This window comes from Muntiacus reevesi, chromosome 1 (assembly GCF_963930625.1).
Source record: "Muntiacus reevesi chromosome 1, mMunRee1.1, whole genome shotgun sequence".
In the NCBI taxonomy this organism is placed as follows: Eukaryota; Metazoa; Chordata; class Mammalia; order Artiodactyla; family Cervidae; genus Muntiacus; species Muntiacus reevesi.
This window is the reverse complement of record NC_089249.1, coordinates 72,316,287-72,581,381: the sequence shown is the minus strand read 5'-3', so window position 1 is coordinate 72,581,381 and position 265,095 is coordinate 72,316,287. Positions and strand designations below refer to the sequence as shown.

Below are 265,095 nucleotides of genomic sequence, written 5' to 3'. Positions count from 1 at the left end.
CTCCACTTCGCCCCACTTCACTCTAAATCTCCAGCCACATGCACTGCGGCAAACATGTGCCCCCTCACCTCTGAATTTTCTAGGGCCTCATCTCCCTTCAATTTATAGAAATTGTTATAATCTATCTGATTGGCCTCCTTGCTCCATTAAGCTCATATCCTCAACCATCTCCTGTATTCTCCATCTTGCTTCTTCTCCCACTTCCAGCCTTTTACCCAAGAAGTTTCATGATATTGCTCAAGGAAACCTTCCCAGATCGGTTGATCCCAAGGCTGCCACATACAGTTGCACAGTTTGTGGACTGCACAAAGGCACCTGCTGAGGGGGCAAACTGAGGACCAGCATTCAGTTTGCCTTTTGTTGCATCATAGCTCAGAGCAGTGTTTCCTGGAGGGACTCCCGTTTTTATTCTTTTAACCCCAAAGTACCCTTGCTACATGCCATAAGGAGTACATCTGCCCAGAGAGGGTTCCTTTTTGCGATTTTGTACTAAGGTTCTTTATAGACCAGCAATGTGGCCCCAGCTGTGACCCTCCTGCCCTCAATATTTTCCAGTTCCAAACCCAATCTCCCATCATCACACTATACTGACATATTTAATTGGTTCCTTGTAAAGTTGTTTTCTTCATCCCATAATACTGAGAGCTGGGATCTTGCCTATGTTTCTGCCTCCTGGTACCTAAGAAAATGTTTTTTTCCCTCGCTCTGTTCAAGTTCAATGATAAACAAAGAGTTGAGGTTAGATACCAGGTAAAATCCAGGACCAGAAGGACCTGCAAAGCAGGGCTGGGGGTTGTGGGCTTCTCCTTTGTCAGCAAGGCTATGCTCAGGCAACCCAGGCTGAGGCAGGGGGCTGGCTGGTACAGCTTCTGGGGGCCCTGTCAGCCCCGCCGTCTCCCCCTCCAGGAAACGGGGCCCGTCCTGTGCAAACGCGTTCTTGCCCAGGAGTCTGGTTTCTTTTCCCTGAGCTCCTGGCACAGTGGAACCAACGTGAGAGGCTGCTTGGCAGGACAGAGAAGGGCAGGCTAGCAGGCCCAAGGCTCAGGTGACAGGGCTAGGCCCAAGAGACAGGGATGCTGACGGGGGCTTTAGCTGCCCTCCTGATGCCAATCTCAGGCTGAAAACTCGATATTTCCTCTTAGAACAAGAAACACAGGCGAGAGGGCTAGGAGAGGAGGGCAGTGTACCAGGAGTGCCCCCTGCAGGTCTCACTAGGTGGCACTAGAACCGGAGAAGGTGGCACTGGGCGGGCAGGGATTTCAGGAGATGCCTGGGCGGAGGGTAATGAGGAGCAGAAGGAAGACCATAGCTAACATCTTCCAGGTGGCGCGAGTGGTAAAGACTTCCCTCGTGGCTCAGCCGGTAAGGAGTCTGCCTGCAGTGCAGGAGACCCGGGTTTGATCCCTGGGTCAGGAAGATCCCATGGAGGAGGACATGGCAACCCACTCCAATATTCTTGCCTGGAGAATCCCATGGACAGAGGAGCCTGGCAGGTTGCAGTTCATGGGGTCACAAAGAATCAGACACGACTGAGCAATTCAGTGGTAAAGAACCCGCCTGCCAATGCAGGAGACATAAAAGGGGCAGGTTTTTCCCTGGGCCAGGAAGATCCCCTGGAGGAGGGCATGGCAACCAACTCCATGGAGCATCCCATGCACAGAGGAGCTGACAGAGTCAGACATGACTGAGGCATCCTAGCACACACACGCGCATTGAGTACTTACCACATGCCAGTCACTGCCTCATGTAATCCTCACGACAACCTCCCCAGAGATGAGTAACACAGCTGTTCTCAGTTCTTAGATGAAGAAACTGTTCAGAGAGGTTAAGAAACTTGCTCAAAGTGACCCAGCTCCTAAGGGACAGAGTGGGGACCTGAATCCAGTACTCTGCCTCCTGAGACTGCATTATTTAGCACTCCCTTTTCCACCTTGCCAAGCCACTTCAGGAACGTCTAACTGGCCAGTATCCATTTCTACATCTTCCTACTCCTTTAGCTGGGAGTTGCTGGCCAAAAAAAAGAGAATAATTTAACTCACTGTTGCAACTTTAAGGTAGCTAGAGAATTGACCAACACCTAGGCTATAATAATACTGATAACAGCAACATTTGGCATTTGCTCACCGCTCTGTGCTTTTAATTATTTCCCTGGGGAAAATGAACATTAAAGTATTTCCATTCCTCCAATTTTTTTTTATCAGTGCTCCTAAAGCTATGTCTTTACAGTTATGATCAATGAATAAGAATACTTTTGGGATTCCCTTTTGGTCCAGTAGTTAGGACTCCACACTTCCATTGCTCAGGGCACAGATTTGATCCCTAGTGGGGCTTCCCTGGTGGTTCAAACGGTAAACAATCTGCCTGCAATGTAGGAAACCTGGGTTCAATCCCTGGGTTGGGAAGATCTGGAGGAGGGCATGGCAACCCACTCCAGTATTCTTGCCTGGAGAATCCCCATGAACAGAGAAGCCTGGAGGGCTACAGTCCACGGGGTCGCAAAGAGTTGGACACGACTGAGCGACTCAGCCCAGCACAGGGAACTAGGATGCCATAAGCTGAATTGGTGGCCAAAAAAAAGAGAATACTTTCATGTTCTGGCTTTATGTCACAGGGTGCCTACATGCATGTTTACATATATGAACACAGTAACTGCTTATATTGCTTTGCCATAGATGTTGCATTACCAAGGGAGTGGAGCGTTGGGATATGACACAGATGTGTGAGTGTGACCCCGTCTCTGCAAATATCTAACTCTGTGACATTCAGTAAACCATTTAATCCTTCTCAGTTTTAGTTTTCTCATCCATAAATAGAGAAAATAGTACTTATCTCATAGGGTATCACCCAGGGGTTTTAAATGAGGTGTAACTCACTCAGTGCTGAGACTCAAAGAATCCTTGATAGTAGCATCAGTATTCTGTGCTTACGTGTCTTTCTCCCAAGCAACCGTGTGCTCCTGGTGGGCAGGGACTTATTTCTGTAACTGCTCCCACCCAGCCCATTACCTGGCACTTGGGCTCCATAAAAGTTTGTTGAATGAAGAGTTACTAAGCCCTAACCTAGCCTTTTCTGTTGGACATCTGGGCTGTTTCTAGAGCTTTCACTGTTAACAAACTATACTTCAAAGCCCTTCTATTTACATTGCTTCATTCAATCTGCACACCCTGTGAAGTAGGTGGAAAGAGGCTATTTGTACATATTCATATCCCGTGAAAGATGGAACAACGGTGGCTGACTGAAATGATTCCTGTGGGTCACATCGCAAATCAGTGACAAAGGTTAGAACCCCTGACCCTACCTCCCTTCCTTGGGTGGATCTCTTTTCTTTCTGACTACCTACTTCTGGATCAGAGTGGCCTCTCCAAAAATGAAGACTGTGATGGGGGGCCTGACCAAGAGTCTGACTTGAACCCAAGAAACTGCCTCATGAAATCATATCACTCAGCACTGCCTTTTCCATCTTGCCAGGCCATTCCAGGAACTTCAAACCTTCCAGCACCCAGAAGCCCGACTGGAGGTAAATCCCCAGGAAACCAAATGCCTAATTCCCAAACACATCAGGGCTTGTATTTTCTCAGAGCAAGGAGCTTCTTAGGAAAGAGCCAGCATGCCAGCTTTTCTTCTTTTTTTTTTTTTTTTTTTGAGGGGGGTGAGGAGGCGAGCATTGAGTTGTCCAGGAGGAGGGACGTTGGCTAAAAATAGCTATGGCGTGTGGATCAGCCTCTAGTGGTACCCAGGACTGGGGAGGGGAGGGGGATGCTCTAGAGCTGTCGCCAGACTGGTTGCTGTGGAAACAGGAGAGGAGCAGGGGAGCCTGGGAAGTGGGGATGACACAGATAGCAAGTCCTAGTCAGAGCTGCCGCTACATTTAGGAGAAACAGCAGTGCTTGCGGCTCCCACCCTCCAAGGGTGCTTGGGGTGAGGGGGAGGCGGTGTCAGGGGCATGGACGCTACCCCCCAGGGGTCTCTGCTGCCGGCTACTCTCCTCTCCACACGCTGTGAGTTGAGTTGCGGGGGACTTGGGTTTGGGCCCCTATTTCCAAGGCAAGTGGGGATTTGGGAAAAGCTGGTTTCTGAGGGAGTTTTCATCAGATCCCCTTCCAAAAAATAAGCCCCCTTGCAGGCCAGCACTCTCAAGTGGGAGAAAGGGAAATTCAACAGAATGCAGCACTGGGGTCTTCTGAAAAGGGGACACAGCATGCACATTAAATAAGGAGGAACAGGCTGGAGGAACAGGACTCTTCGGAGGGAAGCTGCAGAAATTGAGTCTTTGCTCCTGGGATGGAGGCAACCATTTCACACCTTTCCTGCCCCATTGAGAAAAATGCAGCCCCTACTTAAGGAAGATAGGAGACAGAACACAATCAAAGTGAGGCTCATCTAGATCCCCAGGGCAATCAATGGAAGGTGAGAGAGTTCTGGGGACTATCAGACTCTGGGGTTTCTTTCTCACACATGGGCAAAGAAATCTGCCTAAGCAGGCAGATTGGGGGTCAGATGACCTAAGACCTTGAGAGAACATCTGAAAGCCCACCTGGACGGAAGCTGGAATAAGTGGGCTCAGGTACTTTTCTGCAGGACCCGTGATCTCTAAGCCAATCAATGCTTGGAGATCACTTCTCAAGGATATCCTGGGCTGCAGGGAGAGAAAGGGACACTCACCACTGGGGGAGGGGAAGACCCTAACCTGCCATTGCACTGGGACTCCTGGACGTGTCCCCGATTCCTCCTGAAAAATAAATATAGGGGATGCCCCCAAGCTCCAAGCCATCTTGTTTTGGTTTTCCCTCCTGCCCTCTACCCCAGCAGCACACACAAACCACATATAAACCCACACACACCCACAACCTCCAAAGATCTACAGAACACCTCACTTCAGAACTTAAATTCAAGAGTGCTGGCTTTGGAGTTTACATATCCAGGCAGTTTCTCCCCAGGACCTGGTCAAATGTCCAGACCATCTGTGGTCCTTATGTCACACTCTTCCCATCCACCACTCTACTACAACCAGTCCAGGATTCCTTGGAGTGGGAGAAGAGGATGATTCCCAGGAAGAAGGGAAGGTTGAAAAGTCTTTAATCTTTATTCTTAACCTTTCCTCATATGGGTCATACCTCCTAGAGGTCCCTAGATGGCTATGGAAGGGCTCTGGGTCTCTCTCTCTCAGGGCAGATTGCAGTCCAGAGAGCTGCTCACAAGGAAGAATTTAAAGCAAAATCAGGTAGGCTTCTCTTGGAATGTGAGATCTGGGACATATGGAGGGGGGCTGTTGTGAGGATAGTAGAGGGAGGTGGGAGGCTGGGGTGGGGAGAGAATGGAAGGGAGGAGAGAGGTAAATGTGGGTGCTTCGATCATTTATCTGAGTTAATGGCTCATCAAGAGCAGGTTGCTAGAGGCTTACAAGCCTAACCTTGATGAACTTTGTGCTTCTTTTACCTCGGCTGTCCGTGTTGATCTCACAGCCTCTGACCCTCCTGCCCATTTGCAGGCTATCTCCACTGTGGAAATAACCCAGGGGAAATGGGGCTAACACTACAGCTGCAATGACCAGCGTCAGTCCTCAGGGAGAATTCTCAGTGGGAATTTCCTAAGGTGGGAATGTTCAACCTTTGCCCACTGGAGATCTTTCACTTGCTTTCCACCACTTTCATTTCTCCTTTGTAAGCTTCTTGAGAGGAAGAGGATGTGCGGGGAGGGGGGGTGGGTAGAGTAAGCAAGGTCCAAGGAGGGAGGAATGGGCAAGACTTTGTGGGTCTGTCTCCTGGTGAATGGTAAAAGAACCTGGTTAGCTGCCAGGCTGAAGGCGGAGATCAGGGATAAGGGGACTGCCTGACTTTAGCCTGGGTGGGGTGGAAGTGGGAGGCCTTTGGGCAGGGAGGGCTCTGCACTAGAGAGGAAGATGAACCACCTGCTTTCAAGAAGCTCACAGTGTACTGATCTCTGGAAACTCCCTCCTTGCCCAGGGCCTTTTGCCTGGGGGTGGCCGTGAGGTGCTATGCAGCCCAGTTATAGGCGGTGGGACCAAGATCTCTGTTACCACGCCTCACCCTTTCCCTCTAAACTAATCAGTCATGCAGAGTGAGATCCAGTTCATACACCCTATCCCACCAGATCCTCACGAGTTTGTAGCTGCGGGTGGGGCCAGCGAGGGCTGTGTGTATCGATCGTTCCCATTCTACCGATGCGGCTAGACGAGGCTAAGAGGCAGCAAGGGGCTCGCACAGGGCCCCCCGGCCCCTGCGCGCAGGCCCGGACGTCTCGGTCTCTCCGGCAGGGTCCGCTAACACGGCCCACCTCTCAGCCCCTCCAGGCCCCGCGCCGCCGCCCGGGCCGTGACCTCGCCGCCCGCGGCCGCGGCCATGGCGCAGGAGAACGCCGCCTTCTCGCCGGGCCCGGAGGAGCCGCCGCGGCGCCGCGGCCGCCAGCGCTACGTGGAAAAGGACGGGCGCTGCAACGTGCAGCACGGCAACGTGCGCGAGACGTACCGCTACCTGACCGACCTGTTCACCACGCTCGTGGACCTGCAGTGGCGCCTGAGCCTGCTCTTCTTCGTGCTGGCCTACGCGCTCACCTGGCTCTTCTTCGGCGCCATCTGGTGGCTGATCGCCTACGGCCGCGGCGACCTGGAGCACCTGGAGGACACGGCGTGGACCCCGTGCGTCAACAACCTCAACGGCTTCGTGGCCGCCTTCCTCTTCTCCATCGAGACGGAGACCACCATCGGCTACGGGCACCGCGTCATCACCGACCAGTGCCCCGAGGGCATCGTGCTGCTGCTGCTGCAGGCCATCCTGGGCTCCATGGTGAACGCCTTCATGGTGGGCTGCATGTTCGTCAAGATCTCGCAGCCCAACAAGCGCGCCGCCACGCTCGTCTTCTCCTCGCACGCCGTGGTGTCGCTGCGCGACGGGCGCCTCTGCCTCATGTTCCGGGTGGGCGACCTGCGGTCATCGCACATCGTCGAGGCCTCCATCCGCGCCAAGCTCATCCGCTCGCGCCAGACGCTGGAGGGCGAGTTCATCCCGCTGCACCAGACCGACCTCAGCGTGGGCTTCGACACGGGCGACGACCGCCTCTTCCTCGTCTCGCCTCTCGTCATCAGCCACGAGATCGACGCCGCCAGTCCCTTCTGGGAGGCGTCGCGCCGCGCCCTCGAGAGGGACGACTTCGAGATCGTGGTCATCCTCGAGGGCATGGTGGAAGCCACGGGTGCGCGCGGGCCCGAGGAGGAGGAGCAGGGGAGGGGAGCGGGTGGGCGGGGAACTGGACCGAGAGGAGCCGGGGCGGCGAAGCAGGGGGCGAGGAGGCATGGAGGGACTGGTAGAGAATGGATGGAGAGGCTGGTAGAGGACGAGAGAGGCTGAGGAGAGATTCGGGACCTGGGTTGGGAGAGGTGTGTGAACAGAGTGATCCCCGGGAGCCGAGAAAAAGCAGAAATTCTCCGAAGTAGCCCTGTCAGGGGCCCTGGCTGAGAGGTGCAAATAGGGAGATGGGGAAAGTAACGACTAGCCAAGCCAGTGCTTACTCCGCGCCCTGCACGGTTCCAAAGCACTTTACCCCTCTGAGCTCATTTAATCCAAGCCCCATGAAGGAGCCCGCTGAGGTTCTCATTTTTGTGCTCATTTTTCAGGGAGCAGGATGCCCCAGGGAGAAGTTAAGTTGTCCACAGTCCCAGGCTAAGTAAGCAGTGGACTTGGGCAGTCTGGCTTCAGTGTTTAGGGTGCAGAGTAGGAAGGGAGATTTAGGTTCGCAATCTTTCTCTATACTGAGAGGTCCATGCTTCTGGAATTTGATGGTGAAGGTTTTCCATGACCTGAGTTATTCCTACTCTGGACCTTAAGGAGAGGTTGATAGCTGCTCGCAGCTCTACCTGGGTTTCCCAATCCATCAAAAGACTCAGTCTCCACTGACAAAGGAAACAAACAACCTGAACATTTCGAGCCCCTTTCCAGAAGGAATTGGCAATGTACCTGTAATGTCAGAACTTTCAACTCAGGCCTACACAGTGAAACGTTTGGGAGCAGGTAGGACAAGAGCAATGTAGCAGGACCAGCAAATGAGTCCTTTGATACTTGAGATCTAGAAGAGGGAAAGGGTACTTCCCTGGCAGTTCGGCGGTTAAGACTCTGAGCTGCCAATGGAGGAGGTGGGGGCTTGATCCCTGGTCTGGGAACTAAGATCCTGTATGCTTTGATAGGGCCCAAAACATTTTTTTTTTTTTTAATGGGGATAGAAATGGGAGGAGAAGATTGCAAGTGGATAACCAAAGGCCCAGCAGGTGGCCCTGTGGCTCCTGCCTGTGTTGTCCCCTGCTGGCTTATCCTAGGTTGGTGCCAGCAAACACGCTTCACTCTGAGCCTGTACCACTGTCTGCCTCAGTCTTCCTCACGCCTTCCCCCACACCATACCCCCACCCCCGTTCCTTTCCCTCCCCCCACTCACCCTGCTTCCTTTCCTCTCATCTCACCAGCTGGCCCTCTTGCTGGTACCTGGGAAATCCCTGCCCAACCCTCTTCTCATGTACGGCCAGCCCCTCACCCTCTTCCTCGAACCCCCTCTCTCCAGGGTCACTTTTGCTTCCCCTTCCCCTCCTCTCCTGGACATTTCCTATGCCAGCCAAAGCAACAGAGAATGCCAATGTCCCCAGACCGGCTCAAGGCAGGGCTTTCAGTGTTAAGAGCCAGTCTCTGGTCAGCTAATGTTCACTCTTCTGTTCCCCTTTGTTCGAAGGTAGATATGAACTGAGGGGGGTGTGAGAGACCCCGAGTAGAAGGAGAAGCTTTTGCCGCAGTGGCTGTGCCCACCCCACAGGGAAAACAGGCCACACAGCCATGGCAAGGAGTACAGGAGAGCGGGGGGGAGGAGAGAGGGAGGGGGGCTTGTCGGAATTTTCTAGGGAGACAAGGTTGGAAAGGATGGTAATATTTTGGGTGAGACAGTCAGCATCCAAAATGCTTCTGAAAAGCAAGTATAATGAGCCAAAAACCCAACAAGATGACATTTAAAAGGAATAAATATAAAGTTCTAGATTTAGGCTTTAAAAAAATCACTTATGTAAGCACAGCATGGAAGAGCTCTGGTGAAAAAAGAACTGGGGGTTTTAGTTGGCCACAGGCAATGTGACACAGCTTCCCAAAATGTTTATATAATGTAATCTTGGGCCCTATTAGCTATAGAATCATGGGCAGAAGGAGAGGCAGTGAGCCCTCTCTTATGCATGCAGCAGGCCACAGTTGGAGTATTTATCACACTCAAAGTGCTTAAAGCATCCTTCTTGGCCATTCTGGTTTTCAGTCAAGAAAGTAAAATTTTTGGAAGCCAGGTCACAGGAATGGTGAAGGGAGACAGATATTCAGTCTGAAAGAGAGAAGACATGAAACCTGAGACTCCTGCTTCCAGTTACTTGAAGGGGTGTCATAAAGCAGAGGAATGAAACTAAGGGAAGCTGATTTGGGCTCTATATAAAGAACAACTCAAAAATTAGAGCTATTACACAAAAGAGGGGATTCCTTGTGAGGTGGTGAGGTCTTAATCCTAGGAGACAATCAAGTGCAAGCTAAATGCACATTATTGGGGATGCTCCAGTGGGGTACCCTGTATGGAGAGGCAAGTTGGACTAGATGATCCCCAAGGTCAGTCTCAAGGCTAAGCTTCTCTGATTGGCATCTCCGATGGAGGGGAAGGGAGAATGCGGGCCAGAGATGAAGCGGGGAGGAGGGAAGTACAGGAATTGGGAAGAAAGAGAAAGTAGACTGGACTAAAGGGGGTTGCAGGCCCTTGAGGAGGGCTACAGGGAAGAGTTTTAGGAATAGGGTTGTGGAATGATACAGGAGAGGTAGGCTGGAGCTGGATCTCCTTGACCTATGCCCCTCCCCCCAGGAATGACATGCCAAGCTCGGAGCTCTTACCTGGTGGATGAGGTGCTCTGGGGCCACCGCTTCACCTCAGTGCTGACCCTGGAGGACGGCTTCTACGAAGTAGACTATGCCAGCTTCCACGAGACCTTTGAGGTGCCCACACCTTCCTGCAGCGCCCGGGAGCTGGCCGAGGCCGCGGCCCGACTGGACGCCCATCTCTACTGGTCCATCCCCAGCCGGCTAGACGAGAAGGTGGAGGAGGAGGGGGCTGGAGAAGGGGCAGGAGAGGGGGCTGGAGAGGAGGCGGGAGAGGGGGCGGGTGAAGGGGCTGGGGTTGACAAAGAGCAGAATGGCTGCCTGCCACCCCCAGAGAGTGAGTCCAAGGTATGACCAGATTCCTCCAGACCCCTGTGGCAGGGCCAGACACAGGTACCTGGGGAGCAGGTGGAGAAGGAGTCCGGCAAGGTCCCTATGAATGCACCAAAGCTGGAGAGCCGCCTCAGAATCTCAGGTCTGGGATCCAACTGGGAGGGCAGAGATCCTGACTTCAGGAGAATGGAGGGTGGGGATGGGTGAACTTACCCAGCCTGTCTGTGTTTGACCTTCCTGTCTGTTCATGGGTGGATGGGTGGACAGAAGGATGGGCCTGTGTGAGCTGGATGAGAAGGTGCTAGCAGAGAGATACAGCCGGTGGATAGATAAACGGGCCGACAGGCTGGTGGTGCGCTCAGGGCTGCTGCTAACTCACAGAGCGTCTTTGTGCAAATTCTAAAAAGGCACCCTTTTCCTTTAGACTGACACCACCCTAAACCAGGGTGCATGGTTTGGGGAGCAGATGTGGGCTGGATTTTAGTCCCCACTCGTCTCCTCAGCCAGCCTCTCCGAGTCTGGCGCGTCTGTCTCATTGGACACAACAGCCCAAGCTGACCCAGGGAAGAGAAGGCTGGAAGGAGGAAGGCAGAGAGGAAGAGGCTGTCCTCCCACCTCCACCCGCACCACCATGACAGGCTGGGAGGGAGGCTGAAAGGCTGTGGGGGCAGCTCAGTAGGGTGAGAATGAGCTCGTCCACAATGCAGGGAAACCAACTGTAGGTAAGATGCCAGAGCTGGGGCCCTGGGGCCCTGGGGCTGGGCCTGGGGAAGGCAAAGCGGGGCCGACCACCTTCTAACAGCGGAGTGAGCTCTCACAAGTGCCCCTGCAAAGGCGGGAGGGGAGAGCAGGGCTGTGAAGGCAGGAACCAGGGGAGGCATGGAGCTCGTGAGTTCACTAGAGCTGGGACCCGGGGCCCGCAGGAAACCAGAGTCAGTCTTGGGGTACAGTGAGAGGGAGTCATTCATGTGGCTACTGGGTGCCAGCTGGGTCCGGAGCACTGACCTGGGCATGTGTGGGGAGGATGGTCAGAGATCTGATTCCTATTCCGGGAATACAGCGCAGGCACGTGGGAAAGAGACATATGCCTTTGGCATCTGTTTCAAACCAAGAACCTGGGCGATCTCTCTGAGTAAGGGTGGGCGGGCTCGGTGATCAGAAAGCTGAGGACTGAGTCAGACCTGGAGGGTGACTTGAGCCAGCAGCTGTGAACTTGGGTGGGCATCGGGGCCAACCTGGAGGGCTCGGGGACACAGATGGTTGAACCCCACTCCTGGAGTTTCAGACACAGTAGGTCTGGGGTAGAGACTAAAACTCTGCATTTCTAACATGTTCCGGGTCCTGATGCCAGAACAGGGACCATGCTTTGAGAAGCCCTTCCCCAAGCAGATTGGGGGGTTCTGTCAGGAAGTGGGCATCAAGCTGAGGAGTAGTTGAGGATCCTTGGGAAGGAGACTGAAATATAACGGGTGGAGAATTGTGATGGGGGGAAAGGGGACCCTGAAACCCAGGCTGAAAAGTTTAACTCTGGACCCAGGGACTCACCCGTCAGTGAAAATGGGGCGGCGACAAGCTAGAGATGGGGTTTGGTGAAGATGAGTAGGCATAATAGATAGAGCAAAGCAGCTGGGAGGGCTTCAGGGGGGGTCCTGGGGAGGCAATGGGAACTGGAGGAGGAAGGGCGTCAGTGACAGAGGATGGAATCCCACGTGGGACTTGAAGTAGGCTTAAACATGGGAGAAGGTGTGAGAGAGCCGCGAGAGTCCAAATATCTGGATGTGGCCTGCCGTTTGCCCAGCTGGGACTGGAGCCCCTGCAGACATGTTCCCATGCCGCTGCACCCCCTTCCCGGCCTCATCCCAGTCACCAGGGAGGCCCTCCATCCCAGGGTGATGAAGGGAGAGGAGCAGCGAGTCAAGAAGGGGCAGAGGTGGGGGACCTATGGGTGGGAGAGGCGTGTACGCACACGCAAGCACACCATCCCCAGCATTGAACCCCAGCCCTTGGCCCTGGCTGCATCCCACTCCTGAACTTTATTTAATAAAGGTCTGAACTCCTTGGGGGGGAGCACCCCAGTGCGCTGCATTCCAGGTTGCGAAGCTGGGGTCCTGTGAGCCGCTGTGCCTCCTGGAAGCAGGACAGAGCCATACCAGCTCAGAGAGGACGTCTTTGCCTCAGATCAGGGTCACCTGGGTCACCATCAGTCAAAGATGAGGTCCCTGCGCCCTGGCATCAGTCGTTCGCAAAAAGACAAATGCTGGGGGATGGAATGGGGTGCGCTTTTGGTTCAGTTTGCTGAAACAGCTGGAGCCTGGATGGAAGGGAGGGGACTGTTGGTGTCCACACTTGCTCACACGGTAGTTCACCCACTAAAAGTGAAGCCACTGCAGAGAACTGAGGCTGGATGGAAGGCGCCGAGACCCCGCCACCCCTCTCCTCACACCGAGCCACCACTCAGGGCCCCGCCGCGTGCAGTGCGGGGAGTCTGGAGACCTGGGCTCCAGTGCTGACACTGTCACTACTTCGTTCTATGACTCCGGGCCAGTCACGTCACTTTTCTGGGCCTCAGTTTCCCCATCTGTAAAAACAACACTTGGCAAACTGGTAATGCTCAATAAACGTTTAAATCACTGAGTTGAAAGAGATCAGAGAATCCTTAGGCACAGACAAATTCAGAGAGCCCCAAGGGCGCGGGAGGGGGTGGGGGGCGGCAGCCAGGAGCAGGGGATTTTGGGGGCTCCTCTGAGTGCTGTCCTGCCGCCACCAGGCGGCTGTGTTCCGGGGCTTCCATTCTGCTGCTGTCAAACCGAATAATGAAGATCAGGAGGGAAAGGCTGAGGCCCCAGGGCCTGGGGGGAGGAGGCAGGTCCAAGATGAGCCTGACCAAGAGACTGAGATTGTGGAGTAGCCCAGGAACTCAGCAAAGGGGGCGCTGGGCCCTGGAAGCCCCTGTCCCGCAGCCTGGGAGAAGCCTGGGGCAGAGGCCGTGCTCAGCTGGAACTCACCCCCCTTCCTCCCTTTCTGCCCCCAGCAAGAATCCCAACAGGAATCGGCTCTGCGCTGACAGCTCGGACAGCAGATGGGACCCAGGTGTCCCCTCCTGGGGTGGGTGGCATGGCCCACGGAGGCCAGATGGTGTTTGTAGGGGAAGAGCGGCCCGGGTTGTCCAGAAGAGGCTGTCAGCCCCCAGCAGGCTCCCTGCCACCCATCCCAGCCCCCACGGCAGGGAAGACACAGCCAGCCCGGATTTTATAAAACAAGTTTATTCACATTTTAGAAAAACTAATTCTAGGACAGGGGACTGCCTCCCTTTGGGCTGGGTATGAGATCATGAACACAAGGCCAGAGGGAGGAGCTTGGGAAGGAAGGAGTTGGGGGTGGGGGGCCACGTCCCCTACTCTGGGTGGGAGTCAGTCAAATAAATTAAAGGGAGAGCAGGCAGAGGGAGAGGGTATTCAGACACCAGAGGCAGGCTTGCAGCTGGGCTGGAAGACAGTCACACCTGCAAGAACAGGAGGGCGTGGAGAGGGGGCTAGGGAGAGCGTGACTCCCTCCTGGCCCTTGCCAGGGTCCCGCAGAGCTGAGAGGGGCTGGGTAGGGCCAGGGAGGGAGCCATTCATCTCAGGACTGGGGAAGACAGGGCTGGGGGTTCTCACCCCTCACCTGGGGTGCGAGGAATCACCGTTTCCGCAGCCTCTTCATGAAACAGCAGGTGATGGAGCCGAGGATGGTGGCTCCGATGACTAGGGCAACCCCTGCGCCCACCAGCAGGGGCACAAACAGAGTGTCCAGGGCTGGGTGAGAGAGGACGGCGCTGCTCAGCCTGGGGTGTCACTGCTCTCCACCCACAGCCCCACCCGTTTGCCAGCACCTTCTGTCAAGCTGTCCACACCAGCTCCTCCCCCACACAGTCTTCTGCCGGCTCCCTGCCCTCTGCACTGAAGCCAGCACCCACCACCAGGACACCGCAGCAGCTGGAGGCCGAAAGCTGGACTTTTGGAGCAGAAAGAGGGACCAGAGGGACAGCTAGTGGGAGGATCAGATGCGAAGGAGAGGACAAGAGCGGGGGGTGGGGGGAGGCCTGAGCGAGGAGGAGGGCGGCCGTCACTCACCATGTGTGTATGGGTAGACGGTGACAGGCCCCGAGCGGGCGCTGCCCGCCTGGTACCAGCTGTAGTCAGCATGCTGCACCCAGGCGCTGGGGGCGCAGTGGTACACGCCCTCGTCCTCAGGCCCCAAACCGTGCAGCCTCAGCCGATGGCTTCGGGGCCCCACCAGCTCCACGCTGACAGGGCCTCCGCCAGGCCGGACCCCCAGCTCCGCCACGCCGTCCTGGCCCACCCCGCCCACCAGCTGGGCAGGGGCAGAGCTCAGCTCGCCCTCCTCCGGCCGCTCCACCCACCAGCTGGCAGCAAGCCGCAGCCCAGGGGGGCCGCCCCGCACGGAGATGTTGCAGAGCAGGGAGGCCGTCTCCCCACGGTACACGGCGCCTCCCGCCAGCCAGGCCACGGCCTCCAGCACCACACCTGCACAACAGAGGTCAGAAGGTGAAAGGTCAGGGCACATGGGGTTAGGACCCCTGTCCAAGCGACCCCCCAGAAACTCATTGTTCCCAAAATCCCAGAAGAGGAGTGTGAGACAGACGTGGAGGCAGCTGATGGAGAGGGAGAGCACAGAAACACACGGAAGGTTCTACAGACCCCGAGTCCTGCCCAGGGCCCAGCCTGCCCCTCTCACCTTCTTCCCGGACGTGCACGGGGAGGGGCCGGGAGCGGGCACTGGCGGCTTCGCGAAGCCGGGCCCCAGACCCTCGGACGTAGGCCTTGGCTAGGCAGCGGTAGGTGCCCGCGTCCCCAGGCCGGGCAGCCTCCAGCCGTAGCCGGTAGGTTCGGGAAGCCACCTTCTCCATGGCAATGTGCCGGCCCTCGTAGCCGGGGCCCAGGCTGCCCACTCCCTCCGTGTCCAACTGGGCCACCAGGCGGCCGGGCCCAGGTGCCCCTGCGGGTGCCATCTCCCAGCCCACGGAGTACGCGGCGTGGCGGCCTGGAGGGGGCAGGGCCCCCGACACATTGCACAGCAGCTCCAAGGGCTCCCCGGGGCCGATCCGACGCTCACCAGGCCCTACCGTCACCGCCAGCTGGCTGGCTGAAACACAGGCGGGGAAGGGGTGTCAGGGAGCCAGCAGAGGGTCCTCCCTGACAGCAGGAAACTTCCACCCATCTCCCCAACCCAGGGGCCCTCAGCCGTGGCCCTCCCATCTCCACACCTGTTTCTGAGCAGAGAAAACCCATCACGGGTACAGATGCTAAGGGGAAGCAATGCTAACGAGACTGCTCACTGGAGGGAAGGGGGGCTCCCAGGTCTCGGACCATGGCCCTCTAGTGTCCCTGAGATACTCTGGCTCCCAGCCGGCACTGGGGGACCCCGGGCACTCACCCAGCGTCTGAACGTCCACGTGCGCCAGCACAGCCCTCTTCTCTGCGATCTGGGCCCAGCTGCCATCCGGATCCTGAATCCACTCGGCGGCAGTGCAGTGGTAGGTACCTGCATCGTCCGCCTGGGCGCCGCCCAGCACCAGGCGGTACCGCTCGGACCCCTCCTTGTCCAGCCGCAGCTCCCCGGCCGCCAGCCGCGCGGCGTAGGGCGCCCCGGCGTCCACTGCCAGGTCGGGCCGCAGCCCCACCACTTCCTGCAGAGTCGCTCGCCCCACAGGCGCCTCGGGCACGGCGCGCCCAAAGGACACGGCCAGGTGCGTGTGCTTCTGCGTGCTGGTCCTCGCCAGGCAGCCCAGTGCCAGCTCCTGCCCCTCGTGCACTGTGAGGCGAGGGGGTGACGTCGGGGCCTGGCGGCCTCGGGGCCCCGGGGGGCTCGCAGACACCTGCAGCATATCTGGAAGAACTGGAAAGGGCAGGTGGAGTGAGGGGGGGCTATGGACCTGTGTGAGCTGTTTTCTACCTACAACTTATTTCCCTAAATAGACTGTGAGATCCTAGAAGGCAGAGACTTCGTGTTGTATCATTCCTTCTGTAACCCAGCAGTGCCAAGCGCAGTGCTGGGCACACAACAGGCACACAATATATACTTGCTGAGTTTCATAGAACCAGCCCATCGCCTACTCACCCTTATGTTTGAGGCTGACCCCTGTTTGAAATACTCAGCAGAGTGGCTCTGTCTTCCTTTTCAGAAGACAAAGAAACTTAAGAGAGCAAGAAAGTCACATGGTCTCCCCTGTTCTACCCTGCCCCTACATTCCCTACTCCTCCCCGAGATCTGGATCCTGAAAGCTCCAGGAATGGAGTCTGTTCACGCTATGGGGCTCCCCTACCCTACCAGGGAGTGGAAAGCTTCAGGACACTTCCCCTCTCCCAGGAGCTGTGCTTATTCACTCAGTCGTGTCTGACCCTGTGTGACCCCGTGGACTGTAGCCCGCCAGGCTCCTCTGTCCATGAGGACTCTCCAGGCAAGAAGACTGGAGTGGGTTGCCTTGCTCTCCTCAATAAGAGCAGTGGACTGGAATGAAGAGTTCTGGGTTAGAGTCCCAGGCCAGTTACTAATGTGCACAAAGTCAAATGAGGGGAACTTCTTGGACCTCAAGTTCCTCTTAAGTTCCTGCCAGCCCTGACTTTCTGCCTTTTGGGAGACTGTGGCCCCACCCCCTCTCAGGGCCCAGTACCTCTCAGTTCCACTTTGCCGCTGTAGCTGCCCAGGTAGCGGGCATCAGTGGAGGGTGTGTAGCATTCGTAAATGCCAGCATCCTGGGCCTGCAGGCGGGAGATCTTGAGCACCACGGCATCGCCCTGCAGACGCTGCACCTGAACGTCACCAGCTGCCACTCGGGGCCCAAAGACGGCATAGGAGAACCGGGTGTCCCTGGTGCTGATGATGCCCAGGGCGGCCTCTGGGGCCTCAGGCCTGTACAGGAACCACTCGAAGTCCTGCTGGGCAGAACCCTCATAGCCACTGACATTGCAGGAGATGGAGACGGCGGTGCCAGCCACGCGGTACAGAGGCCCCTGAGGGACCAGCACTTCCCGGGCACAGCACCCGATTCCTATGGGGAAGGACAAAGTCAGGGATGCCTGGGTCCTCACTGCATCCCCCCGGCACCCACATCATCCTTGCTGCCTGCTTGTGAAAGGAAAGGAAACCTGAGGAAACTCGGTGTACAGCTTGGGCCCCATTCTGAGAATCAGGATAGGATGCTGGGAGGTAAGACACCTGAGTCTCAAGGAGGTGGTGGGAGACAGCCAGGTTAGCCTCAGAACCCAGAAACATCCCTGTTCCTGGCAGGCCCGAGCAGAGCACCTAAGTGCAGGAAGGAGTGTGTCTGCTTTCTGATTTAACCATTCCTCGATTCCAGCTGTACCCTCCCCTTGTTACCCCACTCTCCTGTCTGCGGACCATTTGAGCCTTCTAGCTAAGGGATCCTGAGACCCCTCCTTTGTTTAAAAGGAGCTGGAAAACCTTTGATCAGAAGGGCTGGTTGGCCCAGCTGTGTCACCTGGGCCAGGGGACTCTAGACAATGGAGCCACTGGCCCGGGCAGGAGAGGGTACAGGCCCAGTCAGTTCTCACCACACCATCCCTCCCCCGTCTCCAGCTGTGTCATGAGCTCACAGCTCCTCCACCCCCTGGGGCTGCCGAGGCAGCTGAGGCTCACGGGGCAAGAACCAGCCTCTGCCCTGGGCTCTGGGGGCAGAGGCTCCCCTCCCCCACCCGTGCCTGCCAACCTTCCCGAAGGCCCAGCTGACACACAGTCCCCCCCCACCCGACCCCACCACTCCCTAAACAAAAGCCTTAATTTGCATATAGCATGCTTCATTTACATACTGCTCCCTTTCCACCCGCCCCGGGGTTGTCCCTTCCCATCTTTCTCTCTTCAGAGAGGCCAAAACTCTTTTCACCCCATCCTCACCCCTAGCCTGCCCTCAAAGAGTAGCCCTGTGGCCGTGGAGGGCTCAGCCTCTTCTCTCCTGTCTTCCCACAGCCCCAAACCACAGAATCTCAGGACTCAAGGAGGACTGGGTCAACACCCTACCTCCCTCTTACAGAGGAGAAAGGGGAGGTATGAGAAGTAGAATGTCCTATCCCTGGCTGGCCCCCACGTGCCCCTGCAGAGGGACAAAGCCAGGGAGGCAATGGGGACAGACAAGGAGCGGCCTGAGGGCAATGGCCTCACCCAGCAGAGCATCACTCCAGGGACAAACCCCAACCTTTCTGCAGGGGCGGGAGGAAAACACCTAGTCAGTAGTCAGACAGTCCTCCAGAAGCCCTCCCGGTAACTGTCTTCTCCCTGCGGCTGAGTCATGAGGAGAACTCGTGGTCGCTCGGTTACAGCACAGGCTGGGAGGTGGAAGTCGAGTTCCAGCCCCATGCCCATCCCCGGCTGTACTGTGTGGACTAGCTCCTTCCACGCTACACTGGAGGAGAGCTAGAAGCTTCCACTCTGACAGGGAGAGAGCCTGTGACTCAGAAGGGCCCTGCCCCAGGGCGTTTCATAATCAGCGTGATGGAGCTGACACCTTCCCTGGCCTCAGGGCAGACTCTGCTCAGGAGGGCCCCCTCCCATCTTCCTGGCTCCACAACTGCTGATGCTTGGAGATCCCCATGGGAAAGTCACCCTCACTGCCTTGGGAAACCAGCTGCCAGGCAGCTCTCTCCCCAGCCAGGCCCCCTCCTCTGTGTTAGCAGAGAAGGAAAGGAGAGCAAAGAGACCTGCTTCGGGTCTCTCTGATGTGGGTTCAAATCCAAGCCCCAACACTCACTCGATGTGTTCTCTGGGGCAAGTTATTTCATTTTCCTCACTTTCAAAATGAGAGTAAGTGTCCACATCCAGGGCACTCAGATCCCACAGACTCTCTTATCTCTCTGCACCACACTTACCCTGGGCTCTTCTCTGCGCCACGCTGCCCACTGGGGAAAAGAGCCCCAGTGCTAGGTAACCGGGGCCCAGAGCTCCCTCCTCTGTATGTCCTCCTGCCTCCCAGCTGGGGCCCCAAGGAGAGGACTCATTCTAGTCCCACGGGGCCCGGGGACCTATGCAGCACAGGGAGGCCACTTGGCTCTGAGATGGAGAGCTGGTCTGGAAACAGGCGGCCGGGGCTACGTCAGCCTCTGCCTTAATGATGGCAGCTCCAAATCCGGGCACCAAAGTCACCCCCTCGCCACCCTGTGGTCCGATTCCAAGGGTTGCAGTCTCCTGAGTCTGTGTAGGCAGTCACTGTCCCATCCTCCTCCCCACGCCAGCCCTGCAGGGAGCCCTCCAGTTCACACCCCAAACATTGCCGCTGTCACTGCCCTCATGCATCCACGCAGCAGTGGTCCAGACAGCCCACTGCGAACACCCACCACAACAGACACGGGATGCTTGGGGACCTCAGCATCAGTCTCCAGGGAGCCTGGTTTCTCCTGAGGCAGGGAGGCTGGGACTAAGGGGGTGTGACAGCTGGTGGGAGGCTACAGAGACAAGTGCTATCTGAGAGACCCGGTCCAGGGTGAGACTGAGACGTCAGATAATGAAGTTGGAGAGGGGGGTGCAATTAGGGGAGACTTACTTCAAAAGATCGTGGGCAGAACGGGGCCCTGGGCCTTCAGCCAAGTCGGGCGATTATGAAGATGGCCAGGCACTGCCCACGCAGGGCGGGTACCTAAGGCCGGGCCTGAAGCTGAGCGTGAGGCAGACAGGAGTTGCAGCGCCCCCAGGACCTGAGTGTGCCAGTAGCGAAGAGGGACCCGGCCCCCGGAGGCCTGGCGGTCCCTGGGGGCCGCACTCTGGTGGGTCCGCACTGTGTCCCAGCCTAGGGCCTAGAACCGGGGAGCCTCACCCCACCCCCAAGACTGGCTAGGCCGGCGGCCACAGAGGGCAGCTGGGCGCCAGGCCCGGGAAGGCTGGAGGAGCCGCTGAGAGAGCAGGGGCTACCAGGGGCTCCGAAATGCTGGGGAGACGGCAGGGCTGAACAACACACAGCAGGCACCTGCCGGGCGGGGCTGGGAGCCGGGGCGAGGGGCCGGGCTTACCCAGCATTAACAGCAGCGGCAGCGGCGGCGGCAACTTGGGACCGAGGGCGCCCATCCTGCACAGCCGGCTCTGGGAAGGCTCTGGGGGGCGGCGTGGGCTCTGGGTGACCAAGGGTTCGGGGGGCGCATGCCCGGGTGGGGGTCACGAAGCGGAGCTGCGAGGCGTGGGTGCGCGGAGCTGAGCTGAGCTAAGCGGGAGCAGCCAAGTCCCCGCCCTCTTCCCTCCTCCCTCTTCCCTCCTCCTCGCCACCTCCTACTGCTTTCCCTCCCGCCTAGGCTACTAGGAAGGCCGTTCCCGCCCCGCCTTGCCCCGACCCCGCCCAGCCTTGCCCAGGCCCCGCCCCGGCCCTAGGCTGCTGGCCCCAGTCTGGCCCCGCCCCGTCCCCAACTCCGCCCCAACCCCTCCCGACCCTGGCCCCGCTCGGGTCCCCGGGTTTGTCCCGACGGGGTCCTGGACCTCGGCCCCGGCTCCGCCTGCCCCAGTCTGCACCCCGACCTCAGCCTAGGCCCAGCCCGGGTGCGGCGCGGGTACTCGGCTCTGCCCAGGCCGGCCCAGACCGGCCCAGGCCCGCCCCCCTGAGCCCTAGCTCCGCCCCGACCCCGGTCCGCGGGCGGGAGGCACCAGAGCGTGGCCAAGTCCCCACAAGCTCCGCAGAGTGCACAGGTGCCCTGCTCCTTCCTGCTTTTCTCTGAGCGTTAGATGCTAGGGCCCCGGAATGAGCGAGGTGGCTGTGCCTTCGCTCTTAGAACCTGGCTGTTTGCTCTGGACCTCTAAGCCTCGCCGCAAATCCTGCTGAAACGGGAAAGGGCGGGATCTAGGCCTTGCGGAACTAGGAGGATCTGAGCTGAAGAGCGCTACCGGGCTCCACTGGGTCACTGAGGACCTGTTTGCCACCCCCTCGGGGCAGAACAAGAGGAAAAGAGTTAGGAGGCTGGGCCGTCTGGGTGCCGTCACTTCCTGGCGGGCAATCCTGGTCAAGTTGCTTAACATCCTTCCACTTTTCTTGTTGGCAAATTGAAATGGATGACATCCACCCCAAAGGATTTTTGTGACAATTGAGATAATGTACAGAAAGTGTTTGGCACAGAATACACTAAATAGGAGATGCTGCTGCTGCTGCTAACTCGCTTCAGTCGTGTCCTACTTTGTGCGACCCCACAGACGGCAGCCCACCAGGCTCCCCCATCCCTGTGATTCTCAAGGCAAGAACACTGGAGTGGGTTGCCATTTCCTTCTCCAAAGCATGAAAGTGAAAAGTGAAAGTGAAGTCGCTCAGTCGTGTCCGACTCTTAGCGACCCCATGGACTGCAACCTACCAGGCTCCTCTGTACATGGGATTTTCCAGGCAAGAGTACTGGAGTGGGGTGCCATTGCCTTCTCCGAAATAGGAGATGGGGGAGGAGTAAATTATTTAAACCTTTTGCTAAGAGATTTAGTTCAGACCTAAAGAGGGGGTGATCCTGAGGTTTAGGTGAAGGAGTCTCTAATTCCAGTGAGGAGAAATGGGTGCTGGATAAGATGCTTGAGAGTCCCTTGGACAGCAAAGAGATCAAACCCAGTCAATCCTAGAGGGAATCAACCCTGAATATTCATTGGAAGGACTGATGCTGAAGCTGACACTCCAATACTTTGGCCACCTGATGCGAAGAGCCGACTCATTGGAAAAGACCCTGATGCTGGGAAAGATGGAGAGCAGGAGGAGAAGGGGACAACAGAGGACGAAATGGTTGGATGGCATCATCAACTCAATGGAAATAAGTTTGAGCAAACTCTGGAAGATAATGAAGGACAGGGAAGCCTAGCACACTGCAGGTCCGTGGAGTTGCAAAGAGTCGGACTCGACCAAGCGACTGAACAGCAGCAATAACTGCAGTGGGAGGGGTGGAGCCTGCCCAGAGGTGGGAGAGTGAAAAAGTCATCTTTCCCAGGTACTCTGTCTCTTTCTGTACAGTGGAGAATGTGGGAAGTGGGGAGGAACAGGAAGGGTGGGCCAGACCAGGAAAAGGGACAACCAGGTCTGCTAAGCTAAGGCTGTCAGAGTAGCCTCCCCCCAACCCTTCCTTTCACTCCTTACTCCCTTTTACAGAGGAGGAGATGGAGGCCCAGAGAGGGGAAGTGGCACAGGCCAGACGACCTTCTTTGGCTTTGTCTTCTCGGAGTCTGGCATAGAGTCTGGATCAGAGGAGGTGCTCAGTTGAAGCCACATCAGGAACCCTAGAGAGAGTGGAGAAATTCTGAGGCAGAATCCTGGGGACCACTGAATCAGAGGTCCAGCCCTCCCCTCTCAATACTTCCAGTTCTGCCCCAAGAATAGGGCAGCAGGGTGCCTTTCCCCTCACACTTTATCATATCTACAGCCTGATATCTCCAGACTCAGTTTGTCTAAATGCATCCACAGGCCAGATTGAGTTATGTGAAAAGTGAAATGTGTCGGGAAACTCTTGGAGAAAAGCCACATTCCCTTTATTTGGGCGTAGAGTGGACATGATGCCTTTCTGATGCTTGAGAGATGAGAGATATTGCCAAACATCATTATCATCATAGACGCAATTTATGGGACATGTTGATCTTAAAGATAACAAGGTCTTAAGCTACAAAAATGAGTTTATCCAGGAATAGCAGAGGAATTACAATTCAAGAGACACAAACTATGCTGAACCATAGGCATGTTGGAGAAGACAAAGAGAACCTCAGCTTTCATAAGGAGGAGCTTTCATTTTAAGGAGGAAGTGAGGGGGCAGATCTCTTTTTCATTTTCTGCAAGTGGTGAACAGCTTGTCATTGCTGAGTCAGAAGGAAACCGATTTTTCTGTTTGGGATCTGTAAGCTATAGTGAGAGTTATGTCTATAAGAGCCCTCTCTTCATGGCTTCCTGACTCTATTTGGACTTAAGGTTTCTTTTGTTCATTTTCATCTTTTCCCCTTTTGATCAAAATATTTCCTTGAAAGTGTCCTGTTGAGTCAACATTCTACTTGGTGCTTTGTCTCTGCAGAGGTTGGACAGGCAACAGTTGCAAAATTTTTAAATTATACAAAGCAAAATTAAAAGTGGCTCTGTTTGTATGATGCGTTTAAATCATGACCCTAAAGTAGTCAACTGACAAATAGCAAGTATACTTCTTCCCGATCTTGTATAGATGACTTTCTCCTTCTCCAGAGGCATTTATCCATGGGCAACAGGTGGTATCTGCGAATGCCACCTTGTTTGGAGTCAAGGCTATTGATTATCCACAACTACTTTAGCCAGGAATTCAAGTGATCATTGTTAGGCTGCAGAATCAGCTAGCTCTCCTAACTACGGAGAGATTTATATTCGTATGCTCATTGGCATTTTGACCCACAAGGGATAGGCTCTTGCTAAGGGGGTGGGCCCAGAGTCATATATGGCCCATGTAGCTTCCACCTGAGATGCTTGTGAAGGTTTAATGGGGAAAATCAGTAGGAAGAATCAGATTTAGTATAGATATTAAGAAGGATGATGAAATATCCCAATAAACTCTGGCCTCCCATTTACCAGCTGTCCAAATATTCACAGACTCATTGAGAGTTTCATTTACCACAGACAAAGCTTAAGGCAGGTGGTGCACATAAACTTATTAATAGTGCCACTAGCTGGGATTTGTCAGTTGGTCCTTTAGAGCCAAGAGTCGGTGTGTTTGGGGGATATTTAGGAAGAAACCATTCTGTTCTGTAGATTTCATCACTAAAGGCTGCAAAAAAAGGGGGGGGGGTTATTTTGTTACAGCAATGAGACTTAAGATAATACTAGAGGGTCACCACTGTCAAGGACATACTGAGGTTTCTGGTACAAATCTGACAATTGGAAAGTTTTTCCTCTTTGGCAATGGATTGGGAAGTATGGGTAAGAGCATTGTCTTCCCAAGAAAGAGAGGGAGAAGATAAGGCAAGAAGTAACAGTAGGGAAAAGATGTACAGGCTAGTCATATTGGGAAAGCTGTTTCCTTCATCTGTTGTACGCTTCAGTTCTTGAAAATTTTTACTTTTAGGTCACCGGCTGGGGTGTAGGTCCAGTCAGGGCTTGGTGCTTTCTTTAGATGTGACGCATGGGTCCAAGAGCCTATTCCTTGGGAGTTTCATGGCACAAGGGTTGGTTAACAGTACTTGATAGTGGCCTTTCCAGTGGGGTTGAAGAGAGGCTTTCTGGAGATGTCTTTTCTGGTAGACAAATTCTCTAGGTTGTAAAGTGTGGTGCTTAAGGTCTTCATGCCCCAGGAGCATGCCATTATTGTTTTAATATATGGTTAAATATAGCTTGTGGGTTCCAAAAGGAGTGTCCCTAAGGTTCAGAAGAACCAATGGCAATGCTTTTGGCCAGGGGTCTCTACAAATTTTTCCTTTTTTCTTTTTAAATTTATTTATTTATTATTGGCTGTGCTGAGACTTCATTGCTGCATGGGCTTTTTCTACTTGTGGCAAACAGGGGCTACTCTCTAGTTGCAGTGCACAGGCTTCCCATTGCAGTGGCTTCTTGTTGCAGATCAAGGGCTCTAGGGTGTTCAGGCTCAGTAGTTGTGGCTCCCAGGCTCTAAGCACAGGCTCAATCATTGTGGTGCACAGGCTTGGCTGCTTTGCAGAATGTGGGATCCTCCCAGACCAGGGACCACACCCATGTCTCCTGCATTGGCAGGAGGGGAGCCACCGGGGAAGCCCTCCTATTGGTTTTTTTTTTTAATTTTTTAAAATTTATTTATTTTTGGCTGTGCTAGGTCTTCATTGCTGCGTGGGCTTTTCTCTAGTTCGGGGGGCTACTCTAGTTATGGTGTGTGGGTTTTTCATTGCGATGGTTTCTCTAGTTGCAGAGCATGAGCTCTGGGGCAAGAGGGCTTCAATAGTTGTGGTGCATGGGCTTAGCTGCTCCTCGGTATGTGGGATCTTCCCAGACCAGGGATCAAACCTGTGTCTCCTATATTGGCAGGCAGTTTCTTTACCACTGAGCCACCAGGGAAGCCCCTCCTATTGGGTTTTGATGATGCCGTTGGTGCATTTGACTAGTTCTGAAGACTGGGGAAAAGTGCAGTGAAAATGTAGAACTGGTCAAACAGCACAGACTTCTTGTTGCACTTGACCAGTAAAGTGAGTTCCCCAGTACTAGGAAGTTTGGGGGTGGTTCCCTCAGGTAGGAATGATCTTTTCCAATAGGATCTTAGCCACTGAGGAGTCAGAAGTTTATCTACATGGAAAAGCTTCAGTCCAATAAGAAAACATGCAAACCATTGCCAAGATGTATTTATACCTGTGAGATTAGGGTAACTGTATGAAATCCATTTGCCAAATCTCAAATGGTCCATCAGGCAATTTAAAGTGCCTGGAAGCAGTGAGGACATATTTTCCTGGATTGTATTTTAGGAATAAACATCAGCCCTGAATCCAACATCTTCCTATGCAATGCTGCATAATATTGCTCTGATATCATCTGCTTAGAATTCATTACTTGGAAAAGCAACATTAAAGCCTGAATACTGGTATTAAAATTCACAATATATAACACTTTAAACAGCATGTCAACCTGCTCCTTCACTTTGTCATCAGTAGACTGTTTTTTGTTTGTTTGTTTAAGCATTTTTGATTCAATTTTTTTCTTGACTTGTTAAAGTTTATTAGAGTACCCCACTACTTGAAACAGTTTCTCATTCTGAAGCAGGGGCTGTTTAATAGTAGCTCCAGTAGAAATTCATTTCCAGTCTGGAGAAGGGTTGGGGAAAGCCCCTGTGATTTCTTAAGTCCCATCATTGGGATGTAGGAATACTCTGGAAAGGTTGGTTGGGTGACTGAAGACTCCTGAAGTGTTTAGTTTATAGCAGTCTTTTTTTCAATGTCCTGGCTTCTTACAACAATGACAGGCCAGGAGGATTTTTACTTAAAGGCCTCCATCTGTTGAAGCTGGAGATTAGGGATTTTAATGGTCTTTTTCTTACTATAATCATCTAGGGTGCAGGCTAATCGGTTTGCCAATTTACGTCTGGAATAGACATGGTTTCCTGTTCTGTTCTGGTTCACTTCACCAAGAGAGAAAGATCCTGGTTTAGCCTATTGATGAACACAGAGTTGAAGGCTACCCAAATGGATTCAACATCCAGAGGTAGACCAAAAATCTCAAAAACATTTGGTGTTAACTCTAAAGAGGGGCTTCCCTGGTAGCTCGGCTGATAAAGAATCCTCTTGCAATGCAGGAGACCTGACTTCCATCTCTGGGTAGGGAAGATCCCCTGGAGAAGGAAATGGCAATCCACTCTAGTATTCTTGTCTAGGAAATCCCATGGACAGACGAGCTTGGCGGGCTACAGTCCATGGGATCGCCAAGAGTCAGACACCACTTAGCGACGAATACTCACAAAGATGTGCATAGATTGATTGGTTTCTGAGTGTGAGCCTGAATCTTATTCCAGTTCACAAGTTTGGGAGGTTGCCAGGTGAAGCCATCTAGCAACTGATGAGTGTGATTCTATGAGGCAGGGGGTAGGTCTCTCATTTGCAGTTCTAGAGATTTTGGGGGGTTACTCCAATTAGCTGTGTTCACTTAGTGTTGGGCTTGGCCTTTGCCAACAAGCATGTGAACTGGCTGGCATAAATCTGAGCCACCTGATTGGTAAGTCCAGATAACTATATTAAATACCTCTGCGAAATCTATAAGGATCTTCAGTAGCTCTAAGAAAATCCTTGACTATGGCTGTAGCTGGGCCTTAGTCTAGAAGACCTGGGAAATTAGGGGCTTAGCATTGGGACCCTCAGAGGGACTGATTTTAAAGGAGCAGGTTCTAAGAGGTTCCGATGAGGAGAAAGTAAGAAAGAGTGAGGCTTGGAGTAACTGGGAAATCCAGTGAGAGGGTTGGAATGAGGATGTGGTGGGTACAAAGGACGTGGGGTACATGCGGTAGAGGAAGAGGGCGGGGTCTTCCAGTGCCTTTTCATCTTCCTGTAATGGTTTGTTCACCTCAGTCAGTTTAGAAAGGTTATTTTGTAAAGCCTTAAGATGTCAATTGAGGGCTTTCCTGGTGGTCCAGTGGTTAAGAACCCACCTGTCAATGCTGGGGACACAAATGTGATCCCTGGTCGGGGAAGAGCCCACATACTTTGGGGCAACTAACCCCGTGCACCACAACCGCTAAGCCTGTGCGCCCTAGAGCCTGAGCCCTGCAATAAGGCACGCCGCTGCAATGAGAGGCCTCTGCTCTGCAATAAGGCACGCCGCCAGAATGAGAGGCCTCTGCTCTGCAATAAGGCAAGACACCGCAATGAGAGGCCTGTGCCCCTGAGCTAGAAAGGAGACCTGCTCGCCACAACTAGCCTCCATGAGCTGCCACGAAGACCCAGTGCAGCCTAAATAAATAAGATGTCAACTGAGATAAGCATGCCATTCAGTTTGTTTGCATTTTGGAGCCACAATCCTCAAGTTTCGTTCTAAGAGAAACAAACTGGGGAGATTGAAGCTTCGCCATCATGGCCATTGAAGTTCTAAATTATCTTTGGTTAGGTCAGTCCGTTAGATTAAAAATGCATACGCGGAGGGACCATAGTTTTTAAACACAGAAGGGGCCAGGGTCCCAAAGGAAGGGCCATCCTCAGAGTGTTTAGAGGACTGGGATCCCATAATCTTAATTTAAAAGTTCAGAAAAAAAGAAAAAGTACTCACGAAAAGGACAAAAAAAAAAAAAAAAAACAGATCCTGAATGAAGTCAGAGAATTCAACCAAAAAGAGGGAGCTCATATATGAGAAGAAACTTGTGAACCACAAGGAAGAAGACAGCTCACCGGAGCAGAGAGCACGCTGTTCCAGAGGGCTCATCTCCTTTGGGTCCCTTAATGGTCACTGTGAAATGTTGACCTTAAAAATGAATGAAAAGTGTGTTAGTTGCTCAGTCGTATCAGACTCTGCAACCCTGTGGACTGTAGCCCGTCAGGCTCCTCCGTCCATGGAATTCTCCAGGCAAGAATACTGGAGTGGGTTTGCCATTTCCTTCCCCATGAAACAACAAGGTCTTAAGCTAATCAAATTAACTTTATCCGTGAATAGCACAGGAATTGCAGTTCAGGTCATATAAACTATGATGAACCACAGGCAAATCCAAAGAGACAAAGGAAAACTTAAGTTTTGCCAGGTTTTAGGAAGAAATGGAGGGCTTCCCAGGTGGCTCAGTGAGTGAAGAATCCAGCCACAATGCAGGAGATGCAGGGGACTCAAGTTCGATCCCTGGATCTGGGTTGGGAAGATCCCCTGGAGGAGGATGTGGCAACCCACTCCAGTATTCTTGCCTGGAGAATCCCATGGACAGAGGAGCCTGGCAGGCTATGGTCCATAGGCTTGCAAAGAGTCAGACACGACCGAGCATGCACACACACAGGAGGAAATCACAGGGGAGGAAGAGGCTGTGGGCAGGGAATTTTTATTGGCTCCTAGCAGTGGACAGCTTGTTGCTGAGTCAAAAGGAAGACTTCCTTCTTGGTGCTGGGATCTGTAAGCTGAGGTGAGCAATGAAGGCATGAGAGCTCTCCCTCCATGGCATCCTGGTTCCATTTTGACTTAGGTCTCCTTTGTTCATTTTCACGGATGCCTGCATCCTAAGGCCCTTTTGGATGTTACTTACAGTCTTTACAGTATATTGTGGCAGATGGTGTCCTTTAACAGAAGAGAAACCTGAGGTTCAGAGGGGTTAGGCATTTTGCCCTAGGCCATACAGCTTTTAAGGAGCTAAGGTGTAACAAGTTCAGGCCTATCTGTCCAAAAGCCCCCAGGCAGTGACTGTGATTGTTACTGCTGCTGTTTTTCCCGCTGCTCTCGGAGTGGTCATTTTTTAATGAAGTCTACCGAAAGTCACAGGAATTTACTACACCCTAAGTGGAAGAATCACGGAGGTATAGAATTGAACAGGTTAAAATTTAGGCTTAAGCAACAGAGATATCAACAGCACCAAACTTTCATCTTATCTGAAACCTGTACATCCTTAGGACTTTGGACCTTTTTAAAGTCTCCCAAGTATTTTAAAAGGAATAAACATTGACTTTTTAAAAGCTTAAAAAAAAAAATCTTCCCATACCCCCACTGTCTTCCCAAGCCTCTCCACCCTATAAACTTTTCACTGAACAAATACCGATTGGAAGTAGATAATGTTAAGGCCCTACTGTATAGCACAGGGAACTGTACTTAATACTCTGTAATGACCTATATGGGGGAAAGAGTCTAAAATAGAGTGGATATATGTATACTTATTCACTTGGATTGATTCACTTTGCTGTATAGCAGAAACTAACACAACATTGTAAATCAACTCTACTCTAATTGAATTTTTTTAATGGGCGTGCTGTGGAAGCACCCCAGGGCTTGGGGCTGAGAAGCTAAGGGCAGACAGTCAATGCGGACTGGGCCGGCCTCCCCAGGCTGTGAGTTCCAGAGGCCACCAGTAGGGGGAGCCCACTGCCCAGGCCTGAGTAGCCCCTCACTTGCTTATGTAACCTGGAAACCTGGGGGAGGACAGCAAACCGCAGGCAGAGGCGCATCATACATACAGACGCACACATACAGACGCGTGTACCCACAGAAACACAGAGAGGCTTCTTACAGAATGACGTCACGTCGCCAACGGAGCGATGCACAGACACGCAGCGCGCGCACGTGCGGCAGAGGAGGGGTATATCTCGGGGAGTGGAGAGCTTCCCGTCTGGTCCGTAAAAGATCCACCCAGGCTGACCCAGCACTGAGGCCGATGTCTGCGGTAGGGTGCAGAGAAGGGGGAATGCGGCCTCTCTAGGAGTCTCAGGCCAGCCTGAGCCTTTAAGGGAGGGAGCCAGGGGCTTCCCTGGTGGCTCAGACAATAAAGACTCCGCCTGCAACGCGGGCGACCTGGGTTCAATCCCTGGGTTGGGAAGATCCCCTGGAGAAGGGAATGGCACCCGGCTCCAGTATTCTGGCCTGGAGAATTCCATGGACAAAGGAGCCTAGCAGACTACAGTCCATGGGGTCGCAAAGAGTCAGACACAACTGAGGGACTTTCACTTTACTGAGGTTGCAGAGATGTGAGTGAGCCGGGACATAGTGATCAGTGGTCATGGGGGGCTGTCCTCAGTATGCCATCACCAGCCCCCTAGCCCTCCTTGTAGCACCAGGGGTGGGCATACTTCAGATACCAGGCCCATGTTTCCCAGGCTTATTTTATTCATTTCCCCCAAGATGAAATATGTACAGGGCATTGAGGCGGCACTGAGGTGTCCTGAGTCCTTGAAACAATTAAGACGCATGCTGTGTCCTGAAAGAGCGTATGCATGATCTTGCTCAGATGTCACACTTCACAGTCACAACTGTGGAGACAGGGTTCTCGGAGAGGCACATTCACAGACGGGGCTGCTGATGGACTGTGACCTCCATCGGGTGTGTAACGTGATCTCATCTAATGGTCCCAGCACCCTGTGAGCTCAGTGCTGTTATTATCCCCACGAGGGGACCGAGCCCTACAGGAGTTTAGGAACGTGTCCCAGGTGAATGCATTACTTACTGTCCAAACTCAGGTTTGAACCCTGGATGGTCTGGTGTGAGGAGTCAGTAACTCTTGTTACACGACTTCTTTTATTTATTCATTTGGCCATATCATGTGGCAAGTGAAATCTTAGTTCTCCAACCGGGGATTGAGCCTGAGCCCCCTGCAGTGGGAACACAAAGTCCCAGCAATCGGACTGCCAGGGAAGTCCTTGTGACATGGCTTCTTAAAGGCAGACGTGAGGGAGGCAGGTTCAGGAGGGAGGGGACGTATGTCTCTTAGTGTGTATAAATCCCAGTTTGGTGGGGGCTGAGACTCACACACAGGAGTGTCCTGTGATTTGTGTGTTTATGAAAGCCCTGACCCATGTCCAGGGCGGCTTCATGCTGATGTATGGAAGAAACCAACACCGCGCTGTAAAGCAATTATCGTTCAATTTAAAATAGATAAATTATAAAACAGGCAAACATGGAGCAGCATGTATGTGAAACATGTACTCCACTCTGGGCCCAGACAGCAGCTTGGGGACAGGGTGACAACCACACCCAAGAAAACAGCACACATCCCCACCAGACACTGACGTGGAGAAGTCCACCAGCACGCTTAGCCCTCAGCTTCATTTCTCCTGAGTGTGTATAAATCCCAGTTTGGTAGGCGCTAAGAATCACACACAAGAATGTCCTGTGATTTGTGTGTGTTTATGAAAGCCTTGACCCATACTGCCCCGATGAGCCATGTTTTCCCACTCTCCCAAAAGGGAACATTCTCTCTGCTGACTTGCTGAGAGGCTCAACTCAAAGAGACAAGACAGAGATGCTGCCTAAAACCTAACTTTACCCAAACACCCACCTCATGCAGAGATGAACCAAGACAGATATGCCGATCCAGGGACCTGAGTGCCCCAAAAGAAAAACACGCAGACATCATGCACACCCAAACCCACTCACTCAACCACAAAGCTGTCTCCCACAACCACGCACACTCACACCAGACCCGCCTTCCTCCCTAGCCAGGCATCTGCATCCTCATGGGGAGCTGTGTGTGTGTGTGTGTGTCTACGCCCTGCACCCTCCTCTAGCCCTGGCTGGGCCCACACTCCTTCTCCAGTTCTTAAACCCTATGCCAGTGGGTGGCACATCTGTTCAAGAGCAGAGAAGCCCCCGCACCACTGCCAGCCTGGCCCTGACTCCTGAGGCGACCCTGCCATCCCACCCGGATTAGGGCCAGCTGCCACCCACTCTGGAATGCCGTGGATGGATCCCTCTCGGCTGAAATCCCCTTATCCTCCCCCTGACAGCCCCTTGTTCCCCAGTCCCATAGGGCTGGGTGCCCGGGCTCCACCCCAAAGGCTTCCCCCATCCCTCTTCTCCATCCCCAGAGAGCTAAGAGGGAACTGGTGCTGCAGACATATGTCTGGATGGTGGCACGGGGCTGAGGCCACCCCTGCTGTGTGATATCACTTGTTCTCCACCGGAACAGCTGGCCTGGGGGAGTGGGCCCTGAGTAAGGGCAGAAGATGGCAGCGGTCTGGCTAGACAGATTTGTGGGCTGCATGTTGTTGCTCAGCCTCCGGGGGAGGCGGCAGGAGGTGGTTAACTCCAGGTGGCTGCCTTTGAGTCAGTGAGTGGGGGTCAGATTTGGAGAACAGGTTGTTCCCAAGTCTGTCCACACCCAGCTCTGAGCAAGGTGAGGAGGAGGCACCAGCAATTGCTGATAATGAACACCTGCTGTGTGCCCAGCACTGCTCTGCAGACCCTGCACACACGCTCACTCCCTTGGCCTTCCTCACAACTCAGGAGGGCTGAGTCCTATTATTACCTATTTACAGATGGGAGCAGGAGGCCTGGAGAGGGTACATCACTTCCCCAAGGTCACCGGGCTAGCAAATTGTAGCACCTGGATGCCAAAGCCAGCTGTTTAACTCCCGAGCTTAAGCTCTTAACATTCCTCTTGCTCCTGCTCCCCTAACGCTTCCTCCTCACACACTCATTGATATACGCACATGTGCGTGTGCACACTCAACCACACACTCTCTCCTGGAGTCTATGCAACCTTTTGAAATAATAGTCTTTTCCCACCAGTGTGTTTCCAGCTCCTGACACACAGTGGGTGTTCAATAAATATCTATTGGATGAATGGATGCAATGCTGAGAGTCGGGAAAAGAGGAATCAATAAGAGGCAGATGTGTATGTGTGTGGGGGTGGGGTGGGGAGAGAAGAAAGGGTTGAGAAGAATTTCATGAGTGCACATACACAGCCGTCTAGAACTGCTCATAGTATGGAAGGCTCACTTCTACCTCTGGGGTCCAGCATTTCTAAGTGCCCTGGATGGGGAAAGGGGATTGAAAGCGGGGTTCACAGGGCTCCCTGAGTGAATGGGGCCTTAACTCTTCCCCTCCAATCAGGACAGAGTTTGGGGGGGCGAGGTAAGGTCTGGGAGGAGGGTAGGGAGCACACAGCCACTTGGGCCATTGCATCCCCTGCTTGTCACTATTCCCTGCCCCTGTGCTTCGAGCTCTCCCCAGCTCCCCCCGTAAAGCTCTGGCTTCCCACCATCCACACCTGGACTCTCCAGGAACCTGGCACCCCTTCACTCTCCTGGCCGAAGAGTGGACAAGTCCCCTTTTCCCTAGTCCAACTGAAACAAGGGTGGAATTTTTCCAAAGGCTCTCTGTTGGGAAAGGAAAGGGAAAACAAAGCCAGAAATAAAGATTACAAAAACAAAGAAGCAGATGGGTGCCGGAGCTCACCACGGGAGGGAGTGGGCCTGGGGTCCTGACGCCGTGCACCCTCCCCCGCTCTCCCAGTGCCTGTTCTCAGCCCTTGGACTGTGCTTTCCACTCTGCACTGTCATCCCAGCCTTGGTTTATATCTGCCTCTGCACCCTGGCTGTGAGCTGCTCAAGGCCACTGTTGGCTCTTCTTGGCTCTGCCCCCCAGGCCTAGTACAGTGCCTGGCAAGGAGTAGAAGCGCTACAGACATGTGCCAAGCAACTGAGCAAACGAGGGAGCAGGGGGTGAGTGAGAGAGAAGGAAGCTGGGTTCTTTCTCTCTGGTGACCAGATCGCCTCCACGGTGGGCACCATTGACCCCATCTGGGGCTTGTCTCACACCGGACACTTTCATCCACAGCTGACAGAAAGCTCTCCTCGTATTTCAGAGCCCAAACCTGCCATTCCTCAGCAACAACCCAGCCTGGCTTCCTGGGCAGTCTGGGAAGGGCCCAGCTCTGTCCGCTTGGGAGGGAAGGGTCCTGGAGATCACCTTCAGCTGAAACAAACTGCAGTCCTGAGACCAGCACATGGAAAAGCAAGGGCAGGATATCGTAGTGGATATGCATTGAGCATTTGAATTCTCCAGACAACCCTCTGGGTTAGAGCTGATGAGGAAATGAAAGCTCAGAGAAGTTAAACTTTTGGCCAGGGAGTGGTAGATCTAGGGTTTCTTTTCTTTTTTTAGTTATTTGGTTTTACTAAGTATGGATTTGGTGGGGCTTCCCTGGTAGCTCACCTGGTAAAGAATCGATTCCTGGGTTGAAAAGATCCCCTGGAGAAGGGATAGACTACCCACTCCAGTATTCTTGGGCTTCCCTGGTGGTTCAGACGGTAAAGAATCCACCTGCAATGCGGGAGACCTGGGTTCGACCCCTGGATTGGGAAGATCTCCTGGAGGAGGGCATGGTAACCCACTCTGGTATTCTTGCCTGGAGAATCCCCCTGGACAGAGGAGCCTGGGGGGCTACAGTTCACGGGGTGGGAGAGTTGAACACGACTGAAGTGACTAAGCGCAGCACAGCACTGTGGCCCGAGGCGTGTGTGATCTTATTTCCCGTGATCAGGCATTGAACCGGCACCCCCTGCAGTGCATGGGCGCTAAGTTGCTTCAGTCATGTCCAACTCTTTGCGACTTCATGGACTGTAGCCCACCAGGCTCCTTGGGATTCTCCAGGCAAGAATACTGAAGTGGGCTGCCATGCCCTTCTCCAGGAAATTTTCCCAACCCAGGAATCAAACCTGCATCTCGTACAACTCCTGCATTGCCAGGCAGGTTCCTTACCACTAGCGCCACCTTGGAAGCCTCTGCAGTGGGAGCATGAAGTCTTAACCACTGGGCCAGCAGGGAAATCCCAGATCTAGGATTTCTTATCCAGGCATTCTGACTCCACAGCAGTTACTGACCGTGTTGCCGTTCAGCCTCTGCATGAGACAAACCACCACACCGAGAAGAAGTTGACATCGAGGGTAAAGACAAGGGAGCAGGTCCAGCCGGCTGGCAGGACAGCGTGACGGGAATCCAGATGTGCAGGACTGCCTGCTCCAGGGGTAATAAGTCACCGAGCACTGGCACTTAGCGTGCCACCTCCTGAACTGGATGTCCCCGGGGGAAGGCAACTGGACGGAACACACCCCAAATTTGGGGGATCAGCCACTGACCTTCAGGAGTTCAGACGTATGAGGTAGAACTTCTGTGTTCCCTACATAGTCAAAAATGTTGGGGCTGAGATTCCAGAATCAGACAACATAGGCCTGGATGCGTCTGGATCTACCAGCTGTGAGGCCTCCATCCCATCCCTGAGTTCCTCTAGTCTTGGCTTCACTGTGTGGAATAGGAGATTTAGTATGGTCTTGACCTCTTGTTTTTGGAGATTGTTGTGAAAATAAATGAGAATGTAGGAACCACGGTGCCTGGCTATGATCAAAGCTAGGGCCCCTGCGGCAAATAGAGGCGGGAGATTCTTCTAAGTGAACTGTGTCCTTCCCTGGCTCCCACCTACTCTGTTCTCTTTCCTCCTGTCTTTCTCCTTCCACTTCCTGGACTCCTCTTGAAGAGGGTAACCACCCCTGCTTCAGTTTCCTCACTGTGCACTCCTTAACCCTTCACAATTGTATTTGCAAACTGTACCCTCCTGGCTCAGACGGTAGAGAATCTGCCTACAGTGTGGGGGTTTGATCCCTGGGTCAGAAAGATCCCCTGGAGAAGGAAATAGGAACCCACTCCAATATTCTTGCCTGGAAAATTCCATGGGCAGAGGAGCCTGGCAGGCAACGGTCCATGGAATTGCAAAGAGTCGGACACGACTGAGCGACTGACACCCACATACACCTTCTATGGAAGTGGTTTTCTAAAGGTTACACCAGTAACTTCCAAGTTTCCCCAGTGGGACAATCTTTCATTTCCACTTGGCCGTCTGTAGCATCTGAAGCTGCTAGTTTCTTGCCCTTGAAACTTTTTCCTCTGTCGGTTTCCATGCCTCCTCCTGGGTCTCGTTCCTCCTTCTCTGTGCAGGGTGTGACCCCCGCATCTGTCCACGACCACTCTCCTGGTTCAGCACTCGCCTCTGTGCAGAGGACTTCTGTGGCCTGTCCTCTCTCCCAGGCTCCAATCCCCATTTCACCACCCACTGAGCACCTTCACCTGGAAAGCCTGCCAGCAGCATCCCACACTGCACGCGCTCCAGGGCACACACGCACCTCCTCTCCCACACGGCCTCCCTCCAGCCACCCTCCGCCTCCTCTTCTGGCTGTGCCGGCTCTTTGTTGCAGCACGTGGGCCTCTCAAGTTGTGGCACCAGTTTCTTGAGTGTGGGCTCAGGAGCTGTGGTGCACGGGCTTAGCTGCCCCGGGGCACATGGGACCTTAGTTCCCTGAGCGGGAATGGAACCTGCGTCCCCTGCATTGAAAGGGTGGATTCTTTACCACTGGACCCCCAGGGAAGTCCCCATAACTACTTATGGTAGTTAATTCTGCACTAGCATCCACTTCCATCTCCAGCTCCTTCCTCCCTCATCCTCCAATACGATCAATTGCCAAATCCTGAAATTCTACCTCCCAAAGTCCTTTTCTCTTCATTGTCATTACCACTCTCTTGCTCCACAACTTCACAGCCCTTGGCTAAATTTTTGCCATAACCTCTCTGTCTCCCCCAGCCCAGCATCCCAGTCCACGTGCACACACACCCCCTGCAGTCAGTGAACCATCTGAGAACACCCCTCCTCCCTGCCCAAACCTTTGAAGTGGCTCCATGTCGCTTATAACAATATTTTTCAAACTTGCTTGGTGGTAAAAATACTGAATCCCACTCCCCACCCCTGCCCTTATGGATCAGGATTTCTAAGAGATGTGACTGCTTTCCTGTATTTGTAACAAGCACTCCAAGTGATTATTATCATCAGAGCCTTTTGGGAAAGGCTGGCATTTAGAATGGCACCTAGCTGGTGTTCAAGGCCCCACATGAAATGACCCCCACCTCCATTCCCAGTATCAGCTCCCGTGTTTCTTTTCTTTTTTAAAAAAATATTTGCATGCTAAGTCGCTTCAGTGATGTCTGACTCTTTGCGATCTTATGGACTGTAACCCACCAGGCCCTTTTGTCCATAGGATTCTTCAGGCAAAAATACTGGAGTGGATTGCCATGTTCTCCTCCAGGGGATCTTCCCGACCAGGGATCCAGCCTGGTCTTTTGTCTCCTGCATTGGCAAGCGGGTTTTTTTGGTTGTTGTTCTTACCACGAACGCCATCATTTATTCGGCTGCTCTGCTCTGGGTTTTAGTTGTGGCGTGCAAGATCTTTAGTTGCGGCCTATGAACTCTGAGTTGCGGCATGTGGAATCTAGTTTCCTGACCCTGAACCCAGGCCCTCTGCATTGGGATCATGGAGTCTTCGCCATTGGACCATCATGGAAATCCCTAGGCTCTCATGTTTCTGGGTGCACTGAGAGTTCCAGGCTTCTGTGCCTGTGACCGTACTATTTCCTCTACTTGGAGCATGCTCTCTCTGGGCTTCTAAGCTAGATCCTACCCATCTGTTGAAGCCCAAATAGAATGCCACCTCCTCCTTGCAAGCCTCCTAATTCCTCCAGCTGAGAACCATCTCTTCCTTCACCAAGCTTCCCTCACCCTCTAAACAGAAGAGTGTGCGGCCGGCTGTCCTGTTCCTCTCCGGTGTCTTCTGGGGGCACTTTTCACTCTCACCACTGCAAACTAGAGGTTTCTGCACAGGTGCTCCTGGGGATAAGAACCCAGAGCAGATCCTTCTCTGCATCCCTATACCGTGGAAATTACACATTCAGGTTCTAGAAACAAACTGCCTGGGTTTGAATCCCAGCTGCCCTGCTTGGGTTAGCATCTTGGGGTTTCAGTTTTCCCATCATTAAAAGATTTGTTATGAGGATTAAACTGAGGAACTCATGGAAAGTACACAAGTGCTTAGCATGGTACCTCATTAAACTGTTAACTCTGATGAGCTAGAGCCCTTAGACACGGTTGGTTCCAACTCTGCCTGCACATCGAATCATCTGGGAGCTTTTAAAAGACACTAATGGCTGGGCCCCATCTCAGACCAGCTAAAACATGATCCTTGGGGTAAAGCCCAGGCATGGAACCTTAGTATACAGCTAGGGGTGAGAACCTCTGTGCAGTCCACCCCCTCACTCTATTGGCGGGAGGTAAAGGACTTATTCAGGTCCATGTTGCTAGGTCATGGTGGAGTGAGTCCTATTCCGCAAGCCTCTGCCGTCCCTCTGGTCTAGCCCTCAGTGATGTCTAGTGCCCCATGGCCTAGCGTCTTTGGGACAGGGGGATTGCCCAGGAGGGAAGCAGAGCCTAGGTTCACCCAATCTCATTCAGCAGAAATGGAGGTGAAGAAGTATGGGGAGCTAGAGGAAATGAGGTGTCCTCAAGGGCTCAGAGCTGCCCTGGGAGCTCAAGCCAAGGGATGCAGTGGAGGGATCTGGAGTCTAAAAGGCCATGAGATTCTGACAAAAGGACCATGACGTGGGGACCTTGTTTGCCTTGATTGCAACAGTCTCTCTAGTACCTGTGTCAGGGAGCCTGGCACACAGTCAGTGTTCCAGAAACGCTGGGACAGTCTGAGGAGGCAGTGGCCTGGCTGGGAGCTCGCCCCACTGGCTGAGGCGTCTATGAGGGCGTTCATGTTCCCCAAGGGGGAGGGCTGAGAACATCAAGAGAGAGCGCAAGGGTGGATGGACCCAGGACTTGCCGAGAAACTGAGGCCCAGCAGAGGCCGAGCTCCCTGAGGACCCAAGGAGAGCTGCTTGCACGGAGCGAGGAGAGCAAGCTCGGAGCGAGGCTGCTGCCCTGTGTCTCGGGTGTTTTCAGGGCCTCCGGTCCCATCCTCCCATCCGGGGGTCCGGAATGCCTCAGGGGCGGGAAGACAAACAGAACTGTGTCCTGGGCCAAGTGGGGGGCCTGGTTAGGGAAGGAGGCTGGGGGGGAGCCAGGCTGCCTCTTGATAGGGGGAACGGAGAGGCGGGGAGCTCTGGGTCAGATCTCCAGCCAAACCAAACCTGCCCCAGGGGGGCTGGGGGCCGCTCCCGCCCTACCCAGATGGAATCAAAGGCAAACAGGAACCTTAGCGGGCCCAGCTGTGACCCCTGCCCCCCACACTCAGCAGGGCCCATTAACCACATCCTTCCGATTACCCCTCACAGACTTTGGCCAGCCCAAAGAATCTCTGGAAACAGATTCATCTGGTTTTTATGGGTCAAATGCCAGCCAAGAAATGTTGTTTCTCCAACCTCACCCTCAACCTGGCTCTTCTCCTCCAAAGGTAGCCAGACCCTTTCCCTTCTCACGCAGGTGCTCTGTAAGAAATCAGGGTAGTCTTTGCTTAGACCCTGAGTCCTTCCTTCCCTCTGTGCCGAGAGTTGAAGGGATAAGACTCATTTCCGAGAGTCACACTAGTGAACAAAATAGGAGTGCCTGCTCTTTGGATCTCCTTCTGAACCCTGGTCTCCAACTGATTGTTGGAGATACAAACACAAGTAATTTTTCCTGTTTACCTGGGCGGAGTGAAGTGCTAAGAAGGAAGTAGCCTGGAATTTGGGGATCATCAGAGCTGTAAAGGAACCTCAGAGATTTTCTAGCTCTGCTCATTATTCAGATGAAGGATGCCTCTTCCCCAAGGTCCCTTGAGTGGTTCCACTGGAACCAACAGCGCTGGCCTGACGTGCAGACATATGCCCTTTGCTTTGGACCGTGGTCGGGGCTGAAGGTAGGACTGTGGGAAGACAGGCCCAGAGCAGCTCTGGGCCATTATGCTTAGCAGGGAGGTTGACACGCAGCCCCCAGGCCACACTCTGATCCTTTCTTGCCCCTCCATCTGCCTTCCACTGCACTTCCAGGACACAAACATGGAGCCATCCCAACCCAGAGAGCAGCCAAGAGAGCCAAAAGAGGTGGGCAGGGAGCAGAGGCGGAGAGATTGAGGAAAATTCTTCCAGGCACTCTTTCTTCCCTGTCCATTTTCTGAATTCTGTATAATGTAGGGTAGTAAGAATAATCCAGAGGAAAAATTTTAAATGACAGAAGCAAGGAGAGACAGAGGAAGAGATTTCCAGGACGCATTCTGAGTAGTTTGAAAAGACAAGAAAGAGCACAGAGGCACAGATGTAAACAGAGAGAGAAATCCAACACAGCCCTTGTGGTCCAGTGGGGAAACTGAGGCAGCAGCAGGACCTGGACAGGCTCTTCGCAGCTCCACAACCTGCCCACCACAAGATCACTGCAACCTGTGGGACCTGCGAGGAGAGAGGGCTGGAGAGGAGCGGGGAAAAGGAGGCACCTTTCTGGGACACCCCAGGCCTGCCCAGGCTTCCGTTCATCCTGGCACCCAGAGACAGCCTCCCAGGGCAGCGGAGCTTTTTCGGTCACTCCCCCCAGAAGGCCCCGGAAGCCTGGCAGTGGTGGCAGACCCTGAAGAACAATGTGAGGAGCAGGAGGGGAAGGGGAGAGGATGACAGAGGGAGAGGAGAGGCTGCCTGGAGGGGCTGACAAAGGGGGAGGAGGAAGAGCAAGCGGACCGGGAGCTCGGCCCAGAGAAGTGGGGTGAGGGGCGGGCGCGGGGCCGGGGGCGGCGGCGAGAGCGCCTCCAGGCTTCCTACGCTCCCCCTCTGCCTCCCTCCCGCCCTCCCTCCCTCCCTCTCTCCCACCCTCGCGCTCTTCACGACCTTGAAACAACGTTCAAGTCTGGGCTGGAGGCCCCGGAGGCCGGTCACTGAGGAAACAACTGTGTCCTGGAGCCCTTGGAAGCCCATCTGCAGCTGCGCGGCGTCCCGCCCCGGCCCCTGCGCACACGCGTTCTCCCAGGGCCTCTCACGTACACCCGCCCGCCTGCTCCGCGCGGGGATACGCGGGAGCGCAGAGCACGGAGCCTCACCGCACCGACCACACCTTCTCCCCAGGAGTTTACTCACTCCCCTCCCACAGGCTCTTCCCAAGCACAGCAGCCCCATCCACCCCACCCCACCCCCCCCCCCCCGCCCCGCCGTCTCTGACTGCACACGTCTGCACACTCACGAGAAGACACCCTCCTCTGCCTGTCTTTCCCTCTCACGCACACACCTCCTTCCCAGATCCTCCCACACCGACGGCACACTTGATTCAGGACCACACAGCCTCTCCGTCGTGGGGCTGCCTCCCGATCTAAGACTTTCTCTCGGACCCAACCCCCAGCCCAGTCCCCCTGGACTTTCCACCTCCTGCTTTCAAGTCTGTCTCGCTCTCTGCTTCCCTCTTCTTACCCCAGGGGCGTGGTCCAAGCTGGCGCCACTGGCTGTGTTCAAAGGAAGCAGGAGCCCAAGCAGGCACCCCAGATCAAACGACCAGGTGCTGTCTCCTCTGGGCGGTGTCCTGGAGTCGGAGGTCCGCAGAGGAGGAGGAGGAAGGGGTGACCTCCCAGAGCCTCCACACTGTCCTGGGCAGGCAGGGAGGTCGGGACACGCGTCGCGGCTGAGGGACCGGCCCTGGGTCCTGTGGTCCTTGTCTCTGTCCGAGTCCCAGATATGCATGTAGCAGCGCCCTTAGGACTGCGCTGGTGTGTGTGTGCGCGCTAAGTCACTTCAGTGTGTCTGACTCTGTGCGACCCCATGGACTGTAGCCCGCAAGGCTCCTCTGTCCATGGATTCTCCAGGCAAGAACACTGGAGCAGGTGGCCATGCCCTCCTCCAGGGGATCTTCCCCACCCAGGGATCCAACCCACGTCTCTTAGGTCTCCTGCATTCTTTACCACCAGCGGCTACAGACTCACCCAACTGCAGGGCTAGGCAGGGACCCTCCCCCCTTCACCAGGTTTGTGTGGACAGAGGAAGGGCACAGCCCCTTCCGGTGTCAGGTCTGGCTACAGGGACCAGAGCCAGGACCTTGGAAGGACTGGGCAGCACTGGGAGGTGCCAGCGGGGATGAGGATGGGGTGTGAAAACCCTGAGAACCCAGTGCTGAAAGCCAACATACCCTCCGTTTCCTACCCTGTTGTTTTCTGTCTCACCTTGCGTCCTGCAGAGGGCAGGGCAGAAGATAACCCGGGCGCTCTGCCCCAGGAACCGATGAGTAGCTGCTTCCTAACTCCCAAGTTATCTCTGGTCCACCCCAGAGCAAGGCTGCGCCCCACCTGTGGGTCTGTCTGTCACCGATTTCTTTGGGCGGTCCCTCCTGTTGTCTAACCATGAACCTTCTTGCTGCATCCTCAATTACTTCTCTCACTCTCCTCTCTACACACCGAGGCTTGAACTGGGTTCTGTTTCCTCTTTGTTTCCTCCCACTACCTGATCTCCCCAGGTCCAAAGTCAAGGTCAGTGGAGGGGCCGGTGCAGAGAAGGGAGTTGCCCCCTTCCACTCGCCCTTCCTGCTGGAACCCGGGAAGAGAAGGAGGGCAAAGGCTGGGCATGACCTACCGGATCCCTGTAATGGAAAATCCCAACCGCTGGCCCGGAGGGGGCCAGTTATTTGGGGAATTCAAACATGAACCCTGTGCCCTGAGCGTGGACTTGCTGGAGGAGAGGTCGATAATCCCTCTGTGGGGGTTCCCTCTGGGGCCAGCAAGGACCAGTCCAGCCAGCAGACACCTCAGGTGTCCGGCTGGAGGGCCCCACTCCTGCTCCTCTAACTTCCTTTGAAGCTTACTTACCAGGGCTCAGACCTGACCCCAGCCCACTGGCTTCCCTCCACCAGAAGAACCCTGTCCTCTGACAGCCTCCACGAGAAGGCAGGACTTTTTTCCTCTCTCTGCCCCTTCCGGTTTCCCTTTCTTCCTTTGGACCCCAGTTCTTTGGCTCTTTTGACAGATGAGCAGCGACACCGCAGGGTTCTGTCTTGGTCATCTCCTCTAGCCCTGTTTCTGGCTGGTGTCCGCTGCCAGACCCCCCCCCTCCCCAGGCACTGCCTCAGTTTCCCCCAGGCTTCCCTGCAGCGAGGCCCCTGTGTGTCTACCCGCCATCCTGCCTTCCTGCCTGCTGCAGACTTGCCTTCCTTTCCCCTCCACCCCAGTAAGGAAGCAACTGCCCTCCTTTCTAGTTCACAAGTCTGGTACTTCTTAGCATGCTGACCTCCACATACCTCTTTGAATCTCCCCACTTGCCTCTCTATGGGCTTCTCCAACAACCCCAGGCCTAGCTTCAGCCCAGAGCTCTTGGTTAGCAATTAAGTGAGTAGCATGTCCCCCCTGTAACCAGGGTGAAGGAAACCCAGAGAGAGGTCTTATCTGGGAGGCCTACTGGTCTGTCCAGGAGGCCCAGCTGGCCCTTCCACCAGCCACCTCCCAGATCCTGCAAGTTTTGATTCTCAAACTTTGGAAAGGTACATCAAAGGTACATCTGGAGGGCGTGGGGAGACCCTCTGCCCTCTGTCTCCCTGCAGACTTCATGCTGCTCCTGGAACTGTCTTTGACCCTCGTATCCAAGGGCTGGCCTGGGGCTCCAACGCTACCTTTCCCTGGCTTCGGCCATCCCACCACCTACAGTTCAGGGAACAGTCTCGTTTCTTTTTCTGGGAGGTTAGATACAGACTCCGAAGACCTGGGTTCTGATTCTGTTTCATCAGCTCAAACTGTTCAGTCTCCCTGGGCCTCAGTTTCCCCATCAGGAAATCAAGATGAAGGTGTCACACCTCATGAGCTCCGGCGCCTACGAGGCTGAGAGGACTGGTGCCCCTGCGCCCGTCCCCGAGGGGCGCATTCCCCACAGGGCACAGCCTCCCCCGCTGCTCTCAGCAGAGGTGCCAGGCCTCCGAGGGTGAGGGGAGCCCAGGGGGAGCACCCAGCAGGACAAATGGACCTTCCACGGGCCAGTTGCTTAAGGGGCGGGAGGGGAGGAGTCCTCAGAGATCCTATTTCAACAAACGTTTCTTTCCCGAGAAGGGGAAGGCGGGGGAGAGGGGGAGAGGGACCTATTTAAAGCTACCCTGTTGCTCACTGACTCGGTCTGTCTGCCGGGGTCTCTGGCCACTGCCCCAGACTGGTGGTCTGGGCTTGGGTTCCTCCTGGCGACCTCTCCAGTCTAGGTCCCTCAGCCACTCTGCCCCAAGATGGGCCGTGGGGTGAGTATCTCCAAAGAGCAGGGGTCACTCTGGAGGGAGCAGTAGGGCTCTCTGGATGGTGAGGGAGGCTGGAGGGAAAGGATGAGGTCAGGATGGGATGTGGAGCGAGGAGCAGTGGGCCGGTTTGAACTTGAAACGCAGAGTCTTCCAGCTACGGCTGTGTGCACAGACCCGCAGCGTTCACCAAGCGCTGCTCTCTCCTCCACCTCCGCGGGAGCAGACCCCCAGTCCAGCATCTCCTCCAGCGCGCCCTCCTCCCCAGCCCTCATCTCTGTCCCTGCTCCTCCCCACCACACCCCCACCATCCCCTCTCTCGCCGCATCCCCTGGCCTCCCAGCTGCAGGGATTTGTGGAACTGTCAAATCCTCCCCACCTTCGCCCCCCGCTGAAAGTGTCTGTTCCTCCGGGAGTCTCAGCCTGATGGGATGGGGGCCCAATGTGAGGTGGGAGAGAGGGACAGGGTCCATCCACTCCTGAGTCACCAAGCAGTTGTGCAGAGTGGCTCCAGGGGCCCTGAGTTCCCAGGACAGCTGGCAGGGGTGTGTGGAGGGAGACAAATGTGCCCTGAGCCCCCCTGTCCAGCACCCCTGGGCATCCCAGGCAGCGTTGTCCTCCAGCTCCAAGCCGCCTACTTCGAGGACTTTCCCAGCGGCTGGTGAGAGCTGCCGGCACCCCCCTCAATCCACCCCGGCCTGTGGCATTCTGCAGCGCTGAGTGTGCCAAGGGGAAGATTAACAACCACCAGGGCAGAGGGGGGCAGGGCCAGGGCTTTGAATTCTTGGAAATAAAATTTCCATATGGAGCAAAGGGACCCAGTGCCTTTACATCCTGCGCCTGGCGGTGTGGAAAGCTGGCCGAGGAGGGCAGAGAGGGAGAGGGTCTGGGGGACGACAGGGATGGGAGGGTGCTGAGGAAAGAGGGTACCAGTGGGGAACTGTGGGGGCGTCTCTGGGGCTGGGAAGGTCAGGCAAGGACGTGGTATTGCACTAAGTTTAGCAGCTGGGAAAACTCTGAGCTTGGACACCAGGGTTCCTGAGCTGGGCTGGGAGCTATAAATAGAACTGGGGTGTGTGTGTGTGTGTGTGTGTGTGTGTGTGTGCTGGTGACTCATGCGTTCTCCATAGACTGCGGTTGATGCAGATATTCCTGGGTGAGCACCTGTGTTTGTGTCTCAGGAGACAATTTTGCAAACGCGCAGGCCTCCGCGCGCGAGTGGGCATAGACGCCACCATGTGGGGGCACGTGAGGGTCTCTAACGAGTGGGCTTCACAGAGGAAGAGCTCCCGGCCGTGGGAAGATACACTGTCCGGGGACTCTCAGCTGCACCTTGACGTCTTTTGTTCCCTGGGGAGCGGGAGTCTCCAGCTGAGACGCAGAGCCTCTGACCTCTCCCCTCCCTGCCTTCTCACAGGGAGGACCCAGCTCAAGCAATCCTGCTTGAGAAGTGATTTGACCTTGACTTCTCCAGGGGCCTTCTCCCCCAGCGCCCACAAATTCCCTCCCCTCCACCCCCAGTAGCAAGCCAGGGAGTAGGTCTGGTTCTGTTCAGACTGAGGCTGGGGCCCCTTAGGGCTTGGGGCTTGGAGCTCAACCAGCCTTGAGACCCCCGAAGAGGGGAGGCACCCCCATCCACATCCCCCTTCTCCCTGCAGAGCAAGGGCTCACTGTCACCGCCTCCCCCTGAGGCCCCAAGGGCAGCGTGGGAGCTGGGGGCAGGGACAGCCGCGTGGGGAGGGAGCCTGCTCCAGCTGCCACCGGAGGGCAGCCGTGGGGGGAGCGATGGCTGCTTTCCAGAGGCCCCCACTCTGTGCCGGCCCTGGGCTCTCTCAAAAAGAACTCTCTGTTCTCCTTCAGCATTCAAGGTCCAGAGAGGGGGACTTGTGGACTTGTGGATGGGGGAGGGAGAAGGAGGGGGTGGTCCTCGCTTCCTCTCTTTCTTTCTTGCCTGAGCAGCCTGCTGGCCCCAGATCTCTGCAGGCTCCTGGCTGCAGAGCCCGAGATCTCTGCCAGGATGGGAGAGGGAACGGGGCGGTGTGTCCCCAGCTCTGCGACTGCCTGCAAGAGAGCAGGGTGGGCGCTTAGGGGTTGCTGCTCAGCCACCGTCTGTACATGCCAGACATGCATACATGGGCTGACAAATTGTTAAAGCCATACCTTGGATTCCAGTTTTCATGAGCTTTATTTCATACCTAAGGACACAGAAATCCTCTGGGCTCGGCTCCTTGGCCCCCAGTCGGAGCCCACTCCTCTGTGCGTGCTCAGGCCTCATCCTACCCTGGGAGCCGTGGAGGGTCACAGAGAAGCTTGTTTAGCCTTGTCTCTTGCCTGTTTGCTCTTGAATGCTTTTCAACCATTCTCAGCCCTGTTCCACCAAGGACAGGATCCAAAGAATTAGATCGGTGAATCCAGGACTTTTTCAAAACATTCAATTACATGAGCCCCCCTAAGTCACTGGGGAAGGGAGAGGTACTACTCACAACCCTTCCCCGCTCCTTCTGTTGAGCTGCTTCAGTCTCCCCAGGAAGAGAGCCTTCAGGAAGCCAAAAATAGCCCTGATTCATAGATGCTTCACATGAAAACAAATGCAAGACTTACTGGTCATCTTTGCTGAAAAGAGCATTTCTGAACAACACAGCCTAGAAGAGCTCACATCCTTCTAAATAGATCATTAGGCGTTATCTAGGTGATAAACGTGTCCACCTCTCACTGCATTGCCCCCATCCCAGTTCCTGATTTCACTGGTCAGACTTCTATTTCTCCTAGTGCTAGAATCTAGGTGCTAGATGCATGATCTCTTGTGATCAGGGCAGCTGTCACATTCCTTGGATTGCTGCTCTTTGATGGGGAAAAAAATGCATTATCCTTGAGCACAGTGGATTTCTAGGGCAGTAAAACTTTCCTGTATACTATAATAGTGGATATGTGTCATTATAGTGAAAGTGTTAGTCGCTCAATTGTGTCCGACTCTTTGTGACCTTATGGACTGTAGCCCACCAGCCTCCTCCGACCATGGAATTCTCCAGGCAAAAATACTGGAGTGGGTAGCCTTTCCCTTCTCCAGGGGATCTTCCCAACATAAGGATCAAACCCAGGTTCAATGGGAAAGAATTGCAGGTGGATTCTTTACCTGCTGAGCCACCAGGGAAGCCCATTATGTCACTACACATTCATCCAGACCCACAGAATGAACCCTAATGTAAACTATGGACTTTGAGTGACAGTGATATGTACATGTAGGTTCATCCATTGTAGCAATGTACCACCGGGGCCAGATGTTGATGGTAGGGGAGGCCTTGCATGTGGGGGCAGGAGATAAATGGGAACCTGTAATTTCTGCTCAGTTTTGCTGTCAACCTAAAACTGCTCTGAAAGAAAAGGTCTTTTTTTTTTTTTAAAGCATTATCCTGGAAAAAAAAAAAAAGCGGGAGTTGGGGGGGTGGAAACAAAGCCCTTGATGTAAATCCCACCCAGGTATCCTCTCTTTATGGGAAAAAAGAAAAATGAATGACATTAGCATAGAAAAACTAATCCCTGCCAACTTGGCTGGGCACTTGGGGTCCAGGACAGGAAGTGAGCGGCGCCGCGGTGCAGGGACACGGCGGCCTGAAGGAGCTGGGAAAGGAGCCTGGGGAAGAAGAGGCAGTGAGGAGGCACGGGTCTCACGACCCCAGGCCTCCTCAGCCCCCTCCCACCCTATCACCCAAGACCCCTCGGAAGGAGAACTTCCTCACCCTCTCCCCACAAAGTCCCCTGTGAGACCCCGGCAGCCTGGGGGCGGTGAGGAGACCACAGACCCGTAAGAGGAGGGGAAATGGTGACCTCAGGAAACTCCAGTTAGAATGTCCACCTGACTTCACCTGAGGACCCAGGAATGCCTGGGCCTGGGAGTCCCATGTATCTTCAGTTTTAGATTTATCCTCAGAGACAATCTCTTATCTATTTAGGCAAATAGGGCCCAGTCCCCTCCTCACCCAGTTGAGCTTTGAGGCTTCATGTTCTGCGAATCGCCTTTCACCCCGTCACGGGCAGGCCTGCCTAACAGGGCACTCTGATGCCCACTTCCCGGAAGCACTGACCCTCCAGCTACTGATTTCTCAGTCCCTGAGCCCTGCCCATCATTTCCACACTCCACCACCACACCCTAGGGCGCCCCTCCTCCTCTGGACACTTCCTTGCCCTGATCCCTGACTCCCCAAAGTCTTACCCCCCAAATTCCTAACTCTCTCCTCTCCCCTCTGAGTCAAGCAGTCACATGTTGAGACAAAGACATTCCCACAGGGTGCTTCTACCCTGTCAATGAACCCCCGACCCTGGCCACTCCCGTCCAGAACTCCAAATAGTGTAGGATGGTGGTTTTTAAGCTTTTTGTTTATTTTACTTAAAGAGCAGGGTTCTTTCAACAAACAAAATCTTAGCAGAAGCCCAGCTACTCAACAGCTAAGAGTGGGCTCCTGAGTCCTGAGTCCCTCGGCTTTTCCTAAAGTTCAAACATAGAGCCCCAGGACTCTGCCAACAGTTTGCAAATGGAGGGCCTGGGATCCCTGCCACCCTGCACCCCCTCTCCTCCCCTGGGATGACCTCTGACTTTGAATCCACTGGCCTCCACTCCCAGTGCCTGGGGTCCCAGTCCTTCAGTGGGAATAGAGGCCGGAGCCTCCCTGACTCCCCAGGTCCTCCCTTCCTCCTGCAGGCCGGCCGCGAGTACTCGCCTGCAGCCACCACTGCGGAAAATGGGGGCGGCAAGAAGAAACAGAAAGAGAAGGAGCTGGATGAGCTGAAGAAGGAGGTGGCCATGGTGAGCCCCAGCCTACCCTGCCAGGCCCTGGGAAAGTCTCCCACGCTGGCAGAGCTGCCCCCACAGCCCATGCATTCCTGGATGCCTGCACCGGCCTCGCATGCTCCTTGCTTCCCTGCGGTGCTCCCACTACCCTCAGATGCATTTTAGACACTCGCTCAGCCTTCTTCCCCAAAGCAACTTGCCTTCCCTTCCCCAGGATGACCACAAGCTGTCCTTGGATGAGCTGGGCCGCAAGTACCAAGTGGATCTGTCCAAGGTCAGTGAAGGGGTGTCTAGGGAAGCACCAAAGAGGTAAGAGAACCTTTTCCTTGAGACAACCTCGGGGAAAAAGGAGATTTAAAATTCAAATCCTTAAGGCTAAGGAAACCGAAGCCCAGAGATGAGGGACTAGCTGGTGGCAGAGCCAAAACTAGGAAGCAGATCCCCTGCTTCTCATTCTATAGCTCCTTCCCTGGCTGCCTGGAAGCCAGGGCTCCTTACAGCCCAAGGCCGAGGAGGGCCTCTGGGCAGCAGCTCAGTGACACCTCCTCTCGTGGAATCGACATGCCCGTAGTAGTGGGGGAGCCCTGCCATCCCAGTGAAGTGCTGGGCGCCCACTTGCATGTAGCACTGGGATAAGATTACCTACTTTCCTGACTCTTACGACAAGCCAGGTGTGGAACCCTGTTCATGAAAGCAAGGACACCCAGAGGGGGAGAGTAACCTCCCATGATTACGTCAATAGTTGGTGGCACAGTCACATTACCAAGCTCTTCATTTTGAAAAGTAGTAAGTCATTCATCAAAAATGTAGGCCTTCCCTGACTGCCTTTTTGAAAATTCTATGCCCCCTTCTTTACCTTCCCTAGTTTTTTAGAATAGCATTTTTCACTATCTGGCAGTAATGACTATTTATTGTGTATCCCCTCATGAGATCATAAACTTCACAGGGCAGGGACCTGTGGGCCTTGTCCATCCCTGGAGGCCAGCTCTGACTCTATTGCCTGACACATAAGTGCTCAGTACACATTTATTGAATAAGCAAGAGGACAGATAGAAAAATAGTTAAGAAGTGGCTTCTGCCTTTAAGGAGCGCAGAGTCTAGCAGCTCAGTGCCTTGTGTTGAATGCAGCCCTAGAATCATGCCTGGGATGCAAGGGAACCAGAGAGGGGTGTCTGGGCCCTGGGCTCAGGGTACAGAGCCAGGTGAAGCTTTCTGGGGGAAGTGATGACTGGTGACCGAGGCTGTGTGACACTGATGGTCAGTAATGTAGGACCTTCTTGAGTCCTTGGTGAAGGGGGGAATCTGAAGGAAGAGAGAGATGAGGCAGGGTGGGGGGCAGGGGGGTCAGCTGAGATGTCTTTCCAGAGAGCCTGATCCAAGCTGCCTCCAGAGGAGATTACTGGGACCCTAACCAAAATGTGTCTCAACCCAAGGTTGCCCAGAGTTGGGGGAGCCACAGCCCATATCCTCAGCCTTCAAAACCTCCAACACCCATTGCAAATGCCACCTCCTCCATGTGGCCTCTCGGGATGATCCCCACCCCTTCCAACCGGGTGGGATTGTTCCCTCCACCTGGACATTAAGCCCCTGTGAGGTTCCTGGCGGGAAATGGTGAAGGGCCAGGTGGGTTCTGGATGTGGGCTCAGCTCCCTCACCTCTCCTCACCTCCCTCAGGGCCTCACCAACCAGCGGGCCCAGGACATTCTGGCTCGGGATGGACCCAATGCCCTCACCCCACCCCCGACCACTCCTGAGTGGGTGAAGTTCTGCCGTCAGCTCTTCGGGGGCTTCTCCATCCTGCTGTGGATCGGGGCCATCCTCTGCTTCCTGGCCTTCGGCATCCAGGCTGCCATGGAGGACGAACCGTCCAACGACAATGTGAGTGGGCATGCCTGACCCCCAGGCCAGCCTGTGACTCTGTCCTCTAGCCCTACCTCTTCAGTACCATGGGTCAGGGGGAGGCAGGGAGCAAGACCTCGTGTACAATCCCGCAGCCCTTCGGCTCTTTGGACTGAAAATGGGTGAGGCTTCTGAAAGTGAAAGTGTTAATTGCTCAGTCATGTCTAACTCTGCGACCCCATGAACTGTAGCCTGCCAGGCTCCTCTGTCCATGGGATTCTCCAGGAAAAAATACTGGAGTGGGTTGCTGTGACCTCCTCCAGGGGATCTTCCTGACCCAGAGATCAAACCCAGGTCTCCTGACGTCCAGGTGGATTCTTTACCATTTCAGCCACCAGGAAGCCTTCTATACACATCTGGAAACACCCCCTTCAACATACACACTCATGGTGGAGACAGTCCCTCCCTGTGCCTTCACACTTAAGTGCACTTGTCTGCACCCCCAGGTCTTTCCTCCCTTGAGAAGTCCTAGTCCTGGGAACTCCCTACAATTTCCCCATCCACTCTAGTCTTAGGTGGCTGGGGATTAGAAGATTGAGGGGGAGATTGGGAGAGAGGACTTTCTTCCACCACTCTCACTTCCAGACACCAACAAAGTCTGTGCTGAATTTTCATCCTGAGTGGGAGCTGGCCCTCTAGGGCCGGGAAAAGTCAGGTCCCTCAAAACCTTTCTCCTTACCAGCTATATCTGGGCGTGGTGCTGGCAGCTGTGGTCATCGTCACTGGCTGCTTCTCCTACTACCAGGAGGCCAAGAGCTCCAAGATCATGGACTCCTTCAAGAACATGGTGCCTCAGGTAGACGGGCTGGGGCGTAAGGTTTCTGGGAGAGTCTGGCTTAGCTCTTCTCAACTCCTTGTGCTCAGAGATGGAGGCTTGGGCGGAAAAGACCCTCCAGGTCTCCACACTGGGACCTATCTTGTTGCTAAGGGTGCCAGGTCTGTCCTTCTCCCTGTGGGGTTGGAGGTGAGGGGGGAGACTGGTGAAAGAGGAAGGTCGGGGTAGAGATGAGCTCAACCTGAGATGCCCGGGACTTCCCCACAGCAAGCCCTTGTGGTGCGAGAAGGAGAGAAGATGCAGATCAACGCAGAGGAGGTGGTGGTGGGAGACCTGGTGGAGGTGAAGGGTGGAGACCGCGTGCCCGCCGACCTCCGGATCATCTCTTCTCATGGCTGTAAGGTGAGGGCGCCGTGTCAGAGCACTGACTGAGTCTAAAAAGCAAGCTGTCTAAAGCTGAGAGGGGCCAGCGGGAGGTTTAACGTCTGGGAGCCTCAGCTTGGGGTGTCAACACCTGCCCCGCCCTGCCCAGCCCCACCTCGTCTTCTGCTAGTGCTCGCACGTTCTTTGCTCGTATCTGTGTGCCACGGATGCTCTGCACCCCGGGTTTTCCTTTGATACCCACTTCATAGCAACGATTTATCGAGTATTATTATGTGTCAGATGCTTTATAGCCTTTCACACAGGCTATCTAATTTAACTCTGCACGAATGGTGTGGTCACCCAGGGATGTTGCGCCTGGTCGCACAAGTCCTGCCACACACAACCCTAGACAGTGCCGTTTTCACAGACTACAGCGTTAGTGGCGCCCCCTGTGGCTGTGCGGTGCTGAAATTCTGCTTCCATGCCCGTTTAAAGATGAGTAAATCAGAAGCAGTGTTGGTTAAGTAACCAGCCCAAGGTCACAGAAGAAGTCAGTGAGCCCAGATTCCAAGCCAGAGCAGGGACAATAGCTGAGTAACACTATAAATATGTGGTGAGAGCAAGTGTAATTCTGTCTCCAGTGTCATGGTGATTGAGTGTGGCTGGAGTCAGGACACAGCTGTGTGTCCACAAGCGTGTCTGCCCGTCGGATGACCCCACACTGCCCTCCTCCTCAGGTGGACAACTCCTCCCTGACGGGCGAGTCAGAACCCCAGACCCGCTCCCCGGAGTTCACCCACGAGAATCCCCTGGAGACCCGCAATATCTGTTTCTTCTCTACCAACTGTGTGGAAGGTGAGAGAGCAGCCTGGTGGGGAGCTCGCTTCCAGCAGCAGCACTGGGAGGAGCCTGGATCCTGGGTCCCCAGGCAGGACTGGGGGCTGTGGCCATGCCTGCTTGTCAAGAGCCTGGCTGTGGAGAAGGGAATAGAAGGGTCTGGAGCCCTGAGTATTTCAGGAATAGTCTCTCCAGAGGGCAGCAAATCGGCTGGGGCGGTGTGACTCCTCCCCACAGTAAGGGCTCTGTTCCGCCCACCCCAGGACAGAGCGGGTTCCCAAGCCTTCGGATACAAGCCAAGACCTCTGCGCGCGTACACACACACACACACACACACACAGGCCCCAAACCAGCCCCAACTCCTAGAAGTCTTTGGTTTGACTGACGGCCCCCTTCGCTCCTGGTTCTAGGTCTAGCTGCTTCATCTCCTGACCCTTGCTTGGCCAGGACCCAGACTGGGGAAGGGGTAAGAAAGCATCCGGTCCAGGTGAACACTCAGGGCTTTCCTCAGGCCGCCTCCAGGCCTGGGCTTCACCAAAAGGAACTGTTGGTCACGCACAGGCTGCCCAGCGGGCCCTCAGCTCTGGCTTCTAGAGATGGCCAAAGGCCAGGAAGAGGTCCTGGAGCTGTCACCACCGATGACCCGAAACCCCACCCTCTGTGGTTGTGAGTGGTGTCGGGGCTGGCTTGGAGAGGAGGCAGGACCTGAGCTGGTGGGAGGAAGTGTCTGGCTAGACGATGAGCCTCAGAAAGTGGGTCAAAGAGGCCTCGTATCTCCCCCACCCCATCCCCCCACACACACCTTTCCTCCTTGTATCTCATTTCTCTTGTATGTCTGTTTCTCTGGGCTTTTCCCTTCCTTCAGCAAGTTGGATTCACAGCAAAAAAAATCACCACACATTGTTTCTTAAAGTTTTAATGTTCTGAGATTCTGAAAGTTGCTCTGCATTTCCCACAATTGATAAAAATGCCTCGTAAAACATGCCACTGATTACCCTGAACTGACTTTGGAGAGAGGAGAGGAAATGAATGGAACTAATGTTTTTGGCGTGCCTACTATGTGCCAGATGCTGCTTTAGGCATATCACAGCCCTGTCTCATTTCATTATTAAAGTGAGTAGGAAGGAACTCACACAAGGATGCAAAACCAGGTTTGGCTGGTTCCGATGCATGCTCTTTCCCCAACAGTGCACTTCCTCCCCTGAGTACCCCTGGAATGTCTACCTAAGAGCTAGTGGTTGCCTAGCTTCTTCTAGAGAGATTTGTACCTAGTGTCAAGAAAGAAAAACTTATGACTACAGGGAAAATCCATAAGTGCTTTACTTACGAATTTACTTATGAACACAATATATTGTTTTCAAAAATATTGTTATATTTTTAAATGAAAGCAAGTATGAGATTAGGGCTTCCCGGGTGGCGCAGTAGTAAAGAACCTACCTGCCAATGCAAGAGATACAAGAGATGTGGGTTTGATCCTTGGGTCAGGAAGATCCCCTACAGAAGGAAATGGCAACTCATTCCGGTGTTCTTTCCTGGGAGATCCCATGGACAGAGAAGCCTGGCAGGCAACAATCCATGGGGTCACAAAGCGTCAGACACGACTGAGCACACACAAGATCTAAGAGTTGAGATTGATTTTACTGAAATAACCACAGGCAATACTTTATTTCATTCACTGAATCTCCTCAATGTGAACTTTGAGTTTATTTGCAATGATTCGCTCCCCTGCCCCCACCCCAGGTCCAAGTATAGGAGAGAATACTGTGCAGTTGCACTGAGTTCTGGGATTGGCCCCCTGTCCTGGGAGAGGAAGCCAAGGGAGGTCGTCTCAGGAGGCACCCTCCAGGACGGGAGTCCTTGGCTCACGCATGCTGTGCTGGTTTTCCTCTCCCAGGAAGCAGGAAGGGACTTCGGCTCCTAGGATCCCCAGGGTACCGACCTGGTGTCCCTTCCTGTGTTGCAGGCACTGCCAGGGGCATCGTGATTGCCACCGGTGACCGGACAGTGATGGGCCGTATAGCCACTCTGGCCTCCGGCCTGGAGGTCGGGCGGACGCCCATCGCCATGGAGATTGAGCACTTCATCCAGCTGATCACAGGGGTGGCCGTGTTCCTGGGGGTCTCCTTCTTCGTGCTGTCCCTCATCCTGGGCTACAGCTGGCTGGAGGCGGTCATCTTCCTTATCGGCATCATTGTGGCCAATGTGCCCGAGGGCCTGCTAGCCACCGTCACCGTGAGTGGGTCGGGCCGAGGGGCTACCTGGGGAGGGCTCTGCTCCCCTGCTTCAAAAGCAAGAGAGGCGGATAGCTTTCCTGCAGTTTGTTCACTTCCAGCCCCTAAAATCACACATTCGATTTCTCATTACTCCATGGCTTAGAATGTGAGTCTGAAAAAGTCCACTTTGGTACCTGGCTCAGAGTTTGAGGAAGAGAAGTCTCAGGCTGGACTTCGTCTTAGCGCTCAGTTTCTCTCCCAGAGCTCTTGCGAGTCACCTTTCCTCACAATCCTCGTATTAGTCATCTCTCCACGGCCATCTGGAGCTCGTCCTGGCCAGCCCTCCTGTCAAGCCTCTCTCAAAGGTCACCAGTGACTGACTAGCAAATCTAATGACCTTTCCTCAGCTCCCATCCTTCACTCTGCTGCTGAAATGGATCCTGCTGCCCACCTTCCCAGCATCCTCTCCTTCGCGGACCGCTGCGGCAGGGTGCCAGCCTGGTTCTCCGCTCCCCTCTTCCCCCCAGTGTCTCCTCCTCCTCCCCACCCCCGCTGGTCATCAGGCCTCAGTGCTCTGTTCTCCTAACGCACTGAGTGAGTGCTTCTCCTCCCAGTTCCTGGTGCCTGTTCCATGTTGATGACATGCACCCACCTACACCCTGCTCTGGCCAAGTATCTGCAACTCCTTACTGGACATTTCACCTAAATATACACTCATGATCTCAGTTCAACACGTCTAAAGTGGAACATGTTCACAACTTACACCTAGGTCCCTCTCAATGTTCATGGAGTAGGATCAAGAGAGGCGGGACAGAGCCATGGTCTGGGGTAAGAACAAGGTCATCTCCAGCTCCAGGTGGAGCCCTTTTTACTGCCCACTCTCTCTGCCAGGTGTGTCTGACCCTGACAGCCAAGCGCATGGCTCGGAAGAACTGCCTGGTGAAGAACCTGGAGGCGGTGGAAACCCTGGGCTCCACCTCCACCATCTGCTCCGACAAGACGGGCACCCTCACCCAGAACCGCATGACCGTCGCCCACATGTGGTTCGACAATCAGATCCATGAGGCCGACACCACGGAAGATCAGTCAGGTGACTGGGCGCTCTACCTGGAGCGGGGGGAATGTTCAGAGCACTGGGGTTGGCTGGCAGGGTGGGTGGGATGAGATAAGGACTCTAAGGGGAGCCAACCTCCTTCTTCTCCCTCCTTTCCTCCCAGGGGCCACTTTTGACAAACGATCCCCGACGTGGACCGCCCTATCCCGGATTGCTGGTCTCTGCAACCGTGCTGTGTTCAAGGCAGGGCAGGAAAACATCTCTGTGTCTAAGGTAAGGTGGGGGGGTCCCCACAGTCTACCCCCTTTCCTGACACAAAGCTTCCCCTTTCACACCCTGTGGCTGCCCAGAGGATGGCGGGCTTGGTCCTCCACTGTGACACTGAATTCTCCTCATTGGCAGCGGGACACAGCAGGTGATGCCTCCGAGTCAGCTCTCCTCAAGTGCATTGAGCTGTCCTGTGGCTCCGTGAGGAAGATGAGGGATAGAAATCCTAAGGTGGCGGAGATCCCTTTCAACTCAACCAATAAGTACCAGGTGGGGTTTGGATGCCAGGTCAGGGGGAGAGGAAGGGATGGAAGTGAGGGGCAAACTCAAGGGGGAATCCATAGGCAGAGAGAGGCCATCTGAGCATCACCTCCTCTCACCCCTGCCTCATCCCCCTGGCAACATGGGTGACCAGACGTCTGGTTGCGACCACCTCCTGTCCCCAGCTCCCAAACCTTTGTTTCTTTACTATGAGCTGCCACCCTCTGAACTCTCCTCCACATCCTCTGGCTCCAGTCCCCCAACCCTTCCATTCCATTCAGTTGAATCATACTTTGGAAATATCCTTAGGGTGTCCCCCAGCCTGCCCCCTCTGTTAAATGCCAGGACAGCAGCCTCAACCTTAGAGGTGGGGCGTCCCTGGTGGTCTGGTGGTTAAAAATCTGCCTGCAAATTCAGGGGACACGGGTTCAATCCCTGGTCCGGGAAGATCCCACTTGCCTCAAGGCAACTAAGCCCGGGCACGACAACTACTGAGCCCGCCCTCTAAGGCCCAAGAGCTGCAAACCATTGAAGCCCGTGTGTGTTAGAGCCCATGCTCCACAAGAGAAGCCCCGGCAGTGAGAGCCCACACATCGCAACTAGAGAACAGACCCTGCTCACCGCAACTGGAGAAAGAGCTCATGCAGCAGCGAAGGCCCAGTGCAGCCAATAAATAAATAAAATTTAAAAAGCCATGTGGGTAAAGCCCCCTGAACCCAGAATGGTGATGGGGCATGCTGATGACAGAGCCACCTCGCCCCTAGCCCAGGGCCTATCCCAAGTGATCAGAGTAAATATCTGTTGAGTGAATAAATCTCCTATGGGAAAGTGACCCTCAGGTTACAAGGTTATGACTGTGAGGTCCAAACACCCATCCACACCCAGAGACTCTCCCCATGTTGAGTGGTCAATGGCTCAGGGGTTATTTTATTAAGGGGATTTTACCACCCTCTGCTCTCTCCCAGGCCCCATGCTGGGCACTGGAGCTTCTGAGACAAGTCTGGCCCCGTCTGTAACTGCCTGTCCTCTCTCCAGCTGTCCATCCACGAGCGAGAAGACAGCCCCCAGAGCCATGTGCTGGTGATGAAGGGGGCCCCTGAGCGCATCCTGGACCGCTGCTCCTCCATCTTGGTGCAGGGCAAGGAGATCCCTCTGGACAAAGAAATGCAAGATGCCTTCCAGAATGCCTACCTGGAGCTGGGGGGACTCGGGGAGCGCGTCCTGGGTGAGAGGACAGAAGCAGGAAGCAGGGCTCAGAAAGGCCTCCCTGGGATGACAGGCGCGGGGGGACACCCAGGCGACCACCAGCCTGCTCTCACTCCTCCCATCTGCCCTCTTCAGGCTTCTGTCAACTGAATCTGCCCTCTGGAAAGTTTCCTCGGGGCTTCAAATTTGACACGGACGAGCTGAACTTTCCCACGGAGAAGCTCTGCTTCGTGGGGCTCATGTCCATGATTGACCCTCCACGGGCTGCCGTGCCCGACGCTGTGGGCAAGTGCCGGAGTGCGGGCATCAAGGTACCGGCCTCGCTTCGTCCCTCCTCCCAAACACCAAAGGTCCAGGGGACATGGGGGCTGCTGCCCTGGGGAGACCCAGCCACTGGTGGCCTCCTTCCCACTGAGCAAGAGGAGAAGTTGTCCATCACAAGGGGAGTCTCAGCCCTGCCTCAGACTCCCACTTGGTCCTTCTGCTCAGAGTAAGCAGTCTCCCATGCCCATCCTCTCTCTCGCCGGGGCACAGCTCCTTCCACTCTGATTTTAAGCTGGTCAGGCACCCCTGCTGGAGATCTGGTTGTTTCCCCTTCCCAGTCACTGCCCGTTCCCTCTCTCTAGCTGCTTGGGATGAGATTAGGCCTCTCAACAACCACTCCCTCTTCTGTGCTACACGGGTGCTGCATTCAACAAATATTTATTGTTTGCCAAGTCTGTACCAGGCACCGTTCAAGGTGCTGGTGTTCAACAAACAAAAGTCCCTTCCATCGTGGTTACTTTCTTGTTTCCAAGATACAGCTCTTTACCACTCTTAGCCTGTCCAGGTGCCAGTTCTGAGGCCATCATTTGTTCCTCCTTTTTCAACATCTCACCTACTCCCAAATCAGTTCAACTCAGTCTGTCAATTGAGGACTGAATCAGGCACTGGGGATACAAAAACAAATAAAATACAGTGCTGGCCTCCAGAGCTCATGATCCCTCTGGGGGGAAGATGCCTTGAAATTAATCACAGAACTATTTCAACAGCTAGGGTCTTTGAGCACCTGCTAAGGGTCAGATACTCTAATAATAAAAAGAGCCCATTGTTTTGTGAGGCTTTATATTGGCGCCAGTGGTAAAGAATCTGCCTGCCAATGCAGGAGACTCAAGGGACGTGGGTTTGACCCTTGGGTCGGGAAGATCCCTGGAGTAGGAAGTGCAAGCCACTCCAGGATTCTTGCCTGGAGAAACCCATGGACAGAGGAGCCTGGCGGGCTACAGTCCATGGGGTCACAGTTGAACACAACTGAGCAACTAAAAACAGCAACCACCACCAGAATATGCACCAGGCAGTATTCTAAGCACCAAATCTGTATGATCTCATTTGATCTTCACTATAACCCTATAAGTAGGCACTACGATTTTCCCTTTTTTTACAGAAGGGAAACTGAGGCTTAAAGTACCATGCCCAAGGCCTCAGAGTTAGTAAGTGGTAGCGCTGGGATTTGAATCAAGGCATCTGCTATATTTTAACCAATGCACTCAAGCGCTTGTGTGTATGTATGTACTTGTATGTGATTTCTGAGCCCTGCCACCACTCTTTGTCTGTAAGGTAGGCATCACTGCTCCCATTTAAAAATAAAACAAGCTGAGATTCAGAGCGGTAAGTAGCTTTCCCAAAATAAAACTGCTGTTAAGAGGGAGACTGGCTAGAGGAAGCCCAGCCAGCTCATCCGGAAAGCCCATGCTCCCCTTGTCACCAGGCAGCCTGTTGCCATGATCAGAACTGTCGCCAGGCCTGGGGAAAGCATGTCCGGGAAACCCAGAGCAGCAGCGAGCAGTCAAGTCCACCTTGGAGCACTGGACAGTTTTACAGAGGGCATGATACTTGATCTGGTCTTCGAAGGGTGAAGAGCGTTTTGAAAGGAGGGGGGAAGCGGAAGGTAGGAGCAGGGAACAGCATGTACCCTGCCGTGGTTGGACTGTTCAGGGCACGTTGTGGGGGGGTGCTGGGAGATGGCCGAGGAGCGGCTGGGATGGAGACCGGAGCCAGGGCCAGGACCAGCTGGAAGGACTTTGCTTAAATGCCAGTCTTGGGCTTTACCCCGCGAGCCACTGCGAGTCACAGGTATCACAGGGCAGAGCTAGCTCTTGGGAGGCTAGACCTAGATGGAGCAGAGTTAACTGAGTCAGGGAGACAGTGTAAGAAGTTAACACAATAGCACAGGCAAGGAAATGACCCGAGAGATGCTTTGAGAACGTGGTGAGCAAACTCAAATCCAGAGGCAAGGGAGATCCAGAAGACAGGGGGACTGGGTGAACAGAGGAACAGAATCTCAGGTGGCGAGCAGAGAGGCAGGTTCAGTGAGGGTGGTGGCAATAGATAACGAGTTCTATTTGCCCTGACATGGGAAGGGTCTGTAAGATGCCCAGGGGAGATGTTTCTGGGAAAGCAGGAATATGCCTACCAAGGGAGGACAGGGCTTCCAGAAGAGGGTGGTGGACAGCGCCAAACCCCTCAGGGGGCGAAGAAGGATGAGGACTGCAAAGACACTTCTGTCTTTCAGTTGGGAGGCCCGTATGGCCTTTGGGGGTGGAAGAGAAGGCAGTGGGGCCTGAAGAGGCTTCCTTCTCAGATCTGTGGGTTTCACCCCAAAAGCCCCCACATGCAAATGCTGTCCTAAGCCAGCTCTGATCTCCTGACGCTTATAAAAGCCTCTTATCCAGCCTCTCAGATGCTAACCACCCACCTCACCCAGCTCCATCAATTCTGCAGCAGCAGCAGTGAACATCGTTGTGCTTGAGGCAGGGAACCCCATGGTGAAGGAAGGGATGGCAGAGGCAGAGGAGCATGAGATGGAAGGAAGACAGAGGGACAGAGGCGGTGTCCCCTCCCATCCCTGCCCAGTCCAGTCAGGATGCCAGCGGCCCTCACATTGAGCACTAAGAAAGCCATGTACATCCTGGCTCCTGGGACTTGCAGCAATGATGGGGCTGCAACCGAAGGGGCTAAAACAAACAGCCGAAGCCTTTATTTCCTCATCAGTGAAATGAAGGAGCTGTTAAGAGTCTTTCCAACTCTGAAAACCTCATATCCCATGAAATCCAAACTCCTAAACAATCCTAGAGGCTCCTCTTCCAGGGGACCCTCATTAACTCGTGACTCTATCAGAGAGGCTTTCCTCCATTTAGGCAAACTTTCTCTGTATCTCCTGAACACAACCTAACATCTCTCCCTCTCCTCTTCCCTCCCAAACACACACAACTCAGTCATTTTGGTCCCACTATCCAGTCCCACTATCCACTATCCACTGGTCCCACTTCCAGTCCCACTATCTAGTTGGAAGTCTTTGGGGAAGGAATAAAAGGAGGAAAAAAACCTTAATGCTGCTTTCCTTTTTTCTTTTCTTCTTCCTGCCAGGTGATCATGGTGACCGGTGACCACCCCATCACAGCCAAGGCCATTGCCAAAGGCGTGGGCATCATCTCAGAGGGCAACGAGACAGTGGAGGATATTGCTGCCCGGCTCAACATTCCTGTTAGCCAAGTCAACCCCAGGTGAGGCTCTGCAGGCCCCTCGCCATCAACTCAGCCTCTCCCACAGGGCGCTCGAGCATCTGGGCCATCTGGTCCTAACCTCCGGTTCCCCGGTCCTGAGTGGGTGGCCAGGCTGTGCTGTGTAACCTTGAAGACATCACTTTCCCTTCCTGAGCCTCTGTTGCCTCAACTACAAGATGAGGGTAGGCTCTATGCTGCCAGGATGCTCTATGAGTGAGATACGGGTAAAAGAACTAGCGCCTGGCCTCGCACGCTGTGCCGATGACCATGATGACGCCACACGGGGAGGACTGCGCGCCATCCCCTCTAAGAGAGAAGTGGGAAAGGCAGGGCATTGAGCTCTAGGAGGACAGGAGGACTGAAGCCGTGGGGGAGCCCCTGCAGCATGAGGAGGGGCAGGGGTGCCCGGCTCCAGGGCATCAGTTGGCTCTGCCCCTGCCTCCAGAGAAGCCAAGGCGTGTGTGGTGCACGGCTCTGACCTGAAGGACATGACGTCGGAGCAGCTGGACGAGATCCTCAAGAACCACACGGAGATCGTCTTTGCACGGACGTCTCCTCAGCAGAAGCTCATCATTGTGGAGGGCTGCCAGAGGCAGGTGAGCATGGGGAGAAGGGGTAGGGCCAGGGCCAGGTGTGTGGGGGCTGCACCCCCAGCTCTGGCTGTACCCTCTCCCCAGGGAGCCATTGTGGCGGTGACGGGCGATGGGGTGAACGACTCCCCGGCGCTGAAGAAGGCAGACATCGGCATCGCCATGGGCATCGCCGGCTCCGACGTGTCTAAGCAGGCCGCTGACATGATCCTGCTGGATGACAACTTTGCCTCCATCGTCACTGGCGTGGAGGAGGGTGAGGGACTGCACAGGCTGGGGTGGCACCCTGGATGTCCGAGCTAGCACAGCTGCTTCCCTGCCTTTTACCTCAATTACAGACTCAACTCAGGGTTTCGGGCATCCACCTTCTGATTTAGCTCCAATACAAAATCTCCCCCTACTGGGAAGACGGGCAGCCATGCTTTCAGGAGCCAGGGGTGGGGAGGGTCCCTCCGGTCTCCCTGATGCCCTCAGGACCTCCCCACAGGCCGCCTGATCTTTGACAACCTGAAGAAATCCATCGCCTACACCCTGACCAGCAACATCCCTGAGATCACCCCTTTCCTGCTGTTCATCATTGCCAACATCCCCCTGCCTCTGGGCACCGTGACCATCCTCTGCATTGATCTGGGCACTGACATGGTAAGGCCAGGGGTTGAAGGAGGTCGTGGGGGTGCAGTGGGTAAGGATAGGCAGCAGAGGGAGGAAGAGGTGCAGCAGAGGCACCTGAGCAGGCTGTGAGTGTTGCAGAGAAGACAGCACAGGCCTGCGGGAGGAGAGGGTTTGGGGAACTTATTAAGTGCTTGAATTGTGTCAAAGACTCTTCACTGATGGTCATCCTCTGCTCCCACCCTCTCCCTTCAAATGCCCCCTCTCCCCACGGCCCCCTCGCACAGGTCCCTGCCATCTCCTTGGCCTACGAGGCAGCTGAGAGTGACATCATGAAACGGCAGCCAAGAAACCCGCAGACGGACAAGCTGGTGAACGAGAGGCTCATCAGCATGGCCTATGGACAGATCGGTGCGGCCAGACCCCGGGTTCAGGAGGGAACCCCAAGAGGATGCCTTTCCTGACTTTTGAAGGGATGATCCCCCTGCAAAATTCCAGAACAGGGACCACCTCCCAAGGGTCAGGGATGTCCATTTCTGGCCCATAGGGGCTGGCTCCACGCTGCTACCTGCTCTGACCCAGGCCCTACCCTTTGTCCTTTGCCCACCCACAGGGATGATCCAGGCTCTGGGTGGCTTCTTCACCTACTTCGTGATCCTGGCAGAGAATGGTTTTCTGCCTTCACGGCTTCTGGGAATCCGCCTGGACTGGGATGACCGGTCCATGAATGACCTGGAGGACAGCTACGGACAGGAGTGGGTGAGTGGGCTGTGTAAGTGCAGATGCATGTGTATAAGGGTGAGGCTGAACGTCTGGCAGGAGTGGTCAGTCGCGGCCAGTGGGACTGGAGGTTAAGGGTGGTGTAGGTGCCCAGGGTTTAACATCTGCTCTGGAGCACAATGAACTCTGGCCGTCCCCTTTCCTCTCACTCTCTCATCTCTCTCTGTCTGCCGTCCCCCAGACCTATGAACAGCGGAAGGTGGTGGAGTTCACGTGCCACACGGCCTTCTTTGCCAGCATTGTGGTCGTGCAATGGGCTGACCTCATCATCTGCAAGACCCGTCGCAACTCAGTCTTCCAGCAGGGCATGAAGTGAGCGCCGCCCACCACCCACTGGCCCCGCCCACCGGGCAGAGCACACTCGGGGTGCACTCACCCACCCACACAGGCCCAGACCTGCTGGAGTCTCAGGCTGCAGTTGCCCAGCTGTATATCCATAGCATTGCTGGAAACAGATGAGAGAAGAGGAAGGAGGGCTATGACTATTTCTGATGAGTTTCAATTTGCTTCTAAAATCTCCTTCACTATGGTCTTCCATCTTCCTTTTCATCTTCTCCCCATACCTCTTCTCTCCATTCCTTCCATCTTACAGGCTAATCCTCACCCATCCTCACCCTTGGGCCAGCCCTAAATACAGGATCTCCTGTGCGCCTCTCCACTTGGCAGGTGGCTCCAGTTTATAGCACTTGCCTCGTGATGGTGGTGGTATCCTTGCAGGGCAGAGAGTTACTCAGAGTCAAGTTCAGGGCCTTCTACTAGTGTGAGTGACAGGTGCCAATCACTGTGCTAAGTGATTCACATCCATGCTCTGACATGCCTGAGGTCACCCAGCTGGGAATGGCTGAGCCCGCAGCTGTTACACTGGGTAGCTCATCCGTCACAGAGCCTGGAATCTGGGGGGCACTCAGGGATTTCCTCTGCAATTCCAGCCTGAATGGTGATCAGTGCTGAAGGTATCACTCCCATTTTCTTTCTTTTCTACTACTGCAAACAGTGGGCACAATTCCCGTGAGTTTTGTCACAATTTCTTACTTTAAGAAGAAAAAAAAAAAAAAGATGCCAAAACTCTGGTGAAGTTAATAGCATTAAGATCCTAGGGAGAAGAAGGGGAAATGTTTGTTAGATAAAGAAAGGTAGCACAAGAGAAAAAGATTCCACGGAGGTAAAATCACTAATGGGGACAAGGCAGGGAGAAGAGAGCAAGGAGCAGAGAGTCCTTACTGCCCAGGGCACCGCAAGCAGGGAACATAGCCATTCTTTATCGAGTTTCTACGGCCAGCAGCTACGGGGGGCTGCAAAAGACACTGAGAACCTTCTTAGACATCCATGGATCCTGAACTGAAGGAGTTTCCCAAGCATCTTGCTGGGGTGCCGATACTTTCAAAGGCCAGGTGCCTGGAGCACTAACAAGATGATAAGATGCCTGAGGGCAGGCCCCCATTCTCCAGAAGGAAGCTTCTCCAGCCCAGGGCTGTGTAGGCTGGGTATCACCCAACACATAGGAAACATTTCTTCAATGAATGGACGTATGTGTTATAGACAACAATCGGTGGTGAAACCAGTAAGAAGAAAAAGTACAATCTCTCTTTGGTTACATTTAGAATGAGAAGAGGGCGTTTGAAGCAGGCATGGGAAGACGTCGTTTGTAGCCTTTCCTTGGCATTTCTTCCCGCCTCTCTCCCTTCCACCACCAGGGGTCACCCTGGATCTCTGCTCCCCCCCACCTCCCCGCCCCTTCTCGCCCTCCCCTCAAAGCCTATTTACCATCATTTCTTTGCCTTTCCAGGAACAAGATTCTGATTTTTGGGCTCCTGGAGGAGACCGCACTGGCCGCCTTTCTGTCTTACTGCCCGGGCATGGGTGTGGCTCTCCGAATGTACCCGCTCAAGTGAGTGTCCCCTCGGAAGGGCCTCCTGCTAGGAGCCAAGTTCTGGACCTTTGGAAGCAACTTCTGATGCTCCTGACACTCCTGTTTCCTCCAGGGTCACTTGGTGGTTCTGCGCCTTCCCCTACAGTCTCCTTATCTTCATCTACGATGAGGTCCGGAAGCTGATCCTGCGGCGATATCCCGGTGGTAAGCACCCCCGTGCCTCACCCCGGCCCCCCAAAGTGCAGCCCCCCACTGCCGGCTACCTACCCCTCCAGGGCTCTGAACGCGGACTCCACCCCTATTACCGATCCTTGCGCCTTTCCCTCCGGGCCCTCCATCCTGGGCTCCCTGGGCCTTGGAGCCGTGGCTCCGCGGAACCTCTTCCCCTCAGATTCCGGTCCCACCTAACACACAGCTGGTCTCTGAGGCCCTCCACCTTCGGCCAGGAATCACAGAACATCGGAACTAGGAGGGCCCTCCGAGGTCATCTAGTCCCACCTCCACATTTTACAGACAAAGAAAAGGGCAGAGGTGAATTGATTCGCTCAGGGTCCAAAAGGGAGGAGCAGCAGAACTGGCACTGCAGAGCAGGCTTCCCAAGTCCCATCATCAACCAAGTGTTTTTTTTCCCCCAACAAACACTTTTGGTCACTTACTGGAGGTTGAAAACGGATGGCCTACAAGCCAAATATGGTCCGTGGATATTGTTTGGTTTGGCTGCCCTATATGGTGCGGGTGTTTTCTTGTTTGTTTATTTCTCAAGTGGCCTAATATCTAAAACGTAGGGGCTTTCACATAAAATCTGAATTTCTGACTTCTCCTGGAAAATCACACGTGCTGTTGACCCCAGGCCCCACTTCTGCACAGCAGCCATGGACGGCTGCCCTTAAGAAACTCTTTTATTACTTGAACAGTCCCTGTTGCCATTTCTGTTTTCACCCCCATCCCAGTCTGAGCCCACCGTCCCCAGTGCTAAGAGCCTGTTTTTAAGCTCATGCTGCAGCCCCCACCCTTCATCTCTCTAACAGGCTGGGTGGAGAAGGAGACCTACTACTGAGCCCGTTGGAAAGAAGGAGCAGGCACAGAGAAGATGGGGGGCCCTGGAGGTGTCACCAGGATGGCATTGGGTAGGGGTGGAAAACACTGGGGTGTATTGGGGGGAGGGCGAGAGAATGAGGCAACTCAGCAGGCTAAGTTGGGGGAGAGGGTAACTTAGCTTGGGGTGATGCCCCAGAGGCCTAACTAGGAGCAGTCAGCTTAGACACTCCATGTCAGGATCCCCTCCCCAGATCCTGCTCCATTCCACGCGCTGTCTGTCTTTTCCAGGGAACTGAGGGGTACCCCAGGCCTCCGCAGTCCCTGCCCCTTCACCCCCACCTCCCACTAGAACAGATCAACACCAAAAGGCAGGGGTCTGTCTAAACCAGGAGGAGGGGAGCTGTCTCCGATCACCAAGGTCCCTTTATCTCCCCAGCCTCACCCCACTTCTGACTTTTACCCCTCATTTGCTTCCCGCTCAACTCTGACCCCTGCTTCCCCTTCAGACCTGGAAACCACCTGGTGAGTGCTAGGACCTGAGGCCAGAAAGGGAACAGGTTGGAGACGCTGGCCTGTCTGCCAGTCAAGGCCGTTTAGGAAACGCTAGAGGAGAGCTGCTCGGACAGGTGGGAGGGTCAGGTGTGGTGGAGGAGGTGGGCAGGAAAGGAGAGAGGTCAGTGAGAGGACATCTGACACAGACGTCTGGGCCCCAGCTCTGAGTCCTGCCCTTTAGAGTACCCCGCCAGCAGACCAAATTCCAGGGTCCCAGAGGGGCGGCAGAGGCAGGGCCAGGAAGCGATCTGGGGAGCGTCACTGAGGCTGCACACTCACGGTGCCTGTGGCGGTCCCCACAGACACTTGCTCTGTGGTCTGTTGGTCCCCAAGGCCCGGGTGTCACGGCAACTCCAGCTCTCTCTGTCAGCATCCTTGGTCATACCCTGGCCTTTAGAATGCCAAGGCCTCAGAAGCTCCATGCGGGGCTGAGAGGGGGCCCTGCCAGCGCACTTCCTGCCCCTCCCCACCTCCCCGTCATGACACCTGGATGAACCTGCGCCACCCGCAGGCACTGCCAGGCCAGCCCTGGAAAAGAAGGTCCCAGGCCATGAGCTGGAATGGGGGTGCAGAAGTTTCCAGAAACATCCTGTCTTCCAGGGACACACAGGATGAGCTTAGGTCATGGACGTGGTCAGAACCTCTGGACAAGAGAGAGAAAGCATTAGGAGTCCTGCCTTGGTGTCTCAGACGGCAGGGCTGTTCCGCCCAGGCAAATGCCCTTCACGCTGTGATCACTGTGCCCACTCTCCCTTGAGACAGGGAGTTGGCTTCAGGTCCCTACAGGAAGATGCTTTTCCTCCTTAACTTCCTCCCACCTCCCCTCTGCGCTGTTGGCAGCGCTGCCCATTCGCTAAGCCTGGCTTAGATTAGAAGTCATTGGGAATATCCTGTAGAGAGACACCTAGGTGAACCAAGAGTGTGAGAGAGACGCCTAAGGAAAATGGAAGACCTAAGGCAGAAAGGAAGGAAGCACAGAAGATAAACACCAGGCCCATAACCAACCTCCCAAGGGCTATTACTTCATTACACTGGAATTTTAGTTTATCCAAAGTACCTTGAAATAACAAGTCATTGCCTGGGGCTTAGAAAATGAAACGGGAAACCATATTAATTTGGGCCTGATGGATTTGAGATTTATTGACCATGGACAAAGGTTTATCTTGCACAATCAATAAAATGGCATTTGTTTAGCAAATTAAGAGCATAAACAATATTGCTAGGGGTGGCACATGTAGTCTCCTAAAATAATACTTTTTGGACACTTTATGAATATCCATTTAGAAATAGTGAATGCATGGGCTAATTATCATCTGCTGTGTTTGTTAAAGAAACATCTGCAAGACCTTTACTTGGTGACCTTTTGTAAGACGTTAGTTGGAGGCACTATGTACTTGAAAACAATAAAGTTGCATTTCTTTATGAAAGAAGTCCCTTCCACAAGTCTGATTTTTATACTTACCGCTTGCCTCCCTCCCAAACTGTGGTGTTGAAGTATGTGCTGTTACAAGATTTGGCTTGTAGAGGAGGCAGTAGGGAGGTAAGGATCAGAGGGAAGCAACCTGGGAACAGATGATGTCAGTGGAGCAAGAGAGAAAGGAAGAAGTTAGGTTGCGAAATGATCCAGAAGAGAATATAGTGGGGCCGTCCTTCCTCACAGCTGAACCCACCCCAAGAACCGTCAAGGCTTTTCTAGGACAAGAAAGAGCCCATGAATCGATAGGCCCAAAACCTGAGGGCCACCTCTGCTTTTTCCATGCCAGACCACAAGCAAGCCACTCTTAATATGAGCAGTAGGGTCAGGATGTCGGGGGGGAGATAGTGGGCTGAAGAACCCTGACTGCCAACACCAATGAGCAGCCTATACTGTTCTAGATGCTGTCTTTGGAGGGGGAAAGAATGGAGGGAGTAGATGCAGTCCTTGAAATTCATCTAAGTAGCGGACATTGGAGGCTTCCCAGGTGGCCCAGTGGTAGAGAATCTGACGGTGCAGGAGACACAGAGTCAGGAAAATCCGCTGGAGGAGGAAATGGCAACCCACTCCAGTATTCTTGCCTGGAGAATCCCATGGACAGAGGAGTCTAGTGGGCTACAGTCCATGGGGTCACAAATAGTCGGACACAGCTGAGTGACTGAGCCGCAGCAGCAGACATCAGAATCTTCTCGGACAAGGTGTGAAGGGCAGGAAGGAGGGATGCTTCTGTGCTGGGGATGGAGGGGTGGACGGGCGGGTGTGCGTTTTCCCAGGAGTCCCTGACAACAGGAGAGAGGAAGACCGCAAACTTCCAGCCCTGTGCCAGGATCTTGGGATGCCGGTCAGGCGTCAGCGCTTGGCCCCCTTATTACAGCGTTAGCAGTGGTGGTGGTGGTGATTATTGTGACAGAACTTGTAGGAGAATTACCTGCAGCTTCTCTGTGCTATAAGTATGTCACACTTTTAGTTGTAGAGTCTCATTTAATCCCGCCTCAGGGCCTTTATTTTTGATGGTCCCTCTGCCAGGAATCGTTTTCTCTAGTTCTTCACATGACTGGCTGCCTCACTCTCTACAGATTGCCCCTTAAACAGTACCTCTTCACAGGGTCCTCACAGACCACAGCAAATAAATTAACATTTTTGGCACCTCTTTCCCCATTCTCTCTGTTTTCATTCACGAACACTATCTACCTCAAATTTACATAGGTAGGTGGATATAGGTAGTGTATAAAAATATATAATTCACACACACACATATATAGTTTTTTGCTTGTACAAAAGCAAAAATGTTTGCCTGACTCCTCCAGAATTATTTCCATGTACACAGAAGTACTTTTCTCTTCACCACCTTTATTTATCACCTAAAAAAATAATGCCTGACATGTATTGGGCAATTAATAAATATTGGTTGGATGATGAAAAAAATTCTCTTAATCCAGTGAGATGGAGACTATTGTTTTCTTTAATTTTCAGATGAGAAAATTAGGGCTTGGAAAGGCAAAATTATGTACTCAGTCTCAAAGATGGTAGGCATCTGAATCGGGATTCAAACCCGAGACCAGCTCCCTTAACCAGCATGCCACCCATGGTCACTGGCAGTGGTGTGAACAGAAAACCTGTGGGCGTGGAGGCAGCCTGATGAGCGCAGTGGTTTAATGAGCTGGGGAAGCTACGAAGGGAGCCAGCAATGTGTGGACAGTGAACATCCGACCAGTCGAGGCTGGGCAGATCCAAGTGATTAGAACCCGAGAAGGGGAGAGGGCGTGACCTTAATGATGGGGCAGGGGGTTAAGAGTGAACCATCTTAGAGGCCGTTACTGAGAAGATGAGAGACTCTAACTATGGGATGTAGCGTAAAATTAAGGCCAACCTCTGACCCAGGCAGAAAGCTTTTCCATGCCTTTTCCTTTTTCCCTGCAGAATAGTAAATATCAAGATTCATCAGAGACAGACAACAAGCTAAATACTCCTAATGCTAAGAATGCAACACGACATAGGGCAAATGGTTAGATAATTTGGTGCTGGTTCCATGGAGTATCCTTTCTAGATTTTGAGCGCAGCCCCTCCCCCACACCTCTGGGACACTTCATTAGGTGAAGCCATGGGTCAACTGTGTCTCTGATCCCTGATCCCACATTTATTTTAGGGATTAAAGAATGGGGAAGGTAGGAAATAAGAGATACTCAAAACATTTTCTCAGATATTTGGCCCTGGGTAGCATTAAAAACAACCGAATGCTGTACTGTCCATGGGCCCTATGTCTATAAGCTTTCAACCATCAGCCTGCTCAGAGCACTGAGGAGCAGATAAAACTGCCAACAATTAGAACTCAAAGAACACCCTTATATTATTTCAACTGTACTAGAAGATAGAAAAAACTTTTATATTGTTCTGCCTATTTTATGAAACAAATACAGTTTTGATAGAATTTAATAAAATAAACAAATATATATATTTGTTAATGTATCATCAAATAGTAGAAATCAAGGACAGTATATTATACAGAAACTAACCACTAACATTCACTAGAAAAATGATTAAATAATTATTTCAAAAGATGTTAGAAGATTATCAGTAAAATTTAACGTTTATTCCTGATTAAGATGTTCAAGGAAAAAAGCATTAAGGAAAACATAATTATGTTCAGAGAAGCGGGGAAGGATGTATGAGTCTAGAAAGCTATAATAATAACAACTATAACAAAAGCAATAGCAGCAACATTTGAAATCTTGGATAAGAAGTTTGTATTTCTATGGTCTAAATAAAGGGACAAGCTGGAAGAAATAAAAACATATTTTTTTGGTAACAAATATGGTTAAATACCTAAAAGTATCTAAGGAATTCAACCAAAAGAAAGCTACAGCAACAACAAAAAAGTCCTATAAGCAATGATTTCAAAATTATAGGTACAAGACATCGGTTTTTTAAAAATCAAATTTATCTCTAAGTATTAGAAAATACAGTAAAAGAGCTTCTATTTATAATAGAACCAAAACAAATTGCACTCAAGATTTAGCATTTGTGACATAAGGTGCTTATTAAAGAAAATTTAAAAACACAATGAGAATAATAAAAAAAAAAACATAAATGCATGGAAAGCTAAACTCGACTGCTGTTTGGAAAGACAGAATATAGTGAAGATAAAAATAAGCTGCTATAAAGAACCAATATAATACCAATTAAAAGCCTCATTGTATTTTTATAAAACATGACATGTTGGTTGTGACATTCAGCTGCAAGAGTGATCAGGTAAGAATATCAGAGTGTTTCTTTTATAAGTAATTATGAAGCAAATGAGTAGATAACTGTAATGCTAGCATATCAACCCTAACAGGTTTTAAAACATAACAGACCAAAATGATGGGTATTGAACCTTATAATATAGGGTAAAACCTGAAAATTCATTGTTCAACTTATTTTTAGGAACTGTCTGGGGATGAACCACTCTGTGCTATTCTAGGGGCTGAGTATAGAGCCCAAATAAGCCCAGAAAGGTCCCCACTGTCATGGAGAAACAGAAAACTTAACAAGTCAGTGGATAAGTGGCAGGATAATTTCAGAGTTTAAGAAGTGCAGTGAAGCCCACAAGTGATGGATTGAGGACTGCTTGTGAGAGCTGCTATTTTGGATTTGGCAATTAGAAAAGGCCTCTCAAAAGAGGTAGACTTTTGAGCTAAGATCTGTGGGGACAGAATGGGGTTTTCAAAAATAAACTCACTTGATTTTATTGTCAATAAAGTTGCCTTGAGGGATCTCCTATGTGCAAAGCTGGGCTAAGTGCTATTGTGACATGGATGATGCATAGATTAACTTCACAGTTTTAGCTTGAACCTGCTCTTTGGGATTTTATGATCTACTTTAAACACAGAGACTGGGAGAAAATATTTGTAATGTATATGATAAGAGGTTGGAACCCCTTGGAACACATTAATAAGGAAAAGAACAATGGAAAATTCGCAAATAATGACAATTCAGAAAAAGGAAAATAAAGTCCAGAAGGCCCATAAATATAAGAAAAAGCACTACTTAGAAAATAAAGAAATGGAAATTAAAACTGTAAGATATCAAATTTTGCCAGTTATAAGAGAAAAAAATGAAAATGGTCAGGGTCATCCAGTGTAATCAAAGGTGTGGGAAGCGGATGTTTCTGTATCTTGGTGGTGGAATATGGGTAAGATAAGCCCTTTTGCAGAGCAAGCTGGTAGAAATTTTTCAAGATTTTAAACAAGAGTATCTTATGAGTCAGAACAGGAATCAGTTCTATGTAAACTGAAGCTCAAAGGCCTAAAAGCACTATATATAAAGATGCTGCTGTAACAATGTCTTTAATAGTTTAAAAATTAAAAGGGAAATATCCTATAAATCCATCAGTAGTGGAAATGAGTGAATAGACCACCATCAATACAGAATATGGCATGCCTTGTGGCCATTAAATAAACTCTTCACATAAATGAAAGGGGAATTGAATGAGTCTGTAAAAAGTGAGAATCCACCTCCTTATAGATACTATTAGTACAAATGTAGAAAAAGACTGGAAGGACACACAGCACACTGCCAAAACCAGTAACATCAGCAGTGGGGAATCTAAGTTTAGGGAGAGGGAAAGAGGACTTTCAGGTTTTATTTTGCATGCTTTTAGAAGAGAAGGAAAATTTCAACCAATCTATTAAAGAAACAAACTATTATTTGTCCCAGCTGGGAAGGGAAATTTTCTATTTCTGAACATTAAAGGAATGTTACATCAGCCCCGAGGTGGATGTTTTCTGATCCAGTCATATTTTTGAAAAGCATGCCAAACCAGAATGCAATTAAATAAATATCCCACCTTAGGAAAAATGTATGTGACATGCATAACTGAAAAATGTATAAATAATATAAATATATAGCCACTTCAGATGGTTTTTTGGAAGGAGGCACAACATAATTTTCCATGTAAAGTATATATAAAGTTAATACAACCAAACAGCATACTGAGATGTCAGTGAAGGTGAATAAGAGATAAATATGTCATGAGGAAATATGGGGTATTCACATGGACAGCGTATTTTCGGTCTCATTGAGAAGAGCTGTATATTAAGCGACAGATAAGACTCATAACATTTAATTCAAGCTATATGGTGAGCACAGGGCTTCCCTGGCAGCTCAGCGGGTAAAGAATCTGCCTGCAGTGCAGAAGACCAGGGTTTGATCCCTGGGTTAGGAAGATCCCCTGGAGAAGGAAATAGCAACCCACTCCAGTGTTCTTGCCTGGAGAATCTCTTGGACAGAGGAGCCTGGCAGGCTACAGTCCATGGGGTTGCAAAGAGTCAGACACGAGTAGGTGACTTTCACTTCATTTCATATGTTGAGCACACACTATGTATTTCAGCTATGCTTTACATGAAGCACCCCACTTTAAGCCTTACTCTTGCCAGCTTACAATGTAGATGGTATCCCCCTCTAGCGATGAGGAAAGAGAGGCACAAAGAGGTTAGGTAATTTAAGCAAAGCCACACTTCTCTGGTAAGCAGAGGAGACAGGATTCAAAGCCAGGACTGTTTCAAAAGTCCAAAGTCTGACCTACCCTGCTATCTGATCTCCTGTAACCAAAAGCCCAAAGTCAATGTCAGTGGGAAGTTTGCGTCTGCAAAAGCACACTCATACTCACAGACTGCCTGCTTTATTTTTTGAGTCAGCTATCTGGGGTACCTCTGGGTCCCGGAAGCTGGCAGGACCAGGCTGGGACTTTGCTCTAGTCTTGCCTTCAGGCTACAATTGTCTCTGTGGCAGAACCTGCTCCAATTGTTGCCAAACCCAGAGACTAACCCTTGTGTATTCTGGGGTAGAACTTTGCAGAGGCCTTTGTGACCACAGGCCTGGTCGTTGCCTTGGCACCACGGCGGCTGGGGCTGGGGGCCTTCCAGCACACCCTGAAGCCCACTGCACTTCTACCTGCTCAGGGTCCTGTAGCATCTTCAGCACTTAGGCACATCATACCCTCCACGCTTCATTTCCTCGGCCCCCTTGCCTTATCCCTTCTCCTTCCTGTAACTTAGGCCACAGGCTCCTCCCATCCCTCCACGCCTCCTCCCCGCATCCAGGGCGTCCAGAGGCTGCCCTCCCCGTCTGCCTCCCGCAGTCCTCTCCATGAGCCCTTCTTCCTCCTTCCGCTGTCCCCTCACACTCCTCACTCTCGTTGCTTTCTTCCCACCAGGTGATCTGGGACAGCCATATCCAGGCAAAACCATGGGGCTTGGAGGGAAAAAAGGGACCATGACCCCTCGTGAGCGGAATCCAAACCCAAGACCTACGAACAGTCCTAAAATGAGTAAAAAAAAAATGAAGAGGAAAAAAAAGAAGAAAGATTTGGAGGAGCTGAAGCAGGAAGTAGTCATGGTGAGGACACCCGAAGAGGATGCTGACAAACTGCCCTCCAAAAACCTCCCTCAACCCTCAGCCTTCTAACCTCTAACATCTAACCCTCTAACCCTCACCCTGAGAGTTCATCACACAGGCCAGGGTCTCCCCTTTTCCCCATAAACGTCTCCCCTGGAAATGATGTATCACCACCTGTCCCTCAGTGGCTCTGCTGTCTCCTCAGGATGATCACAAATTAACCTTGGATGAGCTGAGCACCAAGTATTCTGTGGACCTGACCAGGGTAAGTGGAGGAGTTCCCTGAGGGGGGCAGAGGCTCTTCATCCCCAATCCTGAGGCTCCCAGGGCAAAGGCGGAGCTGGAACTCTAGCCCCTGACTTGAAGGTCAATGTTCTTATCCTTAACCTGCACCTGGCCAAGGGCACACATTCCAAAAAAGATGATAATGCTAGCTACTCCAAAGAGAGTTCAGGATTAGAGCAAAGAATGAGGACGGGCTAGGACAGCATGTCTCAAACCTTTGTCCTGGGGACCCATTCACACTCTTACAGATTATCAAGGATTCCAAGGAGCTTTGACTTATGTGGGTTACATCAATCAGGTTTCCCCGGTGGCTCAGCTGTAAAGGGTACATCTGCAATTCAGGTGTCGCAGGAGACGCGAGTTGGATCCCTAGGTCAAGAAGACCCCCTGAAGGAGGGCATAGCAACCCAGCATTCTTTCCAGGAGAATCCCACGGACAGAGGAGCCTGGTAGGCTGCAGTCCACGGGGTCGCAAAGAGCTGGACACGACTGAGCGACTAAGCCCAGCACACATCTGTCATCTATATTTATCATATTAGAAATCAAAATTAAGAAAATTAAAAAGCATTTTCTAATTCATTTGTAAACAAGAGTAAAGCCATTATCTATTAGTACAAATATCTTTATGTCAACTGCTTTTCAAAGCAAAAAAATTAGTGGTATTTTACATTTTTGCAAATCTAACATCTAGCTTTTTAGTAGAAGGCTGCTGGATTCTCATATAGTTTCAGCATTAACTCTATTGTGCTACCACGTACCATTGGGAAAATTCTACTCTATACTCAAGAGAATGTGAGTGAAAAGACAGACAACAGTTCAGTGTTATTGTGAAAATTGTTTGAGAATTCCTTCATGGTCCAGTGGTTAGGACTCTACTTGTGGCCAAAAGAAAAAAAAAATTGCCTGGCTTTGTGGATCCGCTCTGCCCAGAAAGCATCTCAGGACCCTGTCGGTCCCCAGGCCGCACTTTGAGAACTGCTGGTTTACCAGCAAAACCATGTGTTACCGCTGCCGTCACTTTACTGTCACTGCTGCTTCTACTAGAACCACTAACACAATGGTCACAAATAAACAAAAGCCCTGGAAATATAAGTTCCTCTGAGCGCTAGAATCTCTTCATTGGAGGGTCTTAGGGTGACCATCTGGTAACCAGAGATGAGCATAGGGGACGGGTCCTGTTTTTATTTGAATTGTATTTTTCCAGGGGAGGTTGGGGAGTGGCTGATGGGTATTTAAGAGAGCTACTTTCTTCTTCTTCTTCTTTTTTTTATTACAATCCTCTAGCAGGTTTTACTCTTATTGTCACTCAGGAAAAAGTACACAAGATTATGCACCAGGCTAGAGTGAGGATCTACAATCTCATGTATCTAGTTGCTTGTTTGTTTTTTTCTATTTCCAAGTTAAAGAATCAAAGTGTGGATGTCTGTATGTTATAAGCATATGCATTGTATCTCATCATTCCGTTAGCCTGGCACAGTGTATTATAAATCGTTTATATGCATCTCCTCACTGGAGATGGAGTTCCATTAGGTCCGGCATCAGTCTTACTCACTTTAGCACTCTACCGTTGTACCTGTCCCAAGACAGGTGTTCAAAAGATTTGTGAATCAACCCATAAACTAAAAAATCCTTCCTGAGTAAGGAGGCTAAATAAGATCCTTCTGTAATGCAAGTTTTAGAATCCCACTTATATAGGAAGAACTTCCAGGCTGACCCTTGGAGAACTTCACTGGTTTCTAGACTTATCCTGGGGCTATAAATGGCAAATCTGAGTTCTGAAGCCAGGTTCTCCTTTGTGACAGCTGCTTTCTTCTCATGGTTCTCCCTTCCTCCCTATTTCTTCTCCACACAGGGCCATAGCCCTGAAAAGGCACAGGAAATCCTGATTCGAGATGGACCCAATACACTTACCCCTCCGAAGACCACTCCAGAATGGGTCAAATTCTGCAAACAGCTGTTTGGTGGCTTCTCCCTCCTACTGTGGACTGGCGCTATTCTTTGCTTCGTGGCCTACAGCATCCAGATGTATTTCAAGGAGGACTCCACCGAAGACAACGTGAGTCTGTTCAACCACTGCTGCCTAGGCTTTGCTCAGACCCTGCCTCTCTTCTATTCAGCAGCCTAGCGCTCCTAAAGTCCTCAGGTCCAAATCAATACACTCCCAGGAGTTGCTAAGAGAACTTTGGTCCCTCCTGGTTTCCCTTTTATCTAGAAAGCCTCTTTTTTAAAAAAAATCTTGGAAATTCCCTGGCAGTCCAGTGGTTAGGACTCCACTGCATTGCAGTGCTTCCACTGCAGGGGGCACGGGTTTGATCCCTGCTCAAGAAACTAAGATCCTGCCAGCCATGTGGTGTGGCCAAAAAAAGAAACAGAAAGCTTCTGACTCAGCTCCCTGAGATAGAGTTCTCTCTAGAAACTTGCTCTCCTTTGATGATCTTCATGACTGATCATCAAAGCACTTTGCTGTCCACTCTCTTTCGCAGAATTTTAATCTCTCTCCTTCCTATCCATCTCCTCACTAGCCCCCTCCCCCTGTGAGTAGCCTTGCTGGAGAAGAAAAGACGGCGCTTCTTGGATCTGGAGTTTTGCTGGCTCCAAATTGTAGCTTGGGGTTCCTTCAGCAGGAAGCTGAAAGAGCCAGGCTGTCTCAGGCTCTGCTCAATCCCTGTGCTCTCCCGCCAAGTCCCATGGCTATTACCTTTGCAAACTGACTTTCTGAGGTTGAAGAGGAAGGAAAGAACCTACTGATGAGCCTTTGGTTTCCCTACCCGCAGCTGTACCTGGGCATCGTACTAACCGTCGTGGTTGTCATCACTGGCTGCTTCTCCTATTATCAGGAGGCCAAGAGCTCCAAGATCATGGAATCTTTTAAGAACATGGTACCTCAGGTAGGATTCATATGGAAGGATCTAGTGAGAGAATGTGTTAGAATGTAGCCAAATATATGACTTTTATGTACCTTGAAGAATTGTACCCTACCATGAGTGAATTGGGTGAGGCTGATAATGAGGGTGAATTCATTTAAGTGTCCTGGCTGGCCTTAAGAGTACCCTGAGAAAAACACATCACCTTTGAAGTTGTCTGGTCTGAAATGCATAATCTGAATCCAATGAGCATAATGAAAGTGAAAGTGTTAGTCGCCCAGTGGTTTCTGACTCTTTGCGAACCCATGGGCTGCAGCCTGCCAGCTCCTCTGTCCGTGGAATTCTCCAGGCCAGAATACTGGAGTGGGTTACCATTCCCTTCTCCAGGAAATCTTCCCCACCCCGGCATCTAACCCAGGTCTCCCGCATTGCAGGTGGATTCTTTACTGTCTGAGCCACCAGAGAAGTCCAATGAGCGTAATATGAAATCTCAAATCTATTGGGGATCTATCCCCCAAAAGTAAAGTGGAGGCACAGGGGGTTGGGGAAGGCAGATTCTTCAAACGTCGATGGTCTTAAAGACAAAGAACAGCTATGGAAGTGATGCAGATTAAAGTAGGCTAAATGGACATGACAGCTAAACGCAGTATCTGACCCTAGACCAAATCCTATGCTGGAGCATAAAAAAATGCTGTAAAGGATATGTTGGGTCAATTGATAAAACTAGAATGCAGACAGCAGATGAAAGTATTGTGTCTATGTGAACTTTCCTGAGTTTGATAACCATTTTATGGTTATTTAATACCCTAATTCTTATGCTTGCATGCTTAGTCACGAAGTCATGTCTGACTTTTTACAACCCCATGGACTACTGTAGCCCACCAGGCTCCTCTATCCATGGAATTTTCCAGGCAAGAATACTGGAGTGGGTTTCCAGTTCCTTCGCCTAATTCCCGGGAAATGCACATTGAAATATGTATGATAAAAGATCATGATTTATGTGGGGACTTCCCTGGCAGTCAGTGGGTAAGACTTCACCTTCCAATGTAGGGGGTGTGATTCAATCCCTGGTCAGCGATCCCACATGCCTCACAGTAAAAAAAAAACCAAAATGTAAAACAGAAGTAATATTGTAATAAATTAAATAAAGACTTTAAAAATGGTCCACATCAAAAAATATAATTTTTTTTTACAAAGATCATGATGTATGTAACTTGCCCTCAAATAGTTTGGTGGGAAAAAGAATTCACATACACACATGTAGAGACAGCAAACAGATGACAAAGCGAATAGGGTAAAATGTTAACAGATGAATCTGGGCAAAGGTTATATAGGTGTTCTTGGTACAATTTTTATTCTTGCAACTCTTCTGAAAGTTTAGATTATTTTCAAATAAAAACTTTCTAAAGAACCCGGAAAACATTGCAGCAGGAGGACGTTCCTAGGCAGAGGGCTGGAAACTTGAAGAGGGACAGGCTCCAGATTTTCCCAATGACATGGTCGTGTTCTAGCCTTTTAGCCCGGGATCTTCTCCCTTTGATGTCAACAGAACTTAATTCCTTCCTTGGGTAAAAGTTCAGGGGAAAATGTTTTGGTAGAATGAAGTAAGAGTTTGGAGACTATCAGTGTCTGCTGCCTAGCAAACCACCCTAAAAATAGCGGCTCAAAACAACAAACATAGTATTTCTCACTGTGGCTAGCCTGTTCTTCTGATCTGGGCTGAGCTTAGCTGGTGCTGGATAGTGTTAGATGACCTCATTGACATGTCTGGGGCTTCAGATGAGATGTCATAGATATCTGGGCCTTTCTCCTTATAATCTCTCTTCCTCCAGGAGGTTAGCTTGAGTCCATTCAATACGGTGATAGAGGGCAAGCCCCAGTGTGCAAGCATTTTTTAAGCATCTGCTTGCATTACATTTGCTAATGTCCTATGGGCCAAAGCAAGCCATTCGGTCGAACCTAAGTGCAGAAATGAAGAGGTAAAACTCCATTCCCAGAAAGGATATAAGTGAGAGGAGCATCAAAGGGCCCTACAGACAGTGATGGTAAGAATTTGCAATCTACCAAAGTGATCTGCGCAAATGATGTGGTGAGTAACAGTGGGAATCAGAGGACAGGAGACCAGGAACTGGATGGGAACGAGAAAAGAGCTCTGGAAATGACCCTCCCCTACCTTCCCACAGCGAGCGCTGGTCATTCGAGGTGGAGAGAAGCTTCAGATCCCTGTGCATGAAGTGGTGGTAGGAGACCTGGTGGAGGTAAAGGGTGGGGACCGAATCCCCGCTGACATCCGGCTCATCTCTTCAGAAGGATGTAAGGTGAGGGGGTGTGAAATGCTGCAGGAGGAGGCCAAGTGTGGTCTGAGAGCACTGAGACCTGGGCTCAGTTAATGAATTACCATCTTATTCGGAACCTTGAGAAGTCCCAAGAGCAGATCTGAGGTTACGGTGGTATGCAAGTTTCTGTTTCTGTCTGCAGGTGGATAACGATGATGCTGGTGGCAGAAAAAGATGTGTCATCTGTGTAAATCTTTTTTCCATTCTCGCTTTACGACCCTCCTCTCTCCCATCCCAGGTGGACAACTCATCCTTGACAGGAGAGTCAGAGCCCCAGTCCCGCTCCCCTGAGTTCACCAATGAAAACCCTCTGGAGACCCAAAATATCTGCTTCTTCTCTACCCACTGTGTGGAAGGTGAATGTCGAATCATAAGTAGCCTAGATTCAAAAGTAAAGATTGATGGTGGTCACCTAAGGTGGTCCAGTGGTTAGGACTCCGATAGTCCGCTGCAGGGGGCACAGGTTCGAGCTCTAGTTGGGGAGTTAAGATTTCACGTGCCAAAAAAAAAAAGAAGAAGCAAAGGTTGAAACAAAGATTTCTAGAATTCTCTATCATCTAAAGGTAGTAGAGAATGTAATAGCCAGTAAAGAGTCTACATTCTTTGTCACTCATGAGCTGTGCGATCTTAAATCAAAAGTCAAAGCCATCATTTCCACATTTGAACAATGATGATACTGAAATTCACTGCTCCATAAATTTTTATGTGGGTTAAAGGAGATAATACATATAAAATGCTTAGCACAAGGCCTAACACATTTTAAGTGCCCTGTAATTGTAGCTATTTTTATTCTATGTAGTGAATGGACTGTGGTCTATGAGCTGAAAATAGCCTAGAAGGGAAGAAAATTATTCAGCCCTGCTAAGTCATTCTTCTCCTGAAGTAAACCCTAACTTCTCTTCACTATCCCAAGAGAGGGTACTGACTTGAGAAATTTGAACTTGCCCCAGAGCAAACAGCTAGTACGTAGAAAGGTTGAACTTTCAGGCATGAGTCTTTCTGATTAAAAAATAAGAGCTATCTCTATAATGTGTTGCTCTTCTGGGTGATTCTGACTGTAACTTTAATGGTAGGAATTTCAGTCATTACGGGAAGGTGGGAAGAATTATTGTAAGCAAAGAACTTTGCGGGGCCCTTCATTTCCAGCCGCATAGCCGAGTGGTCTCCATCCTGTGTGTGGAGCTCGCCTCCCGACTTAGGGCCCAGAAGCCCCACTGTTGTGGCCTGTGCCAGCCAGCAGGGGTCAGACTGGCTCCAGCCAGCAAGCCGAGCCGTGCTGACCACGGGGCAGCGCTCCTGTCGGCAGGGGAAGCAGGGCTGTCCTCTGAGCTCCAGGATGCCTGGCACACCCCGCTCTCTCCCATGAGGTGCCAGTGGCAACCCCTCCCATCTCGGTCGAAACTCCAGATACTGCCAGATGAGTCCTGGGGGGCAAATTGAGAAGCCCTGGGTTAGAGGATGGGGGCTTTTGGAACATAGGATTCCAGCAGAAGGGTACCCACTATGCCTGGGGCTCAAGAAACTCTTCAGCTGCCGAGGACAAGATGAGAAACATGCAGGCAATAGGAGATACTTAGATTTAGTGCAACAAAGACAAAGACCTTGACGGTGAAGGCAGTTAGGCAATAAAATTGGCTATCTCTGGAGAACTGTGAAATCTGAGATTTTTCAGACTAGGAGACCCTCACTTGTGCATATGAAATGTAAAGAGAGCAGAACGTAATAACCTCTCAAAGACCCTTGAGCTTCCACCTTGTTTTTGACCATTGACAGTTTTCTCTATGTAGGAACCAAATCCAATAGCCTTCCCCATTCAGACTTCCCCCTTCATCCACAGGGATAGCCCAGGGGATTGTGATCGCCACCGGCGACTCCACCGTGATGGGCCGTATCGCCTCATTGACCTCCGGCCTGGCAGTGGGCAAGACCCCCATTGCTATTGAGCTGGAACACTTCATCCACATGATCACAGGAGTGGCCGTCTTCCTGGGTGTCACTTTCTTTGGGCTCTCGCTTATCTTGGGCTACACCTGGCTGGAGGCTGTCATCTTTCTTATCGGCATCATCGTGGCCAACGTGCCTGAGGGGCTGCTGGCCACCGTCACAGTGAGTAACCAGGGTGGAGGGTGGCTCCCCCAAGGAAATGAAATCACTCGTATTTTCTTTTGTGGCTTAACCTCTCAAGGGCAGAGTACTCCAATGCATATATGGATGTCAAATCATTTAGTTCCCAAATTACGCTGACTTCCTCCACCCGTATTTCTGGTGCCTTCTCTCTTTAGTGAGAAAAGAAGTGAGTTATGATGCAGAAAACATTAGATTATAAATCACCCAGAGTGAGGTCCAGTCCTGAGTGGTGAACCTGGCCAACTTGCTGCACTCCAAGGCCTCAGTGTATTAGGATTATAGAAGCTTACTGGTAAGGACTTCAGAGTTCATAGAAATTCAACCTTTCAACCAATGCCAAATATCCTGTATAAAATCTGTAGGAGATGATGATGATTTCTAGTAAAGGGAAGCCCACCCCCCTTTTATCTGACTTCATTTCATTGCTGGATTGCTCTAGTTAGATTTCATTATGTTGAATAGACAAATGATTCTCTGTTTGGTCCTAGATTTCTCATCTGAAGGAACACAAAATAAGTCGATTCTCTCTCTCCTACAAACCTATCCTTTACATTTTTTTTTGCAGTAGCCATTATGTCCCCTCAAACTCTCCAGGTTGGGAGGCCAAAGAATCCCTTTTACCTTAGTCCTTCTTTCTGGGACATGATCTTCAGACCCCTGTCTTGCTGATCACCTGTTTGGGGCATGTGCTCCTTTATCAATATCCTTCTTAAAATGGAAATGAGAGCAATATCCAGGGTGTGGCTGGACTAGCAGAAAAACATCAAGACTCATGATGTTATGTAAATAAAAATTCCACAGTTCAAATTCTGTACATAACCACAGCCTAACAATTTATTCACTTTTAAAATAACCTTGCCACATGCCTGGTTTTCACTTGAATTATGCTTAACAAAAATCTTCTGGTTTAAGTGATTTCTCAAGTCCTTTTAGTGCTACAACAGCCCTGCTCAGTTTCACCATTCTCTCCTCTTCATTCTTTCTTTAAACTATTGGTGCAACCCTCCTCCACCCACAGCGTCTTATACCACAGTCAAAGGTTAGCCCTCAACCTGGTCCTTGGAAAGACCGGACTTGAGAAACAGGTGTAACCTGAACTTGAATGGAGAAGAGGCTGTGGAAAGAAAAGATGAAAGGATCAAGGGGGAGAGGAATATTCCAGAAGGAATAGGAGATCATTGTCTACAATACCCTGGTAAAGGAATGCACTCTTTTTTTGAAACTCTGCCATACAGTACAAACCAAAATCACTTTCCTAATTTCCTTTACTGTGACCACAGATGGGAGTTCTAAAGACTAGGTGACGACAAAAGGGAAATAAGTACCAAAAATTATAAGAGCAACAAAAATGATCAGGTTTCCAAAACCACAGAGTGCTGTGAGGAGCAGAGCTCTCCTCTTCGTTTACACCCCTCTCCCCTCCTCCTGGCCTTAGGTGTGTCTGACCCTGACAGCCAAGCGCATGGCTCGGAAGAACTGCCTGGTGAAGAACTTGGAGGCGGTGGAGACGCTGGGCTCCACCTCCACCATCTGCTCCGACAAGACGGGCACCCTCACCCAGAACCGCATGACCGTCGCCCACCTGTGGTTCGACAGGGCCATCTACGAGGCCGACACCAGTGAACAGCAGACTGGTGACTGGCGGCATTGGCGGTCAGAGAGTGGAAGGATGTGGGAGACGTGATGGGCAGCTGAGAGGGCGCTAAGTCCAGACAGGGAGGAGAGAGCTGGAAAGGGAGAGGAGAGCCAGGAGGCCTGGCAAAAAGGAAATGTCTCTGAGGAGTGTTTGGATGCTGAACGGGGTGTGAATAACCCCCTGCTTTAAACTCTCCTGTTCCCCGCCCTGCTCACTGTTCTGTTCTCTCCTCAGGGAACCCATTTGCCAAGGGCTCTGATACCTGGTTTATCCTGGCCCAAATTGCTGGCCTCTGCAACCGGGCTGATTTTAAGGCGAATGAGGAGAACCTTCCCATAGCTAAGGTGTCAGGCCCAAGGGGGTAGAGGGGACTTCAGTGTCCAGCATGTAACCCTAAATCTCTCTTTCCTTGCCCTGGGTGATGCCCCCCAGCAGCCTCCCCATTCTGCCCCTCTATCTTATTACCATCGGCAAACCCAGGTGCCATGCCTCCCAGGCTTATTATACCAACCCCATCCTGGCAGCGGGCAACAACAGGAGATGCTTCTGAGTCAGCGCTCCTCAAGTTCATCGAGCAGTCCTACAGCTCTGTGAAGGAGATAAGAGAGAAAAATCCCAAGGTGGCAGAGATTCCTTTCAATTCTACCAACAAGTACCAGGTACAGAACCGACCAAGGTAGGAGATAGCAGCGGGGACAGGCTCGTCATCTGGAGAAGGGGGAGCTTTGCCTCTGCCTTTATGTCTGAGCTGTGGAACAAGATATCGTGTGCAACTGGCACCCCAGTTAGGGGGAATGTTCACCTCAAGGGAAAGCGCGTGTATGTGCATGTGCTAAATTGCTTCAGTCCCGTCCGACTCTTTGCTCCCCTGTGGACTGTAGCCCGCCAGGCTCCTCTGTGCATGGGATTCTCCAGGCAGGAATACTGGAGTGGGTTGCCACGCCCTCCTCCAAGAGATCTTCTCAACGCTGGGATTGAACCCGAGTCTCCTGTGGCTCCTGCATTGCTGGTAGATTCTTTACCACTGAGCCACCAGGGAAGCCCAAAGGGAAAGTGGTGAACAGAAAAAGGCAGACATAGATGATAAAGGAAGAGGCCTTCAGCCCTAAGCAGTCTTTTTTTTTTTTTTTTTAGCTCTAAGCAGTCTTGTGCAGCGAGCTAGTCACGAAGTAGTCTCTGAAATGTCCACAGGCAGCAAAGGCTGACTGGGTGTCTCTGTGGCAACTGTTGAGACTTGCTGCTGCAGAATATGTTAGGTTTGTCTGTCACTTCCTTGAGTACCGTATCTCACAAGTCATCAAATATTTCTTTTCATTCCATGCCCGCAGTTCTAGCAGCTGCCATCAGGCAGGCGGTCAGGGCTCTCCTGACTGTTTGTGAAGCTGCTTTTCCAGGGAGGTGTGACGAGAGAAGGAGAAATGCGGGGGGAGGAGCAGTGGTGGCCTCACCGGGAAATTCATGAGAGGGACAGGAAGCCCAGCACTTCCCTCCCATGTGGGAACACCGGCACACTTTGAGGGGTTCTGGTGGAAAGGCGGGAACAGTGGCATCACCGTCGGGGTGGGAGCTCAGCTAAGGTTTGATTTGCTTAGAATAGTGAGATTCTCTAAATTCATGCAATACTGTAAAGGTCATTCAGGTGTGGATAACAGAAAAGAAATGAGGCTCCCAAAAGTCAGTTTGGGTTTTGAGTCTTAAAAACACATAAAAGGGCTCAATTCACAACACATGTACTAAAACTAGAATCATACAGAGAAGATTAGTATGGCCCCCAGATGACAGGCAAATTCATGAAGTGGTCCATGCTTTTATATTTGAAAGTTGCTTAAAAGAATAGATCTTAAAAGTTTTTGTCACAAGAAAAACATTTTTGTAACTAAAAGTAACAACAAAATAAAAGCTATATAGATCTTTTAAAAACAAATTACCTATACTTTCACATTGAATGCTGAACAAGTAAAAGCTTAAGAAGAAACAGACCTGTAGGTTTTTTGTCTCAACTGGCTTTTCGTCAGTGAAATAAGATAGGTCCCCTAGGCCCAAACTGCAAACTTATTTCCATTTTTTCCTAATGTTTAGTGGCCTCACTAACCAGACAGGAATTTTGTGCTTGGCAAGGCCCAATTAAAGCCTTCAACTGGAAAGAATTAGGTACCTCTCCTTCCACAAAATTCAAAAGAAAAGCAAAACATAGTTATGACATTTGTTGGGATATCCAACAAAATAGCAATCCTTCCCCTAGATGACTATGTTAGACGCCTTTTCTGAGCTATTGAATATCAAGTTCGAACTGCAAAATCCTCCTCTACACCAAGTGTGCTCGGCCAGTCTGCAAGCCACCAGCTCTGGTGGGGCTTGCCTGGGGCCCCAGAAAACCCCTCTGACTCCTTTCTCTCCCTACCCATAAACAAGCTGCTTTATCGGCTTGCTCTCTGCTCTCGGGGCAGTCAGAGGACCTGATATGCAAAGGGGCATCTTAGCCTATTGGTCGTTTGCAAGGCCTGGTCTCTCTCCCTCTCTGAGACTGAAATGAAAGGAAGAAGCTTCTCAGTTCTGACATTTCCAGTTTCTCCCATCTTTTTCATCTGTAATTTTCTATCAAGGTGTGAGTTTTGTGTGTGTGACTAAATTACCAGCTTAAGCCGGTCTTGCTGTCATCTCCAATAATCTCCAATAGATAGTCAACAAAGGGGGTTTTTTAAGTGCTCAGAAAATTAAGTTTTTAAATTGTTTTTTACAGCTTTCTGCTTACGTGAGTTAAGGTTTTCCCTTTTAACTGCTTAAGCGTATTTTGAATAAAATAGCTTTTGGAAAGTTTCCTGAGGAGCCGTTGTAACCACACTTTACACCCAGGTTTCCCATCTGGCTTCTCCGGGGCCAGTGCGGCCTGGCTCCCTCAGCACCGCAGGCTCAGTTCCTCCCCGGGTGCTGAGTTTGTTACCCGACAGGTTACGTAGCAGGAATTTCCTGTCGATCATTAGAGGAACATCAGAAATAGTTCCTTGCTCAGATCAGATGACAGGAAAATGAAAACTGAAACTGATCTTCTCTGTCCTTCAGGCTCCCTTCATGGCTGTGCCCTCTGCCCCCCGACTGAGCCACAGGGACCCCCAACCCCCTATCAGGGGACTCGTCATGTTTGCAGGAGACAGTGGCCAGGGGGCTAGAATGGCTAACCATTGTACTTCACAGCTTTCAATATATTCTTTTTTTTTTTGGTTTGGAGATGTGTTCTGCTTACTGGTCAAAAAAAAAAATTCATAAACACAAAATAATAGCACATTCAACATATAAATAAAATTATCAAAGATGAGATTATACAAATTTTACTGGTAACATGTGGAAAATAGTTTATTTACCATTCCCCAAAATGAACATAAAAATATTCGAATCCACCACTATTTAGTGTAAAACTAAACAAATCAGAATGCTGGAAGAGTTTAGTAACTCAAAGTGAATAGATACCCTTATTCTTGTAGGGAAAAATTAAAGACAGTATTAATAAAAATGAAGCAACAATCATAAATATTAAATAGACAATCACCAAATACTCAATGACAGGGTTAAAGAATTTAGAACATAGACTGGTTAAGACAGCTTGGATTCTTCCCTGGATTGCTTCCACCTTCTAGCTATGTGACTCTGGACACAGATTAAACTTAGTTTTGTCATCTATAAAGAAATTTATAGTACCTACCCCACAGGGAAGTAGCTGGGAGGATTAAAATGACAATTCACGTAAAGCACTTGGAACAATGCCTGGCACATAGTAAGTGCTCAATAAATGTTACTATTATTATGGCACATAGTAAGTGCTCAATAAATGTTACTATTATTATTCATCCTAATCCCATCCTTCAGGCTCAACCCATCATGGTAAAGAACTGTCATTGTTTTTCAATATATTCTTCATTAATACTCTCTCTCTTTTATAAAAGCCAAATGAAGTGGGCATCGCAGATCTTTCACATTTTCTCAAAGGAGCTAAGGTTTGCAGAGGCTGAGTGGACAGACCCGAGGTCATAAAGCTAAGAAAGCATTCCTGCTGGTCTGAGAACACGGGTGTTCGGCTCTAAGCTTTCTTCCTGTTCACTGTGCTGTCTCCACTCTCTAGCCACTCAGGCAGAGAGGAAGCCAGAGGACAGAGTGCCTGGGCTGCCCTCAGCTCCAAGTATGCTTAAGACAATAACAGAGATTCGTGTGCAAACAATGCCAGGCTGTGGGGTCCTACAAAGGAGGGAGGAGTCCGACCAAAGAGCAGATGTAACTGCAGGGAGGAGGGCTGTGCTGGGTCAGGGGACAAGGGAAATGGAGGTATGACACAGCTTATCTTTGCTTCTCTGACCCAACGCTCGCTCTCGCCTCTTTCCATCGAAGCTTCCTCTCCTCTCCATAGGTGTCCATCCACCTTCAGGAAGACAACTCCCAGGCCCACGTCCTGATGATGAAGGGGGCACCCGAGAGGATCTTAGACTTGTGCTCTACTTACCTTCTGAAAGGGCAGGAGTACCCAATAGACGATGAAATGAAAGATGCCTTCCAAAACGCCTACTTGAATCTGGGAGGTCTGGGGGAACGTGTGCTAGGTGAGGCGGCTGTGGGAGAAGCCTTTGCAGAGTGACGTCAAAACTTTCATTATTTGTGGGGTGAAGAATCTAGGAGGTTGGGGCAAGCGGGTAGAGACATAGTGGAATGACTGCTGGTCCCATCTTCTGTCCCTCTCCAGGGTTCTGCTTCTTGAATCTGCCTAACACTTACCCCAAGGGATTCAAGTTTAACACCAGTGAAATCAACTTTCCCATGAATAACCTTTGTTTCGTGGGGCTCATCTCCATGATTGACCCTCCCCGAGCTGCGGTGCCTGATGCTGTGTGCAAGTGCCGAAGCGCTGGGATTAAGGTAAGTGCCAGAGCAATCCAGACACCCCTCACCTATCCTAACCTGGATCCACAGTAGGAAACTCTGGACAGGGTAGGTTCTTCATTTAATTTAGCTGACTTCTGCTTCCTTGAGCTTATAAGTTTCAGTCTTGAGAGAACTTTATAGTGTGTCCTCTGTAGTTAGAAGCCCGTCTTGAATTAGAATCACCAGGGGATGAACACAACATTGTAAATCAACTATACTTCAATAAAATTAAAAAATAAAATAAAACGAGATCACCAGGGGAGCTTTAAAACTCTGATGCCTTGGCCACTCTCCAGACCCCTTCAAGTTTCTAATTGGGAGCCAGGTATCTGTATTTTTCAAAACTCTCCTAGAGATTCCAGTGTGCAGACAGGTTTGAGAACCTAAGCCCTAGGAGAGTGCTTCTCAAACTGATGTGCATTGAATAGCCTGGGGCTTTTATTGGAATGCAAATCCTTTTTCAGTTAAGTCCAGAAGTCCCCAAGATTGCGTATTTCTGACAAGCTCCCAGGTGATGCCATTGCTGCTGGTCTGCAGGCCACACTGGAAGTAGCGAAGGGCTAGAAGATGTCATAAAAATGTACTGCTGAGTGGGTTGTCAAAAGGGTGAAGCCAAGTGGGCTGGGGTCCTGGGGCAGACATTTGAGAGATTGAGGGACTGAGAGCTGGGCCCCTTGGCGGATCTGACTCGGGGTGAGCAGCTGCCACAACAGGTGTATGTCCAGGAGCAAGAGCTAGAAGTTGAAACGAAGTGGTCCGAGAGCAAACCCAGAGACGGGAACTCCCCTTCAGTCAGAAGAGGACTTTGGACTTCATGGAGTAGCAGCAGTAAAATTCCTCTAATTCTGAGATGCTCTGTATTCCACTTTCCCAGGCCAAATTCTACCACTTGTTGTTGTTGCTTGTCTGTTTACTTTTGTATTTTGGCTGGCATGCGGGATGGTTCCCCGACCAGGGATCGAACCCAGGGCTCTGCAGTGAAAGTGCCAAGTCCTAACCACTAGGCGACCAGGGAACTCCCTCCAAGGTCAAATTCTAAGACTCCTGCACATCTTCACAGATTAGGTATTGTCAGCTCTCTGCTCACACTTGATATTCTGGAATATTTAGGAGAGCAGGTTGGAGTTGGGGTGGGGCTGGAAGTGTTTAAGGAGAACTGGCTGCTCTCTGTCAGAGTTGACTTCATCTTGACCTTTAACCATTGGCGGTTTGTCTATGAGCAGTCTGGGTCACGCTAAGTACAATGATTGGTCACTGTAGTGGGAACCGAGGAATGGATAGAGGAAACTATTCTGTGTGAATTCGCTGATTACTACAAGATGTTTTGGGGTGGAACAGTGGTTCATTATAACACATCTGCACAGGGTAACCGTACATCTTGATAGTCCTCCACAGATCGACAACATCATACTCTGGTAGCTAAATGGAGAAGGGGTTCATTTGCATTTTCTCAGCTTCCAGGTGGGCTGCCGGGATGAGAAGTATAGATATTATGGAGGTAGTCTAAAGTTTACTTCATCCGGGAGTTTATGGATCTCTTTAGCAAGAAGGAGAGTTATAATTATGTCCACAGGTGCGGAGGCCCACCCAGGAGACAAAGAATGGATCTGAGGCAGGGTGCCTGCCGGCGCAGGACACGCCCACGGCCGGAGAGGCACAGCGAGCTGTGATAGGTCACAGTCCAAAGGGGATCCGGGGGGGCCTGGAGTTGGCACCTGAAATGCAAAGGCTGCTGCTTCCTGGGCCCATTCTTGTTCTGGGCACAGGTTTACATTTTCATTTCTTACCTCTTCTGGACCTGAAGCTGACAGAAACTTGGCTGGCCTGGTGAGGAATTCTGCATCACTCCCTTTTCCCTATCGGGAGTGTAAGATGTACACAGGAGGCCGTCCTGCAAGGAGGATGAAGTATAGTGGCTCTACAGGGGGCCAAGTTTCCCAGGCGGCTCAGTGGTGAAGGACCTGCCCGCCAGTGCAGGAGACACAGGAGACTCAGGCTTGACCCCTGGGTCGAGAAGATCCTCCAGAGAAGGAAAGTGCAATCCACTCCAGTATTCTTGCCTGGAAAATCCCATGGACAGAAGAGCCTGACGGGCTACAGTCCCTGCGGTCACAGGGCGTGGGACAGGACTGAGCACACACACAGAGTGTTGTCCCAGTGGTGAGCGCCCTCCAACGCTAACTCCAAAGTGGTGTTGATGCAGAGCTGATGGATGTGATGAAGCTGTTGACACAGGCTGGATAACAGCTGCGGGGCAGCAAAATTTTTTTTTTACAATTGACGGTGGGACTGGTGTTTCTCAGATAGTCATGTGTTCAGGCCTTAGGAACGAATGATTTTAAAAAACTAAAATAAGGGACTTCCTTGATGGTCCAGTAGTTAAGACTCCACACTTCCAATGCAGGAGGTGTGGGTTTGATTCCTTGGGGAACTAAGATCCCACATGCTGTGTGTAGCATGGCCAAAAAAAAAGAAAACTGAAGTAAAATTATCCCATTATGGAAGGGGAGTTGGTGAGGAATGGATTCGTGTATATATATGGCTGAGTCTCTCTGCTGTCCACGTGAAACTGTCAGGTTTAATTTTAAGTCAATTATTAATTGGCTATGTTGTTATTTAGTCACTCAGTCCTGTCTGACTCTTTTGCAAGCCCATGGCCTGTGGCCTGCCCAGGCTCCTTTGTCCATGGGACTCTCCAGGCAAGAATACTGGAGTGGGTTACCACGCCCTTCTCCAGGAGATTTTCCTGACACAAGAATCAAACCCACATCTCTTATGTCTGCTGCATTGGCAGGCAGGTTCTTTACCACTGAGCTACCTAGGAAGCCAATTGACTCTACTCCAACATAAAATGAAAAGTTTTTATTTTTTAATAAAGAATACCAAATCATTAAAAATAAAATTATCCCATCGTATTTGCCACTACCTGAGGCCCTTGGCAGTATGAGGCTACTTGGCCCTGGCTATGAATTCAGCCTCTTCTAAGAACTGCAGCCGAGCAGCGAGCACCTGAAGTTAAGATCACCAGCGCTGGAAGCTCTCTCTCAGTGGGTCTGATCTGGGGGAAGAGGGCCCAAGGGAACAAGGAAGGCAGCTTGCAAGTGTACCTGGGAACACCAGAAGTACAGCAGCATCAAGAAGTGAGACATGAAATTCCTTTAGTACTTGACGAATTCCAGAAACTACTAGATGCCTTTTATTTTGAAGGGAGCCATTCTCTTCTATTATGTGAATGCATCTCAATGTTCTGTGAAATTGTGTCCTAGGAACTCACTCTTGGGGTGACTGACTTTGTTTTTATTTCTCCGGGCTAGCATAGAGGTGGTACTTCCAGAAACTGCCATAGAACAGTAGTTCTGGTCAGGCAGGGCTAGGTACAATTGTCCTACATGTCATTATTAATGAGCTACTGGGAAATGTCCAGGGCACTGTAAGCCTAAAAAGCCATCACTGAGGACTCAGTCTGAACCACACCTGGAATCTTTGGTGAGATTCCCTCCTAGATGCTCTGTGCGCCCCATAGGCCGAGCTTTGTGAGGTCCCAGTGCCCCACAGCCGAGCCAGGGCATTGGAAACCGATGAGGGGGGAACTGCTCATAGCGCACCTTGCCCGGTCCCTGGGAATCCCAGCTTAGCTAGCACTTCCCCCAGCAAGCCAGCAGTGCCAGTATGGAATGAGGAGGGCTCATGGGAAAACCCCTTCAAGGCTTATTTCCACGCTCTGGGAGTGAATAGACGGACCTTTCCGGGACCTCTGTCCTCAGTTCAGCCACAGGCAGGTAGTTCCCTTCTCCCTCCCACCAAAGCCTGAGAATTACGTGCTTAGAGGGCACTTGGCAACCATGGGCAGTGGTTCCCAGGAAGCAATCCTTCCTTCATGCTATAATTGCTTGTTGATGGATTACTCTGCGCTAGGAATTATGCTAAGCTGGAAACTTAACATGAATCCTAGGCATGGCCCCATGCTCTCAGAGTTCTCAGTCCAGCAGAGGAGAGAGACAGACGAGCCATCACCCACAGACAGTGTGCGGAGGGTTAGGAGAACAGAAGGCTAGAAGGCCACACGCATGGGCACCTGATCTTTGGGGAGGAAACGGATAGAACTAGGGCTGGGCCCCGGTACCCGGAAAAGGGCCAGAGCCCAGGGGCACAAGGAGGCCGTGGGAAGAAGAGGGGGAGAGTGAGGATCAGAACGCACTTGGGTCTGGATGAAAGTTTGCTAGGCAGATGGATTCTTCCAGATGTTCCTTTACTGCCATCGCTCTATGGGTAGGTGCTTCTGTCTTTGAGCTTAAAAAGGCAGTATAGCACTGTAGAGAATAGTATGGAGATTCCTTTAAAACCTAGGAATAAAACTACCATATGACCCAGCAATCCTACTACTGGGCATATACCCTGAGAAAACCGTAATGCAAAAAGACACAGGTACCTCAACGTTCATTGCAGCACCATTTACAACAGCCAGGACATAGGAGCAACCGAGATGTCCATCAACAAATGAATGGATAAAGAGGTTGTGGTCCATACACACAATGGAATATTACTCAGTCGTTAAAAGGAGCAAATTTAAGTCAGTTCTAGTGAGGTGGAGGAATCTAGAGCCTGTAATACCGAGTGAAGTAAGTCAGAAAGGGAAAAACAAATATTGCATATTAACACATATATTTGGAACCTAGAAAAATGATACTGATGAACCTGTTTGCAGGGCAAAAATAGAGATGCAGACAGAGAGAACAGACTTAGAGAACAACAGGGGAAGGAAAGGGTGGGACACATTGACAGAGCAGCGCTGAAACAGCTACATCTCCATATATACAACTAGTGGGAAGTTGCTGTGTAATACAGGAAGCTCAACCTGGTGCTCTCAACCTAGAGGAGTGGGAAGGGGTGGGAGGTGGGATGGAGATTCAGGAGGGAGGGAGTATATGTAAACTTATGGCTGATTTGAGCTACTGTATGGCAGAAACCAACACAACATTGTAAAGCAATTATCCTCCAATTAAAAAGATAAAATAATTTTTAAAAAAGAGGCAGAATAGCTTCTGAGGTGATACATGAAATTCTGAATATAGTGTGCTTGTGCGTGCTGAGTTATGTCAGACTCTTTGCAACCCCATGGACTGTAGCCTACCAGGCTCCTCTGTCCATTGACTTGTTCAGGTAGGAATACAAGAGTGGGTTGCCATTTCCTTCTCCATCTGAAGATAGTAAATACACTCAAATCCCTGATTTATTCATGGGAAACCAGAGTCCAGTTTGTCCTATGTTTTATGGTCTGATGACCTTGACCCCCCCCCCCCAAGGGTTGAAGCTAACATAGCAAGATTTTTGACTGACAGCCCAAGTTCTTGGGAATGAGCTACTTAAACCCCTGTGGAATGACAGCAGTGATCTCTTAGCTCTTGGAGAGAGAGGTGAAGGACTGGGGACCTCCCTGAAGATGACTCTGCTCTCTTTTCCTCCCCTCCCAACCCAGGTGATTATGGTAACAGGGGATCATCCCATCACAGCCAAGGCCATTGCCAAGGGCGTGGGCATCATCTCAGAGGGCGCTGAGACAGCAGAGGACGTTGCTGCCCGGCTCAAGATCCCTGTCAGCAAGGTCAATCCTAGGTGAGAGCCCCAAAGAACTCAGACATACCATTTCCCCCCTCCATCCTTAGCTTGCTCCACCAACTAAAGTTTTCAGAGGTTCTTTCTGTAGGTAGGACATGCATGGTTTACTTACTGAAAAGTAAAACATAACAGGAAAATGACCAAGCGACTATGTCAGTAGGTTTTCAGATGAAGGCAGGCCAAGAAAGAAGGTAGGGAAGAGGGAGGAAGAGGTGGGGGGTGGGGATACACTGTGTCGATCTGGGGAGAGTGCATGGCTGGGGACACGTTGAGGAGATGGGGTTGAAAGGAGAAACAAGCAGGTTATAGCAAAGATGAGTCTGAGGGTACCAGAATGCCTGGTGAATTCTCAATACCTGGAGCTAACCCTTAGAAATACCTCTTCCTCAGGGATGCCCAAGCCATTGTGGTGCATGGCTCAGAACTAAAGAATATGAACTCTGAGCAGCTTGATGAGATCCTCCAAAACCACCCTGAGATCGTGTTCGCTCGGACCTCGCCCCAGCAGAAGCTCATTATTGTAGAGGGATGTCAGAGGCTGGTAAGGGAGACCAAGGAGGTTTGGGAAGTCACCCAGGCCCAAACCAAGCAGAAGAACAGGTGGGCTGGGCTGGAGGAGGAGCCAGAGAGCATCCGATTGTGAACCCCTGAGACAGGCATCTATTTGGGGGCTCCCTGATAGTTTCGCCATCTCAGGAGGTGCAGGAGAAGGAAGGGCCAAGAAGCTATCTCAAGAAACAGAAGGTGACCTTTAGAACGGGTCCTGAACCTGACCCAGTAATTATTTCACTCCCCCTGTGCTTCCCCCAGGGAGCCATTGTGGCGGTGACAGGGGATGGGGTGAATGACTCCCCGGCGCTGAAGAAGGCGGACATCGGCATCGCCATGGGCATCGCCGGCTCCGACGTGTCTAAGCAGGCCGCCGACATGATCCTGCTGGATGACAACTTTGCCTCCATCGTCACGGGTGTGGAGGAGGGTGAGGAAGTAGGGTGCCCAGGGTAGGGACTTACTTGGCCCTCAGACTCAGGTGAGAGTTGATGCACATTATTCTCATTTCCTTTGCCCATCTTCCAACCTCCTGTACACACTGGGAAAAATCACTGTAAGTCACAATTTTGCAAATTGGATTTAGCTGGTCCTTAGACCATCGCTATGTGGAACCCTATGTGATTGGAGGAAAGTCCAGATTGTCTAGGTGGAGGGCAGCTCTAGTGCAGCATAGTTTGTTGCGTCTCTCGTGGAGATTCAAGTGGGTCTACTGTAAGTTTCAGGGTGTAGCCATACCCATGACTACTCTGTACTTCACAATCTCAGGAGGACTTTCAGGCAACCTGTTGTCTGAATGATGTTGACACATCAAGGTCATTTGGAGCCTGACTGCTTGAGCCAGATCAAGTCCCCTCTTTCACAGAGACAATTCCCATTGGTGAAGCCCAGATTTCTGCTTCCTGCGCTCCCTGATTCCTGCCTGGAGCTATGAATTAAAACCTATTACAATCCATGTAATAATAACGGTTAACATTATATTGAGACCGTGAATGATCCTCAGTATTGAGACCTTGTATAATCCTCAGTATTGTATGTCCACTCAATTCAATAAACTTTTGAGCATCAGCTATGTATCAGGCACTATTCTAGATGCTGGGGATTCAACAATGGGGAGTAAAATAAGACACCTCCTTGCTCTCAGGTAACTTAATTTCTAGTGAATTAAGATAGATAGAAAATAAACTGAACAGTATAATAAAAGAAGACAAGTGCAATGGGAAAAAATAAGTAAAGCAGGGAGTGGAAGGAGGGGTGACACTTTTTTAAAAGGTTGTCAGGGAAGGATTCAAGCCATCTTGCAATGCAGGAGGAATGAAGCTCAGAGAGGTGAGGGGTGCCCAAGATCACAAGTTAGTTATGGCAGAAAATGCAGCTGGAACCCACACCCAGGCTTTTTCCATTTCAGCCTTAATTTTTTTTTAATTGAAATATAATTGATTTACAGCATTGTGTTAGTTTCCGGGGTATAGTGAAGTGATTCAGTTTTATATATATATAATTTTCCCCTTTGATAATAATAAGCTTAGTTTTCCATGTCTGTGAGTCTGTGTCTGCTTTGTAAATAAGTTCATTTGTGTCATATTTTAGATTTTACATATGGGTGATGTCATGATATTTGTCTTTGTCTGACTTACTTCACTTAGTATGATAATCTCTAGTTCCATCCATGTTACTGCAAATCCACGCTTAATCTTCTTAGGGCTTTTAAACTGGCATTCTCAGACATCTCAAAGTATTAACCAGGCCCCAGCCTGCTTAATTTTCAGAGATCAGATGATAGTAGCCATGTTGAATCCAAGAACACAGAGTATACAAATTTGACAGGCTTAAGTCATGGCTTTAACTAACAGTGACACAATTTAGAAACAAAACTGGGGCTGCCAAGGCTGAGGATCCTTTCTCGGGCTGAGTGACACTGCTTTGTAGCGGTGTCTCTGCCCAGGAGCTGGTTTGGGGGAGGTGTGACGTCTCTGTGCCGCTCACAGAAGGTTGACCATCCTTACCAGGCCGCCTGATCTTCGACAACCTGAAGAAATCCATCGCCTACACCCTAACCAGCAACATCCCCGAGATCACCCCCTTCCTGATGTTCATCATCCTTGGCATCCCCCTGCCTCTGGGCACCATCACCATCCTCTGCATTGACCTGGGCACGGACATGGTGAGGGCCAAGCTGGGGCCCCGCTCGGGGAACTCCTGTGAAATGGACTGAGTTGGCACAGTCTATGTGAGGCGGAGGGGCAGAGCTTGAGTGACTTCTCTGAGTTTCCTTCTGAACTGTGTGTCCCCTGTTGCCTCCACCCTCCATCCTCCAGGTCCCTGCTATCTCCCTGGCTTATGAGTCAGCTGAAAGTGACATCATGAAGAGGGCTCCACGGAACGCAAAGACTGATAAGCTGGTGAATGACCGTCTCATTGGCATGGCCTACGGACAGATTGGTGAGGCTGCGGGAATGAGGGGTGGAAGGGGGTGAGGAGAGGCTGCCCCAGAAGGGTCATGAGGCCAGTCTTGGTTTGGAAGTTCAGGGAGCTATTTTCTTAATTATGAACTGTGCTAGGCCCTAGCACAAAAAACCACTGATCTCTGATCTGCTCTTGACTTAAGGATCCGGGTGGAAAGGCGCAGACATACACAAGAGAATGGCAGGTTGCTTTCCACGTGCCACATATTGAGTACAGATAGGAGACACTACAGGAGTACAAGGCAGCAGGACTCACCAACCTAGAGGACAGTCAGAGAGGCCGTGTGGACGAAGCATGACTTAAACCTGGTGCTGGAAGACAGGGCTTAGCTAATAAATGGACGGTCAGACGTGGGGGACCAGAGGACACCTGGTTGTTGGAGAGTGAATAAATCAAGTTGGTGGAGTGCTTATTCCTGATAAAGAAGTAGTTGGAAATGAGGCTCTGGACACAGGTAGTATTTATAGTGGGTCGAAGTCTTGAAAGACACTTCTTTGTTCTTCAGTAGCCGGGTACAATGGGGGTACAGGCAAGAGAGAGGGACAGAGGAGACAGTATCAGTATTTAGAGATGGAAACACATAGAAAAGGCACAGATTTAGGAGCCATATCTCTGTCTGAGCCTCGGGATCACAACTTACTACCTGTACAACTCTGGATAATGACTGAGCCTTTTTCATGCTTTGGTTTGCCCACGTATGAAACGTAAGTGATGACTCAGAACTGCTGGGAGAATCACTGTGCACAAGTACCTGCACAGTGACAGCTCTGCGGTCAGTAGGCAGACATTAGCAGCAGCCGTGGCTGTGGTTTCCAGGCATGCGGGATGGAGGTTTTCACCAAGGGAGAGGCATGGAACAGATGGGAGAAATGTGAGGGGAAGAGAGGACGTGATGAGTGTCCTGGTGCCAGAGGAAATGGAGAGGGAGGAGTCCAGCATCCACTCTGTGGACAGAGAGAGGATAAACCCCCTCAGGTCCTTTCCAGTTTTAAGGTTATATAACCCTGGGTTAGAGCTTAGAAACCAATGTCAGACTTGGGAGGCAAGTCCAACAGAGATGGCAGGATCAGATCATCGATGGCATGAATCTTCAACATTACAGCTCAGACACATATCAACCCTGCTAGAAGCAAGTCCCAGGCCCCGCCTCTTCCGTGGCCTGCCTTTTGAGATCCTCCTCTGAGCGAGGATCCCCTGACCTGTAACTATCACTGACAGGGATGATCCAGGCTCTGGCAGGATTCTTCACCTACTTTGTGATCTTGGCTGAGAATGGCTTTAAGCCTCCTGATCTGCTGGGCATCCGCGTCAGCTGGGAAAATCGATACATCAATGACCTGGAGGACAGCTATGGACAGCAGTGGGTGAGTGAGAGGCAAGATAGTAGATGGTGGCCAATAAGCGTGAAGAAGAAACCAGGAGGAAGGGGTTTAGCAAGTTTTTGAAGACACCAGGCAGACAGATGATCCTCATCTCCAGTCCTACAGGAGCTTTCTAACATTTGACCTCAACCTCCGATCACATCAGCAAACATTCTTCTCTTTGTTTACAATGACTTCATTTCTGTTAATTACTACTGTCTGTTGCCTATTCATATCTTCCTGGGTCTTTCTGGCTTCCTTGGACCTGGAAATCTTCTTTGTCAATCAACTTTTGGGAGGCTGATTTCCAGGTTCTAATAATCATTGCCCCAGAAATGAGTGCTGGATCCTTTCTCCTGTTATTCTCCTTTTCCATGGGAGATCAAAGAATAGGATTTTAAATCTGAAAATTTATTTTCTTTGTATATTCTCTTCCTTGTCATTCTAAACTGTTTAAACTTAGAGGATGCCTCTCTGTATTAGTCATTCCTAACACCCAAGATAAATGAGGTCCAAACTGAAGCCCTCTGTCCAAAAATATGCATTTAAGAATTTTAGTAAGTATGTATTTGTGAACACTTCCATCTCAATTTCTAGGACAGTGGGAGATGTGACACCAATTTTTGCTAGAATCATAGGACCAGAGGCTTCATATACAGTCCATGGAGGACAAGATGGCCTGTTCTTCATCCTACAAATGAGGAATCTGAACCTGGAGAGGTTTAGTGACTTGCTCAAAGCCCTACAGTGAATCCCTACAAGAGCTGGACAAGAATTCTAGATTGATTCCTGCCCAGCACTTTCCCATGTCACCATGATGCCTCCAAACCAAGCTAACTGCAGGGTTCTCAAAACTATGTTAAAACCAAGAACATTGTTGGAACGCTTGCCCGCACACACAGTTCAGCTCAGTCACTCGGTTGTGTCCGACTCTTTGCGACCCCATGGACTGCAGCACGCCAGGCCTCCCTGTCCATCACCAACTCCCGGAGTTGCTCAAACTCATGTTCATCGAGTCCGTGATGCCATCCAAACATCTCATCCTCTGTCGTCCCCTTCTCCTTCCGCCCTCAATCGTTCCCAGCACCAACGAGTCAGTTCTTTGCATCAGGTGGCTGAAGTATTGGAGCTTCAGCTTCAGCATCAGTCCTTCCAATGAATATTCAGGCCTGATTTCCTTTAGGATTGACTGGTTTGATCTCCTTGCAGTCCAAGGGACTCTCAAGAGTCTTTTCCAACAGATTTCCACTATCTGAGCCTCGAGGCCGACAGATGTCAATGTTCCCAGCTAGCAGGGTCCAAAGATGCCCAGAGTCCTCACTGCTGTGTACCTTGTCAACATCTCCTCAATCCTCAGATCAAGCCCCTTGTTAGTTTTATATCTTAAAACCATCTCCCTGCTACCAAGATGAAGCTTGTCATATGTTTATTTACAGTCAACTATTTCTCAATCCGTTTTGCAGTATCTTAAGACGTCGCTGATATAATTTGATGTTAATTGAAATTAATTTTAATTATATCAGTGATGTCTTAAGATATTGCAAAACGGATTGAGAACAACTGCCCTGCCAAACAAATGCCATAAAGGCAAGGTCTATGCCCCTTCCCCTGCTGTAACCTTCAGATTATCAAATATAGAGATTCCTCCCTAGGAAGTACCCTGCACACTGCTAGATGGCTCCTTACGTCTGGCAGTAATTCAATTGGTCACCAATCATTCATTCAGCGAATATTTGTTGAGCATCTTCTATGCATCGGGGACTGTTTTGTCCCTGGGACATGGTAGTGAACAAAAATAGCCAAGAGACTGCTCTTGTGGAGGTTATATTCTAGTTAGGGGCGCAGGGTGGGAAGGGAGAAAGATAATAGCCGAATAGATAATATACTGGGTCCATAGACTGTAAGCCCAAGAGGGGTCCAAAGAAGTGCTGGAATTGGGATACTAAAATAGGTGACACTGAAAGATAAAGATGGTGACCAGAGAGAAAAGAGGTGCTTGAAACTAAAATTACAGGAAAAAATGTGGCTATTGGAAAATACATCTGGACTTTAATCAAGGGAGCAAGCAATCAGGTGGGAAAGGGAGTGCACCATTGGAGGAGATGAAGATTCTGTGAGACCACGGTATGGGGAGGATCATCAACACGGGTATTTAAATCTCCAAAACTGAGGACAGGCGCAGTTAGAAGGACAGTGAGTCAGGAACTAAAATTTCCAAGTGATGATGGGAGTGGTTTGGATTCGGTAGCTGGCTGCAGAGGACGGGTGGTATGATCTGATGCACAGAAATGTGCTGACTGCTCTCACTCTAAGTTCAGCGCTTGGCTCATCAATTTCCAGCTTTTGTTTTCTATTGTTTTGGGCTCTATGGTGGTGGTGGTAGTTCAGTCTCTAAGTTGAGTCCAACATTTGCAACCCCACGCACTATAGCCCTCTAAGCTGCTCTGTCCATGGGATTTCCAGGCAAGAATATTGGAGCAGGGTGCCCTTTCCTTCTCCAGGGTATCTTCCCAACCCAGGGATCGAACCTGCATCTCTTGCGTTGTAGGCAGATTCTCTTATCACTGAATCACCAGGAAGCCCTTAGGGCTCTATATTTCCCTCCAAGTACAACCCTGACCACATCCCATGAGGTTCTATCTGTAGTATCTCATTACTGGTCAGTCCTACACATTTTCAAAATTTTTATTGGAGCTACAAGTTATTTATAAACATGCTATTTTTTGGAAAGATTTCGTTTGATGTTGACCACTTTTTAAAGTCTTTATTGAGTTTGTTACAATATTGCTTCTCTTGTTTTTTGTTTTGGTTTTTTGGCCCTGAGGCACATGGGATCTTAGCTCCCCAACCAGAGCTTGAACCCACAGCCCCATGCATTGGAAGGAGAAGTCTTAACCACTGGACAGTCAAGGAAGTCCCACAAACATGCTGTTGTTTTTTTAATGGGCTTTTTCTCCAATCTAATTTAAATGCACCTCTCCTGTGCTTGTATAGCCCTCTGTGATGTCCCTCTTATAACCGACCCACTGTGCTGACATCGCATATTTATCTTCCCCACTGGACTCTAACTTCCTTCTGTGCAAAATGTGAATGAATGAATGGATGAGTGAATGCCTCCCATCTGGGACCACTCTTCGGGTATCCCTTCCCCTCTGCATGCAGATTCCCTACAGTCCCATCTTCCTTACCTCTTTCCTCAGATTCTGCTTTCCTCTTGAGTTCCCCTTCTTTTACACCACTCTTCTTATTAACTTAGTAAATATTTATGAGCCATACTACCAGCCACTCACCGAACAAAGCTTGGGGAGGGAGGACACAGATAAACAAGGTGCTTGCCCTTGAGGGGTTCTCAATCAGATAAGGAAAACATAAACACACAACACAAAGTGAAAAGTGCTAGGACACAGATATGTGAGAAGGGCTGTGGGGAATCTAAAGAGGGGACCTAATTCAGCCTTGGGATCTGGGAAGGCAGGAGAAAGAAGCAGCCTTTGAGGCATAGCTGAATCCCTCCTGACACTGATGGCTCCCCTCTGCCCATCTTTCCCTAGACCTATGAGCAGCGGAAGGTGCTGGAGTTCACGTGCCAAACGGCCTTCTTTGTCAGCATCGTGATCGTGCAGTGGGCTGACCTCATCATCTGTAAGACCCGCCGCAACTCAATCTTCCAGCAGGGCATGAGGTGAGCGCCGCCCACCAGCCCCAGCCCTGCCTCAAACTGCACCCCCTACCTCTCCCTCTTCATCTCCCTCACCCCCATAAACATTTCCTCTCAGAAACAAGATCCTCATATTTGGGATCCTAGAGGAGACAATCCTGGCCGCTTTTCTGTCCTACACTCCAGGCATGGATGTGGCCCTGCGAATGTACCCACTCAAGTGAGTAAGGGGCGGGGGGCAGGGCGAGGCTGCTCTGGGCACAGGGCAAGCATGTGGGAGGAAGTGTGGGTGAGTGTGCACTCAGTGATGTAGAGAGGACCGCCTGTGCTCCCGTGAACACCTTATTTGAGGAGGGATTAGGAATGAGTGATTGCACTCACCAGACATGCAAATTCAGTGGACTCACCAGTGCTTAACAGAGTGGTTTCCCTTCTATAATAATGCATGGTATAGCTGTCCCAGGCTACATACTGCTCGGAACTGATGCAATCATTAAATAGCCTAATCTATGCAAGGCTGATTTTGTGGTACTTCTGCAAATATGTTTTCATACGTATGTGTGTATGTGAGTGGGCACACTGATATTCTCACTATCTGGTGCCTTGTTTGGTTCAAGTCCTATGTTTTCATTTTTTATATTAGCATATGCTTATGAAATTTTTTCATTTAACAGTTTTATAGAGAAAAAACCAAAACTCCTGTTTCACTCCCCCTTCCCCCAACTCCATATTGGTAGCCTCTATTAATGATTTAGTGTGTATTCTCCCAACTGATTTTCTACATGTTTATACATTTGGCTCACCTTTCTGTCCCTTGCAGTGTTTTACACAATGTTTTGCATTCTGTAGCTGCTAAATTAATGTTTACTAAGACATTGGCACTGCCCTTAGATGCTGACAACTCCAGGTTTGAATTTCAACTGTACTGTATATTATTCTATGATCTTGGACAAGTTGGTAACCTCTCTGAGCCTCAGGTTCACAGCAAAGTCTCAATAACACACATCTGGCAGACTGTTCTGAGAATTATATGTAGAGATGCATATAATACATGGAGCATGGCACTTGGGCCCTGGGGGGCACTTTGCTAATAGTAGCTCAGCTGATGTTGCTATTAATCTCAACATATAAATGCTAGTAAATGTGGTTGGGCATTAACCATACTCCCAAACACTGTGTATAAACCTTGACCATAAAACTCACCACCTAATACTGTGATTATTTATTTTGTGTTTATCTTTCATTTTGTGTGTTTATCTCTTTTCCCCAATCACTTGAGCTTCTTGAGATCAAAGACCGTCATGTCTTCAGTTTACTTCCCCAGGACCTAGCACACAGAGTAGACATATGACAATAGTTGCTGAATGGCTGCATGACTGTATATATGTAACTGTTTATATTGGCTGAAGGCTAAGTGTGCGCACACATAATGAACCATGGCCTAGCCAACATGAACCAACATGGAAGCCACATCCTTATGCAACTATTGAGCTCTGGAAAGATGGCTAGTGAGACTGAGAAACTGAATTTATAATTTTAGTTTACTGAAAGTTAAAAACTAAAGCACTGTCAAATATTTTTATATTAAATACAACTTTATTGTTTTGGTTGGACTACATTTTCCACCAAAAATGTGTCTTCCTTGAGACACCCTGTCAATGTAAAATACTCACTGGATCTCGAGGGCTGGGGATAAAAAAATGAGGTAAAATAACTAATTATTTATGTTTATATTGATTATGTGTTGAAACAATAATCTTTTGGATATTTGGGGCTAAAGTATATTATTAAAATAACCTCACTTGTTTCATTTTCACGTGGCTACTAGCAAATATAAACTTCACATGTGGCTTACAGTATATTTCTATCAGACAGTGCTGGTCTAGGCCATCTCTCTATCCTCCAAGGGACACATGTGGTCCTGACCCAACCCCTCTCTGGAGTCAGCTCCTTGGTCTATTGAAGAGGTTCAGGAAGAAAAAGATTTCCCTATCTGTGCACTATGGAGGAGTATATATATTCTCTGGCAAGATATCCCCCACATCTAGCCTAAGACGGACCATCCTGCTTATGGGTACAAGAGATAGAGAACCCGGAAAACAAAGGGGTGTCTCCCTCAGTGGCGCCACGAAAGTCAGTATATAATCTCTATGAACACTGCATATACTTCTTGTATGGCATTTACCCCACTCTGTCCTCATTGGCGTTTTACATTCCCGTCCTGGGCCCTCCACCCTCAGTCTCCAGGCTCTGACCTCCTCAATAGGTAGGAATCAACCTTCCAGGTTGATTACAGGGCTCAGAACAGCCTGGAGTTAAAACGCCCCTCCAGTCCTCCCCACCATTCTATGCAAAACAAAGAACTCTCTCTGACCTGAAGAAAAAAAGGGACTTTAAGGTTGATATGCCCAGCTCCCAGCCGGCCAGCCTCTGGCCAATCTCCAGAATTCCTTGCCCCAGCCATTTGAGAAATAACTACCCCGAACAACCTTGGAGAAGAACAGGCCCCCTTAAGACAGTAGATTTCCACATACAAGCCTATATACACTTACTTTTCTGGGGTTAGTGCGGCAGCTCACTGATCTGACTGCTGCCCCTTCTCGCCTTATCAAAGGTGATCTGTTCCTGTAAAGCGCTGGTCTCCTCCTTTTTCCGAACCTCAAACCGCACCTTCTCTAACTCCCTTACCCTACACACACAATAAACAAAACACTCGATTCCCAGCCACGCTCTCTACCCCTGCCTTTCTCAGGCCCCTCTATTCCCTCCTCTGTTGACCAGCTTTTCTCTCTGCAGGATAACCTGGTGGCTGTGTGCGACCCCCTACAGCCTCCTCATCTTTGTGTATGATGAAACGAGAAGATTCATCATTCGCCGTCATCCTGGCGGTGAGGCTCCCCTGCACCTTGGCCTGACTGTCCCATCGCAGACGGTTCCTGCGGCCCCATGGCCCCTCTCCCCAGCTCACTGCCTGGCTGATGCAGTGCCTGGGCTCTACCCTCTAGCCCTTGACTCCACCACGCTGCCCCTTCCAATCCGTGGGGCCCTGCCTTCCCCTCTCAGGCCTCCCACCCTCTCCTGGCTCACCTTCTGTCTTGCTCCCCTTGATGCCTCCCCCGTTAACTCTGGTCTCTTCTCTTCCACAGGCTGGGTGGAGAAGGAAACCTACTACTAACCTCCAGAAAGGAAGAGCTCACATGCCATCGGGGTGTTCTGAGGGCCAGGTGGGGGAGGTTTAGAGGTAACGAGTTTGGGAAAACATCTGAGAGAGCATATTAGTTGGGGCAGAAAGATGCCAAGAGGAAGAACGTTGGACAAGAGAGACAGGCAATCCTAGGGCTGGGTTGATGGCACCATGAGTAGGGGAAGGAGATGAGGTGGGGGTGAGGCGAAGCCGAGCCTGTGTCTTTCTGGAGCCCAGCGAGGGGCTCAGTAACCAGTCTAGAGAGTAAACATCTGCAACAGCGCTCAGCTCCTGGATGTGTCGCATTTGGTTTTTGGAGATGCTCTCTCCCTAGATCTTCATTCATGGTAGCCGGGCAGGGGGAGTCTTTTAGCGGCCAGGCTGGGAAGGGATCAGAATCAAGCATCCTTGCCCGCTGAGGGTATTCCCTCAAAGTTACTCTCCAACTCAACTGATAGCAAGGACAGGACAAGTCAAGCTGAGATCAGAGAAATGGAGGGGATGAGAGTGGAGCGGGAAGCCACATCTTATAGAGGGGCCACAGCGCCCACTCAGTTTCTCAGATAACTTACAGACTCGTAGAACCTTCATGCTAGAAGACACCTTACTGCATCACGAAGGACAGGAGGTCCGGAGAGGTTAAAAGATTTGGAAGGGGCCACGTGGTGCGAGGTGACTGTGGAGGCTGCCCCACCTCCGAGGATGATCTGGTGTCCCTGCCCTCGGCCCTAGTTATCAGGGCACCTCGACCCCATCCCATCCCTTGGCCAGTTTCCCTGGCGTAGCCTTGCGGCAGAGACTGAAACAATGCTGTCTAGATGCCTGTAGCCTTTGCTTCAGGCATGGCACCTGCCCGCTCATGCTCCAGCTCAACACAGGTGATGGCCGTTCCCCAAAGCCTGGCCTATGAGCCTGAGCCTGGCACTTGCTGCATCTCAGGTCACGGTGGAGTCCCCAGGAGCTTTCCCTTCTGCCCACCCTTGGCGGCAGCTCTTCCTTCCTCTTCACCCACTAGCTGGCTTTTGCTCTGTGAGCTGGTCTACTCGGCCCTGGGGATCGGTTCACTCTCAGGCTTTTTTTAGAGGAGAGAGTTGGCTATGCCAAAAGCAGAGAGACAGAGAGAGAAATGCTGAGAAAAGCTGGGGGAAATCGTAGACTGTCACCAAAAACAAAGCACATGTGTTAAGTGACTGCACATTATGTCTGGCAGTGGACAAAGGCCTTAGTCACATCATCCATTAATCCGTACAACAAACACATTCTTACCACCCGACCCGGTTTTTTAGATGATTCTGATTCCAGAACTTGTGCCCTTAACCACTTTTCAGGCTAGTCTTACAATGAAGGCTGGGCCAATAATCTACAAATGCATCATGAAAAAGAAAAAAAAAAAAAAAAGTAGGTTAGTGATGGAGGAAGGGCCATGGAATCTGGAGGATGAGAGGCTGTGGGCTAGCAAAGAGAAGGCCCGTCTGTAAGGGACACCAGCCACCTTCCCCCTACGCCAGGCACGCCTCCTCGGAGGTCTCTCTGCCACCTGCTCCCCTCTCCTCCAACACAAGGTCTCCTGGGGACAGGGCTGTATCAGTCTGGGGTCCCTCCCCGCTGCTGACAGGGCTGAACCAGACCCTGGGAGACAGAGGGGCCAGTGTGTGTGTGTGTGTGTGTGTGTGTGTGTGTGTGTGTGTGTGTGTGTGTGTGTGTGTGACAGAGGGGCCAGTGTGTGTGTGTGTGTGTGTGTGTGTGTGTGTGTGTGTGTGTGAGAGACAGAGGGGCCAGTGTGTGTGTGTGTGTGTGTGTGTGTGTGTGTGTGTGTGTGTGTGTGTGTGTGTGTGAGACAGAGGGGCCAGTGTGTGTGTGTGTGTGTGTGTGTGTGTGTGTGTGTGGCAGGGAGAGGGGAGTGTGAAACCAGCTCCTCAGGTTTCAGTAGCAGGAGCTTGGGTGTCTGGTGGGTTAAAAATACAGAGGCCCCAACTTAGGGTCATTTGATACCAGTGACTGAGCCTGAAGGCAGGGGCCTAGAGGGAAAGGGCTTGCGTAGAAAGCAGAGAGGAAAGCACCAGAAAGGAGAACAGGGTGGAGAGGAGCGGCGCAGCTGCTGGAAGGGCTCCGGGTGTCCCTGGAGAGCCAGGGGCAAGCAGGGGGAGCAGGCCAGGATGAAGCAGCCTGGCAACTGCAGGAGAGGAGGGGAGAACGGGGCAGGCCCGGGGCACCTTTTCATCCCAGCTCACACCCAGGGGTACGGAGGTCAGATTCAGGATGAACTGAGTCTAACGTCCCAGGGTCTCTGTCCCGATGTCCACCCCCCACCCCCAGAGTGCGCACAGCCGGAGGAGTCGGGGCTGGACATCATCTGGTCGTGGATATCTGGTTGGGTCTGCCCTTCTCTCCGTAGTCTTTGCTCCGACGGTAGGGCGTGTCGTTTGGCCTCCCCGACTCCAGGAGATGCGTTCTGGGGTCTCTCCAGCTCCAACAGGCCCTGCTTAGCTACATCTGGCCTCTCCTGCTCCAACGATAGCTGTCTCTCTTGGCTGCACTCCTGCCACGTTCCTGAGATATTTTCCTGGCCTTCCTTGCTTAGCTGTGTTAAGGTCTGCCCCACGGGAGAGTGGAAAAATTCCTCCTCTAACATAATTTCATGGTGCAAAACACACACGTGCCCCTCCAACGTCAGAGATACCTCAGGGCAGGGCTGGAGGCTTCTGACTTCAATCTAGCTAGCCTCTCTCTGGCCTCCCTTGTGCCTCAGCTTACCTGTGCGTGAGCCCTGGATGGTGGTGGGGCCATGAAAAGGGTCCCTCCTTCAAGGTACCCAGAGTTGGACTCACCCACTCTGCCCTCACCCCCAAGCTGGGATCTAGGAAGTGAGAGGCCCACCCTCCCAGCTCTGCTTTGACGCTTAGTGCACAGAATTAATCAACATCCTTGGTTCCGGGCCCCACCTCCTCATGTTTCCCCAGTGTTAATTTTTCCCGCTATTCTTTATACCTGGTCCTTTTTGTCTCGTCAAAGACGTAGGAATGAGTAGTCGCAACTTGCTTTCCTCGAAATCATTCATCCTGGGGAAGCCTCCTTTCCACCGTGCCCTAGAAAACCAGTCCCATAGGATCAAAGTAGAGAGCACCAGCGGGAGGCCACAGCCGAACGACTCTCCTTCTCATCTCAGGGCCGTGGGCAAAGAAGCCCCAGATCCGCATCTCCCAGGGCGGCTGTGGGCCAGCACTTCATGCCCCACGCCCCATCCTTCCCCTGCATTCTCCAGTTAGGAGTGTTGAGTGAAGCAAAGGAAACTGGCTGGAGCGGAGCCAGGGCGCCGGTCCTGGACGCCCTCCATCTTTTATTGGGGAATGATCTCACCCTTGGTCTTGGTTCTTTAAAGGGAAGTGCAGGGGGTCTCTTTCCTGCAGCCTGGATTGCATTTGTACTCCCCGCCTTCCTCCACAGGATCAAACAAACAGACCTGACCCCGAGGACAGCCCCAGGTTTTAGGACTCAGAGGCAATACCGCACTTGTCCCTCCTTTACGAATGTATCACCAGTCCAACCTCTGACCCGGAAGACCACCTCGTCTGCAGCCCAGCTTCCCTCTGAGTACCCTCGCCCTCCCTCAACTCTCGCTAATTACCCCAAGCCTTCCCTCCCCCAGCCCCAGCTTCATTTACCTCCGACTCATCTCATCTTATTTTTAGCTCCAGCTTTTTCCTTTCTTAATATGGTGATGAGCTCTTAGGCCTGTGTGGGGACAGGGGCTGAGGAGCCCTGGACACTGGGTGCGGGGGAGGGGAAGGAGGCTCCCGGGGCCTGGGGGAGAGGTGGTGGAGGTAGGAGGATCCCGGCCCTTGTGGAGCCGCCCTGGCCTCAGAAGGTTATCCGTCTCCCCTGCCAATCCTGGAGCCATATTTAGACGGGACCAGGTGGGGGCCGAGGGTGCCAACCCCAGGGGCAGCTCCGGTTCCCTCCCCGCCCCCTGCTCCTAGTCCTCCTCCGGACCCTTTTTCTCTTGGCTCTGTCGGCAGTTTCTCCAGGACCGGCAGTGTCCTCTGTCCACTGCTCTGGGCCATTCCCCGCCCCACCCCCACTGTGAGCCCCCAGCTCAGGATTTGGGACCCAGGGGCCCCTCCCTACCCCAGCTAACCTCTTCTAGACGAGACGCACCAACACAGATCCCACTACCTCCATGAGCGCTGCAGACAGGATGGGGGCCATAACTGTGCCCGGCCTGCGGCTGGCACTGCTGTTACTGCTGGTGCTAGGGTCACCCAAGTCAGGGGTGCAGGGGGAGGAAGGGCTCGACTTCCCTCAGTATGATGGTGTGGACCGTGTGGTCAATGTCAACGCAAAGAACTACAAGAATGTGTTCAAGAAGTACGAGGTGCTGGCGCTGCTCTACCATGAACCTCCCGAGGACGACAAGGCCTCACAAAGACAGTTTGAGATGGAGGAGCTGATCCTGGAGGTGAGTGGCGGGGTCTGCAGACTGGCAGAGCAGGCTCAGCCCCTCTCTGCACCCCTCTCTCCTACAACGCCACATGGATCTTTGAGGGTGGGATTGCGGGGAGAGGCAGTGCAGCAGGATCCTGCTTCCACTAACAGGACACAAGTGGCATATGACCTTGGCCAAAAGAGAGAGAGATTCAGGAACCCCAAAGTACCCCTGTAGTCAGGCAATGTTAGGAAAGAGGGGAGCTGCAGGGAGAATCTCTCCTCCATGCTAGAGGAGGCTGGTAGTACTAGGTTTGGCTAGGACTGGGGTGACCTTGGAAGGGGGGCAAAAAAGGAAAAGAGAGTTTCTTCATGGGAAGGAAACGAATTGCAGTGCACCCCCAAATCTACCATCCTAGTCAGAACGTGCCCGTTCTCTATACACTTTAGGGGCTGCACCCCAAAGAGTTCCAAACAGTATAAATACAAATGTCATTGACATTTTATTTGCATGTCATTGTTTAGTCGCTAAGTTGTGTCTGACTCTTTTGTGACCCCATGGACTGTAGCCCACCAGCCTCCTCTGTCCATGGGATTTCCCAGGCAAGATACTGGAGTAGGTTGTCATTTCCTTCTCCAGAGGACCTTCCGACCCAGGGATGAAACCCACATCTCCTGCTTGGCAGGCAGATTCTTTACCACTGAGCCATCTGGGCAGCCAGCATGTCACTGATTTCACAGCTAAAGGTGTAAAGGAGCCCACCATGCCTCCCACTGGCCTCTCAGGCCCCTCTCCCCTCCCCCATCCCATCTGCCCCTACTGAATCAAGCTGGGCAGGCCGACTGGAAAATTCTTGTGTTTGGAGGCGCTTCACCATGCCTTCCCCAAACTGTCTTTGTGGGAAGACTCTCCTCACCCACTAGCTGACCTCGGGCATAAAGGAGAGAGGGCCTATTGTTATGAGAAAAAAGCCCGTGTTTGTAAATGATTGGAGATTTGGTCACAGAGCCCTCCAGGAGCCGGGATGTGTTGGAGTCTCCTTGTCCAAGCTGCTGCAGCCCCTCCTCTAGCTTGGCAGCACATAGAGGCCCCAGCCTGCCCAGAGCTTGGAGTATTTCAGGGCAAGACACCAGGATTGCAGGCTCTCATTTCTGTGCGCCCCTGCCGTATGCTGGAACCTGCCATCTGATTAATGAGCTGAGTATTTTTATCCTGAGTGCTCAGCATCCCTGGCCATCCACCTGCCAACCGTCTCCCTGCCCTGTCCTCCTGAGAATCTGAGCACAGACTCGGGTACTCAGATGGGTAAAGGTGGTGTAAAGCTGCAGGCTGGGCCCAATGCAGAGTGCATCAGGGCTGAGAACCTGGCGGGAGGGGCGGGGTGGGCGGGGCCCAGGGACGGGGACCTAGGGTTGACACTCCATGGCCTAAGGACAGGCTGAAGTGGACAGGGAAAAGCAAAGTCCCATTGCATTGAGGAAAGCCAGGCCTATTTCACCTCTAGCCTCTTTGTCAGTCTCTTTGCCTCTGAGGGTAACCAGCATTTGCCCCAGTGACCTCTCTGCTCTTGGCTCTCCATCTCTCCCCGCTCCTTTGCAACATGAACAGACCCATCACCACCCTCTTTCTAAAATTCTCCCCATTGGGAGTCACTCAGAAGAATCCAAGGGACGCAGAACATCACCCCCACACTGAGTATGGCCTTAGTATGGAGGACAGGGCCCAGCTCTGAAGGAGGGAAGGCCAGGCATTCTGAAGTCAGATCCCTCAGCATCCCTAAGGAACCCACAAGTACGTGCACAGTGCCTTCAAGTTCACCATAATAAGCACACTGTAAATGAGCAACAGGCTTCCCAGGTAACTCAACGGTAAGGAATCCACCTGCCAAGCAGGAGACGCAGATTCGATCCCTGGGTGGGGAAGATCCTCTGGAGAAAGAAATGGCAACCCACTCCAGTATTCTTGCCTGGGAAATCCCATGGACAGAGGAGGCTGGTGGGCTACAAGTTCATGGGGTCGTAGAGTCAGACATGACTTAGCGCCTAAACAACAATAAGTGAGTAATAAGTGTTCAAGGATTAAATTTGAACCAAAGATAAAAAAAAAAAAAAAGGGGGGGGGGGGAGGGGGCGGGTGGGGTAGAAGGGAAAGTAGAGATATCCTGGGTCCTGGAACAGCATCGAGGCTTCATAGTCCCAGAATCCCAAATGACCCAACTCAAAAGAAAGAGATGGGAACTAGTGGTTATTAAGACTTTCAGGGGCTGATTTTAACCCTAACTCTCCCTTCAGTTAGCAGCCCAAGTCCTAGAAGACAAGGGTGTTGGCTTCGGGATGGTGGACTCTGAGAAGGACGCGGCTGTAGCCAAGAAACTAGGTGAGCGTAGGAGGAGCAGGAAGGGGAAGGTGGCATGGGAGAAAAGACTGACATTTGCAGGGGTGTGGCTGGGGATTCCAGGCTCTCCTTTATTCCTTACAGAGAACCATGCTCAAATCTCAGAGAGAGGTGGAGGTGGCCTTCTTTGTACGTACCTAAAAACAGGACTAGGTGCTGGAGGAAAGGGGGAATCAGGGAACACAAGTGCGGCTGGGGAGGCCTCCGCAAGCTCCTCGTCCCACCCCTCTCCACCCGCAGAGCTGCGGGCCGGATGTTACAGCACCAGCCGCCAGGGGGCAGCACAGGCCGGAGACCGGACTCCGGATGTGGATGGGGGAGGGGTGGTCAGTAATGAAGTCATCCGGTCAGTAATAGCAGAAGGTTAAAGGGCCCGGGCTGGGAATTAGCAACTAGAGTTCTCAGAGGCGGTAAAAGGAATATCTGTCCTTGGTTATGGCAAATAGAGAAAGGGAGACATCTTGCTAGAGTCTGTATCTCCCTTTGTCCTCCCTTTCCACCCGCCTCTGACCTCTTTCTCTCTGGAAAGCCGGTGGGGCCAGACTAGCCACCTAGGCTAAATCCAGGGGGCTGGACCTCAGGGATGTAGGGGCTAAAAGGCAGTGGAGGTGAGCAGGGCCGGGGGCAGGGGAGGTGAAGGATGGGAGAGAGGGTCCAGTGGGATCATGGAATGGGCTGTGACCCTGGAATCTGTGGCAAGGCTGGAATCATGGCCCACCTCTGGCTCCCTCCCTAGGACTGACCGAAGAGGACAGCGTCTATGTTTTCAAGGGAGATGAAGTCATTGAGTACGATGGCGAGTTTTCTGCTGACACCCTGGTGGAGTTTCTGCTTGATGTGAGGAACCCTTGGACCTAATGGCCTTGCTTAAAGACCTCATGCCCGTCCGACCAACTCCAGCCTCACACACAAACACACAAAGGCAACAGAGAGCCCTTCCTCCCCAACAGACAGCCCCTGTCTCCCTGATCCCTCTCCCTGTCTCTGCCAGAGTTCAAAGACTCTCCTTGCTCTTCCAGGTCCTAGAGGACCCTGTGGAATTGATTGAGGGTGAACGAGAGCTGCAGGCATTTGAGAATATTGAAGATGATAACAAACTCATTGGCTACTTCAAGAACAAAGACTCAGAGCGTGGGTAACCCTCAGACTCCACCGTCCCTTCCCAGCCCCCCATTTCATCTGTCCTCCTCCCTCTCCACTTCACCCACTGGCTCAGACCCCTGCCTCCTCACCCCTCTTGCCAGGGTGGGTCCCTCGGCTGCTCTGATGTCCCTGCACTCTGCCAGTTTCTCAGACAGGCACCAAGGCGTTTCCCTTCCCTGCCCCCTCACCACCATATCTCTTCTCAGAAAACTAGAGGGGGTGGGTCTCAGAGTGAACCCATTTGCCCAAGAACTGGGGAGACAGAGAGAGGCGGTTCCCTGGCAGACCCTGGTTCCCCCAGAGGCTGACTCTGCACTCCCTCCTCAGATTACAAAGCCTACGAGGACGCAGCGGAGGAGTTCCATCCCTACATCCCCTTCTTCGCCACCTTCGACAGCAAGGTTTGCGTTTGCGGCCCTGAGGCCCCCTCACTCCTCTCAGCTGCCCTCCAGACCCCTCCCAGAGTCGACGGGGGGCCTCCTCCCTCCCTACACACGCCACCCCACCCAGGCTTCCTCCACTCCACAGATTTCAGATGATCTAACCCACCCCTCTCAGGTTCAGCCGAAGCCCAGACAAGTTAGGACACGAGTCCAGTGTCACAATAGCAGTGATGAGGGCCCAGATTGTCTGACTCCCTGTTTGATACCGGCTCCCCCTGTAACACTCTCCCTTAATACTGCTTCCCCCGCTGACCGCATGTCCCCTGCTCCAATTCCCCCATCCCCTTCCCCAAAAGGTGGCAAAGAAGCTGACCCTAAAGCTGAATGAAATTGATTTCTACGAGGCCTTCATGGAAGAGCCTGTGACCATCCCAGACAAGCCCAACAGTGAAGAGGAGATCGTCAACTTCGTGGAGGCGCACAAAAGGTAGGGTGTGGGGGCAAGCCCCTCCTCAGGAACACGTCTGTGAGATGGGCCAGGGGAACGGCAGCTGCCCAGGAGCCTGGTCTCACCAGGAGATGAATACATCTCTGGGCACCAGTGCTCACTGATGCACTGATGGTCTTGCACACTGTTTTGCACCAGAGCCTGATGGGGCACAGAGGGTGCCCCATAAATCTGTACAGTTCACTGTGATGTGGACTGAGACCAGTGTTGAGTGCCTGTGGTCTGCTAGGAACTCTGAAGTGCTCTCTTTCTTATTCTGTTTAATCCTTTAACAACCTCAGCTGAGGACAGTCCACAAGGAGTGTCAGAACAGGGATCCTAAGCCACCTCTGACCCGTGGTGTTTGTCACACATTACCTGCAGCAGTGGTTCTCAGCAGGGCTGGAGGGAGTGGTGAGGTAGGGGATGACTGTCCTCCAGGGGATATTTGGCAATGTCTAGCGACACTTTAGGAGAAGGAAATGGCAATCCACTCCAGTGTTCTTGCTTGGAGAATCCCAGGGACGGCGGAGCCTGGTGGGCTGCTGTCTATGGGGTCGCACAAAGTCGGACACGACTGAAGCGACTTAGCAGCAGCAGCAGCAGAGACACTTTTGGTTGAAGATAGTGCTATTGTTATTTAATGGGTTAAATGCTGAGGCTGAGAAACCCTGACCTACACTCACACATAATTCTCTTCCTTCACAGTACTCCATAACTGGGAACACCCATTCATCACTGTAAACACTGCTTACTCTCACTCTCCCCCACTAGATTATGGTTCTCTTCCTCGGGGCCGGAATATGTTGGCCTCGTTCAATTCCGTCTACACAGCACCTAGCACAGCGTTTAGAACATCTCCAACACTCAATATGTGCATGAATGAGTGAACATCCAGATGTCCAGTTCTTTCTCCCAAAAGTCTCTTTTCCAGTCCCCTGGCCCACCCTCTGCTCTCCCACCTGCTTTAACCATGCAGTGATCTGGGCCTGGTGCCCGGAGCTTCATCTTTTCCAGATGGCTTTGTTCTGGGCTACTAGCTGTCTGTGCCCTAGGCGTGACCCCGTGGCAGCCTCTGCTTCCAGGGATCCGCTGGAGCCACGGGTGTCCTGACCTGCTGAGTACTGACTTTCTCTCTCTTCTAGATCAACCCTGAGGAAACTGAAGCCTGAGAGTATGTATGAGACTTGGGTGAGTGCCCCTGGACGGGGCCAGGCCCTGGGTGAGCATGGGAAAATTCAAGTCCTGGGAACATCTAGTCCTGCCGCTCCTCACATCTTGCTTGTAGGAAAGACAGTGCACCAGCCAGGGTTGAGGGTTTCTGTTCTGAAGAATGTGTCAGGAGTTGAGGGACACACAGAACGTGATGAAGATGACAAAAGAGGAGCCCTAAGCTCTGGGGCTGAAGGGCTGGCTAGAGGAGTGTGGGTGAGAAGAATACACCTGCTTCAGAAGCTAGATTGCCACAAGACTCAGGTCCAAGGAAGATCTAGGGTCTGTTCTGGGCTCTGTAACTTCAGGGAGCATAGCTAAGGTCTTCCTCCCCACACCCTTCAACAGGAGGACGATCTGGATGGAATCCATATTGTGGCCTTTGCAGAGGAAGCTGATCCTGGTGAGGAAGGAATACTGGATTGGATTTGGGAGGCAGGGGCACTGGTGAGAGGGGGAGATGGGGTATTAATTCGAGTGTAGGCTTTTAACACGCAAGATGTGTTTTTTCAGAGCGCAGTTTGCCAGCTAGACATGTGGCGCTGTGGGAGGCGGGCGCAGAGAGCTGGAGGCCAGTTTGCTCTGTGCCCGCCACACCCTTACCACCTGTGTTCCCTCCAAGATGGCTATGAGTTCTTAGAGACACTCAAGGCCGTGGCCCAGGATAACACGGACAATCCTGATCTGAGCATCGTCTGGATCGACCCTGATGACTTCCCCCTGGTAAGAAGCTGTCCTGGCGGGGCCTTCGCCTGTGGCATGTCCTGAGGGGTCTGTTTCAGAGTTCCTATTCCCCGCCTCCCAGTGGAGGACCCTACTGCATGCTCAGGGGGCCCAGGGCGTCCTCAGAGAGAGGAAACAGGTTGGGACGTGTGGGAACCGCAGGATTCCCAGAGCAGAGGCTGAGCAGGTAGCTCAGGTGTCCAGGGCTGGCTCTTTCTAGAGACATCCAGAGTTTGGGGGAGCAGGGGGCACATTAACCCCGCATGTGGGTGTACATAATCACAGAACCAAAGCACAGAGACTCCATGTCTTGGGGCATGGCTCTGTTGCCTAACATTCTTTGTTGAAAAGAGAACTAGATAAACAAACACAAGTGTGAGGACCAATGGCAGTTACTGGTTATAATTACCTTAGAGATGCAGAAACTGAGGGTCAGGGAGAAGTGACTTGCCCTGAGTCACAAAGTCAATCAGTAGCAGATCCAGGATCAGAGCAGATTTCCTATCTATCTGTGGTTTTCTTCAGAAGGAAGTGGTCAGTGTTCCCAGCTGACCCTCTTGATACTTTCCTTTTGGTATATCTACTTTCTTCAACTGCTTAGTTCTACCCGTTCCCCTCAGGGACTGTGGCTGGACCCAGCCCCCAGCCACCGCGAGCTCACAGGGTCCTCTGCCTCCCCCTTGCTGGCCCTCACATACACCCTCCTGGACTCAGGTATTCCTAGCCTCCATTAAGTTTTACCATATGTGATCTCTCCACAGCTGGTTCCATACTGGGAGAAGACATTTAACATCGACTTGTCAGCCCCACAAATAGGAGTCGTCAATGTTACTGACGTGAGTTTGCTTCCATCATCCCTGGCTGACCTCCACCTCTGCTTCCCAGCATAGCTAGTTCTCTGCTTTGCTAACTAGGAATTGAGGGCCCTTCCCAGAGGAATCAGACCTGCCCAGTCTAATGGCTGGAAAGAGGGAAAGATTCCTGCCCTGAACACACTCCTGCCTGCTTCTATCTGTTGGAATCTGGCTGCTTGTCCTTCAAAGCCCAGTTCAAATCCTCTCTTCTCCATGAAGTCTGTCCAGATCTCCCATTTGGAATCATTTTCTTCCTCACAGAGCCCATTTGGCATTGAGAACATGACTTTTATATGGCTATTATGTATCATGTGTGTCCCTTCCAGTAGTCTTTGAGTTTTTAGAAGGCAGAAATCTTCTCTGTCACATACATCAGTTGCTTTAAAAACATTTGTTGAGTTGAATAGGTCACAGTCTGCTTTCATATAATTCTCAGTCTAACTGGTGAAGTAGGTATTCCATTAACTACCAGGCCAAATCTGATAAACTCTATAATAGAGATACAAATAAAATGCCAGGAAGGTGCAGAAATCAGTGACCTCTACTTGTGAATCAGAGTGGGTTTATAAGGAGTAGAGTTTAAAGTGGAGATTGTTGTAAATCAACCATACCTCAATTTTTAAAAATAAAGAATAAATTAATTAAATCTAAAAAATTTGAATACACTGAAGTTCTATGAGTGAAAATTATGAGAAGTTATTTCCAAACTGATGGAAAAGTTACTGCAAAAGGTCAAAAAGAAGGAAAATGAGTATCAGGCCTAGGAAAAGGCAAGTCAGATTTTATGGCTTGAGAGTCCAGAGATCTCTGAGGATGATGCCAGAGAGGCAGGTTTTGGAAAATCTTGAATGCTAGAGACTTTCTGACTTTATTCTCCAGGCCATGAAGAGTCACCAGTGGTTTTGCATCAAGGGCATGATAGAGAGGTCTGTTTTGTGAAGCTCAGCACAGCAAGAGCTTGTAAGAAAGACCAAAGGGAGAAGGTCTAGTTGCTGATCCAGCTGTTCTTTCTATTCCTGCTGTCACTATTCCAACCTAGACCTTCATCAGAACAGTTTTCCTGCCCAGTGACAGATGCAGAGAAGGGGACAGAGGGTGTACAGAGGCCAGAGAGTGGGAGGACAGGTCAGGAAACCTGAATCAGGCTCAGCTTTGAGCCCAGTCTGTGCGTGTCCTAGGCGGACAGCGTGTGGATGGAGATGGATGACGAGGAGGACCTACCCTCCGCGGAGGAGCTGGAGGACTGGCTGGAGGATGTGCTGGAGGGCGAGATCAACACGGAGGACGACGATGAAGAGGACGATGATGATTAGTTGCCGCAGCAGCCGCCTCCCAGCCCCACCCATTCTCCTCCTGCTCCCCTCACCTCCCTCGAGCTCCTCCAGGGACACTAGGTTGTCCTCTGCCATGGGGCTTGTTGGGGTCTATACGCTAGGTGCTGAGATTTCCCGACACACTAGCTCAGCTATCTTCTCTGACTTCTGTTTCCTGTCCCACTACGTCTCTGTATCAATTCTTTGTTTCTTCCATCACTCCCTACATGCTTTCTTGTGATTCGCCTCTCACCATATCTACGGGTTCCCATCTCTTCTGTCCCCTCCACCTGAGCAACTCCTCCCTTCTCTCTCAAGTCCTCTGTCCTTCTGACTGTCCTATCCCTGGCCAGAGGGATGGGAGAGTACTGTGTTTGGGGCTGAACTTTAGCAATCTCTTGTTAATGTATTTGGGTCAAATGAGCGACCTCAATAAAGGATCTGGGGCAACATTAGCAAGTATCTGCTGATGAGGTCTCACCCCTATGGCAGAAGGAAGGCAGCTAGAGGATGGGGGATTTAGGTGTGGGTACCTTCTCAGGGGACTGTGATCACAAGGGGGTGGGGCTCTTCCCTCCAGACAGTTACCCCAGAGAAGCTTGGGTTATTTATCTGCTGCAAGTCAACAGCACTTTTCTGAACACATGGTGCTCCTCCAGAACCACTGTCAGGCTCTGGGAGAACAGAGAGTGCTGGGCCTGTCCCTGCTCTCGAGCTGATTAGTCTCACTGGGAAGTCAAGACAAGCGCACTAAACAATGAAGAAAAATACAAAGCAATATATAATTAAGTGATTATGTGCCACTTGATAGCATCCTCCCTTGCAGCTCTTATTTGAACGGCAAGATTGAGCCCAAATAACACTTCCTCGGTGAGGCCTTCCCGGAGGTGGCCCTTCCTGCAGCTCCCTCCTCTGGGTTCCCACCACACTCTCTCCATCCACCTCCTTCCACCTGTATCCTAGTGTCTGTCCATCCCACCAGACTGAAGGAAGGAAGGACCCCAGGCTTTTTCTCTGTGTGTACAGGGTTTGGTACGCAAAAAGTCCTTAGTAAATGTTTGCTGAAAGAAGGAACAAATGAATAGAGAAGACTCAAAAAAGAGAGATGAGAATGGGTTTTGATGGCTTCATAAAGGAAATGAGTATTTTCTAGGTCTTAAATGAAGAGTGGAATTTGACTGGGGCAAAGGAGTTGGGGAGGAGACATTTCAAGTGGTGAAAACATCAAAAGCACTGGCGGAATGTGTGTGCCATGCTAGGGGCACAGAGAGACCACACAGACAAGAAGAGCTCACGTGGTGGCCGTGAGGTGGGTGTGCACCCAGGGCTAGGTCGCAGAGGTGTCCTGTGAGCTAGGGAGGAAGAGCAACATGTAAGCTGGCAGTGATGAGCAGGATGGACAGAGGGAAGGAAGCTGATGGAGATACCAGAGGCAGGGAGTCCAACTCTTAGCAGACCATTACAGTAATCAAGTAGAGTTGGGAGAGCGTGGACTGGAGCGGTGGTCAAGGGAATGTAGAGACCTTGTATTTTGTACAACGGGGATTCCCCCAGACCTGGGGGCCTGCTGGCGATCCTGGCAGGAAGGACCCACATTCTCTCCAGCACAGGCCCAGGCTGGGGTAAGTGTAATGGAGTCTGGATTAGGCGTGAAGGACAAGCAATTGAACAAGCCCATAACTAACGGATGTTACAGTTTTCATAGTCTGAGTATAAAGGCACTGCTGGACAACTTAAGAGGATGTCTGGGCATGGAAGAATGAGACCTTAGGTGACAGAAGTTTTCACCCTCCACAGACAAATCCAGGAAGTCTTGCTGGAGATGGTGGCAGAAGTATAAAGTAGAAACCACCTATTCATCCAACTTCTACCCATCTAATAATTGTTTAATACATGGTATGGGCACTGGGCCAATACAAAAATATTGCAGAACTTACTCTCTAGCATAGGTCAGTGGAAAGCCCCAGACTAAATAATAGTTTCCATGTTTTAAGCATCCACCCGTCCGTGCCAGTCACCAGGGACCTAATTTCTAAACCTCACAAGAACCCTGTGAGACAGACATCAGTGTTCCCAGCTTTACCCACAAGGACACTGAGGCTCTGAGGCATAACCTGCCCAAGAGAGGAGCAGGGCCAGCATGAAGCCCGAATCCCCTTACCTGGCTGCCTCTGAAAGACCTGGACCTTTCACTGACTGTAGACAAGTCATTCAGTTTTTCTGAGTCTCAGAGGTGGGTCAACAAAACAGGTTTTGGCCCTATAACTCAGAACAAAGGAGACAGATGCAAAAGCAAATTAGAGTATGTTACTATCACAGGGGCAGTGACAGGGCACCCGGGGGAGAGGCTGGCATGACAGAGAGAAGGGCTGTGAGGCCCAAAGCAAGCACAGCCTGGCCTCTTCTGGGGGAGTGTAGTCCCAAGAAAGGAGGGGCTCACCTGAGGCTTCCTGAGGGTCCCCTGCTGGAACCAGGGTGAAGGAGCTCAGGCTGGTACTGAGGTGAAGCCGGGGCATCCCCGGAGCTGACACAGACACTGATGGGGCTCAGACCTCATCGGCAGGCTCTGCCAGGGTTGAGGAGAGACCCTTTAGGCTGGAGAGGAAAACAGAGGCTTTTCTACTTCTTCCTTCCCGTTAGCAGTCTGCCTGAGAATCTGAGGGAGGAAAGTCCCTAGGGTAGAGGGAAGTGAGAGCTGCCATGCTGGGCCTGGGCAGAGGGGTAAGGCAAAGAGAGTGAAGCACGGCTTTGCAAGTTGTCTATATTTGCATGCTGAGCTCATTGCTGCTCTTTTTCTCCCTAGAAAATAAAATTACATCATGTTGGGGGGGGGAGGGGGAAGGCTGGAGGGTGGTATATTTGGGAAAGGTGAGAGGAACACAAAGGGTGGCTGGCATCATCCTGGAGAGAGAAGATCTGTAACTCCAGGACAGGCGAAGAAAGCCCCCGCTTTGCTTCTGGACTCCACTCCTCCCCGCTCTCCCACCTTCAAGGTGGATAAATCTGAGTGGTCATTTACTACGGCTCTCCTGACCCATAAAGGGAAGAAAAAGGTTTTTTCAAACACGGAGTCAAGCAGCTAAAAGGATCCAAAGGCCAAAGGCCTTCCAAACTCTAACTTACTCTTGGCCATCTAGGGTCCCAGCCACTGTGGTCACCGAAAGGTCGTAAGGGGAGGTGTGTGTGCCTTTGGGAAGAATTAAATCTGAGAACGGGGGTTTGCTGTTAGGGGAAGAGGCAGCGTCACTAGTCCAGTCCTCCCTACTTCTGCCCCCATCCCGAGAGTCTTCCAGAACCCCAGCCCCCTCCCGCCTCCCCTCCCCCTCTCCCGCCCCTCCCCGGCTCTGACATCACGGGCCGGCCGGGTGGGGTGAGGCGGCGCCGGGCTCGGGCTCAGGCTCCGCGGGCGGAAGAGGCGGCGGCGGCGGCGGCAGGAGCGGCGGCGGCGGCGGCGGGAGCCGAGGCGGAGGCTCCGGACGCTGCTCAGGAACCGGGGACGCCGGAGTGCCCGCTCCCCGAGCGCTCAGCCCCGGAGGCGGTGAGAGGGCCGCGAGGGGACGTGTCGCGGGGAGGGGCAGATCTGGGGTCTGGGCTTGGAGGGGCGTCGATCCGGGACGCCTGGGGACAGATGCGGAGCGTGGGGGCCCCGGGCGGGTCCGCTCCGTGTCAGGCCCCACGGGCTCCGTCTCTGTTGGTGTGCTCGAGCGCGGAGTGCGTGCTGGAGGCGGCGTGGCTCCGGCCGCCCGTTCCACGGTGAGCGGCAGTTTGGGAGTCGGACCGGGGCCTGGGGATTGGGATGCAGCCTGCTTCCCGCCCAGCCGGCTCGGCTGGGCCGGCTCCCGCCCCTCCCTTCCCTTCTCTGGCTTCGGACTCGCCTCGGCTGGCGGTCTCCCTTCCCAGCCCTGCCCCAGCTCCGCCGGCAGCCGTCCCTACTCCGGCAGCTGGTACCACGTGCCTTCATCCAGTCTCTGCACCTGGGGAAGAGGTGGGATTGTCGGAGGCTAGTCCCGAGGGAAGGAATCGGGAGCTGGGGGGTGTAGAGGAGTGAAGTAGCTAACGTAAAACCTATTAATTTCATATAATCCGTGTCAAAACTGTCAGGGACACACACACACCTACAAGAGACACTCCAGCACACACGGTGACACATACCCATGTGACTCTTACACACATCAGCTGCACACAGCAGATCACAAACAGTCTTGCACTTGGGCATCCAAGCCCCCACCTCATCCCCATTGCCTCCCACGTGCAAGTCTCCTGGAAGAATGTCAGTCTAACAGGACAGCTGAGGGGGGGCCACCATCCCCAAGTCCACCCTGATTTCCTGGGCATTTTCTCCCAGCCCTAGGCTTCGGATTGCCCCTCTTTAAAACAGTGAGAAAAAAAAGGTAGAAAATCCTGGTCGCATTCCAGGACGGGGAGACAGGATCTTGAGGGTGAGTGAGGCTGGTACTTTGAAACTGGGTGAGTAGTGAGGGTAGGGGCTGCTGGTGGCCTCTCTTGCTGGGTCCAGTTGGAGCTTAGGGTGCTGGGAGTGGCTGGCTTCTGGGCTTCTGAGTGGCCAAGGGATGGAGGAGGGGGTGGAAGAAAGGAAGAGGGAGAAAAAGGAAAAATGAGTATGAGTCAGCCAAGGATGGAGCCCAAGTCAGAGAGAGAGAATGAGGGGAATGTGTGTGACAGGCAGACAACAAGAGAGGGACACAGGGACAGAGATACAGTCAGGGAACAGGGCGAGGAAGGAAGTGAGAGTCATAGGTGGTCAGAAGAGTGCGGAGAGTGCTGGGGAAGGAGGCTCAGAAATTAGGGAGGATGAAAGCAGGATGGAGGTGAGACCACTGGGAGTTAGGGGAAACATGCTGAATATGTATGTTTTGTTTCCCTATGTGTCTGGCCTCCAGGCTGTCAGAGCGATTAGCTTTAATTGCTCTTCCCTTTGTGGTTAAACACTCCATTGGGGAAATTGCCAGAGATGCCCTAGGCTGCTGGCTGCCCTGGTTGCCTACTTCCTCACTTCCCTGACACCTGTGCCCATCGTGTGTGCATGTATTGTCATGCACGTATAGGACCAGAGTTACACCCTGCCATGCCATCCCCTCACTCTCTTAACACAGCGTCACCCACTGTGCAGTGGTAGACATCACTAACCTGTGTGCGAACTTATTTTCTTTATAGCAGGGACACTCACTCCTTCCTAGTATAACTATAATAGTACAGTAGTTCTGTGTATTGAAATGAGGACACCAAGTCACAGAACCCAGGAATACTAAGGTATTCGTGGCTACCACCAGGTAGGATAGGATGAAAGCCCATTTGAAGACCAGGGACAGAGGTAATAGATGAGGAAGAGATAGAGGTGGGAGAGAAATACAAGTAGAAAGAGATAGAACCAGATGATCAGAGAATAGCACAGCCCTACTCCCTCTCTCCTGCCCTGCTCTACCCAATGCCTGGTGTCTCCTCTTGCTCTCATCTTGGGTCCAGTCTTTCTTCTCTTAGACTCAGGGCTAGAAGCTTAACATTGTCTCTGTACTCAGGGGTAACCCATTTTGCTTCTTGCCCTGAACATTTGGAGGTCCAGGTGTCCTACCCCAACCCCTCATTCCCAGGCTGGCTCTGGAATCTTAGAATCCTCTTCTTCCTACTTTATAGATATAAATGCATCCCCTGCCCCCCACAAAAAGTTGAATAGAAGCTAAGGGGAGAAGTCAGCTGTGTATGACTGTAAAGGGCCTGAATTTGGGGCCCAGATCAAACTTAACCTGGCACTTTCCGGCCCCATCCCTCTGCTTTGCTGTGATTACCACCCTCTCAAGCCCAGGCTGTAAGACAGACAGACCTGAGTGCCTACAAGCCCTGCAGCAGGGATCTCCAGGTCCTTGCAGTTCCCCTCAGCTTAGGCAGCTGCAGCAGATGTGAGGGAGGGAGGGATAGCAGCTCCTAATCCTGAGGCTTCTTAAATTGACGAGGATTTGGAACCAAATGCTAGGGAGTGGGGATAATCATGAATTAATGTCCAAATGCATAGAAGTTCTTTTGGTGCTGCCACCTCCCCCACAGAAGGTTACCCCAATTTGCCAGACCTCCAGGTGCCCCCAGGGCCTGCCTCTCCGTCCCCAGTGCCCACGGAGCACCCACCGGTCATGTTCCCAACCACTGCCATCCTAGAAGCTCAGAATATAATCCTTAGCTCTTGCCCCTCTTCCTCAGCATCCTCAGTTGGTTTGACTTTTGTCAGGGCCCCACCTGGAGCCAGCTCAGGAGGAGAGGGAGGCAGGAAGGAAGGTGTGAGGAAGCGGTGAGCAGAACACAGAATGATCTGGGAGGGAAGGGGACAGACTTCCTGGCAGCCTCAGCTCCGGTTCCCGGTTCCTGCCTGAGTATCCTGTCCCAAGAATGGCCTCCACCCAGGCCGCCTGGTGTTGCCTGGGCAGCCTCTGCCCTGTTGCAGAGATCAGGAGGACTTTCTGAGCTATGGGGACAGGAGAATTCTCTATAGGCCCTATGGAATTCTGAATCTTGGGTGAGAAAAGCAACATGGAGAGTGAAGGAGCCAAGCTTCTGCCAAGCCGCACCCATCATGGCCAGACTACAACTGAATAATGGTTGACCAGGGAGACTTGAGAACCAAGTAAGGAAACTCCCCCCAAACTTCCCTACCGTTGTACCTGCTGCCACACCCAGGCCTGGGCAGACTGTCTCCAGGGAGGCAGGCAAGCAGGCTGCCTTTCCCCTATCCTTTCTGTCTGTTCTCACTCACCATTCCCCACATCCCTCCCATCCAGTGGTGTCATTGTCCTGACAACTGGGGGGACCAGAACCGAGGTTGCCATGGTAACCAGAGCTCAGGCTGCAGCCTCATTGTGGACTGTGCGCGCCCTGTCCCCTTCCCGCCGCCGCAGGAGTCCTCGTTTGCAGCCTGTCTCTCCCTCTCCCAGCCCGTTTGCTGCCTCCAAACTGTAGGCCCCCTCTTGCCCTTCTTCTTTTCTCTGGATGTAAGCTTGTGATTATCTGCCTGCTTTCTTTCACACACTCTCAGCTGGCCAGTCACACACACACACACACTGGACCACATGCACTCAGCACCGCTCATCCAGTGCTGGCACATACACATCCGTTACCAGAACGTCCAGACACGCCCACAGAGCGCAGCGCTGCCCCCTCCCTGTGCCTGGGCCACGCTCGTGCACACACGTACCCACCCCGTTTCTCTCAGGGGCCTCCTTGTATCTGTTTCACTCTGCTAGAGAGGTCCTACCCACCGCCCCCAGGCTTGACGGGTGGGTGTCTTAATACACATGACCTTCCCACCTACCTCCCCTCTAAGTCTGTGTTTTTGATTCAGAGTCCTGAATCTTAACTTCTCCCAGGAGCTGCATGCACACACACACACACACACACACACACACACACACACACACACACACACACACACACACACACACACACACACACACACACACACACACACACACACACACCCCGCCCTCCCAGAGCTACACACACACACCTCCCCCCTCCCTCCCAGAGCTACACACACACACCCCTCCCCCTCCCTCCCAGAGCTACACACACACACACCCTCCCAGAGCTACACACACACACACACACACACCTCCCCCCTCCCTCAGAGCTACACACACACACCCCTCCCCCTCCCTCCCAGAGCTACACACACACACACATACACCTTCCCCTCCCTCCCAGAGCTACACACACACACACCCCTCCCCCTTCCTCCCAGAGCTACACACACACACACATTCTCTCTTTCTCTCTCCCTCCTCCCACAGTATCTCTCATTTACAAACTCTTCTTCTATGTGAAAGCAGGGCACCATGATCCTAAATTCTGTCCCATTTTCTAGCTGAGGGCTTGGTCCTAGTCTCCTCGATGGGGGCAGTCTTCTTGAGGGCCTCCTTTCCAAGCTGCCCTTTTCTTTTCTCTGTTCCTTCCATGCCCCCCTTCATTATTATCCCCATCATCCCCCTTGTCTCTACCCCCTATCCTGTCCTTGGATTATCAGTGGAGGGGGCGGGGGCTGAGCTCCAGAGCCTGCTGCTGTGACCTAGATTTCAAGGCGGAGACGGTCCTGGTGCTGACAGTCAGAGCGCATTGTTCCTGGCCCAGCCTGGCAGGGCCACTGCTGGGCCCTTCTGTTTGGTTGCACCTGGGTGTGCAAGTGAGCATGCATATAAGTGCCTGTTTCTTGTGGGGGTCATGCTGGCTCTGCCGCCTGGCTTATTGTGTGTGTGTGTCATGGTGCCTGCCACCAAGGGAGGCCTGTTTGTTCTGGTCCAAGTAGGGGGCTGGGAATGGGGCCTTCTGGGTCCACACCCCTTACTATATAGTGGCCATGCTTCCCTGCCCGTTTTCCTTCGTATAAACAGAAATAAGGACAATGGGGTGTGTCGACTAGCCCCTTTCTGCAGTTCCTAGCCCACTGTTGGAGAGATCTGTGGGCAGTTGCCTACAAGGTCTTCTCCTCCTTGCTCCACCCCTTGGCCTAGCTACAGTGTTTATGGCATAACTTGTTTTTGTAAATGCTTTACTTTTCTAATTATAAAAGAAATATAGTCCTGGGCGGGGGTGGGGGGGGAAGCCCCCTTTTAAAAACCTACCACTAGAGTTGTATATTTTATCAAATCCAGAAAGTTCATTCTAAGGTCTGACCTTTTTTCTTTCTGTCTTAGCCATAGTCCGTATCTTAGTGGAAGGAGGGTCTTTGATGTTCTCTCCCTTTTCACCCCAGAATCATGAAAGGGGCATGGGGTGAAGGCCTAAATGAGATCCAGCCTTCCCAGCTTTTCAGAGGTCATGTTGAAGGTAGTGCCAGCCGGATGTTGATGGAAGCAGAAGTGGCAGCCCCCTTCCTGCCAGACTTTCCCAAAGCAGCATCTAAACCCCTTCCCCCTGCCACCCAGCCAGCCTGAGAACTGGGCAGGGGGCCAGAGCCAGCAGCTTGGTATTCTTGGGCGCGGGGGCTGCAGGCATAGCACAAAGGCTAGGAGAGAGGGTTGTGTGGAGGCCTGGCAGCCATCAGGGGAGAAAATGGGCTCCACAAAGGTGGGGCTGTAGCCCCCTGCTTTACCCTCCCTACCCCCACCCCGAGACCTAATGACTGAATGCAGGGCTGAGCATGGAGGGGCCCGGGGACCATTAGACCAGGCAGCTAGGCATCTATCCAAAAATGAGTCACTAGTGGGGTAGTGGGGAGTTGAACTGAGGGACCCCATTTGCTTCTGGAAAAGAATGGGAGCTAGAATACGAGCCCCCGCCAGCCCCTTCTTTTTAGCTTCTTACTCCCACAGCAAGCCATTCCCTCTAGTTGTTTTGGAGTGTTTTGTTTTGTTTTTTGACAGGGGGAGGGGTTGCAGGTGGGTGGGGCGATCTGGGTGAGAAAGTCAGGAGCAGGTTGCTATGGTAACCGCCTCCTCAGTCAGGGAGCGGTTGCCAGGGTTACTGTTACAGGGAGGAAAAGGAAGAAAAAAGATGGTGGGAGAAGGAGGTGTGAGTTTTCACTCCAGACTCGAGCTTGGTCCCTAGCTTTCCAGTTACTTCCTGTCTGCTCCTATCTCCCTTGGGTCGTCCTTTTCTCCCTCCAGCCCTGGCCTCCCCAGCCTGGGTTCTGGGCACATTCCTGAGGAATGTGCAGGGCTGAGGAAGTGGGCAGTGCCAGTTAGTGAACCAGATCCTGAAGCTCAAGTTCAGCATCCTGTCTCCTTGTTCCCCCAACTCCAGTCATGGCCGAGTACGGGACCCTCCTCCAGGACCTGACCAACAACATTACCCTTGAAGATCTGGAGCAGCTCAAGTCAGCCTGCAAGGAGGACATCCCCAGTGAGAAGAGTGAGGAGATCACTACTGGCAGTGCCTGGTTTAGCTTCCTGGAGAGCCACAACAAGCTGGACAAAGGTGGGGGAGGGGGACACAGGCATCTTGCCGTCAGCCCCTCATGTGGCTCAGTTCATGCAGCAAGCAGAAATTAGACCTCCTGCACAAAGTGCACGCCTCTCTGACAAGGCAGGATACGAGGAATGCTCTAGGAGAGGAGGCTGGCTCTAGGGCAGTGGTCTTTACATTCTTCATGGTTCCTCTGTTAGTAAAAATATTAATTCAGTAGAAGAAGTTACTCAGATCCTACTGTGCTATGCTGTTATCACATATATGATAGAACATTAAAGTAGAAGTTAAAAGTGGTAAAAATTTAAAACCACAAGTTCTATCACGTTCTTGTCTACTTTTAGAGACCACTGCTCTGGAAAGGGCTTTGGGGAGGAACTGGTCTTTAAGATGGTCCTGAAGGGCAAGAGGGATTTCAAAGGTAGGATCCAAAGGAAGACATGCTAGGCAGAGGGACACAGTATGTTTAGAAGTGGCTGGAAAGGTAAGTTGAGACTGTGCTCTGGAGGGCCTTGAGTGATGCAGCATTTGATAGGTGAGGTGAATAACTTGAGGGCCCTTTCAGAGAGATTAACCTGTAGCGTGGAACATAGGCTGAAGGCGGACATGCTGCACCCAGGAGACTACTGCAGTAGAGGGGAGGACCCAGGCAAGAGGCATCGGCAGTCTCCTAGAACTGGCCAACTCATAGACATCCCTCTGGTCTGAACCTTCTTGTTCACAATTACCCTTCTCATGAGGCTCAGAATCTCTCCCAGGTTGTCTCAGATCCCACCCTTTCAGTCCCACATGTCCTGCGAGGAGATTCTGATGCATGTTGTGGTTTTGTCGCTAAGTCATGTCCTCTGTCCATGGGATTTCCCAGGCAAGAATACTGCAGGGGATTGCCATTTCCTTCTCCGGGGATCTTCCAAGTCCAGGGATCGAACCCGAGTCTCCTGCATTGGCAGGCAGATTCTTTACCACTGAGCCACCACGGAAGCCCCCATTCTGATGCTTGCTTGGAGGAAAAGTGGAAGAGGGACAGGGTGGATGATGGGTATTTGGAAGGCCAATTCATTTTCTCTGCTCCCCTCCCCTCCCATGTGGAACCTGGTATTTCACCTAAATCTCACATTCTAAATCTGCAATCTTGAAACTTAACTGATCTGCCCTTCCCGGGAATAGTCCTCTGTACTGTTTTTCCCCTGGCTCTTTCCCTGGCTTAGTCACCCCTCGTCTTCGAGGGGGAGGCCTCACTCCTCCGGTGGGAATGCTCAGTCTCTGTTCTTGAAGCCCAGTCCAGTAGTGTAGGGGAAGCTGACAGCTACAGTCTAGTTCTGACCCTCAGTCTTCTGCCTTCCTCTAGACAACCTCTCTTATATCGAGCACATCTTTGAGATCTCCCGCCGTCCTGACCTCCTCACTATGGTGGTTGACTATAGAACCCGTGTTCTGAAGATCTCTGAGGAAGATGAGCTGGACACCAAGCTAACCCGTATCCCCAGTGCCAAGAAGTACAAAGGTAAGAGGCCATGCCTTTAATGTGCACCTCTGCCCCTCCCACGGATTATCTGTGGAATACTTGAATTTTGGGAGAACAGAGGCTCTGTTAGCCTACCTGCTGTCTCCCATGACTTCTGTCCCTGGACATGTCCCTTTTTGCCCTCAGACATTATCCGGCAGCCCTCTGAGGAAGAGATCATCAAATTGGCTCCTCCACCGAAGAAAGCCTGAGCAAGGGGGAGGAAGAGGAAGGTTGGACCTTCATCAGACTACTCTTTCCCCATCCTCCAGGGGAGGGGCAAGGGCAGCCCTCCCCCATCTACCCACTTACTAACCTGGTCCTAACCCCCTTACTGTGCGCGTGTGTGTGCGTGTGCGCACGCTCTGGCTGTCTGTCTATATGTCTAGCTCATCTAGTTCCTCCTCCTCGTGAGGGGATGGGGGTCAGGGGCTGGGGGTGGGGCTCAGTTTCCCCACTCTAGGGGGAGTTGGGGGCTATTTCTATGCAAATAGAAATAGACACATTCTCTTACTTCCCTTTCCTCCACTCTTCCCCTACCTCCCAGAACTGTGGGAGCAGAAAGGACCTGTGTTTTCCGACGTTGAGGAGGCGAGGCGGGAGTGAGGCATGGAAGAGTGGGGTGAATCTAACGAAAAGCAGTGAGAGGGAAAATGAAGAGGCCACCCAACCCCCACCTGGAAGGGGCAAAGAGAAGCCAGAGTTTGTGTTTGTACCCCAATGCTGGACTGGCTGAGGAGTCCTGTTTCCAACTGTTCCTGAGGGTAGAGGCCCTGGGCACCAGCAGGTCCCCTTTTGCTCCCCCTTCATAGGCCTAGGGTGGGTATGAGCCAGAGATCACTGGATCCTTCCCTGGCCCCAAAGTTCAAACCCCATGGAGAACCCAGCACTGAATCCCACCCCCACCCCCCACCACTGGGCCTGAGGGGACGAAGGCAGAGGAGTCCCCTTTTCTACTCCTTTATTCCTACTCAGACTGTTGCACATGCTAACCTTGGGAGTTCCTAGAATAGAAATCCTTAGGTTTTAATTCCAGTCCTGTTTCCACCTACAGAGTCCCAATGTGGTTATTGCAGGCAACGTTCCCTCTCTCCGTGGTCTATAAGCCCCTACCCCAAGAGAGAAAGAAGGGAAGAAGCTAACTACAGTGTTTCTGTTGCACTGATCCCCAATTCAGTCCAGGAGGGGGCTTGGTAACCCCTCTCCCTCAATATCCTGGCACCTTGGGCTTGTGAACACCTCCTAGCCAAATCACTAGAGTACAGTGACCGCAGCCTCCTGCCTGTCCCAAGTCAGCCCTCCCCACCCTGACCGTGCTAACTGTGTGTACATATATATTCTACATATATGTATATTAAACCCGCACTGCCATGTGTACCCTTTTTTGTGGTGTCTAGCATTAACTTATTGTCAAGGCCCGGGCGGGGGGTGGAAGGAGAATGCCACAGTGAAGGGAGTGGCAGAGTCAAATTGCTATATAGTCGAAAAAGAACACTTTTTTAAACTTTAATTTCACATGCAATCTCAAGAGACTATTTGGAGAGTTTAAGTGAGGTGGGGAGCTTTTAGGATGTTGGGAGCAAAACTTCAGTGGGAGGGAAGGGCTGGCTGTTGGAAGAGGGAAGAAGCCAGACTGGCTGGAGAGCACCCTCTACTAGCCCAGCCCAGCCCAGCCCGTCCCCTCTGGCCACTGCTGCGGACACCTGCCTTAAAACACACACCTTGTGTACTCCACGGTTTTGCCTTAAAGGACCTTCCCAAGTTTCCCCAGCCCTGTCTGGCTTTCTCCCTCAAGGAGAGAGAGATGCTGGTAGAATTAGGAGGTGGAAAATGAGCATGAATTGTCCTTCCAAGCCAGGATATGTTATGTGAGATGGAGTCTGAGAAAGAGAGAGAGAGAGAGAGAAATAGGGAATAAAGAGGCTCTTCAAAGTGAGGCTTCCTTTGAAGAGAGGAGAGGGTGAGATGAGAGAAGGGAGACAGGGTTCATTTTCAGCAGAGTGTAGTAAATGTCTCTGTAAGGCAAAATAATCTAAAAAGACTAACCTGCCCTCCCATCCCAATACTGCTGTGAGATCGCCCCATTCTGTGCTCCTCTGTCTGCAGTGTGCACGGCCTTGTTCTAACCCTGGAATAAAGGTGACTGATTGTACTGTACCTAACTGATTTTAGAATTTCTGTGAATGACCAAGATTTTGGAGGCTTTGGATGACTGGGAAGGGAGGGAGAGCAAAATTTACCCCCAAATCCTTAACTGCAGCCTGGAATAGAGATCAGGAAAATACCCCTAAGTAGTATCTCTCCCTTCCCTCATCTTCCAAGTATCACTGAACTGTGAGGCCTATTCCACTTATACAGTCTCCAGCTGGAGCCCAACTGCTGGAAACACAGATACTACAGTTTTAGGAAGTCCAGCTTGGTGTAAGACTAAGGTCAGGCACCACACTGAAAGGAGCAAAAACAGCCCACAAGTAAACGGCTCACATATCACACACAGAGCAGCAGTCAGGAAAAACAAAAAAAAAAGCTTTACTGAGAGAAAATACACAACAAATTCCAGAGTGCATGGTTTCAGCCCACTCCATCACCCTACCAGCAGTAAGAACACAGACCGCTCACAGTCACCACACATTCCCTACCTCTGGAAGGAAGTGCAGCAGCTAACATCTGGTCTGAGAGCTGCTAGGAAAAGGGACAGGAGGAAGGAGTATCTGGGAATTCCATCCTTTCACTCTTCCCTTCCTTCCTGGCCTGTTCTAGTGGAATCTGACTGTCCCAGGATGCAGAACTCCTAGCTGGGGACAAAGAAATAGCAGCAAAAGCATTTAAGGGCAAGAATTCAACTGGGGCTTTCCTGTTTATTGACTACTGACACAATAGGTGTCTGAGCCCCAGCCACCTTAATCAATCCTTAGATTAATGACTTGTCCTTCAATCCCAAGATATGGAAAGGTGGACAATGTAGAAAGTCAAACCCAGGAGGTCTTTCCCTATATTCTTCCATTAGGAAGGGAGCTGGTGTGAAGCTGGATAGCTTAAAGAATCAAGCAGATAAAGGTTAGAGTGAGTGTGTCTTCTATCACACATGGTACTAGGAAAAATGGTCTGCAGTGGCAGGACCCTTACTGAAGTCATAGTTCAGTCAAGTTTTTAAGATAAGCCAGTCTCTGGCTAGAAGGGCCATCCTAGGAACCCTTACAAGACTTAAGGAGAGGTAGGATATCTGGGGCAAAAAGCTGAAAGGGGTTTCCTCAACCCTGAAACCATGGTGGGAAAGCACGGAAGGGCAGAATTCAGGGTCCTTCCATTCCTGAGCCTCCTAAAACCTAAAGAGTTAATCCCCAATCTCCAATGGCCATGCACAGAGGGTAGGCTGACCCCAGGTGACACCTCCACATCATTACCCTCACTCACTCTCTCCTGTAAGTCCCTTTATTGCAGTCATAGAGAATATATAGGTAATTAAACTCTGACAATAATTTTAACGTGATACACCCAATTTTTAGTTGCTTTTTAATATATTTATAGATATAAAATTAGGCCTCTAACAGTGATAGGGACAGGGAGATTGCTGCCACCACACAACTTTGTTTAAAGTCAGAGAAGAGGTAACATCCTTCCTATGCTTCCACTTCTGCCCTCCTCCCACCTCCCCCCAACCTCCCTCACCAGACCTACTGAGGGGATGATGAGATAAAGAAGAAAGTGAAGGATACATAATCAAGTGCAAAACACTGTGACAAGTTCAGAGAATGAATGGGGTGGAAAGGAAAGTGAAGAGTGTAGGATGGTTAGGGACTCTTATTAAAAAGACTTCCCAGAAAAACAGGATCTCGGGATGGGGTTGCTCGGGGGCGGGGGGTCAGGCGGGCAGAGAAAAAACAATGCAACTGTCATAGACTTTTAAAAAATAAAGAAAATAAAGTCAAAAACCTAAACCAAAGAGAGTGTGGCATTTCTACCACCCCCAGTCTGGCCCCTTGGTACTGAACAGCCAGTTATCCCCCCACCCGCCACCCAAGAAACAAGGGAGACCAAAGAAAAGGGAACCCCATTCCCTACCCCAAACCAGTTAATAAAATAGGCTCTTCCTTCCCCCCAAAAAGGGTTTGGGGAGAAGCCACTTCTGCTGAGTCTATGCGCCTCTCCGTGGAGCCCCATTCCAGGGCCCAACTCCCACTCCTAGATGCTCTTTGTAGGTTTGCTCCCCTCTGGCTTGTCCTCCTGGGATGTCTTTTTTTTTTTAAATCTAAAGCAAAAAAGTCCAAAGTGCGTTTCTGCTGAATGTTAGGGCCTGGCACAGGAAAGGGCTGCCCAGGCAGGATCGGGTTGGCAGCCCCAGCCCACCCCTCCTGGGTATGAGGCCTCAGGATGGCATGCACTGCACCCGGTCAGGACCCTCCTCCTCGTCCGATGTGTCTGAGGAGCTGGGAGACTCATCAGAGTCGGCGTCTGTGGCCCCAACCCCAGGTTCTCGCCAGCGCTGTAGGATGGGAAAGGCTTATTAGTAATTTCCTTGGAACAAGGTCAAGCGTGTTAGGTCTTAGTTACAATTTATATGCTCTAGGCCAAGGTCAGCAGAATTTAAAGGGCCAGATGGTAAATATTTTAGACTCATGGGCCTTATCTTTGTCACAACTTTTCAACTCTGCTTTCATGTTGCAGCATGAAAGCAGCCAGACAATGCATAAATGAATGGGTGTGGCTATATTCTAACCATACTTTATTTACAAAAAAGAGGCACTTGCCAAAAGTGCCAGTTTGCTAAACCCTACCCTAGGGTCTCTTCTGGCATGAGAGAAAAAAACAGAACACAGCCTGAGAATTATTATTTCTTCTCAACTCCTTCCCCACCCTCATCTGATTGCCTTTTTGAAGACAGCCTGGTGCATGCACGGTGATGGAGAACACAAAGCAGACGCCATCTGTCTCCACTAGTGGCTTGTCCAAGGCTACATAAAGGTTCTGATGGGGATGGGGAATAATGGATGGGAAACCCAACCAACTTCACCTGTTTCCTCCTAAAGCAATGAGAAGTATGCACTGGAATGTTTCACCCTCTTGAGAGGGTCACTGCCCTTGGGAGCTCACGTCCCACCCCCGCTTACCCGGTGATGGCGTCTCTGTCTCAGGTGGTGCATGAGGAACCAGAGCATGTGGCTATCAAACAGGTCAGTGTGGTGCAAGCTATCTTCATCCCGTTCCCGCTTGTTCTTCTTAATCACCTGGAACCAAGAGGGTGAGGGGATTGGGCGATGACTATAAACCCTAGACTTGATCAAAAAAGGCTGGTGTTCAAGCCCAGTAAAATCTTCCCTTAGAAACTATTACGCTGGAGTGAGCTAGATTAGATTCAGAAAGGATGCTCTAGGTTCATCCAATGAGAAGGTGGATGATTCTTCCAAAAGATGTCCCTTATCCCCACTCGACCATTAACTAGAGGTATTTCAAAGCTGTGCCTGGACTCCTGGACTGGGACTATTCCTAGAGAGGCAATGACAGGAATATGGGGGATGGTGTTGGAGCAACGCCTTTAAAAAATTATACAGCAAATTATTCCTTCCTGTAACAATAAAAACTCCTAACAGTATGTGGATAAGCAGAAAGAAGAAATCCTTAGTCAGTTACTTACATCCTTTAACCCTGTAAGTTCAGTGGAAGTTTCAGCTGTGGGCGCCCAGATTTTGACATCATGGTCTAGGCCACTGGTTGCCAGCACAGGCAGGTGAGGGTGGGGCTCAAGACAGTTTACCTAGTCAGGAGAAGAAGAAAACATAGGCTTAGGGGTACATGGGAATAGTCTAAAAATCACTACTCATTTTGCACCAATAACTGTCCTTGATAAAAAGGTAGCTGCTGGGAGGACATGCCCACCCATCATGAGACTAGGCTAAAGGGCCCTGGACACAGACTGGGTGTAAGATCAGGCCTATCTCTCATTTCCTATGTTTAGGTAGGGGTGGCCTCATCCCCAGACATAGCTCTAGGGGTGGGCGGGTGACTGGCCAAGCGTACACTGCCTTCACAAAAAAGCAATGAGGTCCAGATGACCTCATTCTCTCCAAATTCCAAAGCTCCAACTTGCCCAAGGCTGGAAAAAAACATCTCAATGGCTTTTACCAAGTGGCAAATAAATTTTTTAAAATGAAGAAAACAGCAGCAGCTGCTGAGCCCCTAGAGAAGGCTCAGAGAACAATTACATTCACTTGGCACTGTTCACTAGAACTGGAAGAAGGCATGGGCTGGGAAGAGGCTGAGCCTGATCACTGGTGGGGTAGTGGAGACCCATGTCTGCTTGAGACCCCTGCACACCCCAGGAGACGGCACCCTGCTGCTTGCCATGAAAGCATAACAGGCTCAGCTGTAGGACAGCAAAGTACAGCAAGGCAGTTTCCTGGGGCACCGACCGCCTCAAGCTCAACCACCCTCCGGATATTATTCACTGAGCAGGAGGAAGGAATTTCAGAAGCTGAGATGGCCTTCTAGCTTAGGCAGCCTCCTATCCAAAGGCACCCATGCCCTCTGCTGTCTGACTTGGAAACATCAGCCTTCCTCGGCAGAGTAGGGTAGTTACCATCCCCACCGGAAGAGCTGGTCCCAGTCTAGCTGCTAAAGGATTTTTGGGCTTTCAGTCAGATGAGGAAAAGACAGCAAAGTATCTAGAAGGAAGAAGGTGTGGTCCAGTCCACTCCTCACCTCTCCCCACCCCACCCTGTCTTGCAGCTGCCATATAGTCCAAGAAAACAACCCTTGGCAAACAGCCTCTTAGTTCTCCACGGACCAACCTCTGCCTCGCCTGCACATGCAGAGAGCGGCTGATGGGAAGCCAAGGTCAGCATGGAAAACTGACATACAGATTTCTAATATTTGTCTTCCATTTTATAAGTAAACAAATTCTCAGAATAGACTGACGCTAAGTCTGAGTGTAATAGTAAAGCAAAAACCACATTTCCTTTCTCCTTTTATTTCACATATCAGCTCATTGCAAAGTTTATATCTGAGCTCCTTATAGGAAGTATGGAAGAAGCTCCGCCACCTGGAGCAGAGACGGCACTAAACAGAAAAACTCCATTGCCAGAAATATTATCAAGATATGTTAACTTAACACACACAAACTTGAACGCATTCATCCATCTCCAGATAAGCCCTTGCTACTCTTCTAAAACTCTGACCTAGCTTTGCTTGACAAGGCAGTAAAATAAAAAAGCACAGGAGAGAAATTCCTTGAAACTTGAGACTTATGGACAAAGTCAGTGACAAGAGAACAAGACAGTAAGTTACATATAGTACCTGAGTTGGAGCTTGCAGAGGGAGCCGACAGAGAGCTTCTGGGCCAGAAGACCTGGTCGTTTCACCTGACCTATCTGAAGGTCAGGGCTTATCCTGTCAATAATGCCTGAGCAGAGAAAAGAGCTCTGGCCTTAGATGACTGAGTTAGGGGATGCAGAGGATGGGATAAAGGAGCAAAGTGTTTTTGGGAAACTAAAGATGGTCCTGTGCCAACCCTTGGCCCTGAATGAAAACAATAAAAGACCTAGATTTTGAGCCAAATACAAAATCAAGACACTTGGGCAAGGTGGATGAGAATTTCAAAGATCCCTATCTACCTTATGATATATTCTGCATTCAGGCTGGTGCTGTGACCTCACTGCTGTGAGGTTAGCACAAAAAGTCAGAAGGAGCCACGTGAGGACCACACGGATCATTCAGCTTACACAGAGGCAAGAAAAAGGCAGGAATCTCACTGCGAGGTGCAGTCTTTATACCTCCTGTTCTAGTGCTTCACTCTCATGACCACTAAAACTCAGGCCTGGGGCCCACCCATCCAAAGCAAACGCCCTCCCCATCTGAGCACCTGGATTAATCAGCAAACCCTGACGCTGGCTGAGCTGACAAGAGACTGGCCTGTGGAATGATCTGGGCAAAAGACAAGTACTGGCCTGTGGGCAGGGCATTTAGCCCTGTATTTCTCTAGAACAGAATGCAAGACAATAGTTTATGATCAAGAAAAGATTCACTGGCTTCTTCTGACTTCCTTATGGCTACATGCCTACTACAGAATTCTCATTAAGACTCCAGTGTTTTGAGTTTGTTCACTACACATGGTAGAAGAGGACCTACATAAGAGCAGGAAATGAAGCAGGCAAGAGTGATACATACCTTTAAGTTCTAGACTCTTCTCTATTTATATTCAAGCCATAAAAACCCTGGATCTATACTGGTTCCAGGTCCCCCACATTTAGCAGAAACCAGAAAAGTCTGAAATAGCCTCGCACCAGGATAAGACACACACAAGAAGAAATGGGAACCCAACTGCAACGAATCATTCTAAATTTTAATACCACTCTCAATAAACCTCATCAAGGGATGGCTGGGTTTTCATAGCTCCTCAGCTACTCCTGAGATGCTCTTAACCAGACTATCTTGAGTAGTCAGGACAATGCAGCTGCCCCCAACTGCCTCTTTCTTATTGTCTGTAAGACAATTGTCTTTATTGTCTGAAAACCTTATAATAGAAAGTTACTGAATCCTTCCTGACTCTAGGTCTCAAAGAAGGAAAAAAATTATGGTTAGCTAGATACATCTTAGGAGCTGACCACCTTTCACTCCCCAACTCAAGACCTGCAGGCTTCCTTTTCTGTCTTATCTCTATGGAGTCTGCTGTAGAACTCAAAGGACAGGCAGATATGATATGATAATGGGGTGTATAGCAGTCAAAAAAAAAAATGGTGGTTGGGCAGGGGGGCATATTTTCTCTCTCCCTATATATGATATATATCATGTATGTTTGTATCAGCGTACAGACTATATCCTGATTTTCTCAACTGTCAGAAAAAAAAATTCTCCTCCTAGCTTGTATCTGCTAATCCAGGATCTCATCAAGATTACTACTAAGCTACTTACTACACTGTGTAGGATGGTGTGCCCTTAACTCTAATGCTTTTGTTCTGGGAAAAATCTACACCTAAAGATACCTCAGTTGAGCCAGAGATTCTTCCCTAAAATCCCTCTCTCTTCTTAATAAACCATGCTATAGAGTTACAGAGGACAGGAAAAGGAAAATAATTTCATTAAAACCTCAGCATCCCCATCCCATAGTATAAAAAAAAAAAAAGTACTATCTTTTTATTTAGCTGGCTAGACCTCTAAGACATGGTATTATGTTGTCAAAGTAAGAATTCAGTGGCCCTGCTAAAACCTACCTTAATCACTGCAGAGAGTAGGGAGTCAGTCAACCCAGCAAACCATACTCACCACGCCTCCCTTGTCCCCCTCCATGAACTGAATGATCTGGCAGGATGATTTCTCCCAGAGGAAGATGTGCCCACAGTCACTACCGCTCACCACAAACTCACTCTTGGGGCCATAGAAATTGACGCCTTTTACTGTAATGATAAATGAGGGAATAAACCGCATGAGAGCTGGCATCAGGTCTAAATATTTACCTCGCAGGAAATTTATTCACAAATCTAAATCGGCTAAGAGCCAAAAATTTCTTTCACTTTCACAAAACAAATCAAGGGATTATGCATGTAAAATAGATAGACAGAATAAGAATCACACCAAGTCCCAGAGACTATTTATAGTCTCCCAAAGAGGTCCACGGAGCTGAGCAGTTTACAGTCCTCAGCAACAACCTCCAAGGAACAGCCACCAGCCTTACCAATGCCTCATCTGTCCCAACCTGAATGGCCCCAGCCTGCCCACTGTAAAGCAGCGCTGTCCTATGGCCTATGATTATCCTTGGTATCTGTGATTGACTGGTACCCAGTCCGTGCTTCCTGGGTCATTAGGTGACCTAAGACTGGTGGAAGTTTATGCTACAACTGCCTAAAGCACCTGAGGTGGGCTTGCTACCAAGACTGAACAACAGGACCCCACCCTCTGAAATTAGTAAGAGAATCCAGGAGTCCCAACTGCTATGTCTAGTTCCATATCAATCACAGAACTGGAACATTTCCTTCTGTATGCCCATGGACCAAGATTAAATATAGCATTCCCCCTCTCTTCTCACAGTTCAAGAGAAAAAGGAAAACTGCTCTCTCCCAGTCAACATTATAACAGACATCTGTTATGAGCACTAATAACAACCAAGAGCAGTGATTCCAACTTGTCTGTACAAGAATCAAACAGGTAGCTTTTGAAAACTCCTAATCAAGTGGTATCCTATACCAATTAAGTCTGAATGGATGGGTATGGGAGCCAGCTTCAGGTGACTTCATCTATAGCAAAGTTTAGGAACCACAGACAGAACAAAGAAGGCCAATCCTCACAGCAAACCTGGGTGAGGTGCTATCAGCATTCCTCCTCTTCTGAGCATGCAAAAGAACTATTTCTTCCTCTTCCTTGAAAGTACAAGCTCACCCCCCTATTTAGGCAATTAGTCTTAGTACAACCAACTAAGGAGGGCTCTCCCAAACTCCCTAATAAGTCTTTTAATCCTCAAGTTACCTGAAATCATAAGTTTTCTTTTATATATATATATATATATATATTTTTTTTTTTTTTAATATAGTCAGTCTAGTTTACTTACACCCAGACCAAGTAACATCACTATCGTGGTGAGAAACGCTCCTGAGCCCTCTTCTCCTCTAGCACAGGAGGGCCGATGAAAACTTCAGCCCACTTAGGCTTGTCCTGTGGTGATGGGTAGCCTAACTCCTTTAGGTAACTCTTATTTGCACAACCTAAATGAGATACTGTGGCTCTTCAAATCAACAGGCTTGGGGTATAGAAACCTAGAAAGACAGCCTCACCTGTGGCGTTATTTCTGTGGCCCTTATATCTCTTAATATACTGGGCCCCATCACTGTGAGAGGAGTTGAAGAGGTAAATGTCTTCATCATTGTAGCTGGCCAGGAGCTCTGCCAAGAACAAGCACACAGCAGTGAAGGCAAAGGCTGAAAAGAGCTAGGACTAGGAGCTGGGGCTGGGGTGGGGCTTCTTGCCAGCAGTGCCCCCTCCTGACACCCAGGTATAGCACCCATCTTACTCAGTTGGAACAGCAAGCAATTCAGGTGTCTAGGGTAGACTAGGAACACGCTGCCAACTCAGGGGTAGCAGAATGCTCAGGAAGATCATACCCATTAATTCAGGAATGAGTCAAAGGCGTAAGAACCTGCTCAAGCAAGTAGCCTGGACTTCAGGACAGGCCCTGCTAAATATCGCCTGTGGCATTCTGCGAGTGCCTGGCATCTCCAAGGGTCGTGTGCTGCATCCTCCCACTGTGTGCTCACCGTCAGCGACTACTCCCCACGGCTCCACCTGGAGCTCCAGCACAGTGGTGAGCACGGGAGGGCACATGCCTCGCTGGCCCAGCAGCTCCCTAGACAGAGGGGGCATGCCAGCCTAGGAGCTGGGCCCTGCTCACGTACCTGTGCCGTCGTGGCTGTACACAAGGCAGGTGATGTTTGCTTTGGACTCACTGTTCACCTGCAATAAGGAGCAGATACTGACTGACGCCCCACCCCCCCATTATTACACCACCTTCAGGAAACAGGCTTCCTTCACACTCCCCTGTGTCTTCTCCCAGGGACTGAGAGAGAGAGGCAGAGAGGGGCAGAGAGGCAGACAGACAGGAGTACCACTGATGAAACCTGACCAAGATGGGGGGAGAGGACTTTCTGCTGGTGTCTTCTGTGTGTTAGCCATTTCATACGCACATTATCTTGTTAGGCTTTACCATCATGGTACAAGGCAGTTATCTCTATCTCTGTTGGTAAGAAAACTGAGGCTAAAAGGAGGTAAGGTGACTGCCCAAGATCACAAAACTGCTAAACGGTAGAGCCAGGGATCAAGTCTAGGTGTCTTTTGACTCCAAAGTCCAAGCTCTTCCCACTATGTCAACAAGTCTAGTGGCAGGCTTGGGGTTGAGTCAGGGAAGTCTGGAGCCACTGGCCCTTCATGAATCTTACCAGGTGATGAGGGCAGAATTTCTTGAGTACGCCATTGTTTTCATTTTCGTCAATCTTCCTCTGGTCATAAATCCTACAGAAGAAGCAATGAAAATGTCAAAACTTACCAACAACCCTTGAAGAGCTGAAATTCAATGCAGTGACTAGAACGGCAGTCAGCCAGATGTCAGAACAGATAAAAGACATTCCCCAATGCAGCTTCTGGCTCAGGCTTTTCCTCAAACATCTTCTCCCACCCCTCTTCCAAACCAAAACTCTTTTATCCAGGTACTTCTCATTCAAGTAGTAATCCTAAGTTCCAGTATTTTGAAGTGGCTTATCTCTTCTCTCAGTTTTTATGTCGCTTACTATTTATCTGCACTGAAATAACATTACAGATCCTTTTCTATGTATGCTGTCTCCCCAATGCAGTTCATTACTCACGGGCAGAGACCATGCTTTTTCTAAGTCAGGGGGTCCTCAATCCCTTCCTGAAATTTTATTTGGCTAGTTCCCCCCACAACTATTACAAGCTACCATTTATATCCCAAGACTCCCTCTATTCTTTCACCTTTTCCATCAAGCACCAAACTACCCTCACCTTCCCTCATCTTTCCAGTGCAAACTTTAATCATTTGTGCAAACATTTATGACACACAGATTAGGTGCCAAGTAGTATACCAGGTGCTAGAAATACAGTGAGGAACAAGCCAGATCTAGTCACTGTCCTTGCATATCAGTGTCCTCCAATCTCAAGAGTCTCATCCCTCCAAGAACCTTGTTCACTTGATTAGCCCTCTTTCCTCACCACTGTCTGCCCATTTTCTACAAATTCTCCCACTGATCTTTCCCACTTTTGCTTTTTCTGTCCCCCCACCTTCCCACCACGCCTTCAGTTATAGATTATGGAGAAGAGCAATCTGCTTTTAACATTTTCACTCCCTCACCTCCTATTCATTTCTTGATCCATTCTAATCTAGCTTTGACTTTCAATTCACTACTGAAACTTCTCTGGCTAAAGTCATAAGTAGCCTAATCGCCAATGCCAACAAGATACTTTTTTATGTCTTTCTCTCCTCTTTTGACATTATTCATTACTCCTTCCCTGAAACACTTTCCTTCCTTGATATCCAACCACAAGCACATGGGCTTGTGCTTCTTCTTTGTTCATCCCTTCAATGCTAATGTTGCTCAAAGGTCTAGTCTTAAGTTCTCTGACTCTGTAAGGAAATTTTAAAACCTAGAGTTCAAGTATATGTGAATGCCCCAAAACTGTGCTTACATGTATTTTTCCAAGGAGATGGGATCATAGGTCTCATATTCTCAAAGAGGCCAGAGACTCAAAAGGGAGGAAGAATTCTGCACTATACTTTCTTCTGGTGATCAAATTCCATTACCAACATTTTAACTACCACCTATATGTAGATACATGTCTCTTAGATCTGTGTCTCCAGCCCACACTTGTTCTGAGTGAGCTCTACATTTATAGCCACATGCCAAATGAATGTTGTAATGGAATGCCCAAAAGTAAAATCATTCTCCTTAAATTAAGATTGTTCAAGATCTACCCTTTCCCCCAAATCTTTGTTAACGGCACCATCCTAAATTCAGGTGGCCAAACCAAAAATCAGGTCCTTTCTCTCCTATATTTCTTTCCTGTTAACAATTTGACTTCCTGGGTGTAGTTCTTCACTATATCTGCTTTTTCCACTCTTATTCATTTTTTGCCTACATTATCTGTAGTAACCTTCTAACTGATTTCCTTGCTCATACTGTCACCAGAATTACATCTAACATGAAAAATTTAATGTAAATTCCATAATTAAATCTCTTCAGTGATTTTGTACTTTCTAGTAAATAAGGTTCAAACTGCTCAATATGGCTGCCTACCACTTCCCAAAGATCCTACACACACACACACACACACACACACACACACACACACACAAAGCTATGCTTCCTTGTATACACCATGTCTCATCTCATTATCCTAAAACAACTGTGTTTCCTTTACCTGAAATATTTCCCATTTGTCTTTAATTTTCTTTTGTGAGAAAGAACAGCATAGTTAATGCTTTCCACCATACTGAAGGAGTCTGAACTGAGTTCAGATACTATGTTATTTACTAGATGAGTAATATTGGGTAAGTTACTTAATATTTTTAATCCTTATATATCTGTTTCTTCAGAATCCTCCCTGAAGGCTGAAACTGTGTCTAGTCAACTGTGTATCTAGCACAGAGCAAATGCTCAGTAAATGCTAGGTGAATAAACAAACAAATCAATGTATGTTTGTATTCTCCACAATTCATTAACAAATATCCTGCATAAACAGACTATCCAGGAAATGTTTTTTAAATGAACCAATAAAAAAAAGAAGACAAGTAGGAGACTGCTGTACTACCAATTACTACTCTTCAGCAAATATAGCTGCTAACAATCAGATTTGTTTCCCCTCTAAGTCTCAATCAACAGCTTTCAAATATCACTAGGTCATCATTATGTTCCCAAGTCATCAAATTAGTAAAAAAAATTTAAATTAAGTATTTAATATTTTGGTGTATGGAACAGTCTGTGTTCCTCAATATCTAAAGCTCTTTGCCCTTCTTTTATCTTCCTTTTTCTTCCACAAGTATTTATTAAGAACCTACTATATTCTAGATATGATGCTTGAGACTAGGGGTTGGCAAATTTTTTCTTAAACAGCAAGGCAGCAATTATTTTAAGCTGGCAGGGCCATCCAGTCTCTGTCACAGTAACAAATGGCTATGGCTATGTTCCAATAAAACTCAGTTTACAAAAACAGTGTAGACTGCTAACCCCTGTGCTAGAAAGTGGTGATACAAAAATTTTTAAAAATTCTCTTATTATTTGAGCACAGGACAGAAGCTTGTCATTCAAAAAAATTTTTGTTTTTGATTTATAATACTTTCTTTATTAAGCAGTTTTAGGTATACAACAAAACAGAGAGCCATACAGATGTTTTCCATACACTCCCTGCCCTCACACATGTACAGCCTCTCTGATTCTAAATCACTCGCCAAAATGGTAGTTTTTTAAAAAACATACACTGACATATCATAATCACTCAAAATCTACAGTTTACTCTACATTCTATAGGCTTGGATAAATGTATAATGACATATATCCACCATTAACATCACAAGAGTATTTCCACTGCCATAAAAATTCACTGCCAATTCCTCTCTCTTGCCCTGCCACACCCCTGGCTATCACTGATCCTATTTCCACAGTTTTGCCTTTTCCAGAATGTCATACTGTTAGAACATACAGTATGAAGTCCTTATATACTGGCTTTTTTTCCACTCAGTAATATGCATTTAAGATTCCTCCATGTCTTTTCATGACTTGATGGTGTATTTCTTTCTAGTGGTAAATTATCTTCCATTATCTAGATATACCACCATTTCACATACTGAAGAACATGTTGGTTGCTTCCAAAGTTTGGCAATTATGAATAAAGCTATAGTCATCCATGTATATAGGTTTCTGTATAGACATATGTTTTCAGTTTCATTAGGTAAATACCAAGGAGCTTAACTGCTGGATCACACGGCGCCAGTTTTGGAGACACTGTCAGACTATCTTCCAAAGCAGCTGTTATCAATTTGCACTGTATGCATCTTTCCTGATGGTCATCTTTCCATTCACTTATCTGAATATCTTCTTAACTGAGGTGTCTGTTAATGTCTTTAGCCCATTTTTTGACTGAGTTTTTTTTTTGCTGTTGAGATTTAAGAGTTATTTGTATATTTTGGATAACATTCTTCATCAGATGTTCCTTTTGCAAGTATTTTCTTTCAGTCTGTGGCTTATCTTCTAATTCTCTTGAAAGATACTGTCACAGAGCAGAAGTTTTTAATTTTAATGAGATCTAACCTATCAATTTTTTCTTTCATGGATATCTTTATAATGCTATATCTAAAAAGCCATCACCATACTGAAGGTCTTCTAGGTTTTCTCCTATGTTATCTTCTAGGAGTTTTATAGCTTTGGGTTTTACTTTCAGGTGTATTATCCATTTTGAGTTAACTTTTGTGAAGGGTGTAAGGTCTATATCTAGATTCAGTTTTTATACGTGGAGGTCCAGTTGTTTCAGCACCATATATTGCAGAGACTATCTTTTCTCCATTTTTTGCCTTTGCATCTTTGTCAAAGATAGCTCAACTATATTTATGGGGGTCTATTCTGGGCTCTCTATTCTGTCCCTTTGATTTATTTGTCTCTTTCACCAATACAATGCTGTCTGAATTACTGCAGCTTTATAGGAAGTCTTGAAGTTGGGTAGTATCAGGCCTCCAACTTTGTTCTTCTCCCTCGATATGGTGTTGGTTATTTTAGATCTTTATTTTCATCTCACAAACTTTAGAATCAGTTTGTTGATGTACATAAAATATCTTGCTGGAATTCTGATTGGAATTGCACTGAATCAACAACTCAAGTTGAGAAGAACTGACATCTCCACATTATTGAGTCTTCCTGTGCCCTTGACATTTTAAATCAAATAAAGAATAGCTTCAGCACTGTCTCAACATCCTTACTGCATTTCTCTCCACAGGCCTCCAGGTCCTCACTAACTTTAAGTCCTTCTCTTCCCTCCTCACCTCCTCTTCCTGCCATGTGCCTTTAACCTAGTGTTCTCTCAGTGTCACTGATAACAATAGGGAAACAAAGGGACTATTTAGTCACTCTGTTTTATAAATCTGGGCCTACACTAAATCCTTTAGCAATAAATTTACATGTCAACCAATCACACTGCCAAATCTATCACCACAAGATTCATTTATCTGATATAGTCTCCTTTCCTTCACTCCTGTAAATTCTTATACCAACCCAAGCAGGATTCAGTAGCAGAGACTCAAACTGATACCACCCCTCACTTGCCTACCTTTTTTCTCTCTCCCTACCCTCCCCGCTTTTTGATCATATTCCAAAAAGCATGACTCTCTAAGGTTTCCCTTAAATGCTCCTTCACAATCCTAAACTAAAATTCAATGTTTACGATGCAAAAGCCTTGATGATAAATAAGTGATTTCTCTGTACTCCCTTAGAGGTTTCCCCTCAGGCTAGTGAAAGCTAATAGTGCTATGATATAAAATATTCAGCAAAAATATTTTCAGATTCCTACTGTAAGGTGAACCTAAAGTTCTGTCAAAGAAAGAATCAGAAAGGAGGAATTCCAATATACTCAGTGAGCTGAAGCCGTGCCAGAGAAACTGAAGATGACGCGAGGAGAGCCAGGGTGCTGGAAGGGCCATCTGCTCATAGGCAGCCAGCTCAGCTCAGCCCCTCAGTCGTGTCTGACTCTGCGACCCCACGGACAGCAGCTCGCCAGGCTTCCCCGCCCATCACCAGCTGTGCCTCAAAATCTACATGTGCTTCTGTCAAGTAAACAGCCTACTACACGCTGAGAATTTGGCACATACAAAGGGATAAAGAACACTGAGGCTGATAAGAGTCAGAAGATCTGAGTATTTCTCCTTGTGTCAAAATACTGAAACTAATTTCCAGCCCCATTCTAACCCTCAGAAAGTATCAGTTTTGGATAAAGGCATTATCAATTGCAGTTATCAATATAGACGATGCCTCCATTTTCCTCCAAACATCAAGGTTCTTGTGGTTGAATTATCTGAATTCCCAGACTTTTCAATGAATCCAGAGCTCAAGCAGGAAATCCAAACTAGAAATTTCAGTAAATGCTTTTTTGGAGGAAGTAGCACTTGAAAGTTCCAACAACTAAGCCCCCTTTTTTGATCAACAGCTTCTTATCTTAAAAAAAAAAAAATCTACTGCTACACATTTGCTATTGGTCAATAAAGAAAAGGAATTTAGAAGGCAATGAAAACAGGGGAAGAAGAGAGTAACAAAGTTCCCCAATTCTCTTGCAGGGTTCTTCAATAAATTAAGATAGTTTCTCAGGAATTTCTAAACATTTAGTCTATCCCTGTGATTATTAATAAAATTAATTACAGAATACAATTATAAAAAATACCCTCTTATTTAAAAAAGAAGATCATGTATTTCACCACTATCAGAAAAGCATAAAGTCACTTATTTTTCTATAAACCTCTCCTTCCTCCCTTTCAAACTGATGACCCCTTGGCAACTAAAAAAATATACTTGAGACAGACCAACTGGGTAGGGATGGGATGTAACTGTGACAAAGGGCCAAGGAAACTAACTGCATTCACATGTAGTCATGGACTGAATCCATAAACTCTGTTTCCCTTAGGATATGCCTCAATACACAATGTTACAAGAAATGTTCAAAATAAAAATATCACTAAGGATAAAGAAAAGTGGTTCAGGATACTAGGAGCCAAAATCTCTCAGTTCACAATGAGAATTTCCAAGTCAAATAAATCATTTCTGAATCTGAAACCAGTATCCAAAATTTCTCGTGCATGTTAACTTACATATGAAAAATGGTGGAAAGTATGTACTAAATAGAGCACCTGCTAGTAAACCTGGGTTTACGCTAACTACTAGGTGTAGACCTTGGTCAATTCATCAAACTTCCTTAAACTTGATAATATATGCAACATGTCAAGCCATCCCTCAGGGAATGTTAATTAGGGAACAGAATATATCACAGAAGTTTAAACTCTTTGGAAGATGGCAAAAAATGAAAGATGGTGGTTAATGGATTTCTAGGCAATTCATACCTTTCCAAAAGGGACAGCTGGTAGTACACAAAGCATCACAATCTCAAACTCTCAAAGACACAAACAGCCACAGACTCACCTTACAAACTGGTCTCGTCCACCCACTGCAAATTGGTGGGTATTGGCAGGATTCACATAGATTGTATACAGCCCCACTTTCTTCTCCTTTTCTTTTGTCACCACCAGTTTCCTTCAAGAGCAGAAAAGTACAAACGTTATATTCTTCTAAAGATTCAGACAGTCATGGCAAGTGAGAACAGAGAGTAATGCAGACACAGCTAATAAGAAACCAAACAGATTTTCATTTGGAAAGAAAGAAAAAAGTGGTTTTGTTTGTACATTGGAACAAGAAAAGAAAAATATAACCCACTGTCATATATATTTACTAAGTGCTACTTTGGAAATGGAATAAAACATGTAGTAATTCTATGGTGTTCCTCAAGAAGTATAAAATTAAAGGTGTATGAAAGTATCACTCCCCAGAGTCTCAGTCTGAGTTCAATATGATGATAACCAATCACTAAAGAGACAATACCCACATTTTCCCACCTTTTACTTACAAATATATCTTTCCAATCATCTGGGAGCAGGGAGTGAGAGGAGGATGAATCATAGAACAGTGGACAGAAAAGACTTTAAGGTCAGAATCTATCTCCCAGACTTCAGAAAAGCATCACTTAAAACACAGTTTTAAAATGCACAAAGAAAAATGGTAAGCTACAGTTAATCCAAAGAGAAACAATATTAGTGTTCCCTTATTTAAAGAAAATTAGGAGAGGAGATTCTTATGAAGATAGCTATTTTTAAGGCTGAATTCTGGTTGCACTACAAAACCCGGTGATTCTGAAGAGGGCATGGGACCCCAAGGAAACCTTATAAAATTTCCCTAATTTGTCCCACCTTAAGGGTGGCACTATGACTACTCTTTCCAGACTGAAGTGTCCAACCTGTCAAATATGACATCATAAGGATTAGTAAATTTATAGAAAAAAGACAGGAAAGGTATTTTTTTTTTTAGTGCCAAATAATATTCTATTATCTGGGTGTATCATAGTTTATCCATTCACCTACTGAAGTACAGCTTGGTTGCTTCCAAGTTTTGGCAATTATGAATAAGAGTTTTCATTTTTAATTCTAAGCTTTTGTTCATTTCTGGTACTTAGAAAAAGAACTACAATTATGACAAGTTTCTTTGTAAATGATGTTAGCATCCTCTCTACATGGTCAAAGTCACTCCAACCTAAACTGTTCTAGGCAAAGAGGAGAAATTTTATTAGTATTTAATTTTAAAATCTCTGTAGTTTTCCATTAAAAGAACAGTGTATAGAGGGCATTAAAAATAAATGTCATTAGGGAAAAAATAAATATACACATACCCAACCCTCAAAAACACAAGGCAGAAAACAAATCAAAAAAGAGTTTCAAGAACAAAATTAGCAATGGAGAAGAGGCAGCTCTGAGTTTTAGACAAGCAAAGAGGAATAGGAGTAGATGCTGCTCTTTTTCAAAGAACTGTCTCATTTCCTAAGCAATCTGGGTTTTTTCAGGAGAGGGTCAGACCAACATAAAGTTTACCAGGCAGAAGCGCAATGAGGACACTGAGGTGAAAGATTATGAAGCACTGGCTGCACTGTCATCTAATCCTGATGAAGAGCTCAGTCTTCCCATGTCTCCATGTGTTCACCTAAAACAAACAATTCTCTCTCCCAGTATATAGATACACAGAGTACCTTGAGCTCTCCAGGGAAAATGCAGAGGTATAAATATAATTAATAATGGTAACAGGGGAAAAAAAAGTTTTGACACCAGAGCAAGGCAGCAGACAAAATCATATGAAACAAATTTACCAAATTTTGCCTTAAAACTTGCAGTTTTAATGAGCAGGTATGCTCTAAGAAAAAGGGAAATTATGGCTCAAACCAAAGGATTCTTTTGAAGAATATCTCAAACTAGCTTCCACTGGCTAAAGGAATATCCCCCCCACAGCTCTAAATCTAACTCTTTTCCTATGACATTAGACAATTCTACCAGCTTCCAGAGAGTCAGCTATTAATGGATACAAAAAGGAAATATCCCCCTATGTCAATCTCATACAAAAATGCCTTGCATAGCAGCAGATGTTAAGGCACCAGCTTAACATATTCTAGCTCCGACCTTGACATTCACTCCTCTGACCTCTGGTCTTTTACTAATTCAACCCCTAAAGCAAAAACTTTTTGAAGGCCCACTGTCTCTTATTTTCCCAGCTCAGAATCTGGACCTCCTCCTACTATAAGTTCGTCCTATGTTCCCCTGTTTAATTTCTATCCCATCTATTACGGCCTGCATCTAGATTTACTGGTCAACTCTCAGTTAGATTTTCTGCCTACAACATCTCATCACACATTCCATTATTTGCCAAAGTCATGTGCTTTGCCCATTACTTGAACTAGATTCCCAGTTTCTTGTGGGTTAATAGTAGTTTTCCTCTGAACCTGATTCAGAGGATCTTGTTCTGCTTCACAACTCTCTACCAGAGCAGACCAAACAAACTCCTATTATTTTTTTCCATCTTTGCCCTTCCCACCCCTCTCTGGAAAACTTGCTAATGTTCCATTATTATCATAGAACCACAGAACTTTAGAATTGAAAATAACAAACATCATTCAGTTTAGGAGGTTAAATGATTTCTCAAAGCTAGATAACTACACACTAGGACTGAAGGTAGCACCTTTATCACCCAGGTCTGTTCCCTTTCCAGTAGAAATCCATTCACTCTCTCTCAACCTTCATCCTCTTGAAGTTTTATATAAATAACCAACATATCCTTTCCACAAGCCAAAAACATTTCCATCCTTTAACCAGTTATTTTAAATTCTTCCACTCTGTAGACAACTTTTTCTATACTTATCTCTCTAAAAGTCTGATAATAATCAGCCTTAAGATTATATCACCTAATTAACATATATTTTACTTGTATGCTCTGTAAAATCAGTGATATCCCTTACTCAATATTGGTATTCACTTATAAGATTTAAGATAATTTTTAAGGGGGGAAAATATCTGTAAAGTTGAATACTCTGTGATCCCATAGTAAACTTCCAATATGGCATATTAAATATATATATACATATATATATATAATTTTTAAAACAAACAATTCAGTAAATAATCTAGATAATCTATCAACTAGGTCGTCATTAAACAAACTGTGGTACACCAATGCTATGATATACAATGTCATGGTTAAAAATGAGGCAGGCCTTGTTGATCTGACGTAGAAATATCTCCAAAATGCATTATAATGTGAAAAAGGCAAATTGCAAGAATATAACATACATGCAAGTTTATATATACATACAATTATCCCACATTGGAGGGAAAAGTGTATATGTATACAGTAAAGATACATAAATGTACAGAAAAAGGACTGAAAAGGCACTCAAAAAAATTTTTATTTTTTTTTCAAAATTTTTAGCAATAATTATCAACAGCTAGAAGTGGGAGGCAGGGGAGGTTAGCATTTACATTTTGTCCATGTCCTTCATTACTGAGTTTTTTAAAAAAGATGTGTCTTATTATAAGCGCAATAAAAATGAAAAAAGTAAACTAATTAGCTACAATTTAATCAGTTATAACCATGGTGCCAGGCTTCCCTGGTGGCTCAGTGGTAAAGAATTCGCCTGACAGCGCGGAGACACAGGTTTGATCCCTGATCCAGGAAGATCCCACATGCCATAGAGCAGCTAAGCCCGTCTGCCGCAACTACTGAGTCTGTGCTCTGGAGCCCAGGAACCAAACTACCAGGCCCTCGGACACAACCACTGAAGCCCACGTGCCATAGAGCCCGCGATCCACAACAAGAAAAACTACCACAAAGAGAAGCCTGCACACGCAACTAGAGATTAGCCCCACTCTCTGCAACTAGAGAAAAACCAGCATCGCAATAAAGACACAGTGCCATCAAAAAAAAAACCCATGCTGCCAGACACTATGCTGAGGTATCAAACACACTGATCAATCACCCTCACAGAAACCAGAGAAAGAGAGAGAGAATGGAACTGACTGACTATATTCACAGTGAGGCTGAAGACACTGAAGTTCAGAAAGGTTACATGGGTCACTCCTAGTAACGCGCAGGTTCATACCTGACCTAGGCCTGCCTGGATACAAACAAGATGCTATGCTCTTTCTATGGCACCACACAGCGAAAAGCAGACATAATTCACCCATTAGTCTCAGGTTCATGTAAAAATGAGCTATGATATGATGCGTTCTACTACAGCTATCAATATTGTTAAGGATCACCATTTACTTTTTATGTTTCTATACATAACTGAAGTGAAAACTACACATGAGCATATCTCTGCTGCTGCTGCTACTAAGTCGCTTCAGTCGTGTCCGACTCTGTGCGACTCCATAGACGGCAGAAACCAGGCTCTGTCGTCCCTGGGATTCTCCAGGCAAGAACACTGGAGTGGGTTGCCACTTCCTTCTCCGAGCATATCTCTAAGCTGCCAGTAATGTGCTTCTTGTGGGGAAGCTTGGCGGCACCCAAATGAACTAGAAGATCATCCAGTTATTACAGCCCACAATATAAAAAGATAACTGAACTCTGCTTTAGAAATGAAGCTAAGCTGAATAGTACTTTATTGCTGAGAAATAGATAAACAACAAAGAAGTAAGGAATTTCCCTAAACTAATCCATTTCTTATTATAAACACAAAGGAACTATTCTCTGGTTTAGTTGAGAATTATCTAGGACATGTGCAATATCTTCCAAACCTAGGACATCTGCAATACTTTCAAGGTCAAGAAATTCAAATTCTGTAAAAGTACAATTGCTATACTTACGAAGCTGGTCGGTCTTGTCTGAGGTCAATGGTGAAGACAACTGCATCTTCACCGGCAGACAGAAACGTACAGGGAGAGTCTGGTTCCAGGGCCAACTGAAAGAGAAAAAAGAGAAAGGATAAGATTTCTAAAAGATTAAAATTAAAGGCTGTCTAGTTCATTCCTCTGTATTTATGAAGGGCTGCATTTAAAATGTCTCAGCAAGACAAATATCTAGCTTTTTTTGTTGTAAAATCCCAGGAAAGAAGGTAATTTAATAAGCCCATTCTCTTGTGTGTGAATTACTTACAGCTTGTTTACTCTATACAAGTCAAAAGGCCAGGTGATTTGCTACTTTTAAGTCTCCAGGGGATGTGAACAGGGACACCAGAGGAAAACCCTGCCACTGGGGCTGCTTCTCAAACCAACCCCGCACCCTCCGGTGGGGAGAGAGACGGCGCCCACGTTTCACTCTCCACAGCTCAGTTCTAAAAGCTACCTAACTAGCAGTCTTAAGAATCAAAGAAGTAGGCAATTTTTACATTTCTTGAGTCATCTGGGCAAGAAAAGTTATATATTTTATACATATTCAGGCCCACCTATATATTTGTGTAGGGTTTGTAGAAAGAGAGGATCATTGTTTCATGGCATGGAAGAAAACGGTGCCTACTCTGAGACCAGGCAGCTCTTGGCTCCTCACTGCCTGCCACCATGACTATTTGGCCTATATTCCCAGCTCTAAATAGGGCTTCCAGAAATAGTGCTGTTTATGCACTGAGTATTGTGAACAGGAAAGTTGGAGCTCTCACATACGAGAAGCCAACAGTTAGCACCTTTGAACTGTTAAAAAGTTCCAAATACAGTAAGAGTAAATTTTAAACGCTTGGGAGGCAAAGGGGACCTCAAGGATCTCCAAACCAACCATGGCTCAGCTTAGGAGTCAAGGATAATCAGGTGACTGCTGCATGTGCAAGATTTAGAGATCTCTCAAATACTTGCCTTCTGAGAAGTTCAGGGAGACTGCTTTTTCTCCAGTCTTATCTACAAGTCTCAGGAGTGAAAGAAGTGATGCAGGTGTGCATAACCAAGGGGACACAGTGGACAGAAACACTGGCGGGCCGTGGCCGAGACCCGCAGAGGAGCTGAGGCGTGCAGCCTCCGGGACAAGGGCTCCCTCACCTTGTGGGACGCCCCCTTGTGCTGGGCCACACGCTTTGTGTTCTTGCAGCACTGCGTAGCTGACAACTCTGCTACCCGAACCTGTCCATCACGGGCACACATGGCCAGGGTGGAGTCACCACTGTTAGGAAGGAACTTGGCCTGGAGGTTAATTAAAAAAACAGGACAAGAGAAATTGAAGAAGTGAATTTGAGAGGTAAAAACGTGATGACAACCCCAAATCATCCCCTTTTGCTATACAAGAGCTGGAAACTTAAACCTCCTGTTCTCACACAGCTGGCTCAAGTCCAATTTCTTCCGAGGGTTAAAGGAGAAGAGAAAGGATTTCTAACATAAGAGCATTTCTGTTGATTCTGGAAGACTGAACTGGTATAGGATAAGTACTCAGGTGAACTAGGACTAACCCAGTAAGAAAGAAAAGTAAGGGAAAAACAGAGAAGAATCTTCCTTGGTTCAAGAAGTCAACAAAAATTTGCTACAAAGATAAGGAAACCAAAGGGGATATTGGGGAAGGAAAGAGAACATGCTTAGGGATAAATGTCTAGTACTATACGATGGATGGGCTGATAAGTAAAACTTCCACAGAATAAAAATGTTACCTTTATCTATCAATGGTTTATTAAGTACCAGGCACGGTTCTAACTGCTTAGTTTCTACTGTTATTTAATCTTCATAACCCTGTACGTTATTAGTCCTATATTAAAGGCAAATAAACTGAAAGACAGAGGTTAAATAAACTTGCCCACAATCACACAGCTAGTTAAGGGTTTGGGCCAAGATTTAAACTCAGCAGTTTGGTTCAAGAGCCTCTGTTCTTACATTAATATGCCTCCAAGCACAGCATTTAGGGCCTTCCTGATGATTTCCAAACACTCTTCCTATCATAATGAGGCTTCTAACAGTTTCTGTGCTCAAGCAAATGAAAGATTACCATGGATCTTTCAGTGTATTTAACTCTTCTAGGTCATTATGGGAGCCAAGGTATGACCAACTCCTGATATCTAACTCCTACCACAACTATCACTCTTACTCCAGCAGCAGCTCGGGTCTATCTAACTCATGCCTGATTTTCTCAGTTGCCAGTCTGTTCCCTCGCCTCACCTGGAAGACGTTGCTCTTGTGGCCGCTCTCAAAGTCCAATACTGGCTGCCGCCGCACCCAGTCCCAAACCACCACTTTCAGGTCGTCGCTGCCACTGGCCAGCCAGGTGCCGCGTTGGTTAAAGTGCAGAGTATTGACACAGCCAGTATGGCCTTCAAGCCCATGCTGCAGGCGGAAACGCTGCACAAAGACTCTTGCCCCACAAGCCTCATACACAAAGCGGGCACTTGAACCCAGCTCCCGCTCCCGAAGGGCAGGAAGGGCTTGCCAGCGAGGTCGGGGCAGGGCTGATGTCTCTGAGGACACCCAGTCTTCCAGGGCCCGCTCATCGTCTGATGAGTCCTGGTCACGATTGGCCCGCTTGCGCTGCACACGACGACGAGGGTGCTCTTCCTCCTCCTCTTCCTCCTCCTCTTCCTCCTCTGAGCGGTCATGGACTTGGCTCTCATCATTGATGGAGTAATGACCGGTGTCCTCCATGCTGTCAGAGTCCTTGTCTTCACCTGAACTCTCTGTATCTGTGCCTCGACTCTCTGTGCTGGTGCGGTTGGGGCCACCATCATCCCCGGTCAAGCTCAAGCTCAGGTCTGAAGCCTCCACTTCAATGCCTGAGGATGTCTCCCTCCCCTCCTCAGCACCAGACATCTCCTCTGGACTGCTAGACAGGCTTCCTGCATGTTAGTTAGGAATGGGTAGGTGAGGGGGCAAAATAAGGAAATAAGATAGTGACCAGAAGGATTTCCTCTCCATAGTCTAAAAAAATCATCACATCATGAGACCCATAAATCAACACTGGTCAAAAATGTTTTCATTGCAAACGCTCCTAAAGAGTACTTTCTAAGAGGGAATCCTGAAAAGATTAAAGCCAGAGATACACACAAAGAACTGCAGGACACACAAATGAGAACTGTAGGACAACCAAAGATTATAATAAATTCTAAAGAAGCAAAGCACTGGCAGGTTTTATTAAAGTATGCCTGAGTCTAACTACCGTAGGCATTGTTTTGCTAGATGGGCATCCATTAGTTTTAGCAATTAAGCTGAATATAAGGAAAAAGAACAGCCATTCCCAGCATGAGTTGGCTCGAAAAGAAAAGTTCATCACATTCTAGGTCTGCCATACTGGTAGTTGTAAAATAACTGGGTCACTAAGCAATATAATTCCCAACAGTCAGATACTGAATTCTCCTATCTAACACCCAAAGTATATACCAGTGAACACTCAGGCAATGTTCTGGACCCCACAGGGCTACAACTTCCAAACTAAGGTCAAGATGTAAAGAAAGGAGCGAGCAAATGAGAATTTTAAACACTGCTTATGGCCTCCTTTCCTCAGATGACTACAAATTTTATCTTGCCAGAAGTAAAGGCTATTAGGAAAGTCTGACCAGCTGTGTGTGACTCTGGGATAAGCTATTCAACTCCAGTACCACACTGATGGTTTAAGGATTCAAAGTGGGAGTATCTTCTTGCTTAGTCATCTGGATAAGAGCAGTAATTTCTGAAGCTCTCTGAAGCAATGAAATCTCTTTTCAATGAACTCTTAGACAAAGTCTATTATGGAAAACAGATAAACATATATGTCTTTAGTTCAAGCAGTGACGAAAGGTTGGAAGACACATAAACATGTTTTCAAAAAGCACTTCAACTAAGAGTACAGTGTGAAAATGGCTAGGAACTGGAAGGAGGAAAAGTGCAGCAATTTGCTCCTAAGAACTACATGTGCTGAGGCTCCTGTGTGCAGTGAGAAAGATTAATAAGTGTGGTTTTTGAAATGAAATTGGGTTTGAGATTGGGAGTGGTGAGAAGGGATAAAATTTCACACCCATCACTTCTGTGGAGAAGAAAAAAATAATACATCAAACCTCCTAGCACATATTGTTAAAATTATGATTAACAAACAAAGATGACTTTGGGGGTCTTACCACTTTAAGATAAGGGCCAGAGCATATCACAAGTTCAGTAAGAGGACCCTAACAGTCGATGACCAGATACAGCTAAGAGTTGGCAATTTTTTTCTATAAAACACCTGATAATAAAAATTTTAGGCTTCACGGGCACAAGCACTCAACTCCATGTTGTAGCACAAAAGCAACCATAAATACTATTTAAATAAATGGGGCATGACTGAATTCCAATAAACTACAAAAATAGCAGCCTGCAGGCCATAATTTGCAATCCCTGATCTAGCTAATGGCCAAACTCCAATTCTCTATCTCAGACCCCTCTAGAGTCCTGTGTCTTTCAACTAAGCCCAGTGAAAAATCTTAATCCCTCTCCTTCACAGAAAATAAATGAGCAGCAGTGGTAAGAAAGGAGCAAAAGGGACAGAAAAACAGTGCGTGGAAAGGCTCCCCTTTCCTTCCTCAGCACTTACTGCTCTACCAGTTACATCAACTACAGTTTAGCCTAGAATCTTAACCTACAAGGCACTAAGGAATACTGGACTCTGTGCTGCCCAACTATTCTGAAGGACTTTCTCTAGTTTGGAAGCTCGCTCCGAGCTGATGCACTGGTCAAATGACCCAGGGGTAGCTATATTCTATTACAATGTTGATATTCTGCCTTCAAATATGTCCTAGACCCAATAATTTAATAGTCTTCCCTAAGAAAAAGAAAAGAAGAAAAAGAAAGAAAGAAAAAAAGCCCTAATCCCAGTTATTTATGACTATCTCTCATCTAATCTATTGAACTATGATCTACCATGGAAAGAGACCTCTCCTTATAACTGGGAAGTCTTGCCTTCCCAACAACTACCTTGGTTCCACCACCAATTAGATCATCTTTTCCTCCTTTATTAACAGCATCTCCTAGGTTTTGTCCACCCTTACAAACTTTCAGAATTCCAAACCACTTTACCACTTAGAGGCACAACTTCATTACTGATCTTCTGAAAACAATCAAGATAATAGTTGAAGGAACAAAAGTACCAGAAACAAAAAGGTGTTTCCTATGTACTTCCAACACTCAAAACAACACAGGAAGAGTTCACTCCCTCCCTTAAAATCCAGGTCTCCACTCTCTTTGCAGTCGACAGCAAAAATTGCTTCACCTTCATTTTGGTCCCTTACCATTAGCTAAGTCTGTTTTGCCATCTGTGCTGCTCCCTTTGCTGGACATCTTGAATGATATTTATTGTAGCCAGCCTGGATTGAGGAGAGGAAGAAAACGAAAAAATTAGGAAACAATCTGGGAAAGATGATAAAAGGCACCAGGAGATTTAGCAATGTACAGTCTTTGTTATTTTTATAAAAATGATTTTTTGGTGTGTGCTCAACAGGGTTTCTCAGTTGCTGAAAATTATGTCAGATATTATCCCATGTCTAAATTCCATAAAGGGATGTATCTTTGGGAGGCCAACTCCCATCTCTTTACCTTAACAAGTAACTGGCAGTGATTTTTCAGATGGGGGAGGAGGAACTGAAATAAATCCTGGAACAGCAGGTCTATATCAAGTGACAGGTAATGCAAGCAAGCAGTCTTAATACAAAAAAAGTTAGCTCCAGCACTACCCTCTTAGGCAAAAATCTTGTTGTAAATAATCTTGTATGTATCCACAAAGTCTATAAAACATTTGTCTTCACAACATGAAGAGGAGGGTCAGAATGAGTATCTTTTTACATACAAAACAGCCGAGATGGAAGAAACTGAGCTCTTGGGATAACACCTTGAGCTTTACGGCCATCCAGATGCTTAGTTTCAAACTTACAGGCACAGACACAAACTAAGGATCATAAAAAACAGTCAAATTAGAACCCAGGAGCACCCTACCCCTAAAAAAGAGCCTAAAAGTTTTTCTTTCCCTTACAACTAGTCAGTCAGTCATCAAATGCAAAGCTGGAGAAGAAAAAAGCAACATTTCCATTAAAACCATCTCAGTCCATTTCATAAAATGGCAAACACTATTTCACCTATTTCCACCAACTTTCACCAGATTTGTCTGTTTAGCGAGGCCCTAACTAGGAACTGAGGTACCTTACTTTATTCCTTTTATATCCCTTTAAAACAGTCATTATTTTTTCAGGGCCTCACTCCCACCTCAAGCAAATTCCAAAGAGTAAAGAATATTATTCAGACCAGAATTCTGTTAAGCCCTTTCAGTGCCTTAGACAAAAGGCACTGGTAAAAGACAAAGTATGATTATGACTCCAGTCCTTGTACCCAGGCACACTGGCCTCTAATCTTTCAACAGCCCTTTCATTCCCATAACAATTATCCCAGAAGCAGCCCCATCCTTATCCTTACCCCCTACTCTCTCTACAGAAATCCAAGTTGCTTCAAAGAAAAAAAAAGTATCCTCTGCCAAGAGACAGCTGCCCAAAACTTGCTCACATTAGGCCAGGATGAGGCAGTAGAAATAATCCAAGAGCAGGACTGAGGCTGAATTTGAAGGAGGGACACCTGGAAGGGTGATGATGAAAGACAATGTCAACAAAAAACAGATCTGTGAAGCCACATAAAGAAAAACAGAAGAGCTATTTGCAGAGCAGGCTGTTTTATTCCTCCTACTTCAATGATATATTTTTGTACAGTGTTCTCCTCACACAGCACTCGTTTTTTCCTCTCAGTTGTCCCTGTGTATATTCTCTGGTAACTCAGCAGTATCTTCTTCCCCACCTAGGGCTTAATTATATTAATTGCAAAAGTCTATGGAGCAGGGAAAAATTGTTGTACTACTTTTAAGATTAAAACCTAAGGTCATCGACGTACCTTATGGTCAACTGTTAACAGAGCTGTTTTTTCATCTCAAGAACCAAAACTGTCAACCACACCATACGTCCCACCTCACTAATATCCACCCCTAGAAAAGCATTAAAGCAGTTCCAGAGACCCTTATCTCAAAACTCAATCTCATCAATTTCTACAGAAGCCCAGAGTGCTTGAACTTCAGTCTCATAATGGCTCTAGAAAACATTTGCTGGGCTGGAGGAGCCAAATGCCTAATGCTTACCTAGCTCTGAGAACCACTTCTCAGAAAAGGAGAGCCGTGGAGTTCAAACTATACCCAGAAGTTGCACAGAACATCTGCCTTTTGGGAAACTGGTTTAAGGTTTTTACAAGGAGGGATCTTTTCTTTGAAGAAAAAAGCTGACAGAATTTATTCCTAAATTCAGAAACAGAACATAGTCTACGTCAACTGTTTAATCACTGAGCTGATAGCTTCTAAAGGTCACATTTTAGGGGCCACAGAGTCCAGTGAAACTAGTCACAGGCTGAAAATTACAAGTGCAGGATTCTAGTACTAGCTACGTTTATTAACAAACTTTGTGACATGACTTTGGATATGCTGCTTAATCTTCTCTGGGCTTCATTTTCTTCTTTTGTAAAATAGTAATTACAGAGATGGTACAGTTAAGCAGAATTATATGTTAAAACTTCTGTAGAGGATGTTCTTAGAGAAGTGATCTCAAAACTGATTATGAACTTCTATCAGTGAAAACTCTGCACACGAACCCACATTTGATCAATTCACATTAATTATTGAGCTTGATTTTTCTAGAAAAAATTACAAATTTCAATATTCTTTCCCTATACACCACTGGATCATCTTCCATACCCCATGTGAATTGAAGTGACAGTCAGTCGTGTCCGACTCTTTATGACCCCGTGGATTATACAGTCCATCGAATTCTCCAGGCCAGAATGCTGGAATGAGTAGCCTTTCCCTTCTCCAGGGGATGGTCCCAACCCAGGGATTGAACCCAGGTCTCCCACATTGCAGGCAGATTCTTTACCAGCTGAGCCACCAGGGAAGCCCTCCATACCCCATGGGGTACATATATTCCATTCTGGGGGACAGCTTCTCTAAAAAGCCAAGAAATGATGACAGTGATAAAACTACAATTACTTTTGGGATGAGTTGTTATTATATAACTGTCTGTCAAAATGAAACTTAAAAACATCTCAGCACTATGGCAGAAATTAGAGTAAGTGCCCAAATTAAAGCAGGCTAAAGTCCTATGACTGTTCCCTAGGTCTTAAGCATATGAGTCACTCTAGAATTTCTACCATCACCAAAAAATGCAATCTTATTTTACAATCTGAGTTTAGGGACCATATCTGACCCAAACGTAAATTACTTTTATTCTTTAATGCACTCCATCCCCAACAAATGCACTGTTTTTACCTTGATCATTTTCCATGTAAAATCCAGTCCGAGTCTGGAAGCACTCACTGCCCCAGGTAGCTGGGGGGGTTAACTAGACCAGCTCTACTGCCTGTATGCTAAAAATAACCATAACCCCTGCCAAAGTGAAGGTTAAAGAGTAAACTATTGGGGGATGGTGAAAAAGACCCAGGTATCATTTCAATTTCTACCTAAAAAATTCTAATGACTGAGATTTCTCCTGTCTTAAAAGGCCTTATATTTTTGACCAAGTACATGATAAAATATTAGCTAAAAATCAAGAAGAGGGGGAGTTAATACAGGATGTAAGAGTAGTCTGCGGAAGAAGCACCAAACATCTCTTGTTTAAAACCACTGGGGCTGCTTTCTTATCCTAACACTGATGCAAGAGTTATACAAGAGACCAGGTATATTAGAACAACAGGACATCCAAATGTAAAAAAAGAAACTCGATTTGTACACTGAACGATATACAAAAACTAACTCAAAATGAATCACAGACCTAAATGTAAAAGCTAAAACAATACAACTTCCAGAAAACAAAGTAGATAATCTTTGTGACATCAGGGAAGGCAAATATTTCTTAAGAAAGGGCAAAAAAGCACAAACCATAAAAGAAAAAGTTAATTAACTGGATATATCAAAATTAAAAATCTACTCTTCAAGAGACACTGTTAAAAAATGAAAAGACAAGCTATGGACTGGAAGAAAATATCTGCAAAAGACATATTTGACAACGGGAACATAGTTACAGAGTCTCACATCTAAATAACAATCACTTGAAAGAGATGATCAACATTATGAGTCACCAGGAAAATACAAATTAAAACCACAATGAGAATCCTCTACACACCTATTAAAATAGCTGAAATTTTTAAAATAATAATAATGAAAGTTTTCTTTATCAAGTGCTAACAAAGGGTAGAGTAACTCAACTCTTACACACAGCTCAGAAAAATGTAAAACGGTAGTTAGTTGCTTTGGAAAATGGTTGGTTTGGCAGGTTTTTTTAAATAAAGTTAAACATACACTTACCATACAACCCAGGAATCCTACCCAGGTACGTACTAAAGAAAAATGAAACTAAGAATGAAAAGATCCATCTAAAAATCTAAATGTAAATGTTTTAAGAGACTTTACTTAGATCCATCAAAAACTAAAAAGTGTTTTTCAGCTAGGTCATGGATAAACAAATCATGGTCCACCACACAATAGGCTACTTCTGAGCAATACAAAGAATGAACTACTGATACACATAACAACATGAATGGATCCCAAATGTGTTATGCTATGTGAAAGAAGCAAGATTCAGTTATGTAATATTACTTCATTTATAGGACATTCTGGAAAAGATAAACTGCAGGGACAGAGAGTCATTGCTGGGATTTGGGAAGAAGGAACTAACAACAAACAGGCATGAGAAAACATTTTGGAAAGGCGAAAATGTTCTGTGCCTTCATCACAGTGGTGTTACATGACTATGCATTTGTTAGAACTCATAGGATAGGTCAATAAAATAAAGGGTAAATTTTACTGTATGTAAATTATCAATCAATCTGGCAAGAAAAGAGAAAGGGGGGGGAGGGGGAGGAGATTCATGCAAAGTGTTAAATGACAAGATACAACCCAACAATTAAAAATACTAGACTCTCGAGCCTGTGATTATTAACAGAAGCTACCTAATAGTGGTCAATAGGTCACAATAAATGAGAGCAAAATGTCAGGTCTTCTTGTCTGAAAATTAAAACATGGAATAAATTTTGTTGCAAACAAAGCTGCCTTATCAGAACCCCATTAAAGGTAAGATAAATTCTGAACTCATAAAAGTCTTCAATCCTACTGTCTAGGTGACAACTAAGAATATCAGAAGCTTAAAGTAGTCCAAAGTAGTTACAGTAGCTGTACTATTAATTTGTATACATATGCCTTCTACCTTTTTGAAATTTCTCTCTGAAGTTCACTTTAATCCCTTTGGAGTCTAGGGTCTAAGGAAAACGGTCTGATAACTCTATTCTACCTCAGTTTCAACTTCTAAATAATATTACTGTTCCTGATCTCTTTACTAAGACCTGAACTTAGGTTCAGTGAGTACTCTTGAGTTACATAATCCCAACACTCCTGAGTCCATCCAGCTGTCTCATCTGGCATGTCTCATTCTGCAACTTAAGTTCCCAACTCTCTTACATAGACACTCATGTTTAAAAGAGACAAGGCCTCAGAATTTCCTCCGAAGGTGAAAGGTGATGGTAGAAACTACTTCAATTATTAGTAAGACAGATATCTGAGAGCCACACAATCCCTGGTTCCTCTTGGGAGGACAGATGTCCCATACCACTCATGACTGAACAGCTGTCAGGGCTGATCTCCACCCAAAGTACAAATTTACTTTTCAGTTTTGGATCCCTACAGTCCATCTGGAATCAACCAGCACTACTTTCTCCATACCTAGTTTTTGTTTTCAAACTGAAATGACTCATTTAAATTCATTCTCCTTACCTTACTACTCTTCTGCTTTACAACAAACACTTCTCCAAGTCAACCTTCCCAATGCCAGCTGCCAGCCGGACTCTAACAGTACAGTGTTTATTAATCAGACAGAGAACTTTAGGCACTGAAATTCAAAGAATGACCCCAACGAAGCTGAAACTCATACTATATGAAACATGTTTATAAGGGGGCAAGCCTTTAGTTCTGGGCTACTCTCTATTAAAGCAGTTGGAGGTGTTATTAATAAATACACTATACTGTAAGCTGGAATGGGAGCAGAAACTATAAATGTTTCTGGGATCAGGGAAATTAATCTCTATTCCTATCCTGCAGAAGAAGCAACAGCACTGGGTAACGATACAGTAGCTCAAGCCTCCTTTTTTAACCTAAATTATAGGCCTCTGGCACCACCCAGTGGCCCATTTGTACTGAGACATGCTAGTAATGCAACAATGTACAAGGCAAGACAGGAGCTACAAATACAAATAAGGCAGTCATAATACCTTTTGTAGCCAACAATCGATTAGGAACAACAGGTATACAACTATGATATAAGAGACACAAGTGTCAGTACCATTAAAAAAAAAAAAGATAGGAAATTCCATGGTGGTCCAGTGGTTAGGACTTTGCTCTTTCACTACCACAGCCCAGGTTCAATTCCTGGTTGGGAAACTAAAATCCCACAAGCCCCTTGGTGCAGCCAAAAAATGGAAAAAAAAAAAAAAAAAGAAAGAAAAAGACAAGATAAATAGAATATTGTCATAATTCAACAGAATAAGGATTATATTCAGTTTCAGGGAGAAATAGTTCATTAGTTAAGAAGTGTGTGTGTGTGCCATCAGGAAGATTTGGTTAGAATAGTAAGATGGACAGAAAAGGGAGAAACAAGTTGAAAAGACTTCCCTGGTAGCGCAGTAAAAGAGTGAGTGAGTGAGTGTATGTGTGTTAGGCACCAGGAAGATTTGGTTAAGAATAGTTAGTGGAAGTGTGTGTGTGTTAGGCATCAGGAAATTTTGGTTAAGAATAATAAGATGGACAGAAAAGGGAGAAACAAATTTAAAAGCTATCAAAGGACTTCCCTGGTAGCACAGTGGATAAGAATCAGCCTGTCCTGCTATCCAAGTCTACAAGCAATAAATGCTGGAGAGGGTGTGGAGAAAAGGGAACCCTCTTACACTGTTGGTGGGAATGCAAACTAGTACAGCCACTCTGGAGAACAGTGTGGAGATTCCTTAAAAAACTGGAAATGGAACTGCCATATGACCCAGCAATTCCACTCCTGGGCATACAGACCAAAGATCTGAAAGAGATCTGAAAGAGACACGTGCACCCCAATGTTCATCGCAGCACTGTTTATAACAGCCAGGACATGGAAGCAACCTAGATGCCCATCAGCAGACGAATGGATAAGGAAGCTGTGGTACATATACACCATGGAATATTACTCAGCCGTTAAAAAGAATTCATTTGAATCAGTTCTAATGAGATGGATAAAACTGAAGCCCATTGTGCAGAGAGAAGTAAGCCAGAAAGATATACACCAATACAGTATACTAATGCATATATATGGAATTTAAGAAGATGGTAACAATAACCCCATATGCAAAACAGAAAAAGAGACACAGATGTACAGAACAGACTTTTGGACTCTGTGGGAGAAGGCGAGGGTGGATGTTCAGAGAGAACATCATTGAAACAAGTATACTATCAAGGGTGAAACAGATCACCAGCCCAGGCTGGATGCATGAGACAAGTGCTCAGGCCTGGTGCACTGGGAAGACCCAGAGGGATGGGATGGGGAGGGAGGCGGGAGGGGGGATCGGGATGGGGAACACATGTAAATCCATGGCTGATTCATGTCAATGTACGGCAAAAACCACTACAATACTGTAAAGTAATTAGCCTCCAACTAATAAAAATAAATGGAAAAAAAAAGAATCAGCCTGCCGATGCAGGTGACAGCACGGGTTTGATCCCCAATCAGGGAAGCTTCCACACGCTGACGCACAACTAAGTCTGTGCGCTACCATCGCAGCCTGTGCACCTAGAACCTGTGCTCTGCCACCAGAGAAGCCACTGCAAGAAGCCCTCGCATCCCATCAAAGAGTAACCCCTACAGAAATGCTCATGTGCAGCAACCAAGACCCAGTATAATTAAAAATTGTAACAAATAAATCTTAAAAGACACACATGAAATATTTTTTTAAAAAGCTATCACAAAGTTGCCAAAGTTAGAAGCAATGAGACCCTGTATTAGGCTGATGGCAGAAGAAATGAAAAGAACGGGATCAATGTGAGAAACACTGTACAGCGGCAGAACTGATAAGTGTTTGGCTCAATGAACCAACTGCTTTTCTGTGGAACTACCTCAGGAACTGAGTGAAAATGCTGGTTTTCTCCCTATTCAAGTATCATAAAAGATTCAGCTGTCTCTTCAGTTAAGTCCATTAAAATTATTTCCATAAAAAACTTATTAGGTTATCAATTAATGATAATCTGAGATCTATGTTTAAACAATTAAAACATGTTTTCATTCATATCATCATTTGGACAGACCTTTAACACTTTAAATACACTTTTATAAGCAGCACTGAATTCTACCTTTCAGCTCAATTTGCTTCATCACTTGGCATTGAAGAGCCCTGGTTTTTAAAGACAGCATATGGTATAATGAAAAGAAAAGGGCTTTGGTGTTACTCAGACTTGGGTTTGAATTTTACTTCTACCACCTACCTGTGAGTTTGTTTCTTCTTTTGTAAAATGGGACAATACCACTATCCTGAAGAAATGGAGAGGATTAAACACGATATTTGCAATTGGCTGTCTATACGTGTCAGGCATTTATATTATTTTTCTAGCTTCTCATCTCTGGTTCCCGACTGCGTTTTCTAGAGAAGCCTAGGTATCTTCACCACTCAACAATGATCCTCCAAACACTGTACACAAATCAAAACATAGTTACAAGTCTATGAAATCTGCTTACCTGCTGTATCACTGGTCTTTTAAAGTATTCAGAGAGGGACTTTCCTGGTGGTTCAATGGTTAAGACTCTGGGCTCCCAATGCAGGGGGCACAGGTTTGATCCCTGGTCAGGGAACTAGATCCTATATACCACAACTAAGAATTTGCATGCCATGACTAAGACTGGTGCAGCTAAATAAATAAATTAGAAAAAAAAAAGAATTCAGAAAGCTCTGTTATAACCTTCCTTTGAGCTCATTCATGTTCTATGAACTAGGGTAAAGCAATACACCCAAGAGCCCACTACATTAAGTCTCTTTAAGTTCTCCTGCCTTTTGAAGGGTCATAAGATAGCCAAGGTGAAAACTTCAAAGCAATCATCACAAATGATGAGGATGAACATAAGTCCTACATGAACTATACTAAAAACAAGGAACTCTGTTCCTCCACTGGAATGAAAGCGTTCTCTCCCTGTTGGTAACACCAAATGCCCTATGTTTATAGTTTATTGACTTTAATTCTACTAACAGTATTTCAGAGTATGTTAGGAATGCACTAAGTGCTATCTCCAGCAGCAGCAGAGCTAAGGAACTTTTTATAATAACATTTAAGCCCATTCACCTCAATTTAAATAATTTTAAGGAAAATCACTTCTTAGGAAATCTCACTGTGTTTCTATGAAGTGTTTTATATTTAAACACTTGTTACTAACACTATTAAACAGTGTTACTATGATATGATTTGTATTTACATCAGAATCCAGTCCCCATTACCTGTTTTTGCCTTTCACATTTCAAATTTTTCTTAAACTGTTCAAAAGGATAACCGAGAGATAAAAGGGTACAACTTAAAACAATAAGAAGCTAAAAAACATCAAGAAGTGCCCTCCAATCTGAATGAAACTAGAGGCGAGAGTATAATGTGGGTCCTGAGTAAGGTTACAAACATACCTGAAACTGTGGCAATGCTGAAACACCAAAGGTACCACTAGAGGTAAATCCTATAATAGCTTTCCAGATGGCTAACTTAAAAAAAAAAAAGATACATGAGGCAACATGGATGCTTCACATTAGAACTTGCCCAGACCTCCTTAAATAGTATCCTCAGAGAATAAGAGCAAATATTTAACTTCTTAAATACGATGAAAATTTTTGCAATAACCCAATCCATTAGATATACTACATTTCATTAATCAGATGTCATCTTTGTCAAATTAATCACTTATCATGCCCTATTTGCAAATTCAGGACAGCTTTAGTTCATTGGCTTATCTTGGGCATATACCTTCCTTGGGTAAAGGTAATACTTGAGAAACTGAGCTTCTGGCCCAGAAACTATGTTCTGTAGAGGCAGAAATTTTTAAAAATGCTATATAAAGAAGTGACAAATTCATAAAATGCATCACACTCTAATTTTTAAAGACCTTTCAAGACTTTACTTTCTTCTCACTCTAAGAATAACTGAATCAGTAAACAAGAACAGGTAGCCCCTTTTTCTGACCAATTTTAAGAGTGATGAAGTTTACTCATGAAAATGAAAGATGACAAGTTTTCAGTATTACCGTAAAGCTAATCTAAAATCACTGCCTTTGGGCTCTGAAACTAAGATATGCACAATCATTACTTCCATGACTGCCGCTGATTCAATTCCTTCAGTTGCCTGGGTTCCAAATGGGTGAGGGTAAATAACAGATTATCTTGACTGACCAATAATCTGCTTAAAAAAAAAAATTAATTCAATCTTAAAAACTAACTCTAACACCAATATAATGCAATAAAAAGCTGTTTGGATAATTCTTTTATAGAAAATCTGAACATTTACTAGACATGTTTAGAGTAACTCTTCCACAGTAGAAATAATCCAGAAATAAACCTATCTACTGAAAACAAAGGTCAACCAGTCAGTTCATTATTTAAAAGCCTTTAAATCATCTGATAGAACACAGGACCTAGAGCATGAAATTTTGAAGACCTCTGTCTCCCACAACAGGGCACACTTCTATAGAATGTCTTCTACTAGAGTACGTCTGCTTTTGAAATGCCAGTATAGTTTTAAAAGGTAACAAAAAGACATTTCTTTTAAGTTTTCTCTGAAGACATGCTACTGTCTTAGGTTGATCCTAATCGAAACTAAGGATCACAGAGACTGATTCTTACACATTTAGTAAGCTGCTGTATAAAATGCCCTGTCAGGTTGGAGGTGGAAACTAAGATCATAAGCATAACTAGCCTCCTACTGCAGCCACGGTAGGAAATACTTCCTAGCAAGATGCAACAATTCTTATGCAACACCCTGAAATATAAAATATCCTCAGAAATACAAGAATTTTAGAATTGTGGTCCACAGACTAAAAATACTGGTTAACTGTATACACAGGTGACACCTGGAGCATAAAATGTGAAGACCTTCCTGGCAATGGTGATGGCGGGAGGAGGATCTTACCCAGCACATACAGTAATAAGGAACAAAGTTATGGCTCTTTCAACATATTTCCTTTTCTCCTCCCACACCTGCTCCTGCCCTACTCAACACAGAACTCTAGATCTCAAAAAAAGAAAACCAAAAAACCACAAATAATAAAGTGCATGTTACTATCCTTCACCCCAAGAGTTTTTACTTTTCAAGAGAAGACCATTTAGACCCTAGATGGTAGTAATGAAAGTTGGTTAACTTTAAGTTGATCATCGGTTTGAATGAATACAGTTGCTTTCATCGCAATGTTATCAACATTTTCTTAATTTTCATGTGCCCTTACCTCTCTCAAAAAAATGTGAAACAAAAGTCAACAAAAGAAGGTTAAAAACTTTTCATCTCTGCTGTCATATTATTAAGATGGCTAAGCTGGGGAGATGAAATAAACACTGTATTCCTGACTTCCTAGCCCAGATTCACTTCAAAAAGAAAGGAGACTTTTTCATGGTCCAGGGTTGTTTTGTTTTGTTTTGTTTTGGCCATGGGGATCCTAGTTCCCTGACCAGGGATCAAACCCATACTCCCTGCAATGGAAGCACAGTCTTAACCACTGGACCACCAAGCAAGTCCCTCATGGTCTAGTCCTTTGATAAGCTATTGATGAGGATCACTGCAGAGCCCAACTGCTTAGAAAAAAATGTATGCTTTCTGTGGCAAAAACAAAAAGGCATAAGCGGTAGCCGGAGCTGAGGTGGTGAGCAACATTGAATCAGGAAGGGAAGGAATTATACTTATGTAAACTCTGATTAGGTGTGCTAAAAGAGAGACCAGGAGGTAGGAGCAAAGAATAAAGGAAACTTACTGATGCTTAGTTTAAGAATGAATTTAGAAAGACACATACATCAACATTTAATATTCCTGCTGTTCTCTGGTCTTGAACTCCCACCAGAATGACCTGAATCACGATCAAAAGACAACCCTAGGTGAGCACCTACAAAGAACACATCTAAGCTGGCCAATTAAAAATGAAACTGATGGAGAAGGAAATAGCAAACCACTCCAGTACTCCTGCCTGGAAAAGTCCATGGACAGAGGAGCCTGACAGGCTGCAGTCCATGGGGTTACATGACTGAGCATGTGTGCACGAGGGTGGAGGGAGATGGGCTGGTAGCAATAAAGTGGTAGAACTTTAAAAAAAAAAAACTGAAAAAATAACCAGGAAAATATGTTCAAAGGTAAAATGCAAAGAAGAGGAAACTAACGTACAACTTATTTAAAGCTATATCAATGATGTGTAAAGAAAAATTATTTTAGTGTCTATCTTGTGCTAGGCATAATGGAAGACCTTTATATGAGTTTCCTCACACAATACTGATGACTCTAGGACAAAAGCTGTATTATCCCACTTATCAAGCTGTGGAAATTAAGAAAAGACAGAAAAGTTTAAGTGACTTGCCCAAGGTCACATGGCTAATAAATCTTAGTACAGTATTTAAACCCAGACCTATCAGGTTCTAAAGACTGTATTTTTCTTTTATCTTATTGATACACACACATACTGCCAATGACCTTATTTCAGTTCCTAATAAGCAATTTCTACACAGAATACCATGTGGAATAAAACTCACCAGTGTGACACTCAAACTCTTCCTACTACAAATCATAAACATATTAAGAATCAGCCAGGTTCTACCTTCCAGAGCCACTCAGCTCTTCCATCACATCCCATGAAACTCAACCATAGTACTATTCTCTGCTACCAGGAATCCAAAATCTTTACAAAAATTACAGTTACCAGCAGTATGTCCTAACTCCCTCTGTGGCACTGGCCCATGCTGCTGAATGCACAGGATGATTCCTCTGCTAAATACGAATTCTTCAGACTAGATATAAAAGAGCACCACTGTTTTGTGGGGTCTTTTTTCCACTCAAAATTTATCACTAAGTCCTGAAAAATCAGAATTCTGAGATGGATGAACTTAGACACCAACTAAAGGCAGTATCACTCAGGATTCACTAGCTTTTAGTTAAAAGCAGCTAACTGTTCCCTTCTAAATATTAAGAAATGACAATCCAAAGCCCTGAGAGGCAAAGAGAATTGATTTGACAAAGGGCTAAAGAGAACTCTGGCAAGCTAATTCCCAGCTTTTAACAGTGTAAGAAACACGATCTGCACAAAGGCAAAACACAAGGCAACTGAATAGAGGAAGATACATTCACTTCTAGGCTTAACTGGAGTCATGTGAAGATATGCAGCAACCATTTAGGACAGAAAGTCAAGAAGCCCAGGGTCAATTAAACTTGCAAAAGTAATTTAACCAGAAGTGGAACAAAGCCAAGAACAATACCCCAACTCTTTGGAAACAGTGGCAGGAATTTTATGACTTTAGGTCAGCACTTGAGCACCAGGGTAGGGTATGTCTTGAACTCAGGAATTTAAATGCCTTCAACTCCTACTCACCTTTCCTCCTTTATCACTGAAGTAGGGTCAGGTTGAGCTCCTGAGAAAACAGGTCTGCAGATTCACCGAAGGACTGAGAAAAGTTAAAGTTTAAATGGCAAACGTGTCTCTTCTACTAAACATAATAAAAAATTGCAATAAAAAATTATTAATACATGCTAGTATTTTTCAGACCTCCTCGAACTATTTAGAACCACAGAAAGTTATCTGACTACTAAACAAGTAACTTTCAAACATTGTTACAGAAATGAAATGAACCAGGCAAGTAATCTCCCAGTTCTGCTAAAATGTAAAACTCACTGGAAAGTAAAACCTGAATCTTTTCAAAGCTAACCCATAACCAAACCTCTCAACAAGAAGCCACAGAGCAGGGGGGAAATCCCGGAGAGAACGTGATAGCGCTGGTGCCGGTTTGTTTACAGACTCCAGCAACAATCGTATGAGTCAGAAATTCAAACCACCAGATGCTTTCCAACTAACAGGGACCAAATGGGACCGTTCGAGGGTGTCCTGAAAGGTTTAGGGGTGAAGGGAGGCAGACTACGAGAATTACATTACAAAGCGGACAGGAAAAGACGGCAACAACTGACTCCCGGGTTCTTGAACCTCGGCCTTCCGTACAAGGTGCTGGGCCCGAGAACTCGAGATGGGGGAGGGGGGCACACTGCGCGGTGGCCCCGAGGTTACGGGGAAACTCGAGGGGAGCCGCGTTCCTCAATCTAAAGGCGGGGGGGGGGGGGGAAGCGCACACAAATGGGTCACCCGACGAAGCAAGAGGTCTTGCAGATTGTGGGGCAGGCTCCTAGGGGCAGCCCTGGGGCTGACCTGAGGGAAGGGCGGCCAGTCCTCCCAGCGGCGACTCGGGTCATGCGAAAAAGACCTGAGCCCTGGGAGCTTGGGAAAGGAGTCAAACCCATCCTGAAGGGGTTTGGGCCAGGGGAGAAAGGGTCAGGCCAAGCCGGAACGAGACACGGACCGGGTAGGTCAAGGGGGGGGGAATGTCCGGCTGGGGCAGTTACAAGCACGGGAGTCGGCGAGGCTCAGCAGCCCGCTTCCCGTCTTGGGTCATCCTTCTGCCAGCGGCTGCTCCAACTGTTCCGGGCCCAGCCGCCCCGTCCACTGCCGCCACCAACGCCGCCGCCATCTTACACTGGCCAGCGGCCGCCACCACCACCGCCTCCGCTCTCTGCGCTTGCGCCTGCGCCGCCACGCTTTCCGGCCCCTTTGCGACGCTGTGCTGGAGAAGATTGAGGGAAGAGTGGTCGCGCGAGCTCTCGGCTCCCAACCCTTCTCGAAGGACGCATAGGGGGCGGGGCTTAAAGTCAACGGAAAACGGAGCGAGGGGCGCGTGCGCATGACTGAGGAGGGAAAGTTGCTTTCATAGTTTTGCTGGGGGTTCACTTTCCTCGTGATACTCAAAAGATAGAAGGCGTTCCAGAATTGTGGTGGAAATCAACTTCATTTCTAACAGGCTGGCAGGCAACCTTCTGAACGACCTCCATTTCCCCCCGTTTTTGAATAGTGGGAACAAGCAGCTGTCTCTAGATTCCTTCTGAAACCCCTTTTTGGAGCACCTTGTTAAGTGCTTTCTATACCCCTGAGAGTTATTTACCCCTGGGAGCCTCCATTTTTGAAGAAGCCTGAGGTGCGGCTAAGCTATTCAAGAGGCTCTTTCTCTGAAGCAGGGTAGTGCGTTGAAGACTCCCAAGAATGGGACTGGAGGTATTCACTCTGCCTACTTCTGACACCTGAAGGAAGCGTGCAGAAGACCCGTGAAAAGGTTACACCCAGCTGCCAGGCCGGGGGGGGGGGGGGGGTGGTGGTGGTGACGAGGAGGCCGGGGGTGCAAGGCTCCTTGTCATCTCTTCTACCGCTACATTCGTATTATGTATCATTATTATAATACGTGGACTATTGCAATAGATGCCAAGCTGGTTTGTCTACTTCCATTATTGCCCTACTAGTTAAATAAAGGCATTCAGGGTGAACTTTTAAAATGTAAGCCAGATCAGTCGCTCAAAAGCTTCCATCACACAATAAAAATCAAAACGCTCAAAAGGGCCTCCAAGGAAAGCCCTACACGATACTGCACCTATTTCTCTTCTCCCGTACTACTTAGCTTTAACCCTGCTCTAGCCCTTTGGCCTTCTTGTTGTCACTCGACCAAAATATTGAAGAGCTCCAGGGCTTTTGCACTTGTTCCTTCTTCTTGGAACGTTCATCTACCAGATCTTTACTAGACTTGTTCTGTCCATTTAATCAGATCTGTACCCAAATACTCCTTCCTCAGAGAGACAGCTCTTAATCATTCCAGTTAAAATAGTATCCTACACTGTCATTCTTTCACTCTGCATTTTATGCCATTTTTTACATATAATATTTAACCTCTAATTACATATTTGTAATCTATACTACTAGAATATAAGTTCTATAAGGGCAATGGCTATGTCTTTTTCATCTTTATAATCCCATCACCTAAGAGGACTTAGAACACAAAGTTAACCATCTAATGCCTTAACATTCTATTCATTCTTTCATTCACTCCATCAACAACTGTTGAATTCCTGCTACATGTAAGGCCTCTTCTAGGTACTGGGGCTGCAGTAGTGAATACAACCAACCAAGATTCCAACATTCATGGAACTTATTATTGCAGGGGTTGGGAGTGCAGGGGGAGAAGAGGGCCATGTAGATAATATTAAATATTAAATGTAAAGAAAAATAAAGCAGGGTAAAAGTGGGTTACCTTTTTACCCACCTTAAGTAGGTGTGCTCTTTTACATATGTGGTTAGGGAAGGCACCTCTGCTGAGGTGACATTTAATAGAGATTAGGGCTTCCCTTATAGCTCAGTTGGTATAGAATCCACCTGCAATGCAGGAGACCACAGATCGATTCCTGAGTCAGGAAGATTCGCTGGAGAATGGATAGGCTACCCACTGCAGTATTCTTGGGCTTCCCTTGTGGCTCAGCTGGTAAAGAATCTGCCTGCAATGCAGGAGACCTGGTTTCAATCTCTGGGTTGGGAAGATCCCCTGGAGAAGGGAAAGGCTATCCACTCCAGGATTCTGGCCTGGAGAATTCCACGGACTGTATAGTCCATGAGGTTGCAAGCAATCGGACACGACTGAGCAACTTTTATTTCACTTCAAACTACTATCCACATAATAATGACTCCCACGTATTTATTTCCAAACCAGGCTTCTCCTTCAAGCTTTAGACTGACACACCTGAGAGCCAATGGCACTTTTTAAAAAACAGCTTTATTGAGATGAAATTCACATACCATACAATTCACTCATTTAAAGTGTTCAATTGAATGGCTTTGGGTACATTCACAGATATGTGCAACCATAACCACAGTCAATTTTCAATAATTTTCATCCCCTAAAAAAACCCACAAAAACCCAGTTTCCTTTAGGTATCAACCTCCCACCCCCATCTCCCATCCCCTTCCAACTCTAAGAAACCACTAATCTATTTTATCCCTATAGATTTCTCTATTCGGGACTTTCATATGAATGGAATCATATAGTATGTGGCCTTTTGTGACTGGCTTATTTCACTTTGCATGCTTCCAAAGTTCAATCATTGTATAAAATGTAACAGTACTTCTTTTAAAACAAATATTCCATTGTATACATTAAACCATTCATCCTTTGGTGGAGGTTATTGTTGTTTCTACCTTTCAGCAAAAATGCTGTTATAAAAATGTATATGCCAGTTTTTGTTTGGACATATGTTTCATTTCTTTGGGGCATATACTTAGGAATTAAATTGCTGGGTCATATGGTTAACTATGTTTAATCCAGTTGAGGAACTGACAGAGTGCTTTTTGAAGCTGTTGTACCATTTTACTTTCACACCAGCAATGTATAAAGGTTCCAGTCCAGTTTTCCCCATCTTTACCAATGTTTAATAACTTTTTGATTCTAAACATGCTAATGGGTTTGAAGTGATTTTTGATTTGCACTTCCCTCATGACTAACAATGTCAAGCATCTTTTCATGTGTTTACTGATCATTTTTGTTTCTTTTGGAGAAATGTCTATTCAAGTTCTCTGCTCACTTTTTCTTTTTTTAAATAGCTTTTGTTTTTTTTCTTTTTTTTTAAATTTTATTTTATTAGTTGGATCTGCTCACTTTTTAAATAGGTTGTTTTTCTTTTAAAAACCCACTCCAGTATTCTTGGGCTTCCCTGGTGGCTCAGCTGGTAAAGAATCCGCCTGCAATGTTGGAGACCTAGGTTCAATCTCTGGGTTGGGAAGATCCCTTGGAGAAGGGAAAGGCTACCCACTCCAGTATTCTAGGAGAATTCCAAGGGGTCACAAAGAGTCAGACACAACTGAGGCACTTTTCACTTTTCTTTTAAAAAATTTTATTTATGACTGTGCTGAATCTTTGTTGCTGTGCGGGCTTTTCTCTGGTTGTGGCAAGTAGGGGTTAATCACTAGTTGTGATGTGCAGGCTTCTCATTGCAGTGATGGCTTCTCTTGTTGCATTGCACAGGCTCTAGGGCTCTTGGGATTCAGCAGTTGCGGCACATGGGCTCAGTACTTGCAGCTCCCAGGCTCCGGAGCACAGGCTCAATAGTTGTGGTACACAGACTTAGTTGCTCTGCAGCATGTGGGATCTTCCTGGATCAGGAATTGAACCCATGTCTCCAGCACTGGCAAGTGGATTCTTAACCACTGAGCCACCAGGGAAGCCCTCCTTTGCTCATTTTTAAACTGGGTTACTTGTCTTTTTATTATGGAGTTATAAGAGTACATAGTTTTTCTAGATACAAATCCTTCATCAGTTACATGATTTAAATATTTTCTCCCATTCTGTGAGCTGTCTTTGTACTTTTTTGATGGTGTCCTTTGAAGCACAAACTTTTCAATTTTGATGAGGTTCAATTTATCTTTTTCTTTTATTGTTCATGCTTTTGGGGTCCTATATAGTAATTCTTGGGTTTCCCTGGTAGCTCAGACAGTAAAGAATCTGCCTGCTATGCATGAGACCTGGGTTGCATCCCTGGGTTGGGAAGATCCCCTGGAGAAGGGAATGGCCACCACTCCAATTCTTTTGCCTGGAGAATTCCATGAACACAGTTATTACTTTTAGTGGTTTGAGTTAATTTTTTAATATGGTGTGAGGTAAGGATTGAACTTATTATTTTGCAGGTGGCTATCTAGTCGTCCCAGGGCAATTTTCAAAAAGACTGTTTTTTCCCATTGGATGGTTTTGGCCCCTTTGTAAAACAAATCAGCTAACCAAAGATATATAGATTTACTTCTGGAGTCTTAATTCTACTCCACTGGTATCTATGTCTTTTCTATGTGCCATCACCCCCTTTTTTTTAAAGATTTTTTTGTTGTTGTTGCACTGGTGGTTTTTGTTGCTGCCTGCAGGCTTTCTGTCATTGCAGAGAGCACAGGTTCTAGGTGCCCAGGCTCAGTAGTTGTGGCACACAGGCCTAGTTGCCCCATGGCACGTAGGATCTTCCTGGACCAGGGATCGAACCTGTGTCCCCTGCCCTGGCAGGTGGATTCTTAACCACTGGAACACCATGGAAGCCCTCATCACACTGTTTTGATTATCATTGTTTTGTAGTGAGTTTTTCAAGATTATTTTCTTCTTTTGAGTCCACTGTGATTCCATATGACTTTTAGGATTACTTCGTCAATTTCCACAAAGTAGGCTGGGATTAGGCTGGGATTCTGATAGAGATTGCATTGAATATGGAGATTAGGGAGTAGAACAGTTCCCAACTGACAATGGTTCGACTTATGATTTTTTTACTTTATGGTAGTGTCTAAGAGATAAACATTCTGTAAAAACTGTACTTTGACTTTTGATCTTTTCCTGGGCTAGTGATATGTGGTAGGATATTCTCTCAGGACGTTGGGCAGCAACAGTGAGCCAAGCTCCCAGTCAGCCACACAATCATGAGGGTAAACAATCAATATACTTACAATCATTCTTTCTCACTTTCAGTACAGTATCAATAAATTAAATGAGATATTCAATACTTTATTATAAAACAGGCTTTGTATTAGATGGTTTTGCCCAACTGCAGGCTAATGTAAGTGTTCTGAGCATGTTTAAAGTAGACTAGGCTAACCCATGAGTTTGGTAGGTTAGTGTATTAAATGTATTGGCTTAAGATATTTTCAACTTACAATGGGTTTATCAGGACATAACTCCATGGTAAATCAAGGAAGATCTGTAGTGACATTTTAACAATGTGCTCCGTGAACATTATTTAGATCTTTCTTAACAATATTTTGTAGTTTTAATGTACTTCTTTTGTTAAATTTATTCTTAAGTATTCTTCTCCCTTAATCCCAAGTATTCTTTTTGATGCTTTTGTGAGTGGAATTGTTTTCTTAGTCTCACTTTTCTGTAATGTTCACTGCAAATCATAGGAATATAATTGATTTCTATATATTGAACTTAAGTCCTGCAACCTTGTTGAACTCATTAGTTCTAATAGTTTTTTAGTGGATTCCTTAAGATGTCCTGTATCATGCATCTGCAAATACAGTTTTATTTTTCCTTTCCAATCTCAATGTCTTTTCTTTTTCTTGCTTAATTGCCCTGACTAAAACCTCTGGCAAAATATTGACAAGAAGTGGTTACAGCTGATATCCTTGTATTGTTCGTGATCCTTAAGTATGATGTTAGCTGTAGATTTTTTGTGCAGTTGTACTTTACCAGATTGAAGATGTTCTCTTCTATTCCAGTCAATGGCACCTTAACATTCCCAAACTGAACTCAATATTTGCTCTTTGCTCTACTTCTGTTACACTCAAATCTCTCAGTTGACACCATTATTCTCCTGTCTTAGGTTGGAGTCCCTAGAAGCAGAGTCCAAGAAAGGGATTCTGTGCACGTGGTTTATTGGGGGAGTGCTCTCAAGTAAAACCTGTAATGGAGTGAGTGAAGCAAGACAGGACAAGAGGAAAAGTTAGGCAGGTTCAGCTGATGAGTTTAGCCTCCACTGGGAACTCTTGGCACATAAATGGCTCATCTGTTCCACCTTGAGGAAAGCAACAAGGAATTTTGTACCCTAGTATTATTTGCTGACAACACAATTACTAATTACATATCATCACTGATAATGCAATCCCTATCAGAATCCTGACTGACTTCTGAACAGGAACTAATATCATACCATTGACTGTGGTGTTATCCCTGGGAAGGAACAACCTTCCAGGAATTCCCAGAAGTGGCTTTTGTTGGCAGAGAGTGATTCTCAAGAAGATGCAGCAGTGAGCTATTAGCAGCCAACACTCACTTCCAGGTAAAGAGGCTCTGGACAGAGTACCAACAATGTCTACTATATTGGGGTCATTTGTGTTGTACATTAAGTTCTCTACATCTAAGCCGTTTCTCCATAAGTCAAGTTAGTCACAATTTCTGGAAACACAAAAGGGGTTGCAGTTGGTGCAGAAATTGCAGATGACATTCATCATCTTCCTTCAATGACACCTATTTCAGATTCATCTCCCTCTTGACTACAATTTTTGTTAGTCTAGATGGCTTACCTCTGGGGTGATCCAGATCTTCATCCCTGAGGGTTCTGGGACCCCAGAGATCAAGCCCTACCAGGCCATAAGTGTTTAGTTATTTACAGTTAAAACTGAGTATAGGAGAACTAAAAAGTTAACCCAGGGATCACATGTGCATCAAACACTTTTCTCTTTGTATTCATAATGTAAAAGTGAGCCTAACTCCTCATAACAGAGCTAATTATCCCAGACAGTATGGCAACTTCTTCTTCTGCCTGATATTTTGCTGGCATTAGGAGCCCAAAGTGACCAGATGACACTGTGCCTGGTAGAAGCATCTCCACTCTAGGAAACAGGATCTCCAGACCCACAGAATTTAAAGTTGCAAGGACAGGAAGTACAAATGTGTCAAGTGGCTCACCAAAGTGATACTGAATAGGGTCACGTCTGTCTCCATCCCTTGGTTCCAGAACCCATGAATTCTACCTTTTGTGGTAGGTTTATACTGCATATACTGCACTGTGAAGTACAGCACTCCATCCTTGCTGGCACCACAAATGCACCTTCAAAAGGCCACCCCACTACTCTACCAGGTCAGAGGCTTCTGGGTAAAAAGGCATCGATAGGAACACTGGGCCCCACTGTCATGTGCCCGTGACTGTAGCTGCTTTGCCACTGAGTACCCTGTTCCAAGGCATTCTTACGTAGGACCCAGTGCCAGCAAACGGCTCAGGCACTTACAGGCAAAGCAAAATAGGTATCAGTCCTGATCAGAATGTTAAACTATTGTTTTTCCAGAATGGAAAAGGTTTGATGTAATCAACTTGCCACCAAATGGTGAGCTGTTCTCATTGAACAGTGGTACTCAACAAGGGGATCATCACTGCTCTTTGATGCTGACAAGATAGACATTTGGAAACAGCAGAGCTCAGTCAGCTTGGGTAAGAAAGGAATTCATGTTAACAGGCTGAAAAACAGCCTCCATCTCTGCCACCACAGAGATTCTATTTATAAACATACTATGCACGAACCAGGATAGCTGAAATTGTCCCAACTAAATTATCATACCCATACAGTTTATTTATTTAGTGCCCTTCTGGTGAATACAAGTCCCACTCTCACAGAAGTGAGAGTCCCAAACACTCTTTACCAGACCCCATTTTCCGATCTTGCTCCTTCTGGGACCTTGACCAACCAGCCCACTGACTCTGAGTTCATGTACATCCTTGCCTCCAGTCACTTCTTTCTCCAAAGTGGATGGTCAAGTCAACTGCCTAAAGTCCTACTTATTGAGAGAATTTCCCCTCATCACTGTCTCTCAGGATTCAGGACCACTCAGGAAAAGGCCGTTGAGAAACAGCATTCCTTACTTGGCTTCGTTTGCCCTAACATGATCAAGCCAAGCCATCCACAAACCAGACTTGGACTTTTTCCTCCTCTGTGAAATGGCTGAAGGAATTCTTATGTTGCCATAGGTATGAGCTACAGGAAAGGTTTTAATGCCACATCCAGGGAATATGAAGGCCTGGGGTCCTTTGTTTAATTTACTTGTGCCAAGTTTGCTTGGGCTTCTTCCGAAGTGAAGAGCTTCCGCTGTAAAATACATTGTTATTGTATCTGTCCAGTCTCATGACTTGGCACGTCTGACAGTAACATGCTGTTTACATGGGCAGCTGGTCACACAGTCACTTGATATTCTGTGGTCAGGCACTGAATTAATTTCAGGATCTAACAGTGTGCCAGGAGAGGCCCTGCAATGGTGACACTTTCTCTACTGCAGAACCACCACCTCACTCCAGAGCCTCAGAGATCTGTGCTGGAATTTTCCTACTGTGAACTGCCAGACAATCCACACATCTTTTCTTACCACAGGTACCTCTAGTACCATGGAACTTTCCAGGTGCTATGACCCAAGCAGCACGACTGCTTGAATGGTAGCCTGGACCTGCTGTGAAGGCCATTATTGTATTCCCAAGCTCAGACTATGGTGCCTCCAAAACTGTAATATGCCTACTAAGGTATTGTGCTTCTTAGGGTGAAAGGCACAAGATACAATAATTTATATTTACCTTAGAAAGGATCATTGGACACACAGAAACTTAACCAGCATGACAGGACCCTGCATCTTTTGAAGAATTTATCTTCTACCCTCTGGAGTGTATGTGTCTCAAAGAATCCAGAATAATTGATACTGTTTGTTCATCAGATCTGATTAGCACATCCTCAATACCTGAGTAGCATAAGCTTAATAAAGCAAACAAATGGGATATATATTACAGAATATCCAGATTCTTTTGAACTGTACTGTGACAGAGAGAGGGAGAACTAACATAACTCTGTATTAAAACCAAAACATATATTGTTGACCATCAACTGCAACTCCAACTACTTCTGATACTTTCTTCCTGATTAATACTGAAAGAACATACTCACTAGATTGGGAAACTTGATGTTAAAAAAAGGCTAAATAGTACAAATTAAGAGCCACATACCTACGTCAGTGGAGAAGGCAATGGCACCCCACTCCAGTACTCTTGCCTGGAGCATCCCAGGGACGTAGGAGCCTGGTGGGCTGCAGTCCGTGGGATCGCTAAGTCAAACACGGCTGAGCGACTTCATTCTCACTTTACCTTATCAGCGGCTGTGCCACTCTCCAGCAAACATGCCCAGCCTCTTAGAAGACAGCCCACAAGGGGGTGTGTTCCTCTCGTGTGGACTCAGCGTGTATGTGCAGGTGAAGAGTCTTGTTATCTCTACAAGCCAGAGATGAAGCTCATCCAATGTAAGATTCATTGTGTTCAACCAGAATATCAAGTCCTAGTTGTAAGGGTCAGGACTGCTAACTGCGCAAGGTTACAGCAGTCCATTTTAGTCCAGCACATCTCACTCGGTGTTTGCAAGGGTCAGATGGGGAGACTAAACAAGGGCATGATGGGGACCGACGCCCTGTGCCATTTAACTCTGAGTGTAACTGACTGCTGCCATTTTCCCCAGAATGCACTATTACCTATTTACTATTCTTGGCAGAGGTGGGGTGTAGTTTTAGGGGGTTCTACTTGGGCTTTCTGACAACTGCCAAATATGTCCATTCTGATTATCTATGGTAACTGGAAAAATGACTATAGGTTTTTGGACCCACTGTGAGACAGACTTGTCTCCATTTATTATCTGATCCCATATTTTCCTACTGTAATTGGGTTGGGGTGGGGGGATGCAGGGATAGGAGGTGTGTGGCAGTGTTCTAAGTCCCTGGGTTTCTGTATCAACTCAGACCCTGTATCCTTTTTTTCCAACTAAAAAAATATGGATAGTCTTCTTCCCTGAGTGTGTGGTTAACTAAGTAAATGATGTAGTCAACTGAGGAGGTTTAGCCTGAAAACTGTCTCAAACCTAGAAACTGGGCAAGGAATTGTGACCTTTCATTGAAGTTACTGACCTGAGTCTTCTGTTCAACCATTCTTGGTTACTCTTAATTATATGTAAATTGATTTATTCTCCCTGACTGTCTACCTATGGCCTCAAGGACTCACTTTCCATTAGTCTCTTCCTCTTTGACCATGCTGCCCTTATGGAAATTCATTCACTCTGCCTCTGAGAATGAAGTGTTGCCATCTGGTCTCTGCTTTCAGAGGCAAATGCTAGGATCCTATCATCCCCACCACTACCAGGGAAACCAGTTGTTAAACAACATCCTCTTCCATCAGCCGCCACCCAGAGACAACCCTTCTTAACTTCTCAAACATGCTGGTGACCCCTTCATCAGGGCCTTTCCTTAATAAAAAATTTTCCCAAGGCCTTCCTGAAAAACAGTCAGCAGGTGGATTTTCCAGTGAAATATACATTCATTCTTGCATGCATACTTCTGCTAAGGCTTTTGATCACTTCTCATATGGTCTATCATCTCTACCTGATTTACTGTGGGCCATCATTTCTCCTAAGCTCCCAAAAAGCCATCTCAATAGCATATTAAAAGTGCCTCATGGGATCCTTGGGCTGCGGGTTCAATCCCTGGGTCAGGAAGATCCCCTGGAAGAGTGCATGGCAAACCACTCCAACATTCTTGTGCCTGGTGAATCCTATGGACAGAGGAGCCTGGCAGGCAACAATCCACGGGGTCGCAAAGAGTTAGACACGACTGAGCTGACTTAGTACACACACATGGGGCCCTTACCAGGATGTTCCAAAAATCATAGGAAATTTACCCCATTATCACAGTATTAACTTGATTCTTAATTCATTAAACCATCTAAACAACCACGAATTTGTTTTCTAATGTACAGAATTTTGGAACAAGGGGGCATTTCCTTTAAAGTCTGACAGTAGCATAAACACTTCATGCACAACGGAGAGCTAACCTTTGTAATGGTTATTTTAAGTAGCAAAAGGAAGGCTAGAAAAATACTAGAAACTTCCTTACAGTTACACATTCTAGCTAAAGAAAAAGTTCATTAAAAGCAACACTCACATGGAACAAGTACAAAAATGTATCTATTTGGCTGATGCAGCTGTGGAGAAACAGAGGGCCCCAGAGCAGAGCTACTCAGGTGGTTGGAAATTTGTACTGATCCGTGAGTTTACCAGTCTGTGACAAGAGGAGTTAGAAATTCAGTTTTTAGAAACTTTTCAGCATTTTTTTTCATATTTATTTATTTACGCTGTGGCATGTGGGATCTTAAATCCTTGACCAGGGATCAAACTGGTGCCCTATGCATTGGGAGCGTCGGGCCTTAACCACTGGACTGTCAGGGAAGTCCCTGGCATTCTGACATTGCTGTAATATCTGAATGCACGAGGAGTGGCTTTATCAGGCAGGAGGGATTTGGTTAATTTGGTGTTATCAAACTTATATGGTGGGTAGCCAACAATGTGGACTGTGCATATGGAAAACATACTGCTGGACAAAGGACAGTATACTTATAAAACAAAACACCTGGTCCTTTACCAAAGGACTTTCACCAGTTTGAGAAAGACTGCTCTATCTTTCCATGAGTCCTAGAATAGTTCAAATAGTGTTTCTGGAACAGACAGTAACCTGAGGCCAATCTATTCATGTTCAATCAAAATGAAAATGAATGTCTCAGGAACAAAACTAAGGTGGTATCTGTTTAGGTTCCTGGAGTAAGTCCTGGCCAGGCCGGCAGAAGTGAGAATGTGTACAAGAACACTGGCACACAGGTCAAGGGGGTAGGCCCTTTTGTCCTTCCCACCTCCCTGCCCAGTCGTGTTCAGTTTTTGGCTAGAGCAAAAGGAGAGCACTTTGGCCATTCATGTCCTGTGACCATCATCACAAGTCTGCTTGTACTTTCCCATCTCTTGCAGAGGCGAGCAGTCTCAGACTCAAACCTGGGCTCTTCCCTACTCTAAGGTACAATAGCTGGACCTTCCTAAACAGCCTGAGGTCTTAAAAATATTTCCTTCCTCACTGATACCACAGAATGTGTCGGGGACCTTAAGGGGAGAAAAGTCTTAACCCAAGGGAAAGTGTCATGTCAGGTGATCAGAGTGCCACAAATGGTAAGTACAAATTTGCTCTGGTAGTTATTTTCTGAGTGCTGAACCAGGACAGCCAGCTGGTCTGAACCAGAATATCCACCAACATGTGGCATCCAAGATCTACAGATCCACTGGCTCCCACAGTGAAAGGCAAGGTCAGCTCCAACAAAAAAATTTAGAAAACATGTTAACAATACATTACTAACAATAACATAATAATGTAAAATGTTAAAATACAATACCAATTGAAAGGCTTCAAAAACAGAGAAAATGAGGAAAGATGGTCATTCAGTCTGCTCTACCAACTGAAGTGCAGACTGAGCTGGGAAGAGAGGTGATGGTAGAACCCAGCCATGTTAAGCTAACATACCTCACAGAGCAGCTTAGAGAAACTAAGGAAGATTAGGAACAGAGTTGGATGAAATACAGGCTACGGTCCTCACTCAGAATATTTGTTCATCAGGAAAAAGGGCACAGGCTGCATCCCACCCGCCTTTTCCCAGGCTACCTCCCTGAATCCATGGGCAGCATTCAAAATCAGAAGTGAGAATGTGTAAAAGAAAACTGTATGCAACTGGGGAAGAACAGTCATTCATTTCCTAGACGTGACACTATAATTATATATGCTTGCCAGCGAGATAGCAGGACTGGTGAGAGTGGTGGATGGACTTGAACAGGGGAGACAGGACAAAGACAGGCCCTTTTTTTGTCACAGTTTGGGCTCAGACAAGTGTTGGAATAAAGAGGTATTTAAAGTAGAGAGATGAGAGGAGAGGCAGGGGGTAAAGGAAAGTCAAGGGCTGAGTTCACCCAGATCACATAGCATTATAGAAAGAACCAGGGCAGCTGCTGGAGTTCTCAGGCTGGATAGGGAGCTGAGGACTCTGTACCTGTAAAGAGGAGAATTCCAGGGCTTCTCTTTCAACCTGTGATTAGATGCAAAAGCCCCCCACTTATTTTGGAGAATTCAGAACAGTCTGAAGGCAAGAGTGTGTGGTGACAGACCTACGGCCCCCGCCCAGACTGTTTCTCGCACGCATTCCCAGAGGCCCTGCTTAAGGACAGAAACACAAAGTCTGAGGGCTCTGTCCCTGCTGCCCAGGTCCAAGAGAGGGAGTGGAGACAAGGCACGGAGACCCCATACAAAAGTGAACATCAGTGTGGCCCTGTGGAACATTACTTTGGGAGAGGGAAAAAGGTGCCTGCCCCAAAAGAGTCGCCTTCCTTCACCTGGAAGATAGTTGGGCCTTTGCTAGCAGCAGAAACCACAATGGAAAGGGTTCACAGTAATGATCTGCAGAACAGGCCTTATTCCTACAAAGAGAAAAAGCCTCAGCTGGTATGGCACAATCTTGGGTGGGATGACAGATGGCAGTGGGCAGCCACTCCGGGAGACGACACTCCTGCCTCAGTTCTCAGTGGTTCTGCTGACTCCAGACGTTCCCCCACGGCTGGGAATCAGGGAAGAAAGCGTGCTGTGTTTCACATGATCAGACACTGTTCGCCATTGGCACCTGGTGGGCCCGACAGATTAAGGGCGTCCAGGTCAAAGTTGAGGCCAGGAGGCTGGAGAAGAGATGAAGGGACTCAGATAACTCCTTCCATTTCAAAAAGTTAGAGCTTTTGAAGGTCTATCCCCTGCAGCCACTATTATTGCCTTAGGTGGAATCACTAAAGGTTACAGAATAATGGAAACTTGGGCTCATATTAAAGTATACAAGACGGTATACTCACCATCTCCCCAGCAAGCTCTTTTGGAGGATGGCCCAAATCTTGCAGCTGGAACATAAAGAAAGAGGAACATGAGCTAAGGCCGTGCTTCGCAGCCTCCCCTGTGCTCCCTCCCCCACTTTGGTTTGGCAGTGAGGCCTCCTTTCAGGATCCTCCTGCAATGAACACCCAGGCAGACAGCAGCAGCGGGCAGATAGCAAAAGGAGGCCTTACCTGCTGCATAAGATCGAGCACCACCTCAAAACGAGCCTTCTGAGTGGCCTCACTGTCTGTGGGGGTCTCTGCCTCAAACTGCTCACATATTTTGCCCATGACACTATGTTGTTCCTGATATTTTTCAAATTGCTCTGGAGGTAGAGAGTCTCGGTGAGCCTGCAACCATTCTGGATACTAAGTAAACAGAGAATGGGTGGTGAAGAATTAAGTGAACAATGGATAAGTAAGGGTAATAAAATACGAAGAACATGAAGGGGCCAGAAACAGAGGAGAAGGAAAAACTAAATAAGCAAGTTCAGCGTGAGAAGCAGCATGGACTTCAACCAGATCACCTGGCTATGCTAGCATTTATGGTCACCAGAGGATGACAAACTTTTTCTGTGACGAGCCAGACAGTAAATATTTGAGGCTTTAAGGGCCACATGTGGTTTCAGTCACATATTCCTTCTTTTGTGTTTAACAACTTTTAAAAGTCTCTCCAGTAACACTATAAACTGTTTGATGGCAGAGACCATCATTTAAACTACTCTAAAAATTGTTCACAGCATAAAGTCAGTAAACCATCAGTGAAATCTTGTTGGAGAATGAATGAAATTGGAAACGCAAGAAGTTGACCAGACAACAACAGAGTCTTAGACTAGTTTATAGAAAACTATTAATAGAGCTGAAGGATTTCCCCTACTACCTCAAATATCCTCAGTAAAGTGGCTTTATTCTCTTGGAGACGCAACTCTTCCCTAACTCTCCCCGCCAAATAAATAAAGGAGAAAAAAAAACAGATGAACATGTACACTTGAGTTACTCTGTCTTTACAGTCTCTAAATAGACAAAGTAGCCCATGGGAGTTGATACAATGAGGAGTGAGGAGGAAAAGCACAAACAGAAGTTCACAAACCTTTTCTGTGATTTCCTTCAGTGACGGGTACAGCACATCCTTGGACAGTAGGTTCTGCATGATGCTCTGCATGATGGGGAGGATGGTCCCTTCTCCATCCCCTTCGTCCATACCCAGCCCTTCCATGGCCTTGGTCAGCTCCTCTTCTGACATGCCAGAGTTCTAGAAAGGACAGAAGAGAAATGAGCAAGCACACCATCTTCTTGGGACACTTACCAACTTTTCAAGTGGGAAAGAACTATTTAAAACATGCCTGTAGCAAAATGGTGAGGCAAGAACAGACTTGAGATGATAGCCAAGACAGTCTGTCTTTTGAGACTCTGCTGGTGAAGTCTGAGTGGGCCCCTTGTGGTTCCCTATCTCTTCCCCCTCACCTGAAGGTCAGTGGCATTCTTGGCTAGTCCGCTTAATGTCTCCTTTAGGCAAGAGGTGAATTCTTGTTGGGAAGTCGCATCACTGCCTAGGAGAGATGAAAAGAGCCTAAGTCATTTAGGATTTTAACTGTTTGCTTGCTTAGACTGACCTGGTTACCAGCTTGGACATGGAGCATTTATTAGTAAATTACTACACTCCAAATCTTTGAATACTCTACGTTTATCTTCATAGTTATTTTCACAAATCTACATGGACTGTGTCTCAGTTTATTCTCTATAATGACACCCACATTAACACTGATCTTTAAAATTATCACTTTTGAATAATCTTTTCTGTTACTTTCCAACCTATCTCGTCCCTTTCATTAAACAGGGTCTCATTTTTCCTTCCATCTCCTCCCCCATCCCATGGCAGTGGTATAATTGCTATCAACTTTTACAAAAAATTTTGGTGTTGTCAAGGGACAATAACCCAAGAGGTTTGTTCAGATATTTTCCATTGTTTCCCCTCCTTACCCACTCTCCCGGCGGCCTCTGAAAGCTTCTGGAACTGCTCTACCAGGTGGGGCTCTTCCTCAGCCAACTCTTTCATTGCTTTCTCAAACTCTGCAGTGGCTTGGGAAGCCAGCTCGCTGTCAAACAGTTCCTGGAAAAACTTCTCTTGGGAGGCGAAGAGGGCATCCTACAGGGGAGAATGTGGCCAAAGTACATCTCTTACTTGGCACCCCACTGTACATGGTTTCTGACAGAAGCCACAGGCAGTGGCTCTGAGAGATGCAGTGCTTCCCTCCTACCCACCTCCATTGGACATTCTGACTACTTCTCTTTATGAGAACAGCAAAAAGGCATCTGGCCACTGAGGGAAGGCTATGGACTGGCATTCCCAATCCATTTAAATCTGTTCTTTTCTTAAAGAACTTTCCTGAGATCCCTCTACTCAATCTCAAGTCCCTGTTTCACAAGGACTGAGGCCTGCAAGAGCACTCAGCAATGTGAGGCCAAGGCGCCCTCCCCAACTCCCCTCTGGCCCACAAGGGCCTGCCCCACCTCTGCTTGGAGCTGCACGCCCGTCCCCTCCCCATCCCTTAAGTGGGTGGAATTTATACTTTGGCAGTGTCTCCTGGCGATCTCTTCTGGGGCCCTGAAGCATCAGGGGCCGTGGTGGTAGGAGGGGGTGCTGGGGAGGGTTTGGCCTTATCGAAATCATCAAGAGCACCTTCAGAGACAAGAGACACAGTGTATGTGTTGGTGATGGATGAGAATGCAAGGCTAGAGGGGTTTCTGAGCAAAGCATTAAAAAAACAATCTTTCAAGCTGCCAACTTTCCTAAAATGCTCTCCTTTTTTTGAGTCTCCCTGTCCTGACCCACTCCTCAATAAGCTTCTCCCTCCTTCTGCCATTACCTAATTTATTGTAACCATAGGGGAAGAAATCTCTTAAGGTGGAAAAAGCATCTCTCAAAGCTGTAAGACGACAGTTCATCTACACAATGCCTCTTTGCCATACTTTAATGGTTCCTAGAAATCCCACACAGATGTTCAAGGGGAACAGAGAACACAGACGTCCTTAACCCCCTGGAACTCACTCAGGAGTCCCACAAGGAATAATCTTTGGCAAGAGAGCAGAAGCCTTAAGATGTTTCACCCAGCTTCCCATGGGTCCTGGTACAAACTGAGGGACTCCATATTATACTCCACTGGAGGGCACTGAACTCTCTTTTCTCCTTCAATTTAGGTCTCCCTCCCCAGAGTTCCTAGAGCTCCCTGTGGCCTCATCTCGGCAGACTCACACAGTCACTTAGCACTTCTCACCATTTCTGTTCATCTTTCCGCCTGCCCGCTCTGTGACTGAGCAAGAGACAAAAAATATTCACCTCTACCCTGAAAAGCCTGTGTTCTCACCACCACTATATGTTCCAGGACTAGGGGGAAAATACCAGCCCCATTCTGGGCATGAAACCAAACCAGAGAGGAGTGGATGGCAGGGCTGAGGAGGAAAAGTACAAGCCAGCTTCTTTCAAGAACGAACTGTCTTCCCCTGAGGCTGTCTCACCCTGTTTTTCAAAATAATGGGAAGGGTTTGAGCTCCGATATGATGAAAGAACTGGAAAGGGGCCTGGTGGATGAAAGGACTGGGAGAAAGAAAGGAGTGTCTTTTCTGTTAAGGAGGGCAGGACAGTGCACAGAAGAACGCACTACGGGCTTGCTAATAGTTAATGGAAGCAATCCGTGGTTGTTCGGTTCGCTGCCCCCCGAGGACCAAACGCTGCTGCTGGTGGGGAGAAAGTCAGACTTCAAGAACTTACTAATCTAAAGTAAGGGGAGTTTGGGAAGGGATCGTGAAACGTCCTCTGGGTTAGTTTCCCCTCCGGCAGGGAGATCAACAGTGTGGGCCGTTCAGGGACCCAGAAAGAACTCAACTCCCGCTGCAGAGGAAGGAGAGGTGACCCAGAGATTATCTCGAGGGTCGCAATTAGACTCTCCGCCCCCTTCCAACCTTTGGAGAGCATTTCCTGCTCCGTCCCAAGCATCGCAGGTTTACCTAACCCCCTGAAAGGATCCTTACATCCGCCCTCTTCGGGGTTTTCCCATTACGGGCTCTTACTTTCCAGAAGCTCTTCCAATTCCCGGTCAGCTTCGGCCCGGACTCCACCGTTCCCCTCAGCCGCGGCCATCTTGCGACCTCTGACTTGCCGTAGGAGGCGGGACTCCGCGGCTCCGCGTGTCCCGCCCCCGAGCCCGCCCCCTCTGCTCGCGCAACCAATGGTATTGTTGGTCCGTGCCGGGCCGCCATTTTTAAAGGGACAGGAGGCTTCGGTTCCCACCCCCGCCACCCTTCTTCTTTCTACTGGCACGTTGACTTAACAGGTGAGTTTACTCTTACCTTCTGCCAGGTTTTTTTTTTTTTTTTTTTAAACTGGCCTGGCTTCCTTTCTTTCAACTTCCCACATTACCTGGCTTCCTTATTATTCTTTCCAGAGCTGTGGATAGGCCAAATTGGACAAACTGCCTACGAACCACCAGAAGCTGTGCATTTGTAATCAATAAGGCAGTTACAGCATACCCAACATGGTAGTTTTCTCTCCCTTCAGTATTTTACTCACATGCCATCTTCTCTGAAATGCCTTCTTTGGCCTCACTAAATTAAACTGCAACCCCTCCCACACACATTACATATATAAATCCTACCAACTTTCCCTCCATTTTTCTCAACCCTTACCTCTATCTGACATACTATGTGTTTTACTTATTTATCATTTCTATCTCCCCTTAAGTCCTTTGCAATTTAAACACGATGATGGCAAGGATTTTCATCCGTCATCTTTACTGCTGCATCCCTAGCTCCTGGGCTGGGGATTAAAATTTAGGCATTCATTGTCTACTCTTTGCTGTCTCAGATCCTAAGGAGGCATGTTTCTCTGCAGAATCTACTAGCTATCTCACATTTCCTGTACCCCATTAAAAGTATCACAGGGTGAAGTACTTAGAACTCGATATTAGTCTAATCAAATCTGGTAGAAAAGCGACTCTTGGACTTTGGATTAAGCAGAAAGGCTACTGTAGAGTTCCCTTCCCTGACCAGAAAAACATCTATTTCTGCTTCATTGACTATGCTAAAGCCTTTGACTATGTGGAGCACAACAAACTGTGGATAATTCTTCAAGACATGGGAATACCAGGCCACCTGACCTGCCTCCTGAGAAATCTGTATGCAGGTCAAGAAGCAACAGTTAGAACTGGACATGGAACAACAGACTGGTTCCAAATCGGGAAAGGAATCCACGAAGGCTGTATATTGTCACCCTGCTTATTTAACTTATATGCAGAGTACATCATGAGAAATGCTGGGCTGGATGAAACACAAGCTGGAAACAAGATTGCCGGGAGAAATATCAATAACCTCAGATACGCAGATGACACCACCCTTATGGCAGAAAGGGAAGAAGAACTAAAGAGTCTCTTGATGAAAGTGAAAGAGGAGAGTGAAAAAGTTGGCTTAAAGCTCAACATTCAGAAAACTAAGATAATGCATCTGGTCCCATATCTTCATGGCATATAGATGGGAAACAATAGAAATAGTGAGAGACTTTATTTTCCTGGCCTCCAGGATCACTGCAGATGGTGACTGCAGCCATGAAATTAAAAGACACTTGCTCCTTGGAAGAAAAGCTATGACCAGCCTAAACAGCATATTAAAAAGCAGAGACATCACTTTGCCACAAAGATCCATCTAGTCAAAGCTATGGTTTTCCCAGTAGTCATGTATGGATATGAGAGTTGGAGTATAAAGAAAGCTGAGTGTCACAGAATTGATGCTTTTGAACTGTGGTGTTGGAGAAGACTCTTCAGAGTCCCTTGGACTGCAAGGAGATCCAACCAGTCATTCCTAAAGGAAATCAGTCTTGAATATTGATTGGAAGGACTGATGCTGAAGCCGAAACTCCAATACTTTGGCCACCTGATATGAAGAACTGACTCCTTGGAAAAGACCCTGATGCTGGGAAAGATTGAAGGCAGGAGGAGAAGGGGATGACAGAGGATGAGATGGTTGGATGCATCACCGACTCGATGGGCATGAGTTTGAGCAAGCTTCGGGAGTTGGTGACGGACAGGGAAGCCTGGCGTGCTGCAGTCCATGGGGTCACAAAGTCGGACATGACTGAGCGACTGAACTGAACTTCCCTGACCTGTAGCCTTTGCTTTACACAGAAGTCAATCATGTGTAGTTGGGAAAGTTCAGATAAAGACAACTCCAGACATCCCTTCCCTCCTCTGGAATTGTTCTATTTAGATCTTCCAGAATGCATCAACTGCTTTAGACAAACTTACCTTACTACTTAGAGGGCATCTATCGTTGTTCAAGATCCTATGTGGATCACCGTGGAGGACAGAGGGATAAATCAGGCCAGCCTTGCTGTTAAGGTAGTTGACTGGGCCTTAGGCTAGAGGTAGGAATAGGCATACACACAGTATAAGTATGGCCAAGGTCACTGTCTTATAAGAATTCAGGATAAAGTATCATAAAGTTTGAAAGGGAGAAACCACATCTAAATGAAAAAAGTCACTTCATGACTTTCATCCTTAGCTTCCTAAGCACCCTTGAGTACTGTGTCAAGCACCAGATTAGGTACTTACTCTTTCCTTGACATTTAGGGGACATACATTTAAAGTCATACCTGTGCAAAACCTGCTGTGATCTTCCAAGCACAAGTACTGTAACTTGGGAAAAACACTCTGAACTAGAAGTCGGATGACCTAAATGCTAGTCTCAACTCTGTTATTAAATTGCTTTGTTCAAAATCCTTCTCCACTCTAGGATACAAATATGATATTATAAATATCAAATATGATATTTACAAATATGATAAAAATAGGATGATTATTACATTTGATATTACAAATATGATTAAAAAAAACATGAAAGCTGAAACTCTAAGGCTGTTTTCACTTCTAAACTTCTGTAATCTAATTCTTCCCTGATTAATCTCTTTCTCCCCAACAGCTGTAACATCTATTCCAGGTTCACTCCAAACTGCTTACATGTGTCTCTCTAATACAACTGTAGTTATAACAAGCACATGTTATAGGTATTTCTATTGACTTTACATTAATATAGTAATACAAGTATGCTAATCAGGAAAGTATCAGATAGTAAATGAATTAAGATGGAGTTGAAAATAAGCATGATTATCCTATTTCTTAAACTTGGTTTACTATTTTTTATAAATGTATTTATTGGTTGCACGGGGTCTTTGTTGATGTGCGCACTTTCTCTAGTTATGGAGAGCCGGGGGGCTGCTCTTAAGCTGCGGTGCATGGCTTCTCTTGAGGAGCACAGGCTCTGGGTGTGCAGGTTCAATGGTTGTGATGCATGGGCTTAATTGCTCCATGGCATGTGCAGTCTTCCCAGACCAGGGATTGATCCCGTGTCTCCTGCACTGGCAGGCGGATTCCTATCCACTGTACCACCAGGGAAGTCCATTAAAACTTGCTTTACTACTGTAATGCCTAACACCTCATCTCAGTATTTACTCATCTCCTGCCTTTCATGTATAGTGAACACTGTTGCAAAGGAGTATTTTACAGCCTTTTCTTTGTATCACTCTCTTGATTAAGGACATTTTTGGTACTCCACTGTTTATTAATCAGCTTCAAATTATTGTCTGGTATTCAATTATTTCACATTTATCCATTTTGTTTCCCAGTTGGTGATGGACAGGGAGGCCTGGCGTGCTGCAGTCCATGGGGTGGCAAAGAGTTGGACACAACTAAGCTGAACTAAGATTATGTAAGCTTCATGAGGATTGTCCACTTTTTTCATATTCCTTAGTTCAGAATGTTTATGTTGATATGCAAAACTAATTTTATAATTTAAGTCTTAAACTTAAAAAAAACTTTTACCAAAATGATCAACTTGCCTAGGTTACAGTAAGAATGTTTATAACTTGAGAAACTGTTATGAAATTAGTATGCAAATTTTTTGAGAAGGTAGACTTATTTTGGGGATACTATGTTTAAGAAAGCATCTTTAAAAAAATTTTTTTTTAATGTGAGATCTTAGTTACGCTACTAGGGATTGAACCTGGGCCCCATAGAGTGGAAGTACAGTCTTAACCACTGGACCACCAGGGAAGTACCAAGAAAGCATCTTTTAAAGCTAAAAAGATACAAAGGCCTGCACTCTTTCACGTAGGAATCACACAATTCTAGGAGTTTATCCTCAGACTCACTTTCCCCACCTATACAATGTATGTTCAAGATGTTCATTGCACCACTGTTTATAATAGTCAAATATCAATCAATAAGTATATCCATCAATAAAAAGGCAATTAAAAAAATAAAAAGGCAATTTAAAATTCTTAAGTAGTATGCTTCCATTTAGATACAATAAGGGGATAGGGAAGAACACATTGACATCTGCTTGTATATACATTTAAAAAACAACCTCTGGCAGGATTTAAGGAAGCTAACAACAGCAGTTACCTGTTTTGGGGAAGGTGATGGAAGAACTGGGTGGCTGAGGGAAAGCAGAGGAGGAAGACATTGCTGAATAGCTTTCTAAATTTATTGATTTCTGAACTAAATGTACTGTTTATTGAAAATATGAATTTGAAATGACAGTATATGTTTTAATCAAAGGTACATTATATCACTCTACCAAATTAATCTTATTACATGACAAACAAAATTATGTTGTACTATATATAGTGTATTACTAATTAGCAGTAGATGGAAGGTGACAGTCAACAATGGAATAAGGAACTACTTGCTTTCTACCATTCTCACAGCAGTTTACTTTAAAAAAAAAATCAATGGGTATTTACTGCCTTTGTAATTAAAAATACATGAACCATGAACTTCCAGATGTTCAAGCTGGTTTTAGAAAAGGCAAACGAACCAGAGATCAAATTGCCAACATCCGCTGGATCATCGAAAAAACAGGAATTCCAGAAAAACATCTATTTCTGCTTTATTGACTACGCCAAAGCCTTTGTGTGGATCACAATAAACTGTGGAAAATTCTGAAAGAGATGGGAATACCAGACCACCTGACTGACCTCTTGAGAAAGCTATATGCAGGTCAGGAAGCAACAGTTAGAACTGGACATGGACCAATATACTGGTTCCAAATAGGAAAAGGAGTACGTCAAGGCTGTATATTGTCACCCTGCTTAAACTTATATGCATAGTACATCATGAGAAACGCTGGGCTGGAGGAAGCACAAGCTGGAATCAAGATTGCCGGGAGAAATATCAATAACCTGATATGCAGATGACACCACCCTTATGGCAGAAAGTGAAGAGGAACTAAAAAGCCTCTTGATGAAAGTGAAAGAAGAGAGTGAAAAAGTTGGATTAAAGCTCAACATTCAGAAAACTAAGATCATGGCATCTGGTCCCATCACTTCATGGGAAATAGATGGGGAAACAGTGGAAGTAGTGTCAGACTTTATTTTTCTGGGCTCCAAAATCACTGCAGATGGTGATTGCAGTCATGAAATTAAAAGACGCCTACTCCTTGGAAGGAAAGTTGTGACCAACCTAGATAGCGTATTAAAAAGCAGAGACATTACTTTGCCAACAAAGGTCCATCTGGTCAAGGCTATGGTTTTTCCAGTGGTCATGTATGGATGTGAGGAATTGGACTGTGAAGAAAGCTGAGTGCCGAAAAATTGATGCTTTTGAACTGTGGTGTTGGAGAAGACTCTTGAGAGTCCTTTGGGCTGCAAGGAGATCCAACCAGTCCATCCTAGAAAGAGGTCAGTCCTGGGTGTTCATTGGAAAGACTGATGCTGAAGCTGAAACTCCAATACTTTGGCCACCTCATGTGAACAGTTGATTCATTGGAAAAGACGCTAATGCTGGGAGGGATTGGGGGCAGGAGGAAAAGGGGATGACAGAGGATGAGATGGCTGGACGGCATCACCGACTCGATGGACATGAGTTTGAGTAAACTCCGGGAGTTGGTGATGGACAGGGAAGCCTGGTGTGCTGCGATTCATGGGGTTGCAAAGAGTCGGATATGACTAAGCAACTGAACTGAACTGAATTAAAAATAATTATTGAAGGAAAGATACCTGCTTTGATGGGGCAGCTACATGCAGTAAGGAGGAATGTTAGAGTGTCCAGGAAACAAATGACAAGCCACAAAACTCTCATAAAAATGTACTTTATTTCGTGTGAGAAACAAAATACAAGAACAATCTTTGGAAAGAATAAATCAACAAAAAGTGATATGTATTTCTGGGAAAACGAAGAGTTTCTTCTGAGACTTTAAGTTTCTGGGCACAGAAAGGCTATATCTGCCTAGGAGTTTAAATGCCCAAGGAAAATGGAGATGGCTAAGAGCTTGCTATGACTGAGTAAAAGATGCTATATTATTTATTACATCTCATTCCTTTCTAACAAAAAATACACATGGGGTGGAAAGGGAAAGGATAAATATTGAAGGAATTTACTATTTAAATGTTCATCACAAATGTTCTTTGAAAGATCTACGCTGGGAAGGCAAGGCTAACTGTGACCACAACTATAAGCTACCTTGAGAAGATGAGAGGTTCTCAGAGGCAAAAAAGAAAAATCAGGTTTAGACACTTTGATTAGCCATACAAGAAGAGAAAAGGACATTAGATTTTAGGGGAGGGAGAACTAAACACCAATATGAAGAGTAATTAAGGAAGAAGGAGCTAGAAGAATATAAAGACTGAGTCTCTGCGGGAAAACATGATGTTTGATGCTACACACAGAAAGGGGCCTCAGCGAAACTGCAGAGGGCTGATCCTCAAACCAATCACATCTTTGCCAATCTCCGTCACCTGTGGAAGAAGAAGAAAAAGTTAGGGATTTTTGAGGGTGAGAAGCCTGAGGAGTCTACTCCCTGCACTCCTAGTGAGCACAGGAGAGTGCTTTGTTATTGTTACTGATTGGTAAGGAGTGGTGGGGAGAAGTTCTACCTTTCTCCAGTGTCATTGCCTTAAGGTGTGAGGCGGGAATACAGGAAACAAAAGGACCAATATGCCTTCTTTCCCCTTCCCTCTGTTCTAGATTCATTTCTCAAGGACAGTACTTACCGTAGTGACCTTGCAGATCTGACCCTTAAACTCAGGGGAATAGCAGGCCCCACTGAGTGGACATTTCTCCACTGGCTTTCCACGGTAGATGGGCCGATAAGATGCAGCACAGATGTCGAAAGGGTTGTGCATGTCATAATTGAGCTGATAGGCATCTGTGGGGTTTTTCTCACAGGCAGACAGGATTTTGCGGGTCTAAGAGAGGGAAGGAATGTTTTATTTAAAAGGACTGAAAACTGCACACCACAACTCAAATGACCTCAACACCATGGTTTAGTAGTTTCTTTGATGTAAGATGCAATTGTACTGAGTAAATACAGAATACGTCCTCCGCATAGGTCATATGAAGGAATAACTGCCATTCCTATTCTATCAGGATTTTTCCTTTTCTATTGCAAAGTGGCCCTATGGAACCAGACTCATAGTGAAGTGAAGTGAAAGTCGCTCAGTCGTGTCTGACTCTTTGCGACCCCATGGACTATATAGTCCATGGAATTCTCCAGGCCAGAATACTGGAGTGGGTAGCCTTTCCCTTCTCCAGGGGATCTTCCCAACCTAGCGATTGAACCCAGGTCTCCCACATTGCAGGTGGATTCTTTTATCAGCTGAGTCACAGGGGAAGCCCAACTAGACCCATACTTCTCCACCAAGTCTTGAGAATTCACAGGGTTAGCCATGAAAGGGTTAAAACTGGCTTTCACTGCCCAAATAAAAAAGCTTTCAGAAAACACAAGTAATGGGACATGTATATATATGGAGGCAACTGGTGTTGGTAAGGAGAAACCTAGAACTGAAGGACAGTTCTGGGCTGATTTTCAGCTAGAGAGGAGCTATTTGATGTCACAGGTCACACTCTCCCAGTGGAGCCATGTCCGAGTAAGGTGTGTGTTTAGTTTCCAGGAATAAAAGGGGGTCCTCAGGCCACACAGAGGTCCTCATCCTCTGTATGTGAACAGAGGATGGCATCTTGTTGGCTCTTTTGTATAATGCTGTAGTACAGCACTTTGTTTCTGAGACAAGAATATTAGTCTTCGACCCCCTCCATATAAGAGGAGATCTAGTTCTCCTATGCTCATTGAAGGAGTTCCCATGTACCTGTTGAGCCACCTCCGGCTTGGGCCCGAGTTCCAACAGGCGCCGGGCAAAGGTGGCAGCAGTCTTAAAGTTCTTGAGCTTGAAGAAGAGGTTGAGGGCTGTACGCAACACCAGGATCATGTGCACTGGCTGCAGGTTTGAGTGGGTGAAATAGGCTGCCATCTGGTGGACAGAAGGAGGAACATATGTCAGGCTGATGCTAAAGCTAGGATAGATCATTTATAAGCTGTCGCACGTGCATTAAAAACACAACAACCAAATAAAAACCCGACTGGCTATAAAACAGAGAAAGCTTCTGCCTCCTAATTATAGAGAACGTATGGGATGAGGAAGAAGGGTGGAGAAACATTCTACTGTCACAGAAACAGGCCCAAATTTCTCTTACTTCCCATACTAAGACCTAAAGAATTCAGATTCCATAGAGGCTTCCCAGGTGGCACTAGCGGTAAAGAACCCACCTGCCAGGGCAGGAGAGGTAAGAGACCCTGGTTCAATCGCTGGGTGGGGACGATCCCCTGGAGACGGAAATGGCAACCCACTCTAGTATTCTTGGCTGGAGAATCCCACGGACAGAGCCTGGTGGGCTACAGTCCAGAGGGTCGCAACGAGTTGGACACGACTGAAATGACTTACTATTCATTCATTCAGAGGGTAAAAGGGAGGATGCCTCTGTACTGCTCAGAGGTCTTACCTCACAGATTCGCTTCTGCTGTTCTAGAGTTTCTTTGGGCAGTTTCTTCCTTTCTATCTCCATGGACAAACCCACAATGTACTCACGGCAAATGGTGATAAGCTGCTGAGCCTGGAGAGAGGGGACAAAAGGCCACGGTACAGATGCAAGACTCGGGGGTGCCCAGCACTCTGACAAGCAGCTAGACGGCGCTCACCTCTGCAATCTCCTGTTTATTGTCCACCACAAGCAGAGGCACACTGAGTAGGATGGAACGGAACTTTTCCACAGCCTCCTCAAACTTGCCAACAGTGGTGAGCTGGTAGCACAGCTGCAACCGTTGGATGAGGTCATTAAGCTTCAGTCCCACAGCTGGGACACCGTTCTTCGGCCCTGCATCCTTCCTGAAAGAGAAAAGTAGAAGACAGGATCATTAGGAGCCCACCTCAACCTAACTTCTTCTGGAAACATGATCACAACAGCCTACAGTGAAAAAAGCCAGGGATAAGTGGCAAGCCAAAGATCTTTTCCTACTAGGAAACGTCAGCTCTGGGACAATGCTGATATTCCCTGAGGCTAACATCTGAAATATCTACCACAAGCTGGAACAGAGAGAAGCAAGGGCCCTTACCAATTGCGATTAGGATAGCCATACATGGAGGGCAGGCAGGGCAGAGCCTGATAGGTGGTACGGCCTCGGGCATAGGTCTGCAGGAACAGTTGCTTGTAGGGGCCAAACTGGGTTACCCCTACCTGGTCGTGAAGGAGCTGGAAAACAAGAGAAAGGAAACATAAGGATCTGAGCTCTGCTACTTAAAAACTAGTTGACCCTGGGCAAAATATTTAAGTTCTCTCTACTTGGTTCCTCATCAGTAAATTATATTTAATTATGATCTACTTCATTTAATAATACCCATAAAGCATTCATGATAGTGACTGGCAAATAGTCAACATTAAACGTTAGTGGTTGCTGCAGCTGTTGGTACTATTATTGCTACCATAGCACATGGCTTAGTGTTCAAAACATACACCTGTTCATGAAGGGGTGAAGGGGTGCTGACTTTACTGATGTGAGCCAGAAAGCAGGCTATAAACCAGTGGAAAATGGCTAGAAGAATCCACTTTAAGAGATTACTAAGCCGTACTGAAAGCAGATAAGAGGAACACCAAGGGCTCCCATGATACACACACACTTCTGCCCCTGTGGGTATAATAATTTCCATCTGGCTAGGATGAGTCAGCCATCCCCCTGGGACCCCAGGCACATTCAGTGAAAGCCAAGGTAACTTTAAGACTCACTCGCATGGCTGTTTCAAAAGAGCCGGCCAGGATGTGATCAACTGGAAGCTGAGAGTTATTACACCAGATCTAACGAGGAACAGAAAACCCAAGACAAGTGAAATTTGTTCTTTCTCTTCCCAACAATCCTACTCTGTAACAGAAGAGTGTCAGTATTCTTTACACACGTAATCAAGCATAGCCACCTCAGAAACACTTACCCTACAGGGCTGTACTTCTCTGCTTACCTGAGTTGGGCTGGTTCCCTTGGTTGGGGACACAAAGAACCCATCCTCAGCCCCACCAGCTGCCCCGGGGGGTATATCCTAGGGAAAAAAAGAAATGAGTCCGTTTTTAAGCCATTCAAGCTATTTGTCCTGATCAGTTGAGTCGTGCAGTCACGTCCGACTCTGCGACCGCATGGACTGCAGCACGCCAGGCCTCCCTGTCCATCACCATCTCCCTGTCTACTCAAACTCATGTCCATTGAGTCGGTGATGCCATCCAGCCATCTCATCCTCTGTCGTCCCCTTCTCCTCCCACCTTCAGTCTTTCCCAACATCAGGGTCTTTTCCAATGAGTCAGCTCTTCGCATCAGGTGGCCAAAGTATTGGCATTTCAGCTTCAGCATCAGTCATTCCAATGAATATTCAGGACCAATTTCCTTTAGAATGAACTGGCTGGATCTCCTTGCAGTCCAAGGGACTCTCAAGAGTCTTCTCCAACACCACAGTTCAAAAGCATCAATTCTTCAATTGATGCTTCAAAAGCATCAATTTGTCCTGATAAAGCTAAACAAAACTCTTATTCCCAGCCTCTGCTGGTGAGGGGTCGTGATGGTGGAAGAAGATTCTCACAATGGTAGAAATTTCAGTAGTTGTAACAAAAGCTATATACCAAAAGCTCCAATTCAGACAAAAAAGCTTGCTGCCTTTTCATAAGCTGCCACTGCACAACCCTAGTTATGCTCTTCTAGCTTTCAAATGGGAGATAAAGAGCAGACTAGGAGGATCTAGATCTCCCTTTTGGGGTCCTTAGGACAGAGGTTGGGGGGTGACAAGGCTGCTGGCCTCCACAGAGGGAAATGAAGAGAACCATACAAGGGTGAGAATTCCACCTACCAGCTCAGGAGGGAGCTCCAGATCTTCTTCCACGTCCCAGCCACCTCCTTCTTCTTGTCCCTTGCCAAGAGCATCATCCCCCAAACCTTCTGTGGCCTCCACAAACCCATCTGTAAGGAAAATCCAGGCACAAAATAGATTTGCAACATGACAATTTTAGCCAAAGGCAAGAAAAATGTTGGGATCCCATGGTCCAGCACCCTGCAGAATTGCGCCACAACCCAGTCCCGCTCCAAGGAGCCCATCTGCCCAGAACAGCCCGAGATGAGCATCTTACCTTCATCCAGCTGCAGCTCGGCATCCTCTCCCCAGCCCTCAGTACCAACAGTGTCAATGTCAATGTCAGCAGCCAGCGCGCCTCCCTTCCCTACAGCGGGAAGGAACAGAAAGGAGCTGGTTACAGTTGGTGAACTGAGATAAGGCCTCCTCTGCAGGCAAGATGTATCCTTACAGAAGGAGGTGCCAATGCTTTGTCTACTTACTGTTTTTGTTCATTATTTGTTTCTGTGGTATCTATGTTATGCTAACTTGCAGGTTAGCATAGGTTTCACAGAACGAAGGAACAGAAGAGAGATGAAAACAACTGACCTTCCTGCTACCAAAAACTGCCTCTTAAATAATCTTTTACTAACCAGCCTTCAGTACCAATTCTTGGCATTTCTTGCTGAGATCTTTGGTAAATTAGCACCACTACTGTGTATACATGTTGTTACATGTGTATACACAGTACATGGAACAACAGACTGGTTCCAAATAGGAAAAGGAGTACGTCAAGGCTGTATATTGTCACCCTGCTTATTTAACTTATATGCAGAGTACATCATGAGAAACGCTGGGCTGGAGGAAGCACAAGCTTGAATCAAGATTGCCGGGAGAAATATCAATAACCTGATATGCAGATGATATCACCCTTATGGCAGAAAGTGAAGAGGAACTAAAAAGCCTCTTGATGAAAGTGAAAGAGGAGAGTGAAAAAGTTGGATTAAAGCTCAACATTCAGAAAACTAAGATCATGGCATCTGGTCCCATCACTTCATGGCAAATAGATGGGGAAACAGTGGAAACAGTGGCTGACTTTATTTTTCTGGGTTCCAAAATCACTGCAGATGGTGACTGCAGTCATGAAATTAAAAGACGCTTACTCCTTGGAAGGAAAGTTATGACCAAACTAGACAGCATATTAAAAAGCAGAGACATTACTTTGCCAACAAAGGTCCGTCTAGTCAAGGCTATGGTTTTTCCAGTGGTCATGTATGGATGTGAGAGTTGGACTGTAAAGAAAGCTGAGCGCCGAAGAACTGATGCTTTTGAACTGTGGTGTTGGAGAAGACTCTTGAGAGTCCCTTGGAGACTCAAGGAGATCCAACCAGTCCATCCTAGAAGGAGGTCAGTCCTGGGTGTTCATTGGAAGGACTGATGCTGAAGCTGAAATGCCAATACTTTGGCCATGTGATGCGAAGAGCTGACTCATTTGAAAAGACCCTGCTGCTAGGAGGGATTGGGGGCAGGAGGAGAAGGGGATGACAGAGGATGAGATGGTTGGATGGCATCACCGACTCGATGGATATGGGTTTGGGTGGACTCCGGGAGTTGGTGATGGGCAGGGAGGCCTGGCGTGCTGTAGTTCATGGGGTCTCAAAGAGTCAGACACGACTGAGTGAGTGAACTGAACTGAACTGAACTGACTGTGTATACAGGGAATGAGGACGAAGGTTAGAGAGGAGGATGTGAAGGAAAGAGCAGCACTGGGCACAAAATGCCCAAGGTCTATTTAGATAGGCTCTTAGTTGCCAAGAAACTCAGAATAAACAAATCAGTAGACTTTTCCAAGAAAACAGTGTAAAGGTAAGAGTGGCAGTGGGTATACTCATGACAGAATCGAGGTAGCTGAGGTTTGTATCTTAAGATTGTCTGTCATGAATGATAAAACACAGAACGGAGAGTATGACTACATATATGGTAATACCTAAGAAAATACACCAAAAGTTAACAGTGGTTGTTAGAAGCATGAACTAAGAGACCTCTTTCCCTCCTAGTTTTTGAATTTTCATGATCTCAGCATGCTTTTATTTAGTTTTTAAAAGACTGTACAATAACTCAGTGCTCCATGAGGCATCGCACAGAAAAAAGAACAGGTGAAAAGGACAGAATGGCTAAGGGTACTCTCTAGAACAGTTTCTCACAAAACAAGCACACAACAAAAACATTACGGACGAAGTGGACATTTACCCTTGCTGGCAATGGAGCCCTCAAAGAACCCTTTGGACACAGTCAGTAAGGGCCAGTTGGTATCCAACGGCATGATAGGTGCAGGTGGCTGAAGCAACTTGGCATTAGGGTCAATGTCTGGGATCTGGAAGGCAGATGAAGGTTAAAAGCAGTCAGCTCTCAGGAACATTGTAGGGGAGGTTGTGGCGCTTCCTTTAATCTCAGTGGGAGTGACATTTGTAGGTTTAAATAGTCCCAAGATATCAGAGTTAATCCTGTAATCAGAGACACTTTACATAAAGACTCACTGTCTCCTTCTCTGGGTCAAATGTCTCCTTCAGGCTCTCCGCTTCTTCGTCTAAGCCGTGGGTAGCAGCTGTGAGATAGGCCAGTGACTCTGTGAAGAAAACAGACTTTGTGGTAAAGGTACATTTCCAAGTGTACCCCCATCAGCGTCCTGATGTCAGCCTCCTGGTATTCAAGTCCTGGCATAATCCACTTTCCTTAAGTGTGGGCTGGACTTAATGACTCACTTCTAATGCACAGCACGTGGGAGAAATGATGGGATGTCATTTCTGAAATTAGGATACAAAGATACGGCTTCATCTGAGGTGCCCCCACCTGCTCTAAGGGAAACCAGCTGCCATGCTGTGAACTGCCCTATGGAAAAGCCTACATAGCAGAAAACTGACGTCTTCAGCAAACAGCCAGTGAGGACCCAAGGCTTGCCCACAGTCACACAGTGAACATGGGAGTGGATCCTCCTCCACTTGAGCCTTGAGAAGTCTACAGTCTTGGCCAACACCTTGATTGCAGCCTAATGAAAGATAGTGAGCCAGAGGCACTCAGCTAAGTCTTGCTGCAAACTGAGATAATCAGTGTTTATTGTTTTAACTATTGTTTTGGGTAACTAGCTATACAGCAATAAATAACTAAAACAGTTGCTTATCCTTAAGTTCTATCAGTGTTAACAAGAACCTTGAGAACTCATTCCTTTCTCTTTCACATCCCACATCAGTCCCCTTCAACAAATTATGTTGATTCAACCTTTAAAATATACGCCAAATCTGACCATTGGTCAGCTGTTCACAGGTAGCACCTTGGTCCAAACCACATCTTTCACCTTTCTTATTCCCTAACGTATCTCAAGTGCTAGTGTAATGCTTGGTATATATAGTGGGTTCTCAAAAAATATCCCTTAAATATAAAATAAATTAATATATGAATAAAACCCCCAGACTTGAAGTAAATAATAAAACTCTAATGGCATTCAACCAACTACATTTACTATAGTATCTGCTCCAGGACCTTTTAAAACCCACTTTCCCCATGATATTAGCTATTTTCCTACCAGTGTCTAGACAAACTATATTTTCTGGCTGTCCCTCCATCTGGCTTTGAAGCAAGTCTTCTGAGCATGGTAGGAGCATGCGGTTTCTTCTGAAAAATGTGCAGTGAAGGAAACCCCCTCACCACTATACGCGAATAACTTGCCATAAAGAAAGTACTTCCTAAGGCTGCCCCCCACCCCATGTGAGTGCTGGACACTTACTCTGCCCACAGTTCTTCAGGATCCGCACCCGCTCGGACACATCTCCCAGGTACAGGGCATTCTGATAATGGCCACTCATGTCCTTTCGGATCTCAGCTGCACCAAGACAATAAGAGGCACTAAGTTAGGTTTTCTCTCTCAAGTTCTCTCTTGCCTCTATTTGCCGTCTTCCTCCCCACAAGGATCCCTCTCCCCATCCTTAGTTTCTGGGCTCTCACCAATCTTCATCATCTTGCGAAGTTTCTCTAGGTTGCCAGTGATAAGGTACAAGAAGGAGAGTTTGTCGAAGTTCTTGGTGCGCTGATAACACATTTCCACAATCTGGTGGTTCCCCTGTAGCAAGGCCACCTCTCCCAGCTTCTCCCAGCAGTTCTTGTCATCCAGTGCTTTGGCTGCTTCCAGAGCAATCTAAAGAATCCCCAGGATTAGAGTTAAGAAGTTGGAGGTTATTATGACTGAAAACCAGGGTCTGCAGTCAAAATGTCCATCTCTAAATAAATCTCCCAAGCAACTCTTTGTATGTCATTCCGCCTAGCTCTGCTTTCAGTAATTCTACTGAAAAGTCAATCAACAAATAGGATCCCTTAGGATCCATGGATGGAAGTATTACATCACATTATCCTCCTCCTCAGAAATTTACAACAAAATCATCTAGCAGTTGCTGATTCCATACAGTCAATTCTTGCTTAGCTATCATATTTCCTATTTGCCAGGTCTAAAGAACCATGTGGCTCCTCAGAAGAAGTAATGGAAGAACGAAGTTCAGAACTATTTCTGCCCATTTAAAAATAATGTTTACAGACTCTGGCCTCAACATTTAGTAAATGTTCCTTCATCCAAGCAGCCAATCAGCAAATCAATGTCAAGGAAACAATGAGATTTTTCAAATTCTATGCTATCATGGTTCCGTTGTAAAAGTTATTGAATTCAGACTAACTCAGAATGACAACAACAGTAGAAATGCTGTGGCAGAAGCAAAAATGGGCAAATAAGCAACAGGAAGATGGCTCAACAACTTAAAAAAATCCTAAAATTCATTACACTGACTGAAGAAGCAAGTCCAGAATAATGTCTTCCCAAGGCCTCTGTAACCCCTTCACCTCCTCTAAACAATATGGGGCTTATAACCCCACTTCTCTCACCTCAATGTTTCCACACTCCAGTGCCAGACTAAAGCGAGTTTTTTCATCCTTGACGAAATGCAGTGCCACTTCAGGATATCCCTTCTTCTGAAGATAAGCAATGATAGACTGGCCTACAAGTTTGGCATTCCTCACCATGTGTAGCACCTAGACATTGGGGTGGGGTAGGCAGGAAACAGAGATCATTTACAGGAAAAAAGGAGCACTGCCCCTCTCAATACTCCTAATATGCTCCCTCATTTCATACCTCGTCATACTTTCTGTTGATCAGGGCCAGTTTGAACTTGAACTCAGTGGGATCAATGGTGAGCACGCGAGGACGACACTCCCTGTCCAGGCAGTATACATTGTTGCCCTTCACCCGCGTGACATAGATGGGTAAATCCAGAGTTCGGATGATCCCATAGTCCCTAGAGTAAGAGTTAAAGAGCACAATTTTCAACAAATGCATGGGTAATCCAGCCTATAAAGTAAGACAAGTCTCGGACCTAGTCTTTTATCTTCTTATTACCCCATTCTCAAGTGCCATTTGAACAATGGTATAGATGCAAAGTAAGTCAAAAAAGAGCAGAACTAAATGCCAGACTTACTTTTATTTTATTCTCTTGTGTGAAGTGGGAAAAGATGGGGCAGATGATTTCTCTTTATAAGTTAATACTCTAGGATCTAAGAGACACAGCTATCAGAACTATCAGAACCAGACCTGAAAGTTAAAAATCCTAAGTTCTGATATATAATCACTAGACCACTGCTGCTACTGCTTAGCCACTTCAGTTGTGTCCAACTCTGTGATGCTAAGGACTGTAGCCTATCAGACTCCTCCCTCTGTCCATGGGATTCTCCAGGGAAGAGTATTGGATTGGGTTGACATGCCCTCCTCCAGGGGATCTTCCAGACCCAGGGATTGAAACCGGGTCTCCTGCACTGCAGGCAGATTCTTTTACCGCTGAGTCACCAGGGAAGCCCCACTAGACCACTATGAACAGTTAAATCCTTCCTTATAAGCTGTAAGTGAAAGTAGAAGACAGATACATGTGAAGACTTCTGACATACAAAGAAAGGATGCAAAGCATGTAATGTTTTAAACTAAATGAAAATTAAAAGTTTACAAATGAAAACTTATGACTATAGCTAACACAATACTTGAAGTATAATTTATAGTGTTAAGTACACACACATTAGAAGAATACTCAAAAATTAATGAGCTCTATATGTTTAATATTAGGGAAAAGACTAAAAATTAGTAAGTATCCACCTCAAAAATTTACTGTTCTCTTAAAAGTTAAAACAAAGAAAATACTTGGAAAAAAATAAAGTCAATAGTAGAAACTAAGAAATAGAAAACAAAAATACAATAGAGAAGTTCAAATTATTTGAAAATAGCCTAACAACTAAAAGTGGAAAAGATTTGTGGACCTACTATGGCAACCCACTCCAATATTCTTGCCTGGAGAATTCCATGGACAGAGGAGCCTGGGGGCTATAGCCCCCCGAGTCACAAACATCAGACACAGTTGAGAGACTAACACTTTCACTTTCTTTTACCAGATGTAAAGACTTACAAAACTATAATACTCAAGACAGTGCAGAATTCAATCACAGATAGACAAAAGACAACAAAAAAACAGATCTCTGCATTTCTGTAAACATGATTCATATATCACAAAGATGGCTCTGCATAACTATGCGGAAAAGTTGGTATTTTTCAATATATGATGTTGGGACAAAACTGAGTGTCCTTATGAAAAAGTAAAGCTGAGCCCACTACACCTTACACCATATACAAAAATCAACTTCAGGTAGATTATAGACCTAGATGCAAAAGGCAAAACTATAAAGTTGTCATAGGAAAAGGTAAAAGAATGTTCTTATGATCTTGGAGTCAATAAAGATTTCTTAAATAGGACACAAAACTTGATATTCATAAACGATTAGATGCATAAACTCAACTACATTAAGAACTTCTGTTCATTAAAGGACCTCAAAAGAATAAAAAAATATGCAGCAGAATGGGAGGTGATATTAGTATTTGCAATACATTGCCGTCACAAAGGAGCGATATTCAAATAAAGAATTCCTATAATAAAAGAACAAGGATAACTTATTTAAATGAAGGATAAAACCCTTGAACAAAATTCATAGAAAAGGAAATACTGATGGATGGCTAAATTAAAAAAGTCCAATCTCCTTGGGAATCAGATAATAGAAACGTAAAATTACAAAATACATCACATATCTGCCAGTCAAAAATGAGTCTGACAAAGGTAAGTGCTGGCCAGGGTGACAAGCAAGGAAACTTTTATACAATGCTGGAGGGGCATGCAAATTGCTAAAACCACTCTTTCACATTATTGAGCAAATGTGAAGATAAGCATGTTCTATGACACAGCAATTCTGCTCGAGAAAACACCCTAGAGCAACATATGTGCGTATGAACCAGAGCACATATAAGAATGTTTCAATGAACATCGTTTCGGGGTATTCTTTCTGCCCCCTTCTGATGCCTATGTCAGAAGCTTTTTCTATCTCCTTTATACTTTAATAAAACTTTATTACACAAAAGCTCTGAGCGATCCAGCCTCGTCTCTGGCCCCGGATTGAATTCGTCTCCTCCAGAGGCCAAGAATCCCAGCATCTTGTTGTTCAGCAACAACCTTTCATCTTGGGGACTCGTCCAGGATCCTTCAGGACAAGGTAAGGATGCTTGGAGCTCTAGTTCTTTGCTCTCCTAGCGAACGCGTTTTCCGCTGTACTTCGCTAACTCCACGGTGTGCTTGTGTGAATGAATGACACGCCCCGCGCGAAGCAAGTGAGAAGCCCTGCTCTGCGGTTCCCCGCGACCTCATAAGGCTTATGGCAGAAACCTGTCGGGGGTTTATACTGATCTGCCAACGCCAAGAGGCAACCAATGTCTCCTTCGGGAACCGATCAGAAATGGGCAAAGCGTGTGGACCGAACTCTCCTTTCTCGGTCAAACTTTTCGGTCTCTGACCATTTCATAACTCCTTGGGAATTAGAAGTACTAACCTAATCTATCGGATCATAGGGAAAAAAAAAGAAAAAAAAAAGAACATAGTTTCTAACAGCCAAAACCTAGAAACCACCCAACTATCGGTCTAGCATAGAACTGATAAACTGTGCTATAGTCATATAACAGAGTATTATACAACAATGAAAATACATAAATTAGAGCTATAACATGGATGAATCTTACAAATAATATACTGAGCAAAACAAGCAAAATATGAAATAATATATTCAGCGTGATTTAATTAATATGAAGTTCAAAAGCAGGCAAAATTAAATCATTATTTTAATGATAAAATAATGGTGATAAAATTGCAAAGAAAAGCAAGAAAGAAATTATCGTAAAAGTCAGAATAACATTCTTTGTGTGGTGAAGAGACAGGGTTGTGATCAATAGGGACCACACAGCAAAGGGAAATCTACTTCTTAACTTGGGTGGCAGTTACACAGATGTTCATTATATAACTGTTTGCTATTTCATATAATTATAATCTATATAATTTTCTATATTTGTGTCATATTTCACACAGTTTTAAACGAGCTGAAAAAAGAATGTTCTGATGCCTCCAGCACATATATGCCAAACAATGCTTTTCCATAAAGACAGTTCAAGGAGGACTTCAGTATGTCTCTTGAGACAGGATATTGATTTTAAGAAGCCACTTTCTCCCATTCTGTATTTCAGATAATTAACTTACCCAGTGGTGACAGCATATTTGATGTGGTTGCTTGTGGTATAGATAAATACCCCACTCTCATCCCAGGCCCCACTCTTGACACGAATGTTCTCATGAATGTTACACAGAGCCTCCAGTTTGCGGTTACAGATCACAATGGCTGTAAGAGGCATAGGACATGAGTGCTCTGCTGGACAGGGTGAGTGAAGTAGGCTGGCAGGGATGGGGAGGGAGGGGCTGGTCTCTAAATCAGGGTGGATATAATGAAGACTTACCATGTTTGGCCAGTAGTGCTACATGGGACATGTCTGCTGACCAGATAACATATTTCACCTTGGAAATCTTCACAGATGCCAGAGTCCTGGGATCGAGAGAAGGGCAAACATGAGTGGACCTGGTTCCAGGTTATGACTTACCTCCTTTTCACCTCCAAATTAATGTAAACCCTAATTTCTTGTTGTTTTTTTTTTTAGCATTTAATTAAATTTTTAACACCAAAAACATTTTGTACCAGGGTATAGTTGATTAACAATGTTGTGGCAGTTTCAAGTGAATAGCAAAGGGACTCAGCCATAGATACATATGTATTTGTTCTCCCGCTAATTCCGCACCCCCCCCCCCGCAATTTCTTAAAATAATACCAAATAAACATTTTTGTATTACAGTTCTGTGACAAATATTTTGGCTCACACTGTACACTTCCACCTTCCTCAATTCCCTGACCCTCACTCCCACGTGTTATTAGGAATTTGTGTATGTCTATTCTTACCACTGCACACCATAAGCTCCTTTAAATATAGGAACTATGCCATTCACCCCTGTGATCCTATTATTCTAAGTCCCAAGAGCAATCTTTGTTCAGATAAATGCTCTAAAAACAAATTAACAAACCCCTTGTAACGCTTGTGTGTGTGTGTACAGGATGGAGGGTGATCACAGAGGGAAAAAAGTGGTGAGAAAGAGCCTTGGAATTATAGCACAAGAAGTGGCCAAGCCACAAGTCAAACTCACTTGGGGAAAAAAGCTCCCACTTAGGACTTCCACTAGCCCCCACAATAAACCTGTCTGCTTAGGGACATCTGACATGTTACCGCTTCTGCTGTACATCAAAGAGCGTGATGGATTCTGCATCTCGAAGCAGGAGGTTGCCTGTGCCAGCATAAAAAATCTCATCGCAGTTAGGCACCTGTACCTTTTTGGTGATCTCATTCTTCAGATTCTTGATCAGAAGCTGAAATGAGTATAAAAGGTGGGGTTAAGAGGAATACATGTAAGATGATGACAGGTGACAATGTCCCTTAGCAATTATTCCTCAGCTTTGATAAACCAAGTATTTTGGGTTTTTTTCTGGCTGTGCAGGTCAATCACCACTATATGTAGACCACTCTAGCTAAGATACTCTTGATAGGATCTTAATAGCTTTTATTTTTTCTTCAATTGAAATATTCTGAGAAGTCTAACTAAAATCTGAATTCCTAAATCAACCAGAGAGAGAACACAGCACTTCTGGGGCTTAAATTTTTGTTAAATATTTTCTCGACAGAGCTTTGCTTAACTTTTTTAGAATCCATTACATTTTAAGCACCAATGGATGTAGTAGGATAAGGCAGAGGATCTACTCCTTATCCAGCTCACCTATTTGGGGCAGGGGGCGGGGCTGGGGGGACAGGCCCAAGCTGCATGGCTTGCGGGATCTTAGTTCTCTGACCAGGGACTGAACTCTGGCCCCAGCAGTAAAAGCACCAAGTCCATCTCCAGGGACTTCCCAGCTCACCTATTTCAAATTTGGTGTTTTTTGGCTCCTGTGTTATTAAGAGTGAGTTTAGTTTGGTTCTTAAGCCCAGAGCCACAGTGATCCTCCACCCAATCAAATCAGTTTTAAGGCCTTTTTTCCCCAAGGGGTATGGGGTAGAACTAAGGAGAAAGAGGACTTCCCTGGTGGTTCAGACGGTAAAGAATCTGTCTGCAGTACAGAAGACCTGGGTTCAATCCCTGGGTCGGGAAGATCCCCTGGAGAAGGGAAAGGTTACCTACTCCTACTTCTTCTTGCCTGGAGAATCCCATGGACAGAGATGCCTGGTTGGCTGCAGTCCGTGGGGTGGCAAAGGGGGCTAACACTTTGTTGTCTTCGTGGGGACACAACTAAGGGACTAACACTTTCGCTTTTTTTAGGAGAAAGAAGCTAATACACAAGGAAAACAGCTGCCCAAGGGAGAATAAGAGAAAAATCATGCTCTTTATTTCGCAATACAAAGGTCACTGCCACCACACTCCCCAAATTAACTTCCCTTTTTAGTCTTAACTCACCGAATGCATCCGATCTAGGACAGCAAACCGATTTCGAGCAACCCAAACAGCTGTCAGGCCTGAGGACCGCTTCCCTTCAGGAGCTGAGAAGAACAAAACCAAAGGGCAGGAGCATGTGGTAAGCTACTGGCAGGTGACACAGGCAGGTGCCATGAAGCTGCCAGTCTTGCTGGCTGCCATGTTGGCTTTGCCAGTTCAGCTGCTTCCTAACTAATTCAGCCATAACCTGAGGCTATTGTCAGGGACTTTTCCCCACCAGTCCCCTCCAAACTCCAACCTCTACCCCTGCCAAGTCTCTTTTCTCTAGGCCAAGTGATTTGAGCCAACACCACATACTGGCAGAGAAGGACCACCCATCTTGGGAGACAGCACACTCCATCAAGCTAACGAGCAGGGCCTCTCTGGCCAAGCTGTGGCACAAAGCAAGCAGCCTGTGAGTATCTTGGACCTCCTATTTCAGCAAGCTAGAGGAGAGACACAGCTCTCTCTCCAGGACCCAGCTGCTCTGCTGCTTTAACATGCAAATACAGACCTCCTCGTAGAGCAGGGTGGGGCACAGAGTTCCTAACTAAATCCAGGCAGCTCTATGCTGGGCAGAATTTTTTTTTTCCATTTATTTTTATTAGTTGGAGGCTAATTACTTTACACTGAGCAGAATTTTGCACTAAGTTGTTGCTCCATTAATATCAATCAATCATTCTTAATACCAGGAAGAAAGTTACAAAATGTTTCTCAGTTTCCAGGTATTTCACTGACTAATTGGAATTCTAAATAGGCACTCCACCCTTTGGGAAACTTCAAAGGAGATACACAGAAGGATGCACTAAATACTCTTATCTATTAGTATCAGCAGGACACTGGACAATACACACTGGCTAGCCTTGCCAGGCCACCCCTTGACAACCAGATATCTCAGGCAATTTTAACAAAATTAATTATTATCACAACCAACAGTCCCATTTTCCAGGGGCTGAAGAACCACATTATTCAAGCTTTTGCTCTTTCTCTTCCTCTATGCTCCCTATCATCAGGCTGTATCTTTATTCCTTTAATAATTATCATCTCCCTCATAAAATGTAAAGGAGAAAATACAAGTGGTTATAAGAGAAAGCAAAAATATTTTAGACTCTACTAACTGTAAACAGATGGGGAAAGGAAGCAAGGGGATAGATAAGCAGGGACCAAATAAAAAAATTGGTCAGAAATGGCTCAACTGTTTACTTTATAAGGGAGACTTTTGATTTATGGATACCAAAGACATATAGGTTTTCTCTCTTCTCACCATGACCACACTTACAGAAGTGGTCATATTAGCAGCAATAATGACACAGGAGCACCCACAATAGGGCAGAACTAGCAAAATCTCTCTCAGATTCTGTTGATGGGGTCTAAAATATAAGGAAAGTATGCTGTTAAGAGTAGGGACCTGAGGCACAAGCCTCTGACCTACAAATCAACTGGAGGAAGTACACTAAAGGAAGCATAAACGAGACTCCAATCTATTCTGATAATGTTTTGTCAGCAAGTGCTAATGGTAAGGACATTAACAAGGGATGGTGGTGATGGAAGAGGTAGGCAGGGTCTCAGCTGGATCCTGGGATCCCTGGTGGGGTGTGGGGCTGTTAACAGCCTCATCGTTTTGACATGCAAAAGGAAGCAAATCGGATCTGGATATGGATGGGAGAGCATAAATCCCTAGTCCCAGGATGAGACATTGCAAGATTGGAACCACATTTTTAAATAAATGAAACTACCAGGGTGAAAGTCATATCAGCTGACAATAAACTAGGATAACATGCTGTGCTGAAAGAGAAAATGGAGAGTGTCTAATAACCAAATTATAAAATATATATATCTAGCTGGAGTAATAAAATGGAGGAGGAACATGAATATTTCACACCATGGTCGCCTCTGATGCAATTGGCAGCAGCACCTGCCAACAGATATGAGTGATGTGGCCATGGCCTGGGGATGGAATGAAAAACTTGAAGAGAAGAGATGATTTGGGTGAGGAGAGCTAGGAGCAGAGCTGGGTACACAAAGAGAATGCCTACCATCAGGATTCTGGGAGTCGGCATCCTTGGGGATGGTATACAAGTCATAGGTACTGTTTTCTAAATTGCTGGCTCTCTGTAGAGGAATGGGAGAAATTAAATTGTTAGTAGGAGTCCCCAAGATACCAGTCTACTCTGACATAGAAAACAGTATCATTACACAGATAGCAATCTGAAACTATACTCTTCACACCCTTCACTCAGAGGACATTTGGACACTTCTACAGCTAAAAATTATAGGACTCATTGCCAGAGAATTCAGCATTCACATAAGTTTTCTTGCTGTTGTTGCTAAGTCATGTCCGACTCTTCACAACTTTTCCTTTTATCTTCCAAAGACATAGATAGCTTCTGAATGAAAGCAAGGACTGCTCTCTACTCCACAAATTAACAGATTAAGAGACTAGTATTCCAATGCCCCACCTGAGTAAACTCATCAACTTAGAGTCTGTTTGAAGGTAAAAAAAAAAAAGACATTAAAGAAAATTGCCAGGAGGAAAATATGGGACAGTTAGATATTGAAAAACGACTGGGATCAGAAACTAGAAGTCCTATTGGGAAAAATAAGTTTTCATTCTTCTGATTTGGCAACCAGGGCACTAAAATTAGAATGCTGTTTCTTTTTTAAAAAATTGTATGGCAAGAAATGAGGCCCACGGTAACAATAATGAAAGGAATGCCTCTCAAAATCAGCTCTACTATTTTCACCCAAATAGAGAGATCAAGATAAGCATCTCCTTTGCATAGGATATAGTCCCAAACACTCTTTCAAATTACTTTTAGTGATTTGGGTGATTTGACTTGATGCTCCATTAAGTTTAGAAGTTGTCAACTTTATGACAGACGTTAAGTACACAAACCCTGAACATGAGAACTGAAATCTACCTGGTTTGAGCCTTGTTCACTATTTCAGCTCTCTCAAAATGACCATTAAATAGATCCTAAGAAGCCATCAGAGATCCTCTAAAGGCATGAGAAATAGACCTATAGGAAATGAGGAAATGCTAGGAGGCTTACTTACTGTACACAGTAGGACTGCATTTTCTGCTGGATTGTATGACATACTGAACACTGGAAACTTGGAACCACTAGAGATATGTATACCAAGAGAAGAGAAATTTAGGAAAGATAATGAAAACAGGAAAAAAGGAATTACTCCCGGACTTCCTTCTTATCTAATCTTTACACATATACTTATCACTTTTATAATCAAGAATAAAAAATTAATGAATAATGCATCTATTTCTTCCTTCAAGACTTGGGGACTCCCCTATTTCAGCTTTGAGTGAAGTGTTTTTAAAAAGCTCGCCCAGTACAAGTCTACCTATTCAGCAGAAGGTACGGTGAGCACTCACTGCAGTGAGTGGGACTGGCTCCTCCTGCACGTGATCGCAGTGGACACCACACAGTACATGACGTGACTGCTTCAGGCTCGTTTCCCCGTCCCTTGGAACACTAACATAAGCCCGTCTTTTTATTGCAGCAATGCTGGAGGGCGGCTGTCAAGCCCTCACGCCGAGGCTTGTGACCATGGCACGCTGAAGCCAGCGTGCCAACACAGCTGGCTCTCCAAGAGGACAGCTCCCTTTCCCAGGCACCCGAGAGGGTATCCTATCTTCAGAGTTAAGAGTGTCCAGGGACATGTATTCTGGTTTAGAGTTGTGTGCATTTTGCCAAAGAGCAAAGAGAGAGTTATAGAAAAGAAATGCCAAATAAAGGCAAACAGGTCTGTCAACAAGTTGGGCTATTCTCAACCAGGAAACTTTCTCCAGTTTTCAAGACACCTGCCAGACTGGCTGTATGATTTCCTTTCCTCAGGATCTCTAACATTCTTAACAAGGGCGCTCCCATTCATCTCGTGACCTTGCCCAACATGCTCCTGGGGATTCTATCTGTGACAGGAGATGAGATCCAAAATGTTGTTAAAAGAACAAGAGTCCAGTTTGTAGGTACTGTATCATGGTAACAGATGAGACAATTTGAAGGGAAGAAATAAGTCTAATTTACCTCCGCAACTGCATCACAGCTACATCTTTGGAGCTGTTGAAATCCAACTGACGTAAGAATCGGTCCTTGACATAATGGAGCATGTTGCCATGAACAGCATAGGCTGGCCGTTCTCGTTCCAGTTTAAATACAATCATGCCACCATCATGGCCTGGGCCACAGGGAAAGGGAGGAAAGAATTAGCTGCAGGTAAGAAATAAAACTGGAAACAGCAGATACAGGAAGATAATGATTGTGTATGTATGTTACAAACAAAGTTAAGACATTTAAATGCAATCTTTATTTGTCTGAATTCCCACAGTTCTTTGAATCTTTATTCAAGTGAACACCTGTAAATCCTTTCCCAATACTTACTCTATCATACTGGCACATTAGACAAATCCTCCTTTGTGTTCTCCTAACAGCTCTGTACAAACCTCCATCATAGCACTTATCTTGCACTGTAATTGTTTAGGTGTATCACCCCCACTATATATTGAGCTCCCTGAAAGCATAAATTACAATAATTTCCATCATTCCCCAGTCACTATCATGTAATGAACATAAAACGTATGTGCTGAACAAATGGATATTGGTTTTAAAATACTTCCTGATTCTGTTTTTTAAGAATGTTTCACTTTTTCTCTACTAGCATTATCCATCCTTCAGAAAAACTTTCAATCTTTGTCCTCCAAGTGTGCACTCCACACATAAACCAGATCGTGTCACTTCCCTACCCAATACCTTCCAATGGCTTTCCATTCATTCAGGTTAAAATCCTAAGTTCTAATGGCCTACAAGGGAGAGTCCCTCCTGCTTTGGTCTTACCTTCTATCACCTCACCAATCACTAGCCACTCTGATGTTCCTTGACATGTTAAACATCTCTCACGTCATGGTCTTTGTAGTTGCTGCTCCTATTGTCAGCGCATTTGTCATCCCTCTTCACTTCCCTGAAGCAGCAGTCCCACACTCTCCTCTCTATCCCACCTACTTTTGCTTAACTCTCCTTTAAAGCAGTTTTCACAATACAATGTTTCACATATTTATTGTTTTATGGGTCTATTTCCCTTCACTACAAATAAAAGTTCCACGGCCTCAGGGACAGCACTCCCCAGGGACTGCCCCAGGCCCATTTCCAGTCCCAGCCAGCCCACCAAGACGGCCACTGGCCCACACCCCCCAGGGACTATGCCTGCCCTTGTGCGCTCCAGCTCCAGCCAGCCTGCCAAAGCTGCCAGGTGCAGTCTACACAAGAGATGCTCTCACACAAAGCCACTCTTTGAAGACCTGGAGAGGTAGCTGTTTTGCTTAAATCCACAGAAACAAATGCCAGAAGTCATTCAAAATGAAGAGACAAGATGTTTCAAACAAAACAAACCCCAGAAAAAAACCCTAATGAAAGAGGTTAAGTAATTTACCTGATAAAAGAGTTCAAAGAAGCAATCATAATAATGCCCACCAAACTTGAGAGAAGAATGGAAGAACTCAGTGATAACTTCAACAAAGACTTAGAAAATATGAGAAAACCAATCAAAAGTGAAGAATACAATAACTGAAAAATTACACTAGAGGGAATCAACAAATTAGATGAAATAGAAGAACAGATATGTGATATGTAAGACAGAATAGTGGAAATCAACCAATAGGAACAGCAAAAAAAAATTTTTTTAAGTGAGGCGACTTAAGGGACTTCTGGGACAACATCAAACATACTAACTTCTGCATTATAGTATTCCCAAAGGAGAGAAAGGAACAGAAAATTTATTTGAATAATAATGACTGAAAACTTCCCAAACCTGTGGAAATAGATATCAAGGGCCAGGAAGCACAGAGATTCCCAAATAAGACTCCCAAAGATAGCTTCACCATGACATATTTTAATTAAAATGGCAAGAGTTAAAGATAAAGAGAGAATCTCAAAGGCTGCAAGAGAAAAACAATCACATACAAGAAAAATCCTGTAAGACTATCAGCTGATTTCATAGGCCAGAAAGGAATGGCACAATACATTTAAAGTGCTGAAAGGAAAAGACTTATTACTTATCCAGTAAAGCTATCATTCAGAATTGGAGAGTTTCTCAGACAGGCAAAACCTTAACAGAATTCATCACAACAAAAGCAGCCTTATAAGAAATATTAACGTCTCCTTTAAGCAGAAAAGGCCACAACTAGAAGTAAGAAAATACATGAAAGGAAAAAAATCTCACTGGTAAAAGCAAACACATAGTAAAAGCAGTGGATCAACCACTTAAAAAGAAGGTCAAGGAGAACAGCTGACCCTTGAACAATATGGGTTTTAACTGCACTGGCTCACTTATTTGCAGTTCTCTTTCACTAAATATGTATGATAATACTACATAATCCATGGTTGGTTGAACCTTCCAATATGGAACCACACATCCAGAGACTCAACTGTAAACTTATACACAGGTTTTAGATTGTGTAGATGGTCAGTGCCCCTAACTTCCATACTGTTAAAGGGTCAGGTGTAGCACAATCAGCTATAATAAACAGTTAAGGGAGGGACTTCCCTGTGTGGTCCAGTGGTTAAGAATCTGCTTTCCACTGCAGGGGATGTGGGTTCAATCCCTGGTCGGGGAGCTAAGATGCCACATGCAGGGTGTGAGATCTAAGCCCCCAAGCCACAACTACTGAACCTGAATATCACAAGTAGAGAGAAGCCTGCACACTGCAACGAAAGACCCTATGTGCTGCAACTAAGTCCCAACACAGCAATAAATAAATAAAAATTAAAAAAAAAAGTTAAGGAATACACAAAATAAAAATATGACATCAAAAACAAATGAGGTATGTGTTAAAAATGGAGTGCTTTTAGAATCTCTTTGAACTTAAGTGACTATCAGCTTAAAATAGACATATATATGTACAGTTCAATATATATGAACCTTACGGTAACAACAAACAATGGACAGACAAAAAACAAAGAGAAAGAAATCCACACATACTAACACTAAAGGAATCCATCAAACTGCAAGGGAAGAAACCAAGAGAACAAGACAGAAACAAAGAACTACAAAAACAACCAGAAAAAAGTTAATGTCAGCAAGCACACGTCATGCTGTGCCATGCTAAGTCTCGTCAGTCGTGCCTGACTCTCTGCGATCCTATGGCCTATCGCCCTCTAGTCGCCTCCTCTGTCCATGACATTCTCCAGGCAAGAATACTGGAGTGGACTGCTATGCCCTCCTCCAGTAAGCACATATGTGTCAATAATTACTTTAAATGTAAGTGGACTAAATGTGTCAACCAAAAGACTTAGGGTGGCTGAATGGATTAAAAAAAATGAGATCTGTCTATATGCTGCCTACAAGAGACTCACTTCAGATTTAAAGACACACACAGACTGAAAGTGAAGGAATGGAAAAAGATACTTCATGCAAATGTAAAAGAAAAGAAAACTGGGACATTTCTCATATTAGACAAAATAGATTTCAAAACACAGATCATATCAAAAGACAAAGGGCATTACATAATGATAAAGGGGTCAATCCAACAAGAGGATATAAAATTTGCAAACATTTAAGCACACAACACAGGAAAACCTAAATATATAAAGCAAACATTAACAGAAATAAAGGGAGAAACTGACAACACAGTAATAGTAGAGGACATTATATTCTACGAACACCAATGAACAGGTCATACAGACAGAAAATCAATAGGGAAACACTGATCTTAAATGACACATTAGACCAGAGAGAATTAATACAGAATACTCCATTCAAAAGCAACAGAATACATTCTTTTCCATCCAGGAGTTGGTGATGGACAGGGAAGCCTGGCATGCTGCAGTCCATGGGGTTGTAAAGAGTCGGACACGACTGAGCAACTGAACTGAACTGAACATTTTTTTCAAGAGCACACTGAACATTCTCCAGGACAGATCACAAGCTAGGCCACAAAACAAGGCTCAATACATTTAAGAATGAAATAATTTCAAGTGACTTATTCAACATTCAACCACAGAAGTATGAATCTAGAAATCAACTACAAGAAGAAATCTAGATAAAACACAAATACATAGAGACTAAACTATAAGCTGCTGCTGCTAAGTCACTTCAGTCGTGTCTGACTCTGTGTGACCCCATAGACAGCAGCCCACCAGGCTCTGCCGTCCCTGGGATTCTCCAGGCAAGAACACTGGAGTGGGTTGCCATTTCCTTCTCCAATGCGTGAAAGTGAGAAGTGAAAGTCAAGTCACTTAGTCATGGCCGACTCTTCCGACCCCATGGACTGACTATTGCCTACCAGGCTCCTCCGTCCATGGGATTTTCCAGTAAGAGTACTGGAGTGGGTTGCCATTGCCTTCTCCAAACTATAAGCTACAAACAACAAATGGGTCAACAGAAATAACAAAGAAGAAAGAAATACCTGGAAAAAAATGAAAATGGAAATAAAATCTATAAGGACACAGCAAAAGCAGCTCTAAGAGGAAGTTCATAGTAAAACAGGTCTATTCCCAAGAAACAAGAAAAATCTCAAGCAGTCTAAGTGTATTAAAAAAAAAACCCAGAAAATGAAGAATGAGCAAAGGTCAGTGAGTATGAAGAAGAAATGATAAAGATTAGAGCAGAAGTAAATGAAATAGAGACAAAAAAAAGGAAGAAAAAAAATTAAGAATTGGCTCTCTGAAAGATAAAATCTACAAACTCTTAGCCAGAATCATCACAAAGAAAGAAAGCCCAAATAAAATTAGAAACGAAAGAGGAAAAATTACAACTGATACCACAGAAATACAAAGGATTATAAGAGAATACCACAATGATATGACAACAAATTAGACAAGCTAGAAAAAAAAGGACAAATTCCTAGAAACATACAATCTTCCAAGAATGAGTCATGTAGAAAACAGAAAACCTGAATAGACCAAATATCACTAACAAAATTGAATCAGTAATCCACAAACTCCCCAAAAACAAAAGTCCAGGTCCAGATAGTTTCACAGGTAAATTCTACCAACGTTGAGAGTTAATACCTATCCTTCTCAAATTATTCCAAAGACTGAAGTGGAAAGAACACTTCCAAACTCAGTTAATGAGTAAAACATTGCCTTGATACTAAAAGCTGACAAAGACCCTAAGAAGCCAAAAACAGGCCAATACCCTGATGAGCATAGATGCAAAAATCCTTAACAAAATATTAACAAACCAAATACAACAATACATTAAATCATTATAACTCAAAAAGTTCCATAACGTAAGGGACACTGTTTTATACACTGATAGACTACCAGCCGGAGAAGGCAATGGCACCCCACTCCAGTACTCTTGCCTGGAAAATCCCATGAACGAAGGAGCATGGTAGGCTGCGGTCCATGGGGCAGCTAAGAGTCAGACACGGCTGAGCGACTTCACTTTCACTTTTCACTTTCATGCATTGGAGAAGGAAATGGCAACCCACTCCAGTATTCTTGCCTGGAGAATCCCAGGGACAGGGGAGCCTGGTGGGGTCGCACAGAGTTGGACACGACTGAAGTGACTTAGCAGCAGCAGCAGCAGAATATCAGCACCCAGACTAGGGCTGACACTCAGTATGCATCTGCTAAATGAATGAATAACACTCAGCTTCTAGCTCCTCAGTCTGAGAACCTCTAAGTCTCCTATTCAAAAAGGAACTAAGGAACTAATCAAAGAGAATGGGCTTTAGAAGAATTCCCTGGCAATCCAGTGGTTAGGACCTAGTGCTTTTACTGCTAAGAGCCCAGGTTCAATCCCTGGTCAGGAAACTAAGATCCCACAAGCCACGTGTTGTGCCCCACCCCCCAAAAAGAAAGAGAATGGGCTTCATTATTAAGTGAATTTTGGAAGAAAAAGAACACTGAAAGAAAACTGTGCCAAGAACATATAGGGGGGAAAAGGAGAAAAGCTTCAACTACATGACTCTTAGACTTTTACTTTTCCTTGTCATCCTACTATACACTTATTAGAGACAAAATTAATAGAGAATCACTCTCAAGTCTTAAAAACTGAACCAAAGGGAAAAAGAGAAGAAATGGCCCTTACCTGCTGCAAAGAGGTTAAGGTTAGGGTGGGCAGCTAAGACCCAGAAACGATCATGGTCCCTGCGGAATGTCTGAACTCCGGTCCTAGAAAAGCAAAAGGTATACAAAGAAAAACACTAACTTCCAAGAAAACTTCAGTCTATCACACATAAGAGTACTCAGTGGTAGGCCAGCACACTGATAAAAAGTAAATCAAGTACAGTGAAGGGGCATATTTTAAATAAAGACAGTCACAAATTCTACCAAAGAACAGAAAGAGGACTTTAAACCAACTCTATTATTTTGATATTAAGACTTCCCCACTCATCATAATTTTCTACCATACTGTTTTCATTTAATATTCCATATTTCTGTAGCTACAGAAGAAACTGCTTAAATATAAGGCAGAAAAAGAACACAAGCAGAAATTTCTATTTGATGGAAAATTTGTAAATGATGGCTAATGTCTGGGTCCCTTCAAATTTTCATAAAGTATAATTTGATTTTTCTATATGCAGAGGATGATAAGAAACAAAAAGTCGTAATCTGATTTTTAAAAAGAACAGAGTAAAAGAGAGAAAGGGACTTTCTCCTGGGTTTGGTCACATACCACTGTAACCCCCTTACCGCTTAGACATGTCCCAGACTCGGATACTCTTGTCCTCAGAATTGCTGAGGATCAACTCTTGACGAGGGTGGAAGACAGCACAAGATACATTGTTGTAATGGCCTCGACAGGTATCAACCTCCCATGCCTTTGATTCTGAAAGACAAAAAAGAATTAGGTCACCACAATTCCCTACTACTGTAAGTTTTGGGTTTTGAGTTATGACATTCTTCAACCAAATGCTAGATACTACAAAATCTTAAGTAACATCCCACTTCTTTCCAATAGGTCAATTTTCTTCATTCATGACTCTGAATCTAAGTATTTCTTTATTTCATTCTGACCTGCCTAACAACTATAGCACCTCTTCTCTGTCATTCTTCATCTCCTTACCCTGCCTTGTCACTAGCTGCCATTATAAAAGCCTCATATGGCAGGAATTTTATCTGGTTTAGTCATCATTGTATCTTCAGAGCCTTGAACAATGGTTAGTACAAAGTAGGTACTCAATAAATAGCTGTTGAATAAATGGAATTCTTATTTAAAATTATGTTCATACTCCTCTAAATCAGGATACCATCAAATGAAAAAAAGGGAATAGAGCAACTATCATGTTCCCAGGATAAGCGTAACAACCTAACGTAGGAAAATAGGTCACTAAATCCAGAACACCTGACTTTTTCAGCTTGCTGGTCAGCAGCCAGTGTTTTAGGTATGATAACACTGTTACTGTTTCACTCACCATTCATACGCCAGATCTTCACTTGACGGTCATCTGCCCCAGACACAATGAGTGGCATAGTAGGGTGAAATGCAGCCCAGTTAACTCCACGATCATGACCCTGTACCAAAAAAAAAGTGGTTTGCAAAATCAAAAAAAGTGATTCTTTATATCTATTACTCAAAGCAATGGACCAATGGACCATGCTCATGGTTATAAAAGATGTCTGTGATTTTCACTCCATGTGAAAAAGACTCAAGGGACCGCTCCTCTAAGATTTGACCTTGAGTCACTAACTACATCAATCTATCCAATATTATTCCCAAACTCTCATGGGAATTCCCAAATTCTTTCTTTTCAAATTCAGCTTCATCAGATTTGGGATATACTGCCTTGCTTTGTTACTGGCCAGTTATATTGTATTTCTCCAACCAGCTATTAGCATCTCAAAAATAAAGACCAATTTTATAACTTAATCAAGAAATTCTCAAAGTACAGTCAAGAAACTCTATCCCCAAGAACTTTTTAGGAAACCCCAACAATGTTAAAAATTATTTTCATAATAATACTAAAATGCTATTTACCCTTTTCATTCTTATTCTCCCACACATAAAGAGTTTTACAGAGGTTACATGACATGTGATGATGTCATTGCTTTGATGGCTAATAAGACTATATCCTCATATATCCCACGTTTTTAAGTTCTTGGTTTCAATTTCAAATATGGTAAAAACTGATAAATATGGTAAAAACAGATATAATGCACATAAAAACTCTCTGGAGTCCTCAATAAGTTTTAAGAGTTTTATCTCAGATCAGAAAGTTTAAAAACTGCTGATTTTAAGATATCTTTTATAAGATTTATAAGTTTATACTCTGTACCAGAATCACAGATAAAGTAGTGTCAAGTTAGCAGTATTTTCGAGGTACCATACTGTGGTGAAAAACACCTGGGTTGTGGAGTCAGACAGATACAAATTCAAACTTCAGTTCTTCAATTTACTAGGGGTGTGTGTGTGTGTGTGTGTGTGTGTGTGTGTGTGTGTGTGTGTGTGTGTGTGTGTGCAAATTCAAACTTCAGTTCTTCAATTTACTAGGGGTGTGTGTGTGTGTGTGTGTGTGTGTGCAAATTCAAACTTCAGTTCTTCAATTTACTAGGGGTGTGTGTGTGTGTGTGTGTGTGTGTGTGTGTGTGTGTGCAAATTCAAACTTCAGTTCTTCAATTTACTAGGGGGTGTGTGTGTGTGTGTGTGTAGGGGGGGTGTGTGTGTGTGTGTAGGGTGTGTGTGTGTGTGTGTGTGTGTGTGTGTGTGTGTGTGTGTGTGTGTGTGTGTGTACTGTAGCCTGTCAGGTTCCTCTGTCCTTGAATGGGTTGCCATTTCCTTCTTCAAGACACATGTAGATTTTGGTAAATAACTTACTTTCTCTAAATCTCAAATTTTTCATCTGCAAAATGAAGTTAATAGTATCTCCACCAGCACACAGCTGTAAAGATTAGATACTTAAAAAAATCTACTTTCCCTTATGCCTTTCTATTTTCCCACCATGTAAACAAGTTACTTACACATGGCTGGTTCTCAATAACTTTGATTAACTATCCTCCCCTTTCCCAAGAGGCTTGACAATGGCCTCTGCTTTGGGATGGTGATGGAGCCTATGCCAGCTTTCTCCCTCTCTCCCCAGTGGGTTTAAAAGGTAACATGATTCTCCCTCAGGTAGCATTTAAACTTCAATTGTCTACTGGCTCACCTACCATTCTATTTTCAGTGCCTCAAATGGCACCTGGCACCCAGTAAACCCTGCATAAGTCTTTGTTGAAGGAATGAATAAATGAACAGCATACTGTCACTGTTTCCCTGGAGAAGAGCCCATATCCAGCCACTGGCTATAGAGATAAGTACCTCTAGTACATGCTTCACCACTGCATCCGTAGTTCCAAACAGATCAACCCCAGTTATTCCTCTCACATCCGACTCCACTGCACCAGGGGACAAGTTTTTTTTCCTTAGACCTTTGAAGGGGTGAGGAGTGGGATGAAAGATGTAAACATAATGTTACCAAAACGAGCACAGTAATCAAAGCACCCAAAGGTACAGTGATACACTAAAATTAAGGAAAAAGAAGGGGAAAAGAAATTTAAAGAGACTAAAGAAAGATGCAAGAGCTCTTATGTATCTCAAATATAAAACATTTTATTTGGTGGATGATATTGTAAAACTATAAACTGCAAAAAGTGTACTCTTATTTCCTTCTTGACTCTTGGGCAGTGGATAAAATGATTAAAACTCTCATTATTCCTTTAAACACTTGCTCAAGAGACTGGTTATAGATCTGAACATATGTATTTTGTCATTAAAATTTTCAGAGGCTACAGGGAGAAATCAGCCTGTAATTTGAAAACAGCAGAAAAAAGACACCAGGATAAGGTCATTCTTAATTTGTATAGGACCGACACTTAAGGGTCAACCACAATCTGTCCTTAAAATTTGAATTATATGTGCTATAGTCAGAACCCAAATTACAGTAACACTACTACCTTACAGGTGAAAAGCATCTTGCAGTTTTCAAAGCTGATCTGATTGACAACCCTTTGAGGAAGGCAAGGAGGTATAATAATACCAGTTTATAGATGAGAAAATGCAATTGGGACTAAAATCCTATCTTCTGGAGTATTTGGAAGGTGGGGAGAAGAAAATGAAACTACTTGGCATTTACAAAGTTAAAAAGCCAAATATCTGTAATAGAAGGGGGGAAAAAGCTATCATTGAAAACAAAACCTAAGTAGTTTTAAGTCTAAATGTTGGCACCTGTAAGAAAACACAAAAAATTAAGTTCAATGACTGTATTTATCTTCACTGTTTTAAAATTACATGTAACTTTTCTATTATAATGGCATATAAACATCAGCATTAGAGAAGCAAGTGCTTAAAAGGGCACAACAGTTTTACTTATCTTGTACCCTGTCCATGATAAGCATTTAGCCAACTGGTAGACAGAAATAAAGCCAATGCTTAAAAAAATAAAATAAGCATTCTTCCAAGGTTTCATAAATACATTATTACAGGGATGCCTCCTTTCACTTATTTCACTTTCATGGGATCTGTCAACTTTTCCTAATGAGTCTGATGCATGAAACAGATTCAAAGGAAGATACAAAGACAGACAGCTGTGAGGAACTTCACCTCCAATAAGCTTCAACAAACACATTAAAAGGAAAGCTGTATGACAGAATGGAAGCCTTTGTTGTAATTGCTTGTAACGATCCAGGAAAAGCGGAAGAGCAAAAACAGACAGATGAATAGTGACAGGCAGTGAAAAGATACTATAAGAAGAAATATTTGAGCCTTCAACAAGCTACTCACTAGGACTGAACGACAGATGGAAAATTTCTACAGCAGCTACTCAAATCCAGAGGGGGGAGGACACTCTCAGAATGGACCAGTCTGACGCACACTTCCCAGCGGGAGCCAGGGGAAGCAGTAACAAGCATGAGTACAGGGTTTGGCAGCAGAGTAATGTTTTTTAGTGGTCATTTCAAAGACTAGCCCTGAATCCCATGGGCTTCACATGCAAAAGTACAAGCACATTAAAACAATCTCACTGTCAGTTTACCTGGAAGCTCAAGCTAAAAACATAAATTATTTTTAAAATCTAGGTTGTAAATATATTCCCTTTTAAACAAATATTTTTTGCCAGGCTAATACAAAAGATCAGGTTATGCTAAGCCCCCTGGCTTAATCCTCATGGGACAGGTATCTAGAACACGGGTTTTCCTTAAAAATCTCTGTTTTCTTATTATTTACTTAGTGCAGAGAGTGTCCCTCTTTAAAGAGAGGTACTCAGAAAGATTAAAATTTTAACCAGTCCTCTAGATTTGAGTCTTCTGACTCAGAACTAATTTTTTCCTCTTGAAAATACTGTCAATATTAGCTCTAGTTCCTAACTGAGCTGACTGCTAATTTCTCTTCCGGTGTTCAGATTTATTTGAACCAAGGCAAAAGAACTCTGCTAAAAAGAGTATGCTGACTTCTAGAGGAGGAAGAATGTGTAAGTCTATCCCCAAAGCTCCTTCCACTTGGTTAAATACCAAAGCATCTCCTTCCATTCTGGTTAAGGGGTTACTGGAAATCAAGAGAGTTGTGAGTATAGAAAAACACTCAGAAATGGTAAAGAAAGCATTAACATTAGCAACATTAGTACAAAATTTTCAGTACCACACACACCAAGTATAGCAATTGTAATGTTATTATATAGTAATCCATGCACTTTACACATTCAAGAGCAAGCATAAACCCCAACTGGGGTCATACTTTCTCCCTCTCTTCTCTGATTTAGGGCCTTTGATTGTGACGCAAATATGTTTTCCTGCGAAAGTGAAGAAAATGATTTCTTGCCCTGGGCATTTCATGATGACCAAAGAGAATCCATTTACCTAAGGATTACCAAATTGCTTTAGCTAGGTCACAGGGAAACTGCTCTGCCAGCTTCAGGTGGCATCAACACTACTCTTAAAGAGTGGAGCAGTATAAGGCCCTTCCCAATCCCATGTTCTAGGAAAGATTTAAGCCCCAATGGTCTAAGGATCGGTTTATGCATATAACAAATTCACTTCTCTGTGATCTAGAAGGGCAGTACCTGTATACCATTCTTAGAACTGAGAAAACAGTCACTAAAAAGTGTCTTAGTAGCAGGGAACTCTCTCACAGATCCCCAGCTGAGAAAGGCTATTCTAAGTAAATGCCCCTGGTCAGCTCAAACAGCATAAACTGTGACCCAGCTCCATTTGGCTCCTAAATGCTGAGACAGAGAGGGTGCTTTGAAAGTGTGCACAGTTAACAACTATCGAAGGCCAGAGCTTGGTTACTGGAGGAGTGACTGATAAGCTCCCTGGTACTAGCAATGAGGAGAGGGCACAGGATCCACAGTGCCTGTGCCTCACTCTTCCTGCTGGCATGGCTGGTCACATCTGGGTGTACTTCAAAAAACCCAGCTAGTCTGGCGGAAAACTGCAATGGCAGAAGCCCTAGCAGAAGAGAGTGCAACTGCCCTATCTCCAATACAGTCTTGTTTATACCACTTCTTTCTTAACTCTGAACCTTTGAAAACTGCAGAGCATGATGCAGAGCTTTTACTTTCCAACTGTCCTCATCTTCCCCTTGGTTTATTTCCATATGACATGAATCTTAAATAACTGCTATTACAACATTCCACATGTTGCACCCAGAAATCCAAATTCTCAACTTGTTGTTTATTAATGGTTTGTTAGAACAGCAAGTATTAATATCATACTGCTCCAGCCCACCACGACACAAGGAGTTGGGAAAAGTTATCAACTTTCTTTGTTACCACAAAGAACCTGGAAAAGACCTACGAGGAGTCCTTCTTTTCACAGAATGAAAACAGTGCTCTGTGGACTAGCCATGAACTTTTCAGAGTCCAATCTCTAAGAATTTCTAAGGCAACAAACAACTAGAAACAATTTAGCAACTGCTAAATAAATTTAACTGGGCAGAGAACTATAGCATTTAGTTTCATTTCCCTACAGCATTTCTCAAGAAAGCACTTCCATTTTTCCAGTATGTCAAATCTCATAGGTACAGCCCTTTCTCTGCATTTAAATTCTCAGTTCTCTATACAGTCCTAAAAATTTAAATTCTTATCCCCAAATTAAGATACTGTATATAAACTGTGAAAGGAAGAATTATCCCAACTACTCAAAATCTACAAGTTATTTTTCATCCTAGAAGTCTGCCTGTTAAAAGGTTTTCTGGACATGAAAATCCTTCCTCCAACACTCACTCTCTTTACAGTAGATGGTATATAACAGAAGGATTTTCCTTTTTCTAAATGAAGCCACAGGATCTAAAAGCCCTGTTTCCCTGTACTAATCTATTCCCAAAATTCATTTCTGTCAAAGATTTTTCTTATTTTAGTGGAAAGCTTGATATTCTTAAATATTCCCAACAGTACAAAGACTGATCTAACTAAAATGTGGAATTTTCTTAAAATTAAATTTTCTAGAGCAACAACTTTCCTTAGAATACTTCTAACATGAACCATCAAACCACATTTAATAGCCTCAGAAACAAAGACACTATTACATGAAAACAGAATACTCTAAATTTTTCGGTTCCAAGTCAACTACCCTCACTATTTTAAGCAATTGCAGTTTTGCGCCAGACACAACTAGGTTGTCCCCTGAACTTGGGCAGCTCACCAGAAATATCCCAAACGCGCACAGTCTGGTCCAGGCTGGCTGATACGACCAGGTCTTCTGAAGGATGGAACTGAGCACACATTACATAATGATTGTGCCCTGTTAACACACTGCAAGAGGAAGAAAGAAAGACAATACCAAATTAGAGGTAGGAATCAACAGACTCCTACATGTTAAATGCTATATTCCACATTGAACAGATGAAGGCCCAATTACACTCTTTTGGAGGCCAAGGCAAGTCATCTTAACAATTCTGAATTAATAATAATAAGCAGAGTCGGCTATTTCAAGCTTGGCTCTCTTCTTGCTTGTAATGTTTCAGTGTTTATTACTAGTTTCAAAAGAACTGAGACTGCACAGCACTCCTCTCATTAATGATGCATTAAAATATCAAAATAAATGAAATCTTATTCATACTAAAACTATCTGTTAGATTTTAAGGGGATATCCCTTTTAAAGGACGTCACTTTAAATGGTCCTTACATACTTATAAAAAGCTCTATAACCAAACACAAAGCAGGACAGAGCTCTAGACCCTGACTCACGTTTCTTGGCAACAGAACTGAAAACCAGCTAAAAATTTTGTCTCAAAAGCCTAGCTATATGACTTCTTTCCCCTGGAAAGAAATGATCAGAAAATCCAGGTTCACATATTACTAATAAGATTGCTTCTGTATTTATCTTTTTATATACAAGAGTGTCTTACAAATACAATCAGTAATTAATCAACAGACACAGCCCATTAGGGATAGGAGATGATTGTTCTAAAGAGAAGCTGATTATGAGAAAACTAGAAATGAAGATGTTTTTGAGCTGTCTCCTGCTTTACCAGACACAGGTTCTAGACTGCCAGTTCCACACTCGGATGGTCTGATCATCTGAGGCACTCAGAATCCAAGGGTATTCCTGAAAAATATTCCAGACAAAGGGTTTGAACATTAACAGATGTGTTCTTCCAGGTTGCATTTCTCTCTTTGGAGGAAATATTTCATTGTCTGACATCCAGCTAGTCTCTAAACGATTCTGAGTTACCAGGCTAGTTGTCTGTTCCTCCTACATTCTACCAGCTCTTCCCAACTTCGGGACTTTCAACTATAAGGTTTAACAGTGGAAGCCAGACCATAACAGATTCTCAGAGACAAATAGTATAATATACATTTACATTTACATATGTGCTTATGTATATGTGATTTATATTTATAAATAGTTAATCTTGTAAATCAAGATCCTGTGAAAGGATCTCTATTTAACTCTAAGACTGGAATATTATTTTAAAGTCTGACTTGTCCCTGCCAGACCATCCAGTCTCAAAAAATTCCAGAGTCTCAGAAAAGAAAGCAGAAAGTAACATGTAAAAAAATTCAGCCCTTTTACAGTCTTTAAACTTTTTAAGAGAAGGAAGTATTTCTTAGTCACAGCTGTCTCTCTGGTGTTAAGCTGAGAACTTAATGAGCACAAGGTACACACATACTTATTAAACTGAAAAAAAAATAAAAGGAAATAAGCTTTTCCTAAGTTTCCAGTTGAATGGTAACTTGTTCTAGGCAAGAGTCTTCAGCAAGTCCTTCATGGCAATGACAAACAGTTCCTTCTGAATAGATTTACCTATTGAATGGTTATCATTCTCAACTATTTCAGCTATAATTTTCACATTCATCTTCTCCTATTCTACCCTAATTCTTTTTAACTTTAAAAAAGGAAATAGAGAATAATTAGCTCAGAATTTATTGTTCATTTTATCATACTCTTTCTTAATTCAAGAGACTTAAGTTTACTAAGAGTCAAGGAATAGTACAAGTTAATTCTAATAGCATATATTAATAATTATAGAGAAATCCGGTCAGGATGGGAAGAGATTAAGAGGCTGGGAGTCTTAATCTTTAACTCAGTATCTGTCTACTATGAAACCTAACAAATCAAAAAAGGTAGTAAGCTTGGCTAAGAGAACAGCCTCTACCAGACTCTAAAATCCTACGATAAAAGCATATGATTGTCAATGCTTCAAAACATTAGGCAGCATCAAAATGGCATCTTATCTTGACATTCTTCCAAGAAACACCTACTTAGTAACACCCCACATGTGATTAGCCTGCAAACTTCTGTTTGCCCGTTCAGCAAATTTAAAATCAAATCTCTACTTTTCCCTACAGTCTTCCTCATAAAGGTCACTGAATCCAATTAAATTCAAATATAACCCTGAGTGCTTCCTCTTACAGAAGGAAACAAAGCAGAGGGGCCAACACTCCACAGATTCTAGAAGAATCAATAACATGGTTCTGTTATCAAAAGCATGGATTCTTCAGGAGCATGGAGAAGGTTCCTACAGGGAAACTGAAGAATGCTCTAAAACTAGAGCCACAACAGTTACTTACATGATGAAAAAACGTAGTGCGGATGTAGTCTAAGTGCCCAAGCAATGTGAAGAGACAGCGCCGAAGCTTGTAATTCCACACCTGCAAAGAGAGAAATTCAACTAAAGGAGTAAGGACATATAAAGTTGTGAGCCTCTATAACACGCAGGTTTCTTGATAAACAAGCTGGGATTTATATTTTGGCATCTTTAAATAGGTAGAACTCTTGACAGGGAACCTTGTTTAAGGCTGGAGGGGAAAAGACTATGAATGAAAATGTAAGTAGCTACACACGTGTGGGGAGCGGGAAAAGCAAGGCTAGCGAAACCTGAAAGATAAAATGACGGGAAGGCTTTTCTTTTTTTCTGGGAAGAAATCACGTTTATTTAATAAGACAAAATGTTTATCTAAGGCTCAGCTTAAAACTCTTTTACTGAATAATTGTGTTCTTACCTTGAATACAGACCCCTTACTTGGTGCTTACCTATCACCTTAATTGTGGGTAAAAAAAGTAGGACGGATATAACTTCAAAGGAAACAATAATAGAACATATAGCATCATCCTTTGTTAGGCTTGGTGGCAAAAGATGCCCATACATTCATGGTCTGTACTCATGTATCATGCAAATTACTTTAACTCAACACTATGGAAAACACAACATTGCTCAGATATGCTGAGCTACGCAGAAAAATATTATATTTAGATAAGAAGTTAAGCCAGCTACCAAAGTATCAGGCATCGATGGACACAACTGAGAAAGACGCTGAAACCAAGACCATAAACGTAAGATAGCTCATACTTCCTATCCAGAAAAACTCCCAAAAGTATAAAAAGAAGACAGATGCCTTTTTTTCCTTCTATAAAATTTAATGCTTGTTTATAATCTATCCAGGCCAGCCTGTCACTATTTTTTCCTATTTTTACTTAAAAATTGTTTTCTTTCATAAATCACAAGTGATCCATTTCCTGTAACAAATTTGAATAACCCCAAATCCAGCATTTCTAAACAAGAATGTAAGCTCCCTAAAGGCAGGGTCCTTGTCCATCATGCTCAACACTACACCCCCAGCATCTAATGTAGCAGTTAACACTTAGTAGGTGCAAAAAAAGTATGTGCAGCAGAAATGAGAAAAGATAAATAACACAAAAAGTGAAAATATTAGAATATACTCACCTTCATCTGTTGAGCTATCTATAAATAAATACACATGTATACAGTGGAGTTTGACTTTCACACAAAAATTAGATCATACCATAAATACTATTGTGTAACTAGCTTTTTTCCCCTTATAGAGTTCAGTTTTTTAAACTTTCATTCAGTATTTCTTGCTTCAAATCATCTTGATTCCTTTATAGGCCTCTATCAAGTTCCAGAACTATGAATTCTGAAAGACCTATAGGGTTTTTAGACTCTGGCCATTTGTGATTCCTGTCTTACTCTTTGTATATCAGGATTATACTAATGCTACATTTATCTGGGTGTAGCAAAAAATATGATGGTCCATAAACATGACTTTTCAAGATGATCCTACTTTCATCAGAGTAATATAAATCCCAGCATGATAGCACTACATACCCATTAATTAACTAATTCCTTTATTTAATAACATCTTTCAGATATAATTCAAATCGCATATAATTCACCCATTCTAGAATTCAGCAGTTCTTAATACATAGTTATTTAACCATGAGCACAATCAATTTTAGAACATTTCATTACCATCAAATGAAAACTATACCCATTAGGAGTCATTCCTCATTTTCTCCCAATCCCCTCAAACTCCAGACAACCATTAATCAACAGTCGCTACTGATTTGCTCTACTGATCTGAACACTGCAAGTAAATGAAAGATAATCCATTTTCAAAAGTACTAATGACTTTGGGAAAAAATTGTTTTCTTAAATGTCACTCAGTGTTTGTCTTAAACAGATCATGAAGAACCCAAGTTAACCATTCTTAATACTCAATGGTCATCACTTTACTAGAAATATGACCAGGGAGGGACAGCCTGAGGAGCTTGTGAGGCCCATCAGGTGGTCCAAGCTTCCACTGCCTGCCCCCAGGATCAGTGCCTAAAATCTAGGAAGAGAGCTGTTCTTCCTATCATTCTAATGCACGTTTTCTCTACAGGCAGCTGTCACTCTTCATGCCTGTCATGTAAGTCCTACTGTATAATTTACAGCTTCCTTAGGTAGCTTCTGAAAAAGATTATTTTTTTCATGAAGTAAATTTTTCTGGTGCGGTTGGATACGTCATCTCCTCTCCATTTTTAATGTTACTGCCGAAGCTCATGCTCTATTCATTACCCACGTGGACTTTTGTAATGGTCTCCTAACTAGGATCTGCCTCCAGTCTTGCCCAAGTCATCCAATCTTTTCTCTATATTGCCATTTAAGTAACTTTTTTTTTTTTTTTTAAAAAACAAAAGTGAATCTGGGGGCTTCCCTGGTGACTCAGTGGTGAAGAAACAGCCTGCCGATACAGGAGACACAGGTTTGATTCCTGGTCCGGGAAGAGCCCATGTGCCACGCAGGAACTAAGCCTGTGCTCACGCGCAGCTCCTGAGCCTGTGCACTCTGGAGCCTGTGCTCCAAAACCAGAGAAGAAACCACAATGAGAAGCCTGCACGTAGCAACTAGAGAGCAGCCCCGACTCACACACGAGAGAAAAGCTTGCACAGCAACGAAGACCCAGCACAGCCAAATAAATAAATAAATAAACATCAATCTAGTATCACTCCTCTATTTAAACTCCTTTAATGGTTCCTTGTTATTTGTATGATAACATCCAAACTTCTGAGTACTACAGAGAGGTACTCCATTATCCGGCCCTTCTCATCTTCTGCTCCTCTCACCTTTCTTCCAGATTTTATCCAAAACTAATTATAGTTTCTCAAATGTATCCAGCTATCTCATGCTTTTTGTTCTTGTACCTAGATTGTCCTTACCCATTTCACTTTATCTATCTATGGTACATTCACTAACCTGTACATGCTATTATTAGGGTATATATTTAACTCCTCCATTAGAATAAAAGCTCCTTGAGAACAGAGACCATTTCTTATTTACCTTTGAATTCTAAAAATAAAAAACAGCATCTGCAACATAGTAAACATTCAATAAATGTTCACTGGATTAAGTGCTCTGGATAATGTCAAAAGCCTGAGCAATACACAAATGAGACATCTGGCTTTTTAGTCCCTTCTGTGATTCCCAAGCTTCACATTGCCTGTCCTTTACTCCCAGTCATGACGGACCCATTATACCTTAATCTTATAGTCGTCTCCTCCAGAGACAAACAGTGGCTGCTGCTTATGGAAGTCAATGCCTCGTACTGGACCTAGGGAAGAAAGCAGGCAATACATGTTAAAAAGACAGTTATGCTCCGAGTCTCCAAGGTGATTCTTATTCAGAATTTTCCAGTTCTATCCCTCCCATGTTCTTTAATCCTAAAGAAAGCTTAAACTACTCCAGAAGACAATACTTATATTTCTTTTAGCTTCTCCCTAGAAACTGTTATCTTACCATCATGTTCATCAAACTTGTCAATGAGGGTACACATCCGATAGTCCCATAACTGGATGACGCCATTGTGTAAACTGGTCAGGATCCAGGGTCTTTTGGGGTGAAAGCTGAGTCCTGGATTAAAAAAAAAAAAAAGAAAAAAAAGACAATGATCCAATGAGCAAAGTAAGTCCCACAATGTTACCTCCTGCCAACTGTGATAAGAAAATGGGACAGCTAGGTAAAAACTGGGTTCATATATTTATTCACTGGATGCCACGCAGCGTGACTTTTATGGTATCATGTATTGGATTTTTTATTATATTTCCTTAAATACTGCTGGGCTCTGGTTTAGGATGCAGTAACTTGGAATTAGTTGATCCTTTAGAGGCTTGCTTTTTAAGTTTTGGATGGGTCCACAACAGCCTTTAGCTTAGGTCTAATCTGGTATCACTATTAAAGCAATACCCACTGCCTGTTTTCCAATATCTGAAAACCTTTGCTTCACACGTTTTGTTCAGTTGTGCAGGTATTTAAGGTGGGAAGATAAACCTGGTCTCTGTTATTCCATTATGACTGGGAATGGGAGTCCACAGTAGTTTGGAGAGTGTACTTCAGGTTTTTAATGCAATCCATATTGTTCTATGAAAATGGAGATAACATTATAATATTCTACAAGCTTGTTTTCTCACTTAACTACATATAATGTATAACACTTTTAAATACATCTAGACTTAGCCTTTTTAATGACTGCAACGTGCAAATATGCCACTTTTTAAACTATTCTACTAAAGGGCATTTAAGTTTTTCCCCCTTTTATCTACCATAAAACATGATCCAATGAAGATGCTTCCACACAAAATCCAGTCTGTTTGTATTATTACTGATTTACACTAAAGACTGGAAATGAGATTTGTTCGGGAACAGGTATGTGCACTTAACATTTTGGAAGATACTATTTGATTGCAAAAAGACTGTATCAATACACAGTCTCACCAAGTTTCTGAAGGTACGGAGAATAGGATGGTATCAGTTATTTGTGGTTTTGTTTGTTTTAGTACTCTAACACCACTTCTTTCATTACTAGTGATGTAAAGAGTATTTTGATCTATTTATTTAACATTTTTATTTCTTCTTCTAAGCTGTCCATTTTCCATTAGGTTGCTCATTCCCCACCCTCATTCCCATTATATACAGGAACATTCATTAATAGATATTAACTCTCAAATAATTTGATATACCCTCCCTGGCCAATTTTCTTCCCTATGCCCGATAAGGAAATTAGGAGCAGAAAAGAAAGCTCGAGGATTATAAAGACACATTTCAGCCATCCAGGAATTCTTAATGGCACTCTTCTTTATGATCAAGATTCCCAAGAGACATAGAAACTTCTCAAAATCTATTCTCACATTAATAATGGCTTCCAGTTTTTGAGCTATTGAGTCTACGCCAGTCATCTTTTATATGTATATATATACTTTCTTATTTTAATTCTCTCTAAAAAAGAATGTTAATTATTCACGTATTCAGTTCAGTTCATTGCTCAGTTGTGTCCGACTCTTTGCAACCTCATGAACCGCAGCACGCCAGGCCTCCCTGTCCATCACCAACTCCTGGAGTTCACCCAAACCCATGTCCACCGAGTTGATGATGCCATCCAACCATCTCATCCTCTGTTGTTTCCTTCTCCTCCTGCCCTCAGTCTTTCCCAGCATCAGGGTCTTTTCCAATGAGTCAGCTCTTCCCATCACAAGGCCAAAGTATTGGAGTTTCAGCTTCAGCATCAGTCTTTCCAATGAACACCCAGAACTGATCTCCTTTAGGATGAACTGGTTGGATCTCCTTGCAGTTCAAGGGACTCTCAAGAGTCTTCTCCAACACTACAGTTCAAAAGCATCAATTCTTTGGTGTTCAGCTTTCTTTATAGTCTAAATCTCACATCCATACATGACCACTGTAAAAACCATAGCCTTGACTAGACGGAACTTTGTTGGCAAAATAATGACTCTGCTTTTTAATATGCTGTCTAGGTTGGTCATAACTTTCCTTCCAAAGAGTAAGCATCTTTTAATTTCATGGCTGCAATCACCATCTGCAGTGATTTTGGAGCCCAGAAAAATAAAGTCAGCCACTGTTTCCACTGTTTCCCCATCTATTTGCCATGAAGTGATGGGACCAGATGCCATGATATTAGTTTTCTGAATGTTGAGCTTTAAGCCAACTTTTTCACTCTCCTCTTTCACTTTCATCAAGAGGCTCTTTAGTTCTTCACTTTCTGCCATAAGGGTGGTGTAATCTGCATATCTGAGGTTATTGATATTTCTCCCAGCAATCTTGATTCCAGCTTGTGCTTCCTCCAGCCCAGCAAGGAAATAGAAATGTTAAGTTGCCCAAAGTCCTGCAGTTCATTACTCAATGTTTCAGAATTCCAGAGTAAGCCCATATGACTCCAAATAGCAAGTTTCTAACCACTTTGCTATACTGCATCTTTTTTTTTTTTTTAATATTAGTAAATAGTCAAGGTACAAATCTTCTCACCAAATCTCTGCCTCTGCCATTCTAACATTCTAAGAGATTACTACTGCATTATCAGTTGTTTGCAGTTCACCTACATTCAGTGATGCACAAGTTTTAGAGCTGTCGTACTCAGGAAATAAAAATAAAAGATGTCCAATTAAATTTAAATTTCAGATAAACAACCAGCAATACTAAAACGTTACTTGCTTTTTATTTGAAATTCAAATCCAATTCAGTTCAGTTGCTCACTAGTGTCCAACTCTTTGCGACTCCACGGACTGAAGCACACCAGGCTTCCCTGTCCATCACCAACTCCCAAAGCTTACTCAAACTCATATTCATCCTGTCGGTGATGCCATCCAACAATCTCATCCTCTGTCGTCCCCTTCTCCCCCTGCCTTCAATCTTTCCCAGCATCACCACCCAAATCCAATTAGGTGTTCTCTATTTTATCTGGCAACCTTTGCAAACTCAGATTTAACAATGTCCTGTTTCGCAAAAGAGGCACCGGATTTTAGTACGGTGCAGCCAAAGGCCTCCTGTAAGAGGGTGGCCACTGCTCATTTCCGAAAAAACTAGACTTGGATACGAATAGCAGAGGTCTAGACTCAATTCCTTGGGCCACTCCCTACAACACAGTCATCAAAAAGCCAACAGGTCAGAATAAAAGTCGCAGTACAGGACCCAGGAGAGGGGAGGAGAAAGAAACAGGGGGCAAGCCAAACGAACCTCCTGCGGTGCGTTAACCACTACAATTAAATCAAATCCCAAGGGCACACCAAAGGCGACAGGACTGCAGGTGAATCGCCCGCCAGGCCTAAAGGCCTCCCTCTGTCTCAGGTTCCTCTAGGTTCGTACGGTGGGCCCAATTCAGCCCGTTAAATCCTCCCTCTTTCTTCCCCAGTGACAGGGCTGCCCCTGACATCCAGCCTCTGAGCTCCCTTTTCTAATCTCCATTACCTTTGACCCGCGCACTCTTGGTCTCAAATTTGGTTAGCATCCTTCAGGTCTCGGGCTCCGAGCTGTTAACCGGAGTCCTGACACTCCCTGCCGGCCTACGGTTGCCTCCACGTCAGCGTCCCTCCGCCTCGACTCCCGGAAGTTCCACGGAAACGAACTTCCGGCCCCAGGAGCTCCGGGCCATAGAGACGGAGCCAGGGTTGGCCTAGAGGGGCCACTGCCGGAGAAGGTGGGAATTGAGGCTTCCGCTCAGCTGAGAGGCAAGATGGCCACCGCTGGGGGCGGCTCTATGGCCGACCTGGGAAGTAGGAGTCTTCTTCGCCTTCTGTCTTTCTGCGTTCTACTGGCAGGTGAGGCCTCCCCTGCCCGTGAGCTCCAGTCTGTAAGGAGAACCCTCCGGATCTGCCCAGCTGCGAGAGCGGCCGTCTCCCATCTCGTCCCCGCAGCCCCTCCGTCCCCCCACCCTGTAAATCCTCTCTTTTTCGTTCCTACGACAGAAGTTCCCCCTTTGCCTGGACCTGAAGGTCCCTTCTCCCCCGCGGCAGGTCGAGTCTCCCGATTTCCTCTTCCAGGCCTCTTGTTGAACTTACAGCTCAACTCTCTCCCACTTTGTCTGGATACCTCGTTTCCCCCACGGCCCAGCCACCCCACTGAAAATCAGAAAGGACAAGTGTTAAGAGTTCAACTTTCTTCCCAATGCGTTTAGACTTTTAAGATGAAAGCGCCTGGTTCTGTGGGTGCATTGCGGCGCTAAGGAAGGTAGATGCCTTATTTCTTTCTCGGTTGATTCCACCGCAAACACGCGTCCCTGTGTTTCTCCTGGGTTTGTCCCATTAATAAAGTGACACTAAGGTAAGCTATTAGTTCTCTTAACTGTTTATGCCGTGAAATAATGACTCAAGGAACTTTAGGCACTTATAATGTGCACAGGTGTTTGCCTACACGCCTTTACTTTCTGGTATATGAGGCCCTAAAATGCAAACATTCCTGTTTATAGACATGATGATACCTTCCCCCAAATTGAGGTTGTTTGTTTTAAAGATCTCCAGAGGAGAAACTGGGCTTCCCTGGTGGCTCAGTGGTGATGCAGGAGATGCTGATTAGATCCCTGGGTCAGTAAAGATCCCCTGGGGAAGGAAATGGCAACTCACTCCAGTATTCTTGCCTAGGAAAGCCCATGGACAGAGGAGCCTGGGGGACTTCAGTCCATGGGGTCACAGAAGAGTGGCACTGGGCTTAGCAACTAAACAACAGCAAAGGAAAATCTAGCTACCCCTCACTGGGCACACACAAATTACTTACTGATATTAGATTAACTGACAGCGTATGTGGCATAAGTTTTCTCCCAGTTCTGTTCAGATTCCTGGAAAAAATGTCTCAGGGAGACTTTTGTTGTTGTTGTAATCTATATTCTTAGACTGGCACCTGATTTAACTGGCACCTAATTCTTAACTGGCACATATTAACTAATTAGTGATGTATATACAGAGTAGAAAAATGGAAGTGTGGTTGAGTATGCAACCAGAAGCAGGTATGATTTGTAGCAACCCTCTGTGGTACATAGCTGAGTGCTTTTATTTGTTCCAGTAATGTTCCCAGGGGGTGAGAACGGTAGACATCAGTCCCATTTCAGATAGTATGATATACCCCAAACCATTCAACAAAGTTGTGGTATGACAGAGGCTACTACCAATGTCTTCCAACTTCTTCTTACATTTTTTATCTTCTGATTAGGTTTGTGCGAAGGAAACTCAGTGGAGAGGAAGATCTACATCCCCTTAAATAAAACAGCTCCCTGTGTCCGTCTGCTTAATGCTACCCATCAGATTGGCTGCCAGTGTGAGTTGAGATTGGGAACTGTGTTCGTGGCCGTTGACATTTCAGTCTGTGCCCTGGGTGTAATGATTGAAGTCTTGCTGGGGAACCTCAACACAAACTAGGTGATGAGGGTAGTAGGTGATAAAGAACCATTTGTCAAACCAGGCGAGGTAATAAGAACAAACATTGAGGAAATACTACATACTAAACTTCTTATATGTGCATCTGATTTAACCATCACAACAACCTCATGAAGTAGCCCCTATTATTACCCCCCATCTTACCAATATGAAACAGAGACCTAGAGAAGTGAGTAACTTCCAAGATTGTCCTGCTGGTCAGTGATGAAGCTTGGATTTGGTGGTCTAAGTTCTAATTTAGGACTCTTAACCACCCAGTAAGTTAGGTAGAAAGCTATACTCTTTCTTAGGAGAAAAAGCCTCACACTCTGTGAAGTCCAGTCATCACCTGCATGCTGAATGCTCTTTTTTGGAACCACAATGAGCTTCTGTAAGGCAGTGAACTCTTTGAAGAAGAAGACATTGAGAAAGCCAGATAGTTGCAAGAGGAAATAATAAAGCTTTTAAATTTGTCTTTATGTTTTGTAAATGTGTCCCTTGTCAACATGTTATGGTTATAAAACTATGAGGGAAAAAAGTTGTGATCAAAAGGCCGAATTCTCCAGTTCCTTGCTGCTTAACCTGTTGTCTTCAGATTTTGTTTGTTGGATAGTAGCTTTGGTAGAATGTAGTTTTTTACAGGGAAGCATGGAACTTAGAGTCAGATCTTGGCTTCTTCATCAAATTGGTTCCCTCTGAATCTGTTCATTCCTATAAAAATGGTAAGAATATAAGTGCACAAAGCTGAAAGTCAGAACACCTTTAATAGATGTTTATTGATGATGTGAAGTGCCGTCTCAGCAGTACCTGGTAATGGTCTGAAACCTTCTCATTTGGTTGGAGAAAACTAGACACTGGGAAGTGAAGGACTTGCTCAAGGTGGCAATTACTGTTTTTCTACCCACTCATCCCCTAGCTATATCCTGTGTTAATTATCCATGTCCTTGTTACAGCAAGTACTGGGAGTGGATTAACTGGTTCCAAACAGTTCCAAGTAAAATTTTTGTTGGACCTCGTTCTTAATCCAGGCTTGTGAGGAGAAGGGAGCCAGGTCCAGTGTGGAGTCGAATCAGACTACTGCTGGTCTTGGCGGAACTCCACTTTAGTGCAAAAAGCTAGGCTCCTATCCTCCTGAAGTTGAGCTCTACAACATCCCCTCTGGGACTTAGTCATTCTGCTGCATGTCCTTGGAGCGGCCCTGTGGGAAGCAAAGCAGTAGCCTATGGAGATAAAGCCTGGAGCCAATATGGAGAGGCAAGGGGGAGGGGCCAGTCTCTGGCCACTTCCTCATTAGGATCTTGTTTCCTTTTCAGCCTACTTATTTCTAAATCTTACTTCATATCTGTCTATCTTTTACTCTTTTGGAGTAAAAGACCTCGGCTTGATCTTCTGTTTCTAATGCTCTGTTTCTGTTGGGCCCTTTTAAAAGTGCTCAAAAGGGGTAATCTATAGCTTTCTCTGCTTTCCTTCTTTTCTTTAACTCTTTCCCTATAGTATGAGATACTTCCAAGTTATCCGTGAAGCATCCTGGGGTAATACATGTGTCTGCTCCTGGCCTGGGGTGAACAGCCTAAGGTCTTTGGAAATGCTTGGTCCCCAGAAATGAGAGGACATAATATCAGCACATCTAATCTCTTTGAGGACCATCATTTGGGAAGTTCTGTTCTACAGAACTCCTTGAACCTCTTGATTTAACTTTACCCAAAGCTGACCAAAAGCAAGTGAAGTCTTTCCCAAATAGGGCAGAGGAATGGAGAGCCATGGAGGCTATGAGGGCACGGAAATCTGCACAAAGGAAGATTTAGTGCAGGAACTCCAGGCTGGACATCTAGAGCCTGCCATTTCTTGGAGAAAACACACATGTAAGACACATTGGTGTCTACTGCTACAGAATCTCGTATATAAGCCTAAGTGATGTTGAGGGAAGAGGACAAGAAAATGAAGATCACAGAGCCTTTCTGACATTTTAACAAGCAAGGCCTGTAATAAGACTCCCGAGCTCTTTTGTCCTCCATTCCTTCCTAGTAATCTTCAGATGGAACCAGGGCAGTTCTGCCCTTCAGTTTCACTCTAGAGTTGGCTGCATTAACCCAATGTCTTTTGACATTTTGAAAGTGGGGTGGCGGGGTGGTGGTGGTGGTGAATAATCTGCAGAATCAGTGAGGCAAGATCAGAATTGTTAGCTGTAGATGCTTTAATTTGACTCATTCTATCCTGGCAGCTTCCATTAGTGGGGACACAGGGGTTATCCACGTAGTAGAGAAGAAAGAGGACCTGCAGTGGGTGTTGACTGACGGCCCTAACCCCCCTTACGTGGTTCTGCTAGAGGGCACACTCTTTACCAGGTAAGAACTCGGTGTTCCTGCTGGGGAAATGCATCCAGAGCAGGGAGAGTCAGTGAACAGTCTTTCAGCTTGTGAGTGTAAACTTCCCTTGGCTGCCCTGGTCCCGTTAGGGGGTGGATTGGTCCTCAGAACAAGAGATGTGCCATCAGAAGCAATCTCAGTGACCTTGTAAGTAGAACTCTAGGTGCATAAGGACCCCAGGAAGGAAAGGGATGTACAGATAGGGTAGATGAGATGAAGCCTTGAGCTCAGATTAGATCATAGTTCTCATTCAGAAGCTAAAAGACCGAAAAGACAAGAAATGAGTCAGCAGTGGTGATTCCCCTAATTCCGCATTTGTTTCCACCCTAGAGGGCAGGATGTCAGGCTGCCTAATAATCTCCCTGCCTTCGTTCATGGCATTGTCGCCTCATTCCAGGGATGTGATGGAGAAGCTGAAGGGGAGATCCGGCCGAATTGCTGGTCTTGCGGTGTCTTTAGCCAAGCCCAGTCCTGCCTCAGGCTTGTCTCCCAGTGTGCAATGCCCCAATGATGGGTTTGGTAAGAGCCCAGTGGGTCAGGGGAGACTGCTGTCACCCAGAGCTCCTCGTCACTTCGTTCTCTGGGGGGTGGGGGTTGTGAAGGAGTACATGTTTGTGTATACTGTGAGCAACTGCCTCCCGAACCGATTTCTTTGTCTTTGCCACCCATCTCTTCTGCCTCCTGCTCCCCCATCCTGTTTACCTTCCATTCTCCCTTTCTGTCACGTGTTCAGATCCCCAGCTGGCTAGCCCAGGGCTCCCTGCTGCCAGTGTGTGTTTCACCGTAGGTGATGAGAAGGTGGTGCTTGCTGCTTTTTGCGCCTCTCCCTCCTCTGGAGCGCTTCGTCCCGCCCTCTCTCTTACCTGGTTTCTCGGTGCTTGGGGTCCCAGCATCCTGTCCCCTGTCCTCCCTTTCAGGTGTTTACTCCAACTCTTACGGGTCACAGTTTGCTCACTGCAGAGCCTTTCAGTGGAACAAGGTGGGCGATGGCTTGGCTTATGAAGACTTCAGTTTCCCCATTTTTCTTCTTGAAGATGAAAATGAAACTAATGTCATTAAGCAGGTAATGACTCTGCCAGCCCTTAGCACTTCTTACTTAGAATTATTTTTTAGGCTCTCCTCCTGTTTGGAGGGAGCCTCATTGTCCCAGGATACCCTCTGAAAGGCCGTTTCTCCAAGAGGAGCCAAGAGGTTTATTTTTTTCATATTCCCTTCTCCTGTTTCTCTTTTGCCTTAAAGTATAACATTAAAGGCTTTTAGACTAGAAGGAAGCATAAAGAATGTTTAATATGAGATAAGCTGTAGAGCCGTGATTAAGAACACTTTGTATGGTAAGGAAGAGCATTGGACTAGGAATTGAGAGATTCAGCTTAGTAATTTCTGAAGTTCTTTTTCGCTCTAGTGTTCCCTAATTCTAAGCTAATGTTCTCTAATTTTGATACACAGAGCAGTTAAGAGGTTTGTGCAAAGTTTCATGGTGAGTTGATGTCCAGGCTGTCTTGAATTTGCTTTTTCATCTCCCAGTTTGGTGCTCTTTACAGCAAATTACAGTAGAAACAGTGACTGAAGCTCTGCATTGAGCCCGGCCATTTGGTGTAGGGTGATTTCATCAGCCCCAGCTAAGTCGTTGAGTCTGTGACCCTTGGCACCTGTTGGTGACTTTTTCTCTCTGACCAAACAGGGTACAGCCCTATGCCTCAGGGACAGATGTGGGAGCGGCTGAAGGATGGAGCCGGGCCCTCCTCCTTTTGGGGGATGTGGGAGGGACATTATGGCTCCGGCCTCACCGGGGTCCTCCTCCCCTCGTAGTGCTACCGAGATCACAACCTGGGTCAGAATGGCTCGGCGCCGGCCTTCCCGCTGTGCGCCATGCAGCTCTTCTCACACATGCACGCCGTCATCAGCACTGTCACCTGCATGCGGCGCAGCTTCATCCAGAGCTCATTCAGCATCAACCCAGGTGGGACACGTCCGGGCGAGCTGGCTGCCCGGGGTGGGCGGGATCGTCAGCCCAGGTGGGACACGTCCAGGGGGAGCTGGCTGCCCGGGGTGGGCAGGAGCATCAACCCAAGTGGGACACGTCGGGGGGAGCTGGCTGCCCGGGGTGGGCGGAAGGGGCCAGGCCGGCGAGCGTGGCTGAGACCACTGCAGGGGCAGGGTGGGCCCCAGCAGAGAGCGCAGGGTGGAAGAAGCGGGAACGGTTCCAACAAATCGAGGTGGCTTGTCTCCAGCGGCAGAGAAACCAGCGTGGAGGAGCGGCGCCAGAGCAATGGCTCGCAGAGTCTGGGGGCCCAGGTCAGAGGCCCTCCCCACAGCCACCCTCCCCTCACTCCTGTTGCTCTCTCGCTGTGTCCTGTTCAGAGATCGTCTGTGATCCCCTGTCCGACTACAACGTGTGGAGCTTGCTGAAGCCTATAAATGTATCTGGGACGCTGGAGCCGGACGACAGGGTTGTGGTGGCTGCCACCAGAGTGAGTGTTTGCCCGATCAGGGTGGGCGGGACGGGCACAGCAAGGACAGGCTTATCGGGTGTCTTAAGTCGCTGCAGTGGGGAGCCTCAGATGGAGCAGGATCTGGACTGTGGGCGTCTAGCCATTGCCCCAGGATATGAATGTTTTCTTGGCCAGAACAGGGGAAGGGGGGACTGGGGTCTGGCCCCAATTTCCATTTTCAAAGTGTACCCCCTCTGCCTTGTCTGCGGTACCCAGCTGGACAGTCGTTCTTTTTTCTGGAATGTGGCCCCAGGGGCCGAAAGCGCCGTCGCCTCCTTCGTCACGCAGCTGGCTGCAGCCGAAGCTCTGCAGAAGGCACCTGATGTGACCACCCTGCCCCGCAATGTCATGTTTGTCTTCTTCCAAGGGGTGAGGGCTCTTTGGCTGGGGTGCGATGGCGGGAAGAAGCAGGTGGTAAAGGTGGGAGTGGCTGTGGTTTGGGGAAGATCTCAGCACTTGGCCTAGTCGTTATTCAGCGTCTGGAAAGTCTACATGTGTCTCCCCTTCAGGCTCCCTCATCGCAGGAAGCGTTTGCACCCTGACCCAGAATTGCTAAACTGCTGACTCCCTCACTCCCCGACTGATACAGTCTGTTTATTGTATTCTGTGGCCCCTTCCCCTGCCACCTTCACCCAGGAGCCCTGAGGCTCCCGCCTCTCCCCACCGCCACTACAGGCTGGCCGAGGAGTAGGGGAACCAGCAACTGTGGCTGAGTTGGTGGAGGCGAGGGGAGAAGCAAGAGGCAGGCACATGACAGCTGATGTCCGCCTAGGGCCTGCACCACTGTTGCTCTCCCCGTGTCTGGGCTCAGGAAGTCCTCTGACACGTACATGTGAGGCCTCGCCGCAGCGGGGAGGCGGGGAGGGAGGAGGGCAGAGTCGTGTGGCTCGGCTGGCCAGCAGCTGAGAGAACTATCACTGCCCACTTAGGACAGGGTGTGGATGACTCCTTTCTTCTGCTAACCCAGGAACCCGGCTGTCCTGGTTACCCTGCCCCATTCCTGGCTGTGCAGACAGTAGCAGCCTTTGTGCCTCGAGCTCTGAGGACCTGGCCCCGAGTCACTGAGGCTGCCCTCACGCTTTGGGGTCTCTGCTCCCTTTCCCACCCGTCTGCACCCCTCAGGAAATTTTTGACTACATCGGCAGCTCAAGGATGGTCTACGACATGGAGAATGGCAAGTTCCCTGTGCAGCTAGAGAACATTGACGCGTTTGTGGAGCTGGGACAGGTGTGTGGCATATATCCTCCCCCTTCCTTTTCTCCTCAAAGCTTTCCCTCAACTGGTCCCGCGTCCTCACTGAAGGTGCCGCCACCTCTCCCCTTGACTTCTGCTCCCACTTCTTTCTCCCTGGTATGGGCCGGAAGGGGAGACTCATTATAAATGTTGCTCCTTCATCTCACCTCCAGGTGGCCTTAAGAAATTCACTAGAGCTTTGGATGCACACAGACCCCATGTCTCAGAAAAATGAAACTGTTCTAAACCAGGTAATCTGAGCATCTCTTCCCCCCTCACTTCCTGTTTCAGCAGCTCAGAATATGGGCTTGCCCTGGCTTTATCCCCACCAGCCTCCAGGGTGTGTGAGACAGGACCTTAGGTTGGGTGTTGACTAAAGGGTCAACTCCCCACCTGTTCCAGTTCCCTAGGAAAACCATGAGCTCAGCTCTTGTCACTGTTCCCTAGGACGGGTAGTTCTCTGATCATTCGGTACCTAGCGAACTATCACTGCCCACTTAGGACAGGGTGTGGATGACTCCTTTCTTCTGCTAACCCAGGAACCCGGCTGTCCTGGTTACCCTGCCCCATTCCTGGCTGTGTCAGACTCCCTACGCAAACTGTTGTCCACTTTCCTCACTCCTGTTCAAGACCCTCCCTCCCTATAGCTCTAAAGTACAGCTATAGATCTGTTTATCCCTGAGGTCCTCTTCCTTCCAGCCCAGCTTCAGTATCACCCCTGCCTCTTACAGCCTAGAGTGGACTACTGGTATGGCACTCAGCATTGTTTTGTATTATTTTTTGCTCCTCCAGCTCTGCACAGTAAATAGTAAGTAAAACGTCGGCTAAGACAATGCCCTGAGGACAGTTGAGTTTACCTATAAATATGAAAAAGAAAAAAAATCAACCACAGATCTCTTTCTACTTTGTGTGGTGATTTAAACAGGTGATTTAAGCAGGAAAATTCAGAGAGGCTTGATCCCAAAAGGCTTGCAGGATTTAGATCTAGGAGGATTTAGGGCTGCTTTGAAAGTTGGGCAGCATTTCAGGTCTGAGAGAGACCTCCTGCTTCCTCCCCTCGCAGCCTCCCGCCAGCTAATGCCCCTCCTCTCCCAGGTGGAGGCGCTCCTGAGCACCCTGGAGAAGAGTGGCGCTGCTGTCCCTGCGGTCGTCCTCAGGAGGCTGAACCAGTCCCAGCCTCTGCCACCATCTTCTCTGCAGCGATTTCTTCGAGCTCGAAACATCTCTGGCGTTGTTCTTGCTGACCACTCTGCTTCCTTCCATAACCTGTAAGAGTTGCCCAGCCCGCCGCCTCTTCATTCCTGAAGAGAATCTGTCCTGCAGTCTGAGGTCCACAGAGGGACAGTGTCCCTGTGTCAAGAGGAGTCACTGCTCGCCCCTGTCCCCATGCCACCCTCGCCAGAACCTCAGGGCGATCTGTGGCCTTTGCTCAGTGTCCTGTTCTCATCTCGCATGATCTTCTCATTGGACTCGATGTTCATTTTAGAAAACAGTCCTCACCCAAGTCTCTTCGTAGCTCAGTACTCCTCATCCGTGGTTCCCCCTCTCCGAGCTCTCCAGGGGCCTGAGTTCCCCAGGGCTGCCAGCAGAGGGCATCATTACAAATGCATAGTGGCATGGTGATGGGGAGTCTGTGGCATTCCCCATTCCCCACGTCAGGAGGAGATAGAGCTGTCCCTGCCTGGGGCTGGCCCGAGGGTGACAGAAGGTACTCACACTGTGAAATGTCACGTGTTCTTACTGTGTGGTAATTGCGTGTGGTTCAGTGTGGGTGTAAAAATGTTCCTACAGCTGAGGGGACTCCAGAGATATGGGGCAAGGCTGGGCTAGTCACTTTTCTGCCAGTCCTAAAACCCCTAAACTGCCCCTAACTCGATGGCTAGGGTAATGGGGTTTTACTCAGGCTGGATTGCTAGGCCCCCAGCCTCCCTTCCCTTCTTCCAATAGGCCAAGTGAGTTTCGTTATTTTTCTTAACTTATTTATTTTTTTTGGTGGTTCTGGGTCTTTGGTGCTGTGTGGGCTTTTCCCGAGTTGCAGCAGGGGGGCTTGTCTCTAGTTGTCGTGAGCGGGGACTGCTCTAGTTGCAGCGCATGGGCTTCTCACTGTTGTAGGGCACGGGCTCGAGGGCTCCAGTCGCTGTGGTGTGTGGCCTCGATAGCTGGGCCTCCTGGGCTCAGGAGCAGAGGCTCAGCAGTTGTGTGGCATGGGCTTAGTTGCTCCGTGGTACGTGGTGTCTTCCTGGACCAGGGATCAAGTCCGCGTCTCCTGCAGTGGACCTCTGCCCAGTAGCACCTTCTCATTTATTGAGGGTGGTGACCGTTCCAGTGCTTAAGATCAGCTCTCTCCTCCAAACCTGTCTTCTGTACTACTCTGTGGTGAGAGGTGATTCATCATTCATGGTGGACTTGACCATGTGATCGACTTGATTCCTTGTGGGGCAGGCTATTCAGTGGTGGTAGAGGCTGGGAGCTCTCTCCTCCTAGCTCCTCTTCTGAGCTCTGTCTCCTTGGGGCTCCAAGGAGTACTGAGGTGGTTTGACCCTGAGTCATGTTACACATCTGTGGACAGGCCTGCTCGTCACCCTGCTCGTCACCCTGTTCCCAGCCACCTTCCATATGAATGCACGTTGAAACGATCTTACGATTGCTCTGATAACGCGTGGTAGGGTTCTCTTGGCCACCCTCCTGTATCTCTGACCCAAACGACACAGAAGTGCTGCTTACGTTTTAGGCTCTCCCAGGAAGGCACAGATTCCGCATTTTGACCTCATTTACCTCTTCTGTCTTGTCGGTCACACAAGTCTTTGTCTTTAAGCACTGCCCCCTGCACTCCTACTTCCCCATTCTCTGTTCCTTCTTCAATATGGATGGAATCCTGATTTTCTTTCTTCCCTCATCCTTGGATGAGGAAAACCGAGACCCCGAGTTCCTACAGAAAGGACAGTGGAGGGAGGAAAGGGCAGGGCCCTGGCTGTGTGCAGCCAAGGCTTATTCCGGCTTTCCTGGCAGCTATTACCAAAGCGTTTACGACACCGCGGAGAACATTAACGTGACCTACCCTGAAGGGCAGAGTCCTGAGGAGGACCTGAACTTCGTGACAGACACGGCCAAGGTAACGCGGGCTGGGTGGGAGCGTGGGGGACACAGCACGCGTGGCGTATGTGTCAGTGTTGGCGGTCAGGGGATCTGGGCCGCTCAGCCCCCTCTCCTCCTACCACAGGCTCTGGCAGATGTGGCCACGGTGCTGGCACGCGCACTGTACCAGCTCGCAGGAGGAACCAACTTCAGTGACACCATAGAGGCTGATCCCCACACGGTAGGAGCGAGTGGGCCCCCGTTCCGTTCTGTCTGTTTACACAGAAGCAAGTGAGCTTCCCTGGGGGCTCAGACGGTAAAGCGTCTGCCTGCAATACAGGACATCTGGGTTCCGTCCCCGGGTCGGGAAGATCCCCTGGAGAAGGCAATGGCGCCCCACTCCAGTACTTTTGCCTGGAAAATTCGATGGATGGAGGAGCCTGGTGGACCACAGTCCGTGGGGTTGCAAAGAGTTGGACGTGACTGAGCGACTTCACTGGGACACAGTGGGCTACCCCATCCTTTATCCTGGTCCCCGCCTAGTCTCCCACACCTTGGCACTTAGCAGGCCTGGCTGTGCGGGTGAGGACCACTGATGCTCTGGGTGTTCCCCCAGTGGGCCTCATCTGTGTCTCGTGACCAGCCACCGTTTTCTCTACCCCAGTGTCTGGCCAATCTGATTCCTACCCCATGACTGAAATCTCCACTAATAAAACTTTCCTTGGGTTCCAAGTCTCCTCCTTATCCCTATCCTAGGTTACCCGCCTGCTCTATGGGTTCCTGGTTAGAGCCAACAACTCATGGTTCCAGTCTATTCTCAGGCCAGACCTAAGGCCCTACTTGGGTGAGTACCTGGTGTGGGGTGGGGTCCTTAACCAAGGGAAGGGGTACAGAAAAAGTCATCATTTTGACTTAATCTTTACTTCTTTCTTTTTCCTATTTTCTTGACCCCCGTTTGCCTCTCCTCCTCCTGAAATTTGTTGGATTCACTTCTCTTGACTTTCTCTTATCTGGCTGCTGCCAATCTTGGGCTCTCTCTGGCCCTGCCCATCTGCGCCCCCACCTTCCACCCACTGAATCCCCCGTTTCCGTGTGGTCTCCGCCCAGGTGACGGGCCTCTTCAGCATTACATCGCCGTCTCCAGCCCCACCAACACCACTTACGTTGTACAGTATGCCTTGGCCAACTTGACCGGCAAGGTGATCGACCTTACCCGGGAGCAGTGCCAGGACCCAAGTCAGGTCCCCACTGAAGACAAGGATGTGAGTGGTGGTGGACATCAGAGTGACCCAGGGCCCCCTCCACCCGCCTTCCCTTGGGAAGGTTGGCGGATCTCCTAGGCTGGGTTGGACCCAAGGGATTGGGGTGGAGCGGTGGAGGGATGCAGCCCTTTGAGCTCGAGCATTGGAGAGGCAGCAGCCTGGGTCAGCACGGACTAGCCAGACGGTAAAGGGGGAGGGTGAGCGAGGTCTGCATCAGCCCCTTGCTGGGACCTGTGTTCTGTGCAGCTATACGAGTATGCCTGGGTTCAGGGCCCTCTGAACGCCAATGAGACGGACCGGCTCCCCCGGTGCGTGCGCTCCACGGCGCGCCTGGCCAGGGCCCTGTCCCCTGCCTTTGAGCTGAAGCAGTGGGGCTCCACCGAGTACTCGACATGGACCGAGAGCCGCTGGAAAGACATCCGCGCCCGGATATTTCTGATAGCCAGCAGAGAGCTGGAGGTGAGACGGGGAGGCTGGGGTGGCAGAGGTCTCTTGGACGTCTTTCTGTTGCCTCCTGTCTCTTACCCCTGCCAGCTCTCGTTTGCCCCCAAACCCTGCTGCACCCCTGTCCCTGGCCAGCCAGCATGCGCCGTTAGGAAGCTCGTCCTCACAGACAGTTTGCATGTGTGCTCGTCCTGGCCATGGGCACGCATGGAGACCCCAGGAGACAGGGTGGAGCCCTTCCCCAGCTCCACTCCTGCTGGCATGCCCACCTACCAGAGCTAGAACATTGCTCTAACGCTTACTGAGCACCTATCACAAGTCATGTTGTTGGCCACCAGAGAATCAGAGCCATGGCCCTGCCTTCAGGATGCTTCAAATCTAAGTCAAAAATGCAAAAGCAAGGACAGAGGTATTTTACTCCTCTTTCCAAATGGGGAGGCTGAGCCCCCAGATTGAGAAATGTTGCCTTTGATGGTTCAGGTCTTGGTGCATAGAGCCAGCTCCAGCATTCTAGTGCCCTGCCTCTGCGCCCCGAGCAGCTCCCACAGCTGCCCAGAGTTCTGAGAACACCTTTCTCCTTCCCTCCCACCCCCTCCTGCAGTTTATCACCCTGATAGTGGGCTTCGGCATCCTCGTCTTGTCTCTCATCGTCACCTACTGCATCAATGCCAAAGCCGATGTCCTTTTCATCACTCCCCGGGAACCAGGATCTGTGTCTTACTGAAGAGGACCCCAGCTTTTCCTGCCAGCTCTGCAGTTCGTTTCCTAGATCATCTGTCCCGCTGGGACATCAACCACTAGTTTGTCATGGAACCTCTCTGGGCCTGGCTCAGACTTGACTTTGACATAAAGCGGAACTGCCCAAAAGAGACAGTGAGAGATAATCGAGTCACTCACTGCCCGCATCTCCCCTTTCCTGTCTGCTCTTCACTGTTCCTTCTTCCTTGCCCCTACCTGATCCTGGGATGACAAATAGAAGCTTCCTTCTCCTGTCTGACTCCTGCCCCATGGTGGTTTAGAGCTCCCTGCCCTAACTTTTCCCTCTTCAGCGTCTCCTTTCTCTCCCCATCCTGCCTTGTTCTACCCATGCTCCCTGCTCCCCCCGCTCCCTTCCTGACCAGGAAGGACGTGAAGGGTTGAATGCCAGGAGCAAATGACAAGGAAGCCCTCAGGAGGACAGGGCCATCTGCGGGCTGAGCCTTCTGTCTCCCTCCAGCTGTCCCGTCTCCAGGCCCTTAGATGGCACGTCAGGCTGGGTGTGCTGCGGGTGGGTATCCCACTCCAGCCCACAGTACTCAGTTGTAATTTTTATTATGCTGTAATATCTGTTTTTGTTTTCTTTTTTTTCCTTTGTGTGTATGTGTGTGTGTGTATGTAAATATATAAATAGCAAGTTTCATTAAAACAGACTGCCCCACACAACCCGTACCATTACCTATTTTCTCCCCAGCCTCCTTGTTCAGTGACCCTAGATTAGAGCTGTAGTATTGCAACCTCTCGCGCTCTCTTCTCAGTTCCCAGAGGCCCCAGGAGTGTGACTGTCAAAAACAACAGACACTCCAGTAGAAGAGTTCCTTCTTGGCCCTGGTTTTCCTCTCGTGAGAGTGATGGAAGGAGTTTCTTGTGACTCTGCATTCGACAGACATTTCTTTCCCTATCTGAGACCCAAGCTGGGGTACAGAGATAAAGGTCCTATAGCACGCAGCCCTGACCCTTGAGTAACTCACATCTGGGGGGAAGGGAGAAACAGACACTCACAACTAGGTGTACTAAGTGGAGAAATCACAGCCTCTCCACCGTGCTCTGGCAGCACACGGAGGGGTTCAAGGCAGTGGTGGTGGCATTTAGAAAGCTGCGGAGAGGAGGAGGCACTTGGGCAGCGAGTTAGAGCTCAGCGGGTGTGGAAGCACAGAGCCGGGAAAAGGCGCGGGTCACGTTGGAGAGCCGTGGGTGGTTCAGTGCGCCTGAGCCATAGAAACTGCAGGCGGTGAGGCTGGGGCGGGTCACAGACACCTTGGGTGGCATGCTAAGCAGTCTGGGCTCTGTCAGTGGGCATGTTGTAGACCAAAGCGAGTAGTTTACACTCTTCTAGAAAGAATCTCTGCGCTAGGGAGGTACTCGAATTCCCTGGGTCCTCACAGACGGAATTCTGGAGTGTGGCAAAGCTGTTGGATGTTGCTGGGAAGGGGCTGAATCAGCTGAGTGGGAGCGAGCCTGCAGGAGTGGCGCCTGAAGGCAGCCTTCTCCCCTCTCTGCTGGCCAAGAGCCTGTCTCCAGCGTGCATGGAGACAGCAGAGATGGAGAAGCGCTGGCCGTTTCAGAGTCCTAAGCACTCCTCTTAGTTTCCTGATAGAACTGTTTACCTTTGCAAATCCTGCTGAGAGGAGGTGATTTTTCCCGAGGTTTCTCTCCAAGTTCCCTCAGGGGGCTGTTTGGGGTTTAGGGATGTGGGGGAAATAAACCCCACCGCTTTCCCTCCACCACACCCCTCCCGGTTTGAGCTGGAGAAGCTGCTCCGTGCTGGCGGGAGCTGAGCACAGCTGCCACCATCGCCTGGGCCCACTCCACGCCTCCCTCGGCCAACAGGTCTCCCAGCGGACAAAGCACTAAGCTCCCTCATCCTGCTGGCAGTTTCGGGAAGTGGGGAAGTGGCTGAGAACCAGTGAGGGGGATGAACAGAGAAGCAGAGGGTTGGGAAGAATCAAGGGGCGGGGTGGGCAGGAGAGAAGGATACAGGATGTCAGCTTTCCGTTCTCCATCCTTTAGTCACCGCCACCTAGGGAGGAAATCAGCAAAGCTTGTCTTTCGCCTTCCACATTATGCCTACCCCACCCTCCCTCCACTCCCCAAATCTTACAAAACCCAAAAACATGGTTTGTGGGGAGGCCAGGCTCCATGGAAGGCACTTTGACCCTCACTGGAGTCCCCTGTCTGAGACCACAGTCTGACTCCTCCCCTGGCTCCACCTGTGTCCCGGAAACCACACAGGACCGCATCGTAAGGCCACAGACTTAACTCTTTAGCCTCCCTCTTCCCTCTCGGTCCAAGGCCTTCTCAAATCTGTCATCCCCTGCCCGCACCATGCTCCCAGGGCTTCCCTCCCTCCTCCTACGCGCTGCTAGTTCCCACTGCGCCTTCTCTTCCCCCCAGCGCACGTGCACAGTTGAATAACTGACCACCCTGCTCCGGGACCCAGTCTGGCCTGTCTCCCCTCTGTGACACCTGGCCCCTGGAGGCGAGACTGAAGGCTTTGCTGTTGCCTGGTCTCTCTTCCCCGGCTTCTCCAAGTTGAGGGTTCACTCTTCTGCTTCCCACATCTGGGGCACTGCTCCCAGGGGCGCATCCTGGGAGGAGGTGTTCCCATCCAGTCTGGTGTTCTGCACCACGTTGTTCAAGAGGACCTTGTTTCTTCCAGGGACCATATATGATAAGACCTTAGGAATTGTGTTTATGGTCTAACTCATTTGATAGATGGGGAAAGGGCAGCTCAGAGGAGTGACGTGGCTTGCTGAAGGTTCCACAGCATATTGGAGCTGTGTGAGACATTTCTTATATCTGCACTGGCAGCTACAGCGGTAATAAACATTTATTGAGCCTGACAATGAGCAAGGCACTCTGTCCCAGCATCATAAAAGGGTGTGAGATACGGCACCTTCCCATAGAGACCTGGGATCCAGAGTCTCGATGGCACATGGGATAAATCACCAGGCCAGGCAGCATTTGCTACCTGCAAAATCAGTGCTATAATCAGGCTCTACCTGAGTTCAGAGGATGGAAGGTTTGCTCTGGGCAGGCTTGTAGGGAGGAGTTTGAAGTTGTGGGAAGGGCTCAGGACCAGATTTTCTGGAGTAGCTCCAATACTCTGTGTGACTTTGGAAAGGGCACTCCCCTCTCTGGGCCCTGTGTTTTCATCTGTGGAGCCAGACCAGGCTGTTGTCTGAGGCCCAGCCCTGCCCTGTGCCTCTCCCCTTTTCCCTTTCATTGTAAACCCCTCAGGGCAGGGCATGGCTTGAAGGGTTGGCTGATTCACGAGCTTTCTAAGGTGGTTAGAAAGTTCTCCCACGGGTGAGGGAGGCCTTGGCGAGGGCGGGGTGGGCGTGGGGGGGCTGATCGCCCTCTAACGCGGGGACAGATGACTGTGGGTAGTGGCATAGGGTGGTAAATATGCCATCCTGAAACTCGGCCTCCCCAACTCAAAACAAGCTTGGTGGGGGTTGCTGAAGTGACCTTTGGGAAGCAGAGAGCCTTGGAAAGTCAGGGTCAGGTGGGATTTGATTTCTTCTGGAGCCCCACACTCAGAAGGTAGAGGGGCTTGCACATAGCTGTGGTGAAGAGGGGCAGCTGGAGCCCCTGTCCCCTTCCGGAGAGGACGTGGAGGCAGGAGTGGAGGGGCATCTCAGGAGGCCTGAGGAGATGATGCAACTGTGAGTAAATGTTACCCGCGCTGGCTTTGGCTGGCTGGCTGCTCAGGGGCTGGGGGCCGGGACCCCAGAGTCCCCTCCTTCCCCCATCAACTGAGGAGGAGCTAGAGAAACTGGAGGGAAAGAAGGAACAACAGTGCTGAAAGGATATCTGGGAAAAGAAAAAAGGAGGGAAGGGCAAGTGGCAGTAGGCAATCCTCGCTGGGCTGAAGGAGGGAAGGAGCCCTGGAGCCTGCGAGGGAGCTGAGCCTGAGGGGAGAGAGGCCAGGCGGGCGGGCGTGGCCAGGGGGAGTGGACCCAGGGCTGGCGGTGACAGATGGGTGGACACAAAGAGGAGGGCTTGGGGGAGACAGATGGATGGGGAGGGAGCAGGAGAGGCTGCGGGGGGGCGGGAGGGGGGTGGGCAGTGGTCGGAGGAAGCCCTAATGAGATTGAGCACGGGCCGGAGCTGGGGAGAGGTGAGCGGAGAGAAGAAAGGGGAGGCTGCCCGAGGACACAAAGGCGGCGAGGCCTGGGGGCCGGCGAGGCCTGGGGGCCAGGGGTGAGAGAGGGCTCGGGCTTCCAGCGGGCTGGCGGCAGAGAAAGGGGCAGGTTGTGTTGTTCACCAGGGTGGCGGAGACCCACTGTCACCTGGGGGCACAGAGAGGTGCAGACAGGGAGACAGGGAGAGCACGTGGAAGCAGCCAAGAGGGGGGGAAGGAAGCCAGGAAGATCCCAAGCACACCGTGGCTCCTGCCCAGAGGTTCCTGTGGCCCAGAGCACAGCTGATAACAGCCCCGCCCCCAGCCACTCCTGGGGAAGGGTCGGGCAGTGTGGCGCAGTGAGGGTTAACGCCGTCTGCTCTCCCTGCCAGTCGCTTGCCTGGTTGGGTCCCCAGGGCTCCCCACATATGTCACCCCCTCTCCTGCCAAACCCACGGTTTCCAGCTCCTCCAGGCCCTACCCCCACCCTCAAGGAGCAGGCCCCTGCCCCTGTGTCTTCCCTACCTCCCCCTCCTCCCTTCCTCCCCCACCACCTACCTCACAGGCCTGCAGAGTGGTGATGAAAAGAGATGGTGAGTAACAATCTGCAAAAAAGTGAATGCCTGTAAAATGCAAAACAGCAATAAAGCCACAGAGCCACATTCATCCTCCCACCCCCCATCCCCATCCTCCGGCCCTCCATACAGCAAAGACCCTTATACAACTCCCAGGGTTCTCCTCCCCACTCAGAGCCTGGAGCTGCTGGCAACCCAAGTTGACCTCCGAGCTCCCCCCAGCCTCCCTCAGTCATCACACCTCATATACATGTGCAGAGAAACTTCTAGCCACCTTGGAATCACAGTGCACGACCTAAGGTCTTAGGGTGCCCAACACTTCCCCATGCATAGTGTCACAAAAGCCCTGAGTGCAGTAACACTGTCCCCCTTTCACAGATGACAAACTCGGTGCAGTCAAGGTTAATGATGTGTCCACGGCCACCAGGACTCGGACCCGGGTCTGCTGGTCCCAAGTTCAGTAGAATTAGTAGTGCTGCCCACCACTCCTTGTTTTCAGCTCCCTCTCATTACCATGTGGTGGCTCAGCCGGTAAAGAATCCACCTGCACTGCAGGAGACCCGGCTTCGATCCCTGGGTCAGGAAGATCCCCTGGAGAAGGGCAACGGCAACCCACTCCAGTATTCTTGCCTGGAGAATCCCATGGGCAGAGGAGCCTGGTCGGCTACAGTCCACGGGGTCACAAGAGTCGGACATGAATTAGCAAATAAACCACAATGATCATCTCATGTGCATGCATGCATGCTAAGTCACTTCAGTCATGTCCAACTTTGCAACCCCATGGACTGTAGCCCACCAGGCTCCTCTGCCCATGTGATTCTCCAGGCAAGAATACTGGAGTGGGTTGCCGTACCCTTCTCCAGGGGATCTTCCTGACCTAGAGATCAACAAACCCGTGTCTCTTGTATCTCCTGCATTGGCAGGTGGGTTCTTTACCGCTAGTGCCACCTGGGAAGACCTCTTTATCACATGCTGAGAAGGAAATGGCAACCCACTCCAGTACTCTTGCCTGGAGAATCCCATAGAGGGAGGAGCCTGGTAGGCTACAGTCCATGGGGTCGCAAAGAGTCGGACATGACTGAGCGACTTCACTTTATGTTCTTTTTAGCTACTCTCCCAAGGAACAGAAATTGATCTCTGAGTGAAGACTGGGGCTGGAGGCTCCAAAGTCCTGGGCCCTGGAAGGACGGCAGAGGAGGCAGAGGTTGTCCTAGGGCACCTTCTCACCCCTCTGTGCCATCAGCCCTCAGCTCACGCTGGGTACAGCCTGGGCGGATGCTCCAGGGATGGAAGCTGGGCATAGGATCTGGTTTCTGTCTCCCATCTCCACCCTGCCATGCTGCCTTTCTGCTTGATGGTCCTTCCAGGCTCTGCCCCTGTTTTTCTCACTGTCTGACCCTTGGGAAGCCAGACCTCACCATGTCGGTAATGGTCCCTCACTCTGCAGCCCTATTTGTCATGTCTCCCCAGCTTGTCTCCCTGGCTCCAGTAATCTTTTTGTTTCCTCACAACACTGTGCTCTGCCTCCCTCGTGTCTGTATCTCCATGCTGTCTCAGAGTCCCTCAGGACTCTCCCAGCATCGGTTTCTGTCCATCCCTGAATATCTGGGTATTCCCCACATCCGCGATTCACCCAGCTCTGTCCCCTAACCATCTCCTCTTTTCAGGTCTCTCCCCACATCTCTGTCCCCCTGTATCTTGCATCCCCGAGTCTTTCACAAAGCCTTGGCAACCTGGCAACTCTGCTCCCATCTTCTTTCTTTTATCTCTGTCTCCCCTACACCTCCATCTCCCCATTAGGAGCCTTCCCATTTCTCTGCGTCTTTCCCATGTCTGCAACCTAATGACACTGTTTTCTCATCTTTCCTCTATCTCGATATCTCCCCATGTCTCCCACTTCCTTTCCTCTGTTTCCTCTCCATCTCTCAGTTGTTCTGTATCTTTCCTCTCCTCCATGGCACTCTCTCCTGAATCTCTTAGTCTCCCAATTTCCTTGGATGGAGTGGAGGGCAGGAAGGTGGGGGAGGTAGGATTGTTGTTGCTGGGGGCTCATTAGGTAGAGATTGGTTTTTAATCAGCACCATGGCAATGATGATGCAAGAACTGAGATGCCACCTGATCCCCTGCCCCCCAGCCCCCCTCCTCAAACCTCCTTCCCCCTCCAGCTCAGCCCATCTGCTGGCGCCTGGGCACCTGTCTGGGCCTGCCCAGGTGGGATTTGGCACCTCCCAGACCTGGGAGTGGGGAGGGGTGGGGGAGCTTGGGAAAGAATTACAGGACTCCCCTTTGGGAATGCCTTACCCTGCAGAAAGCCCAGAAAAGGTTGATCAGCAATGGGGAAATGGCAAATGCTTCCAGAAATCTGAAGGTAGGCTGTGCTCCTACTAAGGTTCAGGCCCATGACATGCATTATCTTACTTAATCTCCCTGGCAACCTAAGGGCAGCTATAGTTAATCCCATTTTACAGAAAAGAAAGGTTGTGGTTCAAGAGGGTTTCCCAGGTGGTGCTAGTGGTAAAGAATCCACATGCCACTGCAAGGGATGCCAGAAATGTGGGTTCAATCCCTGGGTCAGGAAGATCCCCTGTAGAAGGAAATCACAACCCACTCCAGCATTGTCACCTGGAAAATTCCGTGGACAGAGGAGCCTGGCTGGCTACAATCCAGAGGGTCGCTAAGAGTTGGACGTGACTGAGGTTCAAGAGGTTATGTTACTTGTCCAAAGTCACACAGCCGACAGAGCTTTCTTCACTGTAGCACACAGTCTCTGGAGTCTTCCCAGCCATGGTTCATTTCTGGTTCTTCACAAAGGCTCAAAGAAGATGCTCAGCAGCTGAGTTGGGAAGAGAACTTTGGGTACTGAAGCATAGCCTGCTGCCTCTCTGTGGGGCTTCCCTTGCTCCCTGCTCCTGCCACCCTGCATCACACATACACATACCCTCAGATACGCACATGCATGCACACGCAGGCTGGAGGCAGCTGAGCTACTGATGTGAACTTAATCAATGCCCATTTGCATATTATTTTATAGCTGGTTTTCCGCATTGCTCATCTGATGCCCCAGCGTGCTTGACGGCTGCCTGGGTGCCCTGCCCTCCTCCCCCAGTGTCCTTCCCACCCCAGTTCCCGCTCTCTTGGCACTCCTGCGCTCTGCTCCATTTAGCCTTACCTCTTTCCTCCTGAGAGCCCCCAATTCCCAGTGGGTCCGACCGGGCCAGCCAGCCTAGAAAAACTCTTTGTAGGATCTGTGTCAGGCATCTGACCCCACTCCTCCTCTGGTGATGGGGTAGGTGGGAGGCTGGGGGCTGGGAGGGTGCAGTGAATCCCAGGGGTGATGAGGGCAGGGGCCTGAACAGTAGCCACAGGTAGCCTGGCAAGGGGGCTGGTGGGAACTGCTTTACGAAGAATGAGATCTTGGTGAGCGTAAGGACTCTAGGGTCCTCTTCTGTGCTTCAGTGCTGTCCACTTGCTCTTTTCTAGACTTCCCTGTTAGTGCCTTGGGGAGCCTTTTTCCCAGGGAGAAGGAGACAGGGGAAGGGGCTAGCACAGTCCAGCTGGGACTCAGGATGGGACCAGGGTTTAACCTGGTTTGCCAGGGGCCTCTGTCCCTGCCGCCTCTGGTGTGAGAGACTGAGGGGGTTCATCTGTGATCCTGCCCTGGCTCTCGCCCCAGCCCCACCCCTTCCCCAGCTCTCCATTTCTTGCTTATGAAATATGCATGGAGAACAGATGTCCCTGCTCCCCCACTCCCCGCCCCCCCAGGGCCAGCCCCCGCCCCCCGCTCCCAGGGGGGTTCCCAGATCTCTCTGCCAATGGCTGCCTGGCCTGACTGTTTAATATTGATGAGAAAGGGGGGCTGGGCCAGCCAATGGGGAGCTGGGGGTGTGTGTGTGTATCTCCATATATATACATAGGGCTGGGCCAGCTCAGGTGTGTGTCTGTGAGTGTGTGTGTGCATGTGAGAGTGGGTGGCCCCAGTGACCTGGCTAGGCTCACCACCTCCACCTGGGCCCTCTATCCCCAACATGTGTACCCCTCTCGTCTGCCCCGGAGCCTGTGCAGCCCGGCCATGCTGCCCTGGAGAGGTCTAGAAAGCTGGTCAGTAACTTTGCAGACGGATGAGCTCTGAGCAGCCAGAGGAGACTGGGGCTGTCCGCGCGGCCCCCTGTCCTGCCAGTTTGGATCCCCTCACAGGGTCCTCCTAGGTAAAGGGGGAAACCACGGGCTGGGAAGGCTGGGCGTGTCCCTCCCACTCTCTGGCTGAAGTCCCCTCCCAGAGCCTCCCTCCAGTTCTGTCTCGCGCTGCGTCTCTCTCCATCCCTGGACCTCCCTCTTACCCACTTCTCCCCTTGGACTCTTTGTGCCTGTCATTCTCAGTTGGGCTGGGGATGGCAGAAGCGGGGCAGGAAGTCCTTCCCCGGATGCTTGGAGCTGCAGATCTTCGGAGCCTGGAACTTTGACAGCAGAAGTGGCTTTTGGGGTGAGGACTGACTTGATGGGTAAACAGACGCTGCCGTGCAGACTGGAGACTGGAGTTGGGGAGGACAGTGGGGCAGGTGGACATGGGACTGGGGTCAGATCGGGAGCAGATGGAGTGGGCTGGGGGAAGGAAGGGTAAAGTGATCAGGGATGAAGGAAAGTGGGACCAGGGAGAGGGAGAAGCGGGCTGTGATCAACGTGGAGGACCCGGCAGCTGAACTCCTGGAGCATGGGAGTGGGGAATTGCAGCACTAAACATATTGGGAGGTGCTGACTTCAGGGCCTCCTATGCTATCGCCATGCATTCTTTCTTGTTCCTTTGAATCCTGGAGTATGGAGTGTGTCCTAAATTTTAGCACTCACATCCTTGTATTTTTTTGTCATGGTTGTGTGTGTACATGCATCAGATGGTGATGATCTCACACCCCTCAACCCTCAGAGGTTACTGTTAGTGAACTATTCAGTTGAGGCTCTTTTCTGCATGGTGGGGCGGGGCAAGGCTGGGGAGTCCTGACCCCTGTGAAGGTCTGCTTCAGGCAGGAGAACTCAGGCTGGTGAGGAAGGGGAGACGGTGATGGCGAAGGAGCCTCTGTGCCTCTGTTTCTGGAAGTTAAGTCCGCAGAGCCCCCACTGAGTGATCCGCTGTTCTGACTTGACATTCCCCCAGAGCAAAGCCCTTTCCTCAGTCTTTCCTGGGCCATGTTCCAGCTGCCTATCCCTGACCTCCTCTGCTCCCAGAGACAAGCAAACCTTAGCCAAGCCCCAGACAGAGGTCCCTAAAAGCTATCCCCATCCTCCTCTGCAGACCATCTCTGAACTGCCCTTGAGCTGGGGGAGGGTGTGGAATGGAGAGCTGATTACATTCCCTTTCCCCAGTCTTCCTTGCACAGTTGCCGAAAGGGCCAGGGAACGGCAAGGTTGAGAGTGTTGATGACAGAGCTGGAGGAAGGGGCTGTCTTAGGTGGGGGGACCGTTGCCAAAGGAGCTACGTCCCCCTGATTCTAGTGGTCAGGGTGGTAGGATCTGACGTCTGCTATGGTCCTGTTGTGTGGGGCTTGGGGGCTGGGAAGGGCTGAGCTGGGTAGCGGTGCTGAGCTCCATATGCCCCAGTACACTCTACAAAGCGCAGTCTGCGTGTTTATCACCCACACCCCTCCACACACACATACAGAAGCAGCCAGGGTGGAGAGGGGCCCTGGGAGGGAGGGGATGGCAGGGCCAAGGCTTGCAATGTTCCCCTCACAACTGGGAGAGGTTTAGAGCCACAGCCCATCTCTCTTGGAGCCGTGGCTCCAGTCTTGCTCAGTCCTCTGTCCTTTTAATTATCAAACTTTTTTTTATTGTGATAAAAACACATAACATAAAATTAGAAATTTTAAGTGCATGGTTCAGTAATGTTAAGTATATTCACATTGTTGTGAAACAGAGCTCCAGAACTTTTTCATCTTGTAAACCTGAAACTGTAACTTTTTAGCAATACCTCCCCTACTCCTGGCCTCAGACTCTGAAGCATCATTCTACTTTCTGCTTCTACTTTCTCTTAACTACTTAGATACATAATAGAAGTGGAGTCATATAATATTTGTATTTTTGCAACTGATTTATTTCACTTAGGATAATGTCCTCAAGGTTCTTCCATATTGTAGCATTGGTGATAGGATTTTCTTCCCTTTTAAGGCTGAATAATATTTCATTGTGAGTATATGCCACATTGTTTAATCCATGCATCTTTTGATGTACATTTGGGTTGTTTCCATATTTTGGTTATTGTGAATAACCAATACAGTGAGCTACAGTGAACATGGGGATGCAGATATCTCTTCAAGATCCTGATGTCGATTCTCTTGGACATATACACAGAAGTGGGATTGCGAGATCATGTGGTACTTCTATTTTTAATTTTTAAAGGAAACTATATACTCTTTCCATAGCAGTTGCACCATTTTACAATCCCACCAATAGGGTAAAGTGTTCCAATTTCTCCCTATCCTGTTATGTGTGTGTGTGTTTGACAATAATCATCCTAACAAGTGTGAGTTTACATCTGATTGTGATTTTGATTTGCATTTCTCTGATGATTAGTGATGTTGATCATCTTTTCTTATGTTTGCTGGCCATTTGTATATCATCTTTGGAGAAATGTCTTCAAGTCCTTTGCCCACGTCTTGGTCAAGTTTTTGTTTTTTCTTTTCATTGAACTGTGGGAATTCTTTGTAATACTCTGGATATTAATCCTTTATCATCCATATTATTTGCAAATATTCTCTCCTGTTGCCTTTTCAGTCTGCTGATTGTGTCCTTTGATGCACAGGCGACTTTTAAGTTTGATGTAGTCCCATTTGTCTATTTCTGCTTTTGTTACTTGTTCTTTTGGTGTCATATGTGAGAAATCATTGCCAAGTCCAATGTCCTGAAGTTTTCCCCTGCCTTTGCTTCTAGGAGCTACAGCGTTAGGTCCTCCAGGTAGGTCTTTAACCCTCTTGTTCAGCTTTATCCTGCCCCGTATCTTCTCATGGGTTCTCCTCCTTTCCTGTTGCTGACTTTTTGGGTCTCCTCCCTTCTTTCCAGCTTTCCTCTTACGTCTTCA

The 265,095-nt window shown here is 47.5% G+C and overlaps 10 protein-coding genes, 1 long non-coding RNA gene and 1 pseudogene across 19 annotated transcripts; 7 read left to right on the top strand and 5 right to left on the bottom strand.

Annotated features, from left to right (window-relative positions):
• The first annotated feature begins 3,482 nt into the window (after positions 1 to 3,482).
• On the top strand, positions 3,483 to 10,247 carry KCNJ9 (potassium inwardly rectifying channel subfamily J member 9). Its single transcript, XM_065925459.1, has 3 exons — positions 3,483 to 3,517; positions 6,302 to 7,209; positions 9,880 to 10,247. Exons 2-3 carry the CDS (start codon positions 6,360 to 6,362, stop codon positions 10,245 to 10,247), a joined length of 1,218 nt encoding a protein of 405 aa, XP_065781531.1. The 5' UTR covers positions 3,483 to 3,517; positions 6,302 to 6,359.
• A 3,226-nt stretch (positions 10,248 to 13,473) lies between these two features.
• Positions 13,474 to 20,445, bottom strand: IGSF8 (immunoglobulin superfamily member 8). Its single transcript, XM_065925446.1, has 7 exons — positions 20,243 to 20,445; positions 16,900 to 17,277; positions 15,663 to 16,124; positions 14,964 to 15,371; positions 14,339 to 14,752; positions 13,890 to 14,020; positions 13,474 to 13,728 (listed from the first exon to the last, which is right to left on the bottom strand). Exons 1-6 carry the CDS (start codon positions 20,295 to 20,297, stop codon positions 13,905 to 13,907), a joined length of 1,833 nt encoding a protein of 610 aa, XP_065781518.1. The 5' UTR covers positions 20,298 to 20,445; the 3' UTR covers positions 13,474 to 13,728; positions 13,890 to 13,904.
• Positions 20,446 to 43,920: 23,475 nt separating this feature from the next.
• LOC136176907 (sodium/potassium-transporting ATPase subunit alpha-2) lies at positions 43,921 to 68,122 on the top strand. The gene is made up of 23 exons (XM_065947578.1): positions 43,921 to 44,056; positions 48,747 to 48,851; positions 49,051 to 49,110; positions 50,511 to 50,714; positions 51,418 to 51,531; positions 51,778 to 51,912; positions 52,611 to 52,728; positions 54,674 to 54,942; positions 55,815 to 56,013; positions 56,141 to 56,250; positions 56,380 to 56,514; positions 57,541 to 57,730; positions 57,847 to 58,022; positions 61,117 to 61,253; positions 61,699 to 61,849; positions 61,931 to 62,099; positions 62,331 to 62,485; positions 62,740 to 62,863; positions 63,066 to 63,211; positions 63,414 to 63,544; positions 65,019 to 65,120; positions 65,215 to 65,306; positions 66,131 to 68,122. Exons 1-23 carry the CDS (start codon positions 44,045 to 44,047, stop codon positions 66,157 to 66,159), a joined length of 3,063 nt encoding a protein of 1,020 aa, XP_065803650.1. The 5' UTR covers positions 43,921 to 44,044; the 3' UTR covers positions 66,160 to 68,122.
• A 6,269-nt stretch (positions 68,123 to 74,391) lies between these two features.
• ATP1A4 (ATPase Na+/K+ transporting subunit alpha 4) lies at positions 74,392 to 105,519 on the top strand. Its single transcript, XM_065947592.1, has 22 exons — positions 74,392 to 74,541; positions 74,747 to 74,806; positions 76,679 to 76,882; positions 77,601 to 77,714; positions 79,874 to 80,008; positions 80,265 to 80,382; positions 81,864 to 82,132; positions 83,589 to 83,787; positions 84,024 to 84,133; positions 84,314 to 84,448; positions 88,186 to 88,375; positions 88,516 to 88,688; positions 94,171 to 94,307; positions 94,701 to 94,851; positions 95,121 to 95,289; positions 96,869 to 97,023; positions 97,178 to 97,301; positions 98,544 to 98,689; positions 102,238 to 102,368; positions 102,463 to 102,564; positions 105,141 to 105,232; positions 105,491 to 105,519. The coding sequence occupies exons 1-22, from the start codon at positions 74,392 to 74,394 to the stop codon at positions 105,517 to 105,519; spliced, it is 3,093 nt and encodes a 1,030-aa protein (XP_065803664.1).
• On the top strand, positions 85,500 to 85,599 carry LOC136156786 (U6 spliceosomal RNA; annotated as a pseudogene).
• On the bottom strand, positions 97,769 to 99,625 carry LOC136176917 (uncharacterized). The gene is made up of 2 exons (XR_010664646.1): positions 97,969 to 99,625; positions 97,769 to 97,824 (listed from the first exon to the last, which is right to left on the bottom strand). It is a non-coding gene; the product is annotated as an uncharacterized lncRNA (long non-coding RNA).
• A 4,002-nt stretch (positions 105,520 to 109,521) lies between the features above and the next one.
• CASQ1 (calsequestrin 1) lies at positions 109,522 to 118,915 on the top strand. Its single transcript, XM_065947570.1, has 11 exons — positions 109,522 to 109,984; positions 112,243 to 112,327; positions 113,082 to 113,182; positions 113,365 to 113,476; positions 113,816 to 113,889; positions 114,228 to 114,358; positions 115,504 to 115,549; positions 115,919 to 115,973; positions 116,193 to 116,293; positions 117,055 to 117,129; positions 118,326 to 118,915. Exons 1-11 carry the CDS (start codon positions 109,706 to 109,708, stop codon positions 118,458 to 118,460), a joined length of 1,194 nt encoding a protein of 397 aa, XP_065803642.1. The 5' UTR covers positions 109,522 to 109,705; the 3' UTR covers positions 118,461 to 118,915.
• Positions 118,916 to 121,838: 2,923 nt separating this feature from the next.
• PEA15 (proliferation and apoptosis adaptor protein 15) lies at positions 121,839 to 132,024 on the top strand. 2 transcript variants are annotated; one of them, XM_065947559.1, is made up of 5 exons: positions 121,839 to 121,998; positions 128,202 to 128,375; positions 129,712 to 129,867; positions 130,015 to 130,100; positions 130,415 to 132,024. In XM_065947559.1, the coding sequence occupies exons 2-4, from the start codon at positions 128,204 to 128,206 to the stop codon at positions 130,077 to 130,079; spliced, it is 393 nt and encodes a 130-aa protein (XP_065803631.1). In that variant the 5' UTR covers positions 121,839 to 121,998; positions 128,202 to 128,203; the 3' UTR covers positions 130,080 to 130,100; positions 130,415 to 132,024. The 2 variants fall into 2 exon arrangements, with proteins under 2 accessions (XP_065803631.1, XP_065803625.1); XM_065947553.1 differs by having other exon boundaries at positions 130,015 to 132,024.
• Positions 132,025 to 132,372: 348 nt separating this feature from the next.
• DCAF8 (DDB1 and CUL4 associated factor 8) lies at positions 132,373 to 173,276 on the bottom strand. 8 transcript variants are annotated; one of them, XM_065947525.1, is made up of 14 exons: positions 173,137 to 173,276; positions 171,988 to 172,060; positions 158,611 to 158,685; positions 155,540 to 156,210; positions 154,439 to 154,579; positions 153,281 to 153,375; positions 148,527 to 148,637; positions 141,783 to 141,855; positions 141,243 to 141,300; positions 140,625 to 140,732; positions 139,123 to 139,253; positions 135,500 to 135,619; positions 134,976 to 135,092; positions 132,373 to 134,350 (listed from the first exon to the last, which is right to left on the bottom strand). In XM_065947525.1, the coding sequence occupies exons 3-14, from the start codon at positions 158,657 to 158,659 to the stop codon at positions 134,234 to 134,236; spliced, it is 1,791 nt and encodes a 596-aa protein (XP_065803597.1). In that variant the 5' UTR covers positions 158,660 to 158,685; positions 171,988 to 172,060; positions 173,137 to 173,276; the 3' UTR covers positions 132,373 to 134,233. The 8 variants fall into 8 exon arrangements, with proteins under 8 accessions (XP_065803597.1, XP_065803589.1, XP_065803574.1 ...); XM_065947517.1 differs by having other exon boundaries at positions 171,988 to 172,102; positions 173,137 to 173,264; XM_065947502.1 differs by lacking the exon at positions 173,137 to 173,276 and adding an exon at positions 172,964 to 173,130 and having other exon boundaries at positions 171,988 to 172,102.
• Positions 173,277 to 185,147: 11,871 nt separating this feature from the next.
• PEX19 (peroxisomal biogenesis factor 19) lies at positions 185,148 to 190,886 on the bottom strand. The gene is made up of 8 exons (XM_065947476.1): positions 190,798 to 190,886; positions 189,300 to 189,409; positions 188,710 to 188,875; positions 188,194 to 188,279; positions 187,820 to 187,981; positions 186,922 to 187,098; positions 186,712 to 186,756; positions 185,148 to 186,543 (listed from the first exon to the last, which is right to left on the bottom strand). The coding sequence occupies exons 1-8, from the start codon at positions 190,865 to 190,867 to the stop codon at positions 186,460 to 186,462; spliced, it is 900 nt and encodes a 299-aa protein (XP_065803548.1). The 5' UTR covers positions 190,868 to 190,886; the 3' UTR covers positions 185,148 to 186,459.
• Positions 190,887 to 196,847: 5,961 nt separating this feature from the next.
• On the bottom strand, positions 196,848 to 239,915 carry COPA (COPI coat complex subunit alpha). The gene is made up of 33 exons (XM_065947453.1): positions 239,764 to 239,915; positions 236,308 to 236,421; positions 236,049 to 236,122; positions 232,802 to 232,882; positions 231,259 to 231,335; positions 230,430 to 230,539; positions 226,114 to 226,223; positions 224,234 to 224,333; positions 223,512 to 223,647; positions 222,907 to 222,989; positions 216,903 to 217,053; positions 215,917 to 215,983; positions 214,896 to 214,971; positions 212,842 to 212,924; positions 211,626 to 211,765; positions 210,810 to 210,895; positions 210,556 to 210,694; positions 207,078 to 207,240; positions 206,831 to 206,977; positions 205,907 to 206,096; positions 205,689 to 205,784; positions 204,445 to 204,533; positions 204,158 to 204,281; positions 202,206 to 202,295; positions 201,929 to 202,038; positions 201,056 to 201,133; positions 200,829 to 200,897; positions 200,161 to 200,297; positions 199,747 to 199,933; positions 199,551 to 199,661; positions 198,860 to 199,021; positions 197,765 to 197,959; positions 196,848 to 197,509 (listed from the first exon to the last, which is right to left on the bottom strand). Exons 1-33 carry the CDS (start codon positions 239,801 to 239,803, stop codon positions 197,450 to 197,452), a joined length of 3,675 nt encoding a protein of 1,224 aa, XP_065803525.1. The 5' UTR covers positions 239,804 to 239,915; the 3' UTR covers positions 196,848 to 197,449.
• A 40-nt stretch (positions 239,916 to 239,955) lies between these two features.
• On the top strand, positions 239,956 to 253,439 carry NCSTN (nicastrin). Its single transcript, XM_065947464.1, has 17 exons — positions 239,956 to 240,113; positions 241,498 to 241,602; positions 243,922 to 244,045; positions 244,464 to 244,585; positions 244,984 to 245,129; positions 245,876 to 246,026; positions 246,428 to 246,537; positions 246,775 to 246,927; positions 247,681 to 247,785; positions 247,965 to 248,042; positions 248,887 to 249,059; positions 250,801 to 250,903; positions 251,012 to 251,107; positions 251,623 to 251,710; positions 251,974 to 252,128; positions 252,375 to 252,587; positions 253,174 to 253,439. The coding sequence occupies exons 1-17, from the start codon at positions 240,029 to 240,031 to the stop codon at positions 253,294 to 253,296; spliced, it is 2,130 nt and encodes a 709-aa protein (XP_065803536.1). The 5' UTR covers positions 239,956 to 240,028; the 3' UTR covers positions 253,297 to 253,439.
• The last annotated feature ends 11,656 nt before the right edge of the window (positions 253,440 to 265,095 follow it).

Coding starts and splice junctions, on each gene's coding strand:
- CASQ1 (XM_065947570.1), top strand. CDS start 109,706: ATGAGCGCTGCAGACAGGATGGGGGCCATAACTGTGCCCGGCCTGCGG. Junction 112,328..113,081: donor GGCTGTAGCCAAGAAACTAG/GTGAGCGTAGGA, acceptor CTCCCTCCCTAG/GACTGACCGAAGAGGACAGC. Junction 113,477..113,815: donor CAAGAACAAAGACTCAGAGC/GTGGGTAACCCT, acceptor CTCCCTCCTCAG/ATTACAAAGCCTACGAGGAC.
- PEA15 (XM_065947559.1), top strand. CDS start 128,204: ATGGCCGAGTACGGGACCCTCCTCCAGGACCTGACCAACAACATTACC. Junction 128,376..129,711: donor CCACAACAAGCTGGACAAAG/GTGGGGGAGGGG, acceptor GCCTTCCTCTAG/ACAACCTCTCTTATATCGAG. Junction 129,868..130,014: donor CAGTGCCAAGAAGTACAAAG/GTAAGAGGCCAT, acceptor TTTTGCCCTCAG/ACATTATCCGGCAGCCCTCT.
- NCSTN (XM_065947464.1), top strand. CDS start 240,029: ATGGCCACCGCTGGGGGCGGCTCTATGGCCGACCTGGGAAGTAGGAGT. Junction 241,603..243,921: donor CCATCAGATTGGCTGCCAGT/GTGAGTTGAGAT, acceptor CTATCCTGGCAG/CTTCCATTAGTGGGGACACA. Junction 251,108..251,622: donor TAGAGGCTGATCCCCACACG/GTAGGAGCGAGT, acceptor TCCCTATCCTAG/GTTACCCGCCTGCTCTATGG.
- PEX19 (XM_065947476.1), bottom strand. CDS start 190,867: ATGGCCGCGGCTGAGGGGAACGGTGGAGTCCGGGCCGAAGCTGACCGG. Junction 189,410..190,797: donor ATTGGAAGAGCTTCTGGAAA/GTAAGAGCCCGT, acceptor TTGTCTCTGAAG/GTGCTCTTGATGATTTCGAT. Junction 186,757..186,921: donor TGCTCGATCTTATGCAGCAG/GTAAGGCCTCCT, acceptor TTTATGTTCCAG/CTGCAAGATTTGGGCCATCC.
- IGSF8 (XM_065925446.1), bottom strand. CDS start 20,297: ATGGGCGCCCTCGGTCCCAAGTTGCCGCCGCCGCTGCCGCTGCTGTTA. Junction 14,753..14,963: donor CGTGCACGTCCGGGAAGAAG/GTGAGAGGGGCA, acceptor TCTGTTGTGCAG/GTGTGGTGCTGGAGGCCGTG. Junction 14,021..14,338: donor CGTCTACCCATACACACATG/GTGAGTGACGGC, acceptor TCTCTCACCCAG/CCCTGGACACTCTGTTTGTG.
- ATP1A4 (XM_065947592.1), top strand. CDS start 74,392: ATGGGGCTTGGAGGGAAAAAAGGGACCATGACCCCTCGTGAGCGGAAT. Junction 84,449..88,185: donor ATTCTACCAACAAGTACCAG/GTACAGAACCGA, acceptor TCCTCTCCATAG/GTGTCCATCCACCTTCAGGA. Junction 102,565..105,140: donor CTGCGAATGTACCCACTCAA/GTGAGTAAGGGG, acceptor TTCTCTCTGCAG/GATAACCTGGTGGCTGTGTG.
- COPA (XM_065947453.1), bottom strand. CDS start 239,803: ATGCTAACCAAATTTGAGACCAAGAGTGCGCGGGTCAAAG. Junction 206,097..206,830: donor TGGAGTGTGGAAACATTGAG/GTGAGAGAAGTG, acceptor GGGATTCTTTAG/ATTGCTCTGGAAGCAGCCAA. Junction 202,296..204,157: donor GGGCTCCATTGCCAGCAAGG/GTAAATGTCCAC, acceptor TTCCCGCTGTAG/GGAAGGGAGGCGCGCTGGCT.
- LOC136176907 (XM_065947578.1), top strand. Junction 49,111..50,510: donor ACCAAGTGGATCTGTCCAAG/GTCAGTGAAGGG, acceptor CACCTCCCTCAG/GGCCTCACCAACCAGCGGGC. Junction 65,307..66,130: donor CCTGCGGCGATATCCCGGTG/GTAAGCACCCCC, acceptor TCTCTCTAACAG/GCTGGGTGGAGAAGGAGACC.
- DCAF8 (XM_065947525.1), bottom strand. CDS start 158,659: ATGTCCAGCAAAGGGAGCAGCACAGATGGCAAAACAGACTTAGCTAAT. Junction 141,856..148,526: donor GGACGAGACCAGTTTGTAAG/GTGAGTCTGTGG, acceptor CTTCTTCTGTAG/GATTTATGACCAGAGGAAGA. Junction 140,733..141,242: donor GTACAGCCACGACGGCACAG/GTACGTGAGCAG, acceptor TGTTCTTGGCAG/AGCTCCTGGCCAGCTACAAT.
- KCNJ9 (XM_065925459.1), top strand. CDS start 6,360: ATGGCGCAGGAGAACGCCGCCTTCTCGCCGGGCCCGGAGGAGCCGCCG. Junction 7,210..9,879: donor GGGCATGGTGGAAGCCACGG/GTGCGCGCGGGC, acceptor CCCTCCCCCCAG/GAATGACATGCCAAGCTCGG.